This window comes from Micromys minutus, assembly GCF_963924665.1.
Source record: "Micromys minutus genome assembly, chromosome: 30".
Classification (NCBI taxonomy): domain Eukaryota; kingdom Metazoa; phylum Chordata; class Mammalia; order Rodentia; family Muridae; genus Micromys; species Micromys minutus.
In genome coordinates this window covers 12,037,909-12,326,266 of record NC_137965.1, presented here as the reverse complement: position 1 = coordinate 12,326,266, position 288,358 = coordinate 12,037,909, and the positions used below count along the sequence as shown (strand labels likewise).

General features: G+C 43.7%; 6 protein-coding genes and 4 pseudogenes across 17 annotated transcripts; 6 read left to right on the top strand and 4 right to left on the bottom strand.

Moving 5' to 3' along the window:
- Nucleotides 1-12,847: 12,847 nt before the first annotated feature.
- On the bottom strand, nucleotides 12,848-14,424 carry LOC308439804 (nuclear transcription factor Y subunit beta-like; annotated as a pseudogene). Its single transcript has 2 exons — nucleotides 13,722-14,424; nucleotides 12,848-13,195 (listed from the first exon to the last, which is right to left on the bottom strand). The product of its transcript is annotated as a nuclear transcription factor Y subunit beta-like (transcript).
- A 70,481-nt stretch (nucleotides 14,425-84,905) lies between these two features.
- On the bottom strand, nucleotides 84,906-85,825 carry LOC308439769 (polypeptide N-acetylgalactosaminyltransferase 1-like; annotated as a pseudogene). Its single transcript has one exon. The product of its transcript is annotated as a polypeptide N-acetylgalactosaminyltransferase 1-like (transcript).
- A 26,905-nt stretch (nucleotides 85,826-112,730) lies between these two features.
- Nucleotides 112,731-114,489, top strand: LOC308439803 (sorting nexin-18-like; annotated as a pseudogene). The gene is made up of 3 exons: nucleotides 112,731-112,866; nucleotides 112,982-113,106; nucleotides 113,323-114,489. The product of its transcript is annotated as a sorting nexin-18-like (transcript).
- Nucleotides 114,490-120,978: 6,489 nt separating this feature from the next.
- Nucleotides 120,979-121,456, top strand: LOC308439659 (low molecular weight phosphotyrosine protein phosphatase-like; annotated as a pseudogene). The gene has a single exon. The product of its transcript is annotated as a low molecular weight phosphotyrosine protein phosphatase-like (transcript).
- Nucleotides 121,457-127,128: 5,672 nt separating this feature from the next.
- On the top strand, nucleotides 127,129-148,752 carry LRP11 (LDL receptor related protein 11). 2 transcript variants are annotated; one of them, XM_080941810.1, is made up of 7 exons: nucleotides 127,129-127,814; nucleotides 132,585-132,745; nucleotides 134,701-134,842; nucleotides 137,993-138,118; nucleotides 139,387-139,596; nucleotides 142,632-142,727; nucleotides 146,955-148,752. In XM_080941810.1, the coding sequence occupies exons 1-7, from the start codon at nucleotides 127,256-127,258 to the stop codon at nucleotides 147,107-147,109; spliced, it is 1,449 nt and encodes a 482-aa protein (XP_080797936.1). In that variant the 5' UTR covers nucleotides 127,129-127,255; the 3' UTR covers nucleotides 147,110-148,752. The 2 variants fall into 2 exon arrangements, with proteins under 2 accessions (XP_080797936.1, XP_080797935.1); XM_080941809.1 differs by having other exon boundaries at nucleotides 134,698-134,842.
- Nucleotides 148,753-150,706: 1,954 nt separating this feature from the next.
- Nucleotides 150,707-182,883, bottom strand: PCMT1 (protein-L-isoaspartate (D-aspartate) O-methyltransferase; the record flags this gene model as incomplete). Of its 4 annotated transcripts, none has more annotated exons than XM_080941853.1 (8): nucleotides 182,749-182,883; nucleotides 166,318-166,422; nucleotides 164,907-164,938; nucleotides 163,020-163,124; nucleotides 160,199-160,319; nucleotides 159,529-159,614; nucleotides 157,587-157,756; nucleotides 150,707-153,652 (listed from the first exon to the last, which is right to left on the bottom strand). In XM_080941853.1, the coding sequence occupies exons 2-8, from the start codon at nucleotides 166,382-166,384 to the stop codon at nucleotides 153,640-153,642; spliced, it is 594 nt and encodes a 197-aa protein (XP_080797979.1). In that variant the 5' UTR covers nucleotides 166,385-166,422; nucleotides 182,749-182,883. The 4 variants fall into 4 exon arrangements, with proteins under 4 accessions (XP_080797979.1, XP_080797981.1, XP_080797982.1 ...); XM_080941855.1 differs by lacking the exon at nucleotides 182,749-182,883 and adding an exon at nucleotides 182,350-182,736; XM_080941856.1 differs by lacking the exon at nucleotides 182,749-182,883 and adding an exon at nucleotides 182,350-182,734 and having other exon boundaries at nucleotides 157,540-157,756.
- Nucleotides 182,884-186,840: 3,957 nt separating this feature from the next.
- Nucleotides 186,841-196,694, top strand: NUP43 (nucleoporin 43). The gene is made up of 8 exons (XM_080941847.1): nucleotides 186,841-186,970; nucleotides 187,289-187,411; nucleotides 188,554-188,631; nucleotides 190,089-190,269; nucleotides 191,840-191,975; nucleotides 193,055-193,206; nucleotides 194,341-194,463; nucleotides 196,433-196,694. Exons 1-8 carry the CDS (start codon nucleotides 186,851-186,853, stop codon nucleotides 196,660-196,662), a joined length of 1,143 nt encoding a protein of 380 aa, XP_080797973.1. The 5' UTR covers nucleotides 186,841-186,850; the 3' UTR covers nucleotides 196,663-196,694.
- Nucleotides 196,695-198,942: 2,248 nt separating this feature from the next.
- On the top strand, nucleotides 198,943-233,480 carry LATS1 (large tumor suppressor kinase 1). Of its 2 annotated transcripts, XM_080941870.1 has the most exons (8): nucleotides 198,943-199,159; nucleotides 210,633-211,108; nucleotides 215,026-215,173; nucleotides 219,105-220,615; nucleotides 223,525-224,107; nucleotides 227,808-227,990; nucleotides 228,183-228,289; nucleotides 229,583-233,480. In XM_080941870.1, exons 2-8 carry the CDS (start codon nucleotides 210,761-210,763, stop codon nucleotides 230,090-230,092), a joined length of 3,390 nt encoding a protein of 1,129 aa, XP_080797996.1. In that variant the 5' UTR covers nucleotides 198,943-199,159; nucleotides 210,633-210,760; the 3' UTR covers nucleotides 230,093-233,480. The 2 variants fall into 2 exon arrangements, with proteins under 2 accessions (XP_080797996.1, XP_080797997.1); XM_080941871.1 differs by lacking the exon at nucleotides 198,943-199,159 and having other exon boundaries at nucleotides 210,793-210,952.
- Nucleotides 233,481-237,526: 4,046 nt separating this feature from the next.
- On the top strand, nucleotides 237,527-261,432 carry KATNA1 (katanin catalytic subunit A1). Of its 2 annotated transcripts, none has more exons than XM_080941971.1 (11): nucleotides 237,527-237,719; nucleotides 245,513-245,687; nucleotides 246,197-246,354; nucleotides 248,230-248,410; nucleotides 250,295-250,416; nucleotides 252,302-252,407; nucleotides 253,521-253,679; nucleotides 258,179-258,305; nucleotides 259,206-259,340; nucleotides 259,692-259,818; nucleotides 261,088-261,432. In XM_080941971.1, exons 2-11 carry the CDS (start codon nucleotides 245,526-245,528, stop codon nucleotides 261,284-261,286), a joined length of 1,476 nt encoding a protein of 491 aa, XP_080798097.1. In that variant the 5' UTR covers nucleotides 237,527-237,719; nucleotides 245,513-245,525; the 3' UTR covers nucleotides 261,287-261,432. The 2 variants fall into 2 exon arrangements, with proteins under 2 accessions (XP_080798097.1, XP_080798096.1); XM_080941970.1 differs by lacking the exon at nucleotides 237,527-237,719 and adding an exon at nucleotides 242,462-242,507.
- Nucleotides 261,433-264,194: 2,762 nt separating this feature from the next.
- On the bottom strand, nucleotides 264,195-276,922 carry GINM1 (glycosylated integral membrane protein 1). 2 transcript variants are annotated; one of them, XM_080941655.1, is made up of 8 exons: nucleotides 276,784-276,922; nucleotides 273,754-273,813; nucleotides 272,222-272,318; nucleotides 270,715-270,866; nucleotides 269,828-269,984; nucleotides 269,236-269,369; nucleotides 266,609-266,772; nucleotides 264,195-264,864 (listed from the first exon to the last, which is right to left on the bottom strand). In XM_080941655.1, the coding sequence occupies exons 1-8, from the start codon at nucleotides 276,895-276,897 to the stop codon at nucleotides 264,753-264,755; spliced, it is 990 nt and encodes a 329-aa protein (XP_080797781.1). In that variant the 5' UTR covers nucleotides 276,898-276,922; the 3' UTR covers nucleotides 264,195-264,752. The 2 variants fall into 2 exon arrangements, with proteins under 2 accessions (XP_080797781.1, XP_080797782.1); XM_080941656.1 differs by having other exon boundaries at nucleotides 269,236-269,366.
- Nucleotides 276,923-288,358: the final 11,436 nt, after the last annotated feature.

The following is a 288,358-nucleotide window of genomic DNA, read 5'->3' as shown; positions in this document are numbered from 1 at the left end:
TGAGGTACACAGAGTAGACAAGATTCAGGAAAAATCCCTTCAGAAATTGTTAGCAGTCTTGGAGAAACTGTACAATAACCCAGATCCTCAAAGGCATATAGGGCTGCTCCAGCACCCAACAAATGCAGAAGATGGCCAAAATCTTGCTGGCAGCCACAGCTGGCACTGAGGTGGAGAAACACCAGCAATCACTACATCTGGCAGGTGACAAAAGTAAGAGACCATCGACAAGGGACAAGTCCTGACCTCTCAAAAACCAACATGCATATTGTAAGGAAATAGGGCACTGGATAAAGGATTGCCTCCAAGAAATCCTACTCCCAAAGAAATGCTAGAAGGAGGTCAAACAAAAGTGCTGGAATTAAAAGATTTGAGCAATTAGTGGAGACATGGTTTGGACCATCTACCCAAACCTAGGGTACCCATTAGAGTGGAGGGGAAACCCTAGTAGACACAGGATCCCAACATTCAGTCTTCAGAGAGGCTCATGGAAAACCTTGAAGCAGAAAGACATTGGGTACATGAGGCCACAGGCATCAATCAATACACATAGACTACCCAAAGAATAATGTACTTTGGGATAGGGTGAATATTCTAACTTTTCCTAGTCATGCCTGGATGTCCCTACTCCCAAGTAGGAAGACACTTGCTAACCATAATTGGGTCCCAAATCACTTTCAACCCCTAAGAGATCTCCATCACAATTTATGATGGGCAGCCAATACAGGTCTCACTTTATCTTTAGAAGATGACTATAAACTACACACACACACACACACACAAATAAAAAGCCCACTGCAGAAGAAATATCCACATGGCTGTCACGATTTCCCTCAGCCTTGGCAAAAAATGGGGAAATAGGACTGACAGGTCATCGACTTAGAATTAAACCAGGGGCCTCCCCAGCTCAAATTAAACAATATCCAATGCCAAAGGAAGTCAAGAAGAGGATCACTCCCCATATTAGAAGACTTGAGATTTGGAGATTCTTATACCCTACCAGTCCCCGTTGAACACTCACTCCTATTAGTTATAAAAACCTAACTCCAATGATTATAGGCCCATGCAGGACCTTCAAGAGTTCAATAAATGAGTCATGGACACCCATTCCATAGTGCCTTACCCATACAATGAGTCTAGTTCACTGGAGCTGTCCAAAATCTGGTATATTATATTAGATCTTGAGATGCTTTCTTCAGTCTATCCCCAGTAACTAACGGCCAGCTGCTATTTGCCTATGAATGACATAATATTGATGAACAATTCAACAGCCAACTTATCTGGACCTGATTACCCCAGGGATTCAAGAATTCACCTACCATCTTCAACAAGGCCCTAATGAGGACCAGGGTGAGGACTGTTGAGAAAATTCCTAGACCACTCTCTGCAATGTATAGATACACTCTTAGTGGCAGCAGAGACCCTGAAAGAATTCCAACAAAGCAAAGAAGATGTACTGCTCGCTCTGGGTATTCTGATGTATCAAGCATCTGCCAAAAAGGACCGACTATGTCAGCAGAAGGTAGAGTACTCGGGCTACATTCTGAAGGGTGGGCAACACTGGCTGTTAGAGGGCCAAAAGGAGACTATTCTGAAAATCCCAAATCTGACCTCAAGGTGGAAGATCCAGTCATTACTGATGGTTCCTGCCCTAGGGCTTCCTGATGTGACTAAGCCTTCTCACCTCTATCTTGATTAGAGCAAAGGCATAGCCACGTGCAAATACCTGCCTGGGAGCACAAAGTGGTTTTAATATTTACCTGGCCTTTCTCTGTTCAAGTAACACAGAGAATGGCCAAGGCAACTGGGGTGGATTTGAAATTACATTGTGCTTATAGGCCCCAAAGTTCACAAAAGATAGAAAGGATGAATAGAACTATGAAAGAGACCCTTACCAAATTAACTATGGAGACTGGCAGGGACTGGGTTGTTCTTTTTCCTTTGCCCTCCATAATGTCAGGAAAATGTCATATACCTTGGGACTGGCCCCTTTGAGATCATGTATGGGAGCCCCACTCTCATGATTCCCGTGCTAAAGTCAGACCATACAGGAGTTGTCAGAGAAAACATGGCCAAACTAAAAAAGACACTACAGGGTAGACAGAAAGGGTTATCACAGAAATGGTATGAGAGCCTGGTCTCCCTGGTTGACTACCCTGATATCCTCTTTAGCTGGCTCCCTTATTATACTGATCCTATTACTCACTTTTGTAACTTGTAATCTTAATAGGCTAACCGACTTAGAGAATAAATTAGTGCTGTCCAGCTAACTCACAGTCCTTAGATTTCAATACCAGCCTTTAGAGATTGAGACCATGGGTACTGAGGTACCATGATACCTGTGAAGGGATGAATGAAGGGTTCAGTCTAATATTACAAACTCCGTTTTATATTTAGACTCCATCTTATGTTAATCTTATCTTCAGGCTGAACTCAGTTACTGTAAAAACAACAGCATAATCCAGGAATCAAGACACCCCTAGCAACAACCGTAACTGTTCTAACAATTGCCAGTCCACTCTTAGTAACAGGCAATCAGCTCTTAATATTCCAGATGTTTTGAAGTAGATTACTCAAGTTAACTACAATTGCCCTTAAAAGGCTGAAATCATTGCTAGCTCATAGAAATGCTCCAAGCTACAATTTTCAAATGTTAACCAATCACATAACTGTTAAGTTTCAAAGCACCTCCTTGCTGTAACTGTGATAAAAAGTCAAGGCTTCACCAGCTTCGGACCTTCCATACTCATCCACTTTATTAAAGAGGTTGAAAGGACCAAGCTGAATAATGATGCTTTGCTTTTTCCTATGAGGTTGATTCCTGATAGATTATAATGGGCTGTGGGGACCAAATGATTTGAGCTGTGATGGTTTGTAAATGCTTGGGCAAGGGAGTGATACTATTAGGAGGGGTGGCTTTGATGTAGTAGGTATGTCATTGTGGGTGTGAGCTTTAATACACTAGACCTAGCTACGTGGAAGTGAGTCTTCCACAAATAGCCTTCAAATAAAGATGTAGAACTCTTAGCTCTGCCTCCACCATGCCTGCCTAGATGTTGCTATGTTCCCACCTTGATGATAACAGACTGAACCTCTGAACCTGCAAGCCAGCCCCAATTAAACTCACAGCTCAACACCATCTTTTCTGCTCATCAAAACTGCTCTGAATGTAGAAACACAACCACAGCTCACTAAAGGGACCCAAATCTTTAGAGGACATTAATGAAAAAATGGAAGCAAGAAAAAAACAGGTGCTTGTTTTCCCAAAGTGAAGTTCATCTATTTTGAATGTTCACAATTTCTTCCTGATGACTAGACATGTTTCTATCTTTGGACAAAGCCTTTTTGTGAAATCACCACTGTTAGGCCACACCTGCCGGAAATCGGGTATGCTGCCTGTAGATCTTCTCTTCCCTGCCTGTTCCCCCATATGCAATCCCCCTGTCTTAGCTCCAGCTCTTTCAGTAAAAAACCAATGGCAGCTCTCCCTGTCCCAACCCCCAGCTCTATTCTCCAGCAGATCCCATAGGTCTTCCCCTGGTCCCTGACTCACCCTATTAGGTGCTCATTTCCAAGCTCCAACTCCAGGAGTGCCCCTGACCCTGACAACATAGGCATTGCTTTGCCCAGGGCAAGAAGTAAGGCGAAGGTGGACCTACACTTCTCCTTTGCTCTTGAGATCAATTCCCCAGTCTGCTCTTCAGCTTTGTGACTGGAAAACAAAAAAATGACCTTTCTGACTCCATCCCCAAGGGGTGACAAAGACCTCCTCTTTCAACCTTTCTTTCTCCAGCTCATTCCAATATTTCAGCCACCAATACCCGTAATCATTCCCTGTGAACAGAACAGCTGAACAGGCCAGGGAAACAGACAATACACAACCACCATAATCTCCAAAAATCCAAAGAGAAAACAGAAACCAAGGAAGAAATCACCCACTGGTGGGGAAAAATGGTCTAGACATTAGTACTTAGAGCTATAGTTATCACAACCAGATGCCTAGATGCCAAATAAAAAAACACAATTACTAAGAGCCAGGGCAAAAGAGAGCCCAGCTATTGCACCACACCAGGTCCTAAATATTTCAGCACAGTTGAAGCACAGGAAAAAGACCTTAAAATCAACCCTATGAATATGATAAAGATCCTTACAGAGGATATAAATAAATCCCTTAGAAAAACTCAAGAAAACATAAATGACTGAAGGAAACAAAACTTTACAAAATCTAAATGTGGAAATGAATCAATACAGAAAACAGAAACCGAAGGAATTCCGGAATTGGATTTAGGCATTTGAACAGGAAGTACAGAGGTAAGCTTCACCAAAAGAGTACAAGCAATGTCACAGGAGTGGACAATGCCAGAAAGGGGGGGGGGAGTACAAGCAATGTCACAGGAGTGGACAATGCCAGAAAGGGGGGGGGGTGGATCCCCTGAGTAAAGAAAACATTAAATCTAAAAAATTCCAGACACAGAACATTAATAATGATTCCTGTCTAAACAAACTACAGGGACAAAAATGGAGAAGAGCCTGAGGAAAAGAAGGTCCAGCCACAGGCCCAAATTGGTATCCAGCTCAAGGGGAGACCCCAAGACCTGACACTATTACTGAAGCTATGGTGTGATCACAAAAAGGGACCTATCATGACTGCCACCCAAAAGACCCAACAGGCAGCTAAAAGAGTCAGATGCAGATATTTGCACCCAACCAGTGGACAGACGCTGCTGACTGACCCCTGTGGTTACATTGGGAAAAAGCTGAAAGAAGCTGAGGAGGAAGGCAGCCCTGTAGGAGGACCAGCAGTCTCAACTAACCTAGATCCCCTAGAACTCTCAGACCCTGGTACACCAAACAGGCAGCATACACCAGCTGATATGAGTCCCCAACACATATGCAGCAGAGGACTGCCAGGTCTGGGGTCAGTCAGGGAAGATGCACCTAACCCTCAAGAGACTAGAGACCCCAGGGAGTACAGAGGTCTGGTGGGGTGGGGATGAGGGATGGGACATCCTCCAGGGCCAGGAGGAGGGGACAGGGAAACATGTGAAATGTAGAATAGTCACAGGGTGGGTCAGGAGCAGGATAAACTCTGGACTGTAAAAAAAGCTTAAATAAACATTTAAAATGATAATATACAATTTTGAGGGTTATTATATAAATTAATTTGAACAATGAGACATGTATTCTTCAATGTCTTTAATACATTTCTGGCAAATGAAGGCCATCATCATCATAATGTTTTGAAACTAAAATATATTTTAACCTTTGAAAGCTAAAAAAGGAAAAACAAAAAGAAAAAAAATAATCTGACCTACTAGTCATCTCTGAGTATCTGATGCAGAGGCACATGTAATATACTTGCCAATTTGGAATTATTCCTGACCTGACTTTTCCATTAATCTGACTTTAGTCTACATGATCACCATTATCGGTTCTGCCTTCAGAAGGAGTCTAGACAGGCCCAGGTGCAGGGGCACAAGTGTCCTTATGCCCCACTGAGCACCATTTAAGTGTGTTGTCACCCAGAGAAGAAAGGGCTTAAAGCCCTGTCTGAGTGGGATAGTGAGGCAGGCCAGGGAAGGGCAGTGAGCTGTCTGGCATTTCAACCTAAACCAAGGGGTTGTGACTCTTGGAGTGGTGGCACACGCCCTTAATTCTTATATGTGGGAGTCAATTTCTAGTTCAAGGCTAGCCTGGGCTACAGAGTGAACCCTTTCACCAAAAGTCACAGACTTTGGGGGAAGGGTGGGAATGTGTGAAGCAGCTATAATCTGGTAAAGCACACTGAGAAGTTCCAAAGCAAAAGGGCCAGAGAACTCCTGAAGAGAGAGACAGTTCTGTTAAAAAGGGGAAGGGGTTGTGGTGAGGACTAGAAGGAACTTGGGACCTAGAATCTTCTAGAGTCTCTGGGCTGAGGAGATCCTGTCCTCCCACACTGTGTCCCAGGAGCCAGGAGTCCCCTCAGGTTCCTGCCCCAGGAAGTCACTGGCTAGCTCAAGACAGAGACAGCTCTGCTCCCCCACCCCACCCCCACCCCCACCCCCTCCCAGGCACTGAAAATCCACAACAGAGGCTTGAACACAAACTGTGTTCCCTTCACCTCCCCACCCCCACCCCAGCCCCCGCTGCCACTCCCATCACTCCATTCCACCATCGGACCTCTGAAACTCACCTTCAATGCCTGAACACAGACAGAGAAACCCCAAGCACAGCAGGGCCAAGTGACAGAAAAGGACCTTGTGGTCAGCAGCCAGCTTCATAGCTCCTTCTGTAGACCCGGAAAGCCAACTGCGAGATTTTATCTGAAGGGGGTGGGGGAGAGTTTGATCACTTCCCGTTGAAGGCTCAGAGCACAGAAAGTTTGTGAAACTTGGCTATGTATTTATTCAAGGTAGTTCCTCCTCCTTGATCTAGTCAAAATGGACTGCTGGTTTGCCTTTCTCCGGATCTTTTCAGAGCGTTCTGCAGTCCTCGGCTCTTTGCTGTTCATGTGTCTGCGCTCTAGCATGTAAGGTTCTAGAAAGCCCGGGAAGATGAATGCGCGGGAAAGGAGGCACGGGAGTAAGGAGGAGGCTGAGAAGTGCCAGGAAGTGGTTGGTTGGTTGTCAGGGTGTGGTGACTGGCTGCAGGTTTCAAAGTTCACTGAAAGCAGATTCCTTAGGGAGCTTAATCATCAGCCTTAGTTCTGAGTGAATCTCGGCAGCAAATCTGGACAGACAGCAAAGAAAATGGCCGCGGGGAGCTGCAACCAGAGAGTAAGTAACCCTGGTTCCCCTATACACACCCCAACACCTCTGGTGCTTCCAGCTTCCTGCTGCCCCCTAGGGGTCCTTCCAGCACCTCTGGCAATAACTGTCCATCTCCCCACCCCCACTTCCTCTCTCTTCCCATCTGCACTTACTTGAAGTGTCTTGAAAAACCTAAGAGGTTATGAAGGCCCCACCTGAAAATCAGAGTTATTGCTCTGTCCAGTCTGCAAGCTGTTTGTTTTTATTTTTTAATCAATTCTGCCACCCCAATGCTCTTGCCTTTCAACACAGGTCTTGAGGTGCATCCATTATTTTGAGACAGAGTCACCTCTGAAGTTAGGATTTCCTGGATTTGGCTAGATTGGTCAGCTTTCAAAAACCTGGGGATCTTCCTGTGTCCAGGACAGCAGGCACAAACCAACTTTGTGTGTGTGTGTGTGTGTGTGTGTGTGTGTACACCCTCACCACCAAAAATTAGTCTCAGAGACAATGTTACCAGGGATGGGCAAGCAGGTGTTCTGCCTCTGCTGACAGTAGGTCCTTCTGTTTCTGTTCCTGTGATGGTGAAGGAGATGGGTGAGTGCTCCTGGGGTAGTGCCCACCCGCACTGTGCTCAAGCCCAGGAAGGGATGACTGAGAACTCAGGAGGGTGTGGTTCTTCAGCATTTGTAGATCTTTTGACCGAGGGATCCACAGAGGGTTTGGGGATTAGCAGGTGGGCAGGCTAGGCTGACAGAGCAGTAAGCACCAAGAATCAACTTACCTACATTTACCTCAGCAGATCTGAGATTTCCAGCTCTACCACCCCTCCCTCTAAAACTCAGGTACTAGGGGTCAAACTGGACCTTCATGCAAGGCCCAGGGCAAGCATTTTTGTGACCCAGCTATCTCTCTACCCTCGGCTTCTTTTCTTCTCTTTTTATTGGAATTTTTCATTACTTATATTTCAAATATAACCCTCTTTCCGGTTTCCCCTCTGTAATCCTCCATCCCATCCTCCCTCCCCTTGATTCTAAGAGAGTGCTCCCCCACCCACCCACTGCAGCCTCACCACCCTGGCCTTCCCCTACATTGGGGCATCTGTTCTTCACAGGAACAAGGGCCCGTCCTCCCACCAATGGCCCATAAGACCATCCTCTGCTACATATGCAGGGGTCCCTCCATGTGCACTCTTCCATTGGTGGTTTAGTATCTGGGAGCTCTGTGGGGTCTGGCTGGTTACTGTTGTTCTTCTTCCCATGGGGTTGCAAACCCCTTCAGCTTCTTCAGTCCATTCTCTAACTCCTCCATTGGGGTCCCCTTCTCAGTCCAGTGGTTGGCTAAGAGCATCCGCCTCTGTATTTTTCAGTCTACATGTGTCCTTTTGTGATTGGGTTACCTCACTCAGGATGATATTTTCTAGTTCCACTCATTTACCTAAGAACTTCATGAAGTCGTTGTTTTAATAGCTGAGTCGTACTCCACTGTGTGAAAAGAGTTTCTTCTTGGTGAGCGTCTCAGTTGTGGGTTTTGTCCAGTCACCTTTTGAATACTCTCTTCCAGTTGTCTTCCATCTTGGTTTTTATTTCTATTTCTTAGTCAGTCCCTCTCAGACCTGAAAATCACACATTAGTGTCCATGGCTGGCCATGAGCCCTAAGGTACCACTGGACTGTCTGATCTTTTCTGAAATCTTATGAGCATGCCACCACCCCATGCCTTTTCTCCTTTCAACATTGGGTGTCAGGATTGAACTCAGATCTTCCTATTTCCTGTTCTTCTATGAAAGGTATCGTAACAGCTGACCTGTGTTTTTCTCCACAGCCACTATTCCTTACTAAAATTAATTTTTTCTTATTATATGCATTTGAATATGTATATCTAGGTGTAAATGCATCTGTATGTATATGTAGCTGTAGCTGCAGATATATCTGTATTATAACTGCAGATGAAGCTGTAGGTGTAGACATAGATGTAGATGTAAATAAAGATGAAGATGTAGATGCAGATGTAGACTTAGCTGATGCTGATGCTGGAGCTATAGATCTATGCACATGGGTGATGCCAAGGTTAGGAATAAGGTGTTGCGTGGGAGAACCAGAGATGAGAAATAAAGAGGATAAGAAATAAAGGAGGCAGAAGCAGTCTCTGGGAGTAGGACGACTTGCAAGAGCAGATACTTGTGCCAAGTACATTTAGAAAAAAACAACAGCTTCTTACAAGTTATTTATAGGGTCAGGGAGGGAAAGGGTCAAGGTCAGCAGAGTGTTAAATCAGATAAGATAATAATAAACACAGACTACTTCAGACACAGTTGCCTCAAGACTGGTAAGCACAGCCCAGGGCTCAGAGTTGTTTCCCCAAACCTAAACCATGACTCCTTTGAAGTCCTGGCTCCAGCTGCAGACTGGCCATGTCAAGTCTACTCCTGACCTGGTCACAGAACTAAGGTCCCCTCTGTCCTTTCATCAGGGTTTCTGAGAAAGTCTTGGGTCTGTCTGGCTCCCCACAGGGTCTAGAATGGAAACCACATCAGATTAGCATCAAGTGGTTTTCCTGGATGAGCCATCTCACCAGATCTAAATAACACTTTGCTATAAGGTCTGATAACTTTGCTCTCAGTTCTGTGCTGAGAAATGCATAACTTTCAGCTCTGCGCTCTGACATCCCTGTACTTCCTGTATGAGATTATCCTCCGGAACTGTTATCTCAGCTTATGGTATTATCTTAAATCATCTTGGCCTAACTTTTCACTCCATGAGATGCCAGGCTTCCCTATAGGTCAACTCCATTTTGGGACAAATCTCTTCCTTAACTCAACTCATTTTCTTTTCTGAGAAAATATGTTTTCCAACTCTTTATTTTATTGAATTGTTTCAGATTGACTTTATTGCCTATGATTTGTATCTGTGTGATGATGTGCATGTGGGTGGCCATGAATGCCTGAAGAGGGCTTCAGACCCCTTGGAACTGCAGAACCAGGCACTTGTGAGCTACCTGATGAAGTGGAAACTTGAGGGTTTTATTAGAAAGTCAGTTGGATGGGGTTTGCTGGGGCAAACACGTGATGGAACATTTCATTAAAATGGACACAGGAGTGAAAAGCTAAGTCAGACTCTTGAAGAAGCATTTCATTGAAGCAGACACAGGAGAGAGGATGTTCTGCTAAAGCAAGCATGGGAAAGTACATGTGATGAGGGGTTCTTTGCTAACAACATACATGTATTGGTTTCCTATACAGTTTGTAGTAGACCTGCGTTTGTCAGGACTCCATAGAGAAAAAAAGCACCAACATCCTTCTAGTTGTACAGGGCAGTTTCTTGTAGCTTCCACAAAGGGGGCTGACTGGACGCACATTCTGAGGTAAGTACATGGAGGACAGGTGACTATATGTGTTGATCTAAGGACTTGAAGATACAGATGACAGATTGCCTGGACAATGCTTCCTGTACCTTTTTACTAAAAGTAATCTTGAAAGTCTCTAATATCAGTTTGTGTCATGGATGACTGGCTGAGTCACCCACTAGCTCTATTGAGACTGAGAGGAGCTTGAGATTCAAATTCTGAACACAGCTTTACCTCAGACCATTTTCAGTCTGTGCAGTTACATAAGAAGAGAGGCTTATGGGTATAATTTCTGTTTTGGGATCACTCTAGTAAAATTTAATCTTTTCATACTTACAGAGTTTGCTCCCAATTAAAATGTACAACACCATGTGTGTGGTCAGGAGACAGAAACATCAAGAACAGCGGTCCACTGATGTGTAGGGGGGTCCAGAGCCTGGTGCCGGACTGTTTAAGGGGGCCATGGCTAACAGAACATAAAGATCTTAAATATAAATATTTTGTTAGTCAACTCAGATTCGGATGAATTTCAAGAATTAAATATGAGGCAGCTGTGCCTTCAGAGTAGAGTAAAGTAGAGAAATGGAGACGATGCCAGAGTCCTCAGATGGGTGCTCTGCAGCTGGCAGCCAGAACCAGATGTTTATAAAGTTCCTGCCTGGTGATATGTCATGCCCAGACATGCAGCACACAGGGACCGCTTCTAGGCTGACCTCCCTTTCTGTCCTCACCAAAGCAGGTGCCCCTGAGTGTTTGCTCCAGCATTTTTCCTCTTTCTCCTGAACCTTGAGAAACAGGCTCAGACTTTCTCAGTCTCCAGCCTGCCCTCCTGCACCCCCCCCCCTCTTCTTTTCTATCCCAGACCCCTTTGCCTGTCCAGGTCCCTTCCCCGTCATTCTCTGATGCATGTTCAAGTTCTTGCTTGTCCTCCTACTTGCTCCTCTAGCCCCTCCCAAATGCTCCCTGTCACCTCCCACCTTCATTTCCTTCCTTGTTCTTTCGCCCTCTTTCCCCCGCCCCCATAAATTACTATCTGGTGGACTTAGTTTTTTTCTTCTTTTATCTTTTGTTTTCCAGAAGTTACTTTGTTGTGCATCTGTTTTTAGAGTGCACATTGCTTTTATACTTTAATGTATTTCAATAGCAAACTTACGGGGACAGGACAGAAGACAGACAACATTAAAAACATGTACTTGCATGTAGATCAACTCAGTTAGAAAAGTCTAGTGAATTGATGGATCCTACTGGGTGATAAAAATGTGACAAACACTATTTAGTTGCCGTCAATAAGACATTTACTTATTTGCAAAAATTCCAAATTCTGGCATTGTCCAAAAAAACTGTTAACAGGTTTACTTATAGTTGTTATAAAGTTGAACTGTTGAAATGTGTTCACTGAAACATTTGCTTGCATTAATGCTTTACATCTTGCATTAATATTAAAAATTCACAAGCAAATGAACGTGGAGAAACTGCCAATTTCTTTTTGTGTTTCCTGTTTCCACTCACAGTCACATACTTAGGTACCTTCGACCCCATAGTAAAAATATCTAACATTCAGAACTACTGTCGGCAGCCTTTGCTGAGCAGCCTCCGCTCTCTAATGCCAGCGCCTCTTCACTTGCTGAGCTCCAGCCGAAGGAGACGGAGGTAAGTAAAGAGGTGGCTATACCCTGGCTCCTATGATGCAGACTGCCTTCAAATCCACCAGTGGTAAAGCACCCAGGAAACAACTGACTACAAAAGCACTGGTAAGAGTGCGCCCTCTACTGGAGAGTGAAGAAACCTCTTTTTACAGGCCTAGTACTGTGAACGCCGTGAAATTGGACATAATCTCAGAAGTTTACTGAACTTGTGATTTGCAAGCTCCCCTTTCAGCTCCTGGGGCAAGGAATTGCTCAGGACTTCGAGATAGATCTGCGCTTCCAGCGCGCAGCTATTCTGCAGGAGGCAAGTGAGGCCTATCTGGTTGGCCTTTTTGAAGATACCAACTTGTGGGCTATCCTTGCCAAACGAGTAACAATTATGCCAAAAGATATCCAGTTAGCATGCTGCGTACTTGGAGAACGTTCTTAAGAAGCCACTATGAGGGGAAACATTTCACAGGCCGAAAATGTTTTCCTCTTATTCCTGAATGTTAGAGTACACATTAAGACTGTGGGCTGGAAGCTTTATTTTTTTAATATAATCATTTATTATTTTATATTTCCTTTCAACCATCCTTTCACCTGTATGTGGCAGACTCATTTCCAGAACATTTTTTAAAGAAAAAAAAAAAACTTTTTATCGTTGTTTTTTTTAATCATCTCATACAAACCAACTAACAGTACAGCTAGGTACACACACAAAAACAGTTACAGGAAAGCTCGGAATAAGATTGTTTTGTTGTTGTTGGTTTTGTTTTTTTTTTTTTTTTTACAAGTGTTTTCTCTCCTTTGAGATTATAATGAACATGATCACACCACAGATAAAGTCTGAAGTAGAACAGAAAACGCTCTGAAGGCTGCTTCGGTCACCCGTTATCATTAAAAATGGCAGACCTCTAACAATATGTACAAAAATATAAACTGTAAATAAAAAATACAAACAAATTTTCCTTTTAAAGTGTTTTTAAGAAGAAAAAGCGGGGTCTGGGGAGTTCTGGTTCTTTTTTTCTCCCATGTTTCCAACTCATGTGTGGTTTTGGTGGGGAGGTGGAGAACGCATATCATCTGTGGGTGGCACTGCCCGCTGTGGGTGGGCGGGGCCTGCTTCTCTACCGGAAGGTGACCACGTTTAAATTCTCAAACCGGAAGTGGACGGTGAATGGGTCACGGTGCATAAGGTTAGCTTTTCCTCTTGCTGTCTGGTCATCCTCATCAGTCTCTGCTTCTTGGTGTCAGCATCCTCATCCTCAGCTACCCTCTTGCCCTTAGGAGCCTCAGCTTCCTCATCTTCATCTCCATCCTCACTGTCACCTTCTTCCTCTACCTCATGGTCAGCCTCCCGCTCCCCATTTTCCTCATTTTGAGCGCTCCCATTGGCAGGTGCATCTCTTCCATTCTCTGCCTCCTCCAAGACTTCCTCCTTCAAGTCCTTGGCTGTGATCTCTGAGCTGCTTGTCCACTGCAGAAGCCCCTGCTGCTAGTAAAGGATTAAAGTCGGGGACTCTGGTGAGAAAGCTGCAGGGTCCACTTTGGAGGAGGTGGTGGACTGCAAAGGTGGCTGCAGTGAGCTAGGAGCACGACCCGGGAACAATGCAAAGATGGCTTTGCAGAGCAGTCAGTGCGGCAGAACATTCTTTTTAATGCTTATTTTTAAAAAATTAAATGAAGCAATGTGCCCCATCAGTTTTTTGAACTCTACTCTTATATTTTATTAAAAGGGTAAACATTATGAATTAACGCAGCTGCTTACTTGAATTACAGAATAACTTGATTCAGTAATGGAAATAAGAAACTGTCTACAAATCTCTGACAGTAATGAATTGCATTACACAACGCATACAGGTGCCTTACAGAGCAACAAACTCTCATACAAAACAAATACTTTAATACCTTTAAAATCCAATTTCTTCTTTTAAAATCATTCATGAAAAAGATTCTCAAGTCAGAATTAACACCTCAGTTCGTCGAGCATCAGGAAGCTGCATTACAGCTACTTATTGTACAAGGGGGCGCTTCCCTCCCAACGCCTCTGCTCCAGACTCGGTCCCTCTCTCTCCTCCACACAAGCCCTGTTCCATCCTTTCTCCCCACCACAAAAACTGAATTTCCCGGGCACCAGAAATCTGTTGATAGGACGTCGTGTAAACCAAAAACATTTTGTTGTTGACCATCTGTAGTTATTAAACCAGCCAGTAACCAGTTAGTGAATGCCTTGTCCCTGAGCTCCTCCCTTGGTCCCTCTGCAGCTGACAGGGCTCTACCAATGCCCTTCTCCCCCTTCATGGCCTCTCTGAACTTCTGAAGGCACAGTTTCAGAGGCTCACGTAGCTGTCAAAGCCTGGGGCAGACATGGCAAACAGAACATCCTCCCATTGATTGTCCCCCGCTTCTCCTAATGACACCTGTCGCTTGCTTCAGACCTTATAAAGCTGTAGATTCACTTACACATTCCTGAAAACATTCCTTGACATCTTTTGAGATCTTTCCCGATTGAGGCATGGCATTTTTCATGACCCTAGCCACATTCGGCATTGGAAGATAAACGGCTTGTTCTCTGAAACTTTCGTTCGAACCCTTTGTAGCTTCGCGATCATTCATGCTGTCCTCGGTATCACCGTGCGGCTGGATCGCATAGTGACTCCCGCTAATGCAGTCTGCAGAAATCCCGAGATGAAAAGCATCCGTGGTAGAACCGTCGCCATCCATTGTCGTGAAATCCGGTCAGGATTGTATATCAGTGGCGTTCTCAAATACCTGTCACAAAGGTGGCGAATCCTTGTCCAATTTTAACCTTCCGGAAAGTCCAGGGCGAGCCAGCCTCCAGATGGCCGCAATCTGTAGGGGCGGAGCAGGACCTGCCAGGCCCCTCCTTCCTCATGGGGACCCGCCGCCTAGGCTCTCAGGTGCCCCGGAGGCCGGCGGAGCGCATCCCCCGGCCGCTACAGGGGCAGACGCCTCAGGCTCCGCGGACAAAATGGAGCCAGCCCTGGGCTGACACTTCAAGAGCCCGCAGCCGCCCTCCCCGCCCTAAGGCTGCGGACCGCCCAGTGCCCCGAACCGCAGTGGCATTGGCGGGCGGGGACGCCCAGTCATTTTAATTCAGTGCAGGAGAAAAGCCCATAGAATTGCTTCTGTTTTGATATGCGTTATTTTATGTGCATCGTGTTTTTGTTTATAAATGTATGTGTGCACCATGTGGGTCCTCTGCTAGGGTATCTGGTGCTCTCAAGGTCACCAAGGTCTCTCCAGCCTATGCCGTTTGCTTGCTTGCTTGCTTAAAATCAAATTTCAATGTCTCAGGATTATTCAGTTCATCCAGGATATTCTTGCTGAGTCAGAAAATAGCACTTTTCATTTTCAGACTTTACCAGACCCAAGAGATGAATACACAGCCTCTGATCGCCCATGTAACATCCAGATTAACAATGAACTCCTTGCTCGTTTGAAAAATGGCATCAGTGTGGCTATTCACATGACTGAGTGGTCAGGTTTTTAGTCCGTAATTTCATATGTGAAATAGATAAATGTTTAAAGAGTACTTTTGCAGTCGGGTTGTCAGCCTTTCATCCTGGCACTAAGGAAGCAGAGACAGGCAGATCTCTGAGTTTAAGGCCTTGTCTACAGAACAAGTTTCAGGACAGCCAGAGCTACACAGAAAAACCATGTCTAGATAGAAAATAAAACAAAGTAAAAATATATTCTTCGTGCATGGGTAAAGAGCATACTCTTTCCAGAGAGGGTGCTTCACCATCAGGACTGTCTGCTTGTCTGCTCTGTGCAGAAAGAAAGAAAGAAAGAAAGAAAGAAAGAAAGAAAGAAAGAAAGAAAGAAAGAAAGAAAGAAAGGAAGGAAGAAAGAAAAACAATTTCCTCTGACAGACAGGAGTACACAGAAACTGAAGAGATGGCTTCGCTTTTTCTCTGTTGAACCATTAGAAGAAAGTCTGTTACCACTGTATGTGATCTGATGCCTCCAAAATCTGACACATGGACTTTCAGAATGAATCACATGTTTCTGTGGGTTGTGCTGTCTAGCAATGCTCCTGGGGCCTCTGTTTGAGACTTTAACTTGGCAACAAGGAGGAACCTGGGAAGAGAGAACATGGGCCTCACCCCCTTGGAAGCTCCTCACTGAACGCCCTTCAGTCATGGCTCAGGTTCCTGTACTTAGTACTGGTTTCTGCATGGGGACCACTCCTGTGTCTGCCTACCACTGAAGGACACTGAGTGCTTCTCTGTCTTTGTACATGCCCAGAGGGTTTATCCCCTGTGGTCACCTCCGTCTGGGTCTGTTACATTTTAAGTTGCTTCTCTACCAGGAACTTCAACTTGTTCAAACTTCTGAGTCTCCCAGACTCCAACAATTAGCATCAGATACATATTGAGACTAATTCTGGGTGTGGTCTCTGTGATTTGCTTAATGTTATCTTTCCACCTTAGTGCTACTTACTGGAGAAACGACATGTCAGATTTAGAAAGAACCCTCTGAGCTTCGGACAATGTCCCCGTGGTTACAGGACTGTCATCCTGAATTAGAAGGCCCCTAGTACTTTGTCCTTCTGCTTGTTGACATCCACTGAAGGAGGAGTTTTCAGAACATATCGGGCAAGTTCTAGCCATATCAGGCTCCAAGAAATTTTCAAGCTAATAACTCCCACTGTATTTGTTCTTGTCTATTTGCTGGAGGCCTGGCTCAACAGACTCTAAGACTGTTGCTCAGTTGATCTGCCCTCAGTTGAGATAGGACTAAGGTTTTCACTGTCTTTTTAAAACCTGCTGGTCATGTTTGCAGATATTAAAACCTGTTCTAATTTTCTCCTCAGGAGTCACTGCCTGTGTTGATGTGGGCTCTGCAGTGAAACAGCTGTTGGGAAGTCACCCCAGATACTGTAAGTAAATTCAAACTAGACTCCTGGTAGCAACACCCCCCCACCCCTATCACAAAGAAAACTCAGTGGATCCTTAACTTGAACATTAGTAAAGTTGATATTTTGGTCTGTCATTGAGTTCTATTTCTGGTGTGTGTGTGTGTGTGTGTGTGTGTGTGTGTGTGTGTAACTTCCCCCTTTTGTGTCTCAATTGCTCAAGTGGGAATTTTCTAATCCTTCCCTCTTCTTACACTTAGCTCTTAATGAGGTCTTTAGGAGTCTGACTACACCACAGAAAGTCATAATTAAAAACAGGTCCAGTTGTGAATTCCCCAGTGAGAGCCATGACTACAAACCTAGATGCAGGGTCCATGGCTGCCCTATACCTGGCTCCCCATCCTCACCTGAGTTACCCGCTTCTCACTAGAGTACAAACAGACTGTCTTCCAGGCTCTGCTTGGCTCCACTCCGCTGCTGCTGCTGCTTTCCTTGGTGATCATCCCATGGTACTGGCATTTCCAAATGCTGGAGATTCCTGCTCCAACCACACTCTCACCATTGTTCTGTCCAGGGCTCTCTTCATGAACTCCCACCCTGTCACACAGTGCCAAGCCTCAGCTGCTCTCCATGACCCCTTCACACACACCTTCAAAACCAGCACCAGCAGGCTGGCTCTGACAGTGACTAGGTCAGGTACCTCACAAGGTCTAACCTGGCCGTGTATAGAGAGCACAGCTTCTGTGCACTGACTCTCGGGAAACACTTTCCAGATGATCTCACCTCTATGGTGCTGTTCTCTCCTGATGACTCCTGAGTTCTCAGCTCCAGCTGAACAGCATCCAGTAGCCCAGCAAAGCACAGGTTCCACTAAAGTAGTCCTGGAATCATGTCAGCCACAGCTGATTCTTCAGCCCCAGCTACCCAGAACCACAGATATTTAATTCAGATTGCTTGGTAACATCTGCTTCACTAAAAGGCACAAGCCACGCCTCCACCGTCTGCACTGCTCTTGACAATCCTATTATCCACGGTCCTGAAGAATGGACCGGTTTCCTCTCAACACTCAATGGCCTTTCTAGCCCAGAGGTCCAAAGTTCTAGAAACCTCCCCAGAACACATGTCCAGGACTGCCGTAGCAATACCACACACTATCTCAGTACCGACTCATCTTAACGAGGGTTACCGTTGCTGTGGTGAAGCATGATGTCCAAAGGAGCTTGGGAAGGGAAGAGTTTATTTGACTTACACTGGCAAATCTCTGTTTCTCTTTTGAAGGAAGTCAGGACAAGATTCAAAGAGGGTAGGACTTGGAGTCAGGAGGTGATACAAAGGCCATGGGTTTGTGTTGCTTACTGGATTTCCTCTCATGGCTTACTCAGCCTGTTGTCTTATGAAAAAGAACAGCAAAATAGTCTGGGCCCTCCCCCTGATGACTAGTTAAGAAAATGCCCTATAGGATTGCCTCCAGCCTGAGCTTATGGAAGCATTTTAAAACTGTGGCTATTCATTTCATTCGATTTTATCATATGTCAAGTTGACATAAATCTCAGGAGCACATACCTTAAACTTACAGGTTTCGTTAGATATTGCTCTAATACCTGGCATTTTTGTTAGAATGACCTGTGAGTCCTTCTCAGTCTCTGAGGTACATTGCTACAAACAATGTCATAACTGGCCTTTACAATTCATAGTCATTTTAATTATGTTTAACTCTTTGAATCTGAAACATTCAATGTTGTGAAGTTTGCTGTAGGCCTTCCCTGTGTTTAATACTATTCAGGATATATTCTCTTATTAAGAAATATGTTGGGCTGGAGAAATGGCTTATCGGTTAAGACCCCTGGTCGCTTTCCCACAGGTCCTGAGATCAATTCTCAGCAACCTCATGGTGGCTTGCAACCATCTATACTAAGATGTGATGCCATCTTCTGGTGTGTCTGAAGACAGTGACAGTGTACCCACATACATAAAATAAATAAAATAAAAATCTTTAGAAGAATAATTTATTAGAGGTTTGGAGAGAAGGTTCAGTAGTGAAGCCCTTGCTGTTCTTGGAGAGGACCTGGGTTCAGTTCCCAGAACTTGAAACCGTCTGTAACTCCAGTTCCTCCGGAATCAATGGCCTCCTCTGGCCTCGGCAAACACCAGGTACACATGTCACATACAGACAGACATACAGGAAAAAGAGTCAAACATATTAAAAGTAAAAATTAGCCAAACTTTTAACGACGTATTTGCATGTTAATTATTCACCATAATTGGCTTCACTATGATGTGTTCATATATGTGTGTAAATTGTTGTGGTCACATCAACCCTTCAATCCCCTCTCATGTCCCTGCTCACTCCCAACATATCAATTCTCTTCCCAATGACTTGCCCTCGGCTTTCAAGGGACCTCTGTTTAAATTAATAATAACTGATCAACAAAATTAATTTGGACTTATTTATAGGAGTGTGGGCAAGGAGACATTTGCAAAAATACATGCCCCTAACTAGTAACCACAGCAATGAATACAATCATCTCTGGCCCCGTTAACAGCAGAAAAACTCTCAGTGACTGAGGAACCTCATGAGGCCCTGTGGTGCCATGAAGGGATGATGGACAGGCCTGATGCTGTGCAGGGATCATGCAGGTTCTCAGAGCTGCTGAGAGTTCAAAGGCACAGCAGTGAGGTCATGACTGGGGACCAGCATTCTCCTACCCCCATTCTTCCCTATGCGGTGAGGTGTCTCCTGCATCGGGGATGGGGGTGATAGAAATGTTTGGTCGAGTAAATGCTTTACCCCCAAGCCTTGGGCTCTTCCTCCTGAGACAACATTTTGGTGGTCTGGTTGGGAACCTCTGCTCTTGTCTCCTCTGGGCCCTCATTCTTCTGTGGCTTGTGTAAGCTGATGCAGCAGTCCTTGGGCAGCTGAGGATTTCTATCTGGGGAGGTTTGAAGTGAGAGACAGACTGTGATTCTGAAAGCAGATCCCTCGATCCAAGCAGAGAACTTTGGAAGTCACTTCTTAGCTAGTACCCTAACATGACCCCTGACTAACAAAGGTGGTTTACAGCTCCAGGCCACCAAACCTCTTCTCAGACAGACCCATTTCTGGGGTCAAAGCCCTTATTGCATGTAGCAAGGAGGATAGTGGGACAGAGAGTTGATGGGGAGTCCTGATGGGCTGTGAAAATACCTTTTGCAATTGTTCTGGGAATCAACGTAGGGTCAGTGTCCCTGCATGGGTCATGATAGGAGTGTGTGCAAGTGAGATGCTCACAAGTTGTGTCAGTCAGTTCTCATGGTCTGAGCAGAAGGTAGTTTATTGAACTGGAAGCCACACTTTCCAAAGGTCAGAGTTGGTCGCTGGTAAGATGGCTCAGTGGGTAAAGGCACTTGCTATGCCAGCATGAGGTGCAGAATTTTCAACCCTAGTACCCAGTGGGACACCTATTGCAAATTACCTGCAGAAGAACCCAACCAAGGACCCAATAAGACCCCAGCCTGATCCTTACCTCCCTGGGTACAGCATTTCCTCTTCACATATATGCAAATGCAAACAATAAGTAAGATGATGAAGATGAGTCCCAAAGCGATAGACACATTCATATAAGGAAAGGGGCTGGCAGGTGGAAGCTGGGTTGGTGATGTAATCTGATTGATATATTGATCACCTGGTGTTGATCCTTCAAAGAAAATAGAAAAGTTCTCACTAAAGTTAAAATCACACCTCCATCAGCACCTTCTCTGTCCAGGCAGCCAGAGGGACTCACATGTAAGAACTATTTTACAAAGGCCTGAGAAGAGAGAGGAGAGGGCGTGGTAGAAATGATTCCTTGACAGAGCTTATTTAATACAAAGAAAAATATAACTATCAAACCATCATAAATTTGATATAGTTACTGTGGTTAGAAGTTGCTGGACGTTAGTCAAAGTGATGGTGCATAATTGAGCCAGAGTAAGATAGTAAATCCTTTAAAATGATGATGGAGATGGTGGAGGGGCAGCTACAGTGAGGATGAGAAGGCTGAAGGGTACAGTGATGAACAGAGACTTGGAGCTCATTAACAGGCCATGTAGAGCCTGGATCACTGGTTGACAGGGAGTGAGAAACACTGGGGTGTGAGATGGAATGAGGAATCTTCGTGGTCATCATTGACTCTCCAGTTAGGAACACTACCCAGAAAGCACTCAGTCTATCAAGTTACATCACAGGCCTCTAACAATCTAGGGAATACATACTTGGACTTTCTTTGTGTTGCTTTAAGAATTCACTGGATTTCTGACTGCATTCTGCTATGGAGAAATTCAGATCTTTCATTAATGTCGCATCATCTTTCAATTCATTCATGACATCCCCTGGTACATCATTAATCAGTTCCCAGGTCTTATTCATTGTGTGGAAGATGAAGAAGTACTTTTCGCTGATGTTGAATTGCCAGTAAGCGCTAACGATTTGTCCTTGGCTCTTCTGAAAAAGCATGGTGACCTGTAGAGTGGGGTGACCTGCAAGTCAACACAACACCATCATACTTCACTTCTGATCCATCCATCAGCTCCTCAGAGGTCAAGTCTTTCTCTACAAGCTTATGTGTCACTATCGTTTCCACAGGACTCGCTCCTGTTCCCACTGAGTTCCCTGTGCCTGCAGGAACCACGAATGCTCAGCTCCTTCACACAAACACATTCACTATTCCGTTCCTGCATTGCTCTGCCCTTCCTCTTGTCCAACCGTCTCTGCCTCTGTATATATGCCACACTTACCACTGGTCTGGGAAGTGTCCACTTTGATGTTTGACACCTTCTTCCTAAGCTCCTGGCCAATGCCTTCCAGCCATTGGGTCAAACATGTCTGTACTTCAGTGGCATTTGCCAACTTCCCCAGGTTATCCAAAGGCATGGTGTTATTTATGTTATTATAATGAAGGAAAAATATTCCATCCGCTGAGCACTGTGCTTCACACCAGGGCTGTCCTGCGTTGGAAGGAGCCTTGATGTTCAGGTTGCACCTAAGAGAGTGTGCATCTGTGAGGGAAACACGCAGGTCAGTTCCAAAGTTGAGCAGAAAGACATACGACTCATGTTGCTGTGACCACACATATTCTTCTGAAGGGCAAACGTCAGGAAGAGACGACTCTATTCAAGAGGACCACCATCTCTACATCCTCTTTTCTGTGAGATCATTGGCTGCCTTAGGTGGATCCGACCACTCCGATGAACACCATATTACCTAGAGAACTTACCTCAAAACTACTTTTAACTACATTTATCAAGTGTAGAAGTATAAAATATGTCAGACAGCATCCATGTTCCTGGGGTTGAAAATCTAGCTGAACACACAGGGGAAAGGGAGGCTTCAGAACACACGGTGAATTCAACATGGAGCCTGGCGCTGAGGAAAGCTCCTGAAGTACTGCTGTGGCCTGGCACGGAAAGGGGAGCTGCAGGCTGTGAGCTCAGTCTCCTCTCATCCCACTGGGCCCTCACACAGCACTGCCGGGCATCAGGTCTCAGGTTCGCCCACGTTAAACCGCACAGCTGGTCCATTCTCACGGAGATCTCTGTCTGTGACCTGCCTGGAGCCCCAAACTTTCCCCTTCTTTAGTCCCTTGTTTCCTGGAACACATATGGCCCCTGATTTCCTAGACTTTCACTAGCAGCCAAAGAGCAAACAGTACCCGTGAGATATTCTGCGAAGGAGACTGCACAAGGAGTGGGCAAGACCTAATGAGGCCTGTGCACACTTGCTGTCATGTATGTGTGAGCACTAGAGTTAAATTTAAATAATATTTGATTAAAAAACTTTTAACAAGTTTGCAATATAATTACACTAAAATAATGCCAAATAATATTCAACATCACCCAAAATGAAGACACACACACAAACACACACACACACTAATTCATGACTTTTTTCTTGGTGAACTCCTCCTGAACATGAAATCTTCCCTGAATGACTTGATCTTCCTAATGTCATTCCACCGAAGAAAACTGATTTTCTTGCTCCCAGCACGTAGACGCAGGGAGAGAAGGGATTGTTGCTTATTCTGTAGTTTAGGAAATGGTGTAAACCCTGCTTAAAACACAAACAAGGGTGTAAAACACGTGAAAACACGTGACAACATAAGAGGTTCTGACTGCCTTGACCCTGGAAGCTCCTATTGTGAACTATTGGAAAAATACTATGAAACGCAGGAAAGAAAGTTTGAAAACAAAGAGGTCCCAGAATGGCTAAGGGATGACCTAGAATCCCTGGGGATGCTTTCTTTCAGACCACAGGATGAGCAATCCTCAGAGCAAAGTCCAAGGGAGTTGACAGCCTACAGTCAGGGTGTGACACTGTGCCCATCAAAGGGACTTGGGTTAGCATTCCTGTGGATCACAAGTGGTCAGGGACTGAGGGCCTCAAAACGGATTCCCTCTGACATCCTGCTCTCCTCCTTTGTTCTAGGGCCAGGGCCTCCAGGAGTCACTGCTGAGCCTCCTCTGTTGGGCAGGAACGGGGAGGAACCATGTGGAGGAGCCTCCCTTGAGAGAGCAGACAGGGTAGGATGCTACCCTGTGGTTCAACAAGCTTGCCTCCCCCCACCGCCCCGACATCCCCTCCTTCAGTTAGAACATTACAACTCACCTGCACACAGCATGGAACTCAGACAGCTCAGAAAAACCAAAAGACGTGTAGCTCCTGTGGAATGATTGGGTTTGGCCACTGAATTCTTCGCCATCCCTCCCCGAGCAACAGGCGTAACCTGAGCTACGAGAAGCGGTGAGGATTCCGTGCCCTGAAGAGGATCCGGCTCAAAGATTCACAAAAGTGCCAGGCTCCAGGGCTGTGAAGTCCAGCAATTGTCCGGGACTCTCAGCTTCTCCCGCCACCAGGATCTCCCCGAGAATGTTTCCCTGCTGCCGAATGGGAGGTGGAGTTTGAACTGATGACTTTGGCTGATGTCATTGCCCCGCCTGCTCAGGGGCTGCTTCTGAACCAATCAGCACCTTTCTGGGATGCCACGTGACTCACGGTTCTCCTAAAGTTTTGGGTCCCGGACAGTTGCACGTGCTCAAAAATACAACCTACTTGCCTCCAGAAGGTGGCGGTGCAGCGTCGCAAATACAATGACACTGGTGCATAGTAAGGCCAGTTCCAGCCCCAGACACCATTCAGGCCATGGCAATTGGGTTATTTCTAAAGGAGTTTCTTTCCTGAGATCAGCAGCCACACCACCAGACCTTCTCAATCGCCTGGCCCACCGTGGTTTCCCTCTGTGGTGAATTCAATATGCTTGGCCCATTAGAAGTGCTTCTATTAGGAGCTGGGTCCACATAGAAGGAGCCTTGTTGGAGGAGGTGTGTGACTGTGGAGTTGGGCTTTGTAGGACTCCTCCTCTACTGAGGCTACACCCAGTGTAGAAGGAGACCCTCCTCCTAGCTGCCTGCAGAGAGGACTTTTCTCTGGCTGCCCCTGATCACAATGTAGAAATTCTGCCTCTTCTTGGCCCTCTGCTACCTGGATGCTGCCATGCTTCCTGCCATGATGATGATGGACTGAACCTCTGAAACTCTAAGCCAGCCCCAGTTAAGTGTTTCCATTATAAGAGTTGTCTAGGTCATGGTGTCTCTTCGCAGCAATGGAAGCCTGACTAAGTGACCTCTGATCTCTCCAGCCATGCTGCACTCCCAGCAGCCTCCCTCTTCCTGTGCTGAGTCCCACACTCATGGGCTCCTCGGGGTCCCTTCCCATCACCCTGCCCTCCTTGCCCTGTTTCTTGTCTCCTCCACCCAGCCCCCTCCACAGCCCTCCATAGTCATTCTCCCCTTCTCCCACCTCCACCTCCTTCCTGTACCCCCACCTCTAATTGAAGACAATTGCTGTCTTGTCAGCATGGCTGTACGTTTCTCCTTGGCTCTGTGACCGTCAGGAAGTTCTACAACCACAAAATTATCCCAATCAAAAGCAGGTCCTGGGGCCTGGATCTGGCTCAGAGGTTAAGAGCACTGACTACTCTTGTGGACAAACCACACTGGAATTCCATCAGCTCTTCTGCAATGTTCCCTGAGTCTTGGGCATGGCAGAGGTTGAAGATGTGTGTCCCTTGAGACTGGGCTCCACCATTCTACATATTGATTGGCTGTGGCTTTCTATAGCCTCTAGTGGGCTCCACCAGTGACAAAAAGATGATTCCTTGATGGTGGTGAAAGACACACTTGCCTGTGGGTTTCAGGACAAGTGTGCATGTGTGGTTGTTAGGGATGATGCTGGCTTTGTAAGGTACTGGATACAAAATCTCCTAGACTACCCAGGACCTCTGATTAGTTAGCTAGGTTTCCAGTACCAGGCATGGAACCCTTCTTGCTGAATATGTCTTAAGTTCAATGAGAGAGCTGCTGTCTACTACCAAGCTATGTGTGCTGTCACTGCACATATAGGGTTTTTGTCATGCTCGTCATTGCTGTGGCCCATAACCATCAATAGCTAGGTCAGACTGTTGGTTGTCTGTCTACTGTGGAAGCTTGAATGTAACCTATGGAACCATGAAAGCCAGTTCATTGGGGGAGGGGACGTTAGGTTAGTCACAGCTCAGGGTTGTCTGGGCCCAGTTTCTAAAGTACATGGTATTTTAGCAATAGTGACTTATCTTCAAACTATTGGGGTAACCAAGGGCAACAGAATTAGGCTGTATGTCTTAGGATTTTCTTAGAAAGCCCTGACCAAAAACTCAAAGAGGCCTGATCATGTGTGGAAGTGGGGCATTAGTAAGTAGTCTGTTAGAGGGGAGGGAGTGCCATCAGCCCATATGAAAAAAGGTCATTACATACGCGCACGCACACGCACACGCACACACACACACACACACACATAGTCACACACAGGGGGGTTACATCTGTTATATAAGCATGGTACTGGGCCCTTTGAGAAGGCAGCCTTATGTCTTGGGCTATCGGATGGCTCACCAGGCCTCAGAGAGACCTCATGATAAAAACATTCCCTCAGGTGAAGATCACATTCAGACAAGATATCCTGAAGTGAGACATGCTGCAGGGACAGAACAAGTCACCCTGTTGATAGCTGCCTAGCAGGGAGAGACAAGGAATCTTGTCTGACAGAGCATCTCCTGTGCCCCAGAAGGTTGTAAATCTTATCTAGAGCAAGTGACTGAGGTCATTTCCCAGTTAGCTGCCATCTCTCCCTCAGCGAGCAGCTCAGGCCGCAAGGAGAGTCTCCTGTGTCCATGGGAGCCTAGGAATCCATTGGACAGCAGTGGAGAGATCAAGAGCCTTAAACCTAGGACCTCCTCCTGTCATTTCTAGTTGACCCAGAAGTCACAGGCAGCGCAGAGCCCACAGCTGCCTGAGAAAGATGCAGGTTTCACAGGTCTCTTTAAGATACTGGGTGGGGGTGGGGATGGGCTCTAGTTCTGGTCTGAGGGAAACTACCTAATCTGGGTTAGAGGACAAACCTGCTACTCATTCTTCAGCTTGTTCCCTTCTGCTGCTGTCACACCAAATGCAGATTTGAGTTTTTGATGCAGGGACAGATATATCAAGACTTGCCAGGTTGAAAATATTTGGAGCCTGCCATTTACAAACCCAGTCCTTTCTAAGTGAACAGCATTATCTGATGCCATCTCCACAGGAGGTAGACCACAGGGGCCTGGGAACAAGGGCAGAAGCTTCCATAGGTCCCCACCCAGTATGAGGACAAGGCTTTCCAGCCCCTGGTTAGTGGAGGTGTCCTCAGGCATGAGCACAGACTGCCCTTGATGGGTAAAAGGAATCCTGTGGATGAGAAAGTGGGGAAGGCCACATAAGCAGGGGAGGGAGCTGAGGGGGCTAGTGGTTTAAGTGCCACTTAGGAATTGAAGCTTAGCTTGGTGTCACAATCCCAAAATGTGGTAGACTAAGGGAGAGAAGGGACTTATGAAAATTCTGTAGTGTCGGCAATAGTCTGACCCCTTGCCTTAAAACAAAAAAAAAAAAAAAAAAAAGAAAAAAAGAAAAAAAGAAAAAAAAAACAAAAAAAGAAAGAAAGAAAGAAAGAAAAAAGGAAAAAAATGTGGGTGGTATGGCTCCCTTGTATCTTTGTCAAAAAAAGATTTAATTTATTACCTTTTAATGAAATTTCTATAGATCTCTGAGGTTTTAGAAGATCATCTATTGATAGTATATCTGAATTTGTTACTAGTGATTTACTATTTGATTAACTAAGCTTTTTAAATATTTGACTAATTAAAGCCCTTGTTTTGTAAATAAAGTAGTAGTAACAAGACCTTTATATTTGATTATCAACTTCCATTGCTTAATTATACTCAACAGTTTGGAGTAGCAGCTTTTTAAAGGAGTGGAAATTAATATGCATTTTATTCTCCTATTATAAGCATGATAATAGATCTGACTCATGATCTATTATCTCTCTCAACTCTGAAGGCTCCCCATTTCAGAAAGATGCTCTCTGACCAACACTGAGAGCAGCCCAGGTCTATGGCTATAAGCTGTCTACACTGGGACCTGGGTGGAGGCCAGATGCATGGAGCTGCCTAATTGTCAGCGTTAGGGAACCTCACCTGTTAGCGCTGGGATCTGGGCCCTTGAGTTCCTCTTGTTTGCCTCTGTGTTTGTTGGTGATATTTATTTTGTTTTGTTGTGATTGAGCAGATACCACTGAATTATACTCCAATGCTGTGTTTCCTTTCAGTCTGGACAACAGAATGTTCTGGACCTCTTGTTCTGCAGAACTTCTTTTGCTCCTGGAAGACTCTGCTGGGTAAGTGTCCTGGAATCACAGTGCTCAGTTCCTGGGGGCATCAGCATAAGACCTGAGACCAGACACCATGCTCACCAGCAACAGCTCCTCCAGTGAATTTGCAAGACTGTCTAAAGAACCAGGTTTTTCAAGGCTATGTGCACAGAAAAGAAAGTAATGCGAAATGATACTAAGTTCAATACCTATGGAAAGTTTACATTATTACATATGGTTCAAGGCAGCCTGTAAGACAAAAGGAGAGTGGTCGGCATCAATGCTGGATGCGCACTTGCAATGTCAGCCCTCAAGAGGCTGAGGCAGAGGAACTCCCAAGTTCAAAGCCAACCTGAAACACATATAGACAAAGTCTACTAAACAAACAAAACCCCACCACTAAGTTGCTTTGGTGACTATACTTGTCTATACTTCTTGTGAAGATATATCCAAATATATTTTTACTTTGAAAATGAAATTACTTGAGCAGCTGAGACTTCTTGGAGGTAAAGGCATCTGCCACCAAAGGTAACAAGCAGAGCTCAGTTCCTGATATTTACATGGTAAGAATCAACTCCAACATAAATACACACACACACACACACACACACACACACACACACATACACACACAGTAGCACCAATGCACCCATAAACACAAAGTAAATAAAAATCCAAAAGAAAAACTAAAGACAATTAAATTGCCTTTTATTTGGTTTGTTGTCTTGTTTGTTTTGTTTCCCGAGACAGGAATTTCTCTGTGTACCCCTTGATGGCCTGTAACTCGCTCTGTAGACCAGGCTAGCCAGGAACTCAGTCTCCCAGGTGCACATTGCCATCTTTAAGACAAAAGCCGACACCTTTCTCACCACTTCGTGTTACATTTTTCACGTACAGTCTGGGGTAAAGCTTCAACACTGTCACTAAGTCTCCCAAGTTTCTAATTTTTTATTATGATCGTAAGAAATTTCCCATAGAGATTCCCTGATAGAAAGATTTGAATCTCTTGGGCTTGGTAGTAGCACATCCTCTCCCAACACCATAGAAGAAAGACAGCTGAGGTTGTCATGGAGACTGCCTATGGACCTGTCATCTGACCTCTCAGTGTGTAGGTTCAGAGACCAATGGGAAAAGAATTCCCAGCTGCCTTCTGAGTCTTCAGCACATCATGGTTGCCAGTGTTTGATGTGATTCAATCTAATTGCTGTAAGAAACCCATTGGCCCATCTCTCTGGCCCACTCATATGCATAATCAGAGTCCCAAAGTTTTGAGGGACAAAGCTTGAAGTCTGACAATCCCAACAATCTAAGCTCTGTACTCACCCCCAGTGCACAGATTAAAGAGAACAAAGCAAATACTGAGGTTCCTAAGGTGACCCTCTGGGTCCTGACAGGGCTTAGGCTTAAGTAGAAAGAGGTCTTTGTTTGTTTGTTTTTTGTACTTGGGGAAATTGATATCCCTTTGACTAGGCATAGCAGAACAGTTAACCTGAAAGTGTTTGCAGTGGGACCAGAGTCCTGGCAGCCAGGGAGGCCTGGGCAGCTCTCCCAGTGGTTAGTGTCACCACAGACCAGAAGGAGTCACTGTCATCACTGTGTGCTGTCTTCGTTGGAGACCACAGGGTTTGTGTTAGGGGTGAACATGTCTGAAAGGACATGTCTCATAGTCCCAAGAATGTTATGCCACATTCTGAGACAGGCGGAAAACGGGTCCTAAGCAGGCTAACGATGGACCATGAAGATGCCTTAGGACCTGTGTCATTCCAGCATCTCACATCTCTGAGGATCTACTCAGTTACCTTTTGTAGGTGAACATCTTCCTGGGAATCCTGTTCACACAGGCACTGGCTCTTGCTTCCCTCTGTGGCCTGGTCCAGGTTCTGCCTCTGTCTTTGATCTGATGTGTCTGTTCCACACCTTCAGACATATGCTATGCGGTACCTTTACATGACAACGTCCCTCCCTCAAATGGTTAACAAAAACTGGCTGATAAGTAAGGAAGAGAATGTGCAAACTCAGTTCAGGTTTCCTTTAATTCATGAGATACAGGCATATCTAACTTACTAAATCATTTTTAAATTTGTGAATCAAAAGATAATATCAGCATTATACAAACAATATCTCTCATGGAAGCTGGGCAGGAGGAACTATATTAATCAGTAACAGTTAATGCTTGGTAATAATGGGCATCTAAACCTATTTTGTAAAAGACAAAACATGACGGTGTTTGCTGTCTTCATGGTTTATACCTTCCAGGAAAACCAGGAGCCTGAAGTACATCCGGATTTCACAGAGGAAGGAAGCAGCCATGAAAGAGAAGCAGGCAAAGAAACGCATTTCTGACAGAGAGAACATGCTCACGGGAAAAAGGATTTGTACAGAAAATTAATTTCACCCTGCATGATGGCTTAGAGATTTGATTCTGAAAAAGAGGAAGGTTCTGTGTGTCTCAAGGCTCACGGAACTCCATGGAAAGAGGTATGAATTTCTTAAATAGCCTTTTAATTACATGTTTGGTTTGATAAGATAATTGCTTGTAATTTCTGAGTTTGTCACAACATTGGCTTGGTAAGAAAGGAGTCTTCCCAGCGTTAAGTTTGATTTAATATGGATTTTAACAATATTCATTCAACTGAATTATCTAACCTTTTGATGTTATGATAAAAAGTGATCAGACAATTCATGCTTGAGTACCACACAATCCAATTCCCAGAGTGTATTTGCAAACCTCCCTCGTAATCTTTTAAGGAAGTACCTGAATCTAACTTGGCGATATTTATATGTGTCCTGGCTGTGAACTGGTCAGACCTGAAGCTATGTGAGAGATTAAACCACCATCTGTTCTTCAAGTCTGCTGTAACTGAGTTCTGAGTTTTCAATAGTGACCACTAGAGACCTAAAGCAGTGAGGATCAAGGGCTGGGCTGACAGTAGAATTTTCACCCTTATGTCCAGGTTGGCAATGTCCCATAGAATGACAGTGAATAGGTCTAAAAGGATAAAGACAAGGGTCTCCTAAACGTCTCCAACACCCCTGAAAATAACCTCTAAAGAGACAACTGTCAGCAACAAAAGAAAGCTATTAGCATCTACTTGATCTTACACTCCCAGCTAAATACAGCTGTAAATAATATAAAATTATAAATCTGCCAGCTGCTACCAGGATTGACAAGAGCACCTGGTTCAACTGGGGAACTGAAATTCCCAACGCCCTCCATATTCCTATTAATCCTCATCTACGATCCCCAGTGATTCCAAACTCTATGTCTATCAACCCAGTGTAGCCATTAACCGTCATTTTATCGTATATTATTCCCAGTTCTAGGTCTATAAGCACCTTTGATGACTGAAAGGTAGACTTTTTATCCACACAGACCTCGCCCTAAAGGAAGAGACTCTAGTGTCTCTGTATGTGATTGAACAGCTACTCACGGCCATCATTGAAAAATAGGATAGGCACAACTCAAACGCTGACTTCACGATTTTAGGATATATACACACGTGTGTGTATGTTTGTTCATATACTAGTACATATGGAAACTACACATTAACTTTGATGTCATTCCTCAGGATGCCATGCACACTGTGTCTTGAGACAGTCCATACCTGAACTCACCAAACTCATCAATTTAACCATTCCGACAGAGGAGGAAGTCCCAGAGATTGCAATTCTCTCTCTCTCTCTCTCTCTCTCTCTCTCTCTCTCTCTCTCTCTCTCTCTCTCTGTCTCTCTCTCTCTCTCTTTCTCCCTCTCTCTCACTGTTACCTATGATGAGATTACAAGCATGCTCCATGATAGCTTATGTGTATCCTGGGGAGAGAACTCAGAGTCTCAAAGCAGGAGCACCATGTGACTGAGTTGTCTCTTTGTCCCTCATTCCTCACTAAAACGTATATATAATTTTCAGTCACTGAAGGCAACATTTCTATGCCTTTGCTATGCCCCTGGTAGTTACTGCCATGACAGTGACAACTAGTCTAGGACTGTTTCTGTCATGTGTTCATAACTCGGGCTCTGTGGTCCTATGTGTCCCTAAAGGCAACACCATTTGAGGATTTGCCTTTTCCGTAGTTGTTACCGGTCTTTCTTACCGATGATAATATTTCTTGTAGTTTTCTTTCGAACAGTATAAATTTATGGTATGGTATAATCCCATACACATCGTATACATTAATGATCACAGATGTGTGACCTGAGGTTTGCTCACTTGTTTTTCTGCTACACTATTTCATTTGCTTATCCACTCCTCCTTCCAGACAGCTGCAAATCTCTCCTCTTCCCGACACACCATTCAAACCTCACTCTGAACACTGTGAGATTACACTCTGATGTGTGTCTGTGTGTCAAGTGAGGTGTCATGACCTCCAATATATGCCCTGCACTCAGAAGAGGGCCAACTGCAGCTTGTAAAATGGAGTCAGTCACCCAGGGCAAGCCAGGGTTTTGCACAGTGATGACTAATTTAGAAGAAGGCCCACTTTGATCTCCACAATGCCATCAAGTAAGAGTTAGGGAGGAAAAGAAACAGAGCAAGAGGAAGCCCCTGATGGCAGCAGCCTAGTGCACTCTGATGCCCTGGTGCATGACTCTCTGACAGCCATCAGTCTCCTGGGTTCCCACCATTCTGCTCCGAAGTCAACAGTACAGATTTCAGAGATGCCATCAGAAATGCGTATGTTTGTGACTTTGCTGAAGAGGCAACAGGCAGTGTTCAAGTGTCACCTGGCAGCCACTGATTAGCACTTCGGGTCAGACTTCAGAGGAAGAGGAGCAGCAGGGAGCACCTATGACACAAAGGATGTGGATTACAGTGTGCTCCTGGCATCAGCTGCAGGACCCGCTCCCTTTGTCAGACACTGCCACACATCGTGTTTACAGAATCCATTGCTCAATGCTTTTCTGTCTCATATTTCCTTTTAGGTCTTTCTGCCTTTCAAAGCTCTGGTATGCTAAGACTTCAGATGCTTCTGGAGTTGGTAGTGTACTGATACAATGATTATGAATACGAATTTTAAAGTAATTATGGAAACATGAAGAAATCAACAAATATGAAGGCTAACCAAATACACCCATGTCTCTGTCTTTGCTGGTTTTTCACCTTTCTCATTTGGGGGTGGGCCAAAGCTTTGCTTTATTGCTTAAGCTAGTCTTAAGCTTATTATATAGCTCACGACAAGCTTGAATTCTTTCAGCAATCCTGCTGCCTCACCTTTCCACATCCTGGATTTGTAGTCAGACAAAATAATCAGGGGATTTAAGATTTTTGTGGAATAAAAGTTATTCAACATGATTATATTTACTGAAAGATTTGCTGTCACCTGATACTAGATATAAATGCTTATCAGCCTCTCCATATAGCAAAACGTTTGAGTTCATATTAAAATAGTAACAACATTGGCTTTTTTCATCACAAGTTTGTATTTTGACTGTATTTGGAAAATCTAAAGATGACAGAGGTGATCTCTCAGCTTAAATTACCTGCATAAACACAGGTGACTTAAACTTCAGAGGACAGAGTCATTGGAGTCATCGTTCCACATGCAGAGAATTGTGGCTCAGTAGAGTGAGCAAGATAAATGAATGGATTATGCTGTGTTTGTTCTTTTGACAAGATGTGACTATGCAGTGCAGGCTGACCTTGAACTTGGTGATCCTTATACCGCGGCCTCCCGACTCCTTCAATAACCTGATCCTTCTGTGTTAATGGCTGTCCTAAGCTGGGAGCTACTCATGTGCAGCCTGGGGACCTCAGTATAAGAATTATTGCTCTGCATCACGTCACCCAAGAATAAAACAGACTTTAATCCGTCTTGGGGGAACCTTTTTTTGATTATGTGGAGGGGATACCTCATTTCAGTTTTTCTTGATCTTAGTTGGATCCTTTTTGTTTGAACTCTCTTTCCCCTCATCCTTCCTCTGACTTCAGAGCTGTGATGACTCTGAGAGTCTCCTGTGCCCAACAATAGTCATCTCAGCATTACTGAGGAGTGGGGGTCAATTAAGAAGGGCGTAGACAGAGAGCCACTGTGGTGGAGAGTGAGTGAGATAAACCCACAGACACTTTCCTTACCCACCTGATGTGACCAAGGAAGAGTGAGGACCTACCATGTTCCTTACCTTTTTCTTTTTTGTAATGCCTCCTGAGACACCAGATGACACAGCAGATGACAAGTAGAATGGGTATTATTAATAATATCCACAGAAATTTCAAGGTGGTATTTGGAGGAGTAGGAGAGGCAGTATTATTCACAGGTGGGGAAGTGGAGTTATCAGATGTAATCGGAGTGATATCCCCGGCCATTACTGTTGATCCTGTTTTAAAAATATGAAAATATATGGATGAAGATTAAAACCACACCTCCATCAGCAATTTCTCTCTCAAGGATGTCCAAGGAATTCATGTGTGATTAGCAATTCCAGACCCTGAATAGAAAGATGAACAGGAAGTGTGTAAGATGTCTTCAGAGAGTTTGTTTCACTGTGGAAGAAAGCAAATGCCTCTTGAACCATCTAGGAATGTGACATATTTATTGTGTTTAGAACTTTCTGGATGTTGGCATAATTGATGGTGTTTAATTATGCCAGAAACAAACACCGACACCTTCAAAAGTGATGGTGGGGCTGGTGGAAGGGCAGCCAGAACTGTGCCTGACTGCATAGGGGACCATGGCTACTAGAACACAAAGATCTGAAATGCAGATAGAGAGATAGCCAACCCAGATGTGGCTGGGCTTTACTCTGTAAAGGTGAAACAAATGAAGAGGACTCTGAAAGCTGCCTTCCCTGGGATGAAGGAAATAGAGAAATCCACAAAAATAGAACAATATGTGTTTAAATCTGTTATTTCTGACAAGCACAAGCTTTATTGATTAGAATCTTGTTGGTTTGTCTCTATTTCACAATCCCATCTGAGAACCTACAGCTATGGGTACTTGCTGGCCCTGGTGAGGAGACCCTAGCTCAGGGGTAGAGCATTTGGTTAGTGCTTATGACGATCTGGAAGGAAAGGAAAGCTTTTTTTTTTTTTAATCAAGCATGACATTCTTTGAATTTACAACTACCATTGATAAGTAGTTTTGAAAATATTTTCTTAATATTTAAAGCTATTTTTCAATTTAAATATATTTTGATCATATTTCTGTCTTCCCTTCTACCTACTCACTGAAATTTAATTTCTTTCTCTAAAATTAACCCAACATCTACAAATGCCCAAAATGTACAAAATAAAATATAACATCAGCAAAAAAACAAAAAAAAAACAAAAGAAAACACAAAATTGTAAGCAGATAAAACCAAACACACACACACACACACACACACAGAGAGAGAGAGAGAAAGACAGAGAGACAGAGACAAAGAGAGAGACAGAGACAGAGAGACAGAGAGACAGAAAGAGAGAGAACAATTGAACAAACCCCTGCTATCTTGAATTTGAGGTCAACTACTGATCACATGATCTTTCCTTGGGTGACTGATATTCCCAGTTATTTCAGCGAAGAAAACTGAATTTCTTTCCCTTAGCAGGTATAAATGACAATTTATTAACATCACCCTGGTGGGCAGGTTCACACTCATTGTTTCATTCATTCAGTTTTATAAATGTGAGAAGAAAAGACAAAAAATATCAGAGAGAAATCAAATGACATAGACAAACAGAAGGAAAACGGCCCCAGAGGGGAACAAAAAAGAGTGAGAGACAAACTTGGTCCCATGGTCAGGAATCCCATAAAACACTAAACTAAAAGCCATACCATAAGCACAGCTGTGCAGGCCTGTGCAGACCTGTGCAGAACTGTGCAGACCTGTGCAGACCTGAGCAGACCTGAGCAGACCTGTGCAGACCTGTGCAGACCTGTGCAGACCTGTGCAGACCTGAGCAGACCTGTGCAGACCTGAGCAGACCTGTGCAGACTTGTGCAGACCTGAGCAGACCTGTGCAGACCTGTGCAGACCTGTGCAGACCTGCGCATGCTCGGTCACTCCCTGTGAGTTCATATGTGTGTGGATCATGTTGATTTAGAGGGACTGAAACCCTTGGTGTCCTCGATCCCCTGTGGCTCTTACACTCTTTCTGCCTCCTCTTCCACAGTATTCCCTGAGCTCTGGGAGGAGGGGACCATTGAACACATGCCATTCGGGACTGAATGTTCCAAGGTCTCCCGCTCTCTGCATAGAATGTCTGCTATGGGTCTCTATATCTAAGCAAGTCACTGCTAAACACAGTACATTTGTTCATGGAGTTGTCATGCCTGCATACATGAATTTTGATATCCATGGCACACACTTTCCTCCTCACTCCTTCAGATCAACTCTCACCACCTCCAGACCTGCAGAAAGCTTTCTCCCTGTCTTCCCACTTACCTGTAGGATCCAGATGTTCTTTCAGGAGCAAGAGTAACTCATGAAGCCAGTGCTTGCAGTGCCCCTGGAAAGTTCTCTTCAAGAAGGCAAGTACATCCCTGTTTGTCAGCCACATCTTTATCCACTTTGTGTGATTAGAATTCACTACAATCAAGTTGTCAGTGATCAAGTCAAGATGGAACATGTCATTTCCATCGAGTTTGACGTGCAAGAATCCCCTGAAATGTCCATCTCGTACATATTGACAACACATGTCGGCCTGCAGAGCGGTGGACCCTACACCCATTGGAAAGAGATCAGCCTCTGGCCTTGGTAAATCCTGTCTGCCTACCCACCCTCCCTTCCCACCCTCTGACCATGCTCTACCCTCCACATTTTGCCCTTACTGCTAGATGTCTTAGACAGGATAACAGTGATTCATTTTCTCCTTCATGTAAACAGTGAATGTCCTTAACATGTCACCCTGTTGATTCCTACAGGCCTAAGGAGGGGTGGGGTGTCTGATATCTTGTTTTCCTTCCTTTGTAGCAGTGGGGATTGATTAAGGCCTCATGTATCCTGTCAAACCCTCTACCACTGAGCTACATCTCCAGCCCTATGGGGACATTTGAAACTTACCTCTGATTGAATGAGTTTCTTCATACAGTATATACAGCAGCCTTTTCAAAATGTCAAGGCATTCTTTCAGAGTGTCAACCTGTTTTTCACAGATCTCTCTGGCATTCACTCTGTTCCCTTGATCACCAATGTAGCGACAGTTGTTATCCTTATAGAGAAACAATGTCTGTGCGTTCAGTTGCCCTTGGACTTCATTATTTCATTGCCCAGTGTCTGTCTTGCTAATGTTAAAGATGTTGCAAAAAGAATCCGCCCCTGTGAAGGAAGCATGCAGTGAGGTTACACATGGGGAGAAAGGGACTCAGAGACAGCCTCTACATATGAAAGCAAGAAAATCCATATGCAAGGGTAGAGTGAGAGGGGGACTGTTGTACGGGTGGAGGGATAGGGTAGAAAAAGAGAGAGAAAGGGAGGGCATGTTCAACAACTTTCCTATGTGGCTGTCTCCCCACAACCTTCTCTACCATGTTTGAATCTTGTCTTCACTTTTTCTTCCAACTGCTACACCAAAACTTTTGAAGTTCATTCCCTTTGGTTGCCTGAGGTTCTTTCTCATTTCATTCAAAAGTTTGATGGAAATGGACCCTCTGCAGCCCCAGAACTCTCACTTTGGTTGTGAACAAAAAGCTAACAGGACCCCCACATTAAAGTAGAAGTGAAAAAGGTGCACAGATTTTTCTCTAAGAAATAACTGCATTTAGGAGCTGGGTCAATGGATGGACTGCACGTGGCTGAAGAAGGCGCAGTGAACCACGAAGAGCGTCCAACACCGGCAGCTTCGGTTTACTTGTCTTTGAGGAAGATGGAAGCAGAGCACAGTGACTGGGGAAACTCTCCAGTGAATTGGAATAAGGATTTGTCCTGAAAAATGACACCAGGTTCCACTAAGAAGAGAGAACCCAGTGCTGTGAATGAAGATGGAGAAAGGAAAGAACGGAGATCAGAAAGGACCAGTCTAACATTACTAACTCCATTTTGTATCCACTTTTCCCAGGGCAAGAAGTAGGGCGAAGGTGGGCCTACACTTCTCCTTTGCCCCTGAGATCCAATCTCATGAGAGCCCAGCTATTGCACCACACCGGGCCCTGAGTATGGAGCCCAGCTGAAGCACAAGATGAAGACCTCACGGCCAGCCTTAGGAAGATGATGGAGGTCCTTACAGTCAACCCTGTGGAGATGATGGAGGTCCTTACAGTCAACCCTGTAGAGAGGATGGAGGTCCTTACAGTCAACCCTGTAGAGAGGATGGAGGTCCTTACAGTCAACCCTGTAGAGAGGATGGAGGTCCTTACAGTCAACCCTTTAGAGATGATGGAGGTCCTTAAAGAGACTCACGAAAACACAAACGGTTGAAGGAAACAAATAAAACTGTACAAGATCTAAACATGGAAATGAATCAATACAGAAAACAGAAACTGAAGGAAATGAAAAATTTAAACATTTGAACAGGAACTACAGAGGCAAGCTTCACCAACAGAATACAAGCAATGACACAGAGAATTTCAGGAGGGGACAATACCACAGAAAAATGTATCAATTGGGTAAGATAAACATTAAATATAAAAAATCCAGACACAGAACATTCATAATTGGTCCTGTCTGAAAAAACACAAGGACAGAAATGGAGAATAGCGTGAGGAAAAGAAGGTCCAGCCACAGGCCCAAATTGGATCCAGCTCAAGGTGAGACCCCAAGACCTGACACTATTACTGAAGCTATGGTGTGATCACAAAAAGGGGCCTATCATGACAGCCACACAAAAGACCCAACAGGCAGCTGAAAGAGTCAGATGCAGATATTTGCACCCAACCAATGGACAGACGCTGCTGACTGACCACTGTGGATAAATTGGGAAAAAGCTGAAAGAAGCTGAGGAGGAGGGCGACCCTGTAGGAGGACCAGTAGTCTCAACTAACCTAGATCCCCTAGAACTCTCAGACCCTGGACCACCAAACAGGCAGAATACCCCAGCTGATGAGTCCCCAACACATATGCAGCAGAGGACTGCCAGGTCTGGGGTCAGTCAGGGAAGATGCACCTAACCCTCAAGAGACTAGAGACCCCAGGGAGTGCAGAGGTCTGGTGTGGTGGGAATGAGGGATGGGACATCCTTCAGGGTCAGGAGGAGGGGACAGGGAAACATGTGAAATGTAGAATAGTCACAGGGTGGGTCAGGAGCAGGATAAACTCTGGACTGTAAAAAAAGCTTAAATAAACATTTAAAATAATAATATACAATTGTTTTATAAATTAATTTGAATAATGAGACATGTATTCTTCAATGTCTTTAATAAGTTTCTGACAAATGAAGGCCATCATTATCATAATGTTTTGAAACTAAAATATATTCTAACCTTTGAAAGCTAAAAAAGGAAAAGCAAAAAGAAAAAAAATAATCTGACCTCTTAGCCATTGCTGAGTATCTAATGCAGAGGCACATGTAATATACTTGCCAATTTGGAATTATTCCTGACCTGACTTTTCCAGAAAATCTGACATCTGTCGACATGAACACCATTATCGGTTCTGCCTCCAGGAGAAGGAGTCTAGACAGGCCCAGGTGCAGGGCCACAAGTGTCCTTATGCCCCACTGAGCACCGTTTAAGTGTGTTGTCACCCAGAGAAGAAAGGGCTTAAAGCCCTGTCTGAGTGGGATAGTGAGGCAGGCCAGGGAAGGGCAGTGAGCTGTCTGGCATTTCAACCTAAACCAAGGGGTTGTGACTCTTGGAGTGGTGGCACACGCCCTTAATTCTTATATGTGGGAGTCAATTTCTAGTTCAAGGCTAGCCTGGGCTACAGAGTGAACCCTTCCACCAAAAGTCACAGACTTTGTGGGGAGGGGTGGGAATGTGTTGAGCAGCTATAATCTGGTAAAGCACACTGAGAAGTTCCAAAGCAAAAGGGCCAGAGAACTCCTGAAGAGAGAGACAGTTCTGTTAAAGAGGGGTAGGGGTTGTGGTGAGGACTAGAAGGAACTTGGGACCTAGAATCTTCTAGAGTCTCTGGGCTGAGGAGATCCTGTCCTCCCACACTGTGTCCCAGGAGCCAGGAGTCCCCTCAGGTTCCTGCCCCAGGAAGTCACTGGCTAGCTCAAGACAGAGACAGCTCTGCTCCCCCACCCCACCCCCACCCCCACCCCCTCCCAGGCACTGAAAATCCACAACAGAGGCTTGAACACAAACTGTGTTCCCTTCACCTCCCCACCCCCACCCCAGCCCCCGCTGCCACTCCCATCACTCCATTCCACCATAGGACCTCTGAAACTCACCTTCAATGCCTGAACACAGACAGAGAGACCCCACGCACAGCAGGGCCAAGTGACAAAAAGGGATCTTGGGGTCAGCAACCAGCTTCATAGCTCCTTCTGTAGACCCCTTTAACTGAAAAGGAGGAAAAGTTCCGTCCCTTTCTTCTGACGGCCCGGACCACAGAAAGTTTGTGAAACTTGTCTAGGCGTTTATGGCAATTCCTCCTCCTTGATCTAGTCAAAGCCGGCGTCTAGTTTGCCTTCCACGAGATCTTTTCAGAGCTGTTCCGCTGTGCCAGAAGCCCGGTGCCCGAGTCCAGCAGATACTGCCGTCGCGTCGCCTGTCGCCCGGCTTTTATCTCAAGGGTGGAGTCAGAAAGGAAGCATCTGCGCATGCCTTAAACTTGTGAAGCTTCTGAATCAATCGCAGCAAAATGATTAATTGGGGGGGGGGGTTCGGCTGGAGGGTAAGAGCGGGAAGAAGTGAGGTGACCGGAAGCTGTTAATTGGCTGGCACTTGGGGCGGAGTTAGAGACAAGAGGGAAAATGGGGTGTAATTGCAGGGGTTTCAGAGTTCATTGTATGCAGATTCCTAAGGGTGCAACTCATCAGCCTGGTCCTAAGTGATCCAGACAGCAAAGAAAGTGGCCCGAGGCTCGATCGGAGGCCCAAATCCCCTCCTGCCACAGACGACAATTTGGACCTGTCTTTGGATGACACCATTAAGATGAATCTGAGCCAGAGCAGAGACCCCAGATCTGGTGTCGCGGGATCCCAGGGCGGCCAAGTCAGCACAGCGCTGCCGCCCTGCGGGGGAGTGGAGGCGGCGACCAATGAGGAGCCGGCCCGCCATTGCCGGCCACCGCTGGCCACCGCCGGCCACCGCACCGCCGGCCACACGCCTTCTCCCGCCACCGCCCTCCACTGCCCGCTGCAGAGGCAGGAACGGGCTGTCAAGGGACAGCGGACAGAAACAACTTCAGATGAGTGACAGCGCGACCTACGACCTACTCCACAGCGGCTTCGGGGACGGAGCCGGTGAGGACACCGGTGGGAAACTGCTCTTGTCAAGCATGGACTTCGGAGTGTCCCATGCTGATATTCAGGAACTATTTGCCGAATTTGGAAGGTTGAACAAGGCCGCTGTGCTCCACGATCGCTCTGGACGAAGTTTAGGGACCGCAGACGCGCGCGCTTTGAAAGGAAAGCAGGCGTCCTGAGGCATGCGAAACTGTACAATCGGGTCCCTTTGGATGGCCGCCCTATGCACATCCAGTTTGTCACCTCATAGATTGATACACAACGGACACCTGCACAAAGGTGGCCTGACAAGAAATCACGACTGGGGGGTGGAGTTTGGTGCTGGTGGCACCAGAAGAGGGACTGGTGAAGGCACCTGGGGATGGGCAGAGGCACAGGCAGGAACTCAAAGAAGCTGCTTTCTGCAGAGGAGTTGGACTAACAGCTGGATGGTAATAATGCACAGATGGAGACCAGCCAAACAAACCCGAAAATCTGCACAAGTCAGGGGACCCTGAAGCCTCTTGGTGATGCCTAGAGGAGGGGGGGGGGTTGGCAAGTGGACTGTGTAGACATCGGTGGATTTGGTTTTGTTTCTTTATTTTCCCCTGTTTAAAATAGGATCTAAAAACTCAAGTAAAGGGGTTTGTTTGTTCTTGTTGGTTTTCGGGGTAGGGTGTTGGATAAACTTTACTGGTTACTTTTGGATTTGGTGGCATTTTTACCTTTGGCTTAATAAAATGGAAGTGTCTATAGAACTTTTAAAAAAGAAAGAAAGGAAGGAAGGAAGGAAGGAAGGAAGATGAAAAGAAAGGGGCCACAGGGACCTACAACCAGAGAGTAAGTTACCCTCGCTGCACTGCATGCTTTTGTGGTGCCCCTTCCCCTATACACACCCCAAAACCTCTGGAGCTTCCAGCCTCCTGCTGCCCCCTAGGGGTTTTTCCAGGACCTCTCTGGCAATAACTGTCCATCTTCCCACCGCACTTTCTCTCTCTTCCCAACTGCACCTCTTAAAAGTGTCTTGAAAAGCTTATGAAGTTATGAAGGCCCCACCCTGAAAAAGAGTTGTTTCTCTGTCCAGTGTGCAAGCTGGGTTTTTTTTTGTTGTTGTTATTTTGCTTTGTTATGTTTTGTTAATCAATCCTGCCACCCCAATGCTCCAGCCTTTTGAGGCCATGGGTCAACACTGGGTGTCCACAGGTCTTGAGGTGCATCTAGGATTTTGAGGCAGGGTCTCCTCTGAAGTTAGGAGCTCCTGGATTTGGTTGCACTGGCCAGCTTTTCGAAATCTGTGGATCTGCCTGTGTCTGGGATAACAGACACAGACCATCACTTCTGTAGTTCTTTGTGTGTTTCTGGAGGATGAAATGTAGGTCCTTCTGGTAATAAATATTTACTCATATAGTACTTACAAAGTTTTGCAAAGTCTTAACTATTCTCATAACCAAGTCTTCAGAGTCAATATTAACTTACATAAGGGGGTGTCTCTGTGCTTCCAAGAAAACACACATTGACAGCAAAGGCTTCACCCATCAGAGCAGACAGCACCACTAATACTGAAAAGTAAACGGAGTCTTTTCAAGGCCCTAAAAGTAACTTTTGGGACCTCCAGCTGATCATTACAAAAGAAAGTTAATTTGTGGTATTTTCATACCCTTAGACATCCAGCCAAACTATGGTGGTATAAAAATGACATAAAAATGTCAAAAAACAAAATTCTACCATCTAGCACTGCAATTTGCATTTCTGGTTAATTTGGAAGCGTGGTGTGTTTTAAGTCACAAGAAGAGTTTTTCAAGTATCCAGTTTTAAGCATGTGTAAAACCGTTCCCAGGCCCTAACAGCTCTCTTGTGAAGGATCATCTACAGGGTATCAGGGAACATGATCAGTGAGTATCGGAGCCTTTCCTTCCACACCACAAAGATTGCTCTAGGACCCACCCACCTTCACATCCTGCTGCCTACAGCTAGGCCACATACTGGAGGTTATTTTATGGGGATGTGACACACAAAGTATGTGATTGTGACCCTCACAGAGGTTATAGAATCTAAGGACATCTTTATAATTTAAGCTCCCCCCCCCCAAGCTAACCACTGGACGGTCAAAGGCTGTCTAGCGGGTATGTATGCGGGATGGAGAGGGGCAGTGCGTTTATGTATTTGGCCTATGGTTTCCAGGTGACTCATGTCCATGAAATCTTCTGGAGGGAAAAGGGCTTCCTCACTGCCCAGAATAACCCTATTATAACCACTAAAAGCAATCTGCTTTGCAATACACTTAGGTGGTCCTTGTGCTTTATAAAGCCACCAGCAGAACCATTCTGACATTTCTTTAATTTAAAAGCAAACCCATCATCAGGGCAAACAAAGAGATCATCCCTACCATGGGCTGCCTGAGTTCTCAGTGCCCCTCTCATTTGTCTTCAATCTACTCCCCAAAGGACTCACCAAGCTTTAGATGAGGACTTTACAGTCATCGCAGGTTGATGGCTGCTGAGACCCTACAAAAGATTCTTTTGGTTTAGGTGATATAATTTCTCCTAGAAACCTGCACTTGGGCTGCAGAACACAGGACAGGAATCAGGAGTGGTTGGCATACACGTCTGCTTTCATGGGATGACTTCGGCTTTGTGTTTTCTGATGTTCTTCATAGACTTTCCTAATCCTTCCCTTTCCCTGCAAGCTCTTACATTCTGCAGCTCTTTTATTGATTCCTCTTACCTGGGTCTTTAGGAATCTGGCTTCATGGGAAAGTCTTGACTGACAAGAGGCCCAGCAGGGGAGTCACCAAGAAGACCCATGAATGGAAACCTGGAGTAATGGTCCAAGGTTGAACAACACATGTCCACAGTAGTCAGGAGTGTCAATATCTTAGTGACCCTGAAGGTTCCTCTTAACACATGCTGCTACATCCAGGACAACCAGAAAGGATGAGGCTCCAAGGAGCCACACAGAGACACTCAAATTGTTGTCTTTCAAGCACAGTTCCTGTCACATAATCTAACACAGTGAGTTTGAGGTCTAGGCCTCCCCTAGAATGACAACAAAATATCCTGTACGTGGGCAGCCAAGTCACTTGTCATCAGCCAAGAAACATTCAGGTGAAGACCTTCGGGCCTGTGGGTGCTCTCTGGTCTTTCACATACCATCCAGACTGAGAGGTTGAATGGAGGGATTAAGGTCCTTCTGAACCATGACTAGGCTGCAATCCATGGTCGCAAAGTTAGTTCAGCCATTGGGGCTATTCAGAGCGAAGTCTCTGACTGATGCCAAAGTGACCTGTAACTGCTGTTAGACTTGTATGGTCCCAGAGAGGTGGGGAAAGTCACAGGAGACAAGCTGTCCTACTGGAGAGCATCCGGTATGAAAATGAGTCTCCTCACTGAGCCCTGCTAACACTTTCATGGCACTAAATACAATCGTCTTTCTTAAAACTGCTGTGATTGCGGGGACAAAAAAGGTGGAATGTGTCTCATTAGAAATTAAATATGGAATGGAAACAAGAAAAAAAAAGTCAAAGGAAACAAAGTCCGTTCAAAAGTTTACTGAACTTCACAGATCAATACAGTATCTGACTAAAGAACAAACAGAAAACTACAACTATGTGATCACAAGCGAAAGTGAAAACTCAAAAACATATTAAGTAAAATCATTACAAGAGAACTCTGAAAATATTCTGAAATTTTCAAGTAAAAACTGTGTAATACAGACAGCACCCATTGTGAAACCTGCACATCTGTAAACCGACCACATGACGTTTACAACATCTGAATAGAAAGAGAACCTTGTAGAGTCATTTGTAGAGTCATTAACTCAGCAACTAGACATCCAGACCCTGTGGTAAGAACCTTACAGTAAGGAAATTGGAGGATGGACATTACTGTTGGAGGGGAGGATGGACATTACTGTGAGTTCCAGAACAGCCTGGTCTGCAGAGTGAGACCCTGCCTCAAAACACACAGTGTTCCAACAGTGAACTATACACTCTGCAATCTCCACATTGTTAGAGTGTGAGTACCAGTACAGTTGTGCGAACATGCCCATGCAGAGGTCAAAGGCAACAATTGTGAGTTCACTCTCCTTCCCCACAGCTTCTGGATGTGTACAGAGAAGCTTCTCTGAGCACAGTGGAGAGCAGTGCAGACCCAGAACCCCCATCAGAGGTGTGGACTCAGTAGAGACAGCTTTCCAGAACCTGGCCGGAAAACATTGAAACACGTGGGCAGAACAATGACTCATGTGCTTGAGGATGAGGAAAAGGGCGGTGGCTGTACCAGATGAATTCTCTCAACTTTCTCTGAAGCCTCTTCTTCTACAGCAAAGAAACACACCATATGAAGGGGCTGAGGACAGCCTTGGTCAGTTAGGCTTGCCTACCTGTCATCAGCACCCCAACTCCTCTCCCTGAGGGTCATTCCTTCCTTCCTCCCATCACTCCTGGGCTCTACATCCCTGGCAGCTGCACTGTCTTCTTCCCTCCTTCCCCCATTCCTGAGTCTGCCCCAGGCCCAGCTGCAGAGCACTGAGGTTCAGGCTAATGGAACAGTGACTAGCTATGCTCCCTGACTCAGGGCTTAGGGAGGGGCTGGAGGAGCTTGGAGGAGCCCTATACAGAGGGGTCTGGGTCCTGGGTGTCCAGGTCTTGAGTGGGGTTCCAGACATCATTGCCCCTTCATTCTAAAACTCTGAACATCTGAGGCACACAGCTGTGGGTGTGACTGTCCCTGCCTCACCTTACCCATCAGGGAAGTACAGGTGGAAGCAGTGGACGCCAGCAGCAGGTGAGTCCCACCTGCCTCCAGTGGGAAAACTGCTCCAGCTGCTGCTGCTGTTTGGTTCATGTCTATGATTGGTGTGTGACTGTTATCCTGCATGTCTGCTAGGGGGCTGTATGAATGTCATCTGTCTCTGGAGGAGAAGGGGTTGGACCCCATGACCTGGAGTGGGTGTGAGCTACCATTTAGGTGTTTGGAATGAAACCTGGGTCAGCAAGTGGTCTTGCCACTTGGGTATCTCCTTAAGTTTTATATTTTTCATCTTTTTATGTGAGATGGAATCTTCTTTGCTCTACACATCAAGAAGAACGACCATGTTCTTAATCTTTCTCGCTGCTGATCCCACATCAGCTGCATGAAATGCTCTTCTCCTAGTGAGGAACCTGCTCTGACCAGGCACCTCTGTGTTCCCTTGGCATCTCCACAGTCTGTGACAAACTCCTCTCCTTAAGCTGAACATGTGGAGCTATTGTCAGCAGGTGACATGACCTCTGGATCTCCTGCCTCCTTTCTCAGTGAGAATCTGCAGCTGAGGGACTCCTGGAGTTCACTCACTCCTGGTTCCTCAGTCCTCACCCATCTGTCCCTTATGCCACCTCCAACCTTGTCTCCATTACCTGTCAGTGTCAGGGATTCTCCTCAGAAAATGTACAGAAGGAAGCAGCTGATCACCATCAGGACAGAGGGGTTGGGCATGCATGCCGTGGACGGAGGCCGGTGCACATCTGCAGTACTGGTGGGCAAGGCTAAAATAAAACACAAGTTCAGGCTTTGGCCAGACCTCAAATCTGCAGAAATCTCACCTCACCTTTGGACCCTCAAGTAATTCAGCAACACACTGACTTCCATCCCCTTTGCTATTTGTGTGGTTCCTGTGTAGGAAGGGACAGGGGATGTCCCTGACCTCAACAGTCTCATGTAGCTATGAAAACAGAGCAGGGTAATGATAGGACCTCATCTCTCCTGCTGGCAGAAGAGAAACTGACCTGTGAGAGGTGTGAAGGGAAGAAGAGAAGTTTGGTGAGAAGAAGGCAACAGCGATTCTAGATGGAGGAATAGGCAGCCATAGGAGGATGCTCAGTCCGTGAGAGCAGAGAGACCGGAGAGTCAGATGGAGAGTGATAATGTGAACACAGTTAGTGACACAGGGAAGGACTCATGGGGAATGATCACACATGCATGTGTACCACACCACACACACACACACACACACACACACACACATCTACAGAGGGCTTTCTCCCCCCTTCCCAGTTACCTGTAGGCTGCAGGTTCTCCTCACAGAGCAACTTAGTCTTCCTAAGTGTGCTCACAAATTCACCCTGTGATGTCCTGTTTAACAAGTCATTTAGATTTCTTATTTTCTCCAACATCTTTCCCATCCAGTTGAATCCAGAATAGACTTGAAGCCTTTCCTTAGTGTCCCCGTGGAACATGTTGCTTCCGTTGAGGTTTATGTTCCAGGAAACCCTGAAATATTCATCTCCTGCACTCCAGCCACACATGATGCACTGCAGAGAAAGGGGCTCTGTGCCATTGGAGAGAGACCAGCCTCGGGTCTTGATGAATGCTGTCTCCCTACCCACCCTTCCTTCCCATCCTCTGACCTTTCTCTACCCTCCACATTTGTCCCTTGCTGCTGGACCTCTTAGGTGGGACGAACAGTGACTCATTTTATTCCTCCATGTAAACAGTGAATGTCCCTAACCTGTTAGAAGACTTGTTCTTTCCTTAAGGAGGCAACGATATTTTCTATTGCTAATTTTGCAGCAGTGGGGATGGAACCAAGGCCCTGTGCATGTTTGGCCAGAAGTCTACCACTGAGCTACATCCCCATCTCTATGGAGACATTTGAGACCAACCTCTGATGGTCTTATTCTCCTCGTGTATTTGATCCAGCACTTCTTGGAAGTTATAGACTTGATCTTTTAGACTGTCAAACTGTTTTGCACAGATCTCTGTGGCACTGAGTCTGTTCCCTAGAGCTTCAGTGGCATGACATTTGTTATTAGTGTAGAAAAGGGAAGGGGCTGTGTTCACTTGGCCTTGGGCTTTGAAGCTCTACAGTCCAGGGACCTACTTGCCAACATTGAAACCGCAGCAGAGAGAAGCAGCGTCTGTGGAAGAAACATGCAGTGAGGTTAGGGGTGGGGAGCACGGGACTCCTTGCTCTACCTGTTCCCTATCTGTGGCCCCTTCTGGAAAAGTGACTTAAGGAGGAGAGGACAGGGGCAATCAATGACCAATCTTCCCTCTGCTAAGTAAAGCACACACATTCTGTCCTGCCCTCCCTCAGGACAATCCACCTGTCTCTTGTTTATGATCTTCCCAGCCAAGGCCATAGTCAGTTGTGGCGGGACAAAGTCCACATTTCCTTAAATTTCTTCAGGGATCCTTTTTATGCCTTGTGGCTTGGAACCTCCCGCCCTGAAACCACAGACACACTCCATGAGTCACATGGAGGTTGCAACCCAGAATCCAAGCCCCGAGGACAAAGTTGTTCAGGGTTCCCACACCCACCCACGGTCCCTTCTTTATCCCACTCACCATCAGCGGCGCCCTCGGGGACTCTTGGCAACAGGGTCAGGAAGGGTGATGAAAGACCAGAGCTTGAATCATTTATACTGGGCCATGTCCACAGCTTTCAAGGAGCTCCTGTGGTCATCAAATCTTTGCTTTAAGGATTTTTTCTTCATGTTACTCCAGCGTCACTTACCCTCAGTCTGGGTCTCCTCTAGACCATCCCTTTGGGATCCCCTCTGACATCCAGGCAGCTCCTCCTCACTACCCACTGTGCTTCCATTCCTCTGCCTCATTTCTCCTCAGAGACCCATCGGCCAGTTCCCCATCAACCCTCAAGTCTTTTTTACCCTCAAATATTTGTTCTCACACTAGCTCCCCTCCCCAGCTCTCCTTATTCCCATCTCCTTCTCCCCCTCACTTTTTCCCCCTCCTCTGGGCTTTCCCCCTCTGCCTCTACCCCTTCTCCCTCACCCTTTCTTCCCATCCCCCCTCAGATAATTACTGTCTTGTGGGGAAGGAAGACTGGTGCTTTTCTGCTTAGGACTGTGACAGGAAAATCTAAGAGTTTGTGAAAAGTTTTCCAATCACAGTTCTTCCAAAGCAGCTTCTGGGGCCTGAAGAGATGCTCAGAAGTGAACACTGCCCTTTTTCAGGGCCCAGGTCGGATTTCCAGCATCACATGGCAGCTCAAGACCTTCTGTGAATGCTGCCCCCCTGGGGAGGGGAGTTTTCATGGCTGGCATGTGAGAAGGCTTCAGGGTCAACAGCTAAGGTAAGAGGGCACTCACTTCCTGATTCTTGGGCACTCGGTTCCTCAAGCGCTGTTGTTGAATTCCTCAAAACTCATGGCTGGCCTTGAATCCAGTGTGAGCAGAACTAGGGTGCATATATGACCTTGGAAACTGTGGCCAGCGCCATGGGTTTCTTCCTCTAAGTCCAACCACAGATGTGAATAGCATTGTCAACTGATGCAAACTTTCTGCTGAAGACATTCATGGAAGTTTCAGCACCTGGATGTGACTGCAGTCAGGTCCTGTTTCCTCTGACATCCTCCATTGACTTCTCTCCTTACAGGTCTGTGGTTGCATCAGCCTCAAGGAGAGAATGCAGAAGGCTCAGGTCTACTCTCGAGGGAAGGCCATGGCACCTGTGCAGGAGCTGAGCAGCTGGGCTTTGTGGCTCTGGGCTCCTTGGCCCTCTACTCCTTGGGGTCCCTAGTCCCAGGCACTGGCTGCATCTTAGGTGACCCCCAGCAGCTGAAGCAGGGCAGGAAATCCAGGGATGAAATCTGTGATTCGGGCCTTGTGTGGCAGTCACTTCTCTAGAGCAGAGAGGAATTGTCAGTGACTAATGAGTGAGGTTTCCCAATATCCTCCTGGCCCAGTCCTAAGTCACCAGCCTTGGCTGACCTCACTGCCTACAACCTGCTCTTTCACACCACTTCCTGTTCTATCCTACCCATGCTCTCTTGAGCCTCCACCCAGGTCTTAGCTTTCTTTTGGCCCTTGTTCAGGCCCCTGGCCCTCTACTGTCAACCTTCAACCTCTCACATCTTTTCACCCCTTCTTCTTCATCTTCCCCACTCCAGCCCTAACCCCCATTATCCTCATCTCCTGACCATATTTTTACCCTATCCGCACCCACTCCTGGCCTTTGGAATGGCCATGAACTTGCTTTCTAGATTATTCTTCGCCTGCCCCTATCTCTGCCTTCATTTCCTCTCTACCCTGTAGAGAGGGTCTTACACTCTGAGGTCTCTCCTCCCTCTCAAGCCTTAGCTACACCCCCACTGCCTTGGTTTCCCTTTTCTCTAGCCCCCTTCTCTTGCTACATGCTCTGCACCAAGAGCAACAGCACACTTATTCCACCTTTGTTCTAGACACATTAGTCCTGGTTCACCATGTCCTCACTCAGCCCTGTTTGTCCTCTCATACCTCTGTGTGGACTCTCAACCCAGCCCACAGCCCACAGCCCACAGTTCCTCCTTTCAAGGGACATGTCCCTTCAGCTTCCCACCACCTTGGCCCCCCACCTCCTCCTCTTCTTCTTCCTCTTCCTACCCCTTCTTCTTCTTCTATTCCTCCTCCTTCACTCTTTCATCTTCTTCTTCCCCCTACCCATTTCCTGTTTCTTCACTACCTCCTTTCCTAAACTTTCTCTAAACGCCTCCTCCTCACACTCCCCTTCCTATTGTTTGGCAAAAGAGACCCTTAATGTGGATTCATCTTTCTCATATAAGAAGAAAATTTTAGCACCCTATTATTAAGCTGTTTCGATGCTAACACAGAATTGTAGGATAGAATCATGAAAATATTTTGTGAAAAAACCTGATGAAATATTTTTTCCTTATTCCAAACAACAATTAGAATTGTTACTTCAAAATACTAATATTTGGCCGATTGCATGTGCAAACATTTCAGGCAAAATTGATTATCATTATCCCAAGGACAAATTGTAATTTGCCTCTATGCATGCTTTTGTATTTCCTGTATTAGTTTGAGAGGCTGGTAGTCCCAGACGGGTAAGTTCTATTCAGTGCCTTACCGACCTAAGCCAGAAGTGCATTGCTTTCATAATGCATACTCCAAGATCGGTAAGGAAGGCATTTTTGTCAGAACAACCTAAGGCAGACACAATCTTGTTTATGAAATAAATAAGGGAGAGATGTAGAGAGCTTTTGGGTGCCAGTGAACAGTTAGCAGTGGGAATTTTGACATCAACAGAACAATAAGAGTAAGAAGTAAGAAGAAGGAAACTGGCCCATATTAAGAACATTTACATTTGAAGTTCAGGGCAGAATATTTACATTGAAGCCCAGGGCAGGCTCAGTGGATGTAGGTGTGGCAGCTCCTTTGTCTCATGGAAGTTCCTTTTGTCTCTTAGCCCCAAGAAAGATGTTTACAGGATTTTCGGTTAATGCCTTGTTTGTTCCTTGACTCAGAACTGATCTTACCTTTCTGCATGTAATTAAAGTGGTTTAAATGAGGACTGAATAATAAAAACTTCATTTCAGCCTCAGAACTGGCCAGAGTCAGGTTATAGTTCTGTCTAATTGTCTCATTTTCCTTTTGCTCCTCGCTGTTGCCATGGGGAATCTGCTGTTTGACTGAGCCGGGCATGGTCACAGTAACATGGAGGAATGAGCTTACTCATCAACCACTGAGAAGTGCTATTATACCAGCCTGCTTTCTTACAGCATCCTAGACCACAAACCCATGCGTGACACCAACCACAATGGCTGTGCCTTCCCACATCAACCACTAGTTAAGAAAATGCCAACTAGACTTGTCCTCAGCCTAGATTGTGATCATGTGGAGACGTTTCCTCAGTAGAGGTTCCCTCCTATAAGATGATTTGGATGTCAAGTTGGCATAAACTAACACCATGCTTGGAGTCACGGGCTTTCATCCCCATGAGAAATATTGCCAGCAGGATACTTCATGGGCCCACACTGAATTCTGTGTCCTTCATTGCAGAAGAACTGCTCTCCTGCCATGCTTCCTCTAGACCCTGTGGATTGTATGGCAGTAACTTTGCCTGTCACCTTTTCCATTTCTGGTCTGGAAAGAAAAAAATGGGGAGTCTTTTCAAAAAATACAGTGACCCAGCAACAAGCTTTAAAGAAGAACCCATGAGAATCTGGGCACTAATTTTAGACAGTGAGGCCAACCAGGACTCAGAACCCTCATTAATGGCCAAGTCTATGTGCCCCTAAGAATCCATCTTATATACAGACACCAAACTCAGACACGATTGCTGATGCCCAGAAGTGCTTGCAAACAGGAGTCTAATATTGCTGCCTCTTGAGTTGAGAGGCTCTGCGAGAGGTTGACCAATGCAGGTGGAATGCTTACAACCAACCATCATACTGAGCATAGAGACAACAATTGAGGACTTAGGGGAAAGAGCTGAAGGAGCTGATGGGGTTAACCAACCAGATTTCCCAGAGCTCCCAGGGACTAAACCCCCAACCAAAGTATATACATGGAGGGAAATCCACATAGTGTTACACACATGACAGAAGAGTTAGTTATGCTTCTCTAGTACAACAACATATAAAATAAATCTCTCTGTATAGAAGGTGATCCATTATTACAGTGACATGCAGCCTAGGATCCAGTGAATGCAAGAATCCCAAAGTTGCTCAGTACATAAGGCTGGATGTCTTGGATGGTCTTTAGGATCAGATTCCTGAAATGGTAGGTACTAATAGCAGTGAAGAAATAAGCTTTCAAACAAGGCCAGAACAATCATGGAAATAGCAAAAGTTGACTTCTTCCCTCAGCTTGTATAAACTATTGATGAAGGTGTGGTCTATACTAAACATGGGTTTTCCCATATCAAAAGATTGGAAAGATTGGGATTAAAGATGTGTCTTCCAACATCAAATATTTTGGTTAGAATTAGACTTTTCCACTTTTTATTAATCTGAAATTTTCTGTCAGGTGTTTTAATTTTGGATCTAAATTCCAAGTATAATCAACTTGACAACCAAGAATGGCCAACACACACACACACACACACACACTATATATATATATATATATATATATGGCTTATAAAAAGGACTTACAGACTATAGTGTAGCTCATGCAATATTGGAGCCTATGTACTAAAAGTCTAACCAACAATCCAGGAATTGTCCAGTCTTTGAGGCTGAATATCTCAGCTACTTTTCAGTCTATTCAAGATTTCCAAGTAAGTAGATTCCAATGCCAGTGAATAAAGGGACATGCTCATAAGGGTGGGCAGAAGTGGATAAAAAGAGACCTTCTTCCTTCTTCTATGTGCTACAAAGGCTTCCATGGGTCAGTAACCTAAGGACATAATTTCATTAAGCCCTTACAAAGTCAGTTCCTCACATAACAAACTTAATCAATGTCAAAGCCTTTCAGGACCATAAAGCTCTCAGCGGAAGGACCTCCCTCTGGATCTCTGATACTACAACCAGAGAGGAACCGGCCTTCTACATTACCATGGACCTTGTCAGACTTTACATAAATGCCTTACAACCAGTATCAAGTCTCAAAGTCATTTTATGGTGTCAGGACACAGGCCTTTGTGGTACATGATCTGAGTCTCAAAGAGATCCTAGAATTTGGCTCCTTCTGGGTAATTTTATTTTAGACAATATGCTCAACTAACTGCCTTCACCCAGATTCTGCAGAAAGGGCAGCGATGACCATGAATATTTCCACAGACTGGCCCATACTTTCCATACCCATGTAGCCATTTGAAGGTAAAGTTACAAAATCAATTGGTTTTATATCAATATAAATATAATCAGCCATATCAACCCTTGTATCAGCCTCTCCTTTCCACTCCCTCTAGATGACTTTCTTTTTTTCTTTTTTTTAAATGAATTATATTTTATTTCCATTTTAAATCTTATCCACTTTTCCTGGTTTTGCCTCCATAACTCCCCTATCTTATCCTCCCTACCCTTGTTTCTATGTGCAGGTCCCTCCCTCACTCACCCTCCCACCCTCCTCTACCTCTAGACCCTGACATTTCTCTACTCTGGGCCATCGAGTCTTGGCAGGACCAAGGGCTTCTCCTCCCATTGACGCCCCAAAAGTCCATCCTCTGCTACATATGCAGCTGGTACTGGTGAGCTGTTTCCCACTAGGGTATTAGATGGACAGCTCACAATCAGACAAGGTATCTAGAAGTGACATATTGCTGCAGGGAAACAAGTCACTTGTGTGTCAAGAGCTACCTAGCAGGAAGAGACAAGGACTCTTGACTGACAGATGGTTGTAAACCTTATCTCATCCAGAGAAAGTGACTGAGGTCAATTCACAAGTAAGTTGACAGTCTCCCTCCTCTGGAAGCACTTCAGGCTTTAAGGAGAGTCCTCTATGTCCCATGGGATCCAAGGAATCCATTGGACAACAATGGAGAGAACAGGAAGTCTTAAACCCAGGACCACCCCCTGTCATTTTTAGCTGACCCAGAAGTAAGGGGAGCACAGAGCCCACAGCTGTCTGGGAAAGAGGCAGCTCTCACAGGTCTCTTGAAGACAGTGTGGGGGATGGGAACCAGTCCCTGTCCATGGGAAGGACCCTAATCTGGGCTAGAGGACAAATCTGCTACTCATTCCTCAGCATGGTGCCTTCTGCCACTGTCAAACCCAATGCAGAATTGAGTATTTGATGCAGAACTAGAGAACAGTGAGGCCCACCAGACTGAATAAAAATTTAGTGTCTGCCATTGACATAACCAAAGAAGTCACTCCTTTCTAATGAAACCATTATCAGAGGCTACCTAGCCAGGAGGTAGACTTCATGGGCCTAGGATCAAGGCAGGAGCTTCCATAGGTCCCCACCCAGTTCCATTGCCAGGGTCCTCCAGAGGACATGGTGTTTCAGCCATAATGAGGTGTCTTCAGGCAGGAGCTCAGATTGCCCTCTGGTGGGTGAGGGTCTAAAATGTGTTCAGGAGCTGGAAATGGGGAAGGCTAGATGGGCAAGGAAGGGAGCTGAGCAGCCTGGTGGCTGCAGAGTCACATGAGTATTGAAGCTGAGCCTGGTGACACACACAAGTGTAATCCCAGCACTTTGTACACCAAGAGAGACAAGGGATTGTTTCTGACAGTGGTAGAGTGAAGCCATTCCTTAAGACACAAAACTGAAACAAAGGAAGGATATTAAAATAGAAACAGGGGTCGGGGGACTATAAGGGAGAAAGTAGGTGGTGTGGCTGCCTTGTCTCTGGAAGTATTTGTTGGGATCTGCTGGACAAGAATCAGGGGAAGGTGGGAGAGAAAGTTCAAGGGCAAAGAGGTCCCTGTAGGGGCTTGGGAGGAATCCCAGGAGAAGGCAGTCTTCAGAGCACAGCCTGCCATAGGTTCTGGGAAGCTCTCAGAGAAGGACTCCTTGTGGAGTTTAGCACTGCACACAGCACATCAGTCTGGTGACCGGGTTTGGGCTGCCTACAGATCCCAGTGGTGCCGAGGTCTCCAGATACTCCCTTCTGCCCTCCGAGTTATTCATCCATGCAGTTCCTCCCATGCCTTCCGGGCCATAACTTCTTTATGACTTCCTCAAACCACTGAAGGCTGAGAGGAGTAAAGCCAGGAACAGCTACGGCGCCTAGTCCTTGAAGGAGAGAAAGAGAAGCCCAGCAGCTTCCTGGTAGCCCAGGTGGGAGCTTCCTAATTTAAACCAGGTCCATGTTCTGTAACCCAACCCCTCCATGTAGACCCCGAGAACACACCATATGACCGTGTGGTCCCCAAGTAGCTCAGCAGAATTTAAAAGCCCGGATTCAGGCAATGATTGCACTTGCTGGTTTCTCCTTTTGCCATGGTCCTTCCTGAGACCCTGCTGCCTATGGTGTGACTGGTGCTGCAGAGAGAATAGGGAATCCTCGGTACCACCCTCATACCTCCTTCTCCAGCACTCAGAGGACACAGCTCAGAGAATCCCCAAGAAAATCAGGCTGTGAATTCAGGACTTTCCGTGATCCCGCCATGCAGGTTCCTAGTCCACCTTTCCCTCCTTGTCCCAGGGAATCCCTCCAGAGCCCTGTGGCTCTGATCATCCCTCCCAACTGTCACTGCACAGTGCCTAGAGACTGTGACTCTTTTTCAGGGCTCCCATACCCCAAGTTCCCTTCATCTCACTCACCAGCAGCAGTGCCTTCAGAGTCCCTTGGGAACATAGTATAGAAACAGAGAATAAAGTTGGTCCTTTCACCTTGGTCGGCTGCAGACTTCAACCAGAGTCAAAGAAATTTATACCAGGCCAGTGCCCACTCAGTGAGGTGACACGCCCATGCACACACCAGGCAGTGTCACTTCTGGGCAGTCCTCATGTAACATGAGCTCACCAAGTAGGTGGCCCTGGCTGAATTAGTTTCCTGTGCTTCCCCTGAAGCTTGAGACACACCCTCAGGGTCCTCATGTCTCCATCCTGCTCTTCCTCACTTCCTTTCTTCTCATATTCCTTCTATGACCCGCCAGGTCTCTGATCTTCATCCCCTGACACATGTTCAAGGTCTTTCCTGTCCCACTGCTTACCTCTGTTGCCCCTCCCCCATGTGTCATAGTCACCGCTCCATTTCCTTCCAACCATGCTCTCTCTATTGAAAACAATTACTATCTTGTGGGAATGGAAGGTTGGGCTTTTCCCCTTAGCTCTGTGACACTAGATCCTAAGAAGACCCTGTGAAAAATTCTGCAATAAAACCCTTATATCAATTCAATTATCTTCTGGGGCCTGAAGAGTTGGCGAGAGGTTAAGAGAACCTGTTTCTCTTTTCGGGTGACCTGATTGGATTCCCAGCACTCACACCACAGCTCCCACGCTCAGGTGTTCTTCTCTTTTCTTTGGGTTTTCTGTAGATCCCTCGCTGTTCTGGAGTCCAGAGCCTGTTCTGTAGACCAGGGTGGCCTTGAAGTCAGAGCTTCCCTGCCTGTGCCTTTAGATGGCTGGGGTCAAATGCATGTGCCACTAAAACTTTCTGTAACTGTGGATCCAGGGAATTAGATTCAAGCCTCCGGTTGTCATGGGCACTGCACAAACACGATGTAGTCACATGGATAAAACACTGGCATTAGTGAGTCAAAAATGAATGAACCTTTTTCTTTCTGTTGTAGGACAGGCTTCTGCATAAAAAAATGTCCAGATCCTTGACAGAACATGCGTGAGTCACTAATATTTTTTGTGTGTTTTGGTATGTTTGTAAAGGGATATGTGTACTTAGAGTACAGAGATTAACTTTGTGTGTAGATCCACAGGTTCCATACAGCTTGCTTTAGGACACAAACTCTTTCACTAGCCTCAGCTCTCTGTTGGTGACCATGTGTGCCCAGAGAATCCCTGCCTTCTAGCTCTGAACCTTAAATATCCATGAACTCATTCTGGCCCATTTCCCAAGAGGTTTCTTTTTCCTGAGGAATTCCTTTCTCTCTCTCTCTCTCTCTCTCTCTCTCTCTCTCGTGTGTGTGTGTGTGTGTGTGTGTGTGTGTGTGTGTGTGTGTGTACAGGTATACTGTATATTTGTGGAGGTAACTATGTGTGTATAGGGAGTGTCAGGTGAGTGGATTAATATACAGGACAGAGATGAACTTTGGGTTAAAACACACTGGAGCCATCCAACTTGTGGTTTATTCCAGGTAAAGAACATGAGATGCTCAGTGCTTTCCTGTGTGGAATGAGCCACAGCTAGTGACACCCTCTGTTGAGTCTGACAGACCCCCTATGAAGTGCACTCTCCTCACACCCTGGCTTGGGAACTTCTTGCAGGAACTCAGAACAGCTGTCTCTCTTGGTGCTGATGCTGATCTACCTGGCTGAGGTACGCATGGCTCTCCCATGGAAACACTCTGATGAAGGACAGTCACTCACCATCTCTGTCTTTTGAGCTTCCTGCTAGAGTGCTCACAGCTGTTGTCGGGTAATTGCTTATGTGCCCTTTTGTCTGTGGGTCAATGGTAAAGAGGTCTACATAGGAACAAAATACTCATAAGCATACAGTAAAATACATAAATATAAAATTTAAGAACCAGGTTTACTCTTTGAAGGCTGTCATATTTCAGTATGAACTTGCGTTTTTCACTTCTATGGAGAAAACTATTAGGAATTTTTATGCCTAGCTAAAGTACAATGCCTCCTAGAAACTGTATCTTCCAGGCTGGTTGCAGATAGTAGACCAGGCTAGCTTTAAACTCTTAGAGACAGACAAGCTCCTGCCTCAGTGTAGGATTAAGTATGCTCCAGATCTAGAAGTATTTGCCTTTCAGAATTGTCTTTCACTACATTCTTTTAAAATCTGTTTCTGTTGTTAGTCCTTGTAATAGCAATGGCTCTGAATTTGGAAACCGAAGCCCCCCCTTCACCCCACAAAGCCCTTCCCAAGCAAGGCATCTTGTTTACAAAGTAATCACAAGAAAGTGACTTTTGGATTAAGACTGGAGTAGGAGGCTGTCCTCCTTAAAACCTAGTTTTCTGTGTAGCATACCTCATCGTATAGTCAGACACTGACCATCTCCGGTCTAGAGCAGGGGTTCTCGCCCTGTAGGTCCTGACCTCTTTAGAGTGGCTTGCCTATGTGTCACCATAACGTGAGGATCTGTGTTAAGGGTCACAGCATTAGGGATGCTGAGGGCCCTGCTCTAGAGCAGAGGGAGCTGTGTAGTGTCCATAGCCTCGGGAAGCAGGACTTCATTTTGATTCTCAGATTTGAATGTCTGAGCTCCCAGGGTGCTCTGCAGAGGCTGACATGATTTCTGAATGACATCAGAGATGACTGAAATTGATACATTAAAAACAACCCTGCCTGTCTGCCCTTCTCATTGGGTGCAGACAGAAGTGTTAAGCTCTGAAGTGGGTTTTGCTGAGGAACGCCCTACGAAGAAAACAGAAAGTATCTTAACTAGCCTTAGCAAAACTTTTGCCTACTGTTTTTTTGAGACCTGAGATCTTACCTGAAGTAACCTGGATCCTCTGCAGAACTGCATCTTTGGGCTTGCTTTAAGCGTTAATTTGTCTGTGAGACCTCTGTCTTCATAAAACGACATTTGCTGCTGCTTTTCCCTGCTTACTTCTGACTACAGCACTCTCTTCAGTGGATGGAGGAGGGTACTCAAGAAGTGACAGACTTCCTGCGTTTAAGAAAAGGGGAACTCAGAAGCTTCAGATAAACCTCCAAGGCTATAGACTGAGGAGGATCTGGCAAAACCAGCTTCAAAGAAAATCCCAAACCTGTCCTGTGGTTTCAGCTGTGCTGTTTCCTGAGTCACATGTTGAAGAGGCTCTGCAGTGTTGGGAACTCACCCCAGATCCTGTAAGTAACCTCTCACCCCACTCCTATTAGCAACCTCAAGAAATTTCAGGGGATCCTGAAATTGGATGATTGTGTAGCTGGTACTTTGGGCTGTCATAAGTCATATTTCTGGTGTGTCTGTGTTCTTGTACCTGGACATAACCCCTGGTAAAAACTGATACAACTCCTTTTTTTTTTCATAAGACATAATTGGTGTGTGTGATCACAAGTCTGAGTTTTGCTCTCAGCAAACAGAAGGGAAGAGTATTGGGGAAGTATGCATTGTCTGTGCAGCTGCTGACATCCGGTGTGGGGATGGTGGGTTTTTTTTTTTTACAGATGTTCTGTAGATATGGGGAAGAATGGGTATTAGAAAACCAATCCTTGATCTGGACAGCAGGCTGTCTGGAGAGGAGGTGCGCGACACAGAAGGACTCAGAAATGGTGGTCTCATGTCCTGTTTGAAGAATGGCCCTCAGAGGCTCGTGCATTTGACTACCACGACCTTAGGAAGCAGCACTACTTAGAAGATGAGAAGTTGTATTCTGGTTGGAGTGGGTGTGGCCTAGTTGAGGAAGTGTGTCACTGAGCGCGGGGTTTGAAATTTCAACTACCAAATTAGGTCAGTGTCTCTCTCTGTGTGTGTGTGTGTGCCTGTGGAGTCTAATGTAAAATGTCCACCAAGTTCTCTAGGAAATCTGCTGCATGCTGCCATAGCCCCTGCTATGTCTACAATGGACTAAGCCTCTTAGATTGTAAGCTAGGTCCAACTGAATCGTTTCCTTTATAAGTTTGCCATGGTTGTGTATTCTCTACACAGCAATAGAGCACTTACCAAGACAGCTTACAGATCTGCTGTTCTTGGGGATAACTTCCCCATTTGTGTCTCAGGGTGCTCAGCCAGGACTTTCCTAATCCTTCCATTTTCCTACACTTAGTTCTCAATCAGGTCTTTAGGAATCTGGCTTCACTAGAAAGTCTTGATTGAGAAGAGACCCCATAGTCTGTAGTGAGAACCATGAATGTAATAAACCTGATCACAGAGTCCAAGGTTGCCCTATACCTGGTTCCCCATCAGCGCTTGCGTTACATCGCCAGCTTGGCCCCTGCAGTAGAGATAGCTTGCTTGCTTCTAGGCTCTGGTTGTCTCCACTCCACGGATGCTGATACTCTGTGTGGCCATCCATAGCACTGACAACTCCAAAATGCTGATACCTTCTGCTCCAACCACACTCTCCCTATTGGCCTGTCCAGGGCTCTCTTCATGGACTCCCACCCCGTCACACAGTGCCAAAACCAGCACCAGCAGGCTGGCTCTGACACTGACTAGGTCAGGTACCTCACAAGGTCTAACCTGGCCGTGTGTAGAACACAGCTTCTGTGCACTGACTCTCAGGAAACACTTTCCAGATGATCTCACCTCTATGGTGCTGTTCTCTCCTGATGACTCCTGAGTTCTCAGCTCCAGCTGAACAGCATCCAGTAACCCAGCAAAGCACAGGTTCCACTAAAGTAGTCCTGGAATCATGTCAGCCACAGCTGATTCTTCAGCCCCAGCTACCCAGAACCACAGATATTTAATTCAGATGGCTTGGTAGCATCTGCTTCACTAAAAGCCACAAGCCACGCCTCCACTGTCTGCACTGCTCTCAAAATTCCTATCATCCAAGGTCCCTACCTGTCAACACTCAATAGCTTTTCTAGCCCAGAGGTCCAAAGTCTTTCTACAAACCTCCCAAAAGGCATGTGCAGGTCTGATGTAGCAATACCACACATGAGCTTGGTACCAACTTGTCTAGTTAGGGCTACTGTTGCTGGGTGAAATATCATGACAAAGGGGGATTTGGGAAAGAAAGGGTTTATTTGACTTTTACTTCCGAATCACTATTTGTCTTTGAAAGATGTCAGGACAGGATTCAAATAGGTCAGGAATCTGGAGGCAGGAGCTGATGCAGAGGCCATGGATGGGTGCTGCTTACTAGATTTCTCTTCATATCTTGCCTAGACTGTTCTCTTATAGAAAAGGACCACCATAATTGACTCTGCTTGCCCCATTGACCACAAGTTAATAAAATGCCCTACAGACTTGCCTCCAGCCTGATCTGATGGAAACATTTTAAAACTGAGTTTCTCCACTCTCATACAACTTTACCTAATGTCAAGTTGACATAAAAGTACCAGCACATACCTTATGTTTACCAGTTGCCTTAGATATTGCTAAATTATTGGGTATATTTCTTAGAAGTACCTGTGAGCCCCACTCTCCAAGTCTCCATGGTCCAATGCCACAAGTCAGGTCGTAGCTGGCCATTACGATCCACCGTCCTCTTAAAATGTATTTCTTCTGACACATTCAACTTTATTGTGGCGTTTTCGGTAGGATTTGCCCTGTGCGCAATAATAGGCTATATTGTCCTTTTAGAAATTCATTAGAGGACTAGAAAGAAGGCTCAGCATTTAGGAGCATTTGCCATTCTTGGAAAGGATGCGCTCAGTTTCCTGTACCCCCAACCTTAATGAACTCCACTTCCGGGTAATCCACGCAGTCATCCGGCCTGTGCAAGCATCAGGTATACACGTCATATACACACACGGCCAGAACCAAAACTCTCATACACATCGAAAGTAAAACTTAGTCAATCTTTTAACAATACGTTATCACAGAGATGATACCTCATGCTTGGCTTCATTGTGATGTTTTCATACATGTGTGCATTTGGTCACGTAAACCCTCCAATTCACCTCTCATGCCCACTTCCTACTCCCTCCACCTCTTTCCTCTTTCCAGTGACTCGTCCTCTACTTTCATGGTTGCTTTTTAAATTTCTGTGACCCAGTGGCTTCATTTTGGGGTTATTTATAGAAGTGGAGCAGGAGTTATCTGTAGAAATATGGCCCCTTACTAGTGACAAAAGCAGGGAGCACAATGTCTCTCCGGCTCCAGGACTATTAATGAATGAACTAAATAACTAATGGATTGAAGAGCCTCATAATGCCCTCTGGATCTATAAAAAGCTGATTGTCAGGCCTGCTCTTGTGCAGGGATCATTCAAGATCTCAGAGCTGCTGAGAGTTCAACAGAGCAACAGGGAGGTCATGGCTGGAGAACTACATTTCCCATCATGCCACCCTCCCTTACTTCCCCATCTGCTGTTTCCTGACTCTTGGTTGGAGTGACATAGTTATGAGTGAAATACAGGTGCCTACTAAAGCCAGACAATCCTCTACACCTGGAGTTACCACCTACGTGTGCTGGCAAGTAATTGAATCCTGGTCCTCTGCAAGAACAGTCAGTGCTCTCAAATTCTGAGCCATTTCTCCAGCTCCTGGAAAAGTGAATTAACTGCTATCAGGATTCTTGAAATGAGTTCAGATACTGTTCATCAGGATAGCTATTCTAACTACGCAGAGAAGAAGTCGGTTTATGTTATAAATCTTAGAGTTTTCTATTAGAATGTTGGTAAACTTTGTGCGTGATTAACTTTGCTCTGTGATTTATTTGCAAGTTTGTTGTTGTTATCCTTTTGCTAAACTTCAAGTTATTGTTCTTTTTCACACATTTCTCAAATCCAGGACTATATAATATTAATTATAGACTCTCCCTACCAATATACAGAGACATTTGATAATGTTTCAAGCTCCTTCATAGTTGTGTATCCTTAAACATATATGAGGTGCTCCCTAGAATATCAGAATGTTTCTTTATATGAAAATAAGGCCATTTACTTATAGTTATGATATATGAAGAGGTCATCAAAAACCATGGTGAGAGACAAACCTATCATGGCACATGTCCTCTGAAGAGAGAGAGAGAAACAGCACACACATATCTTAAAACAACCAAGCTATGAGTGAGGCAGCTATAAACTGGGGCACATCAAGGATTGTTTGCTATCACTAGAACAGAGGCAGAGGCAATCAATTATTTTTCTCGAAGCCTTTAGGGATCATGGCCCTGCTGACTCCTGGATTTCAGATCTCTGACTTCAGGAAGAGTGAGAGAATTGATTTCTGCTATTTTAAGCCAGTGTGCATTTCGTAAGTTGTTAAATAAGCCCTATGAAGCTAACACATTACATAAGAAAACCAAACACAGAATAGCAATTGTATAAAGTAATTCATTAAGAGCAGGCAGTATGGAATGTAGTAGAAACACCTCCAGGTGGTTTAATCCAAAGGGACAAATTCAACACAACACAAAACAACAACAACAACAAACCCCAACTACTATGGACTTGTAGTGAATGCCAAGCCAGAGACTGAGGCAGGGGCATGATGTGACTCAGATTCTGCTCAGTTTATTTTGAGTCAATCTCCCACTGGCCTAGGGCACAAAGATCAGGCTTGGCTGGCTGGCTAGTGACCCCAGGGACTCAACTGTTTGTGTCACCAGCACTTGTCCCCATCCTGAACATTCTTTATGTGGGATTTCGGGATAATACTCAGGTCTTCATGTTTGGGCATCAAACAGAATACCGAGTGAGCCACCCTCCCACCTTAAACCAAATGCCTATGTATTGCTTATTGTCTATTCTTAGCCTTTAAGAAGGGGTATTTAGTGAGAAAATGGAGCTAAGAAATGGAAAGTTGGAAATACATAGAAGGCAGTCATATATTGTGTTAAGTCTAAACAATGTACACAGATATTATAATTGGACAGTAAACATTGGTTGCTGAAAAAAAATATTGACATGCCATGCTCTAGAAATTTCTGCTCAGTGTTACATTGCTCTAGTATCATCAAAGTTATTCAAATCTTAGCAGAAATTTCAGAGGGACCCATCTCTACATAAAGAGCTACATGCAATCAATGATTGCAGGGAAATGTCTACTCAGTCTTCTCAAGGATGTTGGCTCCTGAAAGATTGTCTAGTTCCAACCAGTCACCCTTGGATGGTTATACTTGTAAGCAGAAACAAACAAGCTCTTAAAATTGTATTTATAATATATACATTATGTATATAAATAATGTGTGTGTGTCTAAAAAATATATTTATAATATAGATTAGTGTGAGAATAAGGAAGGACAGGAACAGAGGAGATAAGGGGAAACTGCTGTAAATGTAGTACAAATGTGGTTGCAAAAAGTAAATTAAGAACAAGGTAAAAGCTTCTATTCAACCTTTGGTTGGGAGATAAAAGTCAATGGGAGATCTTCTTCACTTGAGGAACAAATCTACATATACCAGGAAAGTTGGTTTAATACACACCAGTGATTATTTCCATGATGCAAGCATCCATCTGACTAAAAGACAAATTCAACCCTGTGTTTCTAAGGAATATGTCAAAAGTAACCAAACACTGGGATTATTGAGTGCATATTAATCAGCCGGCGTTGCCCTATGTAATATGAGTACATGCTTCATGGTTGTCGGTTCAGGCTACGTGAGCCCTTGTAAGACCTGAGTAGTCAGTTCTATGGGTTTTCTTGTGGTGCCCTTTCCCTCCCTGGATCATACAATCATTCCCCACTCTATTCCACAGGATCCCCCAAGGTCTGCCTAGTATTTGGCTGTGAGTCTCTGCATCTCTTTCTATCAGTTGATGGCTGAGGCCTCTCTAATGATGATAATGCAAAACTTGGGTCTGAAAGTACAGCAGAATATCATTACAAGTCTCAGGGGTAGACTCCCTCTCATGGCTTGGGTCTCAAGCAGGTCCAGGCATGGATTGGCCACTCCCTCAATTTGTACTCCATCTTTTTTCAGCATCTCTTGTAGGCAAAACAAATTATAGGTCAAAGGCTTTCTGGCTGAGATGGTGTCCCAGTACCTCCATTAGAAGTCTTGCCTGGCTACAGGAGATGTTCTAGAACTTTCAAGTGGCCTGTCAAGTCACTACTAAGTGATCTCTCCAGTTTCTTTATGAAGGCCTTTAGAGCTTTGAGCTTCCCTCTTACCACCATTCTCTTTGACTCCCAGAAGTCTACATATGTTGGGAATTAGTTTTCACTGAGGTCTAGAAACATTTTCTTTATTTTTGCCTGACCCAGTCTTCATTCATTAGAGAGTTGTTCAGTTCTCACGAGTTTGCAGGCTTTCTGTTCTTTCTGTTCTGTTGTTGACAACCAGCTTTAATCTATTGTGGTTTGACAGGACACAGGGTGTTACTTCATTTTTTTTAATCTGTTGAGACTTGCTTTGTGACTAAATATGTAGACACTTTTGAAGACAGTTCTGTGAGGTGCTGAGAAGAAGGTGTTTTCATTTGTGTTTGAATGAAACGTAGATATTGGTTAAGTCCATTTGGTTCTAAATTTCGGTTAGCTTCATTGTTCCTGTGTATAGTTAAAACTGTCCATTGGTGAGGCTGGAGTGGTGACACCTCCCACTATTAACATGAGAGGTTAATTGTGTGATGTAAGCTTTAGTCATGTTTCTTTTACAAATGTGTGTGCCTTTGCATTAGGAGCATAAATGTTAAAGTTGAAGTGCCAAATTGGTGGATTTTTTCCTTTGAAGAAAACGAAGCATCGTTCCTCATCTCTGCTGATTAATTTTGGTTGGAAGTCTATTTTGTTAGAATAGCTTCACCAGCTTGCTTCTTAGATCCATTTGCTGAGACTATCTTCCTTCAACCCTTTACTCTGAGGTAATGCCTATTTTGATGTTGAGGTATACAGCAGAACAACGTTTTCCCATCCATTCTGTTAGCCTGTGTCTTTGTACTGGAGAATTTTGTCCATTGATATTTGGAGATGGTAATGACCAATGGTTACTAATTTCTGTTATTTTGTTGTCAGTGGTGGTGATGGTGATGGTTGTAGTGGTAGTGTGTGTGTGTGTGTGTGTGTGTTTCCTATCTTTTGGTTTTTTGGTATAAGATTATTTATTTCCTGCATTTTTATAAGTGCAGTCAACCTCATGGGGTTGGAGGATTTTTTTTTCTGCAATTATCTTCTGTACCTATGGTTTCTGGATAAATATTATTTAATGTTGACTTAAGCATGGCATAGCTTTCATTTTACACCTACGGTGATTGTAAGTTTTGCTGGGTATAGTAGGCTGTGCTGGTATGTATAGCCTCATAGAGTTTGCAAGATATCTGTCCCTTCTGAAGCCAGACAGAAGTGTAAATATCAAAAGACAACCTGTAAGAGGAAGCCTGCTGCCACGCCATGAGGTTCCATGAAGATAAGATTATACAAAGTGTGTGGAGCCCACTCACATCCTTTTTCTCCTGACTATCTACCGCTTTATGCCAGGCGTTGCTGTAGAGTTTGTAGCACTGAAATGACACACCTAGTATTTGTGGCATCTGAGTCACCCCAGGGCCCTCTCCTCACACACTAGCTGAGAAACTTGCTGCCACAAACTCAGAAAACAAAATGTTACCCCTCCCATGTTCAGGTTATGTTCTGGTGTGTGGTTTCAATATTATCTTTGGGTTTTCTTTTTGCCCAGTGAAAGAACAATTAAAAACAACCATCACTATGTCCTTTCAGTCTCCCGCTAGAGTTCTCATAAGTGTCTCCTGAAAATTGTTGGTGTGCCATTTGGTCTTCAGGTGCAACTGCGATCTGCAGCTAAAAATTCCTATGTTTGTCTTCCTCTTTTAGGTACAATTTTACATGGTAAAATCTCCCCCAAAAAAGTTATATCCAGTTAATTATATGAAGAGAGTATTTGAGTTTTCTTCTTGTTGTACTTCTTGAGACATTAACAAATGCTTCAAATTGGTTATTGTAAACTGTTCATTATACAGACTTGGCCTAATACAAGTCTCATACAAACAAACAGTGTTAGCAGGTGCCCATCATTTAGAGAGGATCATCTGCTGCTGTCATTGTGTGTGATTCTGAACCACCTGAGGGTGCTGGGAGCCACGTGATTCCTGGTCCTCTGCAAGAGTTGCCATGTTCTTCAGCTACAGCTCACTGGACACTACAGACTCTTACCATCCATGGCTTGGTTGGGTCTTTGCTTCCTTATGAAACGTGACAAGCCAGGCCTCTTTCATCTGCACTGCTCGCAATATTCTTCTCTTCCAACCTATGACAGAACAGCTCGCTAACCTCTCAGCACCCAGTGACTCTTCTAGGCCATGTTTCCAGGATTTTCCAGAATAGATTGTCCTCTGCATACAAGTCTTCCCACAATATATCATGAGGTCTTAGTAGCAATATCCTATAATCCTGGACAAATTTCTGCCCTAGTTAAGGGTACTGCTGCTATGATATACCATGAGCAAAAACAATTTTTGATGAGAAGGTTTATTTGGCTTAGAGTTGTACATCTTAGTCTATCACTGAAGGAAGTCAGGAAAGACCCTTAGCAGAAACTGAATCAGAGGCCATGGAGGGATGCTGCTTAATGCTTGCTCACTGTGGCTTGTTCACATTGCTCATAGTATTCTTATTGAACCTAGGACCACCAGCCCAAGGGTGACCCCACCCACAATAGGTAGGACCCTTCCATATCAATCATTAAAGTAGTAAATGCCATGTAGAATTGCTTCCAGTCCAGTCTCATGGAGGGACTTCCACTCTGATAACTCCATCTTTCTGAAGATGACATCTAAAGAGCCAGCGCACTCTCAGAGCTGACTTGCAGTCAGTTTCAGGCTGCAAGTGTCCACAGCATCTCTTTGGTGTTGGTCTGGGAGAACTGTCATGTAGTTTCTCTGCAGTGAAGCTGAATTCCAGCCCCATGGTTCAGGAGACTTATCTTAGGATGCACAGGAAGGAGGCAACGTTTGTGAGTAACAGTGGAGAGTCTGGGACCTACATACAGCCTAATGGGTACTTTCCTGCTCAGTGTTAAGTCTTAGGTAGGACTAAATCTGTCCCTTGGCCATAGTGACTTCTAATTCATCTCTATGAAGTATTCCCAGAAAATTACTATATCTGATGTCCAATCTTTCTCAGAAAAAACACTTTCATCCTTTGTAACACAGTTTTCCTTAGGACCCATTCTCACACTCGAAGCACTTCCTTCCTGATGGCTCAACAGGTGTATCCTCAGTCACACCTCTCCGGTGATGACTCAGGCAAGGATTCTCTGATCCTTATGACTGAGTTTTCGTGGCTGTGTGACAGGATCCTCGGTTTGTGAGACCTGCCCTGTGGACCCCAGCAGATCCTGTCACTAAACTCTGCTCAAACTCTGGCTCCTCTGCCACCAGCCTCCCTCTGCTTGATAGTACTTCCCAGATACCCACCTTCTGACCTACTTTCTTTTTTCTCCCTCCCCCTCAGTCGAGGCCTGCAGTGCCCTGTCATGCACTTCTCCTGCCTAGATGTGGGCTTTTCCTCACACTTGCTGCACAGTATTTTACTGGAACATCAGGAAACAAACTGAAGCTGCCCCACCCCCCCCCCTGCTCTCAAAACATTTCCTTATGCTACAGACGCTCTCTTCTCTAACCCAAGTTGCCCTAAGAGGCTTTACTGTTCATTCCTTGATTTCACGGGGTGCCTCTCAAGGTTCTGCATGAGCTCTGTACCTGAGACATCTTGGCATCCAGTAAGTGTGCACTTTGATGAAAACTAATTGTGGGATATGTGCTTTGGGTTTCCTATTACAGTGTTGAGCTTCCGTTGGTCTTTCTGCTTGGATGGGAGGGTGTCCTCAGACTCAGGAGCTCAGGAACCACACAGCTCTGAGATGGGACAGTGTCCTAATGGAAGGACATCCTGTCCTAATGGAAGGACATCCTGAGATGCTGGAACGCAGAAATCATGAAGATCCAGGATGAAGCCTCCTCAGCAGAGGCATTGTCGCTCCCACGGGAGGAGATCCCACACTGAGCTGAGGAGCTCAGGGGAGGTGGAAACTTAATGGTTCTTTGGAAAGTTAGATGGTGTTTTGCTGGGGCAAACACATCAAGGAATGGAGTGTCCTGAAGTGGACTCCTGTGAGACAGTAAGACAGACTCATAAAGAAACACTTGACTGGAGCAGTCACAAAAGAGAGGGTGTTCTGCTATGGCAAACACATAACAGGGTACATGATAAAGGATTCTTTACTAAGAACACATGTGAATCGGTCTTCCTTACACTGCAGAGTTGAGCTCCATTTTGTGGGCACCATGTGGACTCGGGCTGATTAGATGCACATACAGAAACAAGACCCGTGCTGAAGCAAGACACATAGAGGACACATGGCAAAGCGAAGGAGACAGAGCTTGGCTTCCTGGTACAGCTTCCTGTGCAATGCTTTGGTCTTGAGTCTTCACTGCTCTTCTGATCTTTGATTCCCTGAGGGAGGCACAGCCAAGAACATCTCCTGGTGTCCTTCCAGGTCCCTCCTGCCAACTTGAGCCCAGGCTGAGACCTGGCTGTCCCTGCTTGGTAGTGCCACTGCTGCTGATTCCTGTTTGCTTTCCAGGCTCTGTCCAACTAGACTGCTGGTGTATCTGGAAAGTGTGTGTGAGTGGATCCAGCTGTCCCTGCTGGCCTGTGAACTGAACTGCAGATTTCCAGACAACAAAGACAGGAGTTGCTACAAACAACCTTTCTAAACAGATCCACTTCCCCCACCCCACCCCACCCCACCCCACCCATATCCTTTCTTTCTCACGATCACTGCTAGGTCTTGGGCTACAAAAGAGGTTAAGACATTTAAGAACCACCATCAAAAATAAACTTAAAAACATTAAATTTCCACTAAGGGATCTCAGCCTGCTTTTTCTCTTTGCCTCTTCTCTTCTAGTTTTCATTGGTTCTTGCCATCTTCTGATGATCGAGGCACAGGAAGCAAACTGTATGAAAGAGATTCATTAGGAAGGTCCAGGGTTCAGAAGAGGAACAATTCCAACAGTGACTGCCACTGTTCCTGGGAGGGATTGCACAGCAGGGTTGAACCAAGGGAGGGACTGGTAGATGGTTTCTTCGGGACAGAATTCCCTAGGTTGAGGTATCCAGGATGAAGATTAGTTGGATTTCAAGTTCTGATCTTGGGGGAGCTCAGAAACTGATGGGTTTTTCTATGCAGAAATTGGTGGGTTTCTGTGGGAGGACCAGGGAGTCCTAAGTTTTCCTATTCAGGAATCGTTGGCTTTGGACCAGACTTTTCACCATAAAAGAACATAATGTGCGGTCCTGTTGAGGGGCTAGGTACTTTCATGACCCTTACAGAGGCTGGAACACCCTTATGACAACTAGGGAAGTCTGTCAGAGGTATCTGGCTGCTGGAGGTCCTCAGAAGGGGGCCTGAGAATGTCCATGCCTTAAAGGTTTCCAGAGAATACAAAGTATTATAAGTTCACAATATATATATAAAACTTACAAGGGAGTCCACCTCAGCAAAAACCTTTCTCCCAACTTGTGTGACAAAATAGCCAACAACTTCCATGTCTTAGAGAAAGACCCCTTCTTTCAAGGATAAGGGACACTTTATTCTGGAGGCAAATCTGAAAGACCATGGCCAGGCTACCAAAGTGAGCACAGATTTAGTTTTACCCATATTTTATGTGATATTTCCCCGTTTATGAACTTTCCTTAGTGAAGAAACAAGGAAAGTCATAAACCAATAATCTTTCAAATTAATGCAATAATCTTTCAAGTGAATCTATATCGACATCAGAAAGATGCATTATATCAATTTTGGCAAATCTCAATTCTGGGCCAAATGGTATCTGATAACATCCTTAGCTTTTGAGCTGGTGAGATTTGGAGGGTCTCTTCATGCATTTTAAGGACATATCTAATAATTACATAAATGTTAGGTCACACAAAGACATAGGCAATATGGGGTTCATGAGGGGACCAAAGATGGTCCAAGAAAATATGTCTCAGGACCTTGGCGTTCCAGCATCTCACATCCCTGAGGATGGCTCACTCACTTAAATTTGTGGATGCTCTTCTTTCAAGGAACTCCTGCTCATGCATGCAATAACTTTTTGTAGCCTGAGCCAGCTGTTTGCCTGTGTCTTTGAAATGCTATAGCAGTTCACCACCTATAGATAGATGAAATGTGATGTCTCTGCGTGACAATGTCCCTCAAAGGATTTAACTTAAATTAGCTAATAATTAAGCCAGAAAATATGCAAGCTTAATTCAAAATTCCTTTAATTTAAAAGATGCAATCAAAGCTAACACAATTAATCATTTTAAGTTCGTGAAGAAAAAAGGAAATACCAGCATCATACAAGCAATGTTACCAGGCTTTGAACATTGGTGTGAAAAATCACATTAACCAATGACAGTTAAACACTTGAACTATTGTGCATCTAAGCACAATTTGTAAAAGAGAAAACATGGGAGGAATTGCTATGCTCAGGGGTTGTTACCTCTAGGAAAACAAGAAGATACACCAGCAACTGAACAAAGAAAGGAAGCAGCTCCTCCCCAGGCCCCTTTAACAAACCCCCCACCCCCACCTACAAAAAATCCTAATATCAGTACGCATTTCTGATTAATGGAATGTGCAGGTTGGTAAGAAAGATTAGTAGGAACAAGTAATTTCGTTTGAAGGGTTTCTAAAGGACTGTAAAAAAGCAGAAGGTTCTGTAGATTTGTGGCAGTTAATGAAAACTCTATGCTTTAAAAAATAAAACTTGTTTAATTACATTTGTAGTTTGGCAAGATTATTGCTTGTAACCTCATCTGAGTTTGTGAGACATTTAACTTCACAACAATGGAGTCTTGCCACAGTTAAGATTGATTTAGAATCTGGGTTTTTTTCCATTTTTCTTCATCGGAAGTATCCAGGCTTTTGGTGTTCTAACACAAAGTGATCTCCTAATTCATGCTTGAGGACCATACAATCCAGTTCACAAAATATATTTCCAAAACTGACTCAAAATATTTTTAGAAGTGTTTGCATTTGATTTGGCCACATTCATAGGTGTCTTGGGGTGTGAGCTGGTCAGTCATGAAACTATGTAACAGATTAAACCACCATCTGTCCTTCAAGTCTGCTGTAACTGAGTTCTGAGTTTTCAATAGCCACCACAAGAAGCCTAAAGCAATGAGGATCAAGGGCTGGGCTGACAGTAGGATTGTCACCCTTATGTCCAGGTTGGCCATGCCCCAGCATAGAGACAGTTGGGTAGCTCTAAAAGTAGACAACAGCTTCTGAGAGGATATGGAGACCCCAGAGTCTGAGCACTGTGCCATTTCACAGAGCAATGCCCTTGTCCAGAATAGGATCAGTGGATGAAAACCAAAGATAAGGGTTCCCTGAAACTCTTCCACACCCCTAAAAGGAACCACTATACATCTGTCAACTACACAAGGAAGCTGATGCTATATACATGGTCTTAAAGACACTCCCAAAAATTTAGCTACAACTAATATAAATTTAAAAATCTACCAGTTGCATCCAGAATTCTCATCAGGACCTGGTTTACCTGGGAGAAGAGAAGATTGTAAGTCCCTCCCCATTATAATTATTCCTCATCTATATACAAGGCCCTCTGATGTCTGTGCACTGTACTTTCCCTCCACACCCACCTGTCCCTAGATAAAGAGACCCTGTGTGTCAGTAATGATTGGGACAGATGCTCACGGTGTCACTGAATATGAGGAAAAGTACAGCTCACACCCTGACTCCTCATTTGCAGGATATTCTCAAGTTATTAAACCAGGGTATTAAATTTCTCATAAGTCTCTCCCATAAGATGCAAGGCGATGTCTGAACCAGCTCCTTCCTGTCAGGTCTTGCTCATCCCTCCAACTGCAGTCCTCCTAAGGACTGCCAGTGTGGGATCATGAGGGGGAAGAGTGCTCCCCCTGCAACCGTTCAACAGGTGCCTGGGAGCGCTGTGGAGACATTTACTCATTCTTTCAGGGACAGTCATTGCTCATGCTCACAACCTGTGTCTGGTTTCAGTTCAGTGGTGTCATTGATTTTCACTTAATCTCCAGTATGATTTTTATCGTCTAGATTAGACGCTGCTTAGATGGAGATAACGCTGTGGCAGGGTTATCCATCCCCACCATCTACACCAGCACACACAGCCTAGTGCACTCTGACGCCCTGGTGCATGAGGCTCTGACAGCCACCCTGAGTGGCTCCTGGGGTTCCACCCGTCTGGTCCAAAGTCAACAGAACAGATTTCAGAAATGCCATCAGAAATGCGTTTGCTTCCTTTCCTTGAGAAGTCACAGGCAGTGTTCAAGTGTCACCTGGCAGCTGAAGATGAGCACTGCCGGTCACGCTGCATGCGAAGAGGTGCAGCAGGGAACACCTGTGACAAAAGGGGCGTGAATTAATGTGTGCAGCTGGCATCAGCTTCAGCTCCTACTCTAATTTCTCAGTCACTACCCCACATCATGCCCACAGAATCAGCTGCTTAAGCCTTTTCCCTTCCATTTTTCTTCACAGATATTTCTCCCACTACAAGCTCAGGTAAGATGAGGCTTCAGATGTTTCTGGAGCTGTAACTCTAACAAAGCAAAGATTGTGAACAAATTGAAACATAAAAAGTCAGGAAACCTTTCAATTTTCACCTGCTCAGAGCTGACCCTGGGCTACAGCTCTCTGTACCCAGACCCTGCTGGAAGAGAGCTGGCCTCCCAGAAGTGCTCACACACCTGAGAGCACAGATAAGACCACTACTTCTGCTCTGATGGACCCTCCCAGAGCCTTCAGGACACAGGAATCAAGAAGCAGTTTGATAGCGTATCTTTCTGGTTTCTGTCTGCACCATGAGCTGACCCTGTGTCACAGCCTCTGTACCTAGACCCTGTTGGGAGACCTTGTCCCCCAAGTAGTGCTGACACACAGGCTTACGGGAGGGTCAAGACACAGTCAAAATGAGCAAGACCAGCTAACACCAGACATAAGCAGATGGTGAGAGGTTAGTTCAAGAATCTGAGCCACAGAAACCAAGGCCACTTGGCATCATCAGAACCCAGTTCTCCCACCACAGCAAGTCCTGGATACCCCAGCACACTGGAAAAGCAAGATTATGATTTAAAATCAAACTCATGGTGACGTTAGAAGACTTTAAGAAGTTATAAATAACTCTCTTGAAGAAACACAGGACACCACAGGTTAACAGGCACAAACCCTTAATGAGGAAACACAAAAATTAACCAAACAGATAAAGGAATTGAATCTAAAAATAGAAATAAAAACATTAAAAAAATCGCAAAGGGAGACAACCCGAGAGAAAGAAACCGTAGTAAAAAAAAAAAAAAAATCAGGAGTCATAGACACAAGCATCACAAACAGAATACAAGAGATAGAGGAGAAAATTTCAGGGGCAGAAGACACTATAGAAAACATTGACAAAACAGTCAAAGAAAATGCAAAAAGTCCTAACCCAAAACATCCAGGAAATCCAGGCCACAATGAGAAGGTCAAACCTAAGGATAATAGGTAATAATAGAAGAGAGCTAAGATTCCCAATTTAAAGGGCCAGTAAAAATCTTCAACAAAATTATAGAACAAAACTTCCTTAGCCTAAAAAATAAGATGCCCATAAACATATAAGGAGCCTACAGAACTCCAAATAGATTGGACCAGGCAAGAAATTCCTTCTTCACATGATAGTCAAAACCACAAATGCACAAAACAAAGAAAAAAAAAACAAAAAAAGTATAATGTAAAACAATAAGGGAAAAGGTTAAAATTACACGAAAAGGCAGACCTATCAAAATCACCCCAGACTCTTCAACAGAGCTATGACAGCCAGAGATCTTGGGAGGACTTTCCTGTTCCATCCTTCCTCTGACAGCACAGCTGTGCAGACTCTGGCTGCCTCCTGTGCCTGACAGTGGTCATCTCAGCATTACTGTGGCGTGGCGGCTGAAGACTAAACTGGGTCATCATTCTAGTAGAAAGAGCCACTGTGATAGGGAGTGGCTTGGATTAGACCCTGGGGACCTGGCTCCTATGTCCTTAGCTGATTAATATACCAAGAAGAAGACTGAGAGCCCCAGCCTTTCCTTACCTTTTTTCTTCACAATCATAGCAACCACAGAGACTCCTATGGGGTCAATGCATTCATGATTACTATTGTTACAAATGGAATCACCACACTTATAATTTGATACTGGGTGGTGAATGTTGATTGGGCACTGTTCATTGCAGGTAGAATCTGGATGTCAGATGTATAGTGCGTGGTATTCAGGCCCTTTATTGTTGATCCTTAAAAAAATTAGAAAAACTTTAGACTTGAGGCTCATTATACACACAGGCTGATGTCCATATAGGGAAATCATCACACTTTCAAGAGAATTGGCATGCCTTTTCATTCTGTGGACATTTCCTTGTGATAATCTACCTGACTACTTACTTGTCAAGACTCTGAAGTATGTCCCCAGTTTCTTGAGGCAGTGACTGAAATCTTTCTTGGAGAGTGTCCTGAGACTTAGGACTAGTTCATTGTTATTCTTCCACTGACTCTCTGTCCAGCTCATGTTTTTTAGATAAAAGTAGAATTGATGCTCTCCATCCCTCTTGAAGGCCCAGAATCCATCAATGAATTTTCCTTGATTATATTCAGATTCAATGGTGACCTGCAAGGTGGGACATTCTGCAAATGACACACAACAATGTCATCTTTCAGCCTTGATAGAGTCATCACACCCTCAGTGGTCAAATCTTTCTCAACATGCTTAGGGATTATTATTCTTTCCTCCCTGACTTGCAGTTTCTTACACACTGGGTACCATGTACCTCAATGTTGGGTAAACATTCAGTTCTTCCATGCAGATACATCCATGGCTTCCTTCCTACATATGCTCGGTTCCTCCCCCTACTTATTTATAATGTCTATCTTTGCATTCTGTCTCATACTTACCCTTGGATCTGAATTGCCCTGATTCCAGGTCCATCATCTTCTGAAAGGCATCTTCCAGGCTTTTGGACAAATCAGGACATACCTCAGTGACATTTCCCTCCTTTCCATGTTTTTCACCATCAAGCTGAAGGAGAGGCTTTCCATTCACTGAGCACTGTCCGGTTGAGTTTCTATACTTGACAGTGAAGTTGCAACTTAGAGAGTCTGTATCTGTGAGAGAAACATGCAGGTGAGGTCCAGCATGGGTGCAGGGGTCTAGAGGAGTCCTGGTTTCTTAACACTCAGAATCTCTGAGATTGGAAAAGGTTCAGGAAGAGAAGAAGGCTCTAAACAAGAGGGTCTGGATCCTTAGTTCTGTGCCATATTTGACTATTTGGACTTGGTAGGACTCAAGTGCATATAGTGCCACCAGGGAGTTTTGCAAGTACATTTATGATGATTGTCAAGTACTGAAGTATAAAATATGTCAGACAGCATCCATGTTCCTGGGGATGAAAATCTAGCTGAACACACAGGGGAAAGGGAGGCATCAGAACACACGGTGAATTCAACATGGAGCCTGGCGCTGAGGAAAGCTCCTGAAGTAATGCTGCGGCCTGGCACGGAAAGGGGAGCTGCAGGCTGTGAGCTCAGTCTCCTCTCATCCCACTGGGCCCTCACACAGCACTTGCCGGGCATCAGGTCTCAGGTTCGCCCACGTTAAACCGCACAGCTGGTCCATTCTCACGGAGATCTCTGTCTGTGACCTGCCTGGAGCCGAAATCTGCTAATCTCCTCTAGACCCTTGTTTCTCAGCATGCTAATGGCCTCTGGCTTTCCAGACTTTCACTAACAGCTAAAGAGGACACAATTCCCTAGAGCCAACCTGTAAAGCAGACTGCACAAGGAATCAGACCTGACCTAGTGTGTCCGTATTTGCTGTCATGTGTGTGTATGTCTCAGCACTGACTTCCAAAATTAAATGATATCTTATAAAAGGAACATTTAACAAGTTTGTAATATGATTACACTAAAAATGCAAAAGGTGTACTATAAAAAAAAAAAACAGAAAAAAATTCTTTCACCTCCCTCCCAAGCCTTCCGCTGTGAAGTTGACTGATGCAGGTTTAGAGACTCCTTTCCTGTTCCCTTCAACCAGCTTCCTCTTCCCTTCCCCTCTCAGCCTGATCCACCTGTCTTCTTCCTGTCTCTGTGGTTTCCCACACACTACTTTCCCTGTCACAACACTCCTAAGGCTTGAATTTTTTCTGGAGAGGCTGGGATTCCTACTCACTAAGGAGAGCCCACCAGCAGATTTGGGGAAGATGAACCTAAGCCCTCTGGAGCCCAAGAACTAGCCCTGTGATTGTGAACGAAAGGACACAGCCTTGGCACTTAGCTGGATCAGCATGAGATGCACTTTACTTATCTGTAAGAAAAATCCACCGGGAAGTTTGATTAAAGGAAATCGTTTTGACAAATGATTAACACTTGATAATCCAGGATATTAAAATAAAAATGCCTGGCATCTAATTGGGCCAATTAAAACCTAATCATATTATCAAATGTCTTAGAAGGAAGAATTTACACCTAGACCTCTAGGCTTAGTAAAGGAAACTTTTTCATAATGCCTTACAAAAGAGCCACAGTAGTGCAGTTCAGACAAGCTCTCTAAGCTGATTGGACTCACCAAGTAGGCTAGACAGGCTTTCCAGGGCCCAGGCTTCCCTCCCATTGGACCTCCCTGTACTGACTGACAAAGAAAGCCCAGAGCTCCAAGCCCAGCTCTTTCACAGGAGGAGATCCAGGCATCAGGTCAGGGTCTCATGGTTGTGAAGCAGGTACTTTATAACCGCAGCTTTCTCATCATCCTTTGGACACACGGGATTCCTGTGATCAGCAAACTGCCAGATTCTCTGGAGAGAAGGCACTGAAGCTGAGCCTGGTGTTGCAAACCTGTAATCTCAGCACTTGGTACCAAGGCAGAGAAGGGATTGTGTCTGATGCTCTTAGTGGGAGCAATAGTGTGAAGCCTTTTCAAACAAAAGAACCGACAGAAAGAAGGGAAAGAAAAAGGGGGGATGGGAAGGCAGTGGTCTGGCTGCCTGTCCCTGAGTCTGCAGGAGCACTGCCACAGACTGTGAACAGGAAGGTGGAAAAGACAGGTCAAGGGCACAAAGGTCCTGAAATGGTGCAGAGCTTGTGGGGATCCACAGGAAGGCAATCTTCAGAGCTTAGGTCCAGGCCAGGTATCTGAGCCTTTGTCCTGGAGGAATCTAGCACTGTGCCCAGCACATCCTGTCCTGGAGACAAGGCTTTAAACTTCCCAAGGACACCCGTGGTGCTGAGGACATCACCAGATAATCTCTTCTGTCCTCTGTGGTCTTCAGACATGTAGCCCTTCTCCGCCCTCCCGCCCTAACTTTTTTCATAACTTCTTCATTCGATCTGCAGTTTGGGGGGAGGGGGGGGAGTAGAGCCAGGCAGAGCAAGGGTTCCCAGTCGCTGTGTTTGTGGAGAAGAAGCCCAGGAGCTTCCTGGTAGCCCAGGACAGCAAGAACTTTCTGACTTAGCCAGGTCCTTGCTCGGTGCCCCAACCCCCCCCCATGTAGACCCTGGGAACTCACCAGTTGACAGCGTGGTCCCCAGACAAAACAGCAGAACCAGAAGCCTCCTTTTCAGAGAAAGATTGGTGGTGGCTGCCTTGGCCATGGTCTTTCCTGAGCTCCTGCTGCCTATGGTGTGACCAGAGCTGCGGAGAAAATAGGGAATCCCCAGTGCAGTCCCGCGGACCCAGTGTCTAAATTCCGTAACCTGGGCTGTGAAATCAGAACTTGGCGCTCTCCAGCCTAGCAGGTTTCTAGGGCGCCTTTTCATACTTGTTAATGGGAATCCCCTCCAGGACCTCGCGTCTCGGGTCCTCCCTCCCGGGGGACCGAGGGCCCTTTCACTGAGGGCAAGTAGAGAATTTAACTATGAACTGAAAGCCTAGCATACTTTTTCAGGGCTCCCTCACCCCGTGGTCTGTTCATCTCACTCACCTGCAGCAGCTGCGCCCTCAGTGTTCCCCCCGCCCCCAACGGAACAGAGTAAAGAATGAGGTTTCAAAGGCGAGGCGGGCAGGGGACTGGGCGGGGAGCAGCAGGGCCAGTTCCTGTCACAGGACTTGCCACGCCCATGTAGTCAGGCTTAGGAGTCTTGCCAATGCTTAAGTATAAGTCTCTTTCTCAATTTTTTGGCCTCTCCCCAATAGGTGCCCTGATTGTTTGTTCTGGCAGTTTTCCCAGCCTCTCCTAGAGACCAGGTCAGGCCCCTCTTCTCACTTCCTCATTTCCTCTTCACACTTATCTGTCATCACAGGTCCCTACCCCATCATCCTCTTTTTTGCCCTGCTGTTTGCCATTGATGTCCCTCCCCCAATGCTTCCTAGTCAGCCCCTCCTCCCCATTTCCCTTCCTTCTATTCTCCCTACTGAAGACAATCACTATCCTGTGTTGAAGGGAGCCCTATGCTTTTCCCCTTAGCTCTGTGACACTTAGAGGCAGCGTTTCTGTTGTGTTAGTGTTTCACAGGTTTGGGCCCCTGGGTTCAGTGCTCCGTGGCTGGTCTTGGCAGGAAGAGCTTTTCTGCCACTGCCACAGGTCGCCAAGGGAACTCAGGAGGAGGAATGATTTTCATGGGTGTCTCTCTTTCCTTTCAGCCCAAGCTCTTGTATAAATACAGCTTTGAAATGTTTCAGAGTCTGACAACCAGTATTTCCTATTGGCTTGCCCTCAGGGCTTGGAAAGACCTTGTCTACATATTTATAGGCTGTCCTGCTTCTGCCTAGAGCTTACATACAGTCATGCCTACCTGCAGAGGAAGGACTTGGCCCTGATCAGGCTGAGGTCCATGTCACATCCTCCTGTGGAGGCGGGACTTGGGGTATGGCCAATAACCTGGGGGGCTGTGCATTGCTTATGGTAGCATGAAGAGACCTGATTCTCCAGAGTTTGGGAAGCTTCCTGCCATCTCATTTACCACTGATGGGGCTCTGACTGCCTCAATCGAGAATCTGGCTTCCTAACTAGGCCTACCTGAACCACAGGAAATTGGTCTGAAGTTCATTTTCTTTGTTGGGCCTTTATGTGATTTAGGTATCAGGGTAACTGTGACTTCATAAAATGAGTTAGCTACTGTTTCTTCTGTTTACATTTTGTGGAATAGCTTGAGAAGTATTGGTCTTAGGTCCTTTTGAAGGTCTGATAGAATTCTTCACTAAAACTATTTTGTCCTGGGTTTCTTTTCCTTTGGAGACATTTAATGAATGCTTCTATTTCCTTGGAGTTTATGTGATTGTTTAGATGTTTTATCTGATCCTGATTTAACTTTGATATCTGATATTGTCAAGAAAATTATCCATTTCATCCAGATTTTCCAGTTCTGTTGATTTTAAGCTTTTGTACTAGGATCTGATGGTTTTTTTTTTTAATTCCTCAGTTTGTGTTGTTGTGTCTTCCTTTTCATTTCTGATTTTGTTGACTTGGATACTGTGTGTGTTGAGCTTTCACACGTTTTCAGTTTCTGCATTTGTTGTGAGGTGATGAAACTTTGCCCTTTGTTCCGTTCCTGGGATGGATCACATTTACTGATTCGGGTACCACTGAATCGTCATCCTTGCCCATTGATTGCGAAAGGAGGCAGGACCCATCAGAGGTAAAAAGAACCAGGGTCCTCACTGACTCGTTTCAACTTCACTGCAGCATAGACCATGAAGCAAGCCTGCTCTCCTTGCCTGCTCCCTCTAGACTCAGTTCTTACTACAGCACTGACTAGCCTGCCACCTTTTCTATTTGTGATCTAGAAGGGCAGGGCACCATCCCAAAAATACAGTCACCCAGCAGTATGCTGTGGAGAACCTGGGCACTAAAGTGAGACAGAGTGGACAACCAGGATTCCGACTCCACCATATCAGACCCGGTGTTCAGGTCCCCTCTGTCAGCACACCTGAACCTGTATGCCAGACACCCACACAGACATGGACAACAGACATTTTGTAATGAGCAGGATGAATTCTAGTGCCTGCATGAGTAACCACACTGACACAATGCACTTGCCCACTGAAGCAGAGTATTGTTAAGTGAGGAAAATTGACAGAGACAACAATGGTGTCCTGAGTCCTCCAAATTGACTGCTAATGAGCCTCTACTGATCACATCAAAAAGAGGTTCACTTCTGAAACCTACATGCTCTTAAACACATGACAGATGTGTTAGTCAGGTTTCTCTAGTGTAGCAGAATATATACAGTGAATCTCCTTATATAGAAAGTTGATTTAGAAGAAAGACATACAGGCTGGTGTCCAGCTAATCCAACAATGGTTGTCTTTGTATGGAAAGTCAAAGAATTACAAAGTTGCTCAGTATACAAGGCTGGATGTCTCAGGTGACCTTTGGTATCTGAATCCTGAGGTAATAGACACTAATGACAGTGAAGAAATGGACTCAATAACAGGGTGTATTAGTCATGGTTCTCTAGAGTCACAGAACTTATGGCAGTCTCTGTATAGCAAGGAATTTGTTGGTGACTTACAGTCTGTAGTCCAGCTCCCCAACAATGGTCAGCAGCAGCTGTGAGTGGAAGTCCAAGGATCTAGCTGATGCTCAGTCTCACAAGGCAGGAAGGCAAAGAAAACAAGTCTTTCTTATTCCAATGTCCTTATGTAGGTCTCCAACAGAAGGTGTGTCCCAAATTAAAGGTGTGTACCACCGTGCCTGGATCCGGGACTTGCTTTGTCCCAGATGACCTGGAGCTCAGAGATCTCCTTGCCTTAGTGTCCTAAGATTCATAGCCTCTATACCTCAAGTTCAGGATCTAAAATGAGCCTCCCAGTTCTGGATTGTGGTTCATTTCAGAAATAGTCAAGTTGACAACCAGGAATAGCCACTACAATCCACCCCTTGTTACTTGACACAAATAATATCTCATGTCCACATGAAACAATGACAAGGTCATGCTTACAACTAACATGATATAACTATTCTTCATACAATTGCAAACCCATTTGCAAATTACAATGGGACAATGTCCCTTGGAACCATTCTTTTAGTATCTCAACTTAAATACCAAGTGATGTTACAAATGTGTCCTTAACAAAGTAAAATAGAAGCAGTCATATTACTTTATAATCCTTGTTTCTGCAATTGGTCACATGGTCTTAGCTGGTATCTGTAATTACCTTCCTCTCCTGCCCATTCTGAATTTCCTCTACCCTCTGCAAACACCTCAGCATGTCTTGGCTCTTTTTCCTGGAGGAGTGACTCATACCTTCATTCCTGATGATTATGTGTTCTTTGTTATCCTGCTGTGATCAGGATGTTGTATTTTCCCATTGACTTTGATTTTAGTAGTACTAAGAGACATCCTAAAGGATTGCCTGCACTCCACACATAATACTTCCTACCTCCATTGTGGAGAGGCAATCCAATTACTCCATGGTAATCTGGATCTACCATCCCTCCTAACACTATTATTCTTTTATTAGCATGTTGCTTTAAGGGCATTAGATGCTCAAAATGACCAGGGGGAAGTATGAGCTTCCAGTTCAATGGAAAGTTTGTAGTGACTCCTGGTAGGAGCACTCCCTGCTCTGGAACCAAAACTTCTAGGCCAGCAGAACCTAGAGTTGTGGTAACAGGAAGCAAAAATTTTCCTGGAGGGTCACTAGGAGTGATAGTGAATGGAACTATTCCCTTTCCCATCCCTTGATTCCTGGACCCATGTATCCTGGCTATGGGAGAAACTGTGCCATATATTGGACTCTGATTCAAAGCACATACTGCCTTCTGAAGAACTCTGCCCCGGCCTTCCATGCTGCTGCCACCTAATTGACACTGTAACTGTGTCTTCAAATTTTTTCTATAAGACTGGGAGCTTCTGGATGATGGGGAACATGGTAAGACCAATGGATTCCATGACTGTGGGTCCACTGTCCAACTTTTTTTTTTTTTTTTTTTTTTTTTGGTTTGAAGCAATACTGTGTGGAATACCATGACGATGGATAGGACATTCTATAAGTTCATAGATGGTGGTTGTGGTAGAAGCATTATGGGCAGGAAAGACAAATCCAAACCAGAATAAGTATCTACTCCATTAAGAACAAAACCTTGTTGTTTACACAGAGGAAGTGGTCCAATGTAGTCAGCCTGTCACCAGGTTGTTGGCTGGTAATCTTGAGGAATAGTATCATATCTGGGGTTCAATGTTGGTCTCTGCTGTTGGCAGATCTGGTATTGAGCAGCAGATGTAGCCAGGTCAGCCTTCGTAAGTGGAAGTCCTTGTTGTTGAGCCAAAGCATAACCTCCATCTCAGCCACCATGGCCACTTTGATCATGTATCCATTGAACAATGACAGGGATGTCTGGGGAAGGAGTCTGGCTGGCCATAGAACAGGTCATCTTATCCAATTGATTACTGAACTCTTCCTTGGCCGAAGTAACCTTTTGATGAACATTTACATGGGACACAAATGGCTTCACATCCTTTGCCCATCTGGAGAGATCTTACCTCATACTTCTTCCCCAGATGTCTTTCTCACTAATTTTCTAATCCTGATCTTTCCAAGTCCCTGACCATCCAGCCAATCCATTGGCTACAGCCCATGAGTCAGTGAACAATCATACATCTGGCCATTTTTTTCTTCCAAATAAACTGTAATACCATATGTACTGCCTGAACTTCTGCCCACTGTGAAGCTTTTCCTTCACCTGTATCTCTCATGGTCGTCCCAGAAAGGGGTTGTAATGCTGCAGCTGTGCACTTCTGGGTGGTCCCTGCATAATGTGCAGAACCATCAGTAATCCAAGTCCTAGTCTTCTCTTCTTCAGTCAGCCCATCATAGGGAACACCCCATCAGGCTATAGCACATGCTTGGCAGCAGATGGCATTGTAACAGGAATAGAAACCATAGGCATTTGAGCAACTTTTTCATGTAAATTGCTGGATTCAGGGCCTGCCCCAGCCCAATCATTTGATAATAGACTGGTGCTGTGCATGTCCTACGTTATGACTTGGAGGGTCTTTTAGCACCAGCTCACGATGGGCAGATCAGGACATAGGGTAACTTTGTGTCCCATTGTCAAATGTTCAGTTTCCACTAAGGCCCAATAGCAGGCCAAGAACTGTTTTTCAAATGGAGAATAGTTGTATGAAGATGATGGTAGAGCTTTGCTCCAAAATCCTAAAGGTCTCTTCTGTGATTCTGTTGATGTCATAGTCAGGGTGTGTATTCCCACACAAAACATCTTGACAACTAAGCAAGTTGGGGAGGAAAGGTTTTATTCTGTTTACACTGTCCACGTTACTGTTCATCACAAAAAAAAAAAAAAAAAAAAAAAAAAAAAAAAAAAAAAAAGTCAGGACTGGAACTCAAGCAGGTCAGGAAGCAGGAGCTGATGCAGAGGCCATGGAGGGATGTTACTTACTGGCTTGCTTCCCCTGGCTTGCTCAGCCTGCTTTCTTCTAGAACCCAAGATATAGCCCAGAGATGGTACCACCTACAATGGGACCTCCCACCCTTGATCACTAGTTGAGAAAATGCCTTACAGCTGGATCTCATGGAGGCGTTTCCTCAACTGAGCCTCCTTTCTCTGTGATAACTCCAGCTTGTGTCAAGTTCACACATTAAACCAGCCAGTATAGTTGGGCCTAATGCCTTCTGACTCACCACAGGCTAGTTAGAAAACTCAACAGCTGGCTAGATTGGATGTCGAGACTATACCACAGAAAACACTATGTCCCTTGTAACAGAATTTTTTTTAGAACCCATTCTCGCACAGAGAGCACTGGCTTGCTGATGGTACATCGGCTCTATCTGCAATCACATCATGATTCAAACAAGGATTCTCTGATCCTTATAGCTAAGCCTTCATGGCTGTGTGAAAGGATCCTTGGGTGTGAGAGACCTGCCCTGTGGACCCCAGCAGATCCTCCCACTGAACCCTGCTTTACTGTCCACACTCTGACCTCCCTTTGTTTTTTCTCCCTCCCCTCTCGCCTCAGCCTGCAGGGCCCTCTCATACACTGCTTCCCCTGCCTGGATGCAAGCTTTTTCTCAGCCTTGCTGCAGAGGGTTGTACAGGGAATTAGGGAACAATTAGAAACAGGCAGCAGAAATGGCTGAAGTGCACACAAGCCATGAAAAGTGCATCTATCCCAAGAGCACCCGTGTGCCTGTTTGGGGATCTGAGGGCATTGCCGCTGTTCTTGATGAAGACTTCCAGTCCTGTAAACAGCAGTGTGCAGAGTCTCTCTACTTTGCAGTCTCATGTCCTGGGACAGGAAGGCTGGTCCATAGCAAATGACAAGCTAGAGGAGTCTGAGATTTAATGGCTGATAAACCTTAATGAACCTCAGCAGAAATGTATGCCAAGGTAGTTCAGTCAATCCTTCTTTCATTCTTTGTTGTTGTAAATTTGGTCTCAGTAAATTTCTGGAAGGGTGACATTTTGATGAAGCCACTGCTGGGACCGGCTTCCAGTACATTCTCTAATGCTGGGCACGTGGCTATCCTCTTCTGTGGCTTTATCCAGGCACTGACCACTATTCATATGCTGTAGGGTTAATTTCACTTGGTCATACCTTTGAGCATGGTAACTGGGCTTTAAGTTTGGAAATAACCAAACAAAGGTGGTCTGTTCTAATTTCTTTGTTGGCAGTGTAAGAATAAACCCTGATTACCTCTAATACTATACAATTAAAAATTCCAGCATTCTCATTCTCTTTTCTAGCCATGTAATCTAGACTGATTTGTTTTCACATTTTGTATTTCTGCTAATGAGAAATAGTGATGAGGAATTTGAGAATCAGGGCAAATATTTTCTAGGTACCGAGAGAAAGGTTTGCATTGTGGTTCATGTCTCAGACCAAGTCTGGATGATAGAACTTCATAACCTACCTTTGTAACACTGGAGAAATTTTATAGAAGCAATTCTTGAATTCATCCACCCATACTTCTGTAAGCCGTCGGTTACTGTCATTGAGAATCTGCCCTGTCTCTTCTGGAGACATGTACGGTGTAGCTTTCCAAAACACATGACCAACATGGGAGTTCCTCCACACTGCCAAATCCTAAAGGGAATTTCTGGGTTTTCTCCTCCCCAAATATCCACTCCAGCACCATATGTTCCAATTTCCTGAAAGTAAACTCTATTGAAAAATGGCCCCGACCATTGCAGGTGTTCTTATAGGAAGAGTTTGGTCACCTTTCCTTCTGCCCATTTCTCACTGGGGAACAGGATACCAACAAGGAAAATTGAACTTCCAGTTGACTCCACCATAGGTCATGTCAGAGCCCTCCATATACTCAAAAGTGTCATCGGTGATCACATTGATGACAGGACACACCACTGTTCTGTCGTGGTTGATCCGGGATACTAGAGGTTCCAGCCATCCTCCTGTACACTCGCAGTGAGCATCTAAGGAGGTGAACACTTGGCCTGTGGACACAGCAGCTCCTTTAATCTAGCTCTGATCAACCCAGAACATTGTTCCATTCAGGATTGCGTGAACCGGCACTTTAGGTTGTTTCACTCAACACTCTAGAGGTCTTTTCTGAAGGTCTCATTCACTGGCGCCATCTACATGAACAATCTCTTCTATCATGTGTCTCAGAGAGTGATTAATGACACTGTGGACTGTTCACAGACGTGTGCTCCATGCCTCATTGTGGAAAACACTCACCACACTTGTGGGAAGGTTATCTGGCCACACCTTTGCTTCTCACCCCTCTGACCTCACGTCTGGTAAGGATCTGTTGAATGCAATCATCTCACTTGCCATTAAGTTGAAATGATTAGTTTTCAACAGCTCTTTCATCTTTTCATGATCCTCCTGAGGAATGCCGACTGGTTTCCCCGTTTCTCCAGGACCTTGGTGAGGCTTCTGCACTAGCTCTAGAACATCCCCAGCAGGGAGGCCTCTCTCCTTCTCTTCACATTTGTTGCACTCACTGAAGTAAAGCAGCAGGAACATAGCCAAGAGTACCCAAACCAAGGAGGTGGCTAGAACCACCTTGCAATATGAGATTTTCTCATGGCACTTTAAGTCAAATGTAATATTAAAAATATACACACACACGTACACACACACACAGACACACACACACACACACACACACACACACACACAAATATCATGAAAATTATTCCAATTTAGTTTCATCAGAAATCACAGTCATATCCCCAAAGAGGCTTTTCAAATGAATTCATATCAAAAATCCACATCTCAAATAATCTAGGCACAAAACATCATGCACAGCAGCAGGAGCTCCTCATCCAAGGGCCCCAGCTCAGGAAAGCTCTCCATCAGCTTCTGCCCAGCCTCCTCCTTGGCCTCTGCCCTTGGAAACTGCCTCCCCCCCCCACTTGGGAAGGCAGGCCAGTCAGGAGCTCAGTCTCCTCCTTGCCTGGCCCCAGCCTTAGTGCTCCCTCCCAGGCTCAGCTTGCTACTTCCTGCTGCACCTCATGCAGCTGAGGTCAGTGCTCCCCTGGAGTCAGTCAGCAGGGAGCACCATGTGTGCTTTTAGCTTAAGTAATGTTTCTTTTACAAATGTGGGTGCCCTTCCATTTAGGGCTTAGATGTTCAGAATCGAGAGTTCATCTTGGAGGACTTTTCCTTTCGTGAGTATGAAGTGTCATTCCCCATCTTTTGATAACTTTTGGTTGAGTGTCTATGTTATTGGTTATTAGAATGGCTACTCCAGCCTCTTTCTTGGGACTATTTGTGTGGAAAAACTTTTCCAGCTTTTCCTCTGAGTTAGTGGCTGCCTTGATCACTGAGATCTTTCCTGTATGCAGCAAAATGCTTGTTCACGTATCTAGTTTTTTAAGCCATGTTCTTCTTCTTCTTCTTCTTTTTTTTTTTTTTTTTTTTTTTTTTTTTTTTTTTTTTTTGAGAATTGAGTACATTGATGTTGAGAGATATTAAGACCAATTTTTGTTGCTTCTTGTTATATTTGCCGTCAGAGGTAGAATTATGTTTCTATGGTTGTCTTCTTTTAGCATTGTTGTGAAAACTTTAATTTCTTGCCTTTTCTTGGGTGTAGTTTCCCTCCCTGTGTGGGAGTTTTCCTTCTATTAACCTTTCTAGAGCTGGTACTGTGGAAAGTTATTTTTTTCAATTTGGTTTTGTCATGGAATATTTTGCTTTCTCCATATATAGCAGTTGAGAGTTTTGCTGGGTATAGTAGCCTCGACTGGAATTTGTGTTCTCTTAGTGTCTGTATTACATTTGCCCACAATCTTCTGGATTTTAGATTCTCTGTTAAGATGTCTAGTGTAATTCTGATACTTCTGCCTTTATATGTTACTCGACCTTTTTCTCTTACCTATTTTAATTTCCTGTCTTTGTCTTAGTCAGGGTTTCTATTCCTGCTCAAACATCATGACCAAGCAAGTTGGGGAGGAAAGGGTTTATTCAGCTTACACTTCCACATTGCTGTTCATCACCAGAAGAAGTCAGGACTGGAACTCAAGCAGGTCAGGAAGAAGGAGCTGATGCAGAGGCCATGGAGAGATGTCACTTACTGGCTTGCTTCCCCTGGCTTTCTTAGCTTGCTTTCTTATAGAACCCAGGTCTACTACCCCAGGGATGGCACCATTCAGAATGGGCGGGGCCCTCCCCCCTTGATCACTAGTTGAGAAAATGCCTTACAGCTGGATCTCATGGAGGTATTTCCTCAACTAAGGCTCTTTTCTCTGTGATAACTCCAGCTTGTGTCATGTTGACACAAAACCAGCCAGTACAGTCTTTGTTCTGGGGATGAATCTGTCCCTGGGTATGGGCAAGGTGCTGATGGGGAATGGGGGTTGGAACACAAAATCTCCTCCCAGGGTACACTTGCCAACTGGAAGCTACTCCTAATTTCACTGATACCCAAGTATCACCTTAACCATGGATGCTTAAGTGAGGACAGGGTACTCCATGGATAAAGTAACCGGAGTCTGCATTGAGTGCTTTCTCCTTCTCTGGTTTTCTTTTCTATTGCATCTGTGCTTTCTATTTCTGCAGATTTTTGTCTTTCCTTTTATTTTTATCTTCTGTTTTACTGGGCTCTTCATTTCTTTTTGAAGTGCACATTAAGATGGTTGGCTAGAAACTTTACTTACTTTAAAATTAAATATTTATTATTTTATATTTTCCTTTAACTATCCTTTACCTGTTAAAGGTGTAGACTCTTTTCCAGGATCTTATTTTTAAATAGTGTTTCAAAAAGTAACATTACAATGAAATGGTATCTTCAGACATTATCATTTAGCACAGGAGAAAAGCCCATAGAATAGCTTCTTTTTTCTTTTTATTAATTTATGTGTAGGAGTGTCTGGATTAATGTATGTGTTCGCTCTACGTACATGGCAGGGGCTCAAAGAGGACAACACAGGATGTCAGACACCCTGGAGCTGGAGTTGCAGAAGACGGTGAGCATCATGCAGGTCCTCTGCAAGAGTGTCCAGTGCCCTTAATTCCAGAGCCATCTATAAAGCCTACCCATAGTGTATCAGTTAGCGGGTTGTTTGTCTAAACAACAAATCTCAGTATCTTATGAGTATTCAGGACGTCCAGGAGATTCTTAGCTGGGTCAGCAGTCTTAGCTGGGACTATGATGCTGGTCAGATTTCTTTCTTCATGTGACAGAGAGATGCCATACCTTTACTTTCTGTCATGCTACCTTCTGTGGGCCAGGCAGGCCCTACTTCAGCCTAAATTGCTCAGGAGGGAAGAACGCAGCTCCTTTGATCCCTATGAGTGATATTAATGCGTTTTCTGGCCACGTTGGGAATCATGGCCATTCCATGGGGACTTCTCCTTGAGGAAGTGAACTTAGACCACAACGGCTGTTGCCTGTATTCTTACCGCAGGCACGAGGGACCTTGTTGTCTTATTGATTCCTGTCCATCTAGCTGGGTGTCCTTGCCGTTTCTGTTCCCCTACAGAGAGAGGCAAATGTCTATCCATGATCTCTACTACACTTTCCCTTCCCATGCATACTGTGAGATGTAAAAATGTATTGCTATTTCCCAGAAATAAAAACCAAATTCCTTCTGATAGGTGGGGGGGTCAGGGAAGGAGAGAGGGAGAGAGAGAGAGAGAGAGAGAGAGAGAGAGAGAGAGAGAGAGAGAGAGAGAGAGCAGGTCCAGTTGTGAATTCCCCAGTGAGAGCCATAACTACAAACTTGGATGCAGGGTCCAAACCTGGATGCAGGGTCCACAGCCGCCCTATACCTGGCTCCCCATTTTCACCTGAGTTACCCGCTTCTCACTAGAGTACAAACAGACTGTCTTCTAGGCTCTGCTTGGCACCACTCCGCTGCTGCTGCTGCTGCTGCTGCTCTCCTTGGTGATCATCCCATGGTACTGGCATTTCCAAATGCTGGAGATTTCTGCTCCAACCACACTCTCACCATTGTCCTGTCCAGGGCTCTCTTTATGGACTCCCACCCTGTCACACAGTGCCAAGCCTCAGCTGCTCTCCATGACCCCTTCACATCTTCAAAAACCAGCACCAGCAGGCTGGCTCTGACACTGACTAGGTCAGGTACCACACAAGGTCTAACCTGGCCGTGTGTGGAACACAGCTTCTGTGCACTGACTCTCAGGAAACACTTTCCAGATGATCTCACCTCTATGGTGCTGTTCTCTCCTGATGACTCCTGAGTTCTCAGCTCCAGCTGAACAGCATCCAGTAACCCAGCAAAGCACAGGTTCCAGTAAAGTAGTCCTGGAATCATGTCAGCCACAGATGATTCTTCAGCCCCAGCTACCCAGAACCACAGATATTTAATTCAGATGGCTTGGTAACATCTGCTTCACTAAAAGGCACAAGCCACGCCTCCACTGTCTGCACTGCTCTTGACATTCCTATCATCCACGGTCCTGAAGAATGGACCAGTTTCCTCTCAACACTCAATGGCCTTTCTAGCCCAGAGGTCCAAAGTTCTAGAAACCTCCCCAGAACACATGTCCAGGACTGCTGTAGCAATACCACACACTATCTCAGTACCGACTCGTCTTAACGAGGGTTACCGTTGCTGTGGTGAAACATCATAACCAAAGAGACTTGGTAAAGGAAGAATTTATTTACTTACACTTGCAAATCTCTGTCCTTTGAAGAAAGTCAGGACAGGATTCAGAGAGGGCAGGGACTTGGAGGGAGGTGATACAGAGGCCTTGGGTTTGTGTTGCTTACTACAACTTAGCAAGCAAACAATGGGCTTGCTCAGGCTATTGTATTATAAAAAAGGACAACCAAAATAGACTGGGCATTCCCTCTGATTACTAGTTAAGAAAATGCCCTACAGGATTGCCTCCAGCCAGAGCTTATGGAAGCAATTTAAAACTGAGGTTATTCCTGCCATACGATTTTATCATATGTCAAGTTGACATAAATCTCAGGAGCACATACCTTAAATTTACAGGTTTCATTAGATATTGCTGTTGTTAGAATGACCTGTGAGTCCCTCTCAGACTCCGAGGTACATTGCTACAAGCAATGTCATAACTGGCCTTTACAATTCATAGTCATTTTAAATTGTGTTTAACTCTTTGAATCTGAAACATTCAATGTTGTGAAGTTTACTGTAAGCCTCCCCTTGTGTTTAATAATATTCAGGCTATATTCTCTTATTAAGATATTTATTGGGCTGAAGAGATGGCTCATCGGTTAAGACCATTGGTTGCTCTTCCACAGGTCCTGAGTTCAATTGCCACCAACCACATGGTGGCTCACAACCATCTGCAATAGGATCTGATGCCCTTCCTGGTGTGTCTGAAGACAGTGACAGTATACCCACATACATAAAAATAAATTTTAAAAATCTTTAAAAAAAATAATTTACTAAGGGGTTGGAGAGAAGGTTCAGTAGTGAAGAGCCCTTGCTGTTCTTGGAGAGGACCTGGGTTCAGTTCTGAGAACTCAAAACCATCTGTAACTCCAGTTCTATATGGAATCCGATGGCCTCCTCTGGCCTCTGCAAACACCAGGTACACATGTCACATACAGACAGACATATAGGCAAAACACTCAAACACATTAAGAGGAAAAATAAGTGAAACGTTTAACAATGTATTTGCATAATAATTATATACCACAATTGGCTTCACTATGATGTATTCATATGTGTGTGTAAGATATTGTGGTCCCATCAACCCTTCAATCACCTCTCATGTCCCCGCCCACAACGTAGCTCTCCTTCTCCCAATGACTCACCCTCTGCATTCATGAGAGCTCTTTTTAAATTTAAAAAAAAAAAAAAAAAAAAAACCTAATTGGTCAAGTGACACAATTTAGACTGATTTATAGGAGTGTGGGAAAGATATCAATTGCAAAAATACGTGCCCCTTACTAGTGACCACACAAATGAATACAATCATCTCTGGCCCCGTTAACAGCAGAAAAACTCTCAGTGACTGAGGAACCTCATGAGGCCCTGTGGCGCCATGAAGGGATGATTGACAGGCCTGATGCTGTGCAGGGATCATGCAGGTTCTTGGAGCTGCTGAGAGTTCAAAGGCACAGCAGTGAGGTCATGACTGGGGACCAACCTTCTCCTACCCCATTCTTCCCTATGCGGTGAGGTGTCTCCTGCATCGGGGATGGGGTGATAGGAATGTTTGGTGGAGTAAATGCTTTACCCCCAAGCCTTGGGCTCTTCCTCCTGGAACAACATTTTGGTGGTCTGGTTGGGAACCTCTCCTCTTGTCTCCTCTGGGCCCTTGTTCATCTGTGGCTTGTGGAAGCTGATGCAGCAGTCCCTGGGCAGCTGAGAATTTCTTTGGGGGGGGGTTAAAGTGAGGGACAGACTGTGATTCTGAAGGTACTTATCCCTTGATCCCAGCAGAGAACTCTGGAAGTCACTTCTTAGCTAGTACCCTAGCATGACCCCTGACTAACAAAGGTGGTTTACAGCTCCAGGCCACCAAACCTCTTCTCAGACAGACCCATCTCTGGGGTCAAAGCCCTTATTGCATGTAGCAAGGAGTGTAGTGGGACAGAGAGTTGATGGGGAGTCCTGATGGGCTGTGAAAATACCTTTGCAATTGTTCTGGGAATGAACGTAGGGTCAGTGTCCCTGCATGCGTCATGATAGGAGTGTGTGCAAGTGACATGCTCACAAGTTGTGTCAGTCAGTTCTCATGGCCTGAGCAAAAGGTAGTTTATTGAACTGGAAGCCACACTCTCCAAAGGTTGCTGGTAAGATGGCTCAGTGGGTAAAGGCACTTGCTATGCCAACATGGGGTGCAGAATTTTCAACCCTAGTACCCAGTGGGACACCTATTGCAAATTCCCTGCAGAAGAACCCAACCAAGGACCCAATAAGACCCCAGCCTGCTCCTTACCTCCTTGGGTACAGCATTTCCTCTTCACACATATGCAAATGCAAATCATAGGGGATATGAAGATGAGTCACACAGGAATAAACAATTCCTTATAAGGAATTTTGCTGGCAGGTGGAGGCTGGGTGGGTGAGGTAAGCTGGTTGATATCTAGATCCCTTGTTGTTGATCCTTAAAAAGAAAACAGAAAAAAGTTCTCACTAAAGTTAAAATCACACCTCCATCAGCACCTTCTCTGCCCAGGCAGCCAGAGGGACTCACATGTAAGAACTATTTTACAAAGGCCTGAGTAGACAGAGGAGAGGGCATGGTAGAAATGATGTCTTGGCAGAGCTTATTTCATAGCAAAAAAAAAAAAAAAAAAAAAAAAAGCATAACCATCAAACTATCACAAAATTAAATAAATGTACTGTGGATATCACTTTCTGGATGTTGAGAAAATTGATGGTGCATAATTGTGCCAGAGTAAGATAGTAAATCCTTTAAAAATGATGGTGGAGATGGTGGAAGGGCAGCTACAGGGAGGTTGAGAAGGCTGAAGGGTACAGTGATGAACAGAGACTTGGAGCTCATTAACAGGCCATGTAGAGCCTGGACCACTGGTTGATAGGGAGTGAGAAACACTGGGGTGTGAGATGGAATGAGGAATCTTCGTGGTCATCATTGACTCTCCAGACAGGAACACTACCCAGAAATCACTCACTTACTTTATCACGTTAGAATAAGGGCTTCTGACAATCTAGGGAACACATACTTGGACTTTTCTTGTGTTGCTTTAATAATTCACTGAATTTCTGACTGCATTCTGCTATGGAGAAATTCAGGTCTTTCATTAATGTCGCATCATCTTTCCATTCATTCATGAGAGCTCCTGGTACATCATTAATAAGTGTCCAGGTCTTATTCATTGTATTGAAGATGAAGAAGTAAGTACTTTTCGCTGATGTTGAATCACCAGCAGGCGCTAATGATTTGTCCTTGGCTGTTCTGAGAAAGCACGGTGGCCTGTAGAGTGGGGTGACCTGCAAGTCAACACAACACCATCATTCTTCACTTCTGATCCATCCATCAGCTCCTCAGAGGTCAAGTCTTTCTCTACAAGCTTATGTGTCACTATCGTTTCCACAGGACTCGCTCCTGTTCCCACTGAGTTCCCTGTGCCTGCAGGAACCACGAATGCTCAGCTCCTTCACACAAACACATTCACTGTTCTGTTCCTGCAATATGCTGCAATACTCCCCACAGATAATAGTCAAAACGCCAAGTGCCCAAAGCAAAGAAAGAATACTAAAAGCAGTAAGGGAAAAAGGTCATGTAACATATAAAGGCAGACCAATCAGAATCACACCGACTTCTCAACAGAGACTATGAAAGCTAGAAAATCCTGGACAGACATCATGCAGACCCTAAGAGAGCACAAGTGCCAGCCCAAGCTGCTATACCCAGCAAAACTCTCAATCACCATAGATGGAGAGAACAAGATATTCAAAGACAAAACTAAGTTTACAACAATATCTGACCACAAACCTAGCACTACATCGAATTATAGGTAGAAAACCCAATACAAGGAGGGAAACTACATCCTAGTAAAAACAAGAAAATACCTAAGCAATAAAACCAAAAGAAGAAAGACACGCAGGCACAATTCTACCTCTAAAAGCAAAAATAGCAGGAAACAGCAACCACTATTCCTTAATATCTGTTAACATAAATGGACTCAATTCCCCAATAAAAAGATATAGGCTATCAGACTGGATACATAAACAGAATCCAGCATTTTGCTGCATACAGGAAACTCATCTCAGAGACAAAGACAGACACTGTCTCAGAGTAAAAGGTTGGGAAAAATCTTCCAAGCAAATAGCCCCAAGAAGCAAGCTGGAGTTGCCATCCTAAGATCAAATAAAGTAGATTTTTCAACCAAAAGTTATCAAAAAAGATAAGGATGGACACTTTTTACTTGTTACAGGGAAAATTTGTCAGGAGGAACTCTCAATTTTTAACATATATGCTCCAAATACAAGAGCACCCATATTCATAAAAGAAATCCTACTAAAGCTCAAAAAATACATTGCACCCCACACAATAATAGTGGGAGACCTCAACACCCCACTCTCATCAATGGACAGATCATGGAAACAGAAACTGAACAAGGACACAGTAAAACTAGCAGAGATTATTAACCAATTGGAATTAATAGACATCTACAGAACATATCATCCTAAAACAAAAGAATACACCTTCTTCTCAGCACCTCACGGCACCTTCTCCAAAACTGACCATATAATCGGTCACAAAACGAGCCTCAATAGGTATAAGAAGATTGAAATACTCCCATGCATCCTATCAGATCACCATGGTCTAAGGCTAGTCTTTAATAACAACAAAGACAACAAAAAGCCCACATACACATGGAAACTAAACAATGCTCTATTAAACGGTAGCATGGTCAAAGAAAAAATATAGAAATTAAGGATTTTCTAGAACTTAATGAAATGAAAACACAACATACCCAAACCTATGGGATGCAAAGAAAGCAGTACTGAGAGGAAAACTCATAGCTCTGAGTACTTCCAAAAAGAAACTGGAGAGAGCATACACTAGCAACTTGACAGCACAGTTGAAAGCTCTAGAACAAAAGGAAGCAGTGTGTCATTGGGAAAGGGTTTTGAGGTTTCAAAAAGCCCATTCCAAGCCCAGAGACTTTTGCTGCCTTGGATATGGATATAAAACTGTCAGCTACCATGTCTGCCTGCACACTGCCATGTTTCTCACCAGGAATATAAAGAATTAAACTGATGGAACCATAAACAAGCCTCATTCAAATGCTTTCTTTAGTAAGAATGGCAATACTGTGGTATCTCTTTACAGCAACAGAACACTGAAAAAAGCAACCTGTTTCCTCCTTTAGTGGCTCTTCACCTGAATGTTTGATCACAGCAACTATGACAACTGGTTGTTCAAGTATCAATATCCCAGACGTTCAGTTGTCATACGTAGCTAACTATAACTTAGAGCTCAACTTCAGAATTGCTCTTTAGTATTTCCCTGGTTTTTTATGTTTGTTTACTTTTCCACAGTAACATTATTGTTGTAAATTAGATTTCTCGCCTAGGCCCAGACAGACCACACCAAACACGGTTCCATGTGGAGAGGTTTAATAGAACGGGATAGGGCAGGGGTCAAGGCCGGGCGAAGAGAGGAAGAGGAAAGAGAGAGAGGAGAAAGGGTTTCGGTCTTTTGTAGGGGTAGTGACGTCACTTGCTCCCAGGTGGAGATGGGATTTAGAACTGATGTCTTCTGGGAATGCTTTGGCTGTTTCCATGGCAATTGATGTGCTAGGTTCCTGTCACCTGTGGGTGGAGCCATTGCTGGGGGAGGGGGCTATCCTAATGCCAACAATTATAACTGATCTGCATAACCCCAGAGGTAATATGTATTTGTGGGGGGTCAAGATAAATAAATAACTTATTCATAAAAAAAGAAGTATTTACACACAAACCATCAGATTTTAGTGAAAATGTATGTGTGTGTGTGTGTGTGTGTGTGTGTGTGTGTGTATACATATGACCTCTTACACGTATGCCACAGTAGTATTTATCAGAAAATGTCTCTAAGATGCTTGGGACTCGCAAAGCAGACTAGACAGGCTTACCTGTGACCCAGACGTCCCCTGCCTCAGCCTCCATGGTCCCAACAATGAAAGCAAACGGCCCCACACTTGGATCTCATCCATGGGTTCTAGACATCAGCTCAGGATCTCATTGTTGTGATGCAGGTACTTGCACCTCAGGTTTCTCCTTAGACTTTGCACACACAGGACTTTGGGTGGTCAGCAGACAGAACTTTCTGGAGATAATGTCCACATGCTACAGGGATGGCTGGAAAGAACCTGATCAGAGGCTAGACCATACTTCATGAAATACAAAATCCAGAACCTCTAAAATGTGTAGTTTAGGGCATGTGTAAAAGATATCCACATGCAAAGGGGGTGTGTAATAAAATTAGGAGTGTGGCCTTGGATTAATTGTGGCCTTATTGATGGAAGTATGTAGCTAGCCTTTGAAGTTTGAAAAAACAGTTTCCAACCTAGGGATGCAGGACTCTCAGCTACCATATCTGCCTGTGTACTGCCATGCTTCCCACCCTGAGAAAAAAATAGACTGAAAGGGTGAGAGAGCCCCAAATTAATGTTTTCTTTTATAAACTTACAGTGGTCACAGTATCTCTTAGGAGGAATAGGACACTGATCAAGATAGAACTTGGTACCTGGGAATGGGGCATTGCTGTGACAGGTCTGGCCATGATGACTGTGGGAAGACTGTGAACTTTGGGACTTCAGATAGGGAAGCAACTAAAAATCTTAAGTGGGGGTTAATTGGCCTGGAAGACAGTGGTGCCTTGATCAGTATAATTTAGGACAGCCCAACTCAAGATTTCAGAAGAGAAAAACATTATTAAGTGGCCTAAAGATTGTACTTGTGATCTTTTGGTAGAGAAATGTGATTGCCTTTTGCCCCATCCAAAAAACCAAAACAAAACAAAAAGAAAAAAAATCAAAAAAAACAAAAAAAAAATTGCCTAAGAATACATTGCAGTTTTGGATTCATGGCTTTGGCAGAGATAATTTCAAGACATTTTAGTATTTCTTTGTCACATGGTCATTAGTGGTCACTCTTAAGTAGATCTAGAATAAAAAGGAGCAAGCTGAGCCAGGAGAATGTCCAGTGTGAGGAGAAGAGGAGCACCGGGAGGTGTACTAAGCAAGTCCATTGCTCAATGAGATAAAAATTGTAATGAAAAGCCTGATTCAAAAATAAGAAAAGGAGTTGTGGCCCCAGAGAAAGACTGTAGTCAGCTAAGCTTCCAATCTGCCAAAAAGAATTAAAGAGATGGCTAATCAATTATTGGATACAGAAGCTGACAGAATGAGGGGCCATGTTCCAGCCTAAGCAAGCAGGAAAATCTGGGCAGCTTTGGCCATGTGGTTCTGACTTTAGAGTCAAGGATGCAAGAAGGGGGTGGAGTCTCTTTCTCAGCTAAGCTCAACTGCTCAGGACAGGCTTGTGTCAGGGTGTCCCTGCAAGGAGGCCAAGAGAAACTAGATTTCATCCCACACCCCAAGATTACAAAGATGCCAGTGTCATGGCGTACCAAGGTGGAGAACCAGCACGGGGGACAAAGTCTGTTACAGGCAGCGAGGTTGATAGGACTCGACATTCTGAGGAGCACTTTGACATCAGACATGGAGATGCAGGGTTTGAGGTTTGACCCGCTAGTCATCCATCTTGTTTTGGCCCAGTAGATCCTCACTATGCCCTGTTTCCTCCTTTTAGGAATGGAAATGCATATTCCTTGCCATTGTATGTTGGAAGTTTGGGGATTGCCTTTTTTTAATGTTAATTTTATAGGGGGTTGCAGTGAAGAGGTTGCCACGAGTCTCAATGGAGACTTTGAACTCTGGGCTTTTAAAAATCGAGACTACGATAGACCAAGGAGACTTTTGAAATTGGACTGAATGCACATTTGCATTATAATATGGCTACAAGCCTATGAGAGCCACAAAGTACAATGTGGTGGTTTGAATAAGAATGCTCACCATAAACTCAAATATGTGAATGCTTAATCAATAAGGCATGGCCCTTAGAGGAATTAGAAGTGTGTCCCTGTGGTAGTAGGTATGGCCTTATTGGAAGAAGTGTGTCACTGGGAAAGGCTTTGAGGTTTCAAAAAGCCCATTCCAAGCCCAGAGACTTTTGCTGCCTTTGGATATGGATATAGAACTGTCTTTAGTAAAATGCTTTCTTTAGTACGAGTGGCAATACTCATGGTATCTCTTTACAGCAACAGAACACTGAAAAAATCGACCTGTTTTCTCCTTTAGTGGCTCTTGGCCTGAGTGTTTGATCACAGCAACTAGGACAACACAATGACAGATCTCCTGAACCCTATGCAGCCTTCTGGGCATGGTTTCCTAGAACTGGTCAGAGTATGGCCCTCAGAACAACAAAGCATTCTGGGAAATGAACAGAGTCCATGATGCTCTATGGGATACTGGAGCGGCCATGTTGAGAAGCAGAGTGAGGAGGACCAGAAAGGACACCTGCATTGCTGGAAGCTCAGGGATGCTGACGGCTCAAGGCTCGGGGTGGACTGAGGAAAATGTATACCTGAGTCCCAGAAAATATAGAAGAGAAAAATCCCACCAGGATTGTCTGTCAGGAGCGGTAACATGGAGGACAGTGGTCAACTGAGGAGGAAGGAAGGAAGGAACATCCTGGGGCCTACGTGAAAGGGGCAATGACCGAGAGAACACAAAGACCTTAAATGCAGACAGATGGTTAGTTAACCAGCCCAGATGTGGATGGACTTTTCTACTTAAAGGCAAAACAGACGAAGGGGAGTCTGAAAGCTGAGGTGGTTGGGGACGGAGGGCCTCACCACGGATTCCCTCTGACATCCTGCTCTCCTCCTTTGTTCTAGGGCCAGGGCCTCCTAGACATTTCTCTTGGGAAGGGGGAGCAAGCTGAGAGGAGAAGACAATACACTGTGGTTCAACAAGCTTGCCTCCCTCCCACCGCCCCGACATCCCCTCCTTCAGTTAGAACTTTACAACTCACCTGCACACAGCGTGGAACTCAGACAGCTCAGAAAAACCAAAAGACGTGTAGCTCCTGTGGAATGATTGGGTTTGGCCACTGAATTCTTCGCCATCCCTCCCCGAGCCACAGGCGTAACCTGAGCTGCGAGAAGCGGTGAGGATTCCCTGCAGCCCTGAAGAGGATCCCGCTCAAAGATTCACAGAAGTGCCAGGCTCCAGGGCTGTGGAGTCTAGCAATTGTAGGAGACCCTGTAGCTTCCTTGTCCCTCCCTGAGGATTGCTGCCAGGACCCTTCTGCTGAGCCTCCAGACTGGAAAGGAGGCTCGAAATGAATGAGGCTGCTCTGATGTCATTGCCCTGCCTCCAACGCTTCTAAACCAATCAGCGCCTCCACAGTAGGTGACTCATAGCTGTTCTGCTATTTTGGGTCCATGGACACTGTCCTTACATGTAGAGTATCAGCCTCCAGTAGGTGGGTGACTCTACTGCTAACAATAAGACTTTTGGAACCTAAGGTCAGTGCCAGCCCCAGGCACTGTTCAGGCCCATGGCAACTGGTCACTCCTAAACAGTTTCTGTTCTGAATTCAGCAGCCACACCGCCAGCCCTCTTCTCAATCGCCAGCCCCTCCAGGGTTTGCCACTGTGGTGGATTCAATATGCTTGGCCCATGGGAAGTGCTTCTATTAGGAGCTGGGGCCATATAGGAGGAGGTGTGGCCTTGGAGGAAGTGTGGCCTTGTTGGAAGAGGTGTGGGCTTGTTGGAGGTGTTTGATTGTGGAGTTTGGCTTGGAAGTCTCCGCCTCTGCTCAGGCTCTACCCAGTGTGGAAGGAGACCCTCCTCCTAGCTGCCAGCAGAAAGGACTTTTCTCCTGGCTGCCCCTGATCACAATGTAGAAATTCTGGCTCTTCCAGCCCCACCTCTATCTGGATGCTGCCATGCTTCCTGCCATGATGATGATGGACTGAACCTCTGAAACTCTAAGCCAGCCCCAGTTAAGTGTTTCCATTATAAGAGTTGTCTAGGTCATGGTGTCTCTTCGCAGCAGTACTGGTCCATGGGAAATACCCTAATCTGGGTTAGAGGACAAATCTGCTGCTCATCGTCAGCTTGTTGCCTTCTGCTGCGGTCACTCCAAATGCAGAATTGAGTTTTTGATGCAGGGACAGATATATCAAGACTTGCCAGGTTGAAAATATTTGGAGCCTGCCATTTACAAACTCACTCCTTTCTAAGTGAACAGCATTATCTGATGCCATCTCCACAGGAGGTAGACCACAGGGTCCTGGGAACAAGGGCAGAAGCTTCCATAGGTCCCCACCCAGTATGAGGACAAGGCTTTCCAGCCCCTGGTTAGTGGAGGTGTCCTCAGGCATGAGCACAGATTGCCCTTGATGGGGTAAAAGGAATCCTGTGGATGGGAAAGTGGGGAGGGCCAGATGGGCAGGGGAGGGAGCTGAGAGGGCTAGTGGTTTAAGTGTCACTTGGGAATTGAGGCTGAGCCTAGTGTCCCTAAACTGTAATCCCAGAAGGGAAAGAAGTGATTGGTGCAAATCCTATAGTGAGGGCGATATTGTGAAGCCTCCCCTGAAAACAAAACAATAACAACAGGGAGAAAGAAGAAGAAGAAAAAAAACCTGGGTGGTGTGGCTACCTTGTTCCTGGAAGCATCTTTTGTGGTCTGCTGGAGAAGTACCCCAGGAAGGTGGGAAAGACAAAAAAAGTCCCTGGATGGTGGGGCGCTTGTGAGGAATCTCTTGGATAGGCGTTCTTCTGAGTCCAGGGGAGCTGCTTGGTTCTGCCCCAGCAGAGTTCTGAACTGTACCCAATCCATCAGCTGATCCCAGTGGGGCTAAGAGCATCATTAGCTACTCCTCTCTGCTACCTTGCCCTCCTCATTCATGTAGCCCTTTCCAGGCCCTCCTGAAGTATCTTTTTTCCTAATTTTGTCAAGCCACCAAAGAAGGTGGGGAAGGAGTGTGGCCAGGGAACCCAGACTTAAGCCCTTCTAACAATGAGGAGAAGCAGAAGCCCAGGAGCTCCTGTGAGGAGTACTGTAACATTCCAGATCCCAAGTTTTAATCTCCATGTCACTCACTAGCCAAAACATGGTCTCCACACAGCTCTGCTGGCTGTGGTGTTTGCAGAGATCCTCCCAGGTTGCCTTTGAAACACAATCTCATAGAACATGAATGCTGATTTGCTATTGGTACATCTTGCCCTACAAAGGGCAAGGGGTAAAGGGCTGGGCCAGTTTTCACTGGTTTCCAAAATTAATGTAAAGAGTGCTGACTTAATAGTCCCGTTTGTGCATTAGATGTGTCCTAAGCTCTGGGTTCTGTAGACGCAAAGGAGCTTTCAGGTTGCATTTATGGCCTTATTGACCATTTAAGCTGTGGACAAAGTGAAGGCAGGTCCATTATCTGATCCAATTATTAGGGCACCCCTTCCTCTTGGTGACTCCTCTCCTTCCTCTGGCTGGCAGAAGCGCAGCCCTAGTTCCTCCTCTAATTAATTACTGACTGATTTGCTTTATTGGTAAATAAGAGAATAAATAGGGAGCAATGTTTACAGAAACTTGAAAGAGGAGCCCCTTAGAATAAGCGTTACAGTGCCATGTCTGGATTACAACTGGACACAGGAGCAGAAAAATCAGAATAATACAAGGTTAATCTTTACACTGAGTATAAAAGCATTATGCCTACATGTTCCCCTTTTGTCTAACAAAAGGCTCCTTCTCTTTTAATAACAAACTCTATACAATAGTAACAATTATGAAAACTGTCAGGCAAGAATGACATTCGAAATGCCCAGTCCATTTGTATTTGGCAACTTTGGAGAAAGTATTTCCATTATTTATTCTGTCTTGGTGACTTCAGAGTTCTGTCTCTCAATCAATCTCCATCATAATTTCCATTACCGACCTAAAACATCTTAGACTTAAAGACATCTTAAATCCTAAACAACTTGAGTTTAATTGTGAGACTCTCACTATCTAGTCTTCAATTCCATCAGAGACCTGAGAAGGAATAAATATTACCTGTGTAGGCAGTAAGTACAGGCAAGCAGCTTCCAAATCTGTGAAAGTGACAGGAGCTGGCTGCCTGGACAGTCCCCTGAAACTGTCTCTATGATGTTGGAATATCCGTCTTCAGCCTTTGGCCCTGTATAACTGACAGATATTTTGTGTGAAACAGAAATCAAGGACTGCTTAGCTGTCTTGGCAACGCTCAGCAATCCAGTTTCCTGTACTCCACTTACCCATTTCTGACAGCGTTTTTGTCTGCATTCTAGGCAAGGGCATTTTCTTGCCCAGTGGCAGATTGCCACATGTGGAGCAAACTCCAAACGGTTCTTCGATGTGTCATCTTCTTTGAAGTAAAATGAGGGTGCTGCCAGGAACAGACCTGTCTCATTGTCAAAAAAGGCTTAAATCAATAAAATATCTTTAAATACCATATTCTACAGATCTCTGAGGTTTTGAAGATTATATATACATATATACATATATATATACACACATATATATAGTACATTTGAATATTTTCTTTCTAGCTATTTAGTATTTGAGTAACTAAACTTTTTTTTTACTATTTGACTAACTAAATCTTATTTTTGTAAATAACTAAACTGGTATCTATAAGACCTTTACATTTGATTGATTATCAACTTGGATTGCTTAATTAAACTAAACAGTATCTAGTAGCAGCTTTTTAAAGGACGGGAACTTACTATACATTTTAAAATGAATCGCATAGGTATAATACCTTCCCAGGTTGTAGTAAAATGCAGTCCTAAATCTGTATCAATATACAAAGATCTGTACCAGTATAACAAAATACAATCTCAATTCTGTATCAACACACAAAGATCAATACCAGTGTAATAAAATATACCCTCAACTTTGTATCAACATACAACGACCAATACCAATGTAAGATTTTTTTGGCTTATGAATGTTATTTGCTCTAAAAGTAGATTCAATAATCTACCCATTATCCCTATTATTCTTAGTATTTGTATATTCTCCCTTTTTCTTTTTATCCCTCCCCCTTCCTCCTGATCCTAGTGGGACAGAAAGGACAGAAGAGAGAAAAAGAAATCCCTGTATCTGACCTCTCTACTTTGATGCTTCCCTGACCAAGACCAAAACCAACTTGTAACCAATCCCTGAAAAATGCCAAAAAAAAAAAAAACACTCATCACCTACTGAATGACCAAAAATCATCTACCCCACTCTTGAGAATGGGGCATCATTCTCTTTAAATTGTTTTGTGCTGACTTGTGGTGCTGCCCTTTCTGGGAGAGGGGCAAGAGAATTGGGGAAGTGGTTAGTCTTCAGCAAGCTAGTTGTAACAGTCGTTGTTCAGTTTCTATATGCTGTGAAAATGTAGGCTTATTAAGTGTGAAAATTTTAAGCCTTAAGTGGAGGCTTAAATGGGGTCTACATCATAAGAGAGAAGCTAAGCAGCCCAGAGACCCAGGATAGAAACAAATATGACTTGCATTTAAAAAAAAAAAAAAAAAAAAAAAAAAAAAAAAAAAAACCACCACATCTCTACCTGAAATCCCAGATCTAAACTCTGGGCCACAGCCTGCATGCCTCCCTGGAGACCTGCTGCTACCCAGAACACCCAGTGCTGCCTGCTTACCTGGAGGACTGCTGCCATTAGGGACTACCAGCTATACCTGCAATCCCAGAGTCCTGCTACCACTAGGGATTACCAGGGCAGCCAATACCAGAGACAACGCCATGGCTAAAGGCCAGCACTAGAACAGAATCAACAAAAGACAGGGCAATATGGCTGTTGTGGGGTTGTTTCCTGTGTTTTCTAGGGTGTAGTTGGTCTCATTGGGTTGGAATTTCCCTTATAGTACCCTCTGTAGGGCTGGGTTAGTGGAAAGAAACTGTTTAAATTTGGTTTTGTCATGGAATATCTTTATTCCTCCATGTATGGTGATTAAAAAATTTTGCTAGGTAGAGTAGTCTGGGCTGACATCTGAGGTCTCTTAGGTCTGCAAGATATTGACCCAGGCCCTTCTAGCTTTTTAGAGTCACTGTTGAGAAGTTGGGTGTAATTCTGATAGGTCTGCCTTTAAATGCTACTGGGCATTTTTTCACTTGCAGCTTTTACTACTCTTTGTTCTGTACATGTACTGTTTTGATTATTATGTGGAGGGAGGATTTTTCTTGTCTGGTCTAATCTGACTGGTGTTCTGTAAGCTTCTTCTTGTACATAGCATCTCTTTCTTTAGAATAAGGAAAATCTTCTATGATTTTGTAGAAGATATTTTCTGGGCCTTTAATCTTGGAATCTTCTCCTTCTTCTATTCCTATTATTCTTAGGTTTGGTCTTTTCATAGTATCCCATATGTCCTGGATATTTTACCATAGAGAATTTTTTAGGTTTTACATTTTCTTTGATATATTGATTTGGTTTTTTATGTATTTTTAATTGGATATTTTATTTATTTACATTTCAAATGGTATCTCCTTTCCCAGTTTCCACTTCACAAACTCCTTAACTTTCCCCACATCCCCCAAATTCTATGAGGGTGCTCCTCTACCCAACCACCCATTCCCACCTCACTACCCCAGCATTCCCCTACACTGGGACATTGAGCCTTCATAGGACCAAGGTCCTCCCCTCCCATTAATGCTATGAGATTAATAAAATGTCATCCTCTGCTATATATGCAGCAGGAGCCATGGTTCCCTCCATGTGTGGTTGGTGGTTTAGTCCCTGGGAGGTTTGTGTTGGGGGTGTTGTTTGGTTGATATTATTCTTCCCATGGAGTTGCAAACCCCTTCAAACTTTGATTAACTCCTCCATTTGGGGTTTCTATGTTTAGTCCGATGGTTGGCTGCCAAGCACCCACGTCTGCATTGGTCAGACTCTGGCAGAGCCTCTCAGGAGGCAGCTGTATCACTGTCAGCAAGCACTTCTTGGCATGAACAACAGTGTCTGGGATTGGTGTCTGCATATGGGCTGGAACAGTCTACTGATGGCCTTTCCTTTCATCTCTGCTTTACTCTTTGTCCCTATATTTCCTTTACACGTGAGCAATTCTGGGTTAAAATTTTGGAGATGGATGGATGGTCCCATCCCTCAATCTGGGGCTGTGCCTAACATCTGTGTATGGTCACTACAGGTTCTCTCCCCTTTGTTGAGTATTTTAGCTAATGTCATCCCCAAAAGGTCCTGGGAGCTTCTTGCTTTCCTGGCATATGGGACATTCTGGTGGCAACCCCCACTTTCCCATCCCCCATTGCCACACACCTCTGTTAATTCCCCGACTCTCTGTACTTCTCCCTAGTCTCCTCCCACACCTGATCCTTCCCCCCCCCCACTCTCATCCTCGAAATTCCTGCTCACACTCTACCTCCAGTGATCATTTTGTTTCCTCTTCTATGTAGGACTGAAGCATCCACACATTGGTCTTCCTTCTTCTTGAGCTCAGTGGTCTGTGGATTGTATCATGGGTATTCTGAACTTCTGGACTAATATCCATTTATCAGTGAGTATATAACATGTGTGTTCTTTTGTGACCGGATTACCTCACTCAGGATGATATTTTCTAGTTCCATCCAATTTGCCTGTGGATTCATGAAGTTGTTTGTTTTAAATAGCTTAGTAGTCGTCCATTGTATAAATGTACATTGTTTTCTTTATCCATTCCTCTGTTGAGAGACATCTAGGTTATTTTCAGCTTCTGCTTATTGTAAATAAGGCTGCTATGAATATAGTAGAGCATGTGTCCTTGTTATATGTTGGAGCATCTTTTGGGTATATGCCCAGGAGTGGTATAGTTGAGTCCTCAGGTAGTACTGTGTCCAATTTTCTGAGGAACTACCAGACTGATTTCCAGAGTGGTTGCACCAGCTTGCAATCTCACCAGCAATGGAGGAGTATTTCTCTTTCTCCACATCCTCACCAGCATCTGCTGCCATCTAAGTTTTTGATCTTAGCCATTCTGACTGGTGTGAGGTGAAATCTCAGGATCATTTTGATTTGCATTTCCTTGATGACCTTATAAGGATGCTGAACATTTCTTTAGGTGTTCCTCAGCCATTTGGTAGTCCTCAGTTGAGAATTTTTTGTTTAGCTCTGTACCTTATTTTTAATAGGGTTAATTTGATTCTCTGGAGTTTAACTTCTTGAGCTCTTTGTATATATTTGATACTGACCCTCTTTGAGATGTAGGATAGGTAAAGCTCTTTTCCCTGTCTTTTGGTTGCCATTTTAGCCTATAGACAGTGTTCTTTGCCTTACAGAATCTTTTCAGTTTTATGTAGTCCTATTTGTGGATTCTTGATCTTAGCTCATAAGCTGATGGTGTTCTGTTCAAGAAATTCTCCCCTGTGCCAATGTGTTCGAGGCTCTTCCACACTTTCTCTTCTATTATTCAGTATAGCTAGTTTTATGTGGAGGTCCTTGATCCACTTGAACATGAGCTGTGTATAAGGAGATAAGAATGGATTAATTTGCAGTCTTCTATATGCAGATTGCCAGTTGAACCAGCACCGTTTGTTGAAAATGCTTTCTTTCTTCCACTGGATGGTTTAAGCTCCTTTATTAACGATCAGTTGACCATAGGTGTGTGGGTTCATTTCTGGATCTTCAGTTCTATTCCATTGGTCTACCTGTCTCTGAACCAATGCCATACAGTTTTTATCGCTATTGCTCTGTAATATAGCTTGAGGTGAGGGATGGTGATTCCCCCAGAAGTTTTTTTTTTTACTGTTGAGAATAGTTTTTGCTATCCTGGGTTTTTGAGTATTCCAAATGAATTTGCAAATTGATCTTTCTAACTCTATGAAAAATTGAGTTGGAATTTTGGTGGGGATTGCATTGAATCTTATGGCAAGATGGCCATTTTAACTGTATTCATTCTGCCAATCCATGAATATGGGAGAGTGAAATTTTGCGGGTCACTTAAGTATACTATCATATCATCTGCCAATAGTGATATTTTTACTTCTTTCTTTCCATTTTGAACTCCTTTTGTGGTCTAATTGCTCTGGCTAGGACTTCCAATACCGTATTGAACAGATAGGGAGAGAGTGGACATCCTTGTCTTGTCCCTGATTTTAGTGGGATTGATTCAAGTTTCTCTCCATTTAGTTTGCCTTTTGGCTACCGGTTTGCTGTATATAGTTTTTACTATGTTTAGGTATGAGCCTTGAATTCCTAATCTTTCCAAGACTTTTAACATGAAGGCATGTTAAATTTTGTCAAATGCTTTCTCAACATCTAATGACATGATCATGTTTTTTTTTTTCATTGAGTTTGTTTATATAGTGGATTATGTTGATGGATTTTCGTATGAACCATCCCTGCATCCCCGGGATGAAACCTACTTGATCTTGATAAATCTTTTGATGTGTTCTTGAATTCAGTTTGCAAGATTTTATTGAGCATTTTTGCATTGATATTAATAAGGTAAATTGGTCTCAAGTTCTCTTTCTTTGTTGGGTCTTTGTGTGGCTTAGGTATCAGAGTAACTGTGGCTATCAGAGTGAATTGGGTAGTGTTCCTTCCGTTTCTATTTTGTGAAAAAGTTTGAAGAATATTAGTTTTAGGTCTTCTTTGAAGGTCTGATAGAATTCTGTGCTAAACTCATCTAGTCCTGGGATTTTTTGGGGGGTTGGGGGTGGGAAATGTTTAATGACTGTTTCTATTTCTTTAGGGGTTATGGGACTGTCTAAATGGTTTATCTGATCCTGATTTAACTTTGGTACCTGGTATCTGTCTAGAAAATTGTCCAGATTTTTCAGTTTTGTTGAGAATAGGCTTCTGTAGTAGGATGATTTTTTGAATTTCCTCAATTTCCTTTGTCATGTCTCTTTTCATTTCTGATTTTGTTAATTTGGATACTGTCTCTGTACCCTCTAGTTAGTTTGGCTTAGGGTTTGTCAATCTTGTTGATTTTCTTAAAGAACCAGCTCTTGTTTTGTTGGTTGTTTGTATAGTTCTCTTGTTTCTACTTGGTTGATTTCAGCTGAGTTTGATGATTTTTGCCATCTAATCCTCTTGGATGCATTTGCTTCTTTTTGTTCTAGAGCTTTCAGGTGTGCTGTCAAGCTGCTAGTGTATGCTCTCTCCAGTTTCTTTTTGGAAACACTCGGAGCAATGAGTTTTTCTCTCAGCACTGCTTTTAGTGTGTCCCATAAGTTTGAGTTTGCTGTGTCTTCATTTTTCATTAAATTCTAAAAAGTCTTTAATTTTTTTCTTTATTTCTTCTCTGAGCAAGTTATCATTGAGTAGAGAGTTGTTCAGCTTCCACAAGTATGTGGACTTTCTATTGTTTTGTTGTTATAAAAGACCAGCCTTAGTTTCTAGTGATCTGATAGGATGCGTGAGATTAATTCATTCTTCTTGTATATGCTGACCCTTGTTTTGTGACTGATTATATGGTCAGTTTTGTAGAAGGTACCATGAGGTGCTGAGAAGAGGGTATAATCTTTTGGTTTAGGATGAAATGTTCTATAAATACTTGTTAAATCCAATTTGTTCATAACTTCTGTTAGTTTCACTGTGTCTTTGTTTAGTTTCTGTTTCCATGACCTATCCATTGGTGAGAGTGGGGTGTTGAAGTCTCCCACTGTTATTGTTTGAGGTTCAATATGTACTTTGAGATTTATTAGTGTTTCTTTTATGAATGTAGGTGCCCTTGCATTTGGAGCACAGATGTTCAGAATTTAGCAGTAATCTTGGTAGATTTTTCCTTTGATGAGTATGAAGTGTCTTTCCTCATCTTTTTTGATAACTTTTGGTTGAAAGTTGATTTTATTCAATATTAGAATGGCTACTCCAGATTGTTTTTTGGGACCATTTGCTGGGAATTTGTTTTCCCAGTCTTACTCTGAGATAATGTCTGTCTTTGTCACTCAGGTATGTTCCCTGTATGCAGCAAAATACTGGATCCTGTTTTCATATCCAGTCTGATAGTCTATGTATTTTTATTGGGGAATTGATTCCATTGATGTTAAGCGATATTAAGGACCAGTGATTATTGCTTCCTGATATTTTGTTGTTAGAGGTGGATTTATGTGGCTTTCTTCGTTTGGGTTTGTTGAAAGAAGATTAATTTCGTACTTTATTGGGGGTGTAGTTTCACTCTTTGTGTTGAAGTTTTTCATCTATTATCCTTTGTAGGACTAGGTTTGTGGACAGATAGTGTGTAAATTTTTTTTGTCATGAAATATCTTGGTTTTTCCATCTATAGCAATTGAGAGGTTTCCTGGGTGTAGTAGCCCAGACTGGCATTTGTGTTCTTTTAGTATCTGTGTGATGGTATGCATATGCTTGGCCTAGGGAGTTGCATAATTTGGAGGTATGGCATTTTGGAGTAGGTATGTCACTGTGGCCTTGGCCTTTAATACACTTACATTGCCTGGAAGTCAGATTTCTCCCAGCAGCCTCCAGATGAAGATGTAGAGCTATCAGCTCCTCCTGTACCATTCCTACCTGGATTCTGCCATGTTCCTACCACAATAATAATGAACTAAACCTCTGAACCTGTAAGCCAGCCCCAATAAAATGTTGTTCTTATAAAAACTGCCTTGGTTGTGGTTGTTGGTCCACAACACAACCCTAACTAAGACAATTTGGATGACATCTGCCCAGGATCTTCTGGGTTTTAGAGTCTCTGTTGAGAAGGTGGGTGTAATTCTGATAGGTCTAACTTTATATGTTACTTGACCTTTTTCCTTAATGCTTTTAATATTCTTTGTCTTGTGATTTGGAGTTTTGATTATTATGTGAAAAGAAGAATTTTTTTCTGCTCTAATCTATTTGGGGTTATGTAGGCTTCTTGTATGTTTGTGGGCATCTCTTTAGGTTAGGGAAGTTTTCTTCTATAATTTTGTTGAAGTTATTTCCTGTCCCTTTGTGTTGGGAATCTTCTCTCTCTTCTACTCCTATTATTCTCAGGGTTGATCTTCTCATTGTTTCCTGGACTTCCTGGATGTTTTGGGTTAGCAGCTTTTTGCAACTTGCAATTTCTTTGACTGTTGTTTCAAGTTTTCTATAGTGTCTTCTATACCTGAGATTTTCTCTTCTATCTCTTGTGTTCTGTTGGTGATGCATCTATGACTCCTGATCTCTTTCCTAGGTTTTCTATGTCCAGGGTTGCCTCCCTTTGTGATTTCTTTATTGATTCTATTTCCATTTTTAGATCTCGGATGGTTCTGTTCAATTCCTTCACCTGTTTGATTGTGTTTTCTTGTATTTCTTTAAGGGATTTATATGTTTCCTCTTTAAGGGCTTCTACCTGTTTACCTGTGTTTTCTTGTATTTCTTTAAGAGAGTTATTTGTGTCCTTCTTAAAATCCTCTCTCATTATCATAAGATGAAATCTTAAATCAGGATATTGCTTTTCCAGTGTATTGGGATATCCAGGGCTTGCTGTGGTGGGAGAACTGGATTCTGATGATGCCAAATAGCCTTGGTTTCTGTTGCTTATGTCCTTGCACTTGCCTCTCACCATCTGGCTATCTCTGGTGTTAGCTGGTCTTGTTGTCTCTGATTGTAGTTTGTTCTTCTTGTGAGCCTGTGATCTTAGGTGTGTCAGCACTCCTGGGAGACCAGCTCTCTCCAAGTGGGACTGGGTTGCAGAGAATTGTAGTACAAATTAGCTCCAGAGTGCAGATGGAAACTGGAAGGATTGTGTCCCCAATATATTGATTTCTTGTATGCCTGAGATTTTCTCTTCCATCTCTTGTATTTGGTGGGTGATGCTTAGGACTGGAGTCCTGTTCTTTCCTTGATTTTTCATCTCAGTTTGTGTTTTCTTTATTGCTTCTATTTCTATTTTCAGGTCTTGGACAGTTTTATTCACATCCTTCACCTGTTTGGTTGTATTTTCCTGATTTCTTGCAGGGCTTTGTTTATTTCCTTTTGAATGACCTCTATCATCCTTATAAGATTGGATTTAAGATCTTCTTCTTGCATTTCAGTTTCTTTATGATATTCAGGGCTTGCTGCAGCAGGTCAGGCTCTGATGGTACCATATTGTCCTGGCTCTTGTTGATTGAGTTCTTACAGTTCTTTAGGCATCTGTCCCCCCCACCCCCGTGTTGGCTAGATGATCCTGATGATAGCAGGATTTCTCAGGAAGGCACAAGAAATCACGGGCCAAACAATAGTGGTCAGGCCACCTGACTCTGCTGGCTGTGCCTCAGGCAAACCTAAGTGGCAGAAATTGACTGGGCAGTGTTCTGAGCTGGTTGTTCTTGGGACCTCTGCAGGCCTCCACAGGGATGCAGGATGCTCTTGGGGTCACACAAGGCTCCTTAAGACTGAAGGTTGAGCCCACAGACAGACAATGGATGTCAGGAGAACGTGCACTGCTTCAGGTAGACCAGACTAGGAAGGGATTGGTATGGCAGGGTTCCAAGCTGGTTATTCTTGGGGTCCTGACACCTCCACCAGGAAGCAGGACACTCTTGTAGTCCTGCAAGGTTCCTTGGCACCAAAATAACTAGTGCGCAACTTCCCTCTGCAGTCTGTGCTCCATGTGGACAAGACTTGGAAGCCTGAGTCTCCCTCTTACCTCACCCAGATCATATTCCTGCCAGAAGGCAAGCTTGCAGGTACCACCCTCTCCCCATACCACAAGCTTTTAATGCACTTAATTCAACATCAACAGTTCTGGTAGTCCTTCATAGTCTAAGTACTGTTTCACAGCACAGTCTCATCTGAGACTCAGAGCAATTTCTTCATTGTAAACCCCTATCAAATCAAAAGACCATTTACATACCTCAAACAATACAGAATGTACAGTACCACTCCACAGAAAGGAGAAACAGAGTGTGTCTTAGTCGGGGTTTCTATTCCTGCACAAGCATCATGACCAAGAAGCAAGTTGGGGAGAAAAGAGTTTATTCAGCTTACACTTCCATATCGCTGTTAATCACCAAAGGAAGTCAGGACTGGAACCCAAGCAGGTCAGGAAGCAGGAGCTGATGCAGAGGCCATGGAGGGATGATGCTTACTGGCTTGTTTCCCCTGGATTGCTCATCCTGCTTTCTTATAGAACCCAGGTCTACCAGCCCAGGGATGGCTCCACCCACAGTGGGCTGGGCCAGGGATGGCTCCACCCACAATGGGCTGGGCCCTCCTCCCTTGATCACTAGTTGAGAAAATGCCTTACAGCTGGATCTCATGGAGGCATTTCCTCAACTGAGGCTCCTTTCTCTGTGATAACTCCAGCTTGTGTCAAGTTGACACAAAACCAGCCAGTACACATATACATATATATTTGATGGATAAAGGAAAAAAAAAAACTCACGAGGAGATTTCATTGAGCAAGCATCAGCACAGACAGAACTGAATCATTCTGCATGAAAAATAAAAAGTTCCTGGGGTTCCGCCCCCCAGTCCGCAGCGGCCAGGAGCTGCAGGGAGCATCAGTTGCTGCTGTGAGCAGACTAGATCTGCACAGAAGGCAGGAAGAAGACCATGCGCGACCTTCAAGGGTCTATTCCGCAGGTATGGACCGCGGGGTCCTCGGACCAGCCCGGACTCGGAACGCCAGGCTCGGGGACCATGGCGCTATGCGCCCAGGCACTCTATGACTTTAGGTCCAAGAACCCGGGTGAGATCTCACTGCGTGAACACTAAGTGTTGAGCTTGTGCAGTGAGCAGGACATCAAGGGCTGGCTCGAAGGCATCAACAGCCAGGGCGACTGGCGACCGCGGCCCCTCCCCAGCTTCGTACCTGAGGGTGATCCGTGCGCCTGAGCCTGGCTCTCTGCCCAGTGGCGGCCCGGGAGCTCCGGCTCGCTATGCCAACGTGCCGCCTGGCGGCTTCGAACCTCTGCCCGCCGTGCCGCCCGTAGCCTTCCAGCCGCCGGGCTCCGGCTTTCCCTAAGTCGGGGGCGTCCTTCAGCCGTCGCCCCAGCAGCTCTATGGTGCTTATCAGGCCAACCTGGGCAGCAACGATGACTGGGACGACTAGCGGGACAACACCTCCACGGTGGCCGCTTCCGGGGACCTCGAAGGCTGGTAGTCATCGGGCGGCAGGCGGGCCGGCCACTACGCATGTCTACAGGTTCGAACCTGTCGCTGGATCGCAATCCGTTCCTCAGTCTTTGTCAAGATGGTCGGGGAGGCCTCAGTGCTGGGAGAGGCGTCAGGCTTCGTGAAAGATGGGGACAAGCTGTGTGTGGTGCTGGGTACCTATGACCCGGAGCAGCAGGAGAACCCCTACCCCTTCCGGTGCACCATCAAAGACCCCACCAAGCAGACCAAGTGCTGGAGCATAAAGAGCTACTACATCTCTAACAAGCTGGTACCCACGCATACCCAGGTGCCTTAAGCATTTCCACTGGCTGTATGCGCGCCTGGCAGAGAAATTCCCCGCTCATCTCCGTGCCCATCTGCCGGAGAAACAGGCCACCAGGAGCTTCGAAGAGGACCTCATCTCCAAGCCCAGAAGGGTCTGATCTTGTGGATGAACCACATGGCCAGCCACCCGGTGCTGGCTCAGTGCGACATCTTCCAGCTTTTCCTGACCTGCCCCAGCAGCACTGAGGAAAAGGTCTGGAGACAGGGTAAGCAGAAGGCTGAAAAGGATGAGCCGGTGGATGCCAACTTCTTCCTCACTCTGAGCACACCGTCTGCCGCCACCCTGGACCTGCAGGAGGTGGAAAGCAAGACCGATGGCTTCAAATGCTTCACCAAGATGGACGACTGCCCATAGTTTGCAGTAATAAGGTGACTGGCTTCAAGGAGTATCCGAAGGTGGACCAGTCCTTTCTGGGCTTCAGGCAAGCTTTAGACCCGGTTCAGCAGGTTTCTCCGTGGGTCTGAATCGGGCCATTGTCTTCACTGGAGACGCCTATGATGCCATCGGCGACTTCTTCGCTGAGCAGCCCAGGCAGGACCTGGACCCAGTCTTGGACCTGTTAGCATTCTGTCAGGGATGTCTGGCCAACTTCCCAGACATCATCCATGCTTAGAAAGGAGCTCTTAGCAAAAAGAGAGAGGACAACATGTGGAAGAAGGGAAAATGGAGGTCCAAAAGACCGACGTCATTCATGACTGCTGTAGCACTCTTTCCTTTGCCACGCTGGCCGAGATTCATCACTTCCATCAGATTAGAGTGAGAGACTTCAAATCACAAATGCAGCATTTTTTTACAACAACAGATAATATTTTTCCAAAAAAAGTGACCCAGGAGTTGAAAGAAGCTCTTCATGAATATGACAGCGTCTAACGGCTGCACATGGGACCGCACACTTGTTTTCATTTAAGGATAATTCATTTCTACAGCAGAACAAAAACTGCTGTTGCCAACGGTTTTGTGTTCAGCTAAACCCCAGCTGGATATGTAATTGTATAGGAAGGAAGCAGTTAATATGGTTATGTTGCAGAAACAGCGCCACACTTGGTGACTAAGTTACACTATGTGTGCCTACACTACCACTGTGACTTTTGGATAATGGTTATGCCATTTCCCTTAATGCTTTTTAAGTAGTGTATACTATGTAGGCCTTGAAACCCATGAAGAGTCTCAAAGAAGCCGGCTGGATAAGAGCCTGCTGTGGATGCCTCTTTCGTCTCAGAGACCAAGATGACCTAAATCTAAGCTACTCTCTGTTTACAAACTCCAACTAGAGCCCCATATGCGACTTTGTGCCTTTAGAGCGGTTGCTTTCCTTTCTGTCCCACCTGTGTTTGAGCCCCAACTCTGATGGAAAGAGAGAAAGGCCGGCCATTGGTGACAAGCCGATGAAAAGCTCCTATTTCAGGGGGGCTGTGGGAGAATCGGTGGCCATCACTTTGCACAGGAAGTGTCACCTGGCAGATGCTGGAAGTTAAGGAAGCACGAGATGTGCACCATCTTCCCTTACAGCTGTAGTTCATGGCCTCCAATCAAGGGTCACACAGACTGGGCCTGAGGATTCCAGCCCTGCCCTTAGCACATGGAGAAGGAGGAATGGCTTTCTGAACAGGGAATGGTTGACTGGTTTTCAGTCTTGACCGTCACCTATTTTTGGTTTGTATGTCTTATACCAAAGTCTTCATTAAAGTTCGTATTTCTTCTACCTAGGCCTCTCAAAATAAAACAATAATTCTTATGACTAAGTGAGCATGGTTTTGTCAAGAAGGAAATCATCTACCTAGTGTCTCATTGGTTTTGAGGTTTTGTATAGATAAATTCAGTCAATATTTTATCTTCTGTCCTTGTACGTACAATAAACTGATCATTCCCTTTTTCGACCTGTAGTTTTCAGATAATGGCTTTACATCAGCCCAAAAAGACTGCTTTCCTGATCACAAATGTGTCTCACATCTGCTTTCCATCTTATTGCAATTAGCTCATGACACATGAAGGTTTAGAGAGCCCCAATTGCAGCCTACATTACTGAGGGCTCTAACTCACTTGGATAAACTTACCAATTTTATAGAATCATTCATATGAATTAGGAAGTCACCAATTTGTCTACATAGCATTGCTACAAGGGAGTACATCTTTGTAGATCTGCAGAAGATCTGCACAATAGGGTGTGCTAATGCCCAGGAATTATTATATTAATTTAATAATGACAGGAAAAGCATATCAGCTGCAAGAATCAAACCTGAGATGAGATTTCTAGAAGCCTTTCAGTTCAGAATTATCCATTGCAGACCAAGAAAAACCATGTGTCATCTCCAAAACGTCACTTACACACCTTTAGCCCTTCCTAGAAGGCTCCGGACAAGCACCGCCAAGTTTGGCTACCAACTTAGGCTGTACCCTGACCCTCTTCAATAATATTCACAATCTGGGACTAAAGGTCTGCATATTATGCCCGGCTTCTGCCTTTCTTTTTACAAATCACTAACTATAGTCACTGTTGGCCAGGTGTGTGTGTGTGTGTGTGTGTGTGTGTGTGTGTGTGTGAGTGTGTGTGTGTACCAGGCAATCTACTGTAACATTGAAAACCTACTAGTAGTCACATCTTTCTTTCTTCCTTCCTTCCTTCCTTCCTTTCCTTCCTTTCTTCCTTCCTTCTTCCCTTCCTTCCTTCCTTTTGTTCTTTCTTTTATTTCTTTCCTTTTCCCCCTGAGAAAGGGTTTCCTCTGTGTATCCCTGGCTGTCCTGGGACTCACACTGTACACCAGGCTGGCCTCAAACTCAGAGATCCACCTGCCTCTGTCTCCTGGGTGCTGGAATTAAAGGTGTCACCATTGTCTGGCTCAGTAGACACAGCTTAAACAAAGGATCATCCTCCCTCACCTAGCTGCTGTCAGCTACCAATGGTTCCTAAGTAGTCAGATGATTGGAGATCATCTATGCTGGGATTTTGGCTAGGTTGATTTTGTGCAAATAACTATATTGTTCATGAGTAAAAATATCCAAGTTAGGTCCTGAACACATCATTTTACAGCCTCTCTCCCCATTTTTTAGTGCTTACCTTTTTTTCCAGTTGCTAGTCTCCAGGATCTTGGTGATGGTGATCATAGAGGAGGGATGTTATCATAGAAAACCTGGGTAGGGCCAAGCATTCAGACTCCTATTCCTTAGCACTCTGACTCATATCTGTCTCAGGCTCCCCATTGCAGAAAGATGCTCTCTGACCAACACTGAGAGCAGCCCAGGTCTATGGCTATAAGCTGTCTACACTGGGACCTGGGTGGAGGCCAGATGCATGGAGCTGCCTAATGGTCAGCGTTAGGGAACCTCACCTGCTAGCACTGGGATCTAGGCCCTTGGGTTCCTCTTGTTTGCCTCTGTGTTTGTTGGTGATATTTATTTTGTTTTGTTGTGATTGAGCAGATACCACTGAATTATACACCAATGCTGTGTTTCTTTTCAGTCTGGACAACAGGATGTCCTTGGCCTCATGGTCTGCAGGACTTCTTTTGCTGCTGGAAGACTCTGCTGGGTCAGTGTCCTGGAATCACAAGACTTGACTAAACTGTGGCAGAGCAAAGCAGTGAGGTGGTGATTGGGGGATTGGATATCACAGAAGTTTAGATAGACACCATGCTCACAAGCAACACATGTTAGGAGAGGACCAAGTCCAACTTAAACATACAAATAATACATACACACAGAAATACACAGAAACACACACATACACACACTGTGGTACCATTGCACCCACAAATAAATAAACAAAAAATAAATAAAAATAAAATACCATTTTAAAAAAATTAATTGCCCTTTGTTCGTTGGGTTGGTTGCTTGGTTTGTTTTGTTTTTCTAGACAGGGATTTTCTGTGTAGCCCTGGATGTCCTAAAACTCACTTCGTATATCAGGCTGACCTCAAACTCAGGGATCTGCCTGCTTCTGCCTCTTGAGTGGGGAGATCAACTACACCAGTAAATTGCCTTTTGTGTTTGTGTTTGTTTTGTTTTCCAAGACAGGGATTTCTTTGTGTAGCCCTGGATGGCCTGGAACTCGCTCTGTAGACCAGGCTGGCCGGGAACCCAGTCTCCCAGGTGCACATTGCCATCTTTAAGATAAAAGCTGACACCTTTCTCACCACTGTCGTGTTACGTTTTACATGTACAGTCTTCAACACTGTCACGAAGTCTCCCAAGATTCTATTTTTTATTATGATCGTAAGAAATTTCCCAGAGATTCCCTGATTTTGATCAGGATTTGGATCTCTTGGGCATGGTAGTAGCACATCTTCTCCCAACACCATAGGAAAAAGACAGCTGAGGTTGTCATGGAGACTGTCTATGGACCTGTCATCTGACCTCTCAATGTGCAGGTTCAGAGACCAATGGGAAAAGAATTCCCAGCTGCCTTCTGGGTCTTCAGGACATCATGGTTGCCAGTGTTTGATGTGATTTGATCTAATTACTGCAAGAAACCCATTGGCCCATCTGTCTGGCCCACTCATATGCATGATCAGAGTCCCAAAGTTTTGAGGGACAAAGCTTGAAGCCTGACAATTGCAACAATCTAAACTCAGTACTCACCCTCAGTGTACAAGATTAAAGAGAAAAATGACAAATAGTAAGATTCCCCAAGGTGACCCTCTAGGTCCTGACAGGGCTTAGCCTTAAGTAGAATATGAGACATCTGCATAACTAAGTAGCCATGTTCTGTGGATGTCCCATCCATTCCTGAAGATCTGCCTTGTGAGATGGTGTGGAAACTTGTCAGAAGTGTCTGTAAGTGCTTCCTGGGAAACCAGAGACTCCTCTGAGCAGCAGAGGGCCACACCTTTGCTTCCTACCTACTTTACCCCTTATTGTCCCAGTGTCTTAGTTAGGGTTTTACTGCTGTGAACAGGCGCCATGACCAAGGCAACTCTTATAAGGACCACATTTAATTGGGGCTGGCTTAAAGGTTCAGAGGTTCAGTCCATTATCATCAAGGCAGGAGCATGGCAGCACCCAGGCAGGCTTGGTAGAGGAAGAGCAGAGAGTTCAGATCTTCATCTGAAGGCTGCTAGCAGAATACTAGTTTCCAGGTAGCTAGGACTAGGGTCTTAAAGCTCACACCTACAGTGACACACCTACTCCAACAAGGCCACACCTCCAAATGGTGCCACTCCCTGGGCCAAGAATATACAAACCAACACCCCTAGTTAGGGTTCCTAGGGCTGTGATGAAGCAAGATGACCAAAAGCACCTGGAGGAGGAAAGGGTGTATTTGGGTTACACTTCCACATCATAATCCATCACTGCAGGAAGTCAGGTCAGGAACTCAGACAAGGCAGGAACGTGTTGGGGGTTGGACTGGTGCTGTGTATACAAAGGCCAAATCCTGAACACCAAGATCTGATTGTTCCACCAATTTAAAGCTTTTGGTTAAATAAAAGTGGCAATATCCCATTACTGGGGAAAAAGAGGAAGGTGGAGCTTTGGTTACTGGACTGGGGCATCAGAGGTAGGGACCATGAGAGGAAGAAGGAGAAAGGGAGGAGGAAAAGGGGGAGAAAGAAGATGGAGAAAACAGGAAATCTCCATAAGATAAGTTAGACCAGGGGCACATGGCTAAGTGAGATGCCCTCTGAGGACAGACTGATGGAGCAAAAAATCACTCAGACAAGACTCAGACAGCAAGCACTTGGGGGACTCAGCTGGGAATAAGCCAGTCTAGCATAATGAAAAATAGATTAGGTGTAGTTTGCTCAGTAGTTGTGACAAATCTGATTAAATAAATCTAGTAAGCTTCGCTCTCATCCATGAGCTAGCTAAGCATAGAGACAAATATTTACTTTTTAAAATATATTAATAGAACCTGGAGCAGGAGCCGATGCAGAGGCCATGAAGGAGTGCTGCTTACTGTCTTGCTCCTGGTGGCTTGGTTGTGACTGCTTTCTCTCTTCCTTTCTTCCTTCCTGTCTGTCTGTTTTTCCTTCTTTCTTCTCCTCTTCCTTCTTTTCCTCCTCTTATTCTTCCTCCTCCTCCTTAAGTCAGGGATTCTGTCTCTAGCTCTGGCTGTCCTGGAACTCATGCTATAGACCAGGCTGGCCTCGAACTCAGAGATCCACCTTCCTCTGCCTCCAAAATGCTAGGATTAAAAGCATGTTACACCACTGCCCAGCTTTAGCCTGCTTTCTCGTAGAACCTAGAACCGTGTGTCCAATGGATAGCACCACCCATACTGGTCTGAGCCCTCACACATCAGTCATTAATTTAAAAAAAAAAAGAAAAAAGAAATCCTTTCAGAGCTGGGTGGAAGCATTATCTCAGTCAAGGCTCCTTCCTTTCAGACTCTTAGCTTATGTCAAGTTGGCATAAAATCAGCCAGGACACTCACCTTGCCCCTACCCACACACCCTACTTCTAACAGAGCCCAACCCTCACCCACCTTGCCTCCTACCCACTTTGTTCTTCACTCAATGAGCGATTCCTGATAAAGTCCAGCCCCTAAGGGTCCATTGTGTCAGTTGTCTGATAGTACAAATAGCTCTCCTTAAAACAAATTCTTCCTTTCCAACTTGGTTATAACTCTGATGGTCCTGAATCTCAATCTGACACAGAATACACATTGGGGACCAATAGGCAGTTGTGAGCCACCCAACATGGATTCTGGGACTTGAACTCAGGTCCTCTGCAAAAGCAACATTCCCTCAGCTGCTGAGCCATCTCTCCAGCACTGAAATAGAGAAGTTAAAAACACAGTCAAGTCCTTTCCACTCAGCTGAGCTCCAACAAAGTTGCCAAAGTAGTTTAATCAAAAGAGACCTTCCTCAGCCAACAAGGAGCATTTAAAGTAAGCCTGTTACCACCTATAAAACATGCTTCAGTGACATTAATCTTAAGAAGGGAAACACACACACACACACACACACACACACACACACCCAAAGATGGCTTCCTTAACAGACCTTCACAGTGGGCCTTCAGAAGTCACTTTTGGGTCATACAGAAACATTGCAAATTCCATTCTAACACCAGATGACACCATTAAGCAAGGGTAAGCCCTTGGGGCGTTTACTGTAACTTACTCCTCCTAAGTTACCCTCTTGCCAGCCCCAGTATTTCATCAGTGACTCGGGAAGACAATTAGACTGAACTCACTAAATGATGGAGAAGCTGAAGTGAGGTCAGCTGTGTGGCCTGGTGCCCAGACGATGTTCATTGACCAGTCCCTCTCCTCAGTGTGAAAGTAGGGATTTTAAACTTCTCTGAAGAACTGCCTTCAGTGAGCATCCAACCTAAGTACAATCACTTCAAATGTGAACTGGCAGGTGTGTTCAATAACCAGACCCGCTATGCGGTTTCTGGGTGCCAAAGTCTGCACTGATCATGGCAGAGATTGGGTCCAAGTCAGTGCTGTTCAAGTGTCTCAGCAACAGTTGCCAGTCACCCACTGCAGAAGCAGTGTTCAGGAAATTTGTTACTGACAAAAAAAGGTTTCAGATAACTGGAGATAGACAGTGTGGCTACATCCACCTATGAAGTGGGGAGCCCCCCTGATATCGAGGGCAGACCTGCACGAGAAAACATGGGCATCCGCATGCGTCACGTTGCACGGCAGATTACAAGAGAAGACTCCGCCACATTCGATTATATACTATGCGTGGATGAAAGCAATCTGAGAGATTTGAATAGGAAAAGTCATCAAGTTAAACACTGCAAAGCTAAAATTGAGCTACTTGGGAGCCATGATCCACAGAAACAGCTCATTATTGAAGATCCCTATTATGGCAACGACTCTGACTTCGAGGTGATGTACCAGAAATACCTTAGGTGCTGCCAGGCCTTCCTGGAGAAGACTCACTAGCTGGTCCTAACCACCACCATTGAGCAACTACCTACTCACCGCTGCTATGCCCAAGGCTGGTGGCAGTCCTTAGCCCCATCCCCCACCTCTCTTTTCAGCTGACTCACTGTGTATCTTTAAAATAATTGTAGGTGGAAATTAGGCATATGTTCTGAAGGATAAAAACATTTGAATCGGACAGTTTGAGGTGTGGCTAAGCATTCTTAGACTAACTAAATCTCTGACCTTGCCACAATTACAAAATAATGGAACAAGCAAATGTAGAGCAGAAGAAAACCCAATAAAGTAAGAATGACCTACAAGGTCCAGGTCAGCCTCTGAGTCCAGCGAGCCTGGGTAGCCTGGTCTAACTGGAGCGCATGGCCAGCACCCAGTGGTGCTGTCTGCTTGCCCTATACCTCTCTATTCTAGACTCTTATTGTGACAATATCTCCACCCACGGCAGCCTTCTGTTTAACATTAGAAGAGTTTAAACTCAGACACAATGAGGGTATCAGGTATTGGAGACGGAGAAGCTGGATGTGATGGTGGGCTGGGAACTCCAGTAGGCCTTCCTGGGCTCTACAGTGACACCCTGTCTGAAAAAGAAATAAAAATAAGAAAAGATGGGAGCCACAGATTGGTAAGATTAACAACTTTAATCTTACTTGGGTTTTGTATAGGTTTTTTTTTTTTTTTTTTTTTTTTTTTGAGCTTTGTTCCTATTTGAGCCACTTTGCTTTAAAAAAAATAAGTGTGCTTAAATAGTGGTATGAGTTTGTAAGTGTTCTTTATGAACATTTTACAAAGTGACAGGCAAACCTAAGTAATTTTAGTGTATTTTCAGAAAAGGGACCTCAGATTTATATGGATGTATGTCAGAAAAGATTGTAAATTAAACTGGGACGTTATCAAGTACAACTAAAATATAAAAAAGGGGGGACTGAAATGGCTCTGCTGTTAAGACCACTGACTGTTCTAGTGGTCCTGAGTTCAATTCCCAGCAACCACATGGTGGCTCACAACCATCTGATGCCCTCTTTGGTGTGTCTTAAGACAGCTACAGTGTATTCATATAAATAAAAATAAATCTTTAAAAAATAAAATAAATGTATCCAAGGTTGTCCTCTGGCTTCCACACACATGTACACACATGCATTTACACATAAGCATGTACACCTACATGTACATTAGTATAATTTTTGGAGTGGGGTATTGTGTTTTTTTTTTTTTTTTTAAGGGTTTCTCTGTGTAGCCCTGGTTGCCCTGGTACCTGCTGTATAGACCAAGCTGACCTTGAACTCACATAGATCTGCCTGCCTCTGCCTCTCACATGCTGGGAATAAAGGCCTGGAACACTACTGCCTGGCACACGCTCCCCGACCCCCCCCCCCCGTGTGTGTGTGTGTGTGTGTGTGTGTGTGTGTGTGTGTGTGTTTTAAATTTCCCAACTAGAAATCTTAAATGTGTGGTCACAGGAGCCATTGGGTAGGTAAGGTAGTTCCTGTCTCCCTTCTTCCTCTCAGTGCTCCATTACTGAATTCTCCACTTGCTCCCTTGACAGCATTTCCCTCTCTCTGCTGAACAGAGAGAGGACAGGCTCCCCTGTCCCACAGTCTCCTTACAGGGAGCCCTTGAGCCTACCTGACCCCTCAGCAATTCCTCCCACGCTGTCTCAGATCCTGTCTCTCTGTTCCCATCTGATATCCTAGAAGAAAACTTCTGATAGGTTCTTCTAGGCCAGGTGTTCAGAATTGGTTCCAACATGGGGATGGGGGTAGAGTCGCCTGAGAGCTGAATCTATCCCAGCAGGCAGAGCAGACTCCATAAAAGAGGTGCAGATGAGGATAGGGGAGGGGTCTGAGTATACTAACCACTTCATTAGCATGTTCAGAGGTAAGTTAAGGAAAGGGCAGTGCTGGCAGCATTGGGGCAGTTTGTGATGCTAGACGATCTGGGGCTATTTGCTTTGGACCAGGGAGAGGGGGAGGGATCCCACCCTCAGGAATGAACAGGTGGGAGAATTCAGGATGTTGGGGAGCAAGGTTTACACAACAAAGGACAGTGTATGTGAGAATTCATACACTGGAAACAACCAGATCTTGGGGTTCAGAATTTGGGATTTGTAAACACAGCACCAAACCAACCCCCAACAGGCGAGTTAATGGTGGAGTATGGAGGGGTTTGGAATACTGACCTTATATTCTGACTGTGGGTGAGGGAAAGGGATGAGTGGGGGAGGGTAACTGTGCATTTAGACTGGTCAGACAACATCACCAGATCTGAGGATGAATTATGGTAGGGGGTATCATCTAAATGGCCTCTGTATCAGTTAAAATAGCACGGACATTTTCATTACCTAGACAATAGCCCTGGGCCCCCCTGGTCCTGATGGCTGGGTAGTAGTGGCAGGTCATCGGCTGTCACAAGGCAGTGGCCTTGGGCTGTCAGGTCCACATCTGAGAGATTTTTTGTTTGTTTTGTTGTTTGTACTTGGGAAAACGGACATCCCTTTGACTAGGCAGAGCAAAGCAGTTGACACAAAAGTGTTTGCAATAGGAGCAGAGTCCTGGCAGCCAGTGAGGCCTAGGCAGCTCTCCCAGTGGTTAGTGTCACCACAGACCAGAAGGAGTAACTGTCATCACTGTTGGAGAACACAGGGTTTGTGTTAGGTGGGGGCATATCTGAAAGAAGCTCTAAGTTGGCACAAGACTCCCCAAAGCAAAGACTTATTTGTCCCAGAGGGACAAAGGTTAGGGAATAAGAGACAAAGACAGAAGTTAGAAGATGAGCAAGAAGGAAAAGGAACAAGTTGGGGGAGGGTATTTGCTCCAGAGGGGCCAAGGACTGCCTCAGGATAGAGTGGAGACAGACGTGGCCTCTAAGCAAATGGCAGTTTGTAAACAGAAAAAGAAAAACCCTGTGTTAGGATGAGATTCTTAATTTTGATTGGGCAATTAATTAGGTGATCCAAAAAGGGGGGTTTTGATTGCTGGACTTCAGTATTTTGATAGCCGGACCTTGATAGGCAGCCTTAGAAGGAGCAAGTGGCCAAATGAGGGACCAGACCTTGGTGGTTAGCTTTAGGAATGTAATCTAACAGTTTAACAAGGCAGAGGGAATGGGGGAAGGGCAGAGCCTGCCAGAGCCACATTTGCCATGCTTGGGCCAATTAAAAAAACCCTTCAATGTCTCTACAATTATTAAACATTTTAAATGTTATATTCAGCAGATTTTTTGAAGAGTTTGAGGACCATCTATCTAGTGTGTTTGATTTTAGGCTTAACTTTGAAACATATATGTGTGTGTGTGTGTGTGTGTGTGTGTGTGTGTGTTTATGTGTATGTATATTAGGTGTGTGTAGTCCAAGGAAGGAGAGAGAGTGAAAAAATGAAAACTATGTGGAAGGGAAGGGAAGAGAAGAGACTTTTGGCGGTGTAGAACAGAACAGAGTGAGATATGAGAGGTTTAGGAATAAAAGACTGAGCAAGCAGTTGAGGACAGGAAAGGGTTAAGTTGAGAAAGTGCCTAACTAAGCAGGCTAGCCAAAGATGGCCATAGGGAAGGGAGTGGGGGAAGATGACAGGCCATAACTACATATATTACATCTCCAGGGTAGAGTTGAGAGGGGATTCTAGAGAAAGATGAGAGGGCAAGGAAAAGGAAAGTCAAAAGCAGAGAATTTGGCTTCAGGAAGGGAGCATGAGCAGAGGCAGCTGCAGAGAGAGAGGGTTTAGCAGCTTAGGCTGACACAGGAGTAAGTGTGGCTGGCTTCTCATCTGTAAAATCAGGAAATGAGATGAGAACGGAAGTGGTGTAGGCCTGTAATCTCAGCACTCAGGAGGAAAAGGCAGGAGGTTCATGAGTTCAAGGCCAGCCTGTGTTACATAGTGAGAGACCATGTGTGGTGGTTTGAATATGTTCTGCCTGACATGCTACTTCTTTTAGGGAGTAGCACTATTAGGAGGTGTGGCCTTGTTGGAGGAATTGTGTCACTGTTGGGGGTGGGTAATGAGACCCTCCTCCTAACTGCATGAGAGTCAGTCTTCTATCGGTTGACAGATGAAGATATAGAACTCTCAGCAACTTCTCTAGTGCCATGCCTGTCTGGACAGTGCCATGCTCCTGCCCTGATGATAATGGACTGAAGCTCTGAACCTGTAAACCAATGAAATGCTGTCCTTATAAGAGTTGCTTTGGTAGGTAATAAAGAAAACAAAACATTTACATCCAGGCTCTAATTTGCCTTTCAGTTTCATTTAGAGAACATATACACCAGAAATTTAGGAACGGAAAGCTGAACTTGTGAGGGGGCAAAGGCCAGGAGGCATGGGAAGGAAGGTTGAGCCAAGTGATGGTCCACTGGGTGTGCGCGAATGGATGGCGCCTGTCTTAGTTTGGACTGATAGAACACAATTCAGTGTGCGGCTTTAAGATCAAGATATCATCATATTCATTTCTAAAACCATAGATGGTCTCATTTGAACCCACAGAGTTTCCTGGGGTTTCCTAATCCCACTAGAAGACCCTTCACTCTTACATCTAAGTCACCAATCTCAATACTAAAGTGCCTATATATTCCCAAGTTCAATCCCTAGCAACACACACAATCACAGACACACACACAATCACCCTGAGATTTCATCATATGAGCCATACGAATTTTAGTGTGTTTTAAGTCTATAGTAAGCCATGTTCACTCTTTCACAGCCGTTAAATGAGTCAGTGCCCGTGAAGTGATTAGAAGGGCACCCGACACTAGAGAAGCTCATTATTACTCATTTTGAACTCACCTTTTGTTTTTAAATGCTTTTATTTATTCTTTGAGAATTCCATACATCCTTACCATCTTCCACTACCTTCCAAACCTCCACCCAGGTCCTCCCTCACCCCCACCTCTTCCTGTTTCACTTTTAAAACCGAAAACAACAAAAACAAAATAAAACCCCGAAATGAGGAGTCTGATTTGTGTTGACTAGCTTCTGAACACGGGGCCTGCTCTGGAGTGTGGCTTGTATACCCAGCGTCACCAGATTGGAACAACACTGCCCCCACCCCCACCAAAGCTACGGTGAACAGCTTCTTGACCAAGGGTGGGACTCTATTATCTGTGAGTCCATAATTCCCTGTTCTGTCTGGAAAACACTCTTTCCTGGTGCATGCTGTCTTAGTTAGATTTTAGTGCTGTCAGCAGACACCACGGCCAAAGCAACTCTTATAGTCCAAAGCTCCTTTGTAATAAGTAATGCAACGAAGTCGTTGCCAACAGACTGCCAAAGTAGTCGGTGGTCCCCTGGCTGTGCCCGTGGCTCTCTGGAGCAGCTCTGGACTTTAGACTGACGGACTAACCGAAAGTCCCTTCCAACCCCGAGTGCCCTGCCCCGTGAGCTACGGCCTGGCACGGGTCTGCTTGCTTAAGGAGGCCTGCTAGGGCCAACCACCCACGCTGCTTAGGGTGTGATCACACCCCGGGGCAAGTCCCGGAGTGCCCTCCTCCCCACCGCCAGCCCGTGACCCGCCGGCCTGCGGAAGTCCCGCCCCGGAGCCTCCCCAGCACGCCAGGCTCCGCCCCGCCGCAGCCGCTGTCCGCACGCCGGTGCTGATCCACGTAGAGGACGCTCGTCGCCCCGGTGCGCTTCCGCGGCCGGATCGAATGAAGATATAGTCACCGAAAGCCCTTACATAGCTTGGTAGAAGAGCCAGGGCGGCGTCAACTCCAGCGGAATCCGGCCCGCGATGCCTCTCGAAGCCGGCACGCTTGCCGCTTCCGTGAAGCAGCCAGGCCCCGGGGCCGCCGAGCTCTGAGGCCGCGCTCGTGCCATGGCCGCCCGGGGAGGAGCGGGCCCGGGCTCCCGGCACCGCGCGCTCCGCGGGCTGCTGCTGCTCTGCCTCTGGCTGCCCGGCGGCCGGCCCGGGGAGCCCGCCGCTCCGCCGTCCGGAGTGGATAGGCTGCTTCAGGACTTTCGCCGCCAGCTGCAGCGGGCACGGCCTCGCGAGGAGGTGGAGCTGGAGCTGCTGGGAGGTCCGCGGGAGGATTGCCCCGGTGCGGGCGGCACGGCGGTCTACCGGGCGGTGCCCGACACCATCATCCGCACCCAGGACTCCATCGCGGCGGGAGCCAGCTTCCTGCGCGCACCCGGGACCGTGCGGGGCTGGCGGCAGTGCGTGGCGGCCTGCTGCTCCGAGCCGAGCTGCTCGGTGGCCGTGGTGCAGCTGCCCCGGGGGCCCAGCGTGCCCGCACCCATGCCCGCGCCCAGCTGCTACCTGTTCAACTGCACGGCGCGCGGCCGCAGCGTCTGCAAGTTCGCGCCGCTCCGCGGGTACCGCACCTACACCCTCAGTCGCGCCGGGGACGCCGCCGGGATCTCCCCCGAGCCAGGTAAGCGCGCGAGGAGGGTCCCGCCTGCTATCAAACAAGCAAAACCCGCTGCCTCCAGGGGATTAAAGCTGCGAGTAACCGGGAAAGTGGCTCACTTTTTGTTTTCTTTCAGACTTTGGGCTGACCCTGGGTCCGTTGGACTGGCTGCCTTTGAAAGATAGAAGGGCAGATCCGAGCAGACTGGCGGAAATTTGATTTAAGGGGCTATCTCAGAACCTTCTTTGTCCGAGTAAAGATCATTTTAGTTTTATTTTGTCTCATACGTTTTATAAAGAGTGTTTTACTGCAGGAAATTGCAAGGACAAGATTTGATCAGATGCAAGATTGCTCCCAACACCCACTCCTGCTTCCTGGTTTGGCTCTTTGCCTGCACATACTTACTTCAGATAAAATAGGGAGGAAAACTTGCCACTCGGCCTCTGTTCCTTTCTTCCGTCCCTCGCCCCAAAAATTTCCCCACATTCGTGACCTTGTTAGTTTTGTGTCCCACTGAATTTAAGGAGGGCCGGCCGTGTGCGGAGCTCCGAACTGGGGTTTGCTGGGCTCAGCAGTGCATGATGGGTATTGTGTAAAGTTTGCCTCTCTTTAAAAGACCTAAACAGCTTGCCCTGTGATTTTTTATATCAGATGCTCTAGAAGAACCAAGACACAATGAAGGGGCAAAGCAGCAGAAAAGCAAAATGTATTCCCTCGGGTTCTTCGTGCTCATCTTTAAGAGATTTGCATAGCTATCGACGCTTTCCTTAAACCCGAGGGAAGAAAAGTAAACAGGATTAAGAGTAAGGCCAAAAGTAAAAGCCATCTAAGTGGTTTTTCTCCTCCTTTCTTCCTTTCTCTAGGGAGTTTGCAGTGACCACAGGCATGGCCTCTTCTCTGGGGAGCATTAACACGCCCACTCTCTGGGAAGCGCTGGGTGGGATGGGCTAGAATATTGGTCGCTCTCCTTGAGTTTGATGTTCAAAGCTATTTTAAGCTATTTGCTATTCCTCACCACAGCTCAAAGGTCAAACCCTGTTGTATGGAAGGCTGACTGGGGGGGGGGGGGGGGATATGTTGTAGAGGGGGAGCAACCCGCCTGAGGGCCACTCAGCAAGTAGTTTGCTGAGCTGAGCCCCGGAAAAGCTCACAGTGCTTTCCCTAACAGCCCTGAGGGTCTGTCACTCTCAAGCTTAATGAGGCAGCTCTGTTAGAGATCAAGAGAGATTTCCAAGTCCTCAGTCCTTGAGTCTAGGCTCCTCCCATCTAAGTCCCTGGTAACCATCTTGGACTTGAATGCCTTGCTTCCCCTTTATAGCTCACATTATGGTAATGACCAATCGTGGCTGTTTCCTGTGATGTTTCCGGGCAGTATAGGTGTCTGTGGTATCGTTATAGAACCTTGGTTGGCTGGTGTGATTGACTGGGGACCAGAACCTTTGTGCTGTTTTGACTAAACTATCCTGAAGTTCAGTGTCTCTGGGTAGAGCTGGGAAAGGCAGCCCTTTTCATGCCAAACCAAAGCCTTGGGTGAAATCCTGCCTTCCTCCAAGCAGACTGCCCTCTGCTACTTTAGATAGGACTGACCTTCCTGTTCAGGGCTGACCCCTCCGCAGCAAGGTGACTTATCTCCACCGGCCTCTTTTTTTTTCATGAGCAGTAATCACTTATAGTTCATAAACAATACTAAGATTATTTTGTTGGTAGTGTTGGAGAGAAGGCATTGATACAACTCTGACCACACATGAATCCCAGGTGGATATTTACTTTTTTCTTGTCCTGGCCATCCTGGACTCTTTTCATAGAACTGGATAGCCTCAGACTCACAGAGACTCACTTGCCTCTCCCTCCCGAGTACTGAGATTAACACCAGCATTTACATAATTTATTTTCTTACTGTGTTTATGGACATGCCTGTCACCGAATATGTTTGGAAGACAGAGGCAAATTTGCAGGAGGTTGGTTTTCTTCTTCCATCGTGTGGGTCTTAGAGGTGGAATTTAAGTTATCAAACTTGGCAGCAGGTCCTCTTATTTACTGAGTGATCTCACAGACCCTATATACACAAGTATCTTAAAATTAAGCCACAGTCTACTCCAGTAACTTCTAGTTAGAAAAACTAGAAGCTAAATTCAGTATTACCTATCTGAGAGGAACAAGTCTTCAAATCAGTTAAGTAGATCACAAAAGAAAGATTTTGTACAAATTCACACACACAAAAAAAGTGTCAATAATAAGGAATTGCAAACAAGAGTCTAGGAAAATTGACAGAGCTGAGGGTTAGTTTGACAGAAGTAAATGAGCAAAGGATTCAGGTGAACAGTTTCCTAGTGAAAACAAGTTAAAGACAGTCAGAGACTAGGCAGAGCACAGGGACAGCACTTAGCCGGCACATTGGGGGCCTAGGTTCAGTCCCCAGTACCATTGGAAGGAGTGCGGGGGGGGGGGTTTCCAATGTAAATGTCAGTTTACACTTACCAAACTAACTAAAACAAAAACCCTTAACTTGGCACACATGTGAGAAACTATAGACTCACGGGCATCCACATTGTAAACTGGTACCAACCTATGGGAAAACAACTAGGAAATAATGTAGCGAAGATTTAAAATACCCATTTTTTCTAGGGTAGTGGTTCTCAGCCTTCCTAATGCTGTAATACAAAGCCTCATGTTGTGGTGACCCAACCCACCATGAAATTATCTCTGTTGCTACTTCATAACTGGAATTTCGCTACTGTTATGAATTCTAATGTAAATAATTTTGGAGACAGAGGGCTGCCAGAGGGGTCATGACCCACAGGTTGAGAACCACTGTTCTAGAGAAACAGTATAACATGTTTATTGTGGCATTTTTACAGTGATAACGTTGATGAACTGTAAATGCTTCATTCAGACTAACAGTGAATATCAGGTGAGGGGATGCTGGCCACGCGACCTGGTACAAACTTACCAGTAAGGGGCAGTAAAGGTGCACGAATTTAATCACAGCCCTCGGGAAGCAGAGGCAGGTGGATCTCTGAGTTCTAGGCCATCCAGGTCTATGAAGAGAGTCCAGGACAACTGAGAGCTCTATTACACAGAGAATATCTATCTCAAAAAATATATATATATATACACATGTAGTATATAAATTATATAATATGTAGCATATATTTATTATATATTATAAATATTATATAATTATATAATGCTCATGCAAACATTCTACTTAATTAATTTAACATTAATTTTATCAATTAAATGATAATTAATATATTATTATTATTATTATTACTTTTATTATTATTGTATTTGATCATTAGTATCCTATGGGAAAGACAGATGGGATTCCATATACTAAAAATAATGAGAATCATACTGGAATTCTGGATACTTTTTCTTCAGTGATGCAATTTTTTTAAAAAAGTGATTCTTCAGCCTGGAAAGGAAAAACAGACAGGCACAGATAGCCGTGATGCCTTCCCTCCGTGTATAGGGCTCTCGTCCCTGCTCTGGCCCCGCCCCATAGTTTGTTTCCTGTCTTTTTTTATTCCCCAGCCTGTGCGCAGCCTGTGCACCACTTGGCACAGACTCAGGAGCTCTATCAGGAAAGCTCTATTCGCAGCAGGGTGTTGGGAATGAGGTCAGCTAACCTGGCTCTCTAGAGTAAATTCCCCCTTGCCGCACTTGGTCTCAGTTAGCGTGAACCTTATTTCGCCTCTGTAGGTCTCACTCACTGTTTAGTTTTTAGAACAAATCAATGTTCCCGTAGTGCTTAACATGCTCAATTACATTCTTTTTTTTTAATAATGAAAACTTGGGATTGCGTTTATCTCACTCTCGGACAGTGCTGTGCTTTGTTTCTGGGACTGTTTCTGTGCAGCTAGGCTCTGGCTTGTTTCAAAACGCACGTAACAGTGTCATTAGCCTGACTGGAACTGGGGAGAAACTGTTTTCTCAGAGGTCATCAGAGGTCAGGTTAGACAGTGAGGGTTTCCCTGGGCTCTGAAGTCACATCCAGGATGCACTTAAACGGAAGTCAGTGACGGCCGTGACTTCTCTTCAGGAAAGGCAAGATTAATTTGTTTCATGACAAGCAAGATGTCTCAGGGCTTTCCTCATCCTTCCACGTAAAACCTTTGACAGATTTTTCTTTTTAAATATTATTGGGTGCTGAAGAGATGGCACTGGCTGCTCTTCCAGTGGGCCTGGGTTCAATTCCTGCACCCCCCCCCCATGACCATTCACAAGTGTATGTAACTCCAGTTCCAGAGGATGGGACATCATCACACAGACATACATGCTAGAAAAACACCAATCCACACAACTTAAAAACAAATCATTAAAAAGAATTTTTTTTAAAATGGGGCTGGAGAGATGGCTCTGTGGTTAAGAGCACACTGGGTGTTCTTCCAGAGGACCCGGGTTCGATTTCCAGCAAGCACGTGGTGGCTCACGACCATCTGTAATGGGATCCGATGCCTTCTAAATAGCTACAGTGAGCTCATGTAAATAAATAAATCCAGACAGACAGACAGACAGACAGATGTCTTTGGTAACTAGTTTTCTACAGCTACTGCAAACAGCTGGCCCTCCACGCTTCCTCTTCCACGTGTATCACTGCCAAAAGTCTACGTCAGAATGGGTTGCTGGTCTATTGTTTGGGCGTATAAAGGGGACACAGAGGAAGTTAGCAGGAAGATTGATTTCAGCTGACCGTTTATTCTCTTTGAGGTTTTTCTGCAGACAAGATATTGTTGCTCATCGGCTGGGGAATCAGAGAGGGGTACCTCTTATGTCTGTCCTCTTTTACAGGTGAGGACGAGCCCCCAGTTAGCAAGGCTGGGAAGGATGTGGTTTTACATTTGCCCGCCGACGGGGTAGTTCTAGATGGCCGAGAAAGCACAGACGACCACGCCATTGTCCGTTATGAGTGGACGCTGCAGCAGGGTGACCCGTCGTCAGTGGACATGAAGGTGACTTGTTATTCCTGCTAACACAAACTGATGCTTTGGGGAAGTGGCTTTCTGGAATGTCCTTCGTTGTCAGTCCCTAAATGCACACAAACAGGCGGAGTGTGCTTAAAGTGGACAAGCCGTAAAATCGATTATCCTAAAAATGAGTTATTCAGTAAACTCCCTTTGGTGCTCGGCAAACAGCTTTGATTGTTTGCGTGAAAGCTTGCCAGGGTCTTGCTCCTTCGGCTCAGAGGAAAAGACTTAGGCTGTGTTTCAATAATTCTGGTCCTTTTTTAAAAAAGGCTTTTTTTTTTTCTTAGTATAAGATTTGGGTAGTGGCCAAGTATGATAGCACATGACTGTAACTCTAGTGCTCAGTGGGTTGAGGCAGGAGGATCACAAGTTCAAGGCCAATCTAGACTATGTCACCGATTCCTGGCTACCCTGGATTAAAATTTTGCCTAGAAAGCATGAAAGGAAGGAATGTAAAGAGGGAGCCGAGAATAAGAGAATGAATTCTTTCTTTACATGATCTGGAAGCATTGCACACAGCAGTTAATCCTACTTACGGACACCGTGCTAAGAAGCGAAGTGGGTAGCGTGGGGTTGTCCTGAGCCCTGCCCTGCAGCAGTCTCCCTTGGCCACAGCTAGATTTGCTGTGGGTGGAAACAGACCATTTGTGAGGGGGTGCCTGCATGTATCAGCCATGAGACAGCTGGAGTCATCTCCAGAGAGGAACACTTCCAGACCACGCCCCTTAGAGAGGTGGTTCTCAAGCCCTTTCACGGGGGTGGCCTCGGCGCATTAGAAAACACAGATATTTACATTACTGCTCATAACCGAAGCAAAATTATAGTTATGAAGTAGCGACACAATAGTTTTATGCTGGGGGGGGGGAGGTCACCACACCATGAGGAGCTGTATCAAAGGGTTGCAGCTTTAGGGAGACTGAGAACCCCTGCCTTAGAGGATGACGTAGTGAAAAGCCAGTTTGTACCGGACTGGAACCACAGCCATTGGTTGGACCCGTTCAGAATTGTCCCCAGCCTGTCACCCCGAGTTCTTCCCAGAGCACACTCCCCAAGAGTCATCGTCCTCTGCCCTACTTTTCCAGAAGCAGAAACTCACTTTAAATTGGTGCCTCTCAACCTTCCTAATGCTGTCCCCTTTTGTACTGTCCCTCACAGTGTTGGTGACCCCTCCAACCATGCAATCAGTGTGTTGATACACTGTGACTAAAATTTTGCTACTGCCAATGAATCATAATGTAAATGTCTGATACACAGGATACCTGATATGTGACCCCAGTGGGGTCACGGCCCACGGGTTGAGAACCTCTGTCCCTTTGGAAAATGCTGAATGCATCTTTCTTTTCTTTTCTTTTCTTTTCTTTTCTTTTTTTTCTGTATAAAAACCCTTGTACCAATTTTCAGGCCACCTACCTTCTAGCCTAATCTAGATGCTCTTAGATGTATATTCTTCATAAAATCTGAACCCTCTCCCCAACCTGATTTCTTCATGGAAGCTGTGGTTCTTTCTGACCCACTGTTAATACCCTCTTATGATCTGAACATCGGTCTCAGTGCCTGTTAATGAAGACAGTTGCATGAAGTGTGTTAGCAGCCGTGTCATAGGTTAGCCGTGTCATGAGTCTTCTGTTAGCAAGGTTTTACCACCTGCTTCATCTTTCCATCTCAGCCTCTTCTTTCCCGGGTTTGTGTACTTGACTGACGGCCTGTGTGCAGGGTCTCCTTCCTGTCTGTCTTCTTTCCATTTCAACATTTTGGTTTAGTTTGTACACTGGGAGTAGCTTCTACCTTGGAGTGTCATCTAAGATTTGTGTTTTGTTTCAAAGTTACTTAGTATCGTTTCTAAGGAGAAGAGGAGTGATGGCTCCTCGTGGGGAGGGGAACATGCGCACTCCTGGGCCCTCTGTGCTAAGCCCTCTTCCCTAAACCTGTTTGTACAGCAGGTGCCTCAGCCAGGAACCCTTCGGCTGTCCCGCCTGAAGGAAGGAGCTTACGTCTTCCAGCTGACGGTGACTGACTCCGCGGGTCAGAGAAGCTCTGACAATGTGTCTGTGACCGTGCTTCCCAGGCTACACCCTACAGGAGGTGAGCAAAAAGTCCTTCCATCAAGTCCGCCCTGGCCAGCCAAACCCAGCTTGGTCGTGGACGGATGATGTCAGTGGGATTCACAGTTCCCAGGCTCCGCCTTCTTATTTTCGGTGCTTGAAGTTTTTGCTAAATTGTAATAGCAGACGTGGGCTCCATGTTGAGGACCACTTGGGCCCCTCTGGTTAGAGTGTAGAGAACATTCTCAGAGCATACACCATGAGCTACAGCATCCTGTGGGATGATCCTCTGCCTCTCCTCTTTGACCTTGTTAAGGACAGTGCCTAGCTTTTCCTAGGAGAGGAAAGATAGAGGGTCCTTCCGATACGTGTGTTTAAAATGTTTGACCGAAGACTACACTTTAAACAGTCCAGCAGTGGAATCAGAGGGCAGAGTGATGGTTAAAAGCTGGGGTCATTATGTAGGAAATACTGTAAACATTCCAGTTAAACAGATGGACTGGGGTTAGTGCATGCTGCCTACGGCTGGTAAGAATGTATATTTCAAAAGTGCCAAAAGGCAGGTTTATATTCTTGCCACATACAAAACCAACTAGTTGATAAGGTGATTATTTACCGACTTGGTCTAGTCAGTACTAAATATTTACATACAAATATAGTATACACATATATACATCTATGTATATTGTATGCACATACACATCCCCTTGGGTACCATATATATATGTATGTATATATATATATATATATATATATATATAAACTCTTGAACTTTTGTTTTACTCATTTTCAGTCTTTTAAACTTCCAGTGTGTTTAGTAAGATGTGTGATGTCTTTTATTCTGAGTGTGCACATGTGTGTTCGTTCACTGTGTGTTCCTGCACGCACAGGGATGCGAAGGCCAGAGGACAGCTTACCGGGAGTTGTCACTCTCTTTTCAGCATGTGGGTTTCTGGAATCGACCTCATGTTCTCGGGCTTAGTGACAAGCCATCTTGCAATGTCCCTTGGATACAGTGGCTCGGAACACGAGCACATGCAAATTATTTATGAGTAAATTTGAGGTGTGTGTCTATTATGACGCTGAAAACATTTGGAGACCTCTACTCCAGAAACAGATAAAGTATAAATGCTGATCTGTCTCTAAAACAGTAGAACCCTGCAGTCTGGGGTTTTCCGGCCATGGTCATGTAAGATTGCTTACTGATCAGCGCCCTCGTTCCCACTTGCTCCCCCTGGTGGCTGTCACTGATTCTGCAGGCCTAAGTTTTCAAGGAGGCCAAACTGAGCGCTGTCTCAGCAGCTCCTACTTTGTCCTTTAGGATCAAGCACTCTTCCAATCACCTTGCTCCCATGCAGGGTCACTTTCCAGTCTTCTGGTTAGCAGCTTTTCAATAAAATAAGTGTTAGATTCCGTTTGTACATATCAACTGTGCTTAGCTTTTGCTGTTAGTGGAATGTCATATTAATCTGCTGGTCATCTTCCTGGAAGAGCCATTTAGTCCATCCTGTCACTCTCAAATTGTAGAATTCCCAGGGGGCTGTAGAGATGGCTCAGTTAAGAGCACTGGCAGCTCTTCCAGAGGTTCTGAGTTCAATTCCCAGCACCTACACAACAGCTCACAACTGTCTGTAACTCCTATCCCAAGGGATCCTTTACCCTCACACAGACATAAACGCAGTGAAATCACCAACGTACATAAAATAAAAGTAAATAAATAAATAAGAAATTGTAGGACTCCTTAAGACCAGCTTCTAGCTGGATACCTATCACAAAAGAGTTACCTGGTTTGTTTTGTATTGTTATGTTTATGGATTTTCCCCGGTACGGTGGTGCACACCTTTAACCCTGGTGCTCAGGAGGTAGAGGCTGGAGGATATCTGTGAGTTGGAAGGCAGCCTGGGCTACAGAGTAAGTTCCAGGACAACTCAGGCTACATAGAGAAACCCTATCTTGAAAGACCAAACAATATGTGTGTGTGTATGTGTGTGTGTGTATTCAGTTTTTATGTGCATTGATGCTATGCTTACTTGCACGCCTGTGTGCAGGCGTTGGACCTCCTGAAACTGGAGTTACAGACAGTTCTAAGCTGCCCGTGTGGGTTCTGGTCCTCTGGAAGAAGCCAATGCTCTTAATCACTGAGCCGTCTCTCCATTTGATTCTTATTTAGCAAAGTTGTCTCAGTCAGAAGTAGAGAGCACTGCCTTTCAAGGGAATGTCTGTGACTCCTACGAATTACACGGCAGACCAGAAGCTCCCGAAATTCCCAAGAGGGAAAAATACCATCATTTCACGAAAATATATTCACACCACCAGTAGCTGTAGAGTGTCTTCTGCGACACTAGCAGTCTGGTTGTTTACTCACAGGAGTCAGCAGCAGAAAGGTAATTTAGTTTAAAAAAAATGTCTTAGAAAAAAGAACTTTGCCAGAGGTAGTGGTGCCGTGCAGACATTTAATCCCAGCACTCGGGAGGCAGAAGCAAACAGATCTCTGTGAATTTGAGGTCAGCCTGGTTTACAGAGCTTCTGGGATAGCCTGGGCTACATAAAGAAAACCTATCTCAATTTTTAAAAAAAGTGAACAAGACTTCAGGGATAGCCTGGGCTACATAAAGAAAACCTATCTCAATTTAAAAAAAGTGAACAAGACATCAGGGATAGCCTGGGCTACATAAAGAAAACCTATCTCAATTTAAAAAAAGTGAACAAGACTTCAGGGATAGCCTGGGCTACATAAAGAAAACCTATCTCAATTAAAAAAAAGTGAACAAGACATCAGGGATAGCCTGGGCTACATAAAGAAAACCTATCTCAATTTAAAAAAAGTGAACAAGACTTCAGGACACAGACTATATAACGTGGTGCTGCTACTGAAGCACGGTCATCAGTGGTTGGGATGGTGTCAGGTGACCCATCTGACGGGGCCCCATGATGGATGGATGAGTGATTGGATACCAAAGAAGCAGAAGTCAAAGGAACCAGGGCAACAAGGGTTTGAAGAACAGTCTTCGGGCTGAGAGCTCTGGGGCAGCCCTGAGTCCAGTGAGAGGTGACAGAGGGACCCTCTGACCTGCTCTGTTCTGTCACGTTCCTATCCCTGCCACCTCACCATGCTTGATGTCCCCTTGCCCCTGACAGGGGATGTTAACTTGCCCTGCATCCCTGTGACCTGAGACTTGCTCACAAACAGGATGCTCCAGTGCTTGCTCGCGCTACCATTTCTTCTGTGACGATGGCTGCTGCGTCGACATCGCCTTGGCTTGTGATGGCGTGAGGCAGTGTCCAGATGGGTCTGACGAAGACTTCTGTCAAAACTGTGAGTCAGTTGTGTGGTCTTATCAGGCAGGGATCTGGAAAGGGCGGCACAGGCAGGCCGGTGTCTGTAAAATATCTCCTCACATGCCCTTTTTACGAACTGGGGTGGGACTGGCAAGATGACTCAGTGAATCACGGCGTTTGCTGAAGTCTAACGATCTGAGTTCAAGCCCCAGCACCCCTGTGGTAGGAAGAGATAGTCAGTTCTCACAAGCTGTCCTCTGATCTCCACCAGGTAGTGTGACACACTTTAAAAAAGAACCTGAAGTACATTAATAGTTGCCTTGACAATAGTGTGTGTGTGTGTGTGTGTGTGTGTGTGTGTGTGTGTATGTGTGTGTGTATTACAGTCTTGCCACATAGCTGACTTCACATTCACAATCCTCTAGCCTTAGCTTTCTGAGCTCTGAGATTATAGGCCTGGGCCTCTACCACACTTGGCATTGCTTTTATAATTTTTAGGAGTTGTTTATTACACACTGGGGTATGGCTAAGTTAGACTTATCAATCAGCTGTATAAGGTTATGTACCTAAATGCACCATAAGAAAGAAGAGCTATGGTAAATAACTCAGTAAAGTCTGGTGTAAGGAAGGAAGGGGGAAAACAGGTCTCAAAACATAAGGTATAGGAACTGAGGATGCAGCTCATAGTTTAGTACTTGCCTTGAGTGCATGGGGTCCAAGGTCCAGATTTAATTACAACAAAGGAGAGAGACTGGAAAAGCAAAACGAACCAAAAATCCAAGAATATAATGTTGAGTATGTCCATGTTAGGAAAGCCACTAGAAGAGGAAAAACACATTGCCCATTTAAAAACCAAGCAATAGTTTTAGTGGGCTCAGCATGTCTTAGCTGAGTGAGACAGTAGTCTTAAATATCCATGATTTTTAAATCAACTGCAGATACAGTGATTTTAGTTACCCTTCAGAAAAGAAATCCAAGGCTGAGATAGTAGTTCTTCAGCATCCATGTTAAAAAATAAATAAATGCATGTGTGTCATCCTGTGGTGGTCTTCCTAGTGCTGAGGAGGCAGAGGCAAAAGGATGGAGAAAGCCTACAGGTCAGCCAATCAAGCCTTCAGATAAGTTCCAAGTTCTAGGCCAGAAAGAGAATCTGTCTCAAAAACAGAGGTTGATGGGTTGATGGTATCAACATACGTACACACACACACACACACACACACACACACACACACAAGGAAAAGAAAAAGGGAGGAGGGAGAAAAGAAGGAAGAAAGGAGCCCAGCAAGTAACTGAGTTCTTTCACAGTGGCTCTGGACCGCAAGTTGGTGACACACACAGTGGCTACTTCTGCCCAGCCAGGAGCCACAGGATTAGATGAAGGTGAAGGAGACCCCTGGTTGGAAAAATCGCAGAAAGCCACTACCCACAACCAACCAGCTACTGTATCCCACCCAGAGAAGAGGATCCACTCCACGCAGAGGGCTCCAGAGAGTCAGATCAACCCTGTCCAGCCAGGTAAGGACTCAGCGTGAGTTCTCCATGACTAGTGTCTCATCCATTGATGTTAATATGGTTCAAAGTCATATTTGATGCTTGAAGACCATCAGGAAACTGTGCTCTAAAGATGGAATGATAAGAATCAAAACGAAGAATTTGGCCAAACAAAACAGAAAAACAACCCTGACATTTGTACTGATGAGTTTACAGTTAAGGAGCTCTAGAGCTGTATGTAGGGGGAAGAGCCCTTGTCTCGCATCCAGACGCCTTGATTTGATCTTTCCTCAGTGTCCCTGAGGGATGGGTCCAGGACTGGTGAGAACCAAAGTTCAAAGACGCTCAATTCCCATCTATAAAAGTAGCAATAGAGGGCCTCGAGGCAGCCCAGTGAGCACAGGCACTTGCAGATCCTGATAACCTGAGTTTTACACCCAAAGCCTCACTTGGTAGAAGGGAAGAACTGAGCCCTGCAGATTACACTCTGACCTCCACACACGGCCATGGCATACCCCCTCCCCACTTACATACAAAATAAACAACTGTACAAAAAAGCTAATTTACTATATACATCCTCCTGTATACTGCAAACCACCTCCAAATTACATATAATTTCTAATATAATGTAAGCGCTAAATAAATAGTTCTTATACTGTATTTTTTGGGACTAATGACAAGAAAAACAATCTCTATGTGTGTTTAGTTATAGGCACCATTTTTTGTGTGTGTGATGAGGATTAAAGTCAGGGCTTTATGCATGCAAAGCATACTGACCGCTGAAATAAACCCTCAGCCTAAGAAACAGGCTTTTAAAGGTTATATAGGGCACGTATAAATGTCTGGTTGCACAGCGAATTGTGCCTAGGAGGCCCTGCGGCCCTGGCATTCGGGAGTACAGAGCTCCAGTGTGGCCTTTGCTCAGCACCTTGTGTTACAATGGCCAGACTGTCACCAGTGTGGTTGCAGCTGCAGGGCCTCTGCGTGGTCCAAGTCTCTCGTTAACAATGCTGTCTCCTTGTGTCCGGTCTAGCTGGAGGAAGGAAGTCAGGTTTCCAGGTCCACAGAGTGATATAAAGAAGTGTTGTGTGCCCGTTTACACAGGCTCTAGTTATTGGCAACTCAAGAACTTGTGGGTTCTGCCGCAGATGGGCCAAGTCCTTCGAGGCACTGGGCTGAAACCTGTGAGAAAAAAAACAAAAAACAAAAAACAAAAAAAACAAAAACAAACATTTTTCTGCAGGCAGGTGTGGTGTTCTTTCTCTACTAAATATACCAATACCTCAGGCCATAGCTTATCTTCCGGGGTAACTGTTGTATAAAAGGTCTTTGTGTAGGAAATGTATCTACTTATTAACTTATGTAACACTGAGAGTCCAACTCAGGGTGTCATACATTGTAAACTATCCTACCAGCTTTAAGAACGTTATTATTTACTTTGAGATTCAAGTCGGATCATTTACTTGTCACTCTTTGTACGTGGTTTTTTTTTTTTTTTTGTCATGGTAGAAGAGAAATTTTATTGTGGATATATGAGAAGGCACAGCCAGAGGTAGGGACATCTGGGAGAGTCCAGAGTGGACGTAAGCAGACAGAGCTGGGCCGTGAGGGGAACCAGGGGATCCAGGTGCAGCATCCAGGAGGCCAGGGTACAGAAAGGACACTTGTCACTCTTCAAGGCTTATCTTTGACTGGACTCAGGAGAGCGCACAGGGGTGACAGCCTACACCTTTTGGCATTCTGTTTGTGGCATTTTTCCTTGAAGTCTTGGTTCCCTTGGCCATACGTCTAGAACATTCTACAGCGTCTTCCTCCTTTAGCGCATTGTTTCTTCAGAGCCACACATCGGTGCCTGGGTTGCAGGACATGTGAAATGATGGATGCCAAATCTCGGGTGCTGTGGTCCTGGGAGTCTTACCTTCTTAGTTTGAGGGTTTTCAGATAGCAAATTGATTGCCTTCCTCCCCGTCTGTCTGTCTGTCCCTGGCATCAATAACTAACTCTCTTAGAAACTCCTTAGTCCTCCACGATCCATCTCAGTGTTCTCTTGAACTGCTCACCCCTCATCTAAACCTAACGCAAGCTATCGTCAAGGGTTAGGTCCCTGAGATTTTGAGACTCCCTTTCCTTGCTTACTTACGTCTTTGGAAAATGTCCTTTATACCAACCAGCGGATTCCTCTATGTTTCCACCTTTTTTTTGGATACACAGGGAGAGATGGTGATCTTAGAACACCACTGTACAGGAAAATATTTGAATATTATTGCAGTGATTCAAGATGGGGCAGGGTCCCAGGGACTTAAACCAGGCAGAGCCTTGTGTGTGCTAACCCAGCTCTGGGACTACACTGTGTCCCCCTCCCCAGCTGTGTTATTAACCTTACTTCGTCAGGAGAAATATACATGATAATCATGCTTTATTTAAGTCACTTCTGGGCCGTTTGGAGAGAGCCTCTTCAAAGTGTACTGGGACCTCCGTATGAAGATGAACAAAAGGAACATAGAAATCACTCACTGTGCAAGCCCCTGAATTCTCCATTTAGTATGTGTCACATGGAAATCTTTCCCCAAAGTTTTACTATGCTTGAGTATGGAAGAATAAACCACCAAGTCAGATTCCTCAGGTTTTGACACAACCCCTGAAATGGTGCTGACCAAGTTTCTTCACCTCACATAGAACCCCCCATAGAGGTCATCTTCTTTTTCCTCCAGGATGCTGGGATTAAAGGCATGGGCCAACTGGCCTTTGTTTACTTAAAAATACTTCCTGCCACTCCTCCCTCTAAATCCATCTTCTAACAAGTAAACAAGGTCCTGGAAAGATTAATTAGTGGTCAACTAGGGAACCCAAGGTCGGTTCCTGGCACCTCCATCAGGGGATTCACAACTAACCTCTGTGGGCACCCACATACATGTCATACACAAACAAACATATACCTGAATTAAAAAAATAAATAAAGCTGTAATTCTATATTTCATGTGTGTCATGTAGAAACCTTTCTCTCCTACTTCCTGCAGTTTTGAACGTGCCTTTAACACATCTCCGCTTGCTCTCCACAGATGATAATTCCTCAGGAAAAAAACAAGAAGAAGGAAATTACGACCTCAAGTCCAAGAGTGGCCAAGCAGGAGCGGAGCACCCAGCCCCAGAAGCAGGTCAGTGTATACCTAGAAACACACTATGGAGCAGTGAGGTACAGGACTGACTGCCGAAGCCCCGGCAGGATGTCGGGTGGAGCCATGGGTGTTGTAAGATGGCCCGTTTCTCCCCACAGCCCCAAGCTCCTTGCTCAGGTACCACATGTCTGTCTCCTCACGTCTTCTCCAGCAACTCCTCCAACTCCTGGCTCTATCCCAGAATTCTTCCTGAGTTTCTGATGTTCTACTTTCTCTTCTGCTCTTTCCTATAGGCCATAGTGTTTTTAACTGACAGGTCACTTGTCCATACAATACATGAGAGTTCATGTCGATACATGGCCCAGACTGTCTTCTTATCTTCGTGGTCACAGCACATCACGTCGCCCGAGACAGTGGCCTACTGTCTTCAGCTCTCGTCTGTCTTCCCCATACACTTCCAGGGATCACTCTGTGGGGAAGGTCACACTTGTGATGCGAGGGTTAAGAATACAGGCTCAGCCGGGCATGATGGCAAGCTTGCTGAATCCCAGCACTCAGGAGGCAGAGGCGGGTGGATCTCTGAGTTCAAGGCCAGCCTGGTCTACAGAGCGACATTCTGAGTTGACATTCTGGCTCTGCCACTCAACTCAACCAGGCAGGTTCTTCTCTCTGTACCCCAGTGACCTTAGGGGGGGAGGTGACAGTAGTGACCATTTCTGCTTCACAGGGTGACTGTGGGAAATGAACACAGCACCGTGTTTAGCATGTACTGCATGGTTCGGATGTAATGGTGGCTGTAAAGATTGAGTTATGTGTGAGACTCTGTGGTCTTAATGACAGAAAATGACGGGAATGTGGGGGGCACCGGAGGCAGGGGAGCACCGACACCTGTGAGGACAGCTCCATCGCTGGGCTGTTTTAAATCAGAAGGGGAAGCACACTGACAGTCCCGTTGAGAGGCTCGAACCCTGCGTGCCACATCAGCAAAAAGACCTAGTGGGACAAAACGGAATCCCTAAATTATCCGTCTAAAGATGGCACAGCTGTCTCTCCACCCTAGAAGTGTCTTTGTAGTCCATTGTTCATCCCCTTTTCATAGCTGGGCAATACCTAGACACAATGCTTACCCAACTGATGTCTCAGCACATTTCAGGCACCCGTCTGTGTTCCCCTGCGGCCTGCTGGCCTATTGAATTGGGCTGGAATAAGACTCCCTGTCACCTGTCAACAGTGGAGCCGATGGCCACGTGTCTCTGGAGCCTCGGTTCTAATTCACGCCTGTTTGTTCAGGTTGTTTGGGTGTTTGGAAATATCATTCCGACTCATACGAGCGGACTAGAGAGTTCATCATCTTAGATTCTTTTATGATCCAGAGTGAGGCTTTATTAAGACATCTTAATACACATTTAAGCACGGGTATCAGTGAGAGACTTTACTTTAGCTGGTTACGACTCTATCTGTCTTTTAGAAGGAGTAGGAGGGGGGAACATAACTTGAAACTACCCAAGCTGAGAGTCTTGGAAACACTATGACAACTAAGGATTAAACGGCAAGAAATAAATGAGGTGGGGTGGGCCATCCCTGTATCCCTTAGGATTGTAGCCTCGGGAGACAGAGTAGGAGGGAGACTTACAAGTGTGTGACCAGCATGGACTATATAGCAAATTCCTGATTCAAAAAAAAAACAAGGAGTTGGGAAGATGGCTCAGTCAGCAAAGTCCCTGCCATGTAAGAACAGGGACCTACGTGTGTTCTGTGGCAACCATGGAAGAGCTGGACACGGTCACAGAGGTATGTGACCCTGGCCCTAGGGAGCTGGCGATGGGTGGAGCTCACGGAGCGGCCACTCTAGCCAATAGATGAGCTCTGGGTTTATGAGAGACCTTGTCTCAAAAGATGGAGTGAGATAATAAAAGATACTCAGTGTGGACCTCTGACCTGCCCACATGTGTACATGCACCTGCAAACACATGCACACACACACACACACACACACACACACACACACACACACACTACATATATCTAAACAATAACACAAAGAAGCTGGGCAAGGTGGCTGTGTAAGAGCAGCAGTCGGGGGAGCTGGACGATTGCCAAGGCTAGCCTTGGGCTGTGAGTTCCCAGGGCTCTGGAGTGAGGCTTTGTCTAAAAAACAAAACAAGAAGGGAAGGAAAGAACGCTGCAGCAATGGGGAGGCAGCTCAGTGTGTAAAGTGCTTACTGTGTGAGGATGAGTCCCTGAGTTCAGATCCCCAATGCCCAGGAAAAAGCCTGGAAGTGGTGGACTATCCCTGGAACACCAGCGCTTCAAGGTCGATATGAGTTCCCAGCCAGCCAGGGTAGCTAGGTGAGCTCCAGGCTCAGTGAGAGACCCCGTCTCAAAGAATAAGATGGAGAACAATCTCTCTCTCTCTCTCTCCTCTTCCTCTCTCTCTCTCTCTCTCTCTCTCTCTCTCTCTCTCTCTCTCTCACACACACACACACACACACACACACACACACACACACACACTCACACAACTGTACAGACACACAACTCAGTTTAAAAGGAAAAGAATATGTTTCAGTGTTTTGGCAAGCACTATATTATAGATCGGGGGGGAGGGCGGAAGGGAAAGTTGCAGGAGAGGGGAGGTAGAGAGGAGAGAGACCTAAACAGGAATTAGGAACCTCATACCTGATTTTTGAAAAAAGAGATTTTCATGAATTTCATATCTGTTTAGTCATGCTCTGGGGGCCTGAGCCACAGGGTTAGGATTGTGATTAAGGGACTAGACCACAGGCTCTGTCCTGAATGGGTGATGGATGCTCTACCACAGATGATGTTAGATGCCCCAGTTTTCATTGTTTGGAAAGTGGGTACAACATTAGGACCAGTTTGTGTGGTTGTGAGAATTAAGTTACTTCACCTCTAAAGCCGGCATATCCTTGGGGCTGGGTATTTTTGTGACCAACCAAGAATATAATTGTATTTTGATTAGTAGCACTTAGGCCAGTGTCTGGCACATGGAAAGCTATTAATGTACACAGAATAAACAAGCAAAACGAAATGCATCGGAACAGAGCTGCACGTGGAGATGTTGGCTCCTCTAGTTTCCCCAGTTGCAAGAAGGTGCAACTAAAAATAATCTCACCGTATCACAAACTGGCCTGATCCAGCTGACTAGAGCAGGGCAGACTAAGAATAGAGGCTGAGGTGACAGCAGACCAATCTGCCATGCCCCTTCCAGACCCTGGAAGACTACGGGCTATTCTGGTCTGCCACCTAGGACCAGCGCCATGGGAAAACCAGCCAAAGTTGCACAAGCAGATTTTTACAACTTTAGTTTTAATTAAAATATAATGACATCAGTCCCCCCCCCCCCCTTTCTCCCATGCTTTCCCCACTTCTGGAAAATTCATGGCCTCTTTTTATTATTGTTACACACACACACACACACACACACACACACACACACACACACACATACATACAATTTGCTTAGTCTCTTTAGTGCTGCCTGTGTGCATGTGTTTTTAGGGCTGACCGAGTGTACCAGCATATTTAAGGTTAGTTTTTAATAAATGATCTACCGGAGGACAGTAGGATCCCTCGATTTAAAAAAAAAGCTTAAAAATTTAATTTTATGTATATGGGTGTTTTGCCTGTATGTATGTCTCGGTACCACACAAGTGCCTGGTACCTGTGGAGGCCAAAAGAGGGTATCAGATCCCCTGGAATTAGAGTTACACATGGTTGTGAGCTGCCATGTGGGTGCTAGGAACTGAAGATGGGTCTCTGGAAGAGAGGTAAGTGTTCTTAACTATAGACCTATCTCTGATGCCCTGGAAATTAATATCTTAAGCTCTGCCAGAACCAGAAATGAGGAGTTAGACTACAGCTAATGAGAAAATGATCATGTATGGCCACCTGTCATGTATGACTATGATGAAAACATTTCTCAGGGTCACAGTCTCCAGGATAGTTGGAGGTAAGGATGATGTTGCTGCAATGTTTCTCTTCCTGGTGCTGATTTTATAAAGGAAAAAAAAAAAAAAAAGAAAGAACTGTAAGAACCTGGTAGAGAATTTGGTTCAAGACTAGAGAGTCATACACAGGGGAACTGACCTTCCTGTGCCTTTGTCCGAAAGCAGTAGCAAAAACTAGAACCAACCGGAGTTATTGATGGGGTGAATTAATGCATGCTGAGTATCGCATGGTAGCCAGTAGCCCCCACCATCGCCAACCACTTACCGGCACTTTTTTTCTTCAAACCTTTCATAGGTGCGGTGCTACCCCTGGCCTTAGGTCTGGCCATCACTGCTTTGTTACTTCTCATGGTGACATGCCAACTCCGACTGGTGAAGCAGAAACTTAAGAAAGCCCGTCCCATTACATCTGAGGAATCTGACTACCTCATCAACGGGATGTATCTGTAATAAAGTTATCTGAGCAGCTGGGGGCAAGGATGGGCATCACTTACGATCTGTTCTTTGGGTCCTATCATTAAGACATTTTGTTTTAAACTGTGCTAGAAGACACTGCAAACACAAGCCTCGGTTTATCATGAAATCATTTTCCTGGGATGTCTAATGTCTTGAAAGGTAGAGAGGAATTCATGAGATTTGAAGCTTGTTTGCTGAGACAGGAAGTCAGCATGTCTCGACGTGACAGATGGAAGTCCTGCCTTTCATTTATGAGGTGCCAACTGCTGGTCCCTAGCAGCTTCCCTTGTCTTCTGGGCCCTCCACTGAGTTCTCATGAGCTCCACTTTCTTTTCCTCTGCCAAATACCTCTGAAAGGGGATCTTAAGTGAATTTACACTCAGTGAGATGTTACCAATGGCAGGTCTGTCTGGATGTAATAATTATTCTGAATAGCTCAGCGATGTCCCACGGGGGAGGAATACGGGTCCTCCACCCCTACCCCCTACACTCTATGCTTCTGACATCAGATCATGGTGGTAGCTGCCACATCTGGCTGACCTTTGAAGAATCACTTTTGGTTAGGGGCAACTGTAAGCGGTTATGAAATGAGAGCAAGCTGGCAACAGAGGACAGGGCTTGGCAGGCAAAAGCAAATAGAATCCCAGCCGTGGGATACGTGAGGACAATCTGCCCAATGCTTGCTCCATGGTGTGGAGCAGTGTGGCTGCTTTACATATGCACTGGTTTTCAACATGAACCTTCCTGATGAAAACGTGCAAACTGTCAATCCAAACGGTGATGTCTGGGTGTTTGTGAAAATGTCGCCTGGTCCAGGCATCACAGACTTTTCAATGGAATGAGCCAGATGCTTCTCTTTGTGTGTTTTGCAGGGCTGGAGGGACCCAGGAGCCTGTTTATGCTAGGCAGGCACTCTACTGCTGATCTATAGCGCTGCCCTCGCCGTTCTTTATGTCATTAAAATGTTGTCATGTACAATCAGCTCATGTCAGGATGTATTTCCAGAGCAGAAAGCACTTTTGCACAAATTATCCCTTGCAGGAAACTAGTGTCCATTTAGCATCTCCAAGTTTGTAGACAGTAAAGGCAGATTTTCCCATCGACACTCAGTGCCAGGCTGTACATGCTAGAGGTTATCCTGAGGGGACTGCAGGGTGTGGTGCCCCTCAGGGTCCCGAGTTTCTTTACCCTAAGTGACAAACGTTACAACACACTGAAAAACACTGTAGACTCAATGTAAAGTAGGTGGTTCCTTTAACAAGGGGTTAATTTTGGTGAGGGAATATAACCTATGGACATGTATTAACTAAAGAGTAGTTCTAGTAAAACAAATGTTTGCTTTTGTCTCTCGAGACTAACTCTAGCCTTTTGCTGTTTGGAGCTGAGCAGTGGTGTGTTACAGCAGCAGTCACAGATGAACGGCGTGAGTGAGCCTACATTCTGTGATGCTGTGCGGCTCATTTTTATACAGGTCACCTATAGCCATACCCAGTGAATAGAAACTGATAAGGCATGTTTCTTCCTGCACATCTTTTATATACAAAGAAGCTTCACTCCAATCCAGCACTGCTGTTGTTTCAAAGTACTTGAGAAAAGATGCTTGTATGTACCAGTCCTTCAATAAACTATTTTATTCTTATGCCTTTAAAAAAATGCTGTCTTACAGATATTAGGTTACTAAATTTGCCCGAACTATAGCATTTGGATTTAATCATAACAACTCTCTTTTCACGCAGGGACACCCCAAGCCACGTGAACTCTGCTGGAGAAGATCCAGCCCTGCCTAGTGCTCTCGTCCTTGTAATGGCTGAGTTGTTTGTCCCCCTTGCTCTCTTTGTCACACCAGTGCCTCTCACGCACTGGGTCTGCTCTTTCCTGTATCTTCCCTCAGTCCAAACATCTCTATAATGGTCCGTGTTTCTATTTGCCCCTCAAGATGGCTGCCCATGGCGGTCTGCCTGTTGGTGCCTCTGACTGGATTGCTCATGTAAACATCATAATTTGAATCCTTCCCTTCATGTCTTCCTTCAGTGTCGTCCCAGGGATGCTCTTAACATAAGCCTTGACCCTGAGCTTCTGAGATTACGGGTGGCTGTAAGTTATCGCCCCTCATCCCTTAATGTCTAGGTTTCATTCCCATTTATGTCTCTTCCTAGCACAACTACCCTTATGCTGTTGGACCCTAGGTTTGTACAGTTTCAGTACTGCTCTGTCTACCAAGGGGAAAACAGTGCTTTGTTCACTAATGACCTCATGAAACTGGCTTCAAACTTCTTGCCTCATGGTTTACTCTCTAAGCTCTTACCATAGTTGGGCCTGGCACTGTGCAGGAAAGGGATAAAGTCACAGTGATTTCCAGGGCTAAATGCTGTTAAGAGTCTTTGGCTAAGCAGGAAACCAAAGATGACAAAGATAGACACCCACAGCAGGCGTCTCAGAAATGGACTGAAGTCAGAGAACCCCTTGTGACATCAGGACATTGAGACCCCACTGTTTAATTCAGTTTTAACCAGGTGCTGTAGTTAATCCCAGCACTCGGGAGGCGGAGGCAGGCAAGCCACGATTACCCTGTATATGAACAAACCAAATATGAACTTAATTTTAATATAAAAACAATTTACAAAATGGCTTAGGAAAAACTGTTGGGTAAAAAAGGCTGCTTCAACTGCTTTTACACTGACATAATTTTATGTGACTGAAAACTCAAATTCTGCATAAACGGTGGTGTTCTTCAGCAGTTCAGCTGACAAAACTAGACTGCCATCACTAAATGTACCGTCAGAGGCCTGTGCAGAGAACAGATCAGAACAGTGAATGAGCCAATCCAAGGCCATGATGCCTCCAGCTTTTATTTTGTCCAGAGTATATATGATGCAGAAACAGTCAGATGCTGCAAAATACCCATCTTTAACTTCCTGGCCTGCTTTCTTCAGTTCTGTTGCCCATCTCTTAACTGTTCACTGGAGTCAAGACCATAATGTGGTGTGCCACGGCTCAAACCCAGGTTCATGCTGCACTACCACCTGAGCTCTCTCCATCCCTCCATAGTTTCTAGGTAAGCATCCTTGTAAAATGATGAGCATGCTTAAATCAGTAGTAATAAGGGGGAAGAAAGAAAAATAAAAGCCAAGCAATACATTATAGAACACGTGGCCACGTGTGTAAGGTGCCTCAAGCCTGCTCACAATTCAAATGTAGTTTGTTCTGCCACCACCTAACCTTTCGACAGTTTTCATGTGTGACACGCTCCTCCTGTTGGTACTATGAATACATTCCTCAGACTCTCAACCCTGGAGGGAAGGCCTCAAATGCCTAATGACAGAGAAGGAGGCAGAGTGAAAGGTGAAGCAGACCCCAGAGGCTCCCAGTGTTCACCAGTCCAGGTGAGCACCACCCCGTGAGTATTGAGAGTAACATTAATTATCCTGTTTGCTTCCCCACAAGCAAGAAGGGAACTGCACAAAATTTTGATGTGAACATGAAACACATATAAAAAGATGAACCTCAGGGTTGGTGGGAAAGGGAAAGCCAACCAACAACTGTTATAACAAGACTAAAGAATTCAAGATGAACACATTTTTAGACTTGATTTCCATTTTATTATATTACAATGTACATTCACAGGCTTTCTTGGGCCAGAACCCTTTGCAACTGGGTCCTTTTGCTGACAACCTTTAAGAATGCTAAGGGACAAGCAAGATACGACTATCTTTCTGAAAAATGGTAGAAGTCCAGGGATGCAACCGAAGTCCAGTCAGGGCCCGTCTCCACTATAAAACACATTAAGCTGTTAGGTCATTAGGAACACAGTAAGCAATAAGAAATGATTTGTACACTGCAAGAGTTTAAGTGCTTACCTAAAATAAGTTATCAGGCTGTTGAGTTCTACAACAATTTTAAGGTGACCACACTGCCATGAGTTCCTTTAGTGCCACCCTCAACTACCAGAAACTAGAACATCCTGCCTCTTCTAGAGAGAGGAAAAAGAGCCTTACAAACAGGAGTTACCTCCTGGGTGGTAATCACAAAGAATTGCTTGAAGAGTCTATAAAGTTATTACTTAACAAAAATTACTGTTTTAGAATCCAGTCAACGTTGAAGATGTTTTAGTGAAGAGATGCACTGAAGGAGCTTTCTATTCTTTTCTCTAAGGCAGGGTCTCATGGAGTCCAGGCTGGCCTCAAACTTGCTGTGTAGCTAAGGATGACTTCTGACCCTTCCTGCTTACAAGTGCTGGGATTTCAGGCAAGTGCCACCATGCCTGAAGGTCAGAGAACAAACTGCAGGTGTCAGTTGTCCTTCTACCCTGTGGTTCTGGGGGTTGAAACTTAGGTCTTCAGGCTTGGCAGCAAGCCTCTTTACCCACTGAGCCCCCATACCTCCCACAAACAAACAAACGATAAAACATGGCAGCTGCAAGGGGAATGGAGTCTTAAGTATTTGTGTGGCCAGTAGTTGTAAGTTATTTTCCCCAGGGGCTGGTTTTTACTGTTCCTGGCTGGGAAAGAGCAGCAGCCCTTAATAGAAATTCGACTCCCAACTTAAGCTTATTGCTACCCAAGTCTGAGAGCTAGATTTAACTTTTACGAAGATCAAATCTACAGGGAGGAAATTTATTCACAAGATCATACTACCTAGAATGCCTCAGAGTATCTTCACTGCCCTTTCCATTATTTATACTTTCTATAGGCAAAAGAAGATGCTTTGGAAATTATGGACACTGAGAACCAGGCATTTCTTACCTGTCTTATACACATATATAAATTCAACTCTTCTAAGGGGCTCAGACCTCATTAAAACCATTATTTCTATCTCGACCCACATGGTGATGCTGTCTATTCAACATCCTAAAGTTTCACCTCCAAAAGGATAAAGTCTAAGAACAACACTTGGCCAGAGTTTCTGTAGAAATTGGTCGGCCTTTATAAACCGTCTCCTCAACTGGATGGGAAACGGAGGCATCGCACGAAGAGCCGTGTGTGGTGATGTGCAATGCTACCAAGGATCCAGACTGGTGGGTACGTTTAAGAATTTATTTGCGTTAAAGCCTGAATGAACACTTATTTGACTTTACACATACTTCATATGACCATGCATCCTGGACTCCAGGGGTCACTGACAGGACTCCAAAGCAACAACCAGCGGCAAACCAAAGCTGGTTAAGATTTTCAAGTCTGCGGGACCACAGTAATGCTAGTTTCCTGGGACTGAGAAGAAGAGACATTTGTCAGGTGATGTCTGCATGACTTTTTAAACCAGTAATTTAAGACATGAAGAGTGGGGAAGGGTCTCTCTCAGACACTAAGAATCTTCTTGTCAGAATCATGTGCCCGAACACAGAGGGAAGGCTTTGCTTTGCTTAGCCCCATTTACTGGGAGCTTGTAATCTCTCAAGTTCTAGAATCTTCACAAAAACTAAAGTCTTATTAGCAAATATAAAACCATATTTAAATAAGATCCTTGAAGTACCATTGCCTTCACATTTTACAGTTATTAAGTTAATGAATCTATTTATAGATGAAACATGGATTTCATAATGTTTATTCTCAACCACATTCTACCCCGATACTACATTCACCCACTCACTCACTGAGCATTTACTACAGAGCAATCGCCCTGGGCTAGGAAGGCAGAGAGAAACAATGAACACAGTCTCCGTCCTGACGAAATGCAGCCACATTGCATATTTACCGCCTAGGATTATCACAAGACACAGCAGCGGAACGCAACATTTTCCCCATGGCTGTGGGCAGCGTCTGGACCTAGCAGACCTGTGTTCTTCTAAATTCAAAGGCCACCAATGCTTCTTTTGCTTTAATTTTATTTGGCAAAGCAGCACTGCATAAACTGTGCAAAGACACAACAGCTTACACAGAGTGTTGGATGCACATACGTTACCAGCGGCAAACTAGAAACAGAAAAACGATATTGAGCTACAAGCCTCCTGTCATTTGGAGAGGAAAATTACATCAGAGGTGTCCAATCTGAACAGTGGAGTGGGTGTGGACACCGTATTTACAAACACCTAGTTTTCAGGTAACAGCAGCTGACTGTGCCTATATCATACTACCCTACGATGCCACATCGGAAGCTTGAAGAAGAAAGCTCATCTCTATTTTCTTAGTAGCATCTAACAGACATTGGCTACCAAGAAAGCTAAACTTGTGAATGTGGTGTTGTTATCTGACACACTGAAGAAATCTGATAAATTAATATTGGAACGGAATTAAGTGTCCAAGAAAAGCAAAGCCACTCTTCAAAACGGATTCACAAACGAAACTTTCCAGTTGGAGAAATGTGGGCATGTTAAAACACACAACGTTAAGGCTTTGCAGCCCTCCTCTATTGGTTTGGCTCTGCGCCTTTTTGGATTAGGAAACCCTACAAAACCACACGTTTTCATGCTGAAAATAAGAGTGTAACAAAGTCCAAAAGAAGCTGTGATGCTGTTGGTTCTCGAATGCTTTAAGGACCGAGATGAGCAATCTGCTGCAGTGTTTAGACTGGTCAAGCTCACGTCGCTCTTACAGTTCATCCCTGGGAGAAAGCAGAAAAACGTAAGTAGGAGTTACACGCTGGGAACTGTCAATTAGACACAACCTTCGAGAGTAAAATGTGCAGATTTCCAAGCAGCACAAGAGAAATAAAAGCCCACTAAACCCCAAGCCAAAAGCACGGACATCAGTCACTCTGAGCATTTTTCATGCTACCCCCAAACAGAGAAGAAAACCACAAAGCCCAAGTTGGTCACAAAACTAGAGAAAAAGAGTAGTCTTTTGCCTAGAGGCTGTTTGCACTTGCGCAGTGGGCCAACTACAACCCAAACTCTCTGGAGAAAATGCATTGTCTGGGGGTGCGTCATTACACCTGTCAGCTGATTTCCTAAGGCAGCTTTATCAGCTCCAAGGAAAATATTCACTCAACTGCGAACAGCACTGGGCCAGCAGCTCCAGCGAGGGGAGCGGGAAATGAGAACGCAGTCTAAAGTCAACTAGGCGGCATGTAAACTCGACCTCAACGAAGCCAGTAAGCACGGAAATAAACCAAAGCACCATAAAGCCTCGGAAGGTAACTTGAGTGATAAAAACATCACTCAACACTCAGTTCCTCAGGGATAAGTGTGATGTCACAATTAAATCTCAAATGTCTGGGGAAAATGTTACAAACCGTGTATTGGGAAAGTGTGAGCAGCAAACAGAGACACAGTTTCTACTTTATTTTATTTATTTATTTATTTGTGATTCAGATCTATTTCTGAATCTAGGGCTTTAAGACTGGCTGGCCAGTAAGCCCTCAGAATCCACCTGCCTCTCCCTTCCTCTGCCCACTTAGTGCTGGAGTTCCAGACACGCCATGGCAGCCAGCTCTTATGTGGTGCCAGGGATCTGAACTCGGCCCCCCAACCCCTTTTTTGCGCAGCAAGCACTTTATAAGCCAAGCCACTTCTTCAGCCTCTGGGTTATCTTTTACACAATTATCAGTTCTATTCCACCCTAATATAGTCTTCTAATAACAGTATTCATGTTTCTTTAAATTAAATGAAAGTGTAGTGCTATTAGCATTCAACAGTCTCAACTGTAATTCATGCACAGGTCAGAATTATCCGTCTACAGAGGGTTCACTTGCTCTATTCACACACTTCATTAAAGCATGACTTAGACTTGTATTACTTGCAAGGCATTAAACGATTAGTAAGTAAATCCTAAGGCTCATCAACAACATAACACATTTCCAAAGATCCTCTCAATTATGTTTTGGGCTTTGTTTTGTTTTTTGTGGGGATGCTGAGGATCAAACTGAAAAACTTGAGCATGCTAGGCAAGTAATCTACTACTGGGGCACATCTGGACTTTGTTCACATGTTCTCAAGAAAGAAAAACCCAAGCTCATAGATTGGAATTTTAAATCTTAGGGTTTAAAGAAAAGCTAACATTTGCTATGAACACGTGTTCAACTTCCACATCGCCTAATTCTCTCAAATCCATTCAACTTTCCAGTTACTCAAGTTTCCCCGGTGTTCAAAATTCTGATCTCTATCTGATGCGAACACATAGATCATTTATAAAACATAGCACGCCCAAGACTTAGAGCAGCTCTTTAAAAATGGCAATATGTTAGTGGGTAGGTTACGGCAGTGCAGGCTTGTACTGTTTTGACAGCTCTGTGTTAGCGATACTGAATCATACAGTGTAGTTCAAGAACAAATGAGATGCACTGCAAGGAAATAACTCAAATCCACCAGTGTTTTCCTAACAGTCTGAGTCAGGAAGATGATGTTTGTTTTGGTTGTGGGGTTTCTAAACCATATATAAAAGAAAGAATGGACTCTCTTTATGAAGGAGGGGTGCAGTTTTACTTGCTAGGGGCTCGTGCCGTTTCTCTTGGTTACTTTCCAGAAGTTGTCAGGAAGAGCCCATCGCTGAAATACCACCTACTTGAGCCATAAAATATGGGGAAGTCAAACTGGTGCTGACCTGGACGATTCATCCCTACTGGCTAACTTTTATAGTGCTGGAAAATATCACACCAAAGGGAGAAAAGAAATCACCAGCCTTTATTCAGCTGTGGATTCTGCAAACTATAATGATGACTGTCTGATGGTACACTTGGCGCACAAATGTCTTGGGAGTAAGTGAGCACGTTTCGATTGAAGACCCACTCCATAAGATGGAGCTCATATCTTGTACCTGTATCAGGGCCAAGAAGCTGTGGTTAGACAGGCCATAGGCCCTCGCGAAGAATCTACTGCTATTACCTCACTAACATAATGGTAGTAAGTAGATGCCTAATGACATTATACCTCATCAAAGTTCTTTTTTGCAGTAGCTGGTAATGACCAGAAACCCACAACTAGTTAGCGTGCAGAGAACGAGTAACTGTGGAGTGCTCAGGCCTAAGTGGGACATCGCACCTCACCCAAGGCTCTGGACCACTGCAGGGATAGGCTGGCAAAACGAAGAGGCAGAGGCAGGGGACGGCTATAGGCAAACTGTCTTCCAGGTACAGTGGGGCAGCGGAGTCACACATATGGACTTCCAGAGGCTGACAGCAGGCACAAAGCAGCACACAGCTTCAAGACAGACACAGTCCCAACATGGGGAAGGGGGGTTCTGTCAGCTAGCTGTGGGAAGGTGGAGAGTTACATTTTGGTTTTTTTGGTTTTTTGTTTTACTCTTTAAGGGTGTGGCACATGACTGGTCTAATATATTCACAGATGGCCACAAACCCAAGAATAAAACACTGCTTTAAGCAATTAAGTTATTATTTTTACAATTAAACCCTCAAGGGCCAATCAGATAGCTCAGTGGGTAAAGGCACTTGCTATCTATACTCCGAATCTGAGCTCAATCCCTGGGTCCCACGTAGTAGGACAGAACTGACTTCTCCAAGTTGTTCTCTGAGCTCCACACCCATGCAATGGCATACACACATGCACACACAGAGAGGAACTTTAAAAAGTCATTCAATGGTGACTGTCTTCTTTACAGAAAGCAAAATTAAAAGTTCCATTGTACTTAAAATTGTCACTTTACTAAAAAAACCAAACCAAACCAAACCAAACCAAAAATCCTCTTGAAATAAGATTTTGTCAACTAGGAAGGATTCGAAGGCAGACACTGGGAGACTGTCCTTATTTGGGCACCAGCTTCAAGCAGCACAACACAGCACAGCACTCCAGTGCTGCTGGTGCGTCTCCATGGAGAGGAGGAAAGGGGGAGGAGATATGGCAGCCTGAGGACACATTCAGCTGATACAGTAGCACAGAGCAAAGGCAGGCACTAGCTTTCTCCTGAGCCATGCGATGCTGTGGGGACGGGGCCGTGAGCGCACACTGTGCTGGGTGCCCTCCAGGCAGGCTGTGAGACCTGGTGTATACCACTGGACAGCTTCTGGAATTTCTTCCCTCTCCAAATTTATCCAAAAGTGCTCAAAATTGGCTGTAGTAATCTACAGCACGCGGGCACATTTGCCTCTAATGGTGCCCCAGAGACCACCAATGCACACCTAGGAACCCACCCAAAGAGATCAGCCCAAAGGCAGACTGTCCTCTCTGGGATTCTGACATTTTTTTGAAAAATAGGACAAATAATTTTTCTATCTCCTTGTCATAGGAGTGAGAGGGAGTGAATAAAGCAAGAAATGATGGCCTCTTTTCCAGATCAAAGCATTTATTTCCATAACCATAAAGCAGCTATAAACATGACAGAATTATGCAGGAAGTCTGAGAACTAAGTCATCCTGCAAAGCCAGAGTGCAGAGCAGCCATGCCGACCAGGTCTCACCCTCCCTAAGGTTCGAGTCACACTGAAAGACACTTGTCACACTTCAATGTCATGAGTCTCTGAAGCTTTAATGGAGTAGCATGGAGGAAGCCACCAAAGCAGCTCTTGCAGGCTAAGGTCTTGAGGCCCACACCCTTTCACCTTGGATGTGCGGAGGAAGAAAGAGCAGAAGAGAAAATCACTTCCACCTGGACCACTGCTTCTCTCTGTCTGTTAAAGGCACGTATATCACTCCCATCAGAGGCTTCATTTTGACACTGCCATCTTGTAGCTTGTCATACTGCTCCAACATTTGGTTTCCTCCTGCAGGACCGACTGGCAATATCAATCTTCCACCAGGCTTTAACTGGTCTATTAACTAGGAGAAAAAAGAAACCCCCCCACACAGCAAGTTACAGATGTGAAACAGCCGTACCACCAGACAGTGCTGTTAGGAATGGTCAGTGTCTGCGGGCATAACAAACCCACAGTGGCTCAGGGCTCTTATGACACACTACACAAGCACAGTCTCACATATGACACACCACACAAGCACAGTCTCACTCACACATGACACACTACACAAGCACAGTGTCACTCACATATGACACACTACACACACGGCCTATGCTTGAGCCATCTCTAGGTTACTGGCTTTTCTAACGGCCTCTGCACTCCTTCACTGTACAGATTCAGTACAGTGCTCACTGACAGCTTCAATGCTGCCGTTTAACTTGCTGGCCCTCCTTCCCTCTCATTCCCTGTTGGCTGAGCAAAGAATAAGCAGAACAGTTCTATGCCGAGTCCCCACTTACCCTTCACTTCTCCGCCTCCCCACTCAGCTACAGGCTATCTGATGACTGAACCTATATCATAAAACCTTTGCCGTCATAACACCTGACAGAGCCACCGGAACAGCTAAAGAGCTCATGTGTTTGGCAGAACACACCACAGCCGGGAACTCTAATGCCAGTGTAGCGTATTCCAGATCTTTGTGGAAGGGGGCACGGAGAAGGGAAAAGTACAGAGAACCAGCAAGTAAGTGCTATCCGACTGCGGTGGATCTGGGGCATCTCTGAGACAATGGTAAGGGAATCCTGACCAGGAGAGCAGGGAGTTGGACTGGTCACCTTCAGTCCTGTATTATGAGGACACTCCTATGAACACAGACCCAGACTACCCTTTCTGTCTGAAAACAGTTACATCATATGCTATCCTTTGAATAATACCATACCAAACCTTATGTTAGTTAAAACCAGAAAGTAAGAAACCTGACACTTTAGATAGTATTACCCCCAAGAAGGCTGCTTTTGATTAAAATTTGGTCACTAAATCTTTTGTTTGTTTGTTTCCATCTTTATTTTTATTTATTTATTCATTTATTTTTTGGTTTGGTTTTTCAAGACAGGGTTTGTGTAACCAGATCAAAGCATTTATTTCCATAACCATAAAGCAACTATAAACATGACAGAATTATGCAGGAAGTCTGAGAACTAAGTCATCCTGCAAAGCCAGAGTGCAGAGCAGCCATGCCGACCAGGTCTCACCCTCCCTAAGGTTCGAGTCACACTGAAAGAAGGGCAGACCATGCGACACTGTCCTGGATCTCACGCTGTACCAGACTGGCCTCGAACTCAGAGATCGGCCTGCCTCTGCTGGGATTAAAGGTGTGCACCACCACACCCAGCTTTTTAAAAAGTAATACTTGAATACTGAGTTGCCTTTGAATTATGTGCCTGAGTTCTAACAGCTATAATAGGAAAATAGGAGGCGTCTTCCTGCACCCCAAGTCCTGCTCCCAAAGCCAGTCTTTCATCTACCTTCTTGGCATCACACGTATGCTTCAAATCTACACAAGCACTGAGCTCTTTCTATGCAACCTCCTGGTCCCAAGCCAAGTGACTGTCATCTGTACTGAGCTCAGATTGTATAGACACGGCTCCAGTGACTCTCAGACCCAGTTCAAGCTCTACCCTCACATTCTCTCTGACGACTGCACTATTCTTTCACACAGACACTTCCCTTCCATCTAATAAACGTCTACCTATATTCTCAACGTCACTGAAACTCATCACTGCATTGCTACCTAAAAATATCTCAGATTTTATAGGACTAAAACACACAAATAAAAAAAAATAAATCCCAACTCACTGCCTGGGGTACAACTGGGGCTGCAGCTCCCACATGAATAGCATCGTAAGGGGCCTCTTCAGCGTACCCCATTCTTCCATCACCCACTGAAAAAGAAGTTCCACTTTGAAAATCTGTGCAAGTCAAACTTGATGTGAAAAATTCTAACACAGGAGGTTGAAAATGGAGTCGGTAAGAGACTTTTCTGACTTCATACCTCCTGAAGACATAGAAGATGGGGGAAGAGTGGCAAGCCTAACCACTTACAGGTAAGAATTTCTATTTAGCACAAGGGCAGGGGACACAGCTCGGTGGTACAGCATCTACCTAACATGTGGAAGGCAAGAAAGCAAAAGGAAGGTAGCAATAAAATAAACGTGCATACCACCAAGGGTAAAGAAATATGTAAGGCAACAAAAGAGTAATCACTACAACACCTACATCAAAGAGAAATACAAGCAACCAGATAGCTGCACAGGCACTGACAAAAGGAAAATCCAATGGCAAAATGGAAACAAATTCAACCTCACTAATGAGCTGGAAAAGGAGCTGAGATCATAAGCAATGGACATGGGCTGCTGTTTCTACTCAGTGTCTCAGTGCCAGCGAAGAGTGCAATTCTTAGCTCTAAGCACTGCTCTTGTGCAAATGAAAACTCTCCAGAAGAAACAGTAAGCTTTCTACTACTCACCAACTAGCCGGACTCGCCCGGAGGACAGAAGCATTGGGTCATCCTTTTTGACATTATTTATTGAGTCATCTACTAGTTCTTTAATGTGATCAATTCCAATGACCTTTCCACTATGCCCCACCTGAAAAACAAAAGATAATTCAACAGTCCATAGGGCTAAGTTTGCTTTTTTGAGATTTCATTAATTCCTTAATTAAAACCATATTCTGGATTGAGAAGAAAAAAAAACAGTTTAAGTCTTTTATCTGCTAAACTCTAAATTTATTATAATTACCATTTACGGGGGCTGGAGAGATGGCTCAGTAGTTAAGAGCACTGGCTGCTCTTCCAGAGGTCCTGAGTTCAATTCCCAGCAACCACATGGTGGCTCACAACCATCTGTAATAAAATCTGATGTCTTCTTCTGGTGTGTCTGAAGACAGTGACAGTGTACTCACATAAATAAAATATAATAACTCTTTAAAAAAATAAAAATAATTACCATTTACAACATTTTTTTTTTACTTTTTGAAGTAATTTTATTTAAGCAATTAGAAATTTAAACTAAGTTACAAAAACTCATGATACTAAGAAAATTGTGTTTTTCTTACATTTTTAATGTTTAAATCCAGAACTTAGTCAAGTGGGGTTTGTGGCACAGGCAAAGGCAAGTAGCTGAGTGTGAGTGAGTTCAAGGCCAGTCTGCTTTACACAGTGAGATCCAGCCACAGCTATATGATGAGACCCATCTCAAAAAACTAAATGTATTTTTAAATACAGAACTTTGAGGTAGAATTTAATTACCAATATTTAATGTGTGTGTATGTACTCTAGCTAAAAGGCTATAATGGCTATTCTCAGTTGTCAACTTGACTATATCGGGAATAAACTACAATCCAGAACTTATAAAAATCTTGTGAAAAAGTTTTTTAAAAAAAGTTAAGGTCCAGGTGTGGTAGATTGAAAACACTTGGCCCATGGGAAGTAGCACTATTAGGAAGTGTGGCCTTATTGGAGTAGGTGTGGCCTTGTTGAAGGAAGTTTGTCACTGTAGGGGTGGACTTTGAGGTCCTGTGCTCAAGCTCTGTCCAGTGTGGAGAAAGTCTCCTTCTGGATGCTTTAGAATCAGGATGTAGAATTCTCAGCTCCTCCACCATGTCTGCCTTTATGTGGCCATGCTCCCTGTCATGAGAATGGACTTAACCTCTAACACTGTAAGCTAGCACCAATTAAATGTTTTCCTTTATAAGAGTTGCTGTTGTCAGGGTCGGAGCGATTGCTCAGCGGTTAAGAGCACTGACTGCTCTTCCAGAGGTCCTGAGTTCAATTCCCAGCAACCACATGGTGGCTCACAACCATCTGTAATGAGATCTGATGCCCTCTTCTGGTGTGTCTGAAGACAGCTACAGTGAACTCATATAAATAATTAAATCTTAAAAAAAAAAAAGCTGCTGTTGTCAGTTGTCATGGTGTCTCTTCACAACAATGAAACCCTACCTAAGACAAAGTTGGAGACCTTTTTAAAACTACTTTTATTCATTTAATTTGTACCTAAGTGGCATGTGCCCTGGCATATGTGAAGAGGTCAAGGGAGAACTTATGGAGGCTGTTCTCTCCTTCTGCCATGTGGGTTCCAGGAATTAAACTTAGGTTGCCAGGACTGGGAGCGCGTGTCATCTGTCAGCCCCCTAATGAGATTTTAGAAATGAATATTCCTTTTAAACCAGTAACATATTAGCCCTAGAGAACTACTCATTAGTTCAAAGCTATTTGCAGCTTTTTACAAAAGAATTTCTGATACCCAGCTCTGAGGACTTGAAGTCTACAAAACAAGCAAAATGTCTGAAAAAAAGTTTGTGATACCCCACTGTGTGCCAGGCACCAATCTTAGATATTTAACCAACAACAAGGAAAAAAAAACTAGACAAAAATTCCAGTTTGTGTAGAGTAATACTAGAGAAGCTACTGCACATTCAGATAAAATTCTAATCTAAGATGCATACATATCAGCATAAGTCGACCAGGACCTCCCACTGTGGCCACAGGCTTTCTCAAAGCAACCTGGTCAGACTCTGAGCACAGATGATTCTTTACTCCATGTGCCTTAGAGGTCCCAGCTTACACTCTGGACAGTGTCACCAAATAAGCCTCTGGTGCTACACTAAACAAGCCACTAAAGGGCTTTAGCAGCTCCTCGCCTAACGGAAAAGCTCTACTTCTATTCTTAAGAGACATTAAGATGGCCTGAAAACCAGGTCTGCTCTGTTTGTTTTGTTTTGTTGTTGTTTTTTCCTGTTAAATGAGAACTTAGCAGAATGTAGTTTGAATAACTGGACTGCTATATTGGGAGCACAGGGTAGAGGCTGTCTGATCATGATGCACATGCAGAAAATTGTAAAGGCAAATAAAGACACAGAGAGAAACCAATCAGCCAGGCGTGATGACATACCCCTTTAAACCCAGCACTCTGGAGGCAGAGGCAGTTCGATCTCTGTAAGTTTGAGGCCAGCCTAGACTACAGGGTGAGTTTGAAGATAGCCAGAGTTATATAGAGAGTTTCTGCCTCAAAAAGCCAAAATGAATAAAGTAAAATAAAGCCTGGCCTTCTAAATCCAGCCAGTTAAGAAGCCAGGAAGGCCCCTAGGCTTTACTACTAGATAAGCTGAATAAATTCTCTTTGAGACCTACAGTTTGAGTTCTGTAACTTGCAACAATAATCTTAAATGATACATATAAAATTACCATCTTAATAGAACATTAAAAAAAAAAAACAAAACAAAATTAAAACCACCAGTAAGAAGAAATCACAGCTAAATCACATAAAGGAGAGTAAAGTTCTTACCATCCGTGCAAAACACGCGGTGAGGATTCCACTTCCAGATCCTACGTCAAGGGCTTTAGCACCTTCATGCAGCTGGTCAAACAGAAGTTCTAGTGCATATGCGTGCTGCCGAAAGAACATTGGCCAAATATTAATGTCTTTTTCAAGCCCATATACCACCTCATATAAACACGGTTGGTAACTTTCTACCAAAGCTTCTGCTCTTGCCAACTATGACAACAATGTGAACAGAAGGATACCGCAGTAATTACATGAGAGTTCTTGAGTTTGTTTAGACCACTTACATTTAAAGTACTCTGAAATTTTAGGTAACAACTACATAAATTAAAATTCAAAGTCAGAGGATTAAAGCGGGATTCCTTCCGAGATGCCCCGTCCTATTTCCTAAAGGAAACCAGTGTTTCCAGTTTCTTCTAACTCTTCTGGAAAAAAATTTCTTTGTCGTGTACAAGCAAACACGGTTTCACGAATTATATTTTGAAGGGAAATTCAACACCTAAATATTATATAGTGTCGACTACATTCAGGTATGTATGAATAATAACAAATACCAACATTGAAGAGATTTAAGTTAGCTGCAATCTTCTATAATAAAGACAATTAATGTTATCAAATATAACTGTAAGCTAATAACACCTCATAAAAGTTGTACAAAGTACTGGGTGTGGTGTTACTCAGGAGGCAGATGCCAACTTGGTCTACATCGTGAGTTCTAGGCCAGCCAAGGCTACATGTAGAAACCCCAAAACTTCAAAAGAATTGTCTGTATGTTAAATCCCTTTCTTTCTTTTTTTTTTCTTTTTTGGTTTTTCTGAGACAGGGTTTCTCTGTGTAGTCCTGGCTGTCCTTGGACTCACTCTATAGACCAAGCTAGCCTCGGCTTACAAAGATCCACCTGCCTCTACTTCCAGAGAGCTGAGATTAAAAGTGTGAGACGCCGCCACCACCTGGCTTATGTTAAATTCTTGAAAGCAAAAGCATGGCTAAGATATTATTTTTATGTCTATAGTATTGTGGTGATCTAAATGAGAACGGCCCCAGTAGGCTCATATATTCACATATTTGGCACTCAGCTGGTGGAGATGTTTAGGAAAAATTTAGAGGTGGGGACTTGATGAAGAAGGTGTGTCACTGTGGGCTCTAAGTCCATTCCCAGTTAGCCCAGCTAAGTCCTAGTTCCCTCTTTCCCTTCCTCCTTCCCTCCCTCCCCTCTCAGGCTGTGGCTCTCTGTACGCTCTCAGTTACCACCCCAGCACCATACCTGTATGTGAGTTGCCAAGCTCGCCATCATGAATCATAGACTCTAACCCTCTAACCTCTGAGACCATGAACCCCAAACTAAATGTTTTCTTTTATAGGTAGCCTGGATCATGATATTTATCAGAGCAATAGAAAAATAACTAAGGAGCAAAAGAGATGGCTCAGAGAGTAAAAGTACTTGAAGCTCTTGGAGGAGACTTGGGTTCTGTACCAGTGCTCCATATGTGTTAGGAGCTGGTCTCATGCTCTGTGTATTTAGATGCTGATTTCTGTGCCCTGAGATCTAGTGGAATCCTCCTTATCAATGTGATGTAAAGAATTCTCCCCAATTATATCTGATTAGTTAATAAAAGGCTGAACAGCCAATGATTGGTCAGAGGAGATAGAAAGGCTTCTAACAAGAAGAGTTCTTCTAGGTAGCAATATAAGTAAGATGTTTGGCCAGGCATGATAGTGCACACCTTTAATCCCAGCACTTGGGAGGCAAGAGACCGAGGCTTGTACTTCTCTGTAAGTTTGAGACCAGCCTGATCTACATAGTGAAACATCGCCTCAAAAAAGAAAAGAAGTGTTTGTGGCTTGAGTGAAATGGGATCTGTTTGTGAACAAATGAACAAATTAACTCACCATGTGAGGAGCGCTGATTGTTGCCTGGAAACCTGCAAAACAAAAGAGAATACTGACACGCTGCTACAGGATCACAACACGCAATGCATGCAGCTCCTTTTCTAACAGCCACATGTTCACAATTCTTTTTCAGTTTTTATATCTTTAAGCAAAATCTGTTAGAAAATTGACACAGGAAGTTAGAAAACACAGTCACCCACAGGCTAATGCGCTTGTGTCATGAACCCACTAACTCCTACTTCTAAGAAGCCCTGTTGCTAATGAGGAAAAGATCCACGCCACTGCTCTGAGTGCATTACCGCTTGTTCAGATCTTGTAGACCTATAAATCTATAAATCACTTGTTTCAGACAAGGCCTTACAGAGCCAAGGCAAGCGCTGGGCTCCTGTCCCCTGCCTTCACTCCTAAGTGCTCAGTTTACAAGGGTCATGCCAGCTTGGGTCCTTCTTTCATTTCTTTCTTTTTGAGAGTCTCTATATAAGCCCAGGCAGGCCCTGAACTCACATCATTCTTAGTCTCTCAAATGGCTGGATTTACAGGCTTACACCAGGAAGAATTTTCTTCATATTTATAAAAGGAAAACCTTCATAAGTAAAATAAGTATTCAGTCTTAGCAGAATTAGTTTCACATCTAGGACAACACCTTAACCAGCAGCCGACCATCTTAGAGACTAGTAAAGCACTTCAGCGTGCTCCTCTTTAGCCATCCAGTGGTAAACCACTGTCTTGTGCTGAGTTTTAGCCCATGTTTCTCTTCCTTCTGGTGTTACACACTCAAGATTTATTTACCTGCTTCTGCCTCTGGAGCAATTTTCACTGAGCGGTGGTAGCAGGTGCCTTCGGGGTTCAGAAGCCCCCCAGGATCTTCTTGCTGACTGTCACAGTGCTTCAAAAGAAGACATGGCAGCTGGCCGACAGAATCCTGAGGCACTTCTAAGCCTCAAAGGCGCCCACTGCCAAGGCTCAGCAGCTCGGCAAAGCCTGCTTCAGGACAAGAAATTAAATGCGGAACTTTCTAAAGACAAACGAAAGCCAAAGCATCCATGAGGCCAGTGAAGCAACTATCAATAACTTCGTTACTTATACCCTTTAGATAGTGATTTAAGAATCAATGCTAATAATGCAATTTCAAAATCAAGGATTCTTAAACAGCACTCAGCTACAACTCTTTTAAGTTTTTGTTAAACTTTTGTTTTTCCTTAAAATATTCCCAAACTTCCTAATTTGCATAATATATTTTTAAAGACAGAAAAAGATGCATTTTGCTACAAAGGGTAGGTTGGGATATAAAACTGAGCAACAAAATTTCCATTAATAGGCTTATAACCCATTTATGTGTACCACTTTTTTTCCTAATCATAAAATTAGAGTAAATAAGAAAAATGCGACTTTTTAGAAATATAAAGCTTACCTATTGATTGTGGAGAATCCATGTAGGGGTTAGATTTTGCATAGTGGGAGCGGTCTGTGGCCAGCATCACTTCAAATACTTTATCTGTCTTGATGATTCCATTCTCTGAAATGAATGACAGATATTTTATGCAGATGTGACATCAGATGTATTTCAGAATTACTTTCTCAGCTACATCGCAGAGGTCAGAAAGGAGCAGACATGACTTTTGCCTGCCATGATCCAGGCAATGTTCATTTGTCTCCACTGACAGTGGTCAGGATGGAGAAAATGAGAAGGGTTTCAGTTACATTCAATATATAATGTACATGGAGCTGACTGAAGGACTGAACTGGGGTACAAGTCGGGTAATGGATAACAATCACGCCATGGTCTTAGAAAACCCAGAAAGGAGTCAAGGTGAATGAATGGGAAGCTGTGGGTCACACAGCAGGAGTATTCAGAAGTCACGACGCATGAAGCTGAGGTTCAGGAGAAAGTCCCAAGTTAGACATCTGTCTCTAGCCACAGATGGTAATAGACAGGAAAGAACACACAGGGAAGGCAAATAAAAGCCAGTGCAAGACAGTTGCTGCTAAAGCAGAGCCTTCAGAATGAGGAGCTGGGTGGGTGGCTCAGGCCTGTAAATCCCAGCCTAGGGAAGCAGAGGCAGGGCCATTCCCATGATTCAAGGCCAACCTGGTCTACGTAGAGGCAAGGATTCATAGCAAACCCCTGCGGCAAAAAGGCAAACAAAAGGACTAACCACAGATACAGAGGCAAGCTAAAGGCCTAGCTGACAGTGTTATAAAGTCCAAAAGAACGGAATCTTTCAAGAAGGAAAATAAAATAAGGTCAATTGCATGTACATTTACTTTGCCCAGCAACCAGTTATGTAATGTTGTATGTTAAAACTTCAGTGTGTAAGGTGGAACATGCTTTTAATCCCACTGCTTAGGGGGCAAAGGCAGGCAGATTCCTGAGTTCAAGGCCAGCCTGGTCTATATAGCTTATTCACGGTGAGTCTCAGGTCTATTTGAAACAAAATAAACAACAACAACAATAACAAAAAACAATAACTCTCAGAAAACCGTGTGTACAGTTACTCAATAAAGCTCTTGCTTCTCTCTTAACTGTGCTCATTGGCTATGGGACATGACAAACTCCCACAAAAGGACAAACAAAACAGCCTAGTTACAGATCTACAAGCAGTAAGATTGAATGGTCTTGACTTCAGCACTTCAGGAAAGAAAGAAAGCTTTCTTACTTTGCTCTTTAGAGACAGGGTCTCACTATGTAAGTCTAAGGAGGACTTAAACCTACCATTTTCGCTCAACACCCTGAACACTGAGGTTGTAGAAATGCCAGCAAGTTCAAAATAAATAAAATGTCTAAACCAAAACATGCTTTTCTTTATTTGACTACATTATAAATAGCTATTTTTTTTGAGACTTCAGTAAAAGCAACCTGAGTAGCTTAAATATTCATGCAAACTTATGTCATTTCATCAATTGTGGAAATTTCAATTTCCAAAAGTTAATGGTGGCCATACAGCTGCCCAAAAAAGACACCAAAATAAAACCCTAAACCTGAGACCAAGAAAGGGGCAAACAAAACAAACAAGGAGAATAGGAAAGAAAGAGGAAGCAAAAGACACGGATTAAACACTAATGAAATCATTTCCCTAAAAGGAAGTACAGTGCTAACTGCTGTAGGAGGCAGAGGCCTGGTGTCACTAGGGGAACCTGGAGTGTTAAGCACATAGTTATTCTTCAAGGGACAGAGTGCTCTGTTATCCACCCAGCCTGGTGACCTTTGTGCTGTCTATGTGGCCAGAGACTTTCCTGGCACCTGAAGCTCCCCAAACCCTTGTTGTAGGCTTGTTTCTCTCAGTTAGTGAATAGATCCTATCTTTATAGACCTTACAGAGTTTCCAAGTAGTCATATCTGACTTGTATTTCACTTAACTTTTCTTCCTCAAGATTTATGTGTGCTTTGTTGTATACCTAGGATTGAATTAATAACCACCAGAATATTTTTCACCAAATTATGCTGTGATTAAATATGCCTACAATAAACTTGAAGTCAGACTCCATAAGTTTGAACCAACAGCAGGTACTGTGTTGAACCAAACTGCTTTCCTGCCTCCCTCAGCTCATCTCTCTGCACCCCATTAAGGCCACAGAAACTGCTCCCTTCCCTCCTCTCCCCAAAAGATACTATAATATTCAACATATGTCTAGGATTTGGAAGAGCACAGTACTGGCTTCAAGAAATGTCTTGTAAGTCATTGGGCCAATGGTGCCAAGGCCACTCAACAATAAAAGAAGACTCTTAATAATTGATGCTGAGACAGCTGGAGAGCCAAAGCAAAAGGCTTAGCTTTGACCTTCCCTTGTTACATATATAAAAATTAATTAAAGGCAATTTTTTAGAAAACTAAATATAGAACCAAGTGGATCTGTAAGTTTGAAGCCATCCTGGTCTACAGAGCAAGTAGAAGCCAAGACTACAAAGAGAAACCCTGTTTCAAAAACCAACAAACAAAAATTCCATGCCTAAATATAAAAGCCATATGATAACCTTCATAGAAGAAAAGATGATGAGGGGCTTGAGATGGCTCAGGGGTTAACAGCACCGGGGGCTCTTGAAGAAAACCAGTTCTATTCCCAGCACCCAGTGGTTGGGTTCCATGGGGATCTGACGCCCTCATCTAGCCTCCGTAAGCAGAAGGCATATGCATGGTGCACATTCATGCAGGTGAAATACTTAAAACACATAAAATAAATCTAAAAAATATAAAAGAAAATACTTGAGATGGCTCAGTGGTTAAGAGCACTGACTGCTCTTCCACAGGTCCTGAGTTCAGTTCCCAACAACCACATGGTGGCTCACAACCATCTTTAATGGGCATCCAATGCCATTTTCTGGTGTGTCTGAAGACACCAACAATGTACCCACATACATAAAATAAATAAATAAACAAAGCTTTTTTTAAAAAAAGAAAATACTGGGTAAGTATTCAAAACTTTAGATTTGACAATATTTTTAAATATCAAAACAAAAGCATCAAAACTAAAATAAATTGTGCTTTAAAAAACCTTCCCTAATCTTTGAGAGACCCTAAGGCCTTTTACAGTCTCACACCCTCCTTACAGCTTCCCTCTCCCACTAAGGGCTTTTGTGGTGGGTTTGAGGTCCCGCACCCACTAGGAAGGAGTTCTTCAACCTTACCTGGGCAGCCCCTGGAATGTAGGGGAAGAACCTTAATATATGACCCAGGAAGGCACCAAGCAGTACTCCTTCCTGAGAGGTGTTTTATCTGGGCAGCCCTGGAATGGAGGGCATAGGTCCAGAGATGCAACCCACATTGGCAGGAGCCAATCGATTTAAAAGTCAACTAAACTCACCAATGATTGCATGCCTAGTCACTATCACTGTAGCCCACCTGTTACTAAGTGTATAAGAACTATACTGATGGAGGGCTAAGGGTGGCCTCTCCTCTGGATGTAAGCCGCCCCAGTGCACTAGACTAATAAACCTCTTGCATTTGAATCAATCCCCCGATCTCTCTCTCATTCATGGGAGCCTAAAATACATAAGACTCAAGTTGGGTCTTACAGCTTCATAACTAATGAAAAGACCAATGATTGGTGGAAGAAAGTATTTATATATAAATTTATCTGTGGAGTCTCAGCCACATGTGAATATCTCTTATCTTAGCACTTGGGAGGCGGAGGCAGGAAGATAACAAGTGCAAGGTTATTCTCTGCATTGCAGTGAACCTGAGGCCAGTGTAACATGAGACCCTCAACCAACTCTTAGGACTTGGTACTAAAAAACAGTCACTAGGGCTTGGACTCAGTAGTAAAGGACTTGTCTAACATGCCTCAGGGCTCTGGATTCCGTCTTTTCAAAAACAAAATCCAGAAAGTTTTTAAAAAGATGGCCCAGGGACTGGAGAGATAATTCCATGGCTAAGAGTAAATGCTACTACTGCAGAGGGCAGGCCCAAGTTTGATCCCCAGCACCTGCATCAGTGCCTTACAACCATGTGTAACCCCAGCAGCATGGGACCCAATGCCTCTGACAACCTCAAGCATCTACAGACATATGCGGATAATCCCTCTTCCACACAAAATATTTGTAGAGAGAATCTCTTGGGCACTGGGTATCACTCCTCAATAAAATACTGATGGCCTATTAGGACAAGACAGGAAGCCATAGGCGGGAGTTCTGATAGAGCGACTAGAACTCTGGGACATAGTCAAAGGTGGGGGATTTCACCCTGGACTCTAAGCAAGATGGACACATGGAAATGAGGAAAGGTAACTAGCATCATGGCAGGCTTAGACTAGTTTAAACAGGATTAACTGAGTTATTAGCAAGCAGGAATGAGCCAAAGCTTATGGCCTAGGCATTTATTCATAATTAAGCCTCCGAGTCTTTATTCTGGGAACAAGGAGGCCAATTAGAAATGCTCACGGTTTTTTTTTTTTTTTTTTTTTTTTTTTTTTTTTTTTTTGGTTGTGAGCCTAGCCTTTAACCACTGAGCCATCTCTCTAGCCCTATTTTTCTTTTTTAATTTAAACCTAAAAGAAAGTTGAAAATAAGAAAAGATGGCCCAATTTTTAAAATGTACAAAGATCTAACTAGACATACTCCACAATACGTAATCCATGATCCACATTACATAAAAATAGGCCATCATTAGTCATCTGAAAAATACAAATTTTAACCACTATGAAATGCCATTTGTCACTCACTAAGATGGCTATAATAAAAAGTAATATAAGAAGCCAACTCAGTAGCAACACCTGTCCTCAGTCAAAAAGTAGAAACAGTCCAAATGCCATCAAAGGATGGATAGAAAATGCAGTGTATCTGTAGAATGGAATATCACTCAGCCACCGAACAGGATGAAGTATTTATTCATAAAAATGGACAAAACTGAAAAACTATGCTGAGTGAAAGAAGCCAGTTATAAATTATTGTATATTATATGACTTTTAGGTAAAATATTAAAAAGCAGATTAGTAAATTGCTCAAAGCTGAGAATGGCAGGACTACAAAGGTGAGACAAGATGCCCTTCTAGACCATCAGTATGTTCATGTGACCACAGCAGTTGTACATCTCTGCAAACAGCAAAACCCTTGAATGATATGACTTAAGTGGGAAAATTACACTGTGTGGGATTTACTGTAATAAAGCTGGGTAAGAAAACACCACTTTAGTGGGCAGGCAGCATGCTGATACACGGCTCAACAGGGATGGGGCGGTTCCTGGGAGAAGAGGTGATGAGCCTGAGGAAGAGAAGCATTCATAGAAGCAGCAGCTGACCCTGTCTCCTTCCCTCCCAGCTCTCACCTCAAACACCATCATCACCTGTTACAAACCTGCAATCACACAGAGATCCTGGGGTGGCCTGAAGCCCCCACCACAAATGCACAAGACAAACGGAAAAATTAAGCTGACCTCCAAAAAGAAAACAGACCATAGCACCTCAGTGAATAACTACAAAGTTGATCTGAAGCACCCTAGAGAGTAAGCTATCCGGGAATAATGAACTCTTAAAATGTATTCTGGAAAGTGATCCAGTTTAAAGACAAAAAATAACTAGAACTTCGTGCAGGTGACATTAGGTTTTTAGAGGAGCATTCAGAGCAAAGCAAAGATGAAGCAGTTTTCAAGTCAGCTGAAGAATATCCAAAGCAAGGAATGACCGCGGCTGCACTCCGCACCCTGACCTCAAGAGCCACATCCCAAGCCCAAGGCTGACACTCGGCCTACAGTCAAACTCCACAGTGGAGAGAGCTGCAAATGGGACACAAGGCACCATTTCAGGTGGATGAAATGTGCTGTGGTGATAACCAGTGAAGGGCAAAACAGGAGACATTTTAGGCTTTGCTGGCCATGTGGGGCACTGTTATGGGGCAAGAACAGCCATACAGTGAAAGTATGTGCCTTTGTCACCATAGTGTTAATAAAACCCGAAATCAGCTCAGATTTGGTCAGAAAACTTTTAATTGTTTACCCAAATCCTTTTCAGAATTCAGTGACAGTTGTGAATTGTGTTTGTCACTTTTTTAGAAGTATATTTTTTAATCAGCGAGTAAATTCTAACTCAATTTAGGTGTAAGATTTCAACTATCAAGGTTACAGAGAGAAATGTTTTGAATGTGCAAGAATTTAAGAATGGTGCACATGCAACTCTTCTAGCTTCTTAAAACGTGAGTCACACCCTCTAACTGTAGAAGTTAAAAGAGAAAGAGAAGGGGGGGTGCAAACAGTAAAATGTATCTGACAATGTGCAGGGGCTGGAGGATGGCTGCTGTTCCTCCAGGGGACCTTACTTCAGTTACCAGCACCCACATCACAAGGCCAAACCACGCTACATTAAATAATTTTATTTTTGGCAATCTATGACATATATAGCCACCACTGTGCAGAAATATTTCTTTTTTAAAAAATTGTTTTTTTTTAAAGATTTATTTATTATAAATTTAAGTACACTGCAGCTGTCCTCAGACACACCGGAAGAGGGCATCAGATCCCATTACAGATGGTTGTGAGCCACCATGTGGTTGCTGGGAATTGAACTCAGGACCTCTGGAAGAGCAGTCAGTGCTCTTAACTGCTGAGCCATGTCTCCAGCCCCCAGAAATATTTCTTTCGAATAACAATTTGCCTTTAGATGTGCAAAAAATAATGTGCTGCTTGCTTTGCATGTAAAGACTAATTAGAGGTTAATCATACAATTACCTTTTTCAATAATGAACAACTTGCAGCCCCACTCATACACAATCTGTTTGCAGCCTTAGGGCACAAGGCCCTAATTAATTAACTATAAAATGGCTATTGTGGGTCCAAATATGCAGCTGATCCAAATAAGGGGTTTAAAAGTAAATGTAATAGAATCTGAATTAGAAGCCAAAATTTTAAAAGTCTGAAAAACTAAGGGCCATATTAAGAATGGATACATTTTTCTTTCCAGCCTGGGGTGTAGAAAAGGACAGAAAGTGAATCAAAATTAAGGTGGAAAAAAATCACAAAACTATTACTATTACACAAGAGGCCAAAGTGGGGTGGGAGGTGGGGTTGTATGCCTTTAATCTCAGTACAGCCTGTTCTACAAAGTGAGTTCCGGGACAACCCAGGAAACACACTGAGACCAACTCAAAAAAAAAAAAAAAAACCACCACATGTATTGCAGAATTACAGAAGCATCATGATTTATATATCAATAAAACAATGGGAGGCAGTTTCAAGCAGATAAGACTATAAAAAGAAGAAAATGTTTTACGTGTAGTGTCACTAGGACAGGTCTGTTACAACAGAGGTACAGAGCAGTAAACAAGAGAAAACCAGCACACTACACCTCGTGAACAGTGGTACTACACCTCATGAAGAGTGGTACTACACCTCGTGAACAGTGGTAATCACTAGTTGGCAGAGCAGAGTTATTCACTTCTCAGAATAAAATGTTATCAACTTTAGTAAACAAATCGTTATTAAACTGGAAACGAGACAGGGAACTTGTGAATATCCTTTCTTTAAAAATGGAAGGGGTGTGTTGGAGTGTGCCCTCCTCGCTTCCAGAGGACCAGAGTTGAGATCCCAGCACTCTCCTCGGGCAGCTCACGACTGCCTGTAACTGCAGCTACAGAGGGTCTGACACTCTTCTGGCCTCCTCGGATATCTGCACCCACACAAACGTGTACCCACAATAAAAGATAGACCTTTAAGAAGTGAACAGAGCAAGAAGTAGTGTCACATTATGGACCAAATAGGAGAGAATGTAACTTACAAGGGCAGGGCTTGGAGTAGAGCATTTGCCTACCATGTTGGAGGACCTAGATTCTACCCCATCACCATTAAAACAAAGGAAACCATAAAGAGAAAACAGGGATTAGGCTGTGGCCAGGTGGGGACTAGGAGAGCCTAGCCTTACTGGGCTAGAAACTAAAACAAAAATCTTCTTAAAGGAGTTCAGTGGGTAAAGGTCTCTGCTACCAAACGTGACAACCTGACATCTATCCCTGGGTAGTCTTGCCACAGGTCCAAAACCATACGGCCACTCGAATATGGACTAAGTCTTCAAAACTGTGAACCAGTATATATATATATATATACTCCTACATAAATTATCTTGGGAACTTAGTACAACAAACGAAAGCTGGCTGATAGGAATTGGCCTTGCTATGATGTAGAACAAGTGACTACAGCTAAACTTGAAACACTGCAACACAGTCCAGGGAACATAAGAAGAATCTGAATGACAGAAGAAGCACGCTAGAAAAAACTAAAGATGCCAAAGCACAGCTCAGCAGGTGCTTCCTGTAGAATTGGAGGGCTAGAATAGACTGGAAAGCAGACAGTAAATGCTACCCCAACAAGGTTCCCATGGAAATGATTCTATTGGCAGCTGGGCTAAACATCACTCTTGTTAACCTGTGGGAAACAGTTGGACTACATTTTATCCATGCTCTGAGACTGTGGGAGCCTGAGCTTAAAGACAGAAGACCAGCTCATCTGTAGAGAAAATGGTAGAGCAAAACCAGCATTCAGTATCAATATTACCAGCAAAATGCTTTTAGCCAAACTTACAGCTAGAAGTAAGAGGAAAAAGAACAGACCATAATAATTTGAGAAACTTGTAGTTTGGCCAGAAGAAACACCTATAAAAGGTGCAGTTGCTAAAAAGATGAACACCACTAAAAATAAGCCAAAGGCTTTGCGTTGGAACAGTATGCATCTGGGGAATCAGGAAGACTCCACTCATTACAATGAAATTTTTACTGCAAAAAGCATCCATGTAGAGCTGGAGTCAAAAGAAAAAAGCAGTAATGTCCATGGATCTAGAGAGGTGGCTCAGTTGGTAAGGTGCCTGCCTTGCAAGCACAAGGACCTGAGTTTAATCCCCAGAACCCAAGTTAGGAAGGAAGGACAAACAGACAGACATGATAACGTGTGCTTGTAATTCCAAAGGAAGGCAGAGACAGGTGGATCAATATACACCCAGCCTAGTTCACTTGGTGACTTCAGGCCAGTTACTGATCCTGTTTCAGGAAAAAAAGAGGACAGTGTGTAAAGAATAACACCAAGGTGATTCTCTGATCTCCACACACACGTACACATGCATCCACACCCACATATATACCTGTACATGCGCGCGCGCACACACACACACACACACACACACACACACACACACACATTCCCCCGCCCCCTCGTGTTAAATGAAGAGAGACTTGGGCTAGAGATTTATTTGCTCAGCAGTTAAAGACACCTGCTGCTTGTTCAGAGCTTAAGTTCAATTCCCAGCACCCACAGGGTGCCTCCCAATTAACTATGACTCTGCAGTTCCAGGGAACAGTTCTTTTTCTGGTCTCTGCAGGCACTGCATATATATGGTACACAAACATATGATTGGGCAAACACAAATACACACAAATTAAAGTAACTTTTAAAAAGAAAAACAGATGAGACTTAGGACAGCATGCTTACCCAGTATCACTTTAGGAATTGTTCTGTTTGCAACCATAAAGACCCATGAGGTCCTAACAGCAGTGAGTCCACTGTGCAGAGGCACACCGTGGCATTATCCTGATGCTCGTTTTCTCCAGGGACTGAGAATGCCAAGTTCTGGGCCTGGAGAGATGGCTCAGCAGATAAGAGCATTTTACTGCTTTTGCAGAAGACACAGTTATGGGCCCCAGCACCCACTGGCAGCTCAGAGCTACACAAAGAAACCCTGTCTCTAAATACAAAAACAAGATGTAAAACCCTCTTTTGGGTTACACAGGCACCAGGCATACTATGGTGCCCATACATACGTATGTGTGTGTGTGTGTGTGTATGTGTGTGTACAAAATACTCACATTAAGTAAATAAATAGTTTTTAAGAATAAAAATTACATAATGGTCTAGATATCCACTAAGAATACAAAGAAAAACCTGGGAAGTCAGGCAATGTGTGGTAGAGTTAGAAGCCCCTGTAGGGAGCCCCGAACGCTGTAAAAATAGTGGGGCTGAAGATCCTGGGAAGTTGGAGTTGCAACACCTTCCAAAGAAAACTGCGGGCTGAAAGAGTGAGAAGACAAACACTTCTAGGTAGAGCTGCCCAAACCCTTGGTGTCCACAGCTTCCTAGGGAACACCCTGAATACCAGACAGAATTGGGGGAGTCCGTTTGCCCTGCCAGACCCATCGTTCTATGCCCCAGTTATTCCCTCTCGGAATGTAGATGTATGCCTTTGCTTGTCCCAATGCTATATTTTAGAAGAATGTGATGTGGCCTTTTGATATGTTACAGGGACTCAGAGCTAAGTCTGCCTTGCTTCTCAGAGACTTTGGACTTCTGAGCATTGATGGACAGAGCAGTTAGGCCTGGAACTCTTGGAGAAGGACTAAATTTATTTTTGTGAGGTGGATACATTTATTCCTTCTCCAAGAGTTCCAGTCTTCACTGTCCTGACAAGTACCAACAAGCTAACAAAATTTTCACCTTTTCTCATCTAGAATGGTTAAATACGGTACTAGTTAACTCAAACTCAAAACACACTGAGGATAGAAAGGCTAAAAGACTAGATTTAAATTCATACTTTAATCAAAGTAGTTTATGTAACAGCAAGCAAAGCATACTATATAAGTACCAGATTTTATTCACACATACGCTGTCGTCCTCTATACCTGTTAGTTTAGTTGGTCTGTAAAAAGTCAACAGTTTCAACGTTACTTCCCAAGGAAAGCTATTCTTCTTGAGCTTCTCTTCACCCACATATAGAAGTAGGTAACATCGACAGTATCAAAATGTTTGCTTGCCTAGCTCCTGAAATATACATACTGTATAGTATCGCCTACCCGTTAATGCTATAAAATCACACAATCTAGGATGCAGAAGGTTCCTCTGAAAACTGGTTCAAACCTGACAACAAATCCCTCTGCATTGTTCCTTACAGTGAAATGGTCAGCCAACCTCTGATCATACTCAGTGACAAAAAGCATCATTGTCAAAACAAACTTTTTTTCCTTTTTCTTTTTGAAAACAGGATTTCTCTGTGTAGTTCTGGCTGTCCTGGAACTCACTCTGTAAACCAGGTTGGCCTTGAACTCAAGAGATCTGCCTGCCGCATTCTAGGATTAAAGGTGTATATCAGAACCACCTGGCTTCTTCAAAGCAAACCTGATGGTCCGGCTCTGTGAGTTCTTCCTTGTAGTAAGCCCAAATCTTCACCTGCTTTGACCCTCTTCTTCTACACGTTTCTTCAAGTATTGTATTACTCCATACAACCTTCAGTATGCTAAGTTGGGCACTTCAGTCCATCAAAGCACCATCTACAATGCCAACTCTGTTGCCATGTCTGTCACACATGTCCAGCGGTCCTTCGTACTACCGTCACCCATAAACCAGGTCAGTCAGAAAACACAGGCACATGAAACAGCACTATGCAACTATCTCTTCCTACAGCTTAACTTCACTTCAAATGAAATGGAAAAGAGCCAACCATCTAACCCACGGGCGGATGTTCAGCTGGCATTTCAGAAGTACAGGCAGAAGAAAGATCGGTTCAATGTCACTCTCAACTACATGGCAAGTCTGAGGATAGTAGAGGTTTACATAATAAGAAACTGTTTCAAAAACAAAAACAAACAAAACAGAAACAATAACAATAAAAATGTTTTAGGACTCAACAACTATAAAATTATCATAATCATATATTCAAATACTAATAAAGGCCTCTACTTAGGTATACTATAGCATATCAAATCTCCTCTTTCTCCTAAAACACTTGTGATCTGCTCCTCCCCCAGAAAAAAACAAGCCAAAGTCTGCTGTTCACTCACTTATTTCCAACTTAGAAACTAGCAAGACATCCCAGTGCCACACCTAAAAACTCCCCGTCATATACTCGGCTTGTCCCTGGTCTTTTTCCCACATCTATCCAAACCTAGCACTTGCAATTTAATCTGACTGTACTGTCCAGACCTCAGCTCTATCTCTGTGATTGCTCTGTCTTTCCACCAAAGCTTTGCTCAAAGGATGTATTAGTGAGGCATTCTCTTCTGCAACTACAAACCCACTGTCCCATGTTCTGACAATGGCCATCCTATGGGGCTCTATTTACTTTATGTAGCTGTTCACTGTAGAAGAAAGAGTATTTGTTTTGCTCTTCCTCTAGTCCTAGTGACTGGCACATAGAAAGTATCCCCCCCCCACACCCCCGTCCAACCCACTCCCCCCAGGCACAATATACAGGCCAGTTACTAAAGAGGTTGAAGAAGGATGATTGGGCCCAAAAGATTCATGACTAGTTTGGACAATTTAAGGAGACCTTGTTCTGAATTGTTTTTTAAATAAATAAAGAAAGCATTCAAGTATTCATTGGGTGATTGATAATCCTAAAACACTGTTTTTGCAAAATGAAACGATCAGGGATGGAAAAAAACCATACTTAGAAATCCATACATTAAGGAATTGTGTTGAACATTCCCCTTTTTATAAATAAACAAGTTGAGAAGAGAAGAAGAGATTGCTCATCTTATTTTAAGTAGCCAGTGTAACATTTTAAATGTTAATATAATATGAAATGAAATATAAGCAAGAATCTCATGCCCCTCCTAGAACCAAAGTAAAGGGGAAAGCTCTGAAAACCAAGAGGGCACTGCTGAAAGGTATCCACAGCCACGGTTACTACCTCACAGCAGCCCAACAAACCAGGACTCTGCAGATAGACCAAATGTCCCTGGCAAGTGCTTGCAGGAGAAAGAAGTTGGGCATCATCAAGTGCCCCTGAGCACTCAGTCAGCCATGAACAGGGTTCTAAAAGACTGGACCAGAATTTTTCTTAAACTTTATTTTAAAATATATAATGGACAAACCTGAAACAGTGGCAGAATTTGTCTGTATTTTCAATTCTCCATATCTAGGTAATCCCAACAGCTACTCGTACACAACTCAAGAACGTGTTAGCTTGTCTCCAGCTGCAGTAGTCGTCAAGTATAACAGGCTCTGCAGGTGATCCTGCTTAAGCGTTAGAGAAACTGTTCAAACTTACCAAAGAACAGTCAGCACAACATAAGCCAGCAAATGACAAGTCTACCACACGGTCTCAAAGTGCACAAATGATGTACCAGCCATAAAATCAAATACAAAAGGAAAAGTAACTAATTTCAATGAATTGCAATATTTTCAAACTAAGGAAACCATGATCACATTTTGTGAAAAAAATTAAACTCGAACCTCCACTTCCAATTTAAAGATCCGTTTACTTCAGTATCATCATGACCACATTTCTAAGACTTCAACTAAAAGCCCTTAACTCTGCAGGCTGGCAGGACACTCATGGAAGAGTACTTGTCTAGCAAGTTTAAAGCCCCAGGTTTAAACTCAAGCCCCACAAAAATCAAAAGCGAAATTTAGAAAAAATATATAAGAAAGAAGCAAATATTTTCATTTTTGGATTTGTTTGTTTTTCAAGACAGGGTTCTTCTGTATAGCCCTGCTTTCCTGGAACTTGCTTTGTAATCCAAGCTGGCCTCAAACTCAGAGATATGCCTGTCTCTGCTTCTCCAGTGCTGGCATGCACCACCACCACCCTGTGTGCCAACTACAAATTTCATATGGGTAAATACAACTTTTAAAATAAAATGATATATAGATAAAAATAAGCTGAGTAGTCAGAATTATCTCAAGTTTAAAGTTCCAAAAGTGTTCAAGTATTTTTTAAAGCTAAATAAATAAATAAATTCTCTAATTTCCTCTTACTAATGAATTATATACTTAGTATAAAACTAAATATCTACCATATATATATAATGTTTATACTATACACTATATATGTATATTATAAAACTAAATATCTACCATCCATAAATGTTAAATACTTCTTGTGTCCTTAGAAGTTTCAGTTCAGTAATACAATACAATAGAGTGATTATAAAATAACTTGGAAAAGATCTAGTCTTGGGTTACCACAAATTTGGCCACAAAAGAGACTTTAAAAGCCTGATAGATCACAAATTGTCTACCACAGCCAAGTGTCTACTGTGATAACCTCCTGGGGTTGGAGGGATTACCTAGTCACAATTCATGTTCAGAATAACATATATATATGATATATATGTATATATATATATATCATATATATATATGATATATATAACAGGAGTCCCTTAGCTCATGTTATCAAATTTTATAAAACATTTCTAATACTGAGCTTATGTGTAAGCCACAAGAACATAAACAGTTTACACTATTGCCTCGGTGTACTGGCTGGTTTTGTGTCAACTTGACACAAGCTGGAGTTATCACAAAGAAAAGAGCCTCAGTTGAGGAAATGCCTCCATGAGATCTAGCTGTAAGGCATTTTCTCAACTAGGGATCAAAGGGTAGAGGGCCCAGTCCATTGTGGGTGGTGCCATTCCTGGGCTGGTAGACCTGGGTTCTATAAGAAAGCAGGCTGAGTAAGCCAGGGGAAGCAAGTCAGTAAGTGACATCCCTCCATGGCCTCTGCATCAGCTCCTGCTTCCTGACCTGTTTGAGTTCCAGTCCTGACTTCCTTTGGTGATGAACAGCAATGTGGAAGTGTAAGCTGAATAAACCCTTTGCTCCCCAATTTGCTTTTTGGTCATGATGTCTTATGCAGGAATAGAAACCCCGACTAAGATACTCGGCATTTAAAACATCTACTTCCTATCAGATATACTTCTACAAAGAGAATGTTGACAAAGGCTGATAACATTTTGCTATCTAAACACACTTCATTGCTTTTCATTTACAAGACAGTAAATATCTAAGGTCTATTTAACGTTTATTTTTAAAGCGCAAAGATGAATACTAAGTACCAAATGCTTATTCTCTCATTTTGATCCTTACACAGATCTCAGCATTTAATGCAAACTGAATTGGCATTCCTGGGAGATGGGGAAGGGGAGAAATGAGAAGATTCCATTGTTTATGGCCGCAGCCCTCCAGGTGATTAAAGTTGAGAGGTAAGACAAACATCTGAAAGGTTTAAAAAGAAAAAAGAAAAAGCACAAGAAAATTAAAAGCTCCCAGCAGGCTAAGATTATTTTTGCAAAACTGGTGGCAAAAGGAACTGTGAGTTCTGACCAGAGTGAGAACGTGAACTTGCGGCCCTTCTTGGTCTATGAACCAGAGACAACACCATTCTATTTCAATTTAGAAAGGAAAGTGACACAGCATTCATTCTACCCAGAAACTAAACTAACATCAAGGGAAGGAATACAATGACTACAGAGAATGCTATTTTTTACAAAAACAAAACAAACAACAAAAACTTTTCAAACACGCTTTTGAAATCCAATGGACAATGGGGGGGGGGTAGAAGATTTTATACACACAATGGTCTGCTGGATTCAGGACCTCCAAAAGCTCCAATCTAACTGACAAGCCCTCGGCCCCCCGCAAAGAGCATATACTTTGGACAGCAACCTGAGAAACTGCTCCCAGCAACCACCCGTAACCGCAACAGTCGGAACGTCCTCTCCCTCCCCTCGCTAGTATCAGACAGCAGCATCTCCCTCCAAAGGAAAAAACAGAGGGCGGGGGAGGTAGAAAAGAGAAAGCTCGCAAGGAATCAACCGAGGAGGACGGTGAGAGAACCGGTAGGCCGAAGGTGGTGTCCCCTCAGTGCCAGCCCAGTCACTAGAAACACAAGCCCGCACTACCCCACCCCGAAGTCACGCCCCTCGCCGGTGGGACCACAGACTCCAGCAACAGCCCGGCCACCTGTGCCGCACCCCGTCCCCCGCAACCTGCGAGGAAGGAACTGCCCCTGTCCCACCCGCAGCAGCTCCCTCTGGGCTTCTACCCTCTTCCCATCCACATCGCCGAGTGACAGGTCCCGGGAGAGGAGACTGCAAAAAAAAAAAAAAAAACGCACGGCGTTCCGGACTCCCGGTGCAACAGCGCAGCGACGCCCTCCAGCAGGCGCAGGGGTGCAGACCGAACGTTCCGGACGGTCGGGGGGGACAGCGTCCAGGCCCTGCCCTGCTCCGTGGCCCACGCCGGGCGGGGGTGGCACTTACTGCGGAGGTTGTGGATTAGCTCCGAGTGGCTGGCGCCGCCGGATTTCCAGGCCATCGCGAAGCACACCCGGAGCAGGTACAGAACCACCTTCAGCGCGGCGACGGTCCCCAACAATTTCCCCAAGAGTGAGACCACCTCCCACACGGTCACCGCCCCGCTGGTGTCCCCGCTCGAGCGGCCGCTGTTACTGCCGTCGCTGCTGCTGCCGCCGCCACTGCGCGCTCCCGGCATCCCCCGCGGCACGCATGCGCTCTGTGACGCCGCGCAACCCGGGGTGCGGCCGGGTGGGGCCCGAGGCGGGGGAGTCCAGGAGCCCAGTAACGGTTGGGGATGACAGCTTGTGCTCGGTGACCGAAGATCAACGCCGCTGAGTTCCCCTTACTGAGGCCTGCACCTGCCTCGGTCCTGTGGCGGGCGAGCTGGTACTCTGCGCGGTGAGACGCGTTCCTAGCCGCGGCCCCGGCTGATGCGCGGCGGCTGGATGGTGGGTCCGACGTGTGCCACCTCCTCGGTCTCCGCAGTCGCCGCTCCGTCAGCTGTTGCGAGCGGCGGGTCTGCTCCTATGGCTGTCTAGATTGCTAGATGGTGTGCTGACTCGTCTTTCCTCGTCCAACCCGGTGCACTAACCTTTAGGCTAGTAAAACCAAGGCTTCTGCGATGGGGCCAGAATAATTCTTTTAACAGAGCCCAAGGGCAAAGGCCCTCTCCTGTACGAAGTCCACCAGCCTCTCTCACAGCACGGTGCTGGTGACGCAGAGGCTCTGTTCAAGGTGGAAGAATACCGTGACGTGGGATTGGGGATCCGGATGCTTCCCTGGTTGAGAACAAAAGTAGCGGAGACCTATAATTGGTTACAAAATAAATTCAGTAGTCTATGGTGGAAATGTTATTCTTCCTACCCAAGTGTGAGTTTCAGTGTAAGCCTCACAAATTCCATCCTTAAACTGGGCACTAGTTTTACTGTTTTCGTCTCTACAAGATTGTAAGAAGTTGACAGGAAACACTGCCTGCCTCGTCCAGCGCTGTCTAGAACTGAGACATAGCCCTCACTCCAGTAAACTTTCAGGAAGGAAACAAAGAGGCCGGTGCTGTGCTATGGCATCAGGAGCAGTTTCCAAATTACAGTTCTTATCAAACTTCGTCAAATGCAACACTAACCTGCTTCCAAACTGAAATGTCTATCACCAGTTTTCATGGCTTCTGAAACTGTAAATGTCAGTGTTTTTCAACATTAAATGAATTTTGGGGGCTGGAGAGATGGCTCAGCGGTTAAGATCACTAACTGTTCTTCCAGAGGTCCTGAGTTCAAATCCCAGCAACCACATGGTGGCTCACAACCATCTGTAGTGATGCACTCTTCTGGTGCATCATATACGTAAAATGAGCTGCAGTGCACTCATATACGTAAAAATAAATCTTTAAAAAATGAGTTTTGGACTCATTCATTTTTTTCCTATCCAGTACCATCTACTCTTCCACTATGAGTTTAAAAGTTCAGTAGAATCGTCTTGCTCTTAGGTACTTTCATCTGACTGCGCTTTTCTCTGTGGGTCATGATGATGTACAACTGATGGGTTTAATCCAATCATTCTTCCCACCCCTCAGCCCATAAATAACACTCAAACTCAGCTCAGGTGAGGCTGTCCAGAGATGGCCTTGTTCTCCACTTTCAAATGATTGGTCACCTCATAAATTCTGTCTTGCAAATCTATCATTTCGGTGACTAGCATACTTTACAGGGAAAAGAAACAGCCAGGTTGGGTAACAGTCTTGCTGCTGGGGAAAAAAAACAAAACAAACAAAAAAAAAAAACTCAGGCTAATAACTCTGGTATCATGACTCCTTTTAAAGAAACAGCCAACACAGTATTGAACTCCTATAGTAACAAGTCTTTCCTTTTGTATTATGTAGGACTTACATCAAAGTCATGGAAATCTGATTAGAAGAACACCAGTGGGCTGGGGATATGGCAGAGGCCTTGCCTAGCTAGTGAAAGATTTTAGGTTCCATCCCCAGCACCATTAACAACAGCAAGCAACAGAAGGAAAAGTATAAGTGCCATTAATGACCTAGATAGTAGTGCTGCTGGGTTTAGCTAGAACAGAGACTGGAGTCGTCAGGAAAAGGTACACACTACACAGGTATTGATTCTTGAAGGATGGACAGGATTATGCAAAGTAGGAGTGGAGGGATGTGATAGGTGTTGCCAAGAGCAAATGCAATATAGAACTGGGATTCATGGCCTAGCAAACACATTGTTAATCACATGCATAAATGAACTGACCAGGTTTACAAAGCAAGAAAAAAAAAAAAAAAAAAAAAAAACTAAAGTCAAAGGGCCTGGAGAGAGATGGGTCTGCAGTAGAGAGCACTGACTGCTTTTCCAGAGGATAGTGGGTTCAATTCCCAGCACCTACATGGTAGCTGACAACCCTTTGTAACTCCAGTTTCAGGGGGGATCCTAGGCCTTCCTTTGCCTTCTTGAGCACCAGGCAAGAGTGTGGTGCACACATATATGTGCAGGCAAACATTCATACACATCTTTTATTTTTTTATTAAAGTTATCTTTTTCTTTCTTTTTTCAAATCTATTTATTATGTAAGTATGCTGTAGCTCTTTTCAGACACACCAGAAGAGGGCATCAGATCTCATTTCAGATGATTGTGAGCCACCATGTGGTTGCTAGGATTTGAACTCAGGACCTCTGGAAGAGCAGACAGTGCTCTTAACCACTGAGCCATCTCTCCAGCCCCCACATCTTTTATTTTTAATGAAAAACTAAAACTAGAGTTCCAAATTCTAATTCCAGGCTCACCCCACCCCGTGTGTGTGTGTGTGTGTGTGTGTGTGTGTGTGTGTGTGTGTGTACTGTGAATCAGAAGAGGAAGAAGTTATTTAGAGGAAGATATTAAATTGGTACCTTAATGAAAATACTTCCAGAATACTTTAAGGTCATTTTTCTTGTGATTGGGGATAGGACCTAGAACCCTAATATGGAACTATACATTCAGTCATAGGTGAGGAGGTTAAACATTTTTTAGGTTTATTTTATGCAAATGGATGTTTCATTGTTTTGTTTTTGAGACACAGTCTCACTATGTAGCTCTGGACGTTCTGAAACTCATTATGTAGACCAAGCTGGCCTGGAGATCTGCCTGTGTCTCCAGAGTAATGAGATTAAAGGCATGTGCCACCCTTCCCAGTCATGTTTTTGTGTGCACGTATGTATGTGCACTTTATGTGTACTAATGGATGGTTGTGAGCCACTGGTGATGTAGGTGCAGGCAACTCAACTCAGACCCTGAGGAAGAAACAATTGCTGTTAGTGGTTAAGCAGTCCCTCCAGCCCTAAGGATTTTTAAAAGAGTACTTTATGTACAATGAAGTACAACTAAGTATGTAGGGTTGACACAAAATATATCCTTCTGCATTAGGATTTCTGCAAAATTTTAAAATTTCTACTCTCAGATTTGTCTCTGTCAGGGCTAGAGAGATGACTCAGCAGTTAAGTAGTTGCTGTTCTTGTGGAGGGCTAGAGTCGGCTTCTCAGCACCCACAAAAGTATGGCTCCCACATGGCTATAACTCCAGTCCAGGACAATCAGATCTTCAGGCACCTGCCCTCACATGCACATATACACACGCAGATATATACATATGAATAATTAACTTTTAAAAAAAGATTTATTTATTTATTATATATAAGTACACTGTAGCTGTCTTTAGACACACCAGATGGCATCAGATCACATTACATGATGATTGTGAGCCACCATGCAGTTGCTGGGATTTGACCTCAGGACCTCAGGAACTCAGAGGACCTGAGTTCATTTCCCAGCACCCACATGGCAGGTCATAACTTTCTATAACTCAAGTTCCAAGGATTCCAGTCCCCTCTGTTAGCCTTACCACCAGGCATGAATACACACAGCACACATATACATACATGCAAACAAAACATTCATACACATATTTTAGAATCTTTTTTAAAATTAAAAATAATTTTTAAAAAATGAGTTACCAAATAAGAAAAGTGAAGGTAATTTTTTTCTGAGTTCTAAGTCTGTAATAATTTTTTTGGTTTTGATGGTGCATAATTGCATTAATTAATTTCTGTGTGTGATGATTTTTTTATTTGCAACATTTTTATAATAAGGTTTTTGAAAAGAACAAAAAAACCCCTAAAAATTTAAGGAAAAAAAATCTTCTGGAATTACACAATTATTGCACAAATATATTGTCAGCGTTCCTAGGTTGACTTGGCATTAGAAGTGTGCCTTATTGTTAAAGGGTTTGGATCTTTGTTCAAAGCTGCCTGTATTAGTTAATAGGCGTCATAAATTTTTTCAGCCCAGGAGCTAGCGTGTCCTCCTGCTGACGAGAATTGGCTGTCTACAGCCACCGTCTCCATCATGAGGTCTCATCCAATCAGAACTGCGCAGGAAGGGGCGGGCCTGAGGAGCGCGCAGTGTGCTTTCTGCTGAACCTTGCTTGTTTCAGCATGGAGGAAATTTATGCTAAGTTCGTGTCTCAGAAAATTAGCAAAACCCGCTGGCGGCCTGTGCCTTCCGGGAGCCTGCAGACCACAGAGACCTTCGCCACGGGCTCCTGGGACAATGAGGTACCCGGGCTTGGGCGGGCCCCGGCTGCTCTGCTCCACGCCCCCCGCGCTGGCGCGCAAAAGCGAGCTTGCCAGTCTGGCTTGGCTGCCCGCTACTTGAGAGCCCAGGTGATGTGTTTGAGCCTCGGATCTGGTTTTAAATCCTCACCAAGTCAGTAGTCATACCGTCCGAACTTGGCCATAACTGATCTTTTCAACTCTGACCTTGTCGTTTGTCTGAGATGCTTTTGAAGCAAGGTCGCCCGAAAGGCAATCTGAATCTTACTTTCCTAGAGTTGACGTTTTCATCACCTCAAGATAAAACTGTCCGCTTTGCAGGAAAATTGCGTTTCACTGTGGTCTATTGGAGATTATGGAAACTTGGATTCTGACGGAGGGTTTGAAGGAGACCATCAATTACTGTGTGATATCAGACATCATGGGGATGTCATGGATTTACAGGTAAATCTGAGTTGTCTGCCAAAGCTGACTTTGGGAATTTGAAACTATATTTAGAGGTAACGAAACACCTTATAGTTTGTCTACCCTCACCCTGATTTACAGGACACTAATCTCTGAATTTAAATTTGCCACATCATTGTGTAGGCACTTAGTCACAGAGGTGGGGCTGGGAAATCAAATTCAGGTAAACCAGTTTTAAAATGAATTGCCCAAAGCCAGGTATGGTGGAACAAGCCTCTAATTCCAGTCCTTGGGATGCAGAGGCAGAAGGAAATCTCAAGGCCAGCCTGGGCTACTTGGCTACATAGCAAGACCTTATCTTAAGCAACAGTATTTGTCTGTCTATGTGCCAAACGCTTTTGGTGAGTTTTATACAGGTATGCTAATTTGTACTGCATGTCTGTGAGTCAGGTTTATCATTGTGTGTTGGGGTGAAGATAATCTCAGGACCTCATGAATGCCAGGGAAGTACTCTCTACTTTATGAGTGTATGTATCCCCACCCCAAGTACTATTAACTACTTCACTGATCAGATAAATGTGACTGGAATCTTTTGAACATACATAGTAAATATTTTGCAGGATTGTTCTTATGAGATTCTTTAACAACTTGGTGGAAATTAGCGTTTCCAGTGTAAAGGTTTATCAAAATGTAAACCAGTAATAAATTTTCAATGCTGGGCTAGTGATAGGTGCTTGTAGTTCCAGCTACTTAGGAAACTGAAACAACAGGAGGTCAAGATGAATCTGGGCAATAGAGACTACTAGCACCACACACCCCCACCATGAGCTTGCCTCAATCAAAAAAATCTGTATAAATTCAGATATCATGTGTTTTATTTGGTAAAGAGCTGTTTGCACTTAGGAATGAATATTTCCAAACTTTTATATTGTGGCCCAAAATAAAAAATCTGGAGTAACATTTTAAGTTTACTATTTATCCTTCATGAAAATATTCCTAATTTGTATAAAAATTTTTAACTTTCAGATGTTAGCACATTGCATTTGCTTAGTGTATATATAGGTTATTTGCTTCTTTAAATTTGTACAGGGTTTGCTATTAGTCAAGTTGAATCAGTGCACTTTTTTTCCTGTTAATATTTTAAAGTAACCTATAATAATATGCAGAAATTTTCTGTTTAGTTTTTTGATCAGGAAAGAATTGTAGCTGCTTCGTCAACAGGATGTGTAACAGTTTTTCTTCACCATCCAAATAACCAGGTAAAGAACTTTGTTGTGAAAGTAAACTTGTATTCTTAACTGTTTCTAAGGAGGCTTACAGAAGATTGTGTTTAATATGTGTACAGAGGTTTTTTAAAGAATTATTTATTTATTTTATGTATATGAGTACACTGTAGCTGTCTTCAGACACACCAAAACAGGGCATCAGATCCCATTGCAGATGGTTGTGAGCCACCATGTGGTTGCTGGGAATTGAACTCAGGACCTCTGGAAGAGCAATCAGTGCTCTTAACCGCTGAGCTATCTCTCCAGCCCCACATGTACAATGTTTTATGTTATTTAAACATGAAAAGAGTCGGTCACTGGGCACACTCCTGGAGCGCCCACATTTCCAGAGCTGAGAGAAAGTTGCTCAGAACTAACTTGCACAATATGTACAACCTTACCTTAAGAGAAAAAAGTCATGATAGAAGAATATACTGTCTGCTGTTTAGGGGTTGCTGAGACTCTCAGATGTGGTAAGCATACATTCTTGCACTGAGCTTTACCCTTAGTCCCATGTTACTACAATCATGCTTACATTTGCTTCTGTGGAAATTTGACACTCTTTAAATGAACTGAGTTAATTAGCTCTGATGATAAGATCTACTGGTGGTAATTTTCCTATCTTTGTTTGTTTGTTTGTTTTGTTTTGTTTTGTGAGTTCCTCTAATAGTCTTTTGGTGGGATGAAGGGAGAAAGTATGCATAAAGAACTTTCTGTTGGGGCTGGGGAGGTGAATCAGCAATTGAGTGTGTACTGCTCTTAGAGAGATCCATGGTTCGATTCCAAACACTCAAAACAGCCTATAGCTCCACTTTGTGAGGCTTTAAATCCCACTGGCTTGGGCAGGCACCTGCACTTGTATGGTGCACATACACTCAGGCACATACACATGCATGCATATAACTTTTTTTTTTGTTATTTTTGTTCTTTAAGATAGCATCTCACTATGTAGATCTGACTGGTCTAGAAATTGTTATGTAGACCTGCCTGGCCTTAAACTCAGACATCTACCTGCATTTGCTTCCCAAGTGTATGCCACCATACCCAGCTTTAATTAGTTTCTTAATGGAATCATGTAGAAAAAGACGAGAGGTTAGCCCCTCACACATGAGTTTAGTTGTATAAAACTTTAAAGAATGTGTCAACATTCAGCTATGTTGTAACAAAAAACATTAGTTTGACGTAAATGTGCTGAGTCTATTCAGAATGTACAGAAATAAGGGAAGTAGTGTCTAGACATCAGTATGCTTAAATACAAAGGAAAAGGGAGACTTGTTCTCTCTTCTAGGACATCAAATACAACTGAAAAATACTATTATTAGGCAGGCACGGGAGCTCACCTAGAATCCCAAACACTTGGATGTCTGTCTCAAAAATACAAAAATTCCTGGAGAGAGGGCTTTTGTTAGAACCTTGCTCTGATTAACAGTCTGCTTGTTCCTGATGCCTAGACTCTGTCCGTCGGTCAGCAGTGGCCTGCAGCTCACCACCATACAGGGCCCGGCAGTCCTTCCTATGGCAGTGCACCATGTACAGGAATTGTATGCGACAACCCAGAAATCGTCACAGTGGGAGAGGATGGCCGAATAAATCTCTTCAGAGTTGACCACAAGGAGGCTGTAAGAACTATAGGTGAGGAATCCTATTTCTTCTATCCATTACATAGTAATTGAACTAAGTAAACACGGTCTTAAAAAGTTTGAAGGGTGTGAAAGTTACACTTGGCAGGATCCTTGTATAAGAGTGTGTGGATAGTCCAGTGTAAATGATTTATAACAGAGCAGAAAGATGTATTCGGTGGTAGTGTTTGTTTTAACTAAAAGGAATAGTGAGGAGATGCTAACCCTAGACAGCAAGTGACGTGTACTGTGAGCTGACATTAGATATTTGTTACTGGAGAGATGAAAGGTGAAGCCTGAAAGGGAAATTGGGATCGATTGCAAAGGTATTGAATACATAGCAACAGAAGCTAGGGATCCGTGAAGGTAAACAGACTGCTCTTGAAAGTGTTTGAGCAGGGAATGACAGATGCCAGTGGAGTTTAGACCAGCGTTCTAGTGAGATGGCTCTTAACTGTGCTTCACTAAGACTTGTCTGAGTAGATTCTAGGTCCCCCACCCTAGACCTGTTGGAGCAGAATCTCCAGGGTCTGCACCAAGGAATCATCGTTCCTGTTCTTTGTTCGAATTGCTTTATTTCTGAGTTACAACATTCACTTAATTGCTAAGGGCTGCTGCCTGCTGGCAGGAGGGAAAGAAAGGAAGGAAGGATTCAGTATAGCAATCTTAAAAGGAGAAAAAAAAAAAAGAGAGAAAGAAACAGCCAGTCAGCCCCACACAGAAAACAGATGGCCTGGGAGTAAAGCCTTCTACCGGAGACTGACTGGCCGAGGGTATCGAGACCTGTATCTTACTACATTTCTCCATTAGAAACTATGCTGAGCCGTTAGAAACTGTATTAATAATATTTCAGCCAATACAGGGAATGTGGTTTCCTTTTTTTGTTGTTGTTGTTGTTGTTTTTGTTTTACAAGACAGAGTTTTTCTATGTGTCCCTGGCTGTCCTGGAACTCATTCTGTAGACCAGGCTGGCCTTAAGCTCACAGAGACCTGCCTACCTCTGCCTTCTGAGCACTGGGACTGAAGGCATGTGCTGCCACCACCTGGCTGGAAATGTTTAGATTGATGTCAAGGCGATACATGATTGGACAGTAGAGAGTGGGCGGGACAAAGTTTTGGTAAAGCAGAAGAGGAGATTCACAATGGAGGCAGCAGGGGAGGATGGTTCAGATCAAGGTGAATCAGACCGGTTTTATCTTGTTTAGGTGGGTGGTTTACATCTTTATTAATTGGCAGTGAATTTATTGTTTAGAGTATTGTGGATTGAGAATTTAACATTTGAGTCTTTTTATTGTTAAAAGTTATTGATTGTTGAGTCATGATTTTACTGGGCTGTGGAGGGCAGTGTGTGAAAGCGATGGCTGATAGCAGTTCTAGCTCTGTTGCCATCTCAAGGGCCTGTGGAATGAGATGTGTCGGTGCCTGGCTTGGTAATCCCCCCTTTAGGGGATTGCTGGGGATTTGTGGCTCCCTCAGAGTATCACTCCACGGGACTGATAGCATCAGAACAGAACCTTATTTAGTAATCACTGCAACAGAAATGTCTTCACAGGAGCCTGCTCACACATTTTTAAACCTTGCAGATAATGCAGACAGCAGTACACTCCATGCTGTAACCTTCCTTCGGACTCCTGAGATTGTTACGGTAAATTCAATTGGACAGTTAAAAATATGGGATTTCAGACAACAAGGAAGCGAGCCCTGTCAGATCTTATCACTGTAAGTTTTGTCTTCTCAGCAGTATGATAAAAATTTGTTTAATTAGTTATTTTATTTCATTTGTATGGGTGTTTTGCTTGCTTGTATTATCTATGCACCACAAGAATGTAGTGCCCTGCAGAGGCCAGAGGAGGACACTGGTGTCCTAGGACGGGAGTTACAGTTTGAAATTACCATGTTTGTGTGGATTGAACTAGAAGAGCACCTAGTGCTCATGTGTTTTAATGAATTTCAGAAACACTGATCCATATTTAACTGTTTAACATTTAAACTGATAAAGCGAAGATAACACAATGGAGTTGATTCTGCCATCTTATATTTAGCAAGAACTTGTTGTATTGGTTTAGAGCCTTTATGTCTTTGAAGGATATATTGTTTAACAGAGATTTTTGTTTATGTTTATCAAATGATTATATGGTAGTGGGCTTAAGCATACACTGTATTTGTGCTTGCAGATAAAATACAATTTAGGGTCATTTTTCTGGAGCTTTCTAGATGTGCAATCTTTGCTGCTTTCTTAAAAAACTAGAATGTAATATCAGACTGGAAAAGACTATATGAACTAATTAAGAATATATGCATAAAGACTGCTGTAATTAATACATATATTTATTTTTAGTTAAACTATGTATTGGTGTGTCTTGGCTATGTGCATGTGATTGCAGGTACCCACAGGACAGGTTTATAGGATGCTCCTAGAGCTGGCCTTACAGATGATTGTCAGTCACTGGTGTGGGTGCATGAACTCGGGTCCTCTGAAATAGTGCCTGCCCATAACTGCTGAGCCAGCTGTCCTGCTTTACACATACTTTTTAATAGAAATCTTTCTTACACATCTTATCATTATGTTATTCTGCCTCCTGTGTTTCCAAACTGAACAATGAGTAATTGTAGCCTTTAATTCTAAATTTTTACTATATATAAATATATTTTAGTTGAAAAAAATTTTTTTACTAAGATTTAGTATCTCCAGCCACTTAACTTTTTATCATTTAATTAGTAGAATGAATTGCTTCTTATTAGGCAAATATAAATTGTTCTCTACCATATCTTTGATATTGTCCTGTCTTCCTTAAAAGGACTGGTGACCGTGTGCCACTCCACTGTGTTGACAGACATCCAGACCAGCAGCATGTTGTAGCTACGGGTGGCCAGGATGGAATGTTGAGTATTTGGGATGTCAGACAAGGTACCATGCCTGTGTCATTACTGAAGGCTCATGAGGCTGAAAGTAAGTATTGTGGGGACACAGAACGTTTGTGTTGGATGAGTTACTCATGCATGTAATGATTCATAGGGATCATGTCACATCCATGCTTTTAATATGTGGACAGCATAAAGTAGATAATCTCTTCCTATGTTTAAGCACTTTAATGTTTGGTTCATATCTATAACTGCAGTATTACTACATGTTCATCTTACTGTGCTGATTGCCTTAGGGTTTTTTTTTTCCCCAGAAATAGAACATACTACATGTTGTCAGGTTACTAACTTCTGTATAAAATTATCACTTCATATTTGCTAATTCGTTTATGAATTAATTAATCTTGTGGAGTTTTAAGATAGGATCTCACTTTGTAACCCAGGTAAGCCTGGATTTTACTATGTAGCCCAAACTAGACAGGACGTTATCACAGTCCTCCTGCCTTAGCTTCCTAAGTGCTGAGATTACAGACATGAGCCACTACTACTCTTTGATAAAATATACTTCCATTCCCCATGACTGGGGAATGAGCCATAGGGTATATACTGTCCCTGGGTTATATCGAAAGCTCCAACAGATCTTTTTGTTTGATATTCCCTGTTTTTTAGAAAGAGACTATCATTTCATTATTCAAAAAAAAAAAAAAAAAGACAAACAAAAGCAAGAGGCTGGAGAGATGGCTCAGTGGTTTAAGAACACGAACTGCTCTTCCAGAGATCCCATGTTCTATTCCTAACATCTACATGGTGGCTCACAACTGTTGATGATGACTGTAGTTCTAGGGGATCTGACACCTTCCAGCCTTCACTCAAATAGAAATACAAGAAAGCAAACATCAAACCAGAACTGCCACATGACTTGGTTTATGAAATGTTCATCCAGGAATGTGTGATCCCAGCAGCTAAGCAGCGGTAGGAGGATTGGGAGTTCAAGGCCAACCTGTGTCCCAGCTGCTGCCATCACACTAATAGATAAAAACTGAGAAGCTATTTCTGTGCAAATGAGCTGGGAACCTAGACTTTAAGTCTGTTGAAAATGAAAGGCTTCAAAAGTAAAGAGATAACAGAATATAAGTAACCGTTTGGTGACAATAACATGCAGATAGATAAGAGCCACTACTTGTGGGTGGGCCATTAAAATTGGTTCCTTCCTGTCTTTTAGTGTGGGAGGTTCATTTCCACCCATCCAACCCAGATCATCTGTTTACTTGTTCTGAAGATGGATCCCTCTGGCATTGGGATGCCTCAACAAATGCACCTGAAAAGTCTTCTCTCTTTCACCAAGGTAAAGGTTCTTGTGTGCTTTTTTTGGGATATTTTAAACATCGAGTCAGAATCTTGTAGACTAGGCTCAACCTCAAACTCAGAGATCTACCTGTCTCTGCCTAGAGATGTTTTGCCTGCATGTATGTGGGTGCCACATCTGTGCAGAGACCACAGACCCCATCTCTAGATGGAATATTCTCTGGGGTTAAGAGCACTGACTGTAGTGGAATAAGACAGGAAATGAACTGTTCAGAATACACAAAATTGCTGTGTAGAACAGTAAGCAGACCAGGTGGATAAAGAAAAAGGGCAAGATAGGCCTAGGGAGAGTGTAGCCTCAGCAGTTGAGAGCTGCAGGCAGGATGATCAATGCAAGGCCATTCTAAGCTCCAGAGTTTAAAGCCAGCCTGGGTTACATGAGACCTTGTCTCCAAAAAAACAAAACGAGAGGGGGAGGAGGAGCTGGAGAGATGGTTCAATAATTAAGAAGAGCACTAGCTGCTCCTCCAAAGGACCCTGTTTCAATTTACACTATCAACATGATAGCTCTCAGCCACTCCAGTTCAGGCAAAAAAACCATGCATATACAGTAAAAGTAAAGGGAATGCAAAGACAGACTCATTTTATTTTTAATTATGTTTTTTGCATGTTTATATTTGAATGTGTTTATGAGTGTAGTTGGCAGCAGAGGCCAGAAGAGAGGGCATCAGATTGCCTGAAGCTGGAATTCCGGTCGTTGTGAACCATCTTTCTTGGATTCTAGGAACTGAACCCAGGTCCTCTGTAAGAACAGCATGTGTTCTTAACAGATAAGCCATCTCTTGGGCCCTATAAGTTCATTCATGTGAACTAGAAACTTATATTTCTTGTGTGTATGTGTGTGTGCATGCATGTGTATGTGTGTGTGTGTGTGTGTGAGAGAGAGAGAGAGAGAGAGAGAGAGAGAGAGACAGACAGAGAGACAGAGAGACAGAGAGAGAGAGAGAGAGAGAGAGAGAGTTTTCTTTATATAGTCATGGCTGTCCTGGATCTCACAAGGTAGCCCAGGCTGACATTAAACTCAAAGATCTTCTACCTCCCCAGTGAGGAACTTGAATTTCTGTCTACATTTTGGGTTCTTCTCTCCTTACTATTGTTTGTTTATGGTACCTCTCTTTCCATTAAACTTTCCACTAAAACAGTAAACAAAGATGAAGAACTACATTTCTGCTTTTCCTTAAGGCTACACATTTGGTATCCATATTCTCCCTTCAAATGCTGAGTACTCACTAACACTGAGCAAGAAAGATGGCAGTAAGGTGGCAAAGGCACTGCCCCAAGCCTGACAGCTGAGTGTGATTGGTAGGACCCGTGTGGTGAGAGAACTAATGCCTACTGAAGCTGTCTGACTTCCACATGTGCCATGGCTGTGTGCACTGTGCGTGCACACACAAGAAATAAATGTAATAAGAAATTTAAGATGACCTGATCAAAACTGGGTATGATAGTGTATGTCTTTAATCCTAGCACTTGGCATTTAAAGAACAAAACAAAAAGAGATGACGTGATAATAGGATGCTTTTCATTTTCTGTGCTTATTCACCCTCCCCTCCACCAGCCTGCTTTAACAGTAAAATAAGTTGATTTTTAAATAATAGTAGAAGCTTTATATTTAGTGATGCAGAGTTAGCCTTGTGGTTTGAATGAGCCCATAGACTCTTATTTGAATGATTGGTCCCCAGTTGGTAGAACTGTTTAGAAGGATTAGGAGGTGTGGCCTTGTTCAAGTGGGTGGGGTCAGAGGTTTCAAAAGCAGATCTGTGGATCAGGATGTAAACTCTGAGCTGCTGCTCCAGGGCCTATCTGCTGCCATACTCCCTACTGTGAGAGTCATGGACTCTAACCGTGAGGAACCCTGAGCCCCAGTAAACATTTTCCATTATAGGTTGCCTTGGACATGGTGTCTTCTAGGACAGTCTTAACATTTCTTTCCCCTTCTCTTCTCACAGGAGGAAGAAGTAGTACTTTCCTGTCGCATAGCATAAGTAACCAGGCCAGTGCTCACCAGTCTCTAATAAGTTCCTGGCTCAGCACAGATCCTGCTAAAGACCGAATAGAAATCACAAGCTTGCTTCCTGGCAGGACTCTGTCTGTAAACAGTTTGGATGTTTTGGGTCCCTGTCTTGTTTGTGGAACTGATGCAGAAGCCATTTATGTTACCAGACAACTATTTTCATGAAAGTGAAAAAACCTACAATTATCAATTCCAACATCTGCACAAAATTTTATCATTAGAAAGTGGTATTTGTAAGAAAACAATAAACTGTTAACGGCAGCGCCCAATATAGCTTGTTGCTTGCTTCCTTCCCCAGCACTATTAGAATCTGATCAGTGACTGACAGTAAAAGATCTTGAGAGCGTTGGAGAGTCCCAGTGCCGTTTAACACATGCTTTCATTTAACTTGACAGTTTCTCAAAATAAACAGTGGTGTAGAATCCATGTAAACTTTGTGAATTAAAACTAACTCTACAGCCAGGGGCTAGAGTAAGTTTAGTTGTTAAGGGCATTTGCTACTCAGCTGAGTCTTGGTAGACCTTTATTTAATCCAGCACTTGGAAGGCAGAGGCAGGCAGGTGGATCTGAGTTCTGGGCCAGCCTGTGGTCTATAGAGCAAAGTCTAGAGCACAGCAAGAGCCACACAGAGAAACCCTTTCTGGAAAAACAAAAGCAACACGAAAGAAAAGCAGTCAGGCAACCCAGGTTCAATTCCCAGCATCCACTTGGTAACTCAGCCATCTATACCTTCAGTCCCAGGGGAACTGACATCCTCTTGACCTTCAGAGGCACCAGGCATACTCATTCAAAGAAAATACTCAATTTTTTTTTTTTAATATTAAAAACACAAACTATATAGCCAACAGAAACAGGTATACACGGTAGGTTGCTGTGCACACGGGGCAGTAGAGTTATAACTTCTCTGAAGCTTTCTAACATCTAAAAAGAATGAGCAAATACAGAAAGTGTTCCAAAAGTAATTATTCGTGTTATTGAAAGCTGAAAATATTGACAAAATAACTGTTTCATTGCAAAGTTGGTAATGCTGGTTGCTGTCCCAGCTTTAACTCCACTCTGGAGGTCTGGGTTTAGGTTCCAGCCTGGCCTCTGCCCCTCACCCTGCTTCTTTCCCTAGAGTTTTTCACTCCACCCTGGCTTGAAGTAGTGACTAAGTCTTCTCAAGAAGTGGTTCCAGCTCCATGTGGTTAAATGTTTTTAATGGTTCGAATTAGCAGATATGGTCCATTGAATTACATGTCTCTTAAAATTGAACCTACCTACCAAAGCACAAGGTAGGAACCTTGATTTGTAGGAAGATTTCAACAGCACAAAGGGTTGAAGCCACGTTAGGGATGTTACCGTATCAACAGACCTAAAGCAATGGCAGCAATCACACTAAAGTATTTCTCTGTTGTCTAAATTTGATCATCTGAGGTTTTCATAGTTGAACTTTTGGATACAGTACCTCAGAAAGAAAAAAAAAAAAAAGCAGAATTGAGCTTTGTGGAGCAGGCTTATTATCTCAGCTACCTTGAAGACCGAGGCAGAAGGATCTCAAGTTCAAAGCCAGCCCAGATGACTTAATGAAAACTATAAAATGTTCTGAGGATACAGCTCAGTGGTAGGGTACTTGCATAACATGGTTCAATTCCTGGTTACACGGGGATGTGAACATTTTTACTATTTTAGTCTAACACAAAAGAGTATCTGAAAAAAAGTAATAATTGCATATATTACCTACCAGCAAAACTGGGGACTTTTTTTCATATTTACAGGAGATATAGACAGGCCAGTGTTGGCTGGCACCATTTAGAATCTCAGCACTAGGAAAGGTGGAGAGAGGCAGGAGATTGGGAGTTTGGGCCTAGAGATCCCCTACCTGGACCTAATCCCCCGCAAAAGAGAAAAACGCATTGAAAGACCAAAGTCAAGGATGCATCCCGAATGGCAGATTCAATTTCAAGAGAAACAGAACTTGTGACAGCGGCCCCGTTACTTCAGTTATGCCTACAATGACCTCTCCTGCAGATCTGTTGCCCGAACTCTGCAAATCCATAGGTCCAGTTTCAAGAACACTTATTCCAAAAACACAATTCGCTCCCAGCTCGCGAAGACTCGGGTTTTATTCAAGCCCTACACATCTTGCCTCGTGACGTCCGCGGTCTCGGAGCGCCGTTCACCGCCCTTTCCTGGTGCGACCCACGCTCGCCGCGTCGCGCCCGGGGCCGTGCGTGTCTCGGTGCGGAGCGAGAACGTGGTGGTACTGACTCCACTGTCTAGGAGACACCCCGGCACAGGGCAGCGAGCGAGCCTCGGTCCGGAGGCCACAAGCGGAGCGCTCGCTCCGGGGCCCAGCGGGGCGGCCCGAAGCCCCCAGTCCTCGGCCCCCGCGCAAGCGACGCCGGGAAATGCCCACATCCGGGAAACCCGCGGCGGACGGCAGCGGCAGCGGCGACACGGAGTGGAAGGCAAAATGGCGGCGGCAGCGATGGCCTGGTGCTGAGGGGAGAGCCAGGTCCTCGCGACCCCGCGTCGGGCCGCGCTGGCCGGCCGCAGCCCCCCGGCGTGTGTCCCCACCCTGCCCCATCCGAACCCCGAGCGACGCTAGGGGCCCCGGGCCGTCGCGGCGCCGGCCCTCGGGCCCGCGGCCGCTGTCCAGGAGCCTCAGTGTCCCCTGCAGGTAGGTCCGGAGCCGGCGCCGCGGGTGGGGCTCACGCTCCTAGGGAGCCCTTGTCGGCGGGGCGGTGGCCGGCAGGGCCCACGCCCATCCCCGCTGGCGGGGGTCCAGGGGCCGCAGTGGACCGGCGGGCTCAGCCGGCCGGGTCCGGGCCTGACTGGGCTGATTGCGCTGACCTGAGCTGAGCCCTGCCCTGGGGAAGTGAAGGTTGGCCGCACCCGGCGCCACGGGGAGAGCCCGGGGGCATTGAGGCCTCCGTAAGGGAGCTAGGCTGGGAAGAGCGGGTGGCGGCTCGGCACGACAGTCACCCCTCCCAGGTTTAGAAGGGGAGAGAAGCGAAAGGAGTTTTTTTTTTTTTCCACGCAAGATTGCACCAAACCGGTCCCACTTCTTTTGCCTCGCTGCGGGCCTGGAGTCGGGGTCTACCTTTGAAGCAGCCCTGGGAACCTCTCCAGCCCGCTGCAATCTGTTAGCTCAGCGGCAGGGGGTGGGAGAGACGGTGTCACTCGTTGGGGGGGGGGTTGGGGGGTGCTTTTTTAAGTACTGGAAGATTGTTTATTGTACCTTGTATAAAGAACTCGGAGCGAAGAAAAGAATAGCTCTCGGGTGACTTACGCCAGTTCTCCACTAATGCAGAATTCTAAGGGAACGAGGTTAAAATATTTGTCTCCATTTGTAAATATGACTTATAAAATACGCGTATTGATTGAAGGTTATTACAATTTTCTTAAGACAGAGTCTCACTGTGTATTCCTTAGCCTGGGACTCAATATGTAGACCACGCTGACCTGGAACTCAAAAAGATCCGCCCGCCTCTAAGATTGGGGTGTGCAACACCATGCCCCCGCAAATGTTGAGGTTTCTGGTCTTTTGAAATCAGTTTTCCTCCTGCTTTAACTAACGTTTTCTCTTACCTTGTGAGTAGTCGGGTAGGTGGTATGGCTAGGTGATTCTCTAAGGCAGGTAGGCAGTAGGCAGTCGTCTGCTTTTCTCTTGTAGGCTGTTATTGCAAGAAACTAGATCGTGGCACAGGCTGGGAAAGGTGCTCTGTTTCTGTGCCTCATTATTGACTGAATATGACTTGAGACTCTTCAAAGTAATAATTTTTTTCTCCTAAGCTGTATGTATGATATTTGGCTTTATTTCATCATTTAAGTTTCTGTTTTTCAAGCCAGTCTTTGTTGTCCTATATACATACAATCTTGAGTGGTTCCTGCTGTGATTATTTAATTTCATTTAGATATGGTAATTATATGAGTTTTGTATACCACAACAGTTTATTTAGTGATACGCACTATCAAGTAGAAATGGCCCATTATTCAGTATGAATATTAAGATGTAAGTGATGGCTTCCATTTGTTCGGTAGGACCTTATAGATGGTTGGTAAGGAGGCCTCTACCCCACCTTCTTTGAGACAGGATCTCACTAAGTAGCCCAGGCTTTTGCCACTACACTCAGCAGTTTTCACCTTGTTATTCGTTTTTTAGACAGGATCTTTGTTGCCCAGGCTGGCCTAGAACTCCCTTTGCACCATTAATTTATTCTCCTGAGATTACAGTCACATACCACCAGGCTCAGTTTTAGGTGGTGCTGAGGATCTAATCCTTGGCTGAGTGCGTGCCCAGCAGTTCTCTGCAAACCAGCCTACGCCCCCATCCCCGCTTTCACTTCAGCTCCTTCCTTCCTCTTTATGTATTTTCTGTGTGTGGGGAGGTCTTGTCTGCATGTATGTTGTACCTCATGTGTGTGCCTAGTGCCCCTGAGGCCAGAAGAGGGAGTTGGGTCCTCTAGTAACTGGAGTTGCAGAGGATTATGATCTGCTGATATGGGTGCTGGGATTGGAACCACATCCTCTGGAAGATATCTAGTACTCTTAACCACCAAGAGCCATCTCTTAACCCTTGGTCAGTTAATTCTTGTGAAGTAATTAGAGAATGCCTGTGGACAGATGTCAGCACTGCTCTCTTAGCACTTAGGACTGCTGCTAAGGAGCAATACATTCTATCTGTAGTCACCAAGTATGTAAGCATTGTCTTTATAAACTATTGTAATAGCCCTACCGGTCCTATAACTCGCTGTACTTGAACTCACAGGCATCCTCCTGCCTCAGCCTCTGGAGTTCTGTGATTAAAGGTATATGCCACCATACCTGACTTCAGTGTAAAGCTTTGAAATCTTACTGCGTATTTGTACCAGTTTGGGATTTTGTTGGTTGTTGTTGTTGTTTAATGTATTTTTAAGAAGGTTCATTCTTTTTTAAATGGAAGCTTTATTTCTTCAATCTAAAGACCTTAACTGTCCTGTCAAACTTGAGTGTAATCTAGAAAGCTTAAAACATTGGCACGATGAAAATACCCTGGGCTAGGTTAGAGTGTGTGGAATATTCTAGCATTACCTCCAGCTGGCTACAAGATACCTTATGCATGACATTTTACCTCTAGATCTATTTCTTTGTCCACTAAAGAAACACTCAAGACACCAAATCCTCTGAATCTGTGAGCTAGGAAAATTAAGAATATAGCAAAAGCAACTTTCTATTTGAGTCATGTAAAACGTGTCTTGTGTTCAGGTAATAAGTAGATCCTGAAGAGATTTTCTGTTAGGAGGAGCATTGAGTACGATTTTTACAGGAATTACAGCAGAGGCTCTCTAGGGAACTCAAAAGAATAAGGACATTAAAGTAGAAAAGCATGAAGCATGTCAGCTGACAGCCAGTCATCTGGCTCGGTTAGAATCAAAGTACTAGTATGGCGATAGGAGAATGAACTGTCCTCTGATAGGGCAGAGGAAGGCTGGGGACAGGAGTATGGACTGTCCTCTGTCAGGGCAGAGGAAGGCTGCCAATTTTCAGGACTCCTCCCTGTTGGCGGGAGCTGGTCCGGTGCTTGTTGAAAATTCACAATTAACTTATTTAATGTTCATAACAACCCTATGAGATAGACCTAATTTCTGCACATATGTGAAGATGAAAAATAGGCACAGAAGCTAGGTAGCTTGCCCAGGGTCACACGGCTAGTCAGTTGAAAAGTTGAGAGTCCAACTGGAGGCAGAAACAGGCAGATCTCTGAGTTTGAAGTTAGCCTGGTCTGCATAGGAAGCTCTAGGCCAGCCAGGGCTACTCAGAGACCCAGGGGTGGGGGTCAGAGGAAAGGCTAAGCTTCCTACCTGGGCAGGGTGCTGTTGAAAGAGTCCATGAAGGAAGGAGTCATTTATAGTAATGGTAACGGGAAGTAACATGATTGAATTGTTCGTTATAAATTCTAATCTGGCAACACCGGCCCTTGAGCTAATGCAGTAAGCTGTTTGCCTTGAGTTCTTAAGATTCTCTTTGCCTGTCATCATAGTAATAAAGATTATTGAGACTTGACCCTGCTTGTGCTAGCCACACTTTGTCTCAGGCGTTTTAAATGAATTCACTTTTCTGGAAGATGAGCTTACAGTTCTAGAATTTTATTAACTAGTTTTTTGTGGTCTTGTAGATCAAACCTGAGGTTCTGGGCATACAAGACAATTCCTCTACTATTAAGGTATATTGCTAGCCCAGTGGGCTTATTTTAAATGTTTCCCTTCATAAACACATGTATATGCAGGGGTTTTGTTTTATTGTCTGTTTTTGCAGTGCTTGGTCTAGAACCCAGGTGCTCTCACATGCTAAGCATTTTTCCACTGAACTACACCTACAGCCATAAGTTCTTTGTTTCTGAGAATTTACCATAAGGAATACTTAACTGTGTGCACAAAAATGTTTATTGCATGATTGTTGAAGGTGGTTTCTTTTGTTTGAGACATGATCTTGCCATGTAACTCAGGCTGGCCTGGAACTCATGTTCCTACTTCCTTCAGCTTCCTAGTGCTGGGATTGCAGACCTGCCCCTCCTGTGTCTGGCTTGTTGTATATTTTTATTAACTGACTTTGATACATTCAAGGACTATGTTTTATGTGTGTAAACTATAAAGCCATTGACTTCCCCTATTCTGAGGACTATAATAGTCATGTAATTGAGGTTTCCAGTCTTATATAGCACGAGTTTATCTTGAACTTACTATGTAGCTAAGGATGTCCTTGGGCTTTGATTACAGGTGTGCACTTGGCATACTGTTTGACTGTACACTTTGGTTTTAGTAAGTGCCACATCCTTGCACAGCTTGGGCCCAGGAACCCCAGTAAAGGGTGATGAGGGGCAGTGAGGGAATACAGAAAGGGTGCACACCGTCACAGAAAAGCTGGCATTTGGTGTTCTGGGCTCTCAGAGAAGTGAAGTATCCCTAGAAGCTCAGTGTTTCTTATATACAGTTGACTAGGATGCTGGGTTTATGGTCTACTAATGAACAAGAAGACAGGTTTAGCTAATCTTGGGAGCAGTGTCTATAGGGGAGCATCTTTCAGAGTATAAACATTTCTGGGGTGCGACTGGGAGCTATGATGGACATTTTTCTGTGCACGCTGTCAACATGATTCTCAGACATGAAAGAGGAAGACTTTGCCATCCCTCTGAGCCTCACCTGGGGAAGGTGTTACCACACCTTACAGGTCTGGGGTCCGGGTCCTTCCCATGGCAGTGCCCATGTCAACAGCACATATCCACTCGGGACTTCACTCGGTCCCTACTGAGTGTACTCTAATGATAGCATAATAAGTACATGACCCAGGAGCATAGTCTTTTATCTTCATTGTCAACTATTACATACTGAACATAATTATGTGTTATCATGTTGCACGCCTGTTGGCACAGTAGTGTGTTTACTTCATCACCACAAACAAGAGTGATGCATGGTGGTGAGATGACACTACCTGGTGATAGGAATTGGTTTTATAGCATTAGTAATAGTGTCTTACCTACTGCCTGTTGCTGGATAGAAGATCAATATATGGCATACAACTGCATATTATCAATTAGCCAATAGCAGTCAATATAATCTTGTAAGAGTCTCATCTTTCCATAGGACTATAAGGTAAGGCTCTTTGTCATCATGTCAGCTATAACAAGCAGCAGATGTTTTGTTTCTGACAGGGTATTGTGTAGACCAGGCTGGGCCAGAATTGGGAATGCGGCTTCTGCCTCCCAAGTTACATGCATGCCCCACAGTGCCTAGTACCAAACCATGGCTTGTGGGAATAGTTTGTCACTATGACTCCATTTTCCTAGCCTCCAGCATTACTTTATAATCAAATAATAAATATACAAACAACAATGGCAGATTGTATAGAATACTAGGATTCTAACTGCTGTAGCTGAAAGTTCAATCTACTTCCATTTCAGAGCCAGTTTTTAAAAGTCAGGTATGTTCTCAAACTAACCAAACAAGATGCCTACTTCTAGCTAGCCTACCTGCATCTTCCTCTTGCCAGTGACCTACAATTAGAATTTACCTAAAGTCTTCTTGTAGTTAAAAATAGATTTACTTTATGTTTACAAGTGTTTTTCTTGCATAATATGTACATGTCTAATGCCCAGAAAGGGTGTCAAACCCCCCCTGGCACTGAACTAGGAATGGTTGTCAACCACCATGTGGGTGTTAGGAACTGAACCCAGGTCCTCTGAAAGAGCAGCAAGCACTGTTAACCACTGAGCCTTCTCTCCACCTCCCTTTCTTTTCTTCATTGTTTCATTCCTGCTTGCCCATTTATCTCTATACAGTGATATTGGCTGACTCTCTTATTATGGCACTGTAACTGTCTTCAGACACACCAGAAGAGGGCATCAGATCTCCATTACAGATGGTTGCTGGGGTTTGAACTCAGGACCTCTGGAAGAGCAGTCAGTGCTCTTAACCACTAGGCCATCTCTCTCCAGCCAAATGGCAAGTTTTTAATAGTCTCTGCTTGTTCTTATTTACGCCATCTTTGATTTCCACGTTATTATTAATACTTGTGATACACTTTCATTCTTCTGATAACATATCTCAGCTAAACAGAGGAGTTAAGATACATTGTGGCTTACACTTTCCCTGGTCTTAGTCCATCTTGATAAGGACAGGGCAAAACATCAAACATCATGACAGCTAGGAAGAAGTAGAGACAGAAAGGGGCTTGGAACAGGGTTCAGCTGCAAGGACAAAACTAGGTGACTGACTTCTTCCAACTAGGCTTTACTGCCTTAAGTTTCTGGAACCTTCCAAAAAGGGTCACCAGCTGGGCACATGGGCTTTGACTAAGAGCGGGCGTGTGCAGGCATGCCCTACACCAGCCCCAGAGGCTTGTGTTCATTGCAAAATGCTCTCAGGTTTTCCCCCAAGTACGACTATAGTGTCTATAATTCTAACCTTTTTAAAAATTCCCAAATCTCACCAGGAGGTGCTGGCATAGGCCTTTTAATCCCAGCACTTAGGAGCCAGAGGCAGGTTGATCCCTGAGTTTGAGGCAAGACTGGTCAACAGAGCAAGTTCCAAAATGACCAGAGCTACACAGAGAAACCCTGTTTTAGGGGTGAGGGTCGGGAGAACAAAACAAAAAACCTAAAAGTCTCCTATGATCTTTTTGCCACCCTTTGTCTCCCCACCTCCTCCTGGTTTCATACCTTGTCACTAGATAGGACTGTTGCTGTAAAAATAAAATATGGTAACCTTTTATCCCACACTAGTTCCGGCAACCATAGGACCAATGGCACTGTGGGGTATCTTTATCTTGGCAGCTCCACACTGCCTCTAAGTACTCACAGACCCCAGCTTCTTTCTTTTGACCCACTGTTTCTGTCCTGGGTGGTCCATGACTACAGCAGTGTGTTGTTTTCACTCACTTTCTCTTGGCGTGTTATTGCCAAACCTTTCACACACATATCCCAACTCTGTGGCGGGCTTTGTGAGTCCTGCCACTTTAAACTCAATTAAGTCACCACATCAAAGTACACACCAAAATAGTCTGATCCAATTGGTGTGATGTAATTTGCCTGCCTAGATAAGTCAAATGATCCTATATAATTCCATCCCTTATAAAATATTCCTAACAACCTTATCCATATAGAGATGCACCAGAAGCATCCACATCTGCTTCCATGTTGCCTCCTCCTTTCTCCTTCCTAGACTTTTCCTCACCTACCTTTCCTTCTCATCTAATGATAGCCTGGACCCGCCTTGTTGTATAATGACATCATCCTACATAGGAGAGATAAAAGGATTTAGGGAAGAGAGCCCTGAATGTAATTTCTTATTTCCTAAGTACTACTAACAAACTGCAATTAAGCCCCCTGAACAACCCACAGCTTGTTTCAGAAGGGTTCCAACATGTCACTGTTCCACACTGCCCCCAGGTTCTCATTGACCTGGGCAGTCTCACTCATGTTAGCTCTAGCACGTTGGGCGGGGGCGCTATATAGAACTAACATATATGCATCTCATCTGCAGTCTTGCCTCTGCTCACGTTTCCTTTTGCCACCTCCTGGTCCCACTCTCCTGGCTACCCTCTCTCAATTGCCTTGGTGGGTCGCTGCCACACTAGGCCCACCCATCCCAATTTTGTGGCGGGCATGGTGCATCCTGCCACTGTACCTTCTCTTGAATTCAACTGAGTCACCATGTGAAGGAGAATACCACACAATAAACCCTGATCCAATTGATAACAAGACAAATCATCCTATACAATTTCATCCCATATAAAATATTCTTAACAACCTTAGCTATGTAGAGACATGCAGCGGGTCATCCTCCTCTTCCTCCATCTTGCCTCCTCTCCTAGATGCTCCTTTCTTCCTCTTTGTTCCCACCCACCCTTCCTTCTCATCCAATGACAGGCTTTGTGCCTGCCCTCTTAATTTTAACTACACAACCCTACCTATGAGGCTCTAGCATTTATATAACCTCTGAAAAGTTCCCAGAATTCCAAGCAGCACACAATTGCAGAGACTATCTGTAGCTAACAAAACCACACCTCTGCTAGAGCAAGAGGCAAATCATAGTCAACTTGTCTCAGATAGTCCTAAGAAGCCCCATATCCCCACGCCTGGGATTAAAACAAAAACATGATATTTCTGTGTTTTTAAAGAAACTAAAATTCTCACTACAGTTTCCACCAAGACTCAAGACAAATTCATAATTGTGAGCCCTTATAAAATAAAAAAGCAAATTACTTATTTCAAATGCACAGTGACACAGAATAAACCTATTTTCAAAAGAGGAATGGGGAGCTGGAGAGATGGCTCAGTGGTTAAGAGCACTGACTGCTCTTCCAGAGGTCCTGAGTTCAATTCCCAGCAACCACATGGTGGCTCACAACCATATGTGTCCAATACCTTCTTCTGCTGTGTGTCTGAGAGTGACAGTGTACACACATAAAATAAATAAATAAATCTTAAAAATAAAGAGGAATGGAAGCAAAGAAAGACCCCAAACTAGCAGGGCAAATATTAAGAAAGCCCTGGCATCTGGGCACGTGATAACAATATGGAGCCCCATGGGTCCACATATCCTTTCACCATGGCTTTGCTCTTTGGATATGGCCTATTTCTTGAGCTGGCTTCATTCACCGATTGCGTCTTTCCTTGACCTATGTTCCATACTCCAACATTCTGGAATCCCCATTGTATTTCTAGGTTTCTGCTTCAACAATTTCTTGCACTGGTCTTTCCAAGGCTGCCTGCAAAAACTTTAGCATAGTTACATATTACCTAGTATTCTGGGTTTCCTTTTTAAAATCCTGTAACTTGAATTTTGAATACTACAGAGGTCTCTACAAGCTCAACTCCTAGCTGCATAGGTACGCTGGCTATGAGTACCTGAGTGACTGAGCACAGTGAAATGAGTTCTGGAAAAAGATCTTTGTAAGCAGCTCTCTGAAAGCAGGCCACCCCAGAAGTTCTGTCTTCCTGATAGAAATCAGGCGTGTTTACTCTTTTCTGAGTAAAAAATGGTTGCCTTCGATGGGTGGAATCTGGCTAATATCTGAGATACCTTCAAAGCATCTTCCTTACTATCCTGACCCAAAGCAGTGAATTCCTTTTCTTTGTGTGTGTGTGTGTGTGTGTGTGTGTGTGTGTGTGTGTGTGTGTGTGTGTATGCATGTGTATGAGTGTTTTGCCTGTATGTGATGACTGTGTACCACTTGCAACCCTGTTGCTGGGAGAGGCCAGAGGTGAGTAAGGGATCCTCTGGAACTGGAGTTACAGGTGGTATAAGCTGCCAGGTAGATGCTAGGACCTGAACCCTGGTCCTCTGAATCGTGGTCAGCGCTCTTAACCACTGAGCCATCTTTCTAGCCTTGTGGTTTCTTTCTTTTTATCCCCTCCAAGGAAGTTTCTCTGTGTACCCCTGACTTTCTTGAAACTTGCTATGTAGACCAGGCTGGCCTCAAACTCAGAGATCTGCCTCCCAAGTACTGAGATTAAAGGCATGCATCACCACTGCCCACCAACCATACCATTATTGTCTAAAACTATTTCCCTTTTCTGGCCAAGCTACACTTTTTTTTAAAAAACTTTCTCAAACTAAGTCTGGCTAAGAAAGTCAGCAATAACCAAGTCGTAGTGTGAACTCCAGTGAAATTAAACATTAATTCATCACCTTTACATTCAGCCTAATGGAAATTTATCTGGACACATTCTTGGCCAGAATGCAACACAATGAATGACCTTTAGTTGGGTTCTCAGTGGAGTTCCGTTCCATCTGAAATCTTATGAGCATAGCCTTTTCTACCTGTGTTTCTTCTACTCCTCTGGCTTTGCCTTTGGACCAGAGTTCCGCTCTGGCTCTGTTCATGTCACTCCAGAGCCTCTCTAGCCCAGATTCTCCAAGTTCTAAATTCTTCCTCTAAAACAATACCCAAGGCTTCTGAACCATATGGTCAATCAGAGCAATACCCCCCTCCTTCGATACTAATTTTGTTAGTTTTTTTTTTTTTTCATTTAAGAATATTTTCATACAAGTAAGCTTTTATGTGTGCTTTACAGCCCAGGTGGAAAAACAGTTCACTGAGTGTAAACACACGTGGTTGCTTACAAAGCGTGTATGCTCTTCTAACATAGTGAGGCCTCAAGAGTGTTTTTAGCTACAAAGTGAGCCCCTACTGGTTTTAGTCCCCTGGAGGGGTGACTGCCTGGAGGTACCACAATATTAGGCTGGTGTGTGAGTGAATAAGACAAGTGCCAGTTTATATTTCAGCTCCAAAAACCTATCTAATATATTGTTCTCAGGAAGATTCCTATTGAGAACAGATATGACATTTGGTGTTAGCAAAAGGCCCAGACGTGATTATAAGTAGAGTTTAAAATGTTTTTATTTCATTTACTTATATGGATGTGTATGCATTTGTACATGCCATGGTACATGTGATGGTTAGAGGACAACTTTGGGGAATTACTGCCTTATTGCATGGTGGATCCTAAGAACTAAACCCAGGTAATCAGTCTTGGCAGCAAGAATATTTACTGGCTGAGACATCTGTCTGACTGGCCTCTCTCCCAGAATTTTGGTCACTGTGACAAATTACTTTGGATAAGGTAGGGGAGGAAAAATATGGTGGTTCATAGTTTTGGAAGTTTGAGTTGGGTGTGTTTGGACGTCTCACATGACAACCAGTGAGGAGGTCAGAAAGGGACAAAACTAGCCCTCTAGGGATGCTCCTTCGGGGACTCCGGTCTTCATTTAGGATGCACTTCCTAAAGTTCTCGGGACATGTCATATTCAAGCCATACTAATACTGAGTTTTAGAAATAAAAATAAGAAAATATTGATAGTTTAATCCAACAGAGGTTTCTGCCTTGCTCACATGTCTAATGGAACGTGTAGTGATTTAGAGATGCACCCTCCCTCCATGTTACAATTCCACCATTTCACAATGAGTCCTGTCAATATCCTTGAAACAAGGAATGCAGTCAAACTTTTAACTGCCTTAGTTCAAAACTGAGACATGTGACACCTGTTCCAAAGGCTTTTGTTGGAGCTGCCCAGGAAGACAGGAGGTACTGTATGGATGAAGTCTCTGCTGCAGTGTATTTTTTAAAAACAACCAACTGGAGGCCAGTGAGGTGGCTCTTTGAGGAAAGGCATTTACTGCAAGCCTGAACCTGTGTTTTAACCCCAGGCTGTAGATACTCTTATCCACATCCTGTAGTTTGGGAGTAAACCTAAAAGTTGGTTTTGAATCTTCTGAAAAACTAGTGTATAAACCTTTTTAAAAGCACTAATACCCTTCTAAGTAAATCTTAAATAGAAGTCTAATTTCCAAGATTTAAAATTGGAGGAGGGGTTGCTTAAGGTTCACTTAGTAATCCTTTACATTTATATATGCTTTACTTTCTAAATCAGTCTGAAGGTTTATTTATTTATTTCTCACAATTGCTGCTAGTTAGAAATAATTTAAATGCACTTTAGAAACTAGGAAGTAGACACTGAGGTGTAGTAACTTAACTTGATTGTACAGTACTTCGTCATGTAGTTTGAGCTTCCACTGGGAGCTATCAACTCCCAGAACAGTGCAGGTTTTCCCTAATTCAACAAACTGCTTCATCAATCACTCTAGCTTTGTTTGTGTCTTTTCTTTCCTAGGTTAGTTACTTCCACTGTAAAGGATTTTAACATTCCTGGGAACTTCCTCTTCCACCTTGGTCAGAAGGACGCTTTGAGTCTGGGCTAGCTCCTGAAGTACTTTGCAGGGGTCACATATAAATGCTTTCATGAAGAGGGGTGAAAAGCCAGAAGGGTTCAGACAGATGCGGCCTAAGACCTTCCCTGCCAGCAACTACCCTGGCAGCAGCCGACATATGCTGCAGGAGATCCGAGAATCCCTCAGGAACTTATCAAGACCATCTGATGCTGCGAAGGCCGAGCAGAACCTGAGCAAGATGTCGACTGAGGATCCCAGGCAGGTGAGAAATCCACCCAAATTTGGCACACATCATAAAGCCTTGCAAGAAATCCGAAACTCTCTACTACCGTTCGCAAATGAGACGAGTTCTTCCCGGAGCCCTTCAGAAGTTAATCCACAGATGTTTCAGGATTTGCAGGCTGCTGGCTTTGATGAGGTAAGAACTTTTAAAAACAAACAAACAAACAAAAACTCCACAAATGGCCTTTCTTATCCTGCGAGGCAAACAACTTCCAGGAGAGCTCATAAGGAAGTTCCTTTTGAGAGGACTTAACTATACATTTAAATTTGCGTGTTCCATTAACAAAGAATACTATATTAATAATCTTACTAATTAGTATAACAAAATGATTGTTATTTCTTCAGTTTCTTCTGTACTAGCCCCAAATCCTGGAGCTTCTGTTGGTGAGGTCATGAAACCTCACCAATGGAGATGCAGTTGAGGAAGGCTGCAGGTGAAGATGGGCTTGGTCGCAGCCTGCAGTATGGACGTTGTGGTCTTAGCTGTCCCTGGGCACCAAGGCTGTGAAGTCTGGACTCCTCACAGGGAGAGTTACAGTAACTAAGAAGTATATTGTTAGCATTCAGATCCAGCTTTAATTCCCCCAAACTACTTAGATTTTAGTTCTGGTTAAGAAAACCAAGTCTTTACTGTCCATTCCAGAGCTCCTTGTGAAACCTTTTCATAACATAGCTAATCACATTTTGTTTAGATTATTAATAAAATCTGTTTCTCACAACATGCTTTGTGATTATTTTAGATGACATAAGTCATTTTAGATAGAAATCAGTTGTGTACAGACCAGAACTCACAGGTTAAGAGCACTGACCGCACCTCTAGAGGACCCAAGTTTGCACCTACATGGAGGTTTACAACCATCTATAACTCCAGTTCCAGGGGATTCCTTACCCTCCTCTGGTCTTCTCAAACACATGGTGCAGATGCATACACTCAGGCAAATACTCGTATGCATAAATTATTTTTTAAAAATTAGATATGTAAAATGTAACTAATGGTAAATAATCAGGAGTCACATCCAGGCATGGTGGCTCATGGTAGCTCTGGGAACACTTGAGTTAGGAAGATTTTTAAGTCCTGGGATAACTATGGGCTCTTGTAAAATAAAAAATAACTCATGTACTTTTTAATTTCAAAAAGGAAGGCCCAGGACATAGTTACAGTCAGATCAAAACAAAACCAAAGCTCAGCAGTATAATAAAAAAAGGGTCGGTACTTGATGTATGGGACCCACTCATGATTCTCTGGGCTCCTTGGGCCTTGGCAGTGCCACTTCTCTGGCTCTGCCATCCACACTGCGTGTAGATTGTCCCCTGGGTTCCGGCTGGCATCACTCCACAGCACTATTGTCCTCGGCAGTCATCCGATTATACTGGCATCTTCAAAGTGTTTGGGTCTCCAGTATAACCGGGCTCCATGTTCTAGGCACTTTACAGGGATTCTGACTCTGCTACTTGGTACCAGTCTTCAGCTCTCTCCATGACCTCTTCAAATTCCTGGGCTTCTACTTCAACTGAGGTTACACATTCACTACTAACCTTTCCTGGCCTCTCACAGTACAAAGCCTCAGCTACTCTGCAGCATGCCTTCAAAACTAATACCACCTGGGAAACTTATGAGTTTCTATGCCAAGTTTGGCTCTTAGCACAAGGTATATCTAAATCCTCAACTCTCTGGACCACAGCTTCTGTGTACTTATCCTGAGGAAACACTTTCCAGAATACTTTACTTCAGTGATGCTGGGGTCTCTTCTTAATCACAGGTGTTTTTTGTTTGTTTGTTTGTTTTTAACCCCAGCATTATCTTCCAGGTTTCCACAGCAGTTCATAAGCATTATCTTACCCAGAATTTCAGTCTCTCTATAGTCCTTTCTAAAACATGGCCAATCTTGTCCCAGTAATATCCCGTGAACCTGTTTTAGTTATAGTTTCTGTTTTAGTTATAGTTTTCTTGTGCTGTAATCAAACATCATGACTAAAAGGCAGCGTGGGGAGAAAGGGTCTTTTTTCACCTTTAAATTTGTAAGTTCATTGCTCAGAAAGCCAAGGCAGGAACTCAGAGCATGAACCTGGAGGCAGGAAGTGGAGCGGAAGCTATGGACGAGTGCTGCTTATTGACTTGTTCCTCATAGCTTTCTCAGCTTGCTTTCTTAGAGCACCTGTGCATATAGTGAGCTAGGCCCTCTCACTTCAGCCGTCAACAAATGCTGCATAAGCTTGCAGCCCACAGACCAGTCTGTTGGGGACATTTTTCAATTCAGTTTCCCCCTCTTCCTGAATGACTCTAGTTTATGACAAGTTGACATAAAACTAGGCAAAACAGTTAGTTGCTTGGTTTTTTGTTTGTTTGGTAAGTTGGTTTTTGTTTTATTTTTGTAACAGGGTCTTACTGTATAGCTCAACTTAGTTTGGAACTCTGTCTAATCTAGCTTCACCTCAGATTCACCACTCACCTGCCTCAGCCTCCCAAATAATGGGATTATAGGTTTATGCCATTATGTCCAATCTTTGTTTTCTTTTTTTCTGAGAATACTTTTGGTAACTCTGTTGAATTAAAAGTTCAATTATTTCGAGACTAATTTCTTCACAGGCATAAATGTTAAATGTTATTGATGCCTTTTGGAGGATATAAATATGTAATCACTAAAGTCTATTTCCTACAAACATGAAATGGAGGCATAATTATGTACTTTTGTTTTTTAATGACAGCACTTGTTAAAGGTGCTGCGTTGAGGGTTCTAGTTACACTAGTGTAAACCTGGCTGTGTGACATTATCACATTATCCCACTGTGTGGTAGCAGTGGGATGATCAGGGTCATCCTAAATTTTATATCCCGTGGAAGGCTACTGTGTGCTACTGGAGAGATCATGACACAGATGAAAAGCCAGGGTCATCACCAAAGCCATAGGCTGAAATCTAGAGAGAATCACACTCAGGTCTTCTGCCAGAGTGCCAGGGTCAAAGACTTTCACCCCATGCTTGGCAGATGTAACCTCTTAAGAGAAGAAACTAGTTAAGAATTCCTTTACTGTTAGACGTACTGGTAAAGGCACTTAATAAAATGCTTTAATAATACAGAAAAATAAAATAAAATGGTTTAATAATACAAAAAAAAGTCATCTTAGAGTTTTACAGTCTTTTTTAATGTTTTATTGTTGTTCAAGTGTGTGCATGATAAGGGGCAGGCATGTGCTCCCACACACTTGGAAGTCAGAGAACAACCTTGTGGATTCAGTTCTCTCCTTTCATCTTTATGGGTTCTAGAGATTGAATTCAAGTTGCCAGGCCATTATCTGCCACCCATCTTTAGTATTTTTATTGCTTTTTATTGGATTGGAGAGACATCTCTGGTTAAGAACACTGACTGCTCTTCCTAAAGGTTCTGAGTTCAACTCCCGAAACCACATGGTGACTCACAACTATCTGTAATGGGATCTGATGTCTCTTTCTGGTGTGTCTGAAGACACCTACACTGTACTCATACATAAAATAAATAAAATAATTCAAAGAAAGAAAAACCACAGAAAAATAAAATAAATAAAAATGATTATCATTTTTTATGCAAGAGTGAAAAATAAAACTACATTGTTGTTTTAACTTCAAAAAAGTTAATACTGGAAGCAAGTGGCAGGTGTGCTACATAAATTAGAAAAACACCTTCTAAGATTTGAAGTTTTTTGTTTGTTTCTTTAGTATTTGAGAGTTAATTACAAAGAAGACAATAATAATAGGGTTTGGGGCCTGGCTAGTTGGCTCAATAGATAAGGTGCCTGCAGACCTGAGCTTGATCCCTAGGACCCTTGAATACTGAGTGAGTGGAGAGAATTGCAAGTCGTCCTCTGACCTCCACACACTCACCTTGGCATTCATCCATGCACTCGTGCACTCAAGCACACACACACACACACACACACACACACACACACACACACACACACACACACACAAGGTAACTGAGAGTGAAAGAGTACTCGACCAGGTTTAGGGCACTGTCTTTCATATCTAGGATTTATGTGCTTACTCTTGTGCTTTCTACTTTTGTTCTCCCTATCAGGACATGGTTATTCAAGCTCTTCAGAAAACCAATAACAGAAGCATAGAAGCAGCTGTTGAATTCATTAGTAAAATGAGTTATCAAGATCCTCGTCGAGAGCAGATGGCTGCAGTAGCTGCCAGACCTATTAATGCCACCATGAAACCAGGTGACTCATCATTTTTTTCCTTGTCCTTTTTTGTTTTTATGATAAAGCATAAAACACCTGAATCTGTCAAATCCATTGAGAGTCACTGCATGCTTTATTTAACTACTGTACCATTTGCAGGGGATGTCCTTGCTTCTTTTTTTTTTTCTGCCCAGTGCTAGAAACTGAACCTGTGTCCTTGGGCATGTTAGGCAAACGATTTATCCCTGTGCTAAATCCCCAAGTACCTCCACTTGTTTTTAAACCTGAACATTTAAGGCTTTGAACTTCCTAGCAGTAAATTTCAAAGAACTTGGCAGGTTCTTTTTTTTTTTTTTTTTTGAAGCTCTACATAGATAATGCTGTTCAGAAAAGGGGGAGTAGCATTAATCTGTCTAACCAAGCCAACTCAGTCAGTCAACAGGGTCTTGAGGGAGGATTGAAAAGAAAAAGACAATTAGACAACATTGTAACATGACTCCAACTGGTTCTGAGACCAAAGCATGTGTATTTTTCTCCATTCTGTTTTTATATTATTCTTGGTACATACAAAAAAAAATGTGGTCCGTCCTAAGGCATAGACAGAATAGTTAAAGAACAAACAAAGCATAGACAAAGGTCCCATGGTCACTGCATTCAGGGTCTCAACAAGACCATCAAGTACAAAGAACACATTCCTCAGCTGTATTCATCTTGAGCCTACTTCCTTGTCCTAGCCCAATGTCAAATTCTTGCCAAATGTCTAGAAGCAGCCCCAAGACCTCTCCACACCTGCCTGCCTGCCTGCCTATCTATAAGACTGGGTCTCACTTTGAAGACTTGGCTGGCCTGGAACTTATCATTTAGACTAGGCTGGTCTCAAACTTTAGAGATTCCTGTATCTCAGCCTTCAGGTGCTGGTATTAAAGACATGCACCATCATGCCCTGCTCTGTCTCATTTTATGTTTCATTGCTTCGAGTACTGGTCAGCATTTGTTCAGTGGCTTTGTCTTGATGTGTATATGTGTGTATGGACAGACACATGTATTTGTTTGTGGTAATGTGTAGTTGCACATGTGTTTGGAGGTCAGAAGTGACTGTCAGGTATCTTCCTAAGTTGCTCTTCACCCAATGTCTCTTACTGGACTTTAAGTTCACAAATTTCACTTGACTGACTGGGCAGCAATCCCATGTATTTCTTTTATTTCCACCTCCCCAGTGCTTAGTATTTAGGTTCCTGTGCATCACCTAGCTTTTGCATGGGTGTTGTTATAAGCATTCTGTCAACTAAACCATTTTCTCAGCCCTGTTTGCAGTGTTTTTTTATGGGATTTGTAGTTTGGTTTTTTTTGGTGTCAGAAGTTGAATTTGAGATTTTGCTCATACTAGTAAGTATATGTTAACTATTTTCAATCATGTTTCTCTCTACCATTGACTTACAAGAGAATTTTACTCATTTTTCCTTTCATTCAATACAATGCAGTATCATTTAACCTTACTAGCAGAATTTATTCATATGTTATTCATGTGAGGAGCAATATTAAGACTTTGGCATACTGAATGATTTTGGAGCAGGTACAATTTGGCACATACATTTGAATAACTCATTGCTATCCATTCGTAGGACCATAATTATAGCTGGAACTGACTGAGGAGCAAAAGTGTGCACAACTCTTCAGAGCTGTTTTTCTTAGGACAGACTGAAGATAGTAAAGACAACAGTGTAAATCAAACTGTTGGTGGGGGAAGATCTCAGGCTTCTTTAGTTTCTAGTTAATCATGAATTATTGAGACTCAGGGTCTCACTATGTAGCTCTGGCTGTCCTGGAACTTTATGTAGATTATTTTGACCTTGAATTTGAGATCCACTTGCCTCTCCTTCTCACACACACACACACTTAGGTTAAAGGTATGCATCTCCATAATCAGCTTCATAATTTTATAAAGTACAGGAGTTGATAAAGCTGAGGTGAGGGCAGTGGATATTGATCCATCCAGATGTTGAAATTATATAATGATAACACACATGAGGGTAGAGCACAGTGAAGCTGAGCATGAGCTCATGTTTGTAATCCGAGCACGTTAGGCAGAAACTAACTTGGGCCATCTTGTAGGACCCTGTCTCAAAATGCAAAACTAAAAAATGTGAGTCCCCAGGTTCAGACCTTAGTATTTGAGAGGAAAAAAAGGAGAGGAGAGGGAGGGGCTTTTCATGTGAGAAAATCTAAATGTGTCCCCCAAGGTAGGAAATACTTCAGAAGCAAAAGGAATCAAAAGCAAAAACAACCCCAATTTGGGGCCCACTGTTTTGTTTTAAAAAAAATACTAACAAAACTAAATTTCTCCCTTAAAATTTTTGTTGTTGTTTTGAGACAAGGTCTCCAGTCTTAAGGGTTAAGAATGTGTACTTTGGGGTGGGGGGTGTGGGGAATAAAAAACAAAGTGTATTAGATAGGGTTTACTGCTGTGAAGAGACACCATGACCATGGCAACTCTTATAAGGACGACATTTCACTGGGGATGCCTTACAGTTTCAGAGGTTTAGTCCATTATCATCTTGGTGGGAAGTATGTGGCATACTGGCTGACTTGATGCTACAGAAGGAGCCAGGAGTTCTGTATCTGGATCAGCAGGCAACAAGAAAACAGAGTAAGCCAATGGGCATGGCTAGATCTTTTGAAATCTCAAAGCCCACCTCCAGTGATAGACTTCTTCCACCTAGGCCACAGGTCCTAATCCTTTCAAATAGTACCACTTCCAGTGAGCCTGTGGGGCTCAATCATTTTTGTTATTCAAACTAACCACACCAAGATTCAAATAAAAACAAAAGCAAAAACCAAAAAGGAATGTGTACTGCTTTTGAAGAGTCCTAGCACCTGTCTAGCGGCTTATAACTCCAGCTCCAAGGGCACCTGCACTCACGGGCAGAGTTACGTACACACAATTCCAAGCAGTGTAGGTGCAGACCTTTAATTCCAGCACACGGGAAGCAAACAGATCTCTGAGTTAGAGGCAGCCTGGTTTACAGAGCGAGTTCCAGGACAGCCAGGGCTACACGGAGAAACATTAGTAATAATTATAATGATGATGATAATATTAAAAAAAGCAAGGTCTCTGTATCCTTGGTAAGCCTCAAACTTGGTATGTAAGTTCCAAATCATCCTGGATGTCTCAAAAAACATTTCTCCCTGTCTCTCCTCACCACCAACACCAAAAAATCAAGTAAGTGCTAGTAAGATAGCTCAGTGTGTAAAGGCGCTTGCTTCAAAGCCTGAGGAACTGATTTTGATTCCCTCTGACCTACATAGTGAAAGGAGAAAACCAGTTCCCTCATGTTCTTTTCTGACCTACACATGCACATTGTGGTATGTGTACATCTACACACATAACACAAAATTAATAAGATATAATAAACATGTTTTTAAATAAAACCACTTGCTGAGATTTCATTTCATAACCTTTGGGGACAAGGGCTACATCAAGCTAACTACCATATGAACTATCTCACCTGTTGGGGAAGGGTTTGATGGGAATCCTTAAAATGTGCTCTCTTAGATCTGGGCAGGATTGGTATACCCTTGTTTTCCCAGCACAGGATAGTCTATAGCAAGAGGATCCAGACTTAGGAGCCAGCCTGGGCTATATGACAAATGAGTATCTAGTGCCTGTGAACCTCAAAAGAAGGCTTTGGATCCCTAGAGCTGAAGTTAGCATTGTGAGCTGCCGTGTGGGTGGGAACTAGACATAGGTCCTCTGTAAGAGCAGCAGGCACTCTTAACCTTGAGTCATTTCTCTAGCCCAAGAATACACTGTTTATTATTAACTATAATCAACATGTTGTGAGGTTGATCTCTTGACTTAACCCTTTTCTACAATTTTTTAACTTGAGTATCAGTAGTATCGGAATTCTGAGATCGATTAATTTTAAAGGATTGGTTAAAAACATGACTATTCTCTCTTTTATAATCATAGGAAATGTGCAACATTCAATTAACCGAAAACAAAGCTGGAAAGGTTCTAAAGAGTCTTTAGTTCCTCAGAGACACGGCCCATCTCTAGGAGAAAATGTGGTTTATCGTTCTGAAAGCCCCAACTCACAGGCTGATGTAGGAAGACCTCTGTCTGGATCCGGCATTACGGCATTTGCTCAAGCTCACCCAAGCAATGGGCAGAGAGTGAACCCCCCACCTCCACCTCAAGTCAGGAGTGTTACTCCTCCACCACCTCCAAGAGGCCAGACCCCACCTCCACGAGGCACAACTCCACCTCCCCCGTCATGGGAACCAAACTCCCAGACAAAGCGCTACTCTGGGAACATGGAATATGTAATATCTCGAATCTCTCCTGTTCCACCTGGGGCATGGCAAGAGGGCTACCCTCCACCAGCTCTTAACACTTCTCCCATGAATCCCCCTAACCAGGGACAGAGAGGCATTAATTCTGTTCCAGTTGGTAGACAACCAATCATCATGCAAAGTACTAGCAAATTTAACTTTCCACCAGGAAGACCTGGAGTTCAGAATGGTGGTGGCCAGACTGATTTTATCATGCACCAAAATGTTATCCCCACTGGTGCTGTGAATCGGCAGCCACCACCTCCATATCCTCTGACCCCAGCTAATGGACAAAGCCCTTCTGCTTTACAAACAGGGGGTTCTGCTGTTCCACCATCATACGCCAATGGAAATGTCCCTCAGTCGATGATGGTGCCCAACAGGAACAGTCATAACATGGAGCTTTACAATATTAATGTCCCTGGACTGCAGACAACTTGGCCCCAGTCCTCTTCTGCTCCTGTGCAGTCATCCCCGAGCAGCGGGCATGAAATTCCTACATGGCAACCTAACATACCAGTGAGGTCAAATTCTTTCAATAACCCATTAGGAAACAGAGCAAGTCACTCTGCCAGTTCTCAGCCTTCTGCCACTACGGTCACTGCGGTCACACCAGCTCCTATTCAACAGCCTGTGAAAAGCATGCGTGTTCTGAAACCAGAGTTGCAGACTGCCTTAGCCCCAACCCATCCTTCTTGGATGCCACAGCCAGTTCAGACCGTTCAGCCTAACCCTTTCTCTGAGGGTACAGCTTCAAATGTGCCTGTCATCCCACCTGTTGCTGAAGCTCCAAGCTATCAGGGTCCACCACCACCTTATCCAAAACATCTGCTACACCAAAATCCATCTGCTCCGTATGAGTCAGGAAGTAAACCCTGCAAAGATGATCGGCCTAGCTTACCCAAGGAAGATGATGGTGAAAAGAATTCAGACAGTGCTGACCCTGGGGATAAAGAAAAGAAACAGATCACAACTTCACCTATCACTGTTCGGAGAAACAAGAAGGATGACGAGCGAAGGGAATCTCGCATTCAGAGTTACTCCCCACAGGCCTTTAAATTCTTCATGGAGCAACACGTAGAGAATGTCCTGAAGTCTCATCAGCAGCGTCTGCATCGGAAGAAGCAGCTAGAAAATGAAATGATGCGGGTAACTTTAAAATATTCTCAAACTTGATCATCTTTTTCCTTGGTATTTTAAAATTCTAGGCTCTAGTATTCTTGTAGTAAATGTAGTGTGTTGTCAATAATTTGAGTAAATTATCTCACTTTGTGAGAATTTTTGATTATAGCATTTTCAGTGATTTCTTCAGCATTCCTGTAATAAAGCTCTTATGTAACTTTTAAATTATATATAAGGTATATGAAATATGGAAATTGAAACAAGGGTTAAGTTTTACTTTGTGCTTATTTCCCCCTAAGATAGGGTTTTACTGTGTGCCCCCGGCTGACCTGGAACTCGCTCTTATAGATCTGGCCAGACTTGAACTCACATAGATTTGCCTGCTTCCGCCTCTGCCTCCCAAATGCTGGTATTGAAGGCACGTGCCACCAGTGTCCAGCAGTTTCTAGGTTTTATACATTAATTTATAACATAAAAAATCAGAAATATCCGAGTTACCTCTTACGTTTTATAAGACTCGTTATATTTTTTCGTATGTGGGGTGTTTGCCTGTGTAAATATAAGTTAACACATGTGTGCAGTGCCTACAGAGCCAGCAGAGACAGATACAGACCGTGTGTTGCACGGAGTTGCTGGGGATTGAACCTGAGCCTGGTCCTCTGGAAGAGCAGGCAGCACACGTAACCATTGATCCATCTCTCCAGCCCGAGTTACCTCTTTTTTTTTTTTTACAACTTTATTTAAAAAAAAACAGATACATATGGAGATTTTAAAAAGCATTTTGGACTAAAACTATATGAATATATTTTTGTCAGTACTTGATTTTTTTAAGGTTTGATAGTATATATTGAAATCTTACTAGTTACAATAAACATAACATACATGTAAAACAAAACATAACATGGAAATAGTCAAAGTTTTCTTGGTGTGTAAAGATTAAGCATAATAATTTTTAAATACCAAAAATTGCCACAAGGCTACCTTCTTAGCTCTTGAGTTATTAATGATTTAAGGTCTAGGTGTACCCCCCAAGTTACCTCTTGATTTGTTATTTGGTTGAAAATTTGGTGTTTGTTCTTTACAAGCACATTATTAGAAAGTGTTGGGCTGGAGACATAGCTCAGCGGTTAAGAACACTGACTGCTCTTCCAGAGGTCCTGAGTTCAATTCCCAGCAACCACATGGTGGCTCACAACCATTATGGGATCTGATGCCCTCTTCTGGGGTGGCTGAAGACAGCTACAGTGTACTCATATATATGAAATAAATAAACCTTTGAAAAAAAAGAAAGAAAATGTTAAAATCACCAGGCATGGTGGCTCCCACGTTTAAGCTCAGCACTCAGGAGGCAGAGGCTGCAGTCTACATTGATAGTTCCAAGGCAGCCACAGCTAGACAGCAAGCACACACTACACACACACAAAACTAAAAACAAATAAAAAGAAATGTCAAAATAATCGCATTACTATTACTTTCCTCTTCTAATATTTGAGGGACATGTGCTGAAAGGACATGTGGAGGAGAGCACAGTGCTGAGCACGCCTTTCAGATGGGGTCGTTCTGCTCCGGTGGTGGGGGAGGGGTGTTTGGTAGAACTGTCACCATCACATGGTGTTGTCACATGCTTAGAATGCAGAGCTTTGACTCCTCCCTCATTTGACATGTACTGCTCAAAGTGTGAGAAGATTAGCTTCTTCCCAAATCTCACTTTATAGTTCAGTACTGTTTTCTTACTATAAATAATGAAAAATAATTACGTTACATAAGAAATGCCCCATACTCTCTTATTCATATTGTTCTTAGAGTTTCTGACTTAAGTCTGTCTATTTTCTTCCTTTTTCTTCTTCACTTTCACTAATAGCTGACTTAAACTTTCATGGTGTTGGAAGCTTTGCTGACTTCTGTAGCCTCCATTACTGTGTAGGCAAGTAAGACTTAAGAGGAAGAGTTCTGTACTAAGTCTGGCATGCTACCACTCTGAAAAGACTTTGCATGCAAATGCACAACCTAACAGAAGCATGAGGCTGCTGTATGAAATTAGTACTGCATTTCTAATATTAGACTCTACTTTTCCAAGTCTTGTCCTTTCCAACTTTAGTAAATCCTTCATGAGCTTAAGAACCCCCTACAGGCTTTCTAAGTACAGGTGTTCATCTGTTTTGATAACACCCTTATTCACAATGACTTTTAAAACTATTTCAGAATATATAAAAGATAAACGCATTGTCCCTTTTGTACTTTGTTAGAGGTGGACTAAGAGTCTCACCTTTATGCTGATATCCTAAGAAAGAAAAAGAAGATTACCATGACTTTTATATATTTTTTAGCCTCTGAGAACATGAAGGAGCTGGTTGGTTCTGTCCACCATGTGGGTCCTAGGGATTAACTGGGAGAATCACACTTGGCCTTTACCAGCTGAGCCCTTTCCTTCCTTCCTTGCTTCCCCCCACCCCTCTGTGTTTTAAAGAACAGTTGAACCTAGAGTGAAAGAATTCTTTCTGGGAAAGATAAAATCAAGAAGAAAATACCAGAAGCCTTGCTGGTCTACAAGAAAGGATTTAGTGAAGGTGTCTGACCCTGTAGTCGGGGGCATGCATGGAGACATGGAGAGAGCTGCGAATGTGTGTCCGCAGACACTGTTTCATTGTGCATCCGAAGCCTCCCCGGGTGCTTTAGGGAGGAATGGAAGCCTGACTGGTGGTAACCTCCTCTTGCTCCCACAGCTGGACTTGCATCTGTACTCACCTTGTGTGTTTACTATCTTTTAAGCTTCACTTTGATCATTAATTTTTCTCTGAAATACACTCTAGAATTCTAACATGCTTTATTAAAAATTATTATGCATTTAACTTTCAAAAATATGCCTGGATTGTTTTTTAAGCTATGTCTTACTATTTAGTGCACTTCCTTATTTAACCTTGAGTTTATTTACCTAGGTTGGACTATCTCAAGATGCCCAGGATCAAATGAGAAAGATGCTTTGCCAGAAAGAGTCTAATTATATTCGCCTTAAAAGGGCTAAAATGGACAAGTCCATGTTTGTAAAGATAAAGACATTAGGAATAGGAGCGTTTGGTGAAGTCTGTCTAGCAAGAAAAGTCGATACTAAAGCTTTGTATGCAACAAAAACTCTTCGAAAGAAAGACGTTCTGCTTCGAAATCAGGTGGCTCATGTGAAAGCTGAGAGGGACATCCTAGCAGAAGCTGACAATGAGTGGGTGGTCCGCTTGTATTACTCGTTCCAGGACAAGGACAATTTGTACTTCGTGATGGACTACATTCCTGGGGGGGACATGATGAGCCTGTTAATTAGAATGGGCATCTTTCCCGAAAATCTGGCACGATTCTACATAGCAGAACTTACCTGTGCAGTTGAAAGTGTTCATAAAATGGGTTTTATTCATAGAGATATTAAGCCTGATAACATTTTGATTGACCGAGATGGCCATATTAAATTGACTGACTTTGGCTTGTGCACTGGCTTCAGATGGACACATGACTCCAAGTACTACCAGAGTGGTAAGTGAGCTTGTAAATTCCATTTAACTCACCATAATATAGTCCATTATACAGCACAATTTACAATGGCTTTAACAGTGGATGAGACCAGTAGACATAGACTGGTTCTTACTCTCCTAATAAATTTAGGTGAATCCCTTAAGCCTGTACATTTACAAAGTTAAAGAGTACATAAAGTTTATTTCTAAGCATTACTAAAAGTTTTAAAGTAACTACTACAAAATTTTGTGACTTTTGAAATATGTCAGTTTTTAAAGTAATTTTTGAATAAAGTTTCTCTGTCCACCAAGCTAACTAGTAGATAGTAAACACCCTTAACTGTTTTCCCTTCTCTCCTTCAGAGACACCCAACCTTTAGGACTTTGAGATCCATTCTTCACTTTTCTTGATTGCTACTGCTGTTGTTTCTTAGTCCCCTGCCTGGTAGACAAGTACTCTTCTCCTGAGCTACAGCCTCAACATTTGTATTTCTTATTCTGAAACAGTATCTCAATAAGTTGCCTAGACTACAGTTGAACTTATACTCTGTATAAGCCTTCAGCTGGGGTTCCTTCAGCCTCAGGTATCTATGTAATTGGGATTATAGGCCTGTGTGACTAGGCCTGGACACCATACTTTATAGCATTATATATTGCATTTCTCAGCAATATATTACTTCATTTTTTTCTATTCTTGAAACTGTAATCATCCTGTATGTATTCTTGTTTCTTTTTGTTATTTTGTTTTTGAGGTTTCTCTGTGACAGTGTATAGATTTGTTTTCACTGTTATTTAGAACATATAACCTGTTTAACCCAACACATACACATGACTCTATTTAGTCATATGGCACTGAAGCAGAATGAATGCGTGAGACTTAGGTGAAGTAACTTGTCCAAGGTCAGACAGAAGTTAAGTGTAAGGGCTAGGCTTTGAACCTAGGTTTGTCTGATTACAGGGCCCATGTTCTCTCTACCACACTGCCTCACCAAGAACCCTTCAAGCGCTAATGGAAGTGTAAGTTGATCTAACACTTGTTGAATACTTACAATCTTCTAGGTGCTTTACATAAATTTTAATTTAGTGCTTATAGCAACCTCTAAGGTAAGTGTTAGGCTTCTGTGCTTCTGTGAACATAGGCAAATTGACCTCTTTCTTTTTCATGTATTTCATTGAGCGAGAGGGTTTTACTCTGCTGCACAGGCTAGTCTTGAACTCACTGCTAAACTCAGTTATCCTGCCTCTGTTCCAAGTTCAGGAAATATAGGCATGTTCTTCATACCCAGCACACTGAATGAGTATAATTAACTGTCACCCACATTTAACTTTATTATCTCTGATTCTCCTCAAATGTATAAATCCTAGGCTCTGTTCCAGACTCTTGACTGAAGAATATTCTCTGGAAAATGAGAATTATATTATAGTAAAATTTCCCAGGAGATTATTACAATTAGGTTAATTTCAGATACGGCAAGTGGTTTTAAATACCCTGTGTATGTTAATGATTTGGTCTTTTCCTGTTTCTACATGGATTTTACATAGCTGTTAAAACTGAAAGAACTACCAAGCTGTCTGCTTACTTCCGTCCTTCTCTGTTCAGAACAGTGTAGCTCTGGCACCTGCCCTCAGCCAAGCTTCCTGTAGTTGGCCTGTCTCCTCCTCTTCTCCTGAGGTCTGCTCTCTGCACACAGCTGCAGTGTCCTTCCAGCTGCAGCCTCCACACTCTGGGGTCTCCTTTTGTCAGCCATGTATCAGATCTTACTGTTCTCTTGCTTCAGACCCCCCCCCCCATCTTTTCTGTGTAAATCTGTGTGTTGCCCTTGCATCTCTCCTTTATTGAATGTACTGCCTGCCTTCTGTTGCTGTTTCTCTGTGGAAGCCTTGTCCTGATTCTTGTCTTTTACATCTTACCAAATGTTACTTTCTCCTTCAGGTCTCCACTGCCATCTAGTCTCTAATGTAACAGTGAAGTCACATTTGTGCCACTTCTTGTATTGTCTTTATAGGATACTCTTTTTCCTGTGTTCTCCAGGCTGATCTTGAACATATGGGTTCAACTAATCTTCCTGTCTCTGCTTTCTGAATAGCTGGGACTGCAGATTCATGTACATGTGTAGTACTGGGGACTGGCGCCCAGAGCATCTTCCATGCTAAACATGTAGGCTAGGTGTGTGTACAGTTCGTGTGTTTTTATGGGCATGTGTTGGGGCAGAGGTCTGTGTCAGGTGTCTTCCTTGATGGTTATCTTAAGTTTTATATTTATGTTTATTTATTGTTTGTGTCTGTGGGCACAGTGTGTGCATACCATAATGTTTGAAGATCAGAGGACAATGTGCGGTAGCTGGTTCATTCCATCTTACTGTGGAGGTTCCAGTGATTCAGCTCAGGTCACCAGGCTTAGTGGCAAGCTCCTTGACCAGCTGAGTCATATCAACAGAACATTTATTTTCCAACCTTGTTTTGAGACGATACTGTACCTAGAACTACTGGATTTTGATAGGCTAGCTGGTCAGTGAGTTCCAGGGGTCTCCCTCTCTCTGCCTTTCCTGGGGCGGTTATGCACTAGATTTTACAGGGGGTTAGCAGTTCTTCGGCGTCTGTAGCTGTCTCTTTACTGACTGAGACTTTTTTCTTTTAATTTCTTTAAATTTCCTGGTTAAACAACAACAAACCATTGACCTTTATTTTGTGTATGTGTGCATGTGGAAGTCAGAGGACATTTGCTACAGTTGCTTCTCCTTCACCTGAGGATTAAACTCAGGTCCTGAGTACTGGCTGCTTGCCGGTCCTCTTGTTTTTGAGACGTTATCTCTCTTCCAGGCTCTGGTTTCCTGGAACTCAGTATGTAGATGGGGCTGACCTTGAAGTCATATTTGCCTCCCAAGTGCTGGGATTAAAGTCATGCTACAAAGGTTGGGGGCAGTCTAGCTTATAATGAGACATGGTCTCAAAAAAAAAAAAAAAAAATAGGGCTCAAGACATGGCTCAGCACCTGAGAATGCATACTACTCTTGCAGAGGACCTGAGTTTAGTTCCTAGCACACCTACCTGTATGTCCAGTTCCAAGCAGACCTGACTGACACTGCTGCTTCTGAGGGTACTGCATTCATTCAGGTGCATATACGAGAATGTATACACATAACAGAGACATCTGCTGAGAGAAATTAACAGGAGCCAGCAAAGCCATGGTAGGATTACAGGGGCATTCCTCCAGGCCAAGTTATTGCAGGTCTGAGCATGGAAGCCCAGGCGAGGCAAATGCTGCCAGCTGAGAGCCACCCCAGCCCTCATCATCACTGTTTCTTGTATGTGTGCCTGATTGTTGTGCTTCCCCCGCCAGAGTGTGAGCTGAGAGAAGAATCTTTGTGTTTATTATCATCTGCTAAATGAATACAATTGAGGAAATGTGTTTAAAAATAATCCCAGGGAAAAAAATAGAATAGTCTGAATGAGATATTCTCCCCTATTCATGACTTACATTGTTACCGTCTAAGACTGAATAAATTATTGAGTCTTCAATTTCTCTTAGTTCAAAACTTTTCCTGTTGATACCTCAGCAGTCTCTCATCAGTAATAGTACCACTGCCAGAGATTTGATGTCCTCCGTGCACTGACCCATCCCGGGAAAAATATTACCAGCCCTGAATCATGACCAGAGTACACAGACTTGAGGTTACTTTTGTCCTTATTGCTTCATTTGAATTTCCCTTTTTCTTGCACAGGGGATCACCCACGGCAAGATAGCATGGATTTCAGTAATGAATGGGGAGATCCTTCCAACTGTCGGTGTGGAGACAGACTGAAGCCACTAGAGCGGAGAGCTGCTCGCCAGCACCAGCGATGTCTAGCACATTCTCTGGTTGGGACTCCCAATTATATAGCACCTGAAGTGCTACTACGAACAGGTAAAGCATTTATTTTTTTCACAAGCATTTCAGTAGTATTTCAAATCAGCTGGCCTTACTCTAGAATATACCCTATTTCTTTCAGGTTTAATATAAAAATGTTGATTTTACATTATAAATCATTGACTTAATGTTTGTATTCTGAGCATTTTTAAAAGCATTCTTATAACTGTATGATTTTGGTTCCTTTAGGATATACACAGCTGTGTGATTGGTGGAGTGTTGGTGTTATTCTTTTTGAAATGTTGGTGGGACAACCTCCTTTCTTGGCACAAACACCATTAGAAACACAAATGAAGGTAAGGTATAGGATCTGCACAAAAAAAATTATCATCCCTTATATCATAAATCTTTAAATGTGCTGTAGTATTTATGTATCTTTTCTGAAATACTTGAGACAGGAATATTTCACATTCTTTCAGATATTGTTTTGAGACAGGGTCTTAAGTGTGCTGCTCTGAGTGACCTGGACTTCACCATATAAACCAGTTTGCTTCAAACTCATAGAGATCTGCCTCTGCCTCCAGATTTTTAAATGTTTACATGTACACATTGAGATTTCTTAGGGATAGGTTCCATGTTTAAACATGAAATTCATTTTATATGTCAAATACGATGGTCTTTTAATACTATAGTTTTAGTGTACTTTTATTCCTTTATGGTTTTGTTTTGTTTTTTGGAGCAGTAGGATTCAAGCCCAGGACCTTGGATATGTTAAACTAGGGCTCAGCCATTGAGCTGTACCCAGTACTTATGAGTTCTTTTGAATGCAGTCAACATAGCTCAGGTATAGAGCTCCCTACTTATGATATCATATCAACATTAAGAATTTTTATGTTTTTTTACAGTATTTATTTTATGTATATGAATGAGTACACTGTCGCTGTCCTCAGACACACCAGAAGAGGGCATCAGATCTCATTACAGATGGTTGTGACTCACCATGTGGTTGCTGGGAATTGAACTCAGGACCTCTGGAAGAGCAGTCAGCGCTCTTAACCACTGAGCTATCTCTCTAGCCCCTGAATTTTTGTTTATTTTATGTAGTTTTTTTTATGTATTTTAGATTTTGATGTTTTTAGATTGGGGATGTTCAACCTGTTTAAGCCTAGCACAGAAGTACACACCTTTAGTTCCAGGAGTGGTAGACAGAGGAAGATCTCTGTGAGTGATAGCCTGTTTACTTAGCAAGTTGCAGAACAGCCAAGGCTACTAAATCCTGTCTCAAAACCCAAACAAATGACTGGGTAGCAGTGGCACAGGCCTTTAATCCCACCACTTAGGAGGCAGAGGCAGGCAGGTCTCTTGAGTTAGTGGCCAGCCTGGTCTACAGTGCGACTTCCAGACAGCCAGGGCTACACACACAGAAACCCTGTCTCAAAACACAGAACAACAAATATCAAACAAAACAACCTTACTCTGAGTCTTCTCATGAGGAGAGGATAGAAGAAAGTGTAGTTTTTAGCAGCGATCTATTATTAAAGGTAAAGTACCATGCAAATTATTTAGAAAATCAAGTAAGACATTTGGTACAAAACTTGGAAAATTGTTGTGTTTCATCTCTTCCTAATTTTTAAAACTCTTCTCTAAAGGTTATCAACTGGCAAACTTCTCTTCACATCCCACCTCAGGCTAAGCTGAGTCCTGAAGCCTCTGACCTCATTATCAAACTCTGCCGAGGACCAGAAGACCGCCTAGGCAAGAACGGTGCTGATGAAATAAAGGCTCATCCATTCTTTAAGACTATTGATTTCTCTAGCGATCTGAGACAGCAGTCTGCTTCATACATCCCTAAAATCACGCACCCAACAGATACGTCCAATTTTGACCCTGTTGACCCTGATAAGCTGTGGAGTGATGGTACTGAGGAAGAGAGTGTCAGTGACACTCTGAACGGATGGTATAAGGACGGAAAGCACCCTGAACACGCTTTCTATGAGTTTACCTTTCGGAGGTTTTTTGATGACAATGGCTACCCATATAATTATCCAAAGCCTATTGAATATGAATACATGAACTCACAGGGTTCAGAGCAACAGTCTGATGAAGATGATCAACACACAGTCTCAGATGTAAACAACCGCGATCTAGTGTATGTTTAATAAACTAGGAGATAATTGTAAGAATTAGCAGAAAGGCCTGAAATGCAGAGTTTCTTGAGGTTTTGAGAGGATTATGCAAATGTGACAGAGTTTGTGTACTCTGTACAGTATTTTATTTTCCTAAGTTATGGGAAACTTTTAAAATGTTAATTTATTCCACCCTTTTAATTCAGTAATTTAGAATAAATTGTTTTAAAGGAAAGTAAATTATGAACTGAGTATTATAGTCAGTTCTTGGTACTTAAAGTACTTAAAAAATAGTGCTCTGTTTAAAAAGAGAAGCCTGGTGTCTTTTGTATATATGCTAAGTAATTTTGAAATTCAAGAGTTTTTGAAGATTTTTGAAAGACAGTTTTATCTTGCTTTAACCAAATAAGAAAGATATCCATATTTCCCTTATAACTTTGGTTTTAGTTCACATTAAGCTTAAAAAAAATCAAGCCATCATCTTAGAAGATGTTCCTAGAGTATTTCTAATCTTGAAGTCATACCCTGGAATCACAAATACAGAGCAAAAACAGTATGTCCACTAGAAATAATGTCTTTACCCCTTCCCTCCCAGAAATCTTTAACCTAGCATTTTCTCTCAAATACCAGCTTGGAAAGAAGCCAGAGCAGTTTTGTTTCTACGTTGGTGTCAATGCTGCTTCTAGCTTTGGTTCTGTTTTGTTGGGTTTTTTTGTTTTGGTTTAGTTTTTTGTTTTGTTTGTTTGGTTGTTTTTTGGTTTTGAAATAGGATTTCTCTGTGGACCCCTGGCTGTCCTGGAACTTGCTCTGTGACCAGGCTGGCCTCAAACTCATAGAGATCCCTCTGCCTCTGCTTCCTGAGTGCTGGGAGTAAAGGTCTGTGCCACTGTCACCCTGCTGTTTCCAGTTTTAAAAGGGAACAAAGTTGCCATAAATCGAAGTTTCAAACTGAAAATGAAGGTCTATAATATTTGTACTTAAAATTAGAAGAAAAATTTCCATCTCCTAAGAAAAGAAATTATTTTCAGTTTGTAAAATTTTTATTAGAATTTATGTGTATGAACTCATTAAGAACGTACATTTTCTAGGGGGTGGGGATATGGCTCAGTGGTAGAGCACTTGCCTAACATAAACAGAGCCCTGGGTCCAGTCCCTAGCCCCTGCCACGTACAGGTCCCTTTGTTGTACAGTGGCCAGTCTTGATTGTGTCATCATGCTGTAGACTTCCTCTTTCAGAACAGTGCTACAGTGCAGACTGTTGGCATAGGAAAATGTAACTATTTGGCACTATTATACCTAAGAGTAGATTAATTGGTTTAAAAAATAATTATTAATTAACTCTTAATTGGGATGACCATTCCTAATTAGATATATAGTAGTTTAGAAAGTGAAGACTTCCTAAGTTATTTAAGATTAATGTCCTATTTATATAATGTTTAGGTTCTAAGGAAGAATTGTGGATTTATAACAAAATGCATAGTAACATCTTTTAGGAAGAAGAATGGGGCTGTATTTTGACCTTAGTAAAGTTTGTATAGTATTTCATTTTCTTAAGGTTTATTAACATGAATTGCTTTATCAGACTTAATGTTTGTGGATAGGAAAGATATTTACCTATCTAGCTTTCTTATAAAAGATAACTTGTTTAAAACCATATGTATCATAAAATTAAAGACAAAGCTATTTGGTTGAATTGAGGAGAGAGAAAAACATTAGTTTACACTTTCATGTTGAGCTTGGAATCTGTCACATGTACAACTGAGCCTTCGGGCCACGGGTTCTTTTGAGATAAAGGCTGTGTGAACTCAGGCCCTACTGAAAAAAGTCTATCCACACACATTAAAAAGTATTGCATGCACTCTCAAGAGCCCCTGGGTGTGATAAAACATCCCAGACAACAGGTTAAAGACCTACATCCTGTGAGTAAATTGCTATATCAGAATGAGAACTTACTTCCTTTTAATTTATTGCACAGAGCTCAGTTGAGCACATTTTTAAATTAATGGTCTGCTATTGGTATGACCCGATGAAGGCCGGCACAACACTGACATGTTTTAAACACTATTTTGAGGGCACTGAAATGTCTTATGTTTCTGAGGATTTCTAACGAGAACTGTAAGAGAATGTGCTATCACCAAACAGCCTTTACGGCATGGAGCATTTGAATAGTCTATAAAAGCCTATGCAAAACATTGTATTCGGGAATATTTGACTTGGTTCCCACGATTGTCAGACAGCCCTCATGTTCTTTGGGCTCTTCACTCAGACCGATATTCTCATTTAGTGGTTTTATGCCTGGATTATGGTGCAATACAGGAGAAAACCAGCTTTGTCATGTTCACACTGCAGGACTGCCAAGGTGCTGCCTCCTCCCCACAACCGTGTTTCCTCAGAATGTAAACACTACAAATTATTTGTCCTCCTATGCTTCCCTCTGACAATATAAGCTTCTAGCGTTTGTCTGAGGCAGTATACAAGGATTTGGTATCTGCGATTTTAGTATTTTGACCACAGTTTTAATATTTTGGATGCTCATGTTGGTTATTTCCCCCCCTGACTACACACAGTTCTCCCAGCACAGGAGCTGCTGCTTTCTGAGCAAAGAACGAGAAGAGCATAGACAACTAGACACTTAGCGGAGACAGGCAAAGACACTGTTCTCCGGTTCTCCCTTAAACCCGCCGTCTCCCGTGCTTGCCCCTTTGCGTATCAGTGGTATTTATAAAGTGTATAATTCTATAATTATGTACTTGTACATACTGTTGTGTATTGTCAGTCATGTCTGAGGCAGGCCCTGTCGCTGTATCTGTCCTACCTTCCTATTTGTAATAGAAGCTATAGAATGTATGACCAAGAAGTCACTTTGAAACTGACTTTTTAAAAAAGTTATTTACCTTCTGCTGTTGAGAAGTGCAAAACTGTGAGTGGAAATGTTTTATTCTGATTTAATAATATGTTAGAAATTAGAAACCCAGTGGGAGGAGTTTTTAGATATGCTGCTGCTGTTACCCAAGGTACTTTAGAAATTTTTCTTTAATAAAAAAAATTCCTTTGATATTTAAAGAAAAATAGTCTGTTTTTGAAACTAAAACTGTAATTTGGGTCAACATATTGATATATTTGTAAAGTGCCTTAGTATATCCCTTTGTGGAGGGCACTACCCAGTTTACTTTTATATTGTATTATGTATATAAGTATTTTGTATTAAAACGGAATCAATGGCAACACTACCATTTTATAAGACAATGCTTTGCTAGAAAAAATTACAGCTTTGCAATGTAACAGCTGTTTTTGGATATTTCTGAATGTAATAGAGCAAACAATCTGTTTTTAATGGATCTATTTGTATTCTCTCAACCATTTCCTCTAGTGTAATATTTGCTGGGATAATAAAAAAAGCAAACTTCAAATTTTTTAGTTATGACTGGAAAGCTGCATTCTGTTACTTTTGTATTATGTTTTATTGAGAGGCATGTGTGCACACATGGACGACAGAGGACAAGTTTCAGGGGTCATTTCTCTCCTTTGACCAGGCAGGTGCTGGGATCAAACTTGTATCTTCAACTTTGGGGGCAAGAGCCTTTACCCTCTGAGCAATCTTAGCCCACCTTTCTTTTTTTCTTGCTCTCTTCTCTTTCTGTCTGTCTGTCTTTCTCTTTTCCTTCCTTCCTTTCTTTACTTATTTATCTATCATTTCTTCCTTCTTTTCCTAACTTCCTTTCATGTATGTGTTGTGTGTGTGTGTGTGCATATGCTACAGCGTGTATGCAGAGGTCAGAGGATTTGTGGGATTCATGGAGCTCCAAGATCGAATCCTGTTGTCGGGCTTAGAGGCAAGTGCCTTTACCTGCTGAGCCATCTTACCATCCCAATTTTATAATATTTTCTGAGATTGTTTTTACTTTTATATAATTTCTTAATTTTCTTTAGTCAAAAAAGCATTCCTCCCTTCCCATTCCTCCCTCTGACCCTCCAATGTTCCCTACTTTGCACTTCCTCAAGTTCGTGGCCTCTTTCTGTGTGTCTTTGTGTTTATTCCTAAATACATAAGTCCATTCTGTTCGGTCCATATGTATGTCTGGTGTCACTTGTATGGATATGGTTTCAGGACTGACCATTCTTCGCAGAACCGTTTGACGTGCTTTCCCTGGGGAAGGCTCTTCCACTTGGAATAGTGCGAGGTTGCCTAGAGCTCTGTCTAGGTTGAGCCTCTGTTAGCATGTCCACTGCTATCACCCTTGGACCAGCCTAAGCTTCTTTCTTTCCTTTTTAATCTTAGAAAATTTATAATTAAAACTTTGATGCTTTGGACCTGAAGTTCATATAGCCGATGATGCTAAAGTCATGTAGTTGAGACAAAGCATTATAGCAGAACATATGGGACATTTTTATTTTCTCTAGTAGAGGTATTGAAAAGTAAAGGATTTCTTTATATTTCCTTTTTATATTCTTTTTTTCACTCAACAATAGTTTATTTATTCTATTATAGGATACACTTCAGATTACCAAACCAGGGTTGGGGATTTAGCTAGCAAGCACAAGGCCCTGAGTCCGGTAGTCAGCTGGGGGGGGGGGGTAAAGACAGAGAGGCTCTTCGTGTTATCAGCATCTATTCTGCATTCCTCATTCACAGACAGCCCCTGCTGTCTCACTAAGAGGCTCTGTGACACTAAGACAGGAGGAGATTTTAAACGACAAGTTTGAAAGTCCCTGCTCTCTACTTTCTGTTGCCTTCCTCCCACAGGATGGGCTATGGACATAGAGGTGAGTTTATTTTGACCATAAAAATCAGGAAATGACTAAGGAGTAGAAAAAAATGAATGGAAGCCCAGAAGATGGTGTAAAATAGTGTTATTTTCCTGGGAGCTGATCAGCTACAATATGAGAGACAAAAATACAAATTTCATTGCAGCCACCAAATCCCCACCATAGCTTTAAAACCCCATAATACGTATAGGCTAGTTTGCAGAACTATTTAAGAAGGTCATTTTGCACTCAGGATTTCTTTTTTTTTTTTTTTTAATGTATATGACACACATGTCTATGATCGCACTGTCCTTGACACACAAGAAGAAGAAATCAGATGCAATTACAGATGGTTGTGAGCCACCATGTGGTTGGGAATTGAACTCATGACCTTTGGAAGAGCAGCCTGTGCTCTTAACCACAGAGCCATCTCTCCAGCCCTCAGGATTTCATCATGTTATTTTTATCTTTTATAATTTCCTCTAACTCATCATCTTCATCCTCATTGTTACTAAGTTGGCTGAAACCTTTTCTTAACTGTTTTGTAGCTGTAAAGGAACGTCATGGCCAAGACACCTTATAGAAGATAACATTTAACTGAGGCTTGCTTATACTTTCAGAGGGTTAGTACATGCCTATCATGGAAGAAAGCAGGTGGGCCATTCTCATTCAATCCACCAAAGCCCATTTCAACTTGTTACTTTTTGAAAGGTAGCATCGCACAGTTTGGCTCAGGCCGGTCACAAACTTGTGACACTGCTGTGCCAGCACTGAGTGCTGAGGTTCAGCACATGCCAGCACCTCACAGCCCCCATGAGTCACTAAGTACTGCCTAAAGAGAGCTTGACTTCACCCCAGCACTTCTAGTTTATTGCCTGTCTCAAAACAACAGCAGAAGCATCATTGAGGTGTAATTTACATAAACTCAAATTACAACATTCATTTCACGTGTAAAAACATCTCTTGTAGCACTTCATCACCAACTCCTAACTCACACATCGGGGTACAACTACCTGATTCCTGTTACTCCACATTCAGCCTGTAGGTCCTAGGATTTCCTATACCATATACATTCATTTTGCACCTTTGAGAAGCTTTTAAACTATGATCCAGCTTTATAAATTAACAGGCTTTTGCATTCATATAGATTATAAATCCACCTCTTGGAGTAATGGTCTTTTTTATTCTTTTTTTTTTTAAGATTTGTTTATTTATTTTATGAGTGCACTGTAGCTGTCTTTGTGCACACCAGGAGAGGGTATCAGATCCCATTACAGATGGTTGTGAGCCACCACGTGGTTTCTGGGAATTGAATTCAGGACCTCTGGAAGAGCTGCTCTTAACCACTGAGCCATCTCTCCAGCCCAGACTTTTTGTTGTTGTTGTTGTTCTTACAAACATTTATTTTCCTCCAAGTTTAGTAATTTTTTTTTCTGTAATGATGTGGAAAGTCTTCATTTCCCTTTTCCCAATTGTTGAGGTTCATAAAGCCAAGTCTTAACCATAGACTAATCTTCATCTCTTCAGTATCTTGTATGCTGATTTAGTTTCATATGTAAATATTTATATTAGTTTTCCTTAGGGATATATATATATATATATATATATATATATATATATATATATATATATATTCCTGCAGAGATATATACAAGCTTTTATTCTCCTCTTGCCTCTTAAAAATACAACTGTAAATGTATTTACACAGCTGTTCCTTGGTCAAGGCCATTTGCAAGAGCAAGTCGGTTTCTGAAGAAATCTTGTTTGGTGGGTAAGGGATCCATTGAGGGGTTCTCATTAGTTTTTTCCCTGTATTCTGATCCACTAGACTTCTTTTTGAAGAGCTTGCGGAATGAGCTGCGAAAGCCTCCTTTCTGGTCTTGCCTGGGATTTTGATAGCTGAAAGAAGTTTGTTCACTCTCTCTTTCTTCCTTTGGACAAATCGGGTGGCATCCTCTAGGTGCATCTTTTCCAAATAGGTCTGTTTTTCGCTTTGGGACCTATGTTGAAGGAAGAAGGTCCGCGGTGCCCCGCGGGAGGCGGCAGCTGTGGCTGCGGGCCATGGGAAGAGGGCCAGCCCAGACATTTTTATTCTTACTAATGTATTAATAGTTTTCTGTGCTCTGTGACACTAACGTTCACATCCACTAGAGCAGAAAAAATATTTTCTATTTTGGGTGAAATTTTTAGAAGACTTTATTTAAGCCCTGTAAAACATTATTTCATGTATGCAATGGTTTTCCTGCATGTATTTACGTGTACCAGTTAGTGCTTTGTGTCTTATGAGATCAGAAGAGGGTGATGGATCCCCTGGAATTGGAAATAAAATCCCACCTCTAGCGTATCTTGAGAGTATTCGTGTTACACCGTGACATGGGTCATAGGTAAGTACCGGGTTCTAAAGCAAGATTTGTCATAAACGAATTGCCTGAGTACTGACACTCACCTGAAAGAGAGCCCCTGACCTCCTAACCTCAAAGCAGCCTAGTGTAAGTTGAAGGGAAGGCAGATAAAGTGAGTAAGACCTGAGAAGAGATAATGGTCCACAGGGTAAGTACTGAAGTAGGCGGGGTATTACCCAGCCCTTCGCCCCGCCTACTCCCATTCCCAAGCGGCCGCACGGAGTGCGCAGACGCACCTAGAGCTCGGCCGCGCCCCCACCGCAGGTTCCGCCTGCGCGCGCACGCCCGTAAAGCCCCTTACTTCCGGGGCGTGGCCCCGCGCATGCCGGACTGGCGGAGGACCCTGTTAGAGGGGCTTGTCCGGTTTGATTTCAACTTGGCAGCAACGAAGAACTGCGGTGCCCGCGGGCCTCGGCCGTGCGGCTCGCGGAGCTCCGAGCGCGACGCCGGAGCCCGGGCCTCACTTCCCGCCACGCGACGGGCAGCGTGTCCCGAAGCCTGGGCCGTGCCGGGTGAGTGCTCGGGCCTCCGTGCTCCCTGTCCGGCCTGCCCGACACCCGAACGGAGAACGCGTTCACGCCCCCACCCCGAAACTTCCGCCCTGTAAAATCCCCAGAACTTAGACGTTGGGATTCGGCTTCTTTTCTTACAGTTTGTTAGGTTGGAATTGTACTGCTTTTAGGTTGTTTACTTATTTCTGTTCTGTTTCTCCTTTGAATTTGCCTTTGTATTTATTGCTGTTGTGTGAGTATGGTGTAGATGTGGGCGCGTAAGTGGAGGTCAGAGGACAGCTGGTGGGGTCACTTCCTTCCATCCACCACTATGAGGGTCCCAGAGTTGAACTCGAGTAGCTAGGCATGCTGAGCAAATACCTTTATCAACGGAGCCAACTCACTGGCGTTAGTTGTTATTGTTATTTTTAAGGCTGATAGTGTTGATATTCTTTCTCTTTCTGTCTGTCTGTGTTTCTGTCTTATTTCGAGATGGGATTTCTCTGTGTATCCCTGGCTGTTCTGGATCTTGCTCTTTAGACCAGATGTATTGGCTGGTTTTTTGTGTCAACTTGACATAAGTTGGAGTTATCAAAGAGAAAGGCGCCTCAGTTGAAGAAATGCCTCCATGAGATCCAGCTGTAAGGCATTTTCTCAACTAGTGATCAAGGAGGGAGGGAGCCCAGGCCATTGTGGGTGGTGCCATCCCTGGGCTGGTAGACCTGGGTTCTATAAGAAAGTAGGCTGAGCAAGCCACGGGAAGCAAACCAGTAAGTGACATCCCTACATGGCCTCTGCATCAGCTCCTGCTTCCTGACCTGCTTGAGTTCCAGTCCTGACTTCCTTTGGTGACAAACAGCAATGTGGAAGTGTAAGCTGAATAAAACCCTTTCCTCCCCAACTTGCTTCTTGGTCATGTTTTGTGCAGGAATAGAAACCCTGACAAAGACACCAGGCTAGCCTAAGAGATTACCTTTACCTCCTAGCGCTGGGATTAAAGATGTGTGCCACCACACCACACTTGGAGTTAGTGTCTTAATTTGAGAGCCCTGTGTTCTCATGAAAACTTATGGCCTTTTTGTTTTGGCACTGTAGAGAAAATTTATCCTTGGAAGCATTTGTTTCATTCATTATGTGGGTGCAATTGCATATGAACGCAGACTTGTAACTGTTGCCTTTATTAATTAATTAATTTGTTTATTGACAGTGTCTCTTGTAGCCAAAACTGGCCCAGAACTCCTGATCCTCTTGCCTCTGCCTTGTACTTGTAACTGTTGCCAGCCCTCGTTTATTTATTTATTTGTTAATTTGATTATTTATTTACGGACAGTGTCCTTTGTAGTGGAAACTGGCTCTGAACTTCTGATCCTCTTGCCTTTGCCTTGTACTGGGATTACAGGCGGCTATACTACCCCCAGTTCAAATCTTATTTAGTAATCATTGGTACTTTTTATGTAGTACCCAACAGAACAGTGGTGCCCTTTTTTTCTTGATGGTACCGGTTTATGGGTTCCCTTTAAAATCATACCTTTTGTTCCTACTTGAAACATCGATGCTTCATAAAGTGTGTACTTAGTAGATGGCTAGAAACATACTGTCATGTTACTAAAGGCCTAAATGTATCAGTATCCTGTTTTCTTTTCTGAAGGAGATAGTTTAGTAATTAGTATGTTTTTCATACCAAGAAATAAGAAAATTGCTGCAGTTGGTAACTTACTACATAGGAAAAAGTCTGCTGATTAGCTTTCAACCTCCCAGACCACATAGAGCTATGTGAACGTTTATGGCATTTTTTATCCTAGAAGGCCTTTAGGGGTGTGTGTGTGTGTGTGTCTGTCTGTGTATCTGTCTGTGTAAATCTTCAAAGGATTCTGTATCTGATTTTGAGACTTGGTAACAAAATCCCAATAAATGTTAAGAATCAGAGAATCTCATTGAATTTACTGTATTGAATTTCTGTTGACAATGGCATGTTGATTTTTCTCTTCTACTTGACTATGAAAAGATAGCATGTCAAATCAGCATAGTCCATGTCGATAATACGCTAAATAGATTTTGCTAGTAGTGGTTAGATTTTGTTAGTAGGGCTTTAATATGGCTTTTAAGTTACCTGTTTGTTCAGGATGATCTGAAACAATACCAATACCTATTAAGTGGACTTTTAAAAAAGATTGATTTATTTTACGTGTATTGATGTTTTACCTGCATGTATGTATATGTGAAGATGTCAAATCCTCTAGAAACTGGAGTTACAGACAGTTGTGAGCTGCCTTGTGGGTGCTGGGAATTGAGCCAGAGTCTGTTGGAAGAGCAGCCAATGCTGAGCCATCTCTCCTGTTCCTAGATTGGATTTTCTTTTTTCCCTGAAGAGTGTTGTGTGGATAATCATGCACACACCTTTTTAGTAATGATAACTTTATTGTGCTTGAATATGTTTCATCTGGGTACCATCAAGAAAAAAGGGCATCACTGTTCTGTTGGGAGTTAATTACATAAAAAGTGCTAATTATTAAATAAAGGCTTGGACTGGAGGTGGTGTAACCACCTGTAATCCCAGTCCAAGGCAGAGGTAAGGAGGATCAGAAGCTGGAGTTACTGGGAACAACACTTGGGTTCTCTATGCAAGAGCAGATGTATTTTAACCACTACCAAGCAATCACTCAAGCTCCCTTATTGTGTTGTGTTGAAGAGTCATTTATTATCGTTTCTGAATACTTGCTGCATGTATGTATGCTACATATGTGCCTGAGGAGGAGGCCAGAAGTGGGCATTGAATGTTCTGAAACTGGAGTTACAGGCAGTTGTGAGTGTTGGGACCAGAACCTGCACCCTCAGCAAAAGAACTGGAGTGTTGGCTCAATGTTTCAGAGCAGTTGGGGCCCCCCTTCCATCTTACAGGCCAAGCTGCTGTTGTTACCCTGGGCACCAGGGCCTGCACATGCTAAGCCATCACTCACACACTGAGTTCCATTGGGGTCTATGCAGATAAATATTCAAAGATGTTTAACCTTCTAGCATTGGAAGTGTGTGTGTGTGTGTGTGTGTGTGTGTAAGTAAATAAAATCTGCAAAAGATATTTCTGTATCTGATTTTGAAACTGATATCCAAAATTCTGATAAATATTAAGGATCAGAGAACGTTGTTGAATTTACTGTATTGTCATATAAAGCTGATATTTTCAGACCATGCATTAGAAACATTCTGGCTTCCTGTGCTCTCCTATGAAAATAAGGCAAGATAAATAAAAATAAAATGTACCATATCCTTTCCACAAAACTTAAAGAATTTTAAAGTCTAATTTTTTTATTTTATTTTTGTCTTTAGCATAATTCCAGTCACTATTTTCTTTTAAATATTTTTTATTCTCTGAAAATTTCATATGTTTACACCATGTATGTTGATTGTATTCATTCAACGCTACCTCCATTACCCTCCAAGTGTTTCCATCTCCCAACTTCAGATCCTATGTTGTCTTATTAATAAATCCCCATTGTTATTAATAAACCTTTGAGTCCAGTTAGTGCTGTCTGTGTGCACATGGGTGGCCAACCGGCCAGCATCCATGGCCTCAAAGGACCAATAACTACCTCATATCCTAGAGTTAAATTTCCTGAAATTGCTTGTTTGTCTTTAACACATTTGAGGGTGCTTTGCCAGGCAAATCTGGCAGCCCCAGTTCAACACTGAAACCAAGAGAATCCACTATACACCATTGTTTGTCTTCTGACCTCCGCATGTGCACTGTGCCACACTTTGTTTTTTCGTAGAAAGTTTATTGCTAGCATTCCTTCTTATATATTGTGTATATACTTGAAACAGGCTGTCATATAGTCCAGGCTGGCTCTGTAGCCAATGATGACCTCTGCCTTCACTACCTCAGCTGCCCATCTACTTCTGTCTTTATCGTCAAAGCAGTTCTCTTGCAAACGCTTGCTCTGTAAGCGTTTCTTGAATGATTGACCTGTGCATTTTGCAGTAAAAATGGCAGTTCTCAGTGGAGTCCAGTCTTACATACCTTTGAAATTAGACAGCTATGGTGTCCTGTGTAGATGTGGACCATGGGGGTGGGGGACTGTCTCATGCTGGTGGTTAGATCTTAGTGCTCAGTGCTTGGATTCACTGCCTCTTCTAGAGCTCTTTAGCTGCTGGTTTTTCCAGTTGTACATGGGTGGGGGAGTATTTTGTCTCTTTGTAGAGGAACTTTACTTGTTCAGATACTTGCTTAAAACAGCTGAAAGGTTTTTGTATGTAATTGGATTTATGCTTAAATTCAGAATTCCTGTTGTAGCTTGTTGGCTGCAATTAAACTGGTCTGTAAACAATGTGTTGGGTAGTATAAAGGAAGACTTGGGCAAGGTGAAGCAGCAGACTGTCTTTCCAAGGACTAAGAATCTCAATCTTGAGGCAACTGGGTTTTTTTTTTTGGGGGGGGGGGTTACATTAACCTTGAGCCAGTAGGTACTGTTTAGAACTAATAGTAGTTAAAGTCTTGTCTATTAACTTTTTTCCCCGTACATAGACTCTATCTCAAATTCTGCCGGATACTGTGCAAGATAAACCCAGTTTCTGTTCTTCTGCAGTGGAATTTGAGCAATAATAAGGGAAATTGAAGATTGTCAAAAAATAGGTGTTAATATCCTGGCTTAGATATTACTGCAGTAATAGAAAATGATATTTTATCTAACTCTTAGTGGAATAAGGGTACATATCCATAAACATCTTTTTGTTTTGTTTTATAGATAAGGGTGTCATCTGTTCGTGTAGCCTTGGATTGATGTTGTGTTATTTATTTGTTAGAAAAATACCAAGGTAGGCATGGAAGATCACACCTGTAATCCTGGCACTTAGGAGGCTGAGCAAGAGAGCCACTGTGGTTTTAGGCCAACCAGAGCTAATATGAAACCTTCCTACTTCCTCCCTGAAGAAAAGAAAGAAACCGATTTGGCTTGAGAACTCAAAACAGTATAACATTGAAGAAGTCTAGGAATAACTTTTTTGAGCTTTGAGCCCTGGCCATGACCATCCCAAAAAAAAAAAAAAAAAAAAAAAGTCAAAGAGAGACCTGCTGGGCCATACAGATCCACTGTACACTTAACAGAGCTGGCCAGGTTCCTTTCTGGCATTGCTATAGGGCAAAGATAGTTTCAAGATGGAAGTAATCACGCAAGAATCAAATGAGCCTGGAGAGATGGCTCAGTGTTCAGTCTTCCAGAGGACCTGGGTTCAATTTCCAGCTCCATGTAGCTGCTCACAAGCATCTGCAACTTCAGTGTCAGGGAATCTGCATAGGGCCATTGATATATAGAAAAGTGGGTCAGGAGACCAGGGATAAATTCAGTAGTAGAATGTTGAGCATGTACAAAGAAGAGCCTGGCTTCCACCAGCAGCAGCCAGAAGAGAAAGGAGGAGGGTGGTCAGTTTTCTGTTTTCTCTGTCAACTTTGATGTAACTGGAATTTTTGCTGTTTAGAAGGTAGGTACCCATAGAAGCTGGGGAGATGGCTCAGGTGCTAAAGTGCCTGCTAGCAAGCATAAAACTCTGGGTTGGATCTCAGAAGCCACTGGGTATGAGAGCACATGCCGTTAGTCTTAGTGCTGGGGAGGATTCCTGGGACCTGCAGCCAGCCAGGCTAGTTTCATTAAGAGACCCTATCTCAAAAAATAAGGCAGAGAGCACTTTCGGAAGAATACTAGCCTGTGTGTCCATCCCCACCCCCTTTAGCCTCCCCCCACTCCAATCCTCCCATCCCATTCCCCCCTCCCAAACATGTATAAAAATTTCTAAAGTTTTGATTTTTGATGTTTTGTCTTTCAAGACAGGGTTTCTCTGTGCACTTGGCTGTTGTAGAATTTGTTTGTAGACTTTGCTGGTCTTCAGCTCACAGATACTCATTTGCCTCTGCTTCCACAGTGCTGGGAGAAAAATCTTGTGCTACTATGCCCAGTTCATCCTAAAGGTTTTGTTTTGTTTAAGATTTATGTACTTATTTTATGCATATGAGTACACTGTCACTCTTTTCAGACACACCAGAAGAGGGCATCGGATCCCATTACATATGGTCGTGAGCCACCATGTGGTGGCTGGGATTTGAACTAGGACCTCTGCAAGAGCAGCCAGTGCTCTTAACTGCTGAGCCATTGCTCCTGCCCTTCTCCTAAAGTTTCTAAAGGACTTTTTATTACGGTTATTATAGTGTCTCTTGTGGGGGGGGGGGGGTTTGTTTGTTTTTTTGTTTTTGTTTGTTTGTTTGTTTTGGACAAGATTTCATTATGAAGCTAGCTAGCACCAGTAGTCTGGAGCCTGCTGTGTAGACCAGGCCAGCAGTAAACTAATCCACCTGCCTTTGTTTCCTTAGTGCTAGGATTAATTGTATTTGCATGGCCAGACCTGGCCAAAATCTTATTCTTTTTCAACAGTGAAAGAAAAAATCCATTTCTTTTTGTCTTAAATTGTGTTATATTTTCATTTTTACTTAGAATTTTTTTCTTACACACCTTTTTGTTTTTTCTTGATCAAAATCCTAGCAAAGAATTGTTTTTAATTTTTCAGAGATCTAGGTTTTAGTTTTAGGATCCGTTTCCAGTTTGCTCAGAGACGAGGTCTGATTGAGCTGCTCAGGCTCACTTTGAACTTGGTGTTTGCCAGGCTGACCTCAGACCTTCCGTTCTACCACTTCAGTTCCCAAGGGACAGACTGCAGGCACCCGCAGAGCGTCTGCCTAGTCACTTTCTATGGCTTATGGAACCTTGGAAGTAGTTCCTAGCCCAGTTACAATTTAACAGTTGAGACTTGGAAGAAATATTAAGGGCTTAACCATGATGGTAGATTTAGATTTCTAACCAAGGTTTTTCTAACTTCAAAACACATATACTGTCTGCTAATTTGGACTTCTCAAAACTATGCCCAGGAGTGAGCGTTAGTTCTGCAGATGTTTAGATAAATGTGTGTGTGTCCTGCACTGAGGATACAATTCTACAAGTTTTACATGTATATCCTATGCTCAGAGAACTTAGTGTAGTAGAGATAAATATAGAGTAACTGTAGACAAACATCTTGATTAAAAATTCCAGTAAAATGCCAGAGGACCTACATAGGGGAACATTGGTTTTGAACTGAGTTAATCTAAAAAGTAATTTCTGAGCTACCCTTTATGGTGGAGCTCAGAAGTGGGACTAAAACCAAGCATGTTTGTACACATGTATGGGTTTTATTTTTGATGGAAGTCAAAGCCTTGTTGTATGTGTACTTTAAGGGCGGGAAGTGTAGTGAATGTAGAGATGGTGTTGCCTGCGTTATTGTAAACTTAATTTGTAAAAATGATTTGTTCAGACTAGTGAGATGGCTCAGTAGTTAAAGACACCGGCTGTGTTTCCAGGGGCCCTAGAACAGTTCTCAGTGCACACATTGTAGCTCACAACCATCTAACTCCAGTTCCAAAGTATCAAATACCTTCCTCTGGCCTCTGTACACACTGTATGCACATGGTATATGGAGATACGTAAAGACAAAATATCCATACATAAAATGAGTTACTTAAAAAGAATTATTTAAATTTTTGATACTTTGTCAGATTAGGGGCAGGTGTGTACTGTGGTATGTTTACATGGAGGTCAGGACAGCTGTGTGGATTTGGTTTTCTTGTTTGACCTTTACTTGGGTTCCTTGGATTAAAGCTGAGTCATCTTCTAAATGGTCTCACTGGCCCCATTGTATACTTACTTATTAAAGGAGTCCTGGCAAGTATATTTTTAAGAAACTGATTATTTTTAAGAAATGTATAACACCAAAAATGTCTCTTGTTTTTTCTCCCTTAGCTTACATGTGAGCATGAGTCTTCTGATGATTATTGAGAATGTAAAGTTGGCTCGTGAATATGCATTGCTGGGAAACTATGACTCTGCAGTGGTCTATTATCAGGGAGTTCTTGACCAAATAAACAAGTATCTGTACTCAGTCAAAGACACATTCCTCCATCAGAAATGGCAACAGGTAAGAGTTATGCTACTGTGACTAATACTCAGAAGTTTACACTCATGATCACTGCGTACATAAGAGAGTACAGTAGTTTGGTTGTTTGGTTTTATTTTTTTGAGACAAGGTTCCTTTGTGTGGCTTTGGTTGTGCTAGAAGTAGCTCTGTAGACCAGGCTAGCTTCAAATCAGAGACTCACCTGCTTCTGCCTCCTAAGTACTGGGATTAAAGGTGTGCACCATCAATACCAGGCCTCAGAGAATTAATTCCGGGTCCTTATGGAAGAGCAGCCTGTTAGCCTGTGAGTCATCAGCCCTTAGTCAGCAGTTTCATTCATGCTTTCAGAAGTAAATTTATAACTGGAACAGAAAATAATCATTGCTGGTTGTCTGCTGGTTGTCCTTCAAAGTGGCAGCTGTGACATAGGAAACTGTCCTGAGTTTCATTTTAGCAGTGATTATTAAACATATTATTAAAAAGAGAAAAGGAAACGTTTTATTTATTATTCTTATCATTCTTGAAACTAGGTTTGGCAGGAAATAAATGTGGAAGCTAAGCATGTTAAGGATATCATGAAAACACTCGAGAGCTTTAAACTGGACAGCACTCCTCTGAAAGCTGCACAGCATGAACTCCCAGCTTCTGAAGGAGAGGTCTGGTCTTTACCTGTACCTGTTGAAAGAAGGTAAGTGGAGACTGTAAGAGATCAACTAGCCCAGGTAGTTGGCAGCCTCCCCTTGGTCCATATCTAGGAGAACCGAGTTGCTGGGGACAGGACTAGAGGGGAGGTTTGTACTGAGATGCCCTTTTAGAATTGTTTAACTGTGTATCAAGTTTAGGTGGAAATTAGCCAGAATGAGGTTTTGGTGCATGGGCTAAAAATTACAGACTCAGTGTTGTCTTAGGGACTGATGTGTCTGGAAACTGAAGTCTTCACTCTTCTTAGCTGTTGAAAAATCATGCATGCTGTGTAGACCTTAGTTTTTTTTTTTTGTTGTTTTTTTTGTTTTTTTTTTTTCTTATATAAATTGATAAAGTTTGACAAGTTTTTGAGCCTGCCTGGTTTCATCTGGTATTTTACCCTCAGTTTTCTACTACCAAGTGACAGCAAATGGATTATCAATCAAGTGCCAGAAGATGGTGCCACACATCTTAGTCCCAGCACTTGGTGGGCAGAGGTAGGCGGGTCTCTGTGAGTTTGAGGTTAGCCTTGTCTGCAGAGAGAGGTCTGGACAGAGAAACCCTTTCTTGAAAATACAAAAAAGCAAATCATTGGCATTGCTTTGACTAAAGTGCTATCTCTACCTAGTGTGCCTGCTTTAACAGCACACTTTAAGTGAAAAGTATGGATGTAGGTATCCATTCCCTGCCTCACATGACAGATGTCCTGTTTGTGTAATGGTGTGAATATGTGGATCTTTGGCTGTCTGGAAAGAACACTCTGACTTGACTCTTTGTCAGTGATTGGTTTGAGACCCTTGTACTGAGATGCGGCTTGGTTTAGATATTCTGTCATTGTTTTGTGTACTTTTTAAATCGTGCTTCGGGGACACTGGTTCTTCATACTGAGCACTTGCAGATCTCTAAGTATTGTCCAGGCTGTAGAGATCATTTATTTCTCATAATAAAGCTTCTAATAAGCCATACTTTATTTTTTCTATATTAAAAACAATGAAAGTGTACTGACTTTAGGTAACATACCTTCTTTGTATTGAAGTATACCCTGAGGCACTTGAGAAAAAAGTCATTCTGTATTATTCTTTTGTGATTTTTGTGTGTTTTTATATATTCCATTGTAATTCAAAGAGCCAGTAAATATGGAGGTCTGAATTCTGCCACAATATCAAAATGAGATGAGCGGGGTCTGTGTGAACGTAAGGTACCTTCCATTTGTTTCTGTAATTTCCACCGGCATTATTTTTATTTACCTTGTTTGTCTACAGCCTCTGTGCCTGGTGCCTGCAGAGGCTAGAAGCAGCATTGGATCCTGGAATGTAGTCACAGACACTTGTGAACTCCTTTGTAGATCCTGGGAGCTGAGAACCCAGGGCAGGAGCAAAAGCAACAGCTGCTCTTGGTTGCTAAGCCATTTCTTCAGCTGCCATCTTTTTCTCTTTTTGAGAAGGGTCTCACTTTGTAGTCCTGACCTGGAGTGTGCTATGTATTCCTGGCCTCTGTTTTTCAGATTCAGGAGCTAAAGCCTTTAAACAATGAGAATTATGATATACTCTAAGTAAATGACAGTAGATGGACATGTAGCTGTGGGCAGAAGACACTCAGCATGTGTACGCTATTCTGGTGGCAATGATAGAACACTGGTCTCTGATACTCGCTTTTTTTCCACTTTCCCGCACTCAGTGATGTCCTGAGTAGAAATGACTTTCACGCTGCCCTGGCTGCTTGTAAATATGACAGTACTGTGTTCGTGCCCTGGCTAGAGAGGTCATGCCAAGTTTACATTTCAGACCCTGGGGTGCGTCCTCAAGTTTGTTATGCCACTGTGTTCTCTGTATGTCAGCTCCTTCAGGAATTGTGACTGTAATAACCTTGTGTTGTTCAGACCCTCACCAGGACCTAGGAAACGCCAGTCTTCTCAGCACAATGACCCTAAGCCACACAGTAACCGGCCAGGCACAGTTGTCAGGGCTCATCGACCATCTGCGCAGAATCTGCACAGTGACAGAGGGAAGGCTGTTCGATGTCGTGAAAAGAAAGAGCAGAATAAGGGCAGAGAAGAGAAGGTAAATGTACTGTCTTCAAAGTGAAGGTTGGACCTGAAGAGATGGCACAGTGGTTAAAGTGCACTTGCTGCTCTTCCCAAGTTAGGGTCCAACACCTACATGGGTAGCTCCCAGCTTCCTGTGCCTCCAACTCCGGCAGTCCCAGCCTCTTCTGCTCTCTGCAGGCAGCTGCACACCGGTGACACTGGTGCACATTCTCTCTGTCTCTCTCTCTCTAAACCACACAGTTAAATTCGATATCATCTTACTCTTGTTCATCTGTTTCTTTTTCTCTCTTTCATGTGATCCACTTGTGTGGTTGTCTTTCTTCCTTTCTGTGTAAGGTTCTTCTTAGTATTATAGGAATTGTTTTAGTTCACACTTAAAATGGTAAGTCTATTTCTCCACAGGATTTTAAACCTCTCTTTGCTGGGTGTCATAATCTTGGATTGGGAATTGCTTTCTACACTTAAAGTGCGTCCAGTGTTTTCGTAGAGTGTTTCTGGTGAGAGATCTGAGGTTTGCTTTTGTAGGTAGAGTGACACCTCTCTCTCTTAGGCTTACTATTGTGTGTAACTGTAACTTTTCAAAGTCTACTTTTAATGATGGTGCTCAAACACTTTAACCTCCCTTTTAGCCCACCCACCAGAGGCAGCAGGAAAGAAAGGATATGGGGAAAGTGGACTTTTAGACTCCAAACATCACGTGTCCTCCCTGGGTCTTCCCTCAGCACATGCCTCTGTCTCAGCTGACATCACTGCCAATTAGCCAGAGTCCACAGACATGGCAAAATGCCGAGGCACAACACCAGTTTTTGGTGTGGTTCTCTCTTTGGAGTCCTGACAAATGCAGCTCAACTATTTGATGTAGGGCGGACCAATGTATGCATGTCATTAGCAAAGAGTCCTTCATTACCTGTTCTTTCACGTGCTTGCTTTAGTAGAACATCCTCTCTTCTGTGTTCAATTTCCAGATGAACTTTCCTGGTTGAATTTTTCATTATGTTCACTTCCTGTTTAGGTCCTGAGTTGATTATCTTACTTCATTTGCCATGTGTTTGAGCCCCTTTTGAAGTTGTATTATATTAAAGTGGGCATTCTTTGAAGTGTGTGTGTGTGTGTGTGTGTGTGTGTGTGTGTGTGTGTGCACATGCGCGCATAGTATCTGCAAAGCGATTTATTGATGGTTATTCTGTGACCTCTACTGTACTCAGAAGTCAGATATTCCTTTTTTTCCCTATTTACAATGATAAATATCTTCCCTGTATTAATTTGGAACCACATTAGACTGTTATAGTTTTTGCTTTTGCTGTCAAATGTAATTTAGAAAACTTAGGAGGAAATAAAGCCTGATAGACATATATAGTTCCAGGATTGTTTAGACTTGCTGGTGTTTCAAAGTAGATAAAGTTCTGTCAGTTTTTTCTAATCTGAGGTCTTTTTGTCTTTCTCTTTTCTTTCTTTCTTGTTTTTTGTTTGTTTTAATTTTTTTTGGGGGGGGTGGGGTTGGTTTTAGATTGGTTTAAAATTGTGAGATAGCTTCTCTTGTCTCTGATTCCCAAATGCTGGAATTTTCCAACTGTCTTTCTAAGAATGCCTTGCTATCTTTATCTTTTCTGAAGGATATTATGCTGAAAGGGTCCTGGGTTTTCTTTGTAACCTTGGAAAATACTGTATCACTTCCTTCTGGCCTCTCTGGTTTCTTTGGAGAAAATCTACTTTGATTTGGATTAGTTTTCCTTGGCCAGGTGTGATGAAACCAGCACTTTGAGAAGCAAGATCAGAAATTTGATTTATGTTGGGTTCACATAAGGAGACGATTCAGTAAGCAAAATCACTTTGGTCTAATTATTGTTTCTGATTTTTGGTCAATTAAAAACTCTTCTGTTTCTTATCTCCTGTGTAGAACAAATTACCTGCTGCAGTTACGGAACCAGAAGCAAATAAATTTGATAGCACGGGGTATGACAAGGACTTAGTAGAAGCTTTGGAAAGAGATATAATTTCTCAGAATCCCAACGTTCGGTGGTAAGTCACATCACACAGTAATTGATGGTTTGGGAAGCAGAAATGGAGAAAAGATGACACGTGCTAAAGATCTGCCTCTGAGGCCAGCATGGAGGATGTGCAGTGAGCAGCCCTGGTCCCCACTGAGCTGAGCCCGCTGTCTTGCAGGTCTTACTTTTGCTTGTTTTGAGGGAGGGTTCCCTGTAGACCAGGCAGGCTTCACAGTGGCTGTGTAGCCAGCATAGCATTGAACTTCAGTTCTTACTGAGGGCTGAGGTGACAGACATCACGCACCCAACTTACATGGTGATGGCAAGGACTCCAGGCATCTGCATGCACGATGAGGACCAAATGAACTGAGCTATGGTACCCAGACTTCAGTTCATGGGTTTAAAACTTTATTTGGATTTTGCACTGTGTGGGTGTTTTGCGTGCATATATGTCATTATATCACATGTGCCTTTGGAGGGAGGACGGCATCATATTCCCTGGAACTAGAGTTATAAATAAATGCCCACGAGCTACAGTTTGGTGCTGGGAATCAAACCTGGGGCTCTACAAGAGCGGCCAGTGCTCTTATCGCTGAGCCATCTCGCCAGCCTGTTTTGTTTGTATGTGTGATGATATGTGGTATGAACCGAGCCATCTCACCGACACCAGGTTAGGTGGAGATTTTCAATGCGCGCATCTTATGTATAGCTTAGGGTGGATGTTGCTTTGATTTGCAACTAGTGGTAAAAGATTATGCCGTTTTACAATATATTATAAAAGTTCACTTTTCTACAAGTTATATTGTTACTTTCTATTTCTGTTATAATATAGATGATTAATAGGTGTCTTTATTATGTGTAAATATTTCTATTAATTGTCATTTATAAGTAAAATCCATTTTCATAATAAAATTGCTACATACACTAGTAGCACCAGTATATATTTTAGTGTCTAGGGAGAACGTCATAATGATGTTGATGACTTTTTTCACCTTGGCTTCTTTCCTTAGAGTTAGAAGTGTTGCCAGTGTCTGCTGTGTGCCCTGGTTATTACTTTTTCAATGGCCATTTTTCTAAGCCATTATGAGATAGAAGATGCCTGGGTCTACAGAGATGGCTCAGTGGTTAAGAGCACACTGCCTGTTCTTCCAGAAGACCCCGGTTCAAATTCCAGCTCACAATTGTCTGTAACTCTAAGATTTGACACCGTCAAACAGACATACATGCAGGCAAAACACATTGAGCCACATTGTGTTTTTAAAGATTTGAGTACACTGTAGCTGTCTTCAGACAAACTAGAAGAGGGCATCAGATTCCATTACAGATGGTTGTGAGCCACCATGTGGTTGCTGAGAATATAACTTCGGACTCTGGACGAGCAGTCAGTGCTTTTAACCTCTGAGCCATCTCTAGCCCTTGAGCCACATTTTTTTTTTAAAGCAAAGTCATTATATTTAGAAAATATGGAGAGTTTTATATTAAGAATGTTTTTTTGGATTAGAAAATGCTCAACTAGTGAAGTTATGCAAATATTCCCAACCCAGAAATATTTTTGGTCCCAAGCTTTTTAGTTGAGGTGCTCAAATCTTGACTTAGGTCATACCACATCATAGATTTTACACCAGCTTGGCAATAGAGAGATTGAATGAAGGAGATCTATGTTACTTTAAGTTAGACTGAAAACCGTTGTTGCCAAGAACTAAAGACAAATACAAAAACTTTGTGTATACAAAGGTGTATTCTGTGTATACTTGTTGGTTGTAGTAAGACTAATATGTGTATTCTTCAGGGCCCAAGAAAGGATTGAACATTTTGTTGGTGGCATAAAAACCTGTGGGGGTGATGGTTTTCAGGTGATGATATAATATTAGATACATATTCTGAGGGGTTGGCTGATAAAGTATCTTTTCTTTCAGGTATGATATTGCTGATTTAGTAGAAGCTAAAAAGTTGCTTCAGGAAGCAGTGGTGTTACCAATGTGGATGCCAGAATTCTTTAAGGGCATTAGGAGACCGTGGAAAGTAAGTTCACACCCTCGTTATCCCCTCGGAGAGTATGCAGTAGTGCTGCTGTGGAGAGCCCTTACTTATTTATATTGGAGAAAGTGGAATAAGAAAACTTCAAACCAGGCGTAGTAGCTCAAGCCTGTAATCCCACACTCGGGAAGCTGAGGCAGGAGGTTCACCTTGGCTTTGATGTCAGCCTTGGCTACATAGTAATTTCCAGGACAGATTGGATTAGAGTAAGGTCCTATCTCAAAAAAGCTTTTTAAGAGAAAGAATTTATTTTGTATTATTCAGAATGTTCTGATCAAAAGCTAATGCAGGGTCCCCGAGTAAGCAGTACCATGTTCAGGATCATTCTACTCACACATAGCACTTAGACTGACCTTCTTTTTGCACATCCTACCCAATTGGTTAGTGTGTTTCATTTGTCTTACCACATAATCTGTCATGGTAGATGGGAATTCTCTTGAAAAATTCAGCAATATTTTTATCTCATAATGGATGGTTTAAAGATTCTGGGATGATATAAAAAGCTATTTAAGAAAATCTGAGTTATGAGTAAATATCTGCCTCTTTAAAAATACCAATTACCAATAGTTAATCTTTTGATAATGATTAATTAACAATTATCTATTTTCCTTTTTCTTAATTGAGTTCCAAACTTTTAATGTGATTATCTTCCTTTTGTGTAATAGAAAAGTTATTTGTGCTGGTAGTGATGGTATATCCTTTTAATCCCAATAGTTAGAAGCAGAGATAGGTGGAGCTCTGTGAATTTGAGGCCAGCCTGGGCTACATATGAGTTCCAGGACAACTAGGACTAAATTAATGAGGTCCTATTTTATAAGTAGATAAATAAATAAACTTTGTTATGAAAGATCATTCATCTTTGCTCTTTGTCACAGTGTCATATGTAACTGTAGTGAAGTGTGATACTTAGTGTCATTAGTTAGAATCAGGGCAGGCTACATACAAGGTAGTCTCCACCGCTCCAGAGAATGGAGAAGGACGATCATCAGCCCAGGAGGTCACGGCCATGTCTGTATTTATCCTCACAAAACAAAACACAGAAGGTAAGGCAAGGGCAGTGGCAGATGGAGTCCTTTTTACACTGTTACTTTCCCTCAGGGTGTGTTGATGGTTGGCCCACCTGGCACTGGAAAGACCCTTCTTGCTAAAGCAGTTGCCACAGAGTGCAAGACAACATTCTTCAATGTCTCTTCATCAACTCTGACTTCCAAATACAGAGGAGAGTCTGAGAAGCTTGTCCGTCTTCTGTTTGAAATGGTAATGTTAGAAGCAACTCGAACAGAGATTACCTGTCTGACTTTCTCCATTACGTGGGTAGGATAGCACTCTGCCTAGGACCCAGTTCTGTGCCTTTGACATATCCTTTATGATCACAAGTAACTTGGGCTTCTCTTTGTTTCCCTTCCTCCAGAGGTGGAGCCACATCTCCTATTTTCTGAGCATTATTTGTGTGCTGTAAGAGTCTAAAATAATTATGGCTGACTGGTTTGTTTAAAATGTTACTGTTGTGTATGTACACTTCTATACGATGGGGAGGGAAGCATGTGTGTATCACCACACTCAAGTAGAGTCAGAGGACAATTTTGTGCTGTGGCTCTCTCCTTCCACCCTTGGATTCCAGGGCTCACACTTGTGCAATTAGTACATTTATCTGCATGAGCCATCTTGCCAGCTCCATGATTTGTTGAACAGCACCCTGCTTATGACGTGGTGAGTGTTCTGTTCTAACAAGCTACACATGAGAATGTGGAGTAGCTATGGAACTTAGATCATCTCCAGTCTCTCAGCTATGCCAAGAGCTTAAGATTAATTTTAATTGTGTGTGTGAGTGTATAAAGCTGCCCCTCATGCTTCTGTGATCTCACTGCACTTCCTGTTGAACCTAACTTATAAGCCAGGAGGCAGTTGTTAGCAGGCTTTCAATTGCTTGTTAGTAGTCTATAGCACGATAGCAACCTAATGGAGAATCTCTGATAATTCTGAAAAACTGATTTTCCAGTGCATGAGGGGAAAGTACTGCCAACATCGCAGAAGAACCAAGCTTACACTCTGGGTCCAGATTCCTTATTAATTTCCTAGTCGTTCCCTCCAGCAGGTCCTTCCCTTTCTCAGTCTTCATTCCTCTATTCGTGGGCTGGGGAGACGGCTTAATTGGGAAAATGCAAAGGAAGAACCTGAGATCAATCCCTGGCATTCGTGTAAAAATACTAGTTGTACTAGTTTGTATTTGTGATCCCAGAGCTGGGGGTGGGGGCAAAGAAGGTAGATTCATGGGGCACTGCAGACAAGCCCTCCTATTTACATTGTTGAGTGCCAGGCCAGTGAGAGACATTATCTCAAAGCTGAAGGTAGACAGCACCTGAGGTAAGACACCTGAGATTGGCCTTTGGCCTCCACATGCAGAAATCAGAGAAGTAAACCGATTCAAGTAAATTGTTTAATACAAATCCTAACTCACTGGTGCTTGATGCTACCTGTCACTGTTTAAGAGGTCCCCCCCCCCACCCCTCATCCTCACCCCAACCCCATCAAACTTAGTCAGGATCTCTCTGTGTAGCCCTGGCTGCCTTGGAACTCATTTTGTAGACCAGGCTGGCCTTGAACTCACAATTCTACCTCTCAAGCGCTGGAATTAAAGTCATGTGCTACCATTGCCCAGCTGTTTACTATGTTTTCAAGTGTAGATTTTCATATTGATGTAAGCTGATTTCTTCTGTGGAAGATGCTTCCTGCTAAGTGGTGGCTTGCCTCATTCTTTTCTCCAAGCCTAGGCCTTGAGGATGCTCTCCACTTAGAGCCCTGCTTGTCTTACTGTAGTATACAAAGGCATATCAAAAAGCAGTTTTTACTGGCTTCTCTGGAGCTGCTTGAGAACCACCTAAGCCATCATTAAAGAAATTCCTTTGCCTTTCTAGGAGTGTGTGCTGAGTTGGTTATGACTCAGCCAGTGCCTAGACTTTGGTGTTCCTGCCATTGTGATCCAGAGTTAGGGCCCAAGTCAAAATGGACTCCTTTCTCAGAGACCTAAAGCTTCTGTCTCCCTTGTAACTTGAGATGATTCTTTCACTCTGTATTTTGAGATAGGGTCTTGGCTGTATAGCCCCGGCTACCTTGAAATTCCTAGCAGTCCTGCTTCTCCTCCCTGAATGCTGAGATTGTAGGCATATGCCGCTATGCCAGTAGATGGCACTTCTTTTTACATGTTCTCGTTATCCAGGATCACTCACAGTGGATGTTGTATGTTGGTTAAGGCCTATGTTCTAATTAATTAATTAATTGATTTTTTTGAGACAGGGCCTCATGTATCATAGGGTGGCTTTAAACTCTATATATCTGAGGATGACATTGAATTCCTTCAGTCAAGGCCTCTGTTTTATTATTCTTTGAGGCTTTTTTAAAATCCTTTTTAAAATTTTATTTATTTTATGTATGTGAATACACTGTCACTGTCTTCAGACACACCAGAAGATGGCACCAGATCTCCTTACAGGTGGTTGTGAGCCACCATGTGGTTGCTGGGACTTGAACTCAGGACCTCTGGAAGAGCAGTCAGTGCTCCTAACCAATGAGTCATCTCTTCAGTCCCCTCTCTCTTAAAAAAACAAAAACAAAGGAGGAGGAAGAGGAAGACGACAAAGACGGAGATGACGATGAAAACGACCGAAGAAGGAGGAGGAGGGGTTGGAGAGATGGCTCAACAGCCTAAGAGCACTGCTCTTCCAGAGGACCTGGGCTCAATTCCTAGCACCCACATGGCAGCTTACAACTGTCTATGATTCCAGTTCAAGGGGATCAGACACTCTCACACAGACATATATAGGCAAAACATCAATGAACGTAAAAATAAATCTTTATTCAAAATAGAAGAAACCTTCTAAAAACATGTAGTCTGATTTGAGACTTTGTGGCTGCTTCATCTTCCTTGTTATAGGAATTTGTCTGGAAGTTAAAGTCTGTATTTTTATTTTTACTGCATTGGTGTTTTGCCTGCAAGTGTGTGTGTGCACTGTTGTGCATGTCTGGTGCCCAAGGAGGCGGGAAGAGGACATCAGGTCCCTGGAACTGGGGTTGGATACCATTGTGAGCTGCTCTGGGGGTGCTGGTCAGCACCAGCGTTCTTAACTGCTGAGCCACAGTCTCTTCAGTCCCCAAAGGCCTGCCTTTAAATAAGACCATTTAAATTCAGTAAAAATGTCCATGATTTTTCATACGGCATTACAAATGTAATTGTCCAATTGTTTTATTTTAACGGTAAACAGAAGTGGGATCTATAGGACTTTTCCATGCCAGGTGGTGTTTGCACACGCCTTTAATCCCAGCACTTGGGAGGCAGAGGCAGGTGGATCTCTGTGAGTGCTAAGCCGCCTGGACCACAGAGCAAGTTCCAGGACAGCCAGGGCTATGCAGAGAAAATTTTTCTCAACAAAATAAAAACAATGAAGGGAAGAAGAAAGAAAAAAAAACCTCTCCATGGTACCTTTCTAAGCTTGTGTCCTATCGCCTCTGCTTGAAGTCAGACAGTTCTGACTCCACGGTTGAGAAGAATCAGTCAGAAATAGTGTTTTCTTCTTGGTGTGAAAGCAAGCATGCAAAATGAAATTTGAAGTCTGTTGATGTGCTTAGAACACATCAATATACGTTGACTTTTAATGGTCTACTTAGAAACATTAAAATGTGCTTTATGTATAAAAATGTAAAAAAAAATTTATGTAAAAAAATGGCCATCAAACAAGAACTTCTCTGTTTAGACAGACTATAGTGTAAGATAATGGTTTAAACCAAGCTTTTTGTAGAAATTGAAACTATCAGTATCTCTAAATGTCCTATGACAGTTGTTCATACCATTAATAGGGTACAGGATAACCCTGTATTTATATCACACACACACAGATGTGCTCACACACTCACACACAGTCACATACACACAAACACATACATACAAACACATGCATGCACACACGGTTCTTGAGAAGAGCCAGTATAATTATATAATGGGAAAAATGATATTTATATTTTCATTAGAAGTTATGTTTCAGAGCTGTTAACTTGACTGTGCTCTGCTAAATTCCCAGCAGAATAAATGGGTTCAAGGTCACCTTTAGCTGTATAGCACATCACGGACACCTGGGATTCATGAGGCCTTATGTCCAAACAAAAGAAAAGATAGGACAACAAGATTGTTCAGTGGTGCTTGCTACCAAGCTTGTCAACCTCAGTGTGATCTCTGGAACCCACAAGAGCCTCCAACTGTCCGTCCACACATGCTCTGTGGCTGTCCTACACCGGCACATGTACACGTGCACACAAATGAATAATTTAAAAGCAGTAAAGTGTGATGGCGTGCCTTCCTCTCACCCTGTTCAGCTAATGCGATGGCGTGCCTTCCTCTCACCCTGTTCAGCTAATGCTACAGCATAGCGGCCTCTTCAGCTATTTGCCAGTTTCCTTAAGAGATTTCTTTATGTCTTCAGTGTGTGTGTGAGTGCCTGTGCGCATGTCTGTGCAGAATCCCCTGAAACGGCACTTATGCAAGACTGAGTTGCCCATTTGGGTGGCTGGGCACTGAACTCGTGTTCTTTACAAGAGAACTGCTGAGCCATGTTTCCCAGTTTCTAATCTATAAATTGTTACTTCTGCAACATTTGGGCCTTAAGCACTAGGCAAGCACTCTGTCACTAAGTTGTGTCCTCAACTTTGGATTATTTTTAAATAGGAAAATTTGAAACCCTAAAACTTCGTATTGGTTTCTTCTTTAGGCTCGGTTTTACTCCCCAGCTACCATATTTATCGATGAGATAGATTCCATTTGCAGCCGCCGTGGAACCTCTGAGGAGCATGAAGCAAGCCGAAGGGTGAAGGCTGAGCTGCTGGTTCAGATGGATGGTACACGCATGTCTGATACGCTTGGGATGGGATTGGCTCTGTGTGCTTTCCTGTCAGTTCTGCTGTTGGTAATGTGAGCCCGGCACATGCAGTGTGTGCTCAGAGCTCTGGGTAGACCAGAGGGGAAGGCACTGAGGACCTAGAGATTAGGAGCTGTAAATGGGCATTCTTGGAGGGCGATGTGTCAGAAATAACAGCATGCACACTCCCCTCTTGGTGTATATACTGGGCTCTTATTTTTAACCGCAGAACTCAAGAAGAGATGCAAAAGATCGACCTTGGAGGTTATGCAGGTATTTGGGATATTTGTTAAAAATATTCACATTTTATAAATGTTTTATTTTTATTTATGTATGGGCATCTTATTTATACATGAGGTTAGAAGAGGGTGTCACAGCCACAGAAACTGGAGTTACTGTTGTGAGCCACCGCATGGTGAGGACTGAACTCAAGTCCTCTGGAAGAGCAGCCAGTGCTCTTAACCACTGTAGTCTTTCCAGCCTGATGGTTTGGTTTTGGTTTGGTTTTGTTTTGACACAGGGTCTCTACATAGTCTGGGCTGTCTTGAAACCATGTAGGCCATGGTGGCCTCAAACTCAGAAATATGCCTGCCTCTGTCTCTCAAGTGCTGAGATTTAAGTCCTATACCACCATACCCAATGATGTTTTAAAAAATAATTTAGCAAGTATTTGAGCTGATCTAGTGTTCTCATGAAATCCTTGTCAAATTTTGGTATACTGTAAAACTTCATTTTCCTGGGTCACACACTTCTATAAGCCTTGGGGAGGCTGGAAAACTGCACTGCCTTGCAGCACTGTGTACGGATGTCAGGGTCTGTAAAGAACTGAGCTGTAGTTCATGAATCCCACTCCGTAACTTTTATTCTTCCTGCCTTTTAGGTGTTGGGGGTGCTTCAGAAAATGATGACCCCTCTAAAATGGTTATGGTTCTGGCGGCTACTAATTTCCCGTGGGACATAGATGAGGCTTTAAGACGTCGTCTGGAAAAAAGAATCTATATTCCGTTACCATCAGGTATTACGACTCTTTTCTGGGGGTTCCAGTTACCAAATAGTTTTTATAATTTAAAATTTGATACTAGCTTTCCTTAAGAGGCAGATACGTACACCTGGAAGCCTTGATACTATCATAAGTGTGCTTGCTCCAAGACTTGAGAAGCGATTCTTGGTACTTCGTGGGCTTCAGATGTACATGGTGGCTTATGCCTGTAAATGAACTCTCCTTGGCTGAAGCAGGAGGATTAAAGCCAGCCTGAGCTACATTATGAAGCCATTTTTAGACTATACCAGAAAGTAGGCATGACCAAGGTAAACAATATTCTCTTCCCACTGAAGGCTTACGTTTTCAAATGTGTTTCTCCATTAGCAAAAGGCAGGGAAGAACTGTTAAAAATAAGTCTACGAGAGCTGGAATTGGCTGAGGATGTTAACCTTGCAAGCATAGCAGAAAACATGGAAGGCTACTCGGGTGCAGACATTACCAATGTGTGCAGGTGTGTATTTCTCATATTTCGTACACATAAACCTCAGTTGTAAGTGTTTATATCATATTAAGGCAGATAGCCTACATTGGCCAAGGCTCATTTGTATAGTATTTGTCTAGCTTGTGAAGCCATGAATTTAATCTCAAGCCCTGTAAAAAATACACTACAATGTATTTATGGTTGCAAGTTGGTCTGAAGTTAGTGTTAAGTGTTGGCAAGATATTTGCATCTGGTGGTCCACTGTTCATTTGAAAGCTCCAAGTTTAAGAAGTATTGTTTCTAAGGGAGAACATTACGTAGAACATGAGGGTCAGAGAGAATGTATACAAATGAAGTTACTGTCCCTATGCATACATGGTGACTGCAGTTAAGGGTGAACTTGGTCAAAGAATGGGGCATGTGACTCAGGTAGTGGAACACTTGCTTAACATGCATGAAGCAGTTGGCTGGATTTGGTCCTCAGTACTACATAACGTGGTGAATTATAGTCCTAGCACTCAGGACACAGAGGCAGGACAATCAGAAGTACAGGTCATCCCTGGAACACTGCCAATTTGAGGTCAGTCAGGGCTACATGAAACTTTTCTAGAGTGTAGCCCTGGCTATTGTGGAACTTACTTTGTAGACCAGGCTGGCCTCTAATTCAGATATCTTCCTGCCTCTGCCTCCCAAGTGTGTGTTCCTCTGCCCAGCTTATAAAGATGTGAAGTTCCTGTAATAGAGGGAAAAGGAAAACCCTCCGTGACCTGATTTTCCTTGTTTCCATGGTGAATATTTATTCTTTATTGAGAAGATAAGGAGATGCAATTGCAAGCTTTTTTATTTTTTTTTAATCTATGTGTACTCTGCTGCATGTACACCTGCATGCCAGAAGAGGGCATCAGATTCCGTTATAGATGGTCTTGACACCATGTGGTTGTTGGGAATTGAACTCAGAACCTCTGGAAGAGAAGCCAGTGCTCTTAACTATTGAGCCATCTCTCCAGCCCTAATGCAGGTTTCTTTATTGTACCCTTTTACTTTCGTCTTGGACTGTGCAGTCAGCATTTATACTGAACTGAATGAAAGTATACTTAGTTCATTGTGGAAGATGCATTGCTAAAAAGCAGCTAACAGCAGCCTTTACTTTCCAGTGTAAGGTTTAATGTATTATGTATGCATATGATAGGTTTACGATCTTAGAGAATTTAACAGGTTTTTTTGGTTTGGTTTCTTGTTTATTTTGCTTTTTTGTTTTTGAAGTAACACGTTGGGCTTTTTTAAAAACTTAAAACCTAGGGACGCATCCTTGATGGCCATGAGGAGACGTATTGAGGGTCTAACCCCAGAAGAAATCCGGAACCTTTCAAGAGAAGAAATGCATATGCCTACCACCATGGAGGATTTTGAAATGGCTTTAAAGAAGGTTTCTAAATCAGTATCAGCTGCCGACATTGAAAGATATGAGAAATGGATAGTTGAGTTTGGATCGTGCTAAGTTCTCACATGTAAACTGTGAGAAATCTGCCTTAAGTCTTTGAAAAATAATTAAATGTAGTATTTCAATGCATTGAGTGCTATATTTTTTTAAACTTTGATAATGATGTGATTTCTAAATTCTTTCTGGTTCTGAATAAAGACAATATTTTTAAGCTGCACACTGTTTTAATTTAGCCCCTCCAGAGTGCTGCTAAGTACAGCCCCTCCCTCTACCCGTCGATGTGTCCTGTGGTAATGACAGAAAACAGTAAACAGTTGCACATGCTGCTAGTTACAGCAGAGCTAGGCCTAGTGTGACTTCCTTCTCATCAGTACCATGGCAGCTTTTCTTTTTCCTTCCAGGTAAGACTAGGACTCTTAGGGATGGGGAGATGGCTCAGTGGTTTGAAGAGTGCATAATGTTCTGTTCAGTTCCCAGCACCTATGTAGGGTAGCTTCAGGAGGATACATATGGTGCCTCTGAGATCCTTAGACACCTGTATACACACACACACTTCTTCAGGAAAAAAATTAGAACTCTTCAATGTTCATTTAAAAGAGGCATGGAAATAATAGTGTTTTCTGAATAACTTGAGAGGAAGTCCACTGCTTCTGCTCCCATGTGCACTGGAGGCTTGTCAGCACTCCTGGCTTAAATACCTTCATTCTACCTTTGAAAAAGGCTGTATAGTGCAGGTAGTATTCCTACACCTTGCTGTTTACCATCCTTTAGGCAGACTCATTAGCCCACTTAGTCACATTCATAATAAGCACAAATAAAAGCTGGTGTAGTGCAGTGAAGTCGGCATGGAGCAGGTGCTCAGAGGCAAGTGCTTGCCAGGTCAACACGAGGCTCTGCAGTAGGTTAAAAAAAAGTATGTACTTGTCCCCCCTGTGAAAAGGGAGGATGGGCAGATCCCTGGGGCTTTCTGGCCAGCCAGCCTAGCCTGTTGATGAGTCTGTCCATTGAGAGACCTTATGTTGAAAAAGGTAGATGGACCCTCAAAAAATACACCCAGTGGCTGATGTCTGGCCTACACACATGCACACATGTGCACGCACACATGCAGACACAGGTAATAGTATAAAACTTTGGTTCCCATCTCCATGTGCATGCACATTGTGGGGAGGAGGCACTTACCATCTTAGCAGCAGAAGACAAACTTGGGTACACTGAGTACAGTGCTGTGGTCACACGTCTTCCCGGGCGGGAAGGAAACCATAGTGAATCTCACTAGAGTTTGTGTGCGAATGGCTGATGTATAACATAAGTCACCGCACTCACTTAGAGTTGGAACTGGTGCTTTTTCTAACAACTCTGAGAATCAGCAGACACAAACTGATACTAGTGGGTACCAGCTAAGCCAGGCAGTGGTGGCCCACACCTTTAATACCAGCACTTGGGAGGCAGAGGCAGGCAGTTCTGAGTTCCAGGATAGCCTACAGAGTGAGTTCTAGGACAGCTAGGGCTACATTGCAAAACCCTGTCTTGAAAAAACAATCCAGCTGGGGTTAGGGATATGCCACATTTGCATAAAGACCTAAGTTTGATTTTCAGCTCTGCATATAACCAAGGTAGTGTTACCTGCCTGTATAATCCCAGCGTGCAGGAGAATCCATGATCGAGGTCTTGTTGAGTCTAAGATGCCTGGACTACATACAAAAATGATAGGGGTGGAGAGGGTGCACCTTTGTGAAGGCAAACGGACGGGGAGGGGGATGGGAGCTGAGCGGGGAAAGGGATATCTCAAATGTAAATGCAGAGTATCTAATAAAAAAATGATTAAAACCCAACAAGATTCAACTTCAGCTTGGCTGACACACTGTCACGTGGCAGCTCAGCAGCGCAGTGCTTCCGACATTCATGGCTTCAGCCCCCTGCTATTGGTAGGAAAGGCAAAGCAGCAGCAAGTACTTTCTTGGGCCATGTCCCTGACCCAGTGTCACTCCGACCTAACGAGGTTGCCATGTCATTAAGTACTGTGCTGCTCTACCACATATGGCTTTCAAAACTCTCAACAGAACAAAAATTAGCACACGGGATAAGGAAGTTGTGTGTACCAGGTAACACTGCTGAAAAAAGCAATTGAGTGACAGCGAAGAAACAGGACGGAGCTTTGCTTATAAATACACTGTACTCAGAACCTTCCTTGACTCCATGACGTCTTCAAAAGAGCTGAGCCTCGGTTTCAGCCACGTGAATGACAGGACCTATGTACAGCACCACTTACCCAAACAGCCACACTTTTATCTGTAAATGTAATATTTGGTTCGGTTTCTGTGCCCCACTGGTTCCCAAATAACTACTACTTCTGCTCTAGCCCATTTCAGCTCCTAAATAAAGACACAAAGACCTAGTATTTTTGTTAAGCCTAAGCTGGGCAGGTTCTGAGCCCCATTCCTTGCCATCTGGACTTGCCCTGGTTCGCTCTGGTCCATGTGTCTCCTGTGGCTGCTCTCTTGTCCTGACCTCATGGTGAATCCTCCTGGCCTCCCACACCGTTTCTCCACACCTCCTCCTGGTTCTCTACTTTCTTCCCACTTAGTTCTCTCTGGGTCGTCCCTCCCCCATTCTCTTCTGCCCAGCTAACTGGCTGATCAGCTCTTATTAACCAATCAGGAGTGATGGAAAGCAATTTTTACATAACACAGAGACCCAAGATTGTTGAGCATGCCATTGTGTTGGGACGCTGGACCACAGCCATATGTCTGAATGCACGGTGCCCCAAACCATCCTCCAACAACTATCCTACTCCATGGGGGTGTTGAGTTCTTCCTGCTCTTACACACCACTTGAGTGTGGTTCTCAGTGCCCAAGGCAGACCACTCACAACCACTCTGCACCTCCAGCTGGAGACCCAGTGCCCTCTTTTGGCCTCAACAGGCAATTTTACTCACCTGCACAAACTCCCTTCCCCATAAAGCAATTCTTAAAAAAAAAAAAAAAAAGTTTATTTTAGAGCAAGACCATGGCACTATTACAAATCCTGGTGCATTCAAGATAAAGCATTTTGGTACAGATACAAATTATGATACACTTCAGTGATTTTTATACTGAGTCATAAATGTGATACAAAGGCACATTGTACTGAGTAAAAAAAAATAAGTGTTAAATTCTCCAGCTTTTAAATTAGAATTTCATAAAGTGCTTCTTATAAAATCTTACAATAGTAATCAAAAAGATACAATTTCTGCAGCAAAGGCACCTGGGAGTTCTTGGCACTCAGCTTTGTCTCAGTTCTCCTTGCAGTTTGGTTATTTCTCAGTCTTCTTTCCACTTGAACTTTCCTCAGTAACTCGTCTTCTCAACAGCCAGCTCATGGGGAGCAGGTGACCTGGAACCCAGCCCTGACAAGGCCACCTGTAAAGGTCTTGGAATTTAGCAATTTCTATGTAACAAACTGATTAATGATTTAAATAAAATGGTATTCAAATGGCAAGTCTGGGGACAGCCGACAACAGAGTCCATGATTGGAGATGGTGTTTTAAATACCCGTTTTCTCTGTAAGTTTTTCTGCTGTTTTCTCAGAGCCGTCTGGGTAGAAGATGATAGGTACCACACAGGTCCCATTTGTTTTATGCACCTGAAGAATTCCTCTGAAATGCAAGGTAAGTCATTACTGCCAGCGTCACCCCCCAGCAGGCTGGTGTACAACAGTGCTGCTTCAAGGCTTGTACAGATCTCTCCCCCAGTTCTCTAACCAAGCACGTGGAACGACTAGAAGGAACAGGCCACTGCCCGGTCCTACGGGAAGGGAAGCGTAAGTCTTCCAGGCAAGACCTGCCATTGCCCTGGACCGTGGTGAAAGCAAAGGCCAGGCACCTTTCCAGACACTGTCCACAGAGACAACCCTGACCACACAATGGGTTTTCATTTTGAACCCAAAATCCTATGTTACCCTTTCCAGATTTCTCCCATTAAAACGGCAACTGAGGTCAGTTTCAAATCAAGCAAGCTGACTGTGTGGTCAGACTACTCTATATGGCATATAACAGCAGTTTTCAAGTTGCAGCCTGCTCTAAGAGAGTTCATTTTATTATACAATGCAGCAGTTTGCTTCATGTTGAGTGCCAAATGCTGACACACAGTGACTCTCCCTCTTGCTCTGACAACCGTCTTCACCAGCTATTGAACACAGGCCATGATGCAAAGGCTGATGACCGAGTTAAATACGTTTACAACCTCCTAACCTAGAAAACAGGCTTAAAAGCATATTAGAGAAACCAGGCCAGTCGTTGCCAAGCAACCATAGCCATGGATGACCAAGTCCCCTCATCTGTGTCATGTCTAAGTCAGGTGTGGTGGATCACACCTAGAATCTCAATACTCAGGAGGCACAGGCTAGAGGGTCAACCATGAACTGAGAGCCAGCCTGGTCTGCATATACAGAGACCCATCTTAAAACACCCAAACTGAGTAAGAGAGCGGGCACCTAAGACTGGATGGCAGGTCCACAAGCCAACCATCAGGCCATCAGGATTAACAGGTAACTAATGCTCCTAACCCTGCTCCTGCCCAGTCAGTCAGAGCTACTGGAATGACCATTCTCAGGACCACTGTGTCTAGAGCCCGCACTGTACATTGGTAGTGCGGCCAGTGTCTGAACAGCTAATGCAACGTGCTGACATCTAACAGTAAGCAGTGACTATACAAAGCTCGCTGCCTCTTGCCCTCAGAATTCTGTGGCCACTTTAACCCTTTCTTAGCCACTCAGCAATCAACTTCTTGACCTATGATGTGAAAGTCAGAGTAATTAAGAGTGGAGTGAGATCAACAAACCTCTTTGCCAGTGGCCACAGTATAAATGGAATCCAGAACACAGTGTTCAGGCAGGCTTGCTGGCTCACACCCATACTCCCAGCACTTTGAAGGTGTAGGCAGGAGGATCAGAAGTCCAAAGCCATCCTCAGCTACATGGACAAGTTCAAGGCCAGTCAGGGCCACATGAGACCCCCATCCCTTACAAATGGTAAGAGAAGGTTGGTGCTTTTGTTTGTCTTCCCCATGATCTTCTGACATGAACTAAAGAGATGCTCTGGAGTTGGGACTAGCTGGTGTGGGCCTCACTGACTCCAGTCACACAGCACTTCCTAGTTTTCCACTCATCCTCTCTCTCAGGACACTCAGAAAATCTCTGTTCTTGGTTCATCTCTCAAAGTATGGAGATCTCAAGAAGTACATGATGTATTTTAAATCTGTTAAAATTGGAGAATAGGCTAGAAAAAGTTATTCTTTTCTCCTGTTGTCTGGCCCTATCTACTGTACTCTGTACTACACAATACTTTCTACCACAACATACAGTGAAACAATCTCCTTCTTAATAGAAACTCTGGTACTTACTTGTTCTCACACACAGGGAAAAGCAGCTTTAACACCGCTATGACACCTGCTGCTCCCAGAACACCAACCACCATGACGTTGAGAAACATGAACAGCACTGGGAAGGCGCTGCTCCAGAACCGACAGAGTGCTTTCCGGAATGTCTCCATCCACTGGCACATTACCTGGGAAGTGGATTTTGATTAGAAAGGCCTGTTCCATAAACTAAAATTTTACATTTCTGTTTTCTTTTAAGACAGTGTCTTTCTCTGTGGGGGCTGTGAGGCTACCTTGCCACTGGGGTGCAGCTGGCACGTAGCTGAGGGGAGGCAGAACACGGTCTGTAATGGGGGTCTCCAGTCTGTGTTTTCTTAGGTGAGAAACAGTGGGGTCTGGGACAACTGCTATCGTTCCCAGTCTCCTGATTTGGGAATGGGGGTCCTGTGGGTCTACACTTGCCCTGACATTCTTCCCCATGGCATTTGTTTACTTGGAGGGAAGGGAAAGGCTGAGCCTCAGATGGGGCAGAGTCCAGTATGGTTCCCAGTGCGTAAGTCTGGAGGGGCTGGGAGACGGAAGGCCTCCTCCAGATTTAGGTGTAGCTCTTTATGACAAAGGCCCATGGCGATCCTTGATGAAGTCCTTGCTTGTCCAAATTGTTTTATTTGATGGCAAATGTGAATACATACACCTTACTCAGGTAAACCAGGGATTAAATACCTTTTATGGAAGGAATGCCCAGGAAGGGAAGCTCATTGCCTGGAGAATGGGGACCCATCAAGATACCTCATTAGCATGGAGAACTCCAGGTTTTCTGCTAGGGGACTGACTGCCACGGTTCTCTCTGTGGGTGTCATGGTTACATGTTCCAAATCAGATCATTTGGCAGGGAGCTGGCTCCACTCCTGCCGTTCTCAATTCTGAGATTCCCTAGGGTCTGAGCCTGCTCAGCCTTACCAGTTTTTCTTCTGTCTGGTGGCAGAGATCCACCTGCCTCGACCTCCCCACTGCTGAGGTGAAGGGTATGCATCACTATGTCTGGCCTCTTGTGTGTTATTTACTTGTGTGTTATTTTTGTGGGTTATTTACTACCATGCCTGGCCAAATTTCTTAAAGTTTTGGCTTTGGGTAGAAACAATCTGTGTCTTGATTATAACAGTGGTTACATGTGTGTGTCAAAAGTAATGACGGGAGGAAGGGAGGGAGGGAGGAAAAAAGAAAAAGCCTGGTTTGGGGTAAGATAAATTACCTCAAAAATGAGCGCTTTTCTTTAATTCTATAGTGATGAGATGGGGTGACTGCGGGCCACAAATAATATGACAAAACTGTATTTTAAAGCACACCTAAATACAATATTTTATAATTTCAAAATTTATGTTCTTGAGATACAAGCATGTGTACACACACACACACACACTCACATAAGGGAATACTAATGCTGACTGACTAGTAGACAAGCCTGTTGTTCACTGTTGCAGGTAAAGGACAAGGAAAGGAAAAAACAAACCCCACAGCTTTTAGAATGGGGACAGTCCACTGGTAAATATACATGTTTCATGCTTTAAGATCAAGAAAAGATCCAAATATGGGCACTGATGGGCGGGACTATGAAGACAGTCTCCTTTGAGGCTGACCTGTTGGGAGGTGCCATGGTGCACACTGCCCCACTGACCTGGACTCCAGCAACCCCAAATCAATAGTTCTGACCTTCAGTGAGAACTATTTGCATATACCTTACCCATTCAGGGGCAGACATACTTAGGATACTCCCTGACCTATATCGGCAAATGTCATGTGTGATATAAATGTTCTAAGTGGGTACTGATGTAGTTTCACATGGAATACCCATTTATCCCTAATGGCACCTTTATGAAATACTTTATAGTACTTGATAGAGTAAGCGAAGGTTAACCTAAGATGTAAATTAAACAGGTGAAGAACTGAGCCAAGATCACATAACTAGTAAATGGCAGATCACAGTTTAATCCTAAACATTCTGACTCCAAATCTATCATTTTAGAAACACTCAATCATCACGTGGGAACGTGAGGGCACGCTGCACCCGTGTGTACACAGTTGGGAGTGGAATAATTTTAAAAGGTGGAAATGTGAGAATGGACTTTGGAACTGAAGATTCCCGACTAAATGAAGTGCATGTCCTTGATGATCGTGACCTGTCATGTGAGGCTTCCAGAGGGAAACAGGAACACCATGACACCACATTAGGATAAGGATAATGACCAGTGAGAGACTTCAAGCCTCATGACCCGAATGCGGTTCCTGGGATCAGCAGGTAAAAGGAGGACGTTCTGAAAGTTGTCCCTGTGGCATGCACGACACACACATGCCTGTGTGCATACACACAAAATAAATACATGTTCAAAAAATACAATAAACCCCAAGTGACGCAAGCATGGCGCCTCACACCTATAATACCAGCACTCAGGAGATAAAGACAGGAGGTTTTCCTAGGACGTCAGCCTAGCCTACAGTCTGAAATAACACACCAAAACCAAATGCATCCATCATTAGAAGTGACCTGTCGTTTGTCTTTATGTTTCCTGCCTCAGTCCATCTTCACATTTATCTCTACCATAACCAGGCTTCTGGCAGCACCACGAAAAGGCGCCACCCAGTGGTTGAATTACCTTGTATGAAGATGGAGGCTCTGCTCTGAGAGGCGTCTCAGGCAACTTGCCAGGTAAAGCATTTCCGTCCACAGTGGTTTCCACGTTCCCGATGAGGTAGTGGCTGGTGGTCTGCAGTGAGCTAACAGTTCCTACTGAAGCGGGAGAACAGGGTTACCAAACTGCAGCAGCGGCTGGCATCTGCTACAGGCCCTACCAGAGCACAGCAGTAATATCTGTGGTTACCGCGCTAACATACATTTACCGTGACAGAACAAGAATTTTATTTACTGAGTTAGCACCAGAAGGAAAAGTGCACTCACACCACTTTAAGGGGCTATAAATTGTTGTGTCACACAGAAAAACTTATGTTTTCAGCTCTGCCAGGAATGGTGGCTCACTCCTGTATCCTAGACTTGGAAAACAGGAGCAGCACAAAGGCAAGAAGTTGAGTTCTTAGCACCTACACTGGAACTCCAATTCTAGGGTCTGATTCTTTTCTGGCCCCTGGAGGCATCTGTGCGTACATCACACACACATACACACACACAATCTTTTTTGAGTATATAAAGCAAAATAATTTCATTAATATTTTAAATATTTTTTTAAATACCTTTTTTGGAAAAGTCGGGAAGCGTGAATAAAATGTCACTGTCTTGGGAAATAGAATAAAGCATGCTTTCTTCCAAAGGAAGGAAAAAGTTTGAGTGTCTGAGTACTCTCTGGTTCTTAACTAAAATGTCCATTTCAGAAACATTCTTTTGTTGAGCCTATGAAAGAAAAAATAAGTTCTATTTACTTTCAATAGTGCCCTAGGGTTAAAAGTGAACCTTCCTCCTTCCCCTCCCACTCCTGTGTGGCATTACAGCCTCAGCTGCAGCTTCTTGTCATTCACATAGCACCAAGAAATGGCAAAAGAATGACAAACACCAAGTCCCTTCTCTTCCCTTCCCTGTCTGCAGATGCTTGGCACAATTCTAAAGATAGAAAGGAGTACAAATGTCAGATTTGTAAAAAGCAAAATGTAAAAACTTGCTATGTGATTAGATCCAGACAATTCTATGGTACTGTGATGATTTAAATGAGAATGGCCCCCACAGTCTGTTTGAATGATTGGTCCCCAGTTAGTGGAACTGTTTGGGAAGGATCAGGAGGTGTGACCTTGTTGCTGGGAGTGCATCACTGGAGATGAGCTCAGAGGCATAGTCTCTTTCTCTCTCTGCCTGTAGATCAGGATGTAGCTCGAAGATCCTTCCCTAGCACCATGTCTCCCTGCATACTGCCATGTGCCCCACTATGATGATAATGGACTAACCCTCTGAAATCATAAGCTACGCCCCAATGTTTTCTTCTATAAGTTGCCTTGGTCATGGTGTCTCTTCACAGCAATAAAAAAGTAACTAAGACAAGTACCTTCTTGCTCATCAATCAGAAATAAGAGCACTCAACATTTGCACACATAACACAAATTTAATCTCATTAACAAGCATAGTGTCTTACTTGTCTTCCATCAATCTCCACAACCTCCTCTTGAATGACTATTAGCTGTGAACTGGTACTGTATGTCACAGGCCTCTCATCAACTAAGATCCTTACAGTGACAACTCCAAAATAGTCTTTCTCCTCCAAATTTTCCACATTTTCACTCTTCACTATTAAACAGAAAAACAAAAGTAGTGAGATTTTGTACAGAAATTACCGTTACAGCAGTTACTGTACTTGGTGATTTGCGTGACACTGATTTGGAACAAGGCAGCGGCAAACACGTTTTACTGGTTTCCTTTGTCCTTGACCAGAGATGAGGTGGCAAATCCTTCCAGTGGCTTCCCCTCATGGGAGGAAATGCTTGCTGGTCTTCAGTCAGAATGTGCCATGTTACAGTGCTGCTCCTCTGCTAGGATTCCATAGTGCCTGCCAGTGAGGAGCAACGCAGCACACGGACAGACAGCTGCCAGGGAGTCAGTCTCACACTCACAAAATAAGCAGTGAAGGGAGGGCCCACGAGCAAGGCTTTACTTTTTACTTTTTCCTCAACCCTTTGCACCCAGTAAGTATTTTACAGCTGGACAGATTGGGAGTGGAGGAAGGGTGAGCGGTCTATCCCTCCGCAATGGTTTTGGGGCAAGATCTGAACATATTTCATTGTACACATGTACGGAATTCTCAAAGATAAAGAAAACATTTCAAAAGAGTAAAACAGCCAGGAATAGAGGTGCACACCTCTAATCCCAGCACTTGGGCAGCTGAGGCAGCACGAGGCCAGCTAGAGCCACATAACAAGATTTTCTCCAAAAAGCAATTAAGGGACTAGAGAGATGGTCCATCCATTAAGGAAGCTTACATTCTATCAGAGGACCTGAGTTCAGAACCCAGCATGCACAGCAGACATCTTACAAATAACTGAAATAGGATCAGATGCTCCCTTCTAACTTCTGTGGGCACAGACAATACAAACCTTTAAAACACTTTTAAAGAGGGACACACTGATCCATTCGCTACAACATGAACATGTAGTTGTTGCCTCCCAAATGTCAGGACTATTTGTGAGAAAAGCACATAGATATACACATTCCTGAACACGTGCCTAGGAGCTCACACTCCTTAGCCACTCAGTATTGGTCACCTCAGTTAGCGCCCCCTTAGGCTAAGCCATACCATGCTCACAGTGATTTGGGGTACGTGGCCGTGATGTAATATGATTAGTGCCTCTGGACTCCAGTGCTGTCAGCTCTGAGCTCTCTGGCACTGTCGACTAGCTCTCCTTCAGAGGCACCTTGTCATCCCCTTTTGTTGGCTAAGAGCTCTTGTGCTTACTGTGGTACTGAGGATGGAACCCAGGGCAGTCCACTTGTTTGGAAAAATCTACCACTGAGCTTTGTCTCCAGCACCTCTCTGAGCTGGGATGGGAGGCGTGTATCTTCCCTCACTAAGCTGTCCAGACAGAGTGATTCTCCTAGCTCAGCCGCCCCCAGAGCAGAGACTATGCAAACAATTCAGCAGTACTCACCTATCAAAGCCTGACAGCGTATCCGGGTTACACCTTTATTTACAGGTAATCCATTTACATATACCTGTCCACTCTCATAGGTTACATTAAGAACAACCTTAAAAGAAAGCAGCATATACATTAGTTCCAATGGCTTATCAATGACCACAAACTCTTCATAGCAAAAACACATCATCTAACTATGTGTGTGGCCAGTGTTACAGTTTGGATATGCTCTGCCCCTCAAAGATCCATATACTGGAAGTTTGGTCTCTCTTGGTGTAGTGATGCTTGGGGGAGGAAGGAACCCTCAAAGATACAAATCTTAGTGGTAGATATGTAATCCCTAGGATAATGTCTTCAAAGGAACTGTGGGGCCCCAGTCTCTCTTATCTGGTATCTAGCAAAATAAATCTGTTCTCCTGTTAGCTCCTATCACTGCGGTACCATTTGCCAAAAGACCAAAGACAACCAACACTGGCAATATGTCCTTGAACCTCTGTAACTACGCTAAAAACAAAGCAACTAGAGCCCTTTTGGTTTTGTTTGGGGCTTTTGTTTGATTTCTTTTTTAAAACTTATTTCTTTTTATTTTATTTGTATGGATGTTTTGCCTGCATGTATGTCTGTACACCATGCATGTGTAGTGCCTAAGATGAAAACAGGGTGCTGGTCCCCTGGAAGTGAAGATACACGCTGAAGGCTAGGCTGGGCCAAGGCTTTCCCTGAGTCCCTGATGTTCAGCAGAACATTCTCCTAAACTTCCTCTAAACCTTGAACATGCTTGGCAGAGTCGGTGTGGCCTGTAGTCAGGACCTTGGGACAGCTATGAATTCCGATCTTTGAGAACCCAACACTTTCTACCCTAAGGGGCTTCATTATGTGTCCCAACCCCACCCTCTAGGTCCTGTGAGATAGCCAGTGTCCCCCTTGTACAGAACTGCTTGAACCACTTCCTGCTGACTTCTTCACACAGCACGGTAGACGTTTGCTGACATACCATCTCTCCCATAAAAACCACACACAAGACACTGTACGTAATAAGCGTGTTTGACAAAAGCTATGGCTTATGAAGCCCTCCTGACCCCAACTTTCCTATCTTCTTTATCTTCTCATCTCCCTCAGAACCCTGTCACTGAAGGATGACCTGCTGGTCTAGGTCACTTACAGATGGTTGTGAATTGCCATGTGGGTGTGTTGGGAATCAAACCTGGATCCTCTGCAAGAGCAGCCAGTGCTCTTAACCACTGAGCCATCCTTCCAGTCCTCGGTTTTTGGTTTCTTAAAACAGTCTCACTACTTAAGAAACACGGGCTGACTTTAATTTGAGGTAAGCCTTCTGCCTCGGCCTCCAAAGTGCTGGGATTACAGGGATGAGGTGTTACACCCAGTCTCGTTAGCAAAGCCTCATATAGCCAGACATAGATTCTATATATTTATATACAGTAGCCTGCCTTAGGCATTCCAACGTAATAACAGAAAATGGACTAATACAATCAGCAAAAATTCCTGACTAAATGATATAGTAAAAATATAATCAGAAGGAGACAAACCTGTTCTTTAGATACTTCCCCGTTGTCTTTCAGGGTGGTTACATTAATTCTCATACCATCCTGCAAAACAAAGGTATATGCTGGACTTTACACATCAAAAATAACCTGGTTTCTTTATAGTTTTATTTGCTATTATTGCATGTGTACATGAGTGAGGTTCACACATACTATAGTGCATCTGTGAGGTCAGGATAACTCTGGAGAAGTCTGTTCTCTCCTTCCACCATTGGGCTCTATCAGCCTGTCAGACTTTGAAGCAACTGCCTTTCCTTTTTAAGCCATTTACCTAGGCAAGAACCAGTTCATTTCTTGCTTCTTCTATTATTATGGTTTGCTTTCAGACCCCAGAACAAGGGGCTGAGGTGCACATTTTACATACCAAAGCAGGCCTGGTCTTCATGTCCTCCCAGCATCCTTCAGTCCCTACCTGGCATTCCTTGCCCCCAACCTTGAACCTTCCAGCCCAGGGGCTAGGCTGCCCTTCCCCCAGAGGCTCTTTACTATATAACTCAGACATTTTCGTTTCTCTCCTTTTCTCCCTCCCACCCCTGTTCTTCTCTCTGTGCGTGCTTTTTCTCTTTCTCTTCCTTCTCCCGTCTCCCTTCCCACGGTGACTTCCTGGCCTCCTTCCTTGGGGCCACCCAACGGTGAGCTTACCCACCCGAGAGCAGCTTACCAACAAACTTGCATATAAATATATTTATAATATGTATAATATATTAATATATATATATTAATCTGGAGATATAACTTATCAAATGGTGCCAAAAAACAGGAGTTCCAAGCCCGGTGGCCCCATCTTTACTGGCTACATGGGGACTGCTTCTCCCCATCTATCCTTTGCTCTGCCTAATATATCAACTTTGGACTTGGTGAGTAGCCCATCCCCAGCTACTGCCTAATCTGTCAGGTCCAGGACCCTTTGGGCTTTCTCCACTGAGTTGGGGCTGTGCCAGAGCTAGCCCATTCCAGAACACAGACTGGGTCTTTGTTTCTACCAGGGAGCCTTGGGTTCAAAGATGTCTGACCTGAGGTTAGTACACCCTACACACTGTACAACCCAAGGCTAATATACAGGATGCTGCACGTTTGACCCTTTGGCTGCTTCTGACAAAAGCTAGGAGATTAGATCTAAAAACCAAAAAAAAAAAAAAAAAAAAAAAAAAAAAAAATTGGTCTGAGCTCCCTATGTCTAATTAGAAATAATTTATCAACTATTTTAAAATTCATTTCTGTTATTTTTAGATTGTGTGTGTGTGTGTGTGTGCGCTGCTCTTAGATGTTTGATGTACTGGATCCCATAGAGCTAAGTTTAGTAAAGAATATTACTCATGCCCACTAACCCCACCCCACAGAAGAAATCTCTGTTCTGTTTTATACTAATCATTTCTCATTTTCTTCGCAGTCTTGCTAGCTGTCTCTTTAAACAGTTTGTGACCTCCTTCATTAAGGTGACGAATGTGTGCAGAGGCAGTCATTTATTTGCAAGGCTATGTCCAGATCAGGTTACCTACCGCATCCACTCTGGAGGACACCTAGTGGTTTCCTATGGAATCCACTCCGCCCTCCTAGAACACTGCTGAGTAAGGTCTGCAACAGGCAGTTCTGCTGTTGCTCAAGGGTGAGTCCATCAGCAATGACCCAAATACTTAAGCTTACTGATGGCAAGCTCTTTGTAGAAAAGCACTATTTCAAGAAATACTACTGGCTTCAAGGACTGCTACTGTTAATCAAAACTTCCCTATTAGGACTGGGCTGCAGCCAATTGGTCTAAGAGTGGGGGCTGCATAAATTATCACAAGGCTTGGCAGTAGGTGTCTTTACCCACTGAGATATCTCACCACAACACACCAACCCCACAGCACACTGCACCCCTCCCCCCCCATAGCTAATCCTCACTGTCAAGCTGACTGGACTTTTAGGACCACTTAGGGGACACACCAGATTGTGATTTCTGTATTCAGAAGAGTTCCAGCATAACTAAAATATTACAAGCAGTATAAAGAGCTGGAGAGATGGCTCAAGGGTTGTAAAAGCACGTGTTGCAAAACAAGACCACGGGGAACAGACTCCACAAGGTTATCCTATGACCTCCATTGCTATGGCGTAAGTTCCCGATCCAACACCATAAACACGTGACAAGTAAAATTTTAAAAGTAAAAAGTGACATTTATCTTGACAGTCACCTCTGTATTTAGTGTGTTCCTTGCCAAATAATAAGATGTTCAGTTTCCAAAGTTTCTTGTCATTTGGGGAAAACTCTGATTTTATAATCTCCAAACTTTCTCCTACTATACAACTGAAACGGCCAATTGTGGCAACAACCGAATAAGAAATGGGCTGCCTCTGCATATTGCAACCGCATGGTTCTCACTGTAAGCCAGGAATCTGAAAGGCTTGTGACCTTAGAGCAGTTGAATCTTGTTCCCCTAGGATGCCGAAGTACATCTCCGATCCATCAGCAGGAAGGGCCGCCCGTCCACCACGACCCCAGACACACACAGACACAGACACACCCCAATAAAAGCCCCACCGAGAGGCGCTAGATCTTCAGCCCCTCTCAGTCGCCAGCCCGAGTGATCCCGCGACCAAGGCGCTCCCTCCTGGTCGCGGCTGAGCAAGCACAGGTGGCCTGGAAAATTGCTAACTGGGCAACTCAACCATTGCCAGGGCCCGAGGCCGGGCTCCAACCCAGGAAGGAGTCAACGCCCGAGGTCACCGAAGATCGCGCATTTTCGACAGCAAAGCTTGGCAGGACCGGCGCCGGTTCGGGAGGCGCTACGAACCTCAAGTTGGGTAGGCGCAGTCTTGACCACACATCCAAGGACGCCTGCGCGCCTTCCTTGCGTTCCCCTTTGGGGGGCCCACCCTGCCCCGCACCCGGGCAAACCCCCGCTTCTCTCCGGGCGGCCAGACCCTGTCCAACCCCGCACCCCGGGCTGTCCACCTGCGGGAGGGGGCAGCGTCACCGCGACCGGCCTCCCGGAGGTCCCCGCAGAGGAGCGGCCTGCTGCGCCCGCCCGGCCGTACCTGCGGGACTGTGGACGGCGGGCTGGGCGCGCTGGTGGTCAGCCACCCCGCGGCTGGCAGCGCCACAAACAGCAACAGCCGGACGGCCAGCGGCGCCGAAAGGGCGCCCTCCATCTTGGACAACACCGGCGCCGGGCAGCGGGAGGTGAGGGCGTGGCTCCCGGGAAGGGGCGGGGCCGACTCCTCCCAAACGGGGCCGGCCTTCCGAGCTGATGGGGTTGCGCTGGCCTTTGACGTCTATGGGCGGAGCCAACTTCGTGAGTGCTCCAGGAGTTGGGACGAAAAAGGGATTCTCCCCAAACAAACGCTGTTCTTTACGCTAGCCTTTGCTTTTGGAATGTGTTGTTTTCTCTTTCGAAACAGGATCCCGAAACTGTAGCCTAGGCTAGCCTTGAACTACTGACCCTGCTGCTTCGACCTCCTCAGTGTTGGAATTAAGAGTAGTGTGCTACCTTCTCAGCTCAACCTTGATGGTACTTCTTCATTAGTATCAATATGTTCATATATTTACAAAGTGATAGCACAACTAGTGTCTTATAAACTGTTAGGAATGAAAGAAAACATTTAGTATTTGGAGAGGTATTCGCTGTTACACTGGTTCTCACTACACAGCCTTAGAACTCTATCTACACAAAGCTGATATTCAACTTGTGACAATTCTGCTTCTGCCTCCTGAGGGTTGAGATTACAGGCAAATACTACCATTCCTCCTAACTCAGAAGTTGCTACCTTTGGCTACAGATGAGAATTTCTTTAGTAGTTCTGGGGTCTCTTTATAACCCCAAGATTTAATTAGATTGCACTATAGCTGGGAAACCAATAATTTGTTGTGGATCAGGGTTGAGGACCTGAACCTTCCCTTAAATGTTCCACTGTGGATAAGAAAAAATGCCCCCAGTGAAACCCAGTTTACATATCTCCATATTCTGCTCATTACTTTCCTAACCTATGAAATGAAGGTGTAGACATTTCTTTGACCTGTTTTTAACTTTATCTTGCAATAAACTATATCTCCACACTACATTTGTGTGTCACCGAATTCTTTCTGACAGAGCTAACACAGGGGAAAGAGGAGACTAGGATGGGATTCCCCATAACAAACCTAAAAGGACTGGTCAAATGTTCAGTGTTTCCCTGTGTAGCCCTGGCTGTTCTGGAATTCACTCTGCAGACCAGGCTGACTTTGAACTCACAGCCACATGCCTCTGCCTCCCAAGTGCTGGGATCAAAGGTGTGCACCACCACTGCCCAGAAAATATTCACTTCTCAGCTCATTTCTCAAGCACTATGAGGTACTGTACATCAATACTAACTTATAGGCAGATTCCATAATGAAGCCCTACCTACTTCTCTGGTCATCTGGAACCACTGACTATTTCATGTGACTAGCTTCTGGAATTAAGAATACGTGCAGAGAACTAGAGATATGGTTCAGCAGTTAAGAGTGCTTATTAGGGCTGGAGAGATGGCTCAGTGGTTAAGAACACTGACTGCTCTTCCAGAGGCCCTGAGTTCAAATCCCAGCATGGTGGATCACAACCATCTGTAATGGTATCCGACGCCCTCTTCGGGTGTGCCACTGAAGACAGTGTACTCATATACATGAAATAAATAGATCTTTCAGAGGATTGGAATTCAGGTCTTGGGGCCTAATGTAGGTGACTCACAACTACCTGTAACTTCAGTTCTAAAGGATAAATGAATATTAATTTTTTTTCTTTATTTCACTGTCTCCGCTGGTGGCATTAGCTCCAGGAAGGAACAGCCAAACCTTAAAGTGTGGAGCCAGATCAAATAGATTCTCCTTGGCACCTATTCCTTGGGGGGGGGGGGTGGGCAAGTAGTTAAAAGGTTTGATAAAGAGCAACTTTACTATCTATATGGCATTGTTTTCTTTGGGTCCCATTTTTTACATGCACACATAAATCACATAATTTGAAAAAATAATGTCACCATAGCCATGATGAGCTATCGATCCCCCAAAACCACACAACCCCCAACTTTGAATATACTTCACTGAAAGATTCTATTCACTTTCTATTCAGAAGAAAATGGTTTCATCTGCCAGACTTTCACATTCATATGCAAAAAATCAAGAATTAACTTAGCAGTAGCTTGTAAATAATAATCCATCATCAGTATTAATATTAATTAAGTTAATATTAACACAGTATATACTTTGACTTTTTTTGAGCCGGCTTATTTCAACTGGATTTATTTGAGCACAAAACTTACCCAAGGGTTCAATTTACCTAATTATCCAGCCAGTCTGATTATGTGTACATTTGATACATCTGATATTTGAAGCAGAAAATATTTTGAAACATCTGATAGCTTAGAAAATGAAGCATGTAGCGCATAGAATACACCTTTAATTAATCATTAATAATGACCTTTGAACCCAAATATGACATGTCTGCTTCCTTAAGTGACTTATTTCACTGTTAGGCCTATTATTTCACAATCAAAATTTGAGTTTACTGTGATGCGAAGCAAGCTTGACACCAAAGGGAAATCTGGGGAATGCTGTGTCTGGCTGCAATTTTGGGACAGAGTGAGTCACAGGGCTTTCAGTACAACACATTTTACTTGGTGTTTTCCAGAGTTAGCCAACTACATTTTTTGAACTTCCCAAAGATTCCCAGAAGAGTACAAGAGGGAGAACATGAAACAAAGACACATTTTTTGTTTGTTTGTTTGTTTTGTTTTTTTGGTCGTTGTTGAATAGTATTATATCATCCTGACACAAGCTAATGTTACCTGAGGGGAGAGACCTGCAATTAAGAAATGTTTCCATGAAATGAGGCTGTACTGTAGGGCATTTAAAAAATTCCTGATTGATGGGGAAGGGCCAGCCTGTTGTAGAAGGGCCTTCTCTGGGCTGGTGGTCCAGGGTTTTATAAGAAATCAGGCTGAGCATGCGATGGGGAGCAAGTACAGCAGGAAGCAGCACCTCTCCATGGCCTCTGCATCAGCTCCTGCCTCCCAGGTTTCCCGCCCTGACTTAACTCCCCTCAGTACCGGACTATTAGATGGGAGGCATAAGACAAACAAACCCTTTCCTCTCAACTTGCTTTGGTCATGGTGCTTCATCATGGGCAACCAAATCTTACCTCGTTTTTCCAAGTTTTTGTTGTTCTAGGGGTGTGTGTGTGTGTGTGTGTGTGTGTGTGTCTGTCTGTCTGTCTGTCTGTCTGTCTGTCTGTCTGTCTGTGTCTGTGTGTGTGATTCTCTGTGTAGCAGTCCTGGATGTCCTGGAACTCCCTCTGTTGATCAGGCTGGGTTCAAACTCACCGAGATCCACTTGCCTCTGCCTCCTAAGTGCTACGATTAAAGGTGTGCGCCATGCTCAGCTTTTCTAAGAAATTTGAAAACTGCTTTTAGTGGGACCTTCTTGTCTATGTGTTTAAAAATCAACGTTTTTTGGGTTTTTTGTTAGTTATTTTGTTTGTTTTGTTTTGTTTGTTTGTTGAGATAAGGTTTCACTATGTAGCTTTAGCTGGCCTGGAACTCTATGTAGACCAGGCTGGCCTTTCTCTACCTCTCAAGTACTAAGATTAAAGGTGTGCACCACCATGCCTAGCTAGAGATAAATTTTATTAGACTCAGTGATGACATGGCATATTGGTATAAATAGTAAAATAGTAGAAGTATTAGTGTAAAGTCAGCAAGATGGCTCCACTGGCAACAGTGTGCCAGCCAAGCCCGATGACTTGAGTTTGATGCCTAGAATCCGTGTAAAGGTGGGAGGAATAAACTGTCTCTGTAAAACTGTCCTCTGACTTGTACACATGTGCCATGGCACACACTAACCCAGACACACGCAACATAATAAGGCTTTAAAGAGAAATAAATGTCTTTATCAGTCAACGTGTATAATTTTGTTTAGATTCTTTCTGTAAACTTAACCATCACAACTTAGCACTCAAGAGGCAGAGGCAGGTGGGTCTCTGTGAGTTTAAACCCAGCCTGATCTGCTGAGGGAGTTCTAGGACAGCCAGGGCTGTTACACAGAGAAACACACACAATCAAATATATGATTACAATTCATGATAATATGTGACTGTTTTTTAAGAACTGGAGTTTCAGGCCAAAAATCGTGGAACCTTGCAGTACCCCGCTGGCTCTACCCAAAGCCAAGTTTAGCCACCAACCTTTAAAATACAGATTACAGAGACCATTTTGAAAAGCAGAGAGAGGATATTTATTCAGCGTGGCCACACTGGGAAGCAGAACAAACATGAGACTAATGATCTCCATGTTAGTCTTCGGGGAACCGACACGAGCTTTGGACGTAAAGGGAGGAAGAATTAGGATGTGGGAAAAGGATGCACAGTCACGAGGCTGGTCCCCCTGTGGCCTCGCCACTGTCTCAGTTCTGGTTCTGCAAAGTGGACCAAAGAAATCCTAATCTCTGTCGTCACATCTCCTGAGGGTATTATTCTGGTTCCTATGTGACGATCACTTCTGCTCCGGAGTGTGTCCTCGTCAAGAAGATGACCTATCCTTCAAGGTCCTGCTGTTTTAGAACCCAAGGTGATTCAAGAAGAGAGAAGGCAAGGCCATGACAAGTTACCAGTGACCAATGTCTGGTATTTTCAGTTATTACAAAGGCGTTTCTTGAATGCTTAGACCCATCTACTATTGCTGCTGAAAGATTTTTTTTCTTGTCATGACCTGGGCATAGCTCAGCAGTTAAGAGGAACAGTTGTTCAAACTTGAGGTGAACTTTGGATCCTAACACTCACATCAGGCAGTTCTCATAGGCACCTGTAACTCCAGCTCTGAGGTATCCAACACTGTCTTCTAGATAGGGATACTTGCATAAAATCACAGAGACCCAGAACCACACACATAGACAAATAGTTTTTAGAGATGGTAGAGTGCCTGCCTCAAAAACTATAACAACACAAATAAACTAGCAGTCACGGTACAATTAGAAACATGTGCGCAGGGCTAGAAAACGTTAGCACCCTTAACAATAAATTCTAGCTTATGGGACACCGGCTTTGTCAAGTATTTTTTTAAGCTTTGCATTCTAGAAGTCTTATATACAAAAAGAAACATAAATACACTATACACAAAAGAACCCACAATTTTCACCACAGCCACACTGGTGCTTTTTAAGTGTTTTCATTAGCATATTCTAATTGTGCACAAGTTTCAGTATCAAACTTTTCTGGGCTGGAGAGACGGCTCAGCGGTTAAGAGCACTAACTGCTCTTCCAGAGGTCCTGAGTTCAAGTCCCAGCAACCACATGGTGGCTCACAACCATCTGTAATGAGATCTGATGCTCTCTGGTGTGTCTGAAGACAGCAACAGTGTACTTATATATAATGAATAAGTAAATCTTTAAAAACCCTGTGCACAGTGTGTTTCAATATTGTCCACCCCCCATTACCCTCTCGTTCCCTTCCCTCCAATAGCCTTCCTCTTCCGATTTCTCATCTTTCAGGTGGGTTTTATTAGGGCTGTCAAGTGGGCATGGGTGAGTTTGTAAAAGGGCGTGAGCACATCACCCCGGAAGGAGATGCATTTTTCTCCCATCAATCATTAACTACATCCCCAGGGAGAGGTGGAGCCCTGGGAACCCTTCCTTTTTTGATGACAGGAGTGTTCATGGGCCCAACCTTGTGCTGCTGTGAGTTCAGCCACGTCATGCCTGGAGAACAGCATTCCACACTGCTCCCTCACCCGTTCCTCCAGCTCTTACATCCCTCCTGCACCCGACTTCTCCAGTGTTCCTGAGCCTTGGAGGGGTGATACAGATGTCTCTCTTAAGTTCGCTTTTGTTGTACCCCATAGCTTTTGGTATGTTCTATCCTCACTTTCATTCAACGCTAAAATTTAATATTTTCCTCTTTGTTTTCAGCATCCATATTCAGTAGTGTTAATATCTACTTTGTGGCATTTCTGTAGTTTCTGTTGCTTTCTAGCTTTTATCCCATTATAGTCAAATAGAACACAAAACATTATCTCGATTTTCCTGTACTTGTTGAGACTTGACTTTTGCCCTAATATATGATCTATCTCAGAGATTGTTCTACAGGTTCCTGAGAAGTGTATTCCGTAGTGTGTAGATGGATGTTCCAATCTGTTAAGCCCATTTGATCTATGATGCTATTTAACTCCAGTGTTTCTTGGTTTTTCACACATATAACCTGTCTACTGGGGAGAGTGTAAGGGCTAAGTCTAGGACTCTGGCAGTGTTTCCTTTATGAAGTTGGGTTCGTGCATTTGGTTGGAATTGTAATGTCTGGAACAAGTGTTCAGTGCAAAGTGACTTCCTTTGTCTCTTCTGATTAGTTCTGAAGTTTATTTTGTAAGATATTAGAATAGCAAAGTCTACTTTCTCCTAGTTCCATTTGCTTTGAATACCTTTCCCCCCATCCTTTCCACTCTAAGACAAATTGGTGGAGTTGTGGTTTTTGAAGGCAGCAAATAGGAGATGTGCTGGGGTTCAAGGTGTGGACCACAACCATCTGTTTTTTTTTTTTTTTTTTCTTTTTTTTTTTTTCTTAAAACACAAATCTGCAAGCCCTCCTCTTTCTGACTGGGAAACTGACCATGGATATTCAGAAAAGGGGCATATTAATTCCTGCCACTCTGTTGTCCTCTTGGGGTGTTTGTTTCCTTGATCCTCATTTGTTTGTCTACTCTTGTAGCGTCTTTTACTTTTCTCTCCTGCGTCCTGTGTAAGTACATATCATTTCCCAGTCTCAAGCATCCCTCCCTCTCCCAGTATCCTGTGTAGGGCTAGATCTTACGGCTCCGTGCTCATAAATTCCGTTAGTCTGATTTATTTATTTATTATTTATTTACTTACTTATTTCTATCATGGGATGTTTCTGTCTTTCCCTCGATTATAAGACAGTTTTCTGGAGTATAGTACTCTGGGTTGGCAGCTGTAGTCTCTCAGAACTTGAAATACATTTTGCACCTTTGGGACTTTTAATGTTTCTGTTGAAACTAAGCTATTATTCTTTTTTTAAAAGATTATATATTTTACACACACACACACATACTACACTGTAGCTGTTTTCAGACACACCGGAAGGCATCAGATCTCATAACAGATGCTTGTGAGCCACCATGTGGTTGCTGGGATTTGAACTCAGGACCTTTGGAGAGCAGTCGGTGCTCTTAACCTCTGAGACATCTCTCCAGCCCCTAAGCTAATATTCTAATGAGCTTGCTTTTATGTGTCTTGGTGTTTTTCTCTCCTGGAGTTCTTGATACACTCCCTTTGTTTTGTACATTCAGTGTTATAATCATAAAATATGATGCAAATTTCCTTTCTGATCCTATTTGGTGTGGGTATATCTCTTTCCTTACATTTGGGACACTTTTTGCTATAATTATTTTCAGACTTTCTCTTTACTAAGTTCTATTTTGAGCCCCTTTCCTCACTTAACTGTATATTCTTTTGGAATTCATTCAGATTATGCATGTCCACACTCATGTTATTGAACACACATATATCATCACTCTTTGAATTCTTTGGAATTTCTTCTAAACTATTCCCCGTGAGTGTCAGCACTCTGGGACTGGTATATGTGGGAGAAGCCATACTGCCTTTTTCATTTTACCTGTGTTTTTGCATAGAGACTTGTGGGGCTCTGGCAAATGTCATAGAAACAGTTCGATGCGGCAAGAAGGAAATCACTTAGTAAGCTGGTGTTGGTTCATACTTCCATAGTCTGATACCAGGCAATTTGTTTTAGATAGATATGTTACAATCTGACATAACAGTTAACTAAATTCCATGTGTACAATAAAGCTTATGGTATGATTTTATTGAAATTCTTTTGCAAAGTATATGTGACCCCTACCATGAAGATGGGTTCTATAGTTTTGATTGCCTAGTATCTGGCTTGGTCTCAGTCCTACGGATGTGTAGAGGTCACTAGGCTATAAAGTACATGTGACATCTCTCCTAAGGAGGGTTCTATTACAGCTGAGAAAGATAAAGGTCTAGGGAGGGAGAGTCTGGGATAAACATAACAGTGTGGTATGGCCCTATAAACAGCACAGATCACCAGGCTACTAACAACATCCACGTCCAGCCTTCTGGGTGGAAAACAGGTATACACCTTGTAAGTGGTGCAGGTCTGAAAGGAAAGCCTTCCTCTGCAGAAGGGTTTCAGCTCTGCCCAGAAAGGTATCCTGGCAATCAGGAGCCAAGGAGTAGCACAAAGTCATATTGCACAACAAACCTCACACAAGAGATCTACTGGGAAGGGAAAACCCAGGAGGGTGGCTGCTGCTGCTTGGGTAAGAAGCAGCTGCAAACCGCATGGAAAGCAGGGTTTATATAGGATTTGTTAGGGGGCGGATTTTTCCAGAGTAAGGATTAGTGGGATTTCAAGTCTTGAGCTTGACCGAATTTAGGGATTGGTGGGATTTTTTTTTTTTTTTTTAATTGTAGGGTGGGGCCTGGCTACTCTTTCAATTTGAGGCTGGGAATGAATGTTAAAGCCAGAACAAAACATTAGGGCCAGGGCTGTTAGGGAAGGAACTTGGCCGCTAAAGGTCCTAAGGCCTGGGGCTGGCCCCTTTGCTGCCTTGGGGATTCTTTTTTCCACAGAGAGGAAACTGCTTATACCTTCATTACAATGGTCCCAGGTTCTTCTTGGGTGTGTCATAAACAGAGAAGCCATTCTTCAGGCCTTCAGCTCGGAGCACACTCCAGCCTTAGGGATTTATGAGCACACTCCAGCCTTAGGGATTTATAAGGTTTACAAAGCATACAAAGTTTACAAGAGGAGTTAACTGTCACTTGAGTTGGTGTGAATAGCCAACACATATCCTTTCCAATGAAGAGACAGTCCTAAGTAGAGCAAAATCCATCAAAGCTGCAAACTTTTTACCCCAGCCTACTGCCACCATAAAATGTTCTCTGAGGAGCTGTCAAAAATGGCTGCTGTCAAAATGGCAGCATCTTCAAAATAGCAACACCTCAGCTTGCTGCTGTCATGAGGAGCTGCCCACAGTGGGGATACCTTCTTTCCTACCTCAGCCTCACACCTTCCTGAAATACCACTGCAGGAGCTGCCCACAGGAGCTGTCCTTAGTGGCAGCACCTTCTCTCCAGCTCCCAGAGCAGCTCCACAGAGATGGAGTCTCAGCCATGGGCATCATGCAGGGAAAATAAACAGAACCCAATCAGTCCCTGAACAGGACACCCGACAATCTCTGAACAGGAAAACACGCCAATCCCTGAGCCCCTCAATCCCACCAATCCTCAATCAGGAAATCTCTGTCCTGACAAGCTCTGCCCACTAAGAAATCCTATAAGCCCTGCCTTTTGTTCAATTCCTTGATGTCTGCTCCTGGGAGCAGAAGGCAGCCATTCCTGGATTTGTTCCTCCACATCCTGGACCTTCCAATTAATCTTTCATGAAATTTACTGCCTGGAGCGACTCTCTCTCATCAGAAGATGCCAAGAAGCGAAGAGAAAGAGTGAAGGAGTGGAGCTGAAGCTTCTAAGCTCAGCTGGGGATCCCCTCCCCTGGGAGCTGCAATACTTCTGCTGAGAAGGCTTCATTTTGGAGCTGTGTGGTTCCTGGGCTCCTGTGTCTCAGGATGTCCTTCCACGAGGACACTGTCCCATCTCAGAGCTGGGTAGTTCCTGGGTCCCCGGTCTCAGGATACCCTTTTATTGGGATCTTTTCCCCTCAAGAGCTGTATGAGTTCTGGCCCCAGGATAACGTACCTTCCATCTGGGCAGAAACACGTAAAATTGATATGTTATCGTATGTGTGGCCCAAAGTAAAAAGACAAATTCGGTAAGATAAATGATAAAGACAATGAAGAGGAGTAGATCATAAATAGCAGGGGACTACAGGGGACAGAGTAGGGGACAAGGAGGGAGTAGTTTCAAGAAAGAGATAGGCTATCAGTTAACACAAATAACAGTGCTTCTCTGGAGACTGGGGAACAGAGACCCTGCAAACCAGGCCAGAATATGTTCACTAAGAGAGGATAAAGTGGAAGGAAATATGGAGTGAATGAGAACAGAGGGCAGGCATACAGGGCAGGAAGAGCAGGGAGAGCTGGCATCCTAAAACGGCATGGACATGAAACAGTGTAGGTGTGGAGGGAGAGAGCTGGATTGAAGTGTAGGACGTAAAAACCTAGCTTGGTCATGCACTCTCTCTGGATTCTCTTACGTTCCATTCCTAAGCCCTAGAATCCTGTTTACAGCTTGAGCATTCCTCTGCAGCGGGAAGATTCCTTACGATGATCGGATTACCAGTGCTGTCCTAGTCAGTGGGCAGTGCTTCACAGAGAGGTTACCAGGTCTTGTCACACCACATTACCAGGTTGCAAATGTTGGCCCTGCCTCTGTGTAGCTGTTCCCACTGTCTTGTATGCCACTTAGAGTCTGCATGCAAGTTCCTATGTATACTTTAGTTCCTACCGGGTTTTCAGTTCACTGACTGCTATGCAGATCTGACTCACATGTTTGCTTTTGAGGCAGGGCCCCATGCATCCTAGGTTTGCCTTTACTTGCTACACAGGAACTAGGGACTATGATCTTTAACTGATTCTTCTGCTTCCACAACTTGAGTGTTGGGATTACAGACATGTAATCCCACATGGTGCTAGAAACATTGCCCTGGGCTGTATCCACACTAGGCAAGCATTGTATCAACTGAGGTACACCTCCAGCCAATCCATGACAAGGCCCTCAGTATCTCATCTTTGAGAAACTTAAAAAAAGATCTATTTGTATTTTATGTGTATAGGTGTTTCACTACATGTATGCCTATGCACCACGAGCATGCAGTACCCTAGAGGCTAGAAGAGGGTGTGTGATCCCTTGAGACTGGAATTACAGTTGGTTGGAAGCAGCCATGGGTATGATATATGTTATACTGGGGTCCTTAGGAAGAGTAGCCAGCACTAGTATCCACAAATGTATCTCTCCACCCCCCCAAATCTCTTAAAAATGTGGGTGCATGCATGGATAGGATGTACATGTGTGGAGGTCAGAGGGTAATATTTGGGAGTTGGTTCTGTCCTAACTTGTGGGTTCCTAAGGTCCAAACTTAGGCCATAAGCCTTGGGGTGGTGTTTTCAGCCCCAGATCCACCTTCTCAGCCTGAGAAATCCTATCCTATTCTCACACAATGATCACTCCTGTCCTACTCCCTTGGCTTGGCTATTATATTTGCCCTCGTGGAGGGGCATTTCTCCTGAGAATCTCCCTTGTTTCAAGAGTCCATTAGATTTTAGAAGACATTAAGGGACATTAACATCTCAGTACTGTCAACCAAAGTAAACACATGGACACAGGCTTCCATTTTTCTTTGAAATACCTTATGGAGTTGAAATTTTGTATTTTGTTATTTATTTATTTATTCGTTTTTTTTTTTTTTTTTATTTTTTTTTAGCAAAACCAGATCTAAACTCTGGTACCAGAGTTTGAAACAAGGGACTGACACATGAAATGCAAATGCTGTATGGCTATTCAAGTTTATTTGAGGATAATCTTGTTTTCTTCCAGTTCAAACCAGAAAGGCTCAGTCATCCACTCAGACTATGCTAGTGCAAGAGATAAATAGTGGT

Coding starts and splice junctions, on each gene's coding strand:
- LRP11 (XM_080941809.1), top strand. CDS start 127,256: ATGGCCGCCCGGGGAGGAGCGGGCCCGGGCTCCCGGCACCGCGCGCTC. Junction 127,815..132,584: donor CGGGATCTCCCCCGAGCCAG/GTAAGCGCGCGA, acceptor CCTCTTTTACAG/GTGAGGACGAGCCCCCAGTT. Junction 138,119..139,386: donor CGAAGACTTCTGTCAAAACT/GTGAGTCAGTTG, acceptor GTTCTTTCACAG/TGGCTCTGGACCGCAAGTTG.
- NUP43 (XM_080941847.1), top strand. CDS start 186,851: ATGGAGGAAATTTATGCTAAGTTCGTGTCTCAGAAAATTAGCAAAACC. Junction 191,976..193,054: donor CCCTGTCAGATCTTATCACT/GTAAGTTTTGTC, acceptor CTTCCTTAAAAG/GACTGGTGACCGTGTGCCAC. Junction 194,464..196,432: donor GTCTTCTCTCTTTCACCAAG/GTAAAGGTTCTT, acceptor CTCTTCTCACAG/GAGGAAGAAGTAGTACTTTC.
- LATS1 (XM_080941870.1), top strand. CDS start 210,761: ATGAAGAGGGGTGAAAAGCCAGAAGGGTTCAGACAGATGCGGCCTAAG. Junction 211,109..215,025: donor AGGCTGCTGGCTTTGATGAG/GTAAGAACTTTT, acceptor TCTCCCTATCAG/GACATGGTTATTCAAGCTCT. Junction 228,290..229,582: donor CATTAGAAACACAAATGAAG/GTAAGGTATAGG, acceptor TCTTCTCTAAAG/GTTATCAACTGGCAAACTTC.
- KATNA1 (XM_080941970.1), top strand. CDS start 242,473: ATGTTGTGTTATTTATTTGTTAGAAAAATACCAAG. Junction 246,355..248,229: donor CCTGTACCTGTTGAAAGAAG/GTAAGTGGAGAC, acceptor TGTGTTGTTCAG/ACCCTCACCAGGACCTAGGA. Junction 258,306..259,205: donor GCTGCTGGTTCAGATGGATG/GTACACGCATGT, acceptor CCTGCCTTTTAG/GTGTTGGGGGTGCTTCAGAA.
- GINM1 (XM_080941655.1), bottom strand. CDS start 276,897: ATGGAGGGCGCCCTTTCGGCGCCGCTGGCCGTCCGGCTGTTGCTGTTT. Junction 273,814..276,783: donor CGCCGTCCACAGTCCCGCAG/GTACGGCCGGGC, acceptor TTTGTTTTGCAG/GATGGTATGAGAATTAATGT. Junction 269,370..269,827: donor TCCCGACTTTTCCAAAAAAG/GTATTTAAAAAA, acceptor CTCCCGCTTCAG/TAGGAACTGTTAGCTCACTG.